The sequence below is a fragment of the Heloderma suspectum genome, chromosome 7 (assembly GCF_057233095.1).
Source record: "Heloderma suspectum isolate Gila_16-S chromosome 7, 16-S_ref, whole genome shotgun sequence".
In the NCBI taxonomy this organism is placed as follows: Eukaryota; Metazoa; Chordata; class Lepidosauria; order Squamata; family Helodermatidae; genus Heloderma; species Heloderma suspectum.
The window spans coordinates 114,467,768-114,756,125 of NC_139464.1; the positions used below are offsets into that span (position 1 = coordinate 114,467,768).

General features: G+C 46.0%; 2 protein-coding genes across 2 annotated transcripts; one reads left to right on the forward strand and one right to left on the reverse strand.

Annotated features, from left to right (window-relative positions):
- The first annotated feature begins 1,972 nt into the window (after window positions 1-1,972).
- ELAPOR2 (endosome-lysosome associated apoptosis and autophagy regulator family member 2) lies at window positions 1,973-68,763 on the forward strand. The gene is made up of 21 exons (XM_084811188.1): window positions 1,973-2,087; window positions 6,899-7,094; window positions 8,021-8,168; window positions 15,775-15,861; window positions 18,040-18,145; window positions 31,675-31,827; window positions 39,101-39,189; window positions 42,436-42,616; window positions 44,520-44,648; window positions 47,908-47,998; window positions 48,945-49,047; window positions 50,514-50,651; window positions 52,570-52,833; window positions 53,863-54,036; window positions 56,729-56,918; window positions 60,073-60,169; window positions 61,958-62,059; window positions 64,210-64,336; window positions 66,154-66,332; window positions 66,579-66,744; window positions 68,244-68,763. Exons 2-21 carry the CDS (start codon window positions 6,931-6,933, stop codon window positions 68,301-68,303), a joined length of 2,748 nt encoding a protein of 915 aa, XP_084667314.1. The 5' UTR covers window positions 1,973-2,087; window positions 6,899-6,930; the 3' UTR covers window positions 68,304-68,763.
- Window positions 68,764-80,319: 11,556 nt separating this feature from the next.
- Window positions 80,320-141,890, reverse strand: GRM3 (glutamate metabotropic receptor 3). Its single transcript, XM_084811845.1, has 5 exons — window positions 141,393-141,890; window positions 122,959-123,814; window positions 84,429-85,495; window positions 82,885-83,059; window positions 80,320-80,393 (listed from the first exon to the last, which is right to left on the reverse strand). The coding sequence occupies exons 1-5, from the start codon at window positions 141,888-141,890 to the stop codon at window positions 80,320-80,322; spliced, it is 2,670 nt and encodes an 889-aa protein (XP_084667971.1).
- Window positions 141,891-288,358: the final 146,468 nt, after the last annotated feature.

The window sequence follows — 288,358 nt, forward strand, 5'->3', positions numbered from 1 at the left end:
TTTGTACTTTTAAAATCCCCCCCCCCCATTGGTAGGTTTTCTCCCATTCCAGGAATGTTCCTGTTGCTAGAACAGGGCCCCATCTACAGAAGCCTTTTACTTCGAGGCGGCTGCAAGTCGAGGTCCCTTGGGACAGATGACGCGTTCGCCACTTCGCAGCCATCTGTGGTTTTCTCCCGGAAAATGAGGATTTCCATGGAGGCGTTTTGCTGCTATTTTTTTCGTTTGCTGTGGGTTTCCCCATAGTTATGAGCCGTCTGCCCCTTCCCCAAACCGACTTCACATTTTGCAGTGGGCGTGTTGTAGGCGCGTGTCGTGCTTGCGTCACTCTGTGATGCCCCTTTGCTCCCCCTGTCCCTTCGCAGCTGCGCAGTTCCAGAGGCACAGAGAGGTGTTTTCATTTATTTAATCACACTTTCGCACATTTTTGCAGCTTCGTATCTTTGCAATGGTTGCTTTTGGACTCAGTGCCCAAGGGCGGGGGGTCTTGGGGGAGGACCAACTTCTCTCTGGCCTCCATTTCAGAGCAATGGGTAGGCACGTACCACTCATGCCTGTGAGTGAGAACCATTGCGAGAGTCTCAGGCTGGGGAACTGACAAACAGATGGTGTGGAAATGAAGGAGCGCAGTACACCCACTTTTTACCTAATGAGGGATGAACAGACACAACAGAACCCCTAAAATACAAAGCAGCCATTGAAGTGTCGCACCCCCACGCTCATGGGACTGCACAGCTGTGCATTAAAGTATAATAGCAAAAAAAGGAACGGCGGAGTCTGTTAGAGAAGCCTGCAGTAAATCACGAGTATATCGCAGCAGAAGCTAATTCGAAACTGCAGTGCTGTGCAGTTGTGACAGGGTGGGGGGTGAAAGTGGCGCCATGTAGACAGGGCCCAGGAGGGCTTTGGATCCTGTGAATCTAAGGTCTCCCCATATTGGCCCCAACACACCTCTTTTCACTCCCTATCACCGTCAGAGCAGTGACACTGGAGAAACAGGCCTCCAGTAGTAGACCTCCCTCTCCACTGTTGGAGAGGGAGGTCCACAACATCCAGTGGTCCCTCAGCCTCCCTCCTCTCAGCTTAGGGTTGCTCCCTTTTAAAAAGCATTTATATCGAGGCTTTGGTAATATGCAAATTTATTTACATTTGATTACAGGAATGGGTTTCCCTCAATTTTTTCTTTTCATTGGGTGGGAGCTGCTTCTGCTGAAGCGACAAAAGGCATCAAAGAACTGCTGGAGACCAAGAGCTGTCTATCCAAGATAGTATCCTTATTCTTGTGTCTTTTGGGAGGAACTCTTTCTCAAGGGAAGTGTTTTTTACAATTCAGAAATTAACAAAATAAGTGTGTGTAATGTGCCTTGAGTTGCTCCTTAGCTGCGCTTTGCCTTTTTAACACAGATTTTGTGAAAGAGACTTGGTTATCGCCTTGATGGCTGTACATCGCCTTCATGGCTTTTTAGCTGATAAGGTGGTATAGAAATGTTAATAATAAATTAATAAATAATCCCTAAAGCCTTGGAAGTTAAGAGGCTGCAGTATAACTTTGGTTGCATGTTATAAAGCAATTACAGTTTTGGAGAGTCTGAGATATTAGACAATGTGGATGTTTTGTATATTGTCCTTCGGCTTATTCTAGCTTTGTTTTCCAACATTGCTTCATGTAGACAGGCTCATCTGCAGCAGTTGAAGCCAGAGACATAATAATTACTGCGTTTGCAGACACAGTAATTTTTCCAAGTCCTATTTTTAATTCATTTACAAAGTGTGCAGTTTCATTTACTCTGTAAGACTCATGTAGGTGTAAACCTGGGTAAGTATTTTAATGTTGCATCTACCCAGAAGCTCAGTATTCTGTATATAGACGTTTTCCCTTGATGATGGGGATTACTTTCTACTGATGTATTAAGATTAAATAAAAATGTAAATATGAAGGAACTGATTTTTTTTGTATTACGTGCAGGCTGAATACCACTTTGAATACACAGAGTGCGATAGCAGTGGATCCCGATGGAGGGTCGCGGTCCCAAATCCGGAAGTGGAATGTTCTGGTTTACCTGATCCCATCAAAGGAAAGGAATGCAGTATGTCCTTAAATTTTGTTGCTACGAATCTCATGTGGAGCTTACCTGATTTTGTTTCTTATATAGTCAAGTGTGACTTAGGCTGCAATCCTGTGCTTACTAACCTGTGATTGATTGAACTCAGTAAGACTTGCTTTGGAGGAGATATGCATAGGAATCTGTTGTTAATATTTTATTTTTTAAGAATTAAGTTAATACCTAAGGCTATCATTGGTTTTGCCGCTTTTTCTTGCTGTTCAAAGATACTTATTTAAAGGATTATTTTTACATTTTCCTTCTTCTTAAATTTGTCCCTTTTCTCTAAACGTTTGTTCTCTGATAGCTGCCTCTTGCATTCCATGGTTGTACCCCGTGCGAGAGCTCCCTAGAGTAGACCCAGTGAAATAAATGAGACTTATGTTAGACTAACATTGGATACAACCCCATGGTGGCAAACCCACGTTTGCCACCAGATGTACAAAAGTGTGTTTTCATGCACAAGGTTTAGCACTTTTTTTTTTTTTAAATCAGTTTGTTAATGCAAATATAGATGTAACTATAGTCAGAATGAGCATTCAGGTTTCAAATGTCTCTCCTGCTTTCTACTCTTCATTAAAAATGTTCGTACATTCACACGAGTGACATAACGCTCAAAGGCAATTTAAGCCTCATATGTGAAAACCTTGAAAGAGACAATCCCTTGGAAGGGATGTTCCACACATAACAGAGTTGCCACTGGTGGTACACTTAACAGAGAGCTGCAGCCAATCACAGATCCCTCTGACAAGTGCACATGTATGATATATGTGTTTGTTTTATTGTTTTATTCATTAAGGGAGCAATCCTATGGCCACAAGACACTAGCTAGAGGGCCATAGGATTTTTCGGTTTCTGGGAACTGAGGTCAGAGCCAGGGCTCTGAACGTGGTTCCCAGAAACCGCGCTTCCCGCCCCCGCCCCCTCGTCGTCGTCGTGGTTCTTTCCATGCCAGCTACTTCTTTGTGTTTGGAAATGGAGTGCAGAGATGGGGAAAGGGGGCGGTCCCGGGGACAGGGAGGAGAGGATACTGCGGAAGACGCCTTACAAGGCTTCCTGTGTGCCACACAGGCTCCCTCCACTTCTGAAGTCCCGGGCTAGACATCTGAAGTCACACGTTTAGCCGAAAATGCAAGGTGGCCTGAGCACGGAGGAGAGGATGCCCCCCGTGTTCCAGCCACCCTGCATGAGATAGTCGGCATCCTCCGATTTTGGAAGCTGGCAACTATCCAGATAGGATTGTGCCGTTAGTAATATGTAAATGTAATATGTGAAGTGGCCTGTTCACCTCTATTGTATTATTATTGTACACATAATATTTTAGACATATTACCGTGGACATTACTGTACACATTATAAGTGTACCATTATAATGATAACAGCGATTACTATTACTATTATTATTATTAAAATTTCTTAGATGCCTTTCTGAGAAAAAAAAGACTCAATGGGCAGTATCCAGTGGTGTCATTCTGCAAATTCAAATAGCACTAGCAGAGCTCCGTCGATGGGTCCCATAACAGTTTGCACAAGCGTAATGCGCAACCGATTGCACAGTGGGTTGCACAATCGGTTGCAGAACGGGTTATGCAACCGTAATGTGCATCTGGTTGTACAATGGGTTGCTCAAGTGTTGTGCAACTGTCTGCGCAAATGTAACTTGACTTGGATTCTCTTCTTGCATGTAGTTTGGAATCTAGTTTCTGCTAGTGCAGCGTCATTTGCGCTAATGGAACAACACAGGTGGGTACGCTCCAAGACATCTTACAACAAAAATTAAAACATATGACAATTTACAAATATAAATGTAAACGAACATTTATTCTATTTGTGCGTTAACCATTTTCATGAATAAATCTACAGGTATATCTTTAAAATGGTGCTGGCTTTGGCTTTGTAAACCCCAAACAGCCGGAGGCCTCGCCTTTCTCCATATAAACTGCCCACCGATTAAGATTCTGAGGTTAGGCGGGTGGCTAGCAGAGGCAGGGCCTTCTCAGTGGTGTCACCATAATTATAAAATGCGCTCCCTCACGTGTACCTAACGATGTTTGCAAGTGTAGTTTACTCAGGAGTCTTTGGTAAAGGACTTTATCAAAAGCTTTTGAATGACTAAATATACGTCGTATTTCAAGGTGATCTCCTTTGGGGCCTAAGCAGTTTTAGCAGCACCCTTATAAATTAAGATTCAGTTGAGGCTGACAATGTACACAGTTTTAATAGATGGAGTAAAATAAGCATGAATAATTCAGGCTGGATTAAAGAAGTTCCATATAAATGATTCAGATTGTTCATGCTGGATCAGGAAAGTAAAATTTTAGGTTACATCAATAATAGGAAAATTCCTATTCCTTCCTGCTTCAGAGATCTCCCAGTTTAATTCTTGGATCTACCTTGCTTCAAGATATTTATTTGGTGTCTTGGCATGCTAAATTGTTCACCTATCCTATACTGATTTTAACCAGGAATTTGACTTTAGATTCTATGATACAATGCAAAGTATGGAATTTGGTATGGGGGGAAGGGGGAGGCTAAATATCCCGAGACTCTCCTCTTTTATATTATTATAATAAAGGAGGATGTGTGTCTGTCTCTCAGTGCCATAGTGCCAGGACCTTGAAACCTAAACACCTGAAACTTGGCATGCATACTAAGTGGACCCTAGGAATGTGCACTTTGGGGGTTATTTGGCTTTTAAACCACATTAATTAATGTAAATTCATTTTAGTGTGTGTGTGTGTGTGTGTGTGTGTGTAACCTGCAGTACCACCTTCAGCCACTAGATGCCATATGTCTACAACCAGCACATAGCTTTGCAGTTGACGCAGTTTGGAATGGTCCAAGGGACAGTAATATGGCTGCTCCTCCCGCTGCTGTGGGGCAGCCTCCCCTCAGGGGAATGGAGTGGACAGACCCCTCCCTTGGGGGGCTAAGGCTGTGTACTATGGCAGGAGCTATGCCTAGGGGGCCAGCAACTGCACCTTCACTCAGACATGGCGGGCACAATGTGTTCAAGTCTGACAGCTGCGTAGCTTTGCCTCCATCGAACGAAGGGCCATTCCAATCTGTACAAAGCTGAGGCTGTTTGCTAGTTTAAAATAAAAAGTAGGCTTGAATGGGGAAAGTCTGATGAACTCTCTGAAGCCAGAAAAGTGACCAGATACGCTTCCCATAACTCAGGGATGGGATCTGCGGCTCTTTGCCCAACCCCATGACCAGCAGAAGCAAATAGAGCATGAGATTTACATACTTTGCATAATTCATAAGGTTGCAAAATTTCACTTAGCCCAGTGAAGTATCTGGCTTACTTTAGTGCAACATTTTGATCCCACCTCCAGCCCGACTACACAACAGCCCTAATTTTTATCCCAGGAGTTTTCAAACTGCATTCTTTGGGGGAATCCTGTAGCTGTTTGGAAGATTTCAGGGGTTTCTCAAGGAGAAAACTAATAATGCCAGACAAGCTTCTGTGAAAGGCAGTGTGGAGACTGCTGCCAGGCTTCCCCCATGATGCGAAGCTGGAGGGGAGCATTGGGGGTGTTCTTGGGCACATCCCAAGTGGGCAGCCATGAGGCTCAGTGAGCCTGGCCAACACGCTTCACAAACAGAGTGCCTGTGCCCTGGAGACTGCAGTGTGCAAATGCTCCTGGGCAGGCAGGCCAGGATAAAAAGAGTTCTCTGATTATAGAAAATTTAGCTGCTCATACTAAATGAGGTGCAAATCAACTTGCCCAGCTGTCTCAGAGTCGGAAGCGATTCATTCTGCCATTAGCCACGCTCAGCCTCAGATTGAACCTGGCAAGCAGCTGGCGTGCTCAGAGCGACTTCTGCTCATGGCCATATGCATTGCGACGGGAAAAGAGCAACCTCCTGTGCAACAGGGAAATAGCTGGCCAAGGAATAAAAAGATGGCAATGAAGCTGCCATCAGTGTTGCCTGCAGCCCTGAAGTGCTGTAATGACTTGTGCAGATCTAGGCTCTCATTTATGGCTCGTTCATGTGAGCATGAGATTTGTCTGACAGAGTGGAGGACCTGCGCACCCCACAAGGTCACACTGCTTCTACTACCTGTAGCTCAAGGATGAGTACCCACACAAAAGGGTGTGTGCGTCATTCACTGTACACGGGTAAAACCCAAAAGTCCAGTTTGGCTAGAATAAGCATATAAACTATATTCTCCATTACCAAGCATGGCATACCTCTTTGCTACAAGTCCAACAGGTTCTTCAGAATTAGATAAGCATCATAGAGAACATGCAGCCAAAACATTGCACAAGACAGCCTCAACAGGCACATATTGTCTTTAGATGAATGACAACTTGAAAGGCAACCCCATACATATTAACCAGAGATTTCATTCCCTCCTTCTCAAAGGCATCTGTGGTATTTGGACAGTGTGTAATACACAAGGAGCAAATGCTGGTTGTTCAGGGAAAAGAAGAATATTTGTTTTTAGTTCCAAAAGGTAAAACATCTTGTCATTAAAATAGGCACAGGGGACGTGTGGCCCTGCAGATCTTGATGGACAATCATCAGCCTTCATGATTGGCTATGCTAGGTAGGGCTGATGGCAGTTGTAGTCCAACAAGACCTGCAGGGCCACCACACATTCCCAGTCCCTGGGTGGATCAGTAGGTGAACAGAGTAATTTAGTTTCATTGCCACAGGTGTTGCCACTGTTTTTATAAATTGTATAAGCTGTCATGTGCAGGGCTTTCTCTGAGGAAGGCTTGCTGGAATTCCCAATGCATGAATGATCTGTGCCATTAATCAGTTGCAAATGTTTGCCTTCTCAGCTTTTTCATGCGCTTCTGGGGAATATCTAGAAATGAAGAACCAGGTATGCAGTCAATGTGCCGAGGGGACTTACTCCTTGGGAAGTGGGATCAAATTTGATGAATGGGACGACCTACCTGCAGGATTCTCTAATATAGCAACTTACATGGACACAGCCGTCGGCTCAGCTGAGAGTAAAGCAGATAGCTGTGGCAAGTAAGAACCTTGTGGATTTTTCCAGGGTCAAGGGTCTGTTGAAACAAACCTGTGCCCTTATACTTGAGCTGCAACTACACTAAAAAAAACCCTCTTCTTTTTTAAAGCTCATAGTAACTTGTGGGGATCTTCTAGCAGAGTCTCCCCCAACCTGGAGACTTCCAGATGTGTTAGACTACAGCTCTCATCATCCCCAGCCAGCACCCACTGGTTATGACAATGGGAGTTGTAGTCCAGTACATCTGGAGGACACCAGGTTGGGGAAGACTGTGCTAATGGTCTCACATCCTGGCCTGACTAGGTCTATACCTACGTAGCTTGAATAATGGCAGCAGCATCAGGTGCTTCTATGTCATTTGCTGGGTTGCGTCTCGTTGATGAGGTGACAAAAATGCACAGGGGCACCAGAGCAAAGGGGGAAAAAAATAGTATGCAGTGATCTTTCTTCAAGCAGCTAAGATCACCATTTTAGCCTCATAAGTAGCTCTGGGCAGTCACTTAATCTTAGTTTTATAGGTCCAAGACTAGCCCCCAGACCTCAGTTCAGTCAACAGGAAAAATAAAAAAAATCCATTTGGAGAAATAGTGTCTTGACAAATTGTTAGTTGTGAAATGCCTTCTATTTCTAGGAAACCTGAAAATAACTGAATAACGTTCCGTTAGTCTCTTTACATAGCAATGAATGTTTCCCTATCATTCTTTGAACATCAGTTGTAGCCAACATGAATCGCTTGCAAAATCTGATATTTTCTAGACAAAGAGAAGGGATTGATGAGAAGTTCTTTTATATCTTGTTGTTGTTTCCTTGAGTGTGTATCCCCAGGAGCTTATTAAGCAGCATATGGGCTAAAAATACCTCATAGCTATATTATATGCAAGTTGTGCGTCTTATAAAACAAACCTTGTTTCTGTTCATATTTGCTCAGGTCTTCATGGACTCCCCGCGGGAATTACATCGAGTCAAATCGGGACGATTGCACTGTCTCCTTAATCTACACTGTACACCTGAAGAAGTCTGGTTCAGTCATCTTTGAGTACCAGTATATTGACAACAACATCTTCTTTGAGTTTTTTGTAAGGGAAATTTGTGCACTAAATATACATTAGAGCCAAACTGAGGAACAGTTCCAAAAAGAACCAACCTGGCCTATTCTTGAGGCATTTTATTGGCATCCTGGTCATCTCTCCTTCCACAAGGCTTATACAAATATGAATCTGCCTTGTACTGAGACAGACCATTGTCTTAACCTAACCCAGTGTTGTCAACTCTGATTGGTAGCAGCCCTGTAAGGCTTCAATGGCTAAAAGCTATTGTTCGGTTATTTGAGGGTTGTTTCCCCCTCAAACAAGCCAAGCTGCCAGGGTTTGGATGACATGACAAGCCATGGCCAGGCAGGTGATTATGCAAATGGTGCCTGGCACATGCTGGTACACACCATGGCTCATGACAAACCACCATGGCTTGTTCAGCTGATGATGATCATGCAAACTGGCCTGCTGTCTTGAACGCATCAAGGTCTATGGCTTGCAGGGACAGCTCAAGACATTTTGCTGCCCGAGGCAGATTACCCAAAGAAAATCCCAGAAGCAGCTCTCCCCATCCCCTGGAGAAAAAAATACAATAACGATTTGATGCCCTTTCATGACACCCAGAATCTGCTGCCTGAGGTGGCCATCTTACTCTGCCTAATGGCAGGGATGGCCCTGATGGCCTGGTTCAAGTTCCCAGAACTTTAAGCATAAGTGATGCTTGGGTTTTGTCTAGCGAGTCAACAGACGTACACTGCTCAAACTGTGTAGCCCATGCCTGTCTATTAAGGAAAAACTTTGTTCCTGTGGTGCATTGCTTCCTGTGTCCTTGCACTTGAGACTGCAGGATGTGCTCTCTCAGTAATCACCCCCTCAGGTTCCGTTGAGCCGAGGAAGATGAGGTGGGTGGCATCCAAACAATGTGGCATCTTGGTAGCTGTGGGGAGATTTCTCTCCCACCCACTTACTTTCCTGTACAGCTTCTTCTGGCAGAACCAGTGACTGGAGCAAAAAATGTCTACCCCCATCAGTGTCCATATGGCCTCATCCCCTAACCTATCCAAGTTTCTATTCCTGAAACTGCCCAGGTACCAAACCTTTTGAAATCAGAAGTTGGCAGCCCCTGCTTGCACATTGAACCGGCCTGTTGTTTAACACGCATCACAAAAGCTTTGAGCGAACAGAGTTACTCATTCGTCTTATCTTCTGTGCCCTGAACAATGCTGTGTAGGTGGCTGAATGAGGACAATAGGTGGCTCAAAATAAGCGGGTGATGGAAATTTTCCATCTCACCCTCGCTGACTCCGTTCCTTTGTGTGAGGGATGAATCACCCCTCTTGCTGTCTCTGGCGCACCAAATAGCTGCTGCCACATAAGGTGTTTCGTGTTAATTAACATTTGCAGAATGTTTGGAGACACCGAGATGAAGAGCTGGACCCATGAAGCTCCATAATTGTATGCAAGGCATAAAAACACGGGCAAAACAGTCATGCCAGCCCGAGGCATGTTCCTTCTGTTGATTCAATACTATACATCACACTTTGCTAATAAGGCAATACGTGCTGTAATAGGAAATGTATTTTACCTCCCCTCACCCTCCTTAACCATCCTGCCTTGTTGGATTCTGAAGAAAGAAGCCACAAGTGATTCTGCTGAAGTGACGTGAATTCGCTTCCAGATACACAGAAGTAGTAGCCGCTTGGCTGGGCACGGATTGATTTTTCTTTTGCAGAAAAGTAAAAGCATCGACTGGCTGAGTATTAGGCCTAAGAATCACTTCCAGCCTATGATTTACTTTGATCAAAACATCACTGATAGCTTTTCAGCACTTCATCCGTGTCATCTTTAAGACCCATTAAGCTGGAGTTAGTGTACTGGTTAGAATGTGAGCCCGTGAGGGTAAAGATAGGCACGAAGGCAGACATTTTAAAGTGCAGCAGAAGTGATTTTCATCTGCCTTAACTGGATTCCTTGGCATTTGTTTTGAGTCTTTCTCCACATTGAGAATATCTGTCTAGCCTTATTTGGGGTGCCCTTGACATTGCACCAGCACGTCACCAAACATCATGAGGGAGAGACCTATGCACATATAGAATTCTGGCTCAGGTGTACACACATAGGCCTCCTCCCCCAGATGCTTCTGCTCTCTGTGAGAACTCCTTGGGGAGGGCAATGTCACATGTATGATGCTGGGGACAGGGTTATGTGGCATGGTTTAGTAAGACAAATAGGGCTAGTGTCTTTAACAGGAGTCCCCAGTTCATATGTCACCTCACCCAAAAATACACTTGATGGCTTTAGGCAAGACAATTATTGACCTGGTTTGTACGGCATGACAGCCCACCATGGTTTAATTTATCTGCAAGTTGTTAATTTATCTGGTGCCGGCGGGCACCATTTTTGCATGGCACCCACAGGTGCCCAGCTTACGGTCACTTGTCATTTGTGCAAACCCAGGCAGCGGGGGTTGTTTGAGGGTTAGACGACCCTCAAATAACCCTAAAACAAGCCATGGATTATTTGAGGGCTGTTTAATCCTCAAACAATCCCTGCTGCCTGGGTTCACATGACATGACAAGCCACAGCAAGCCAGGCGCCCATGGGAACCTTGCAAAAATGGTGCCTGAAGGCACTTGGCATGACGTAACAGCCCCCATGGGTAAATTAAGCCATGGTGAGTTGTTGTGTCATGTGAACCAAGTCACTCTCTCAGCCTTATCTCCCCAGTTGCATAGGGGGATAAGTTTGTCCACTGAACCGACCAGAAAAAATACTGGCCTGGCCAAGTTCTTCGCTTCCGGCCAGGTTTTTAAAAAAAATATTTTAAGCTGTACACTTTAAGGTTTAAGCAAATAGAGATATTTTGTGCCTGGACTTGCCAAAACTGGGTGATTTTTGTGAACTGCTCAAAGAGCTTCGGCTGTTGGGTGGTATAGAAATGAAATGAATTAATAAATACATAAATAAAATAAACCCCCACATGACTCCACTCCTAGCTTCACTCCAACCTTCATACTCAGACCTACTCTAGCCTCTGCCCAAGTACTAGCTTTTTTAGTTCAAGAATTGGCAGCCCCATATGGGGTTAAAATACTGTGCTACCTTACAAGATTGCTGTAAGGATCACCAAGAGAAAATATGTAAAGTACCTAAGATGCTATATAAATGCTAAGGGATTTTTTTTGTATCATGTTAACTTAGGACCAGTGCATTTATTCTAAAAGCTAGAAAATGTTTTCTGTTGTTCCATATGGCAGTGGCTGCCATATTGGGAGTTGTGTGGAGGCACAAGATGTGGGCCGGGCATTTTTCCCCCATGTTGGTTGGTGCAAATGGTCCAAGAAGGGTATGGCATGGAGAAAATTTGCCCATGCGGGTGTAGTTGTCAGTGAGGCAGCTGTAATGAGTACCATGGGAACATGTCATAATAAATGATTACCAATTGATTATAAACATTCAATGACAATTTTGATTAAGTACTTTTGAACAGCTGTTTTGAGACTCCATTTCTTGGCCACAATCCATCATTGCATTAGGTATGCTTAAACCTAATACAATTCTATACCTAATTCTATGCTGCGACTGTGAGTAATGTAAACAAATAAATATTATTTCTGTTTAAGTACTTTTTTTTTTGTTAAGTAACAGCTTATTCTCCTTAATGTACACAAAATATGTTTTGTATATAAAACATTTTAAAAGGAAGGGTACTACCCCAACTTTTCTCTTTCCTAGTATTTAGTGGCTTATTTATCTTCAGAGACCTCATAAGCAAGGCCAAATTTTCTTTAAGACATGGGGTGTGGGTTTTTTTTTTTTTTTTAAAGCACTACAAATATTTATGTCAGAACTTCCCTCGGGATTTTGCCCTATGTCTCCTTAGAGCTATCTTGCACTTCGTCCTGTGTCACAGATTTATAACCCTGAAATTAGGCTGTCTGGGCTTCTTTCTTTCTTTCTTTCTTTCTTTCTTTCTTTCTTTCTTTCTTTCTTCCTTCCTTCCTTCCTTCCTTCCTTCCTTCCTTCCTTCCTTCCTTCCCTCCCTCCCTCCCTCCCTCCCTCCCTCCCTCCCTCCTTCCTTCCTTCCTTCCTTCTGTTTATCCCCTATAGCGTAGGTACCACAAAGATGCTTGAAATGTGAAGCTTTGGCTGTTTCTCTGAGGTTTACTTCATAGAGACCTCCTCCTCATTGCTCTAGACAAAATAACATATTATTATCACTTTTCCTAAATTCCTGCTGTTACAGAATAGCCAGTCATTTTGTCTGCATTGCTGTTGAACAATTTTGCCATTTTCCTGAGCAGTGAGCAATGTCAAATTGCTCCATAGGGGTGCAATCTGCCTCACATGCAGCCACAGAAAAATAACTAATGATCATCTAAACTATCTGTGCATGCCAGGTTGCTAGTATACATGAGGATATCTCAGATTAGATCGTGAGAAATACCCCAACTGTCTTTTCAGTATCCCTTGAAATTGCTCTTCAAATCATATTATGTTGCTTTGCCTGATCTGGCCAAAGATCCATGTAAACCAGCACAGAGGATTGTAGTCCATGTTAGTCCTACTTAGAGTAGACCCATTGAAATGAATGGGGCTTAAGTTAGACTAACATTTGATATAACCCTCTGTCTAAAACAGTGCCCAGCTGGATGTGAGTATTCGAAGCTGCTTTAGCTGGAGTCAGATCATGAGTCTATCTAGCATAGTACTGTTGTTTACTCTGGCTGGCAGGGGCTGTCTGAGGCCTCTGGCACAAGCCTTCCCAGCACTGCTACCTGAGGGCTTTCTAGCTAGATTCCCCAGGGAGTTCTGTAGTCAAAGCAGGTGGTCTCCCACTGTGCTCCAGCCTCTCTTCAGAGATGCCCACAGTGAAGAGAACTATTCCCATGGTTTGTTCCCAGCAGCTGATAATTAGAAATATATTACCTCTGTAAGTAAAGCAAGGATGTTGAACCTCTTTTAGGCCACGGGCCACATTCAGTTTCACAGAAGCTCTCAGGGGCCATGTTTCAGTGGTGGGCTGAGCCAAAGGCAAAGGGGGCAGTGCCAAAATACCAAAAACATGAGCATATTTTAGCTTAGAGCTCTTACGGCCAGTAATGAATCCTTAGGAGAGGCATGTCAACCTTTTGGAATGGGGGGTGGCGGGAATGTGCAAAAGCTGGGGAAGGGGGCATAGCCATCTGGGGAAACCTAGAGGGCCGGATTTGGCCCCCGAGCCTGAAAGGGAGGCTTCCTTGCTAGCTGCTACTGGTAATAGCCTTCAACTGACCTATACTGCATGCATTTGTCTGTCGTCCCTCCTTCTCCCAAAGGCCATCTAAGTTAGTGGCCATTGCCACATCTCATGGCAGTGAATTCCATGACGTCGTTATGCACTGTATGATACAATGCTCTGTCCTGAAGCTACTGTTGAACAAGTGTTCGGCATGGTGCGCACGCTCAAAGTGAATCATGGTCATGACAGCCTGCTTTGGGGGTGGGCAGACGTCAGGCTTCCCGGATCTACCTCATGTTTTACTACGACAACCTTCCCCAACCTGGTGCCCTCTAGATGTGTTGGACTACAGCCAGTATAGCTGGCTGGGGATCCTGGGAGTTGTAGTCCAACACATCTGGAGGGCACCAGGTTGGGGAAGGCTGTACTAGAACCTCAAGGTCCACCAGTTGGAGTGAGGTGGAAAATAATGGCTCAGGACAGATACCCATTGAGTAGAATTAAGGAATAGGGTGCTTCTGAGCACATGGCTCAGACCAAGAATCTGTTTTCAGTATCAGAATTGAGCTTGCAGTCCTTTCTCTACTACTTTCTACTTTCTACTTTCTCTACTCTTTCACTGAGTAGAATTAAGGAATAGGGTGCTTCTGAGCACATGGCTCAGACCAAGAATCTGTTTTCAGTATCAGAATTGAGCTTGCAGTCCTTTCTCTACTACTTTCTACTTTCTACTTTCTCTACTCTTTCATTGAGTAGAATTAAGGAACAGGGTGCTTCTGAGCACATGGCTCAGACCAAGAATCTGTTTTCAGTATCAGAATTGAGCTTGCAGTCCTTTCTCACAAAAATCCACTCAACCTCAGTAGCCTAACTCAGAGCAGGGTGCAGACCTGTAACCAGCCTAAAAGTTTGGGGGGTGCCAGAAAAGTAGGAGGGGCAGTTCTGGTTTGCAGGCCTTTAAAGCAAAATTGTAAACTGTTTATAATTATTTGTTGGTAAAAAAAATTAGGGGGCAGAAAAAATTTAGGGAGGGGCCAGGCCCCCTAGCCCACCCTTGGCTACAGGCCCAGAGGAGTGGGGAGCCTTTTCGGTAAATAGTTGGGAGTCAGACACCTTGACAGACCTACTGCAAATCATGGGGAGACTTACCAGCACATCCCAATTCCCCTTATTCAGATATCATATGAGTCATAAACTTTCTAAGGCTGCAGTCCTGTGCAAATGTACGTCAGGACAAGTCCCATGGGTCTGGGGTGGGCATTCTTCTGAGTAGATATGTGTAGGATTGCAGTGTAAATGGTCTTAGGCTGGTATTTTCTCCGCTTCATATCCGTCTCCACCCCACACTCTGCAACGTGGGGATAATAATGCTGGCTTACTCTACATTATACAGTGCTCCAGCTCAGACAGGACATTTTGCCCATGTGGCATCTTCCCACGGTGAATCCCTGAGGCTTATTGGAGATAACAGTGGGGATTCCTCCAGGGGGCAGGTTGTGGAGACTGAGCCCCGCCCCCGGGTTGAAACCATGAAGGTTCCAAGGGCCAGATGGGAAACCTCTGCAGGCCGGATTAGACCTGTGGGCCGGAGGCTCCCCATCCGTGCTCTACAGGGTTGATGTTAGGATTATTGAGATGCACATGAAGTGTTTGCCACTCGTTGAAATCACTATATAAATGCTTAGAATAATTTTGTTGTTGCTCAGTCGTTCAGTCGTGTCCGACTCTTCGTGACCCCATGCACCACAGCACGCCAGGCCTTCCTGTCCTCTGCTCTCTCCCGGAGCGTGCTCAAGTCCATATCCATTGCATCGGTGATGCTATCCAGCCACCTCATCCTCTGCCGTCCCCTTCTCCTTTTGCCTTCAGTCTTTCCCAGCATCAGGGCCTTTTCCAGGGAGTTTTCGCATTGTTGTTCAGTCGTGCCCGACTCTTCGTGACCCCATGGACCACAGCACGCCAGGCCTTCCTGTCCTGCGCTCTCTCCCGGAGCGTGCTCAAGTCCATATCCATTGCATCGGTGATGCTATCCAGCCATCTCATCCTCTGCCGTCCCCTTCTCCTTTTGCCTTCAGTCTTTCCCAGCATCAGGGTCTTTTCCAGAGAGTTTTCTCTTCGCATTAGGTGGCCAAAATATTTGAGCTTCAGCTTCAGTATCTGTCCTTCCAATGAGCACTCAGGGTTGATTTCCTTTAGGATGGACTGATCTGACCTCCTTGCAGTCCAGGGGACTCGTAAGAGTCTTCTCCAGCATCACAGTTCGAAAGCATCAATTCTTCGGCGCTCAGCCTTCCTTATAGTCCAGCTCTCACAGCCATAGAATAGTTTAGTAATACATTATTATGAATGATTTTATTATGGATAATAATATACTTGCTTTGGTTGACAGCAAATTAACCTGATTCCTGATTGTTCCTATTGTATCAACAGATTCAAAATGACCAGTGCCAAGAGCTGGACTCCACAAGTGATAAGTGGGTGAAACTGACAGATAATGGAGAATGGGGCTCCCATTCTGTGAGTATAATGTTGAGTGGCTTGGTTAATGGAGGCAGGAGAAACTAGAGCAGCTCGTGACTGGATGCTGAGTTTCTAGCAATGCAAAAGTCGACGTGACTCTGTATTCTCTTTTTGGGTTCCCTGGACCCCTATCAGCTTCCCATATTCTCAAATTATTCTTTTCTATCTGCTTCTCTCGGTCCCACAAACAGATGTGGGCTGCCAGAGTGTAGTCTTTGGACCAGAATACTGACCAGCCAGGTAGCTAAAATTGATGGCCACAGTTCACAGTAGATGTAAAGACTGGCGGTGTGTTACATTCACCACATAGTGGTGGCTGTTGAATCCTGAAGTCTTCCTCCTGAAATTCAAGGAAAGCTGGAGTGGTTTGCGTTGCAGCCATTCAGAAAGGGGATAAGACTGCTGGCTGGGGGGCTTTTTTTATCTTTTGTTATCTTGCTCAGCTAATCCCTGGTCTTCACTAATGATCTCACCTCCAGCAGCTCAAAATGTACTGAAGTACGCTTGCAATCACTTTCTGACTGCAACAGTGCTTGAATGAGGTTGGTTTAACCCTTTAATATGCCCATATAAATACAAAACTCAAAAGTTGAGTTCACAGTCCAGTTCAATTTTTCAGTCCAAATGAAAAGGGTTCATTTTCAGAACCAAACAGAAAATACAGTACTGGGTGAGATGCAGGTATGTCTGAAGAAGGATTGTTCGTTTTATTTGCACACAAATGCCTTATGTCACATTATAAAAAATCCTGCTTAAGCTTGTGAGCTGAGTAAACAGGGCAAGGCTTTCCTTCAAAATCGTTTCTCTTTGCTGGGGGGTGGGGAACTGCATGGGTGCGTGTTTCTAAAGTTAACCTGTCAGTGTGTTTGGCTGAACTGTTTGCTTACAAGTTCCTCCATACTAGTTCAACAAAACAGGGTGTGGTTTCTCAAAAGTTCTTGTGGGCCTCATATTGTTGAGAGGGGCCTGTGTACGTATTCTGTTTTACCCCTTGCTGAAATTTCAGCAAGAGTTAATTATTTCATTTGCAGATTTTTAAGCGGCGACTGGTGGTATGTGAGGACTTTGCCAGAGGGGTAGTTGGGCTTTTGTGGGGATTGCTGTACAGTTTGAGCCTGTCGGGCCTTGCTGTTGCCTTGCATAAACTGAGAGTGTTCCCCCGTAGACACCCAGTGCTTCCCCACAATGCAGGGGGAAATTGGTAAGCAAGCTGGCCCTCATGGAAGTTTGACTGCCATTACTGTACTTCTCCTTGTAAAGAGCCCCAAATAAACATCCAAGAAACTCCAAGGTTCCCTGGGGTACTTTCTGAAAAATCATTGTTCTGATCTAATATAAAAACATCCTAGAGTAATTATTGCACAGAATGAGGCCAATGAAGAAGAAACCTAATTTGATACAGAGGAGCGGACATAGGGCTGATTGACATGGTCAGCAAAATAACATGTAAGAGTCCTTCCTGGGCTGTACCACTCCAGACTGCAGATGGGGATTGCATTTTGAATACCTCCCCTTCTTAATCAAATCTCTTCCTGAATGACAAAAAGGATTACTTTATGGGAGAGACAGGTTAGAAAGAGTGCTAGTCTTGGATGAAGAACATGGGCTCAGCCGTGAAGCCCAGCCATGGAGAATTCACCATCTCTCAGCCTCACCTACCTCAAAGAGTTGTGAGAAGAAGCTGGAATAAAGCCACATATACCATCCGGAGCTCTTCGTGGTAAGGGTGAGTTTATGGAAATGCAGTATATAAGTAACTAAATAAAATTCAAATACTAAGCCACTCCCTTGCAATGTCAGGTGGTACGATCCAGGAAAGACTCTCATGTGACTTAACAATGGGCTGTATCCAATTGGTCTTTGATCCAGTAGAAGCTTTTGTCAATGGAACAGGGAGGGAAGCATTTTTCCCCTGAAGTGTCCTCCACAGTCCCAAAGGGCTCTTCAGAGCAGATTTCCATCAGGGGAGGGGGGGACACCAGTTGGATACCGTCCAGTGTAGTTCTGTTCTTAGCATTTGTTCTATAAAATGCCATTCTGGGTCAGATCACTTACCTCCTCAGGGAAACTCCCAACTGCAAGATCACCCATGCTTAGTACACACACTCTGTTCCATGCTTATTCTGTGTCAAGGTGAGCTATGCCTAATGATCCTTTCATTCTGTCCCTCGCCAGGTAACACTGAAATCAGGCCCTAATATATTATATTGGAGAACAACAGGGATCCTTATGGGTTCGCAGGTGGTGAAGCCTGTGCTTGTGAAAAACATCACAATTGAAGGTATAAAACATGGTGGTTTTAATTGTAATTGCATGGCCGCTTTTGAACTGCACAACATTGATATCTGTTGGATTATGAGTTGGATTATTATTAGTTTATTATGAGTTGGATCCTGATGTAGTCATACTTAGAATCATAGAATCATGTCATAGAATCATAGAACAGTAGGGTTGGAAGGGGCCTACAAGGCCATCGAGTCCAACCCCCTGCTCAATGCAGGAATCCAGGTCAGAGCATCCCTGACAGGTGGCTGTCCAGCCTCATCTTGAAGGCCTCCAGTGTGGGAGAGCCCACCACCTCCCTAGGTCATTGGTTCCATTGTCGTATTGCTCTGACACTCAGGATGTTTTTCTTGATGTTTAGCTGGAATCTGGCTTCCTGTAACTTTGAGCCCATGATTCCGTGTCCTGCACTCTGGGATGATCGAGAAGAGATCCTGGACGTCCTCGCTGTGACAGCTTTTCAAGTACTTGAAGAGTGCGATCCTATCTCCCCTCAGTCTTCTCTTCTCAAGGCTAAACATGCCCAGTTCTTTCAGTCTCTCTTCGTAGGGCTTTATTTCCAGTCCCCTGATCATCTTTGTCACCCTCCTCTGAACCCTCTCCAGTTTGTCAGTATCCTTCTTAAAGTGTGGCAGCCAGAACTGGACACAGTACTCAAGAGGAGGCCTAACCAGTGCTGAGTAGAGGGGAACTAGTACTTCCTGGGATTTGGAAGCTATGCTTCTATTATTGCAGCCCAAAAGAGCATTTGCCTTTTTTGCAGCCATATCATATTGTTGGCTCATGTTCAGCTTGTGATGGACAACAATCCAAGATCCTTCTCACTTGTAGTATTGTTGAGCCACATATCCCCCATCTTGTAAGTGTGCATTTGGTTTCTTTTTCCTACATGCAGAACTTGGCATTTATCCCTCTTAAATGTCATTCTGTTGTTTTCTGCCCAGCACTCCAGTCTATCAAGATCACTTTGAATTTTGTTTCTGTCTTCCAGGGTATTAGCTATCCCACCCAGTTTTGTGTCATCTGCAAATTTGATCAGCATTCCCTGCAGCTCCTCCTCCAAGTCATTAATAAAAATGTTGAAGAGCACTGGGCCCAGGACTGAGCCCTGTGGTACCCCACTTGTTACCACTCCCAGTTTGAGAAGGTCCCATTGATCAGCACTCTTTGAATCCGATTCTGTAGCCAACTGTGGATCTTCCGGATCGTTGTTTCATCTAGCCCACTTTGAGCTAGTTTACTCATCAGGATATCATGGGGCACTTTGTCAAAACCTTTGCTGAAGTCGAGGTATATGATGTGTACAGCTTTCCCACGGTCCACAAGGGAGGTTACTTGATCAAAAATAGAATAGACCCATTGAAATCAATAGGAAAAGTTAGTCATGACTAACTTAGGGTGCAATTTTATGCATGTTTAGAATGAAAAAAGCCCTGCAACTCTTAGCATGCTGGCTGGGACATACTGGAAATTGTAGGACTTTTTCTGTCTAAACATGCATAGGATTGTACCCTTAATGGATTTCAATGGGTCTACCCCAAGTATGACTAAGTCTGGATTCAATGCCATGTATTTATTTTAAGCAGTTCTCTGCTGCTTTTCCAAAAAGGTTCAAATAAAATAAAACAAGAATAATATGCAATCAGTTTAAAAACCCACACTTAACAAAGAGGTCATAAGTAACAACCAAAACCCTCAGAACGGGTGAGCCAAAATCAAAATGAAAGAGAAGGGTTTGAAACCTTTCCTAAAAGAAAGCAAAGACTATTCCTCAACTCTGTCAGGGCTTTATTCCATACCTTTTCTACATCACTGCCCTTTTCACAACAAATTTATTTAATTTGGGAGAATATCGTTGAATATTAAAGATTTAAATTCTAATTTTCTTGCTTTTTCCCTCCCTCTCACTCTCCTCCATACCTCTATAATGAAGTGTAGTTTCAAATGATGCAAGAAATCGGGTTTTTTTTTAGCTTAGCTATGCTTCAGATATAGGGTGAATGGTGACATCTGCTGGGAAGAGCTTGCTTTACATTTCATTTATTACATCTCTATATACCGCCCAGTAGCCAAAGCTCTCTGGGCAGTTTACGAAATTTAAAAACATTAAAATACAATATTATACATGGTATAAAAACCATTTACATGCAGACACATAAGCAGACAGCACACATGCTCGCACTCACATACACACACACACTCTCTAAGCAATTTTAGGCCATAAGAAAAATCCAGGACCTGATTAAAACCTGGTTGCAGAGAGACCAATGCATTTTTTTTGGACAAGGGTATGCATGAGTATCACTTTTAGATTTGCACGCATGCTTTGATTTTGCCCTGTAAAGAGTCTGCTATTCCCTTTAGCCAGCTTTAGCCCTTGTGTCACTGTAAATGAAAATTCAAAAACCACATCTCTCCCAGCTTTTGTGTGGTGTTCAACTTCCCTGTCTTATGACCCCTCCCTACCAGTGGCTTTGGAATGGAGACTCTGGGTGCTTCTGAACTGGGGGCTCTAAGCACTACCAGTTAAGAACATAAGAAGAGCCCTGCTGGATCAGACCAAGGGTCCATCTAGTCCAGCATTCTGTTTACACAGTGGCCAACCAGCTGCCCACAAGAAACCTACAAGCAGGGCACGAGGGCAACAGCACCCTCCCACCTATGTTCCCCAGCAACTGGTGTACATAGGCTCACTGCCTCTGGTACCAGGGCCTGCAGGAGAAGCCACCACCACCACCACTGGGGAAGAGGCGTGCTTGCTGCTGCTGGGCCTGCTGCTGCCACCGCCGCCACCGCCGCCACCAGGCCTTCCCTGTGGACTCCTGCCTGGCATTTTTAAGGGGATTTTAATTGTTTTGTTTGTTTGTTTTATTTTGTTGGGGGGGATTTTGTTGTGTTTTTAGGGGTGGGTAGCCTGCCTGATAGGCGGGAGCGAGGGGGCATGTGTCCACCTGATGGAGGCAGTGGGGGGAGTGTTGGGGGCCAGAACATACCGAGGCTGGGCAGCAGGCGCTGGCGGAGCGCTAGGGGCAGGCCATGCCAGGTAAGGGGAACAAGGGAGAGATGTGTAGTATCTGTCCCCTGCTCCGGGCCTGTCCAGGGCCAAAGGATGGCTGGGGGAGGCGTGACCCCATCCTCTGGCCTTCGTTTGCTGCTCTGCAATGCCAGGTCTGTTACCCAGAAAACCTCCCTCATCCATGACATGATCCTGGATGAGGGTGCAGACCTGGCATGTATTACGGAGACCTGGCTGGCCGAGGCTGCTGCTCCAACCCTTGCAGCCATGTGTCCAGCTGGATTTTCGTATGCACAGCAGCCGAGGGCTGGGGATCGGGGAGGGGGAGTGGCTGTTATCTACTGAGAGTCCTTGGTCTTCACCAGACCCCCTCTCCGGGAGACCAAGGTTGCTGAGTGCATGTACTGAGGTTGGGCCCGAAGGGCAGTCTGGGGATTCTGCTCGTGTACCGTCCACCCCACTGCATGACTGACTCCCTGGCCGAGGTGCTTGAGGTGGTCTCTGATGTGCGTGTACAGTCCCCTAACTTACTGGTGTTGGGGGACTTCAACGTACATTCGGAGGCCATCCTCACAGGAGCACCTCGGGACTTCATGGAGACCATGGCCTCCTGGGAGCTGCACCATATTCTAACTGGGCCCACCCATGTAGCCGGTCATGCACTAGACCTTGTGTTTGTTTCTGGAGAAGCGGGGAGTGATCTGGAAGTCGGGGGTATATCCACCACCCCCTTGTCATGGTCAGATCACTATCTGGTGATGTTGGACTTCTCGGTTCCACAACCCCTCCGCAGGGGCGGAGGACCCATTAAAATGGTCCGCCCCAGGCGTCTTATGGATCCAAATGGATTCCTGAACGCGCTTGGGGATTCTCTGGGGCATGCCAACGGCCACTCGGTCGAGACCCTGGTGGGTGGCTGGAATGCCGCAATCACTGGGGCATTAGATCGGGTGGCTCCGAAACGCCCTCTCCCCCTGAACAGGGCTCGGACTGCACCATGGTTCAATCCGTGGTTACGAGCTCTGAAACAGGAGGTGAGACGGCTAGAGCGCCGGTGGCAGAAGTCTCGCTCCAAAGATGATCAGACACGGGCTAGAGCTGTATCTTCAGCTTATCACGTGGCAGTGAAGGAAGCAAAAAAGGAATATTATGCTGCCTCCATCGCATCTGCAGAGTGCTGCCCCAGGAGGCTGTTCCAAGTGGTCCGGAGCCTGGTCGGTCCTGTGGCTCCGGAACCACTGGAGCATTCTAAGGCCTCCTGTGAGGCTTTGGCAAGGCACTTTGCAGATAAAATTGATCAGATTAGGTGTGTTACTCTGCACACTGTGGATACAGTTAGTGAGCAAGAGGCGGCCTGTGGCAAACCGGTTTTGTGGGATCAGTTCCAGCTTCTTCCTCCTGATGAAGTGGACAAGGTGCTTTCATCTGTAAGGCCAACCACCTGCTTACTTGATCCTTGCCCATCTTGGCTCATTATGAGCTGCAGAGAGAGACTGGGTGAGGGGATCAAGGCGGTGGTGAACGCCTCCCTTGAGGAGGGAGTGATGCCATCAGCCCTCAAGGAGGCAGTGATAAGACCGCTCTTAAAGAAGCCCTCCTTGGATCCTCAAGTTCTGAACAACTTTCGCCCAGTCTCGAATCTGCCATTTTTGGGCAAGGTGATTGAGCGGGTGGTGGCGGTGCAGTTGAAAGCACACTTGGAAGAAACTGATTATCTAGACCCATTTCAGTCGGGCTTCAGGCTTGGGCATGGGACAGAAACGGCCTTGGTCGCCTTGGTGGATGATATGAGGAGGGCTCTGGATAGGGGTGAATGCTCCTTCCTTGTTCTCCTCGACCTCTCAGCGGCTTTCGATACCGTTGACCACGGTATCCTCCTGGACCGCCTGGAGGGGTTGGGCATTGGAGACACTGTATTGCGGTGGTTCCGGTCCTTCCTCTCCGGCAGGTACCAGAGGGTAGCACTGGGAGAGGAGGTTTCGGACCCGTGGCCACTTACTTGTGGGGTGCCACAGGGTTCCATCCTCTCCCCGATGCTATTTAACATCTATGTGAAGCCGCTGGGGGCTATCATCAGGAGGTTTGGGGTGCAGTGTCATCAATATGCGGATGACACGCAGCTCTACCTCTCATTCAAATCTTCACCAAGGTTGGCCGTAGAATCCCTGTCCAAATGTCTGGAGACGGTGAGTGGCTGGATGGGGAGGAATAAGCTGAAGCTGAACCCTGACAAGACCAAGGTACTTTTGGTGGGAGACAAGAGGAGGCTGGGGGATGTTGACCTGGTGTTGAATGGGGTACGGCTACCCTTGAAAGACCAGGTCCGCAGCCTGGGGGTCATTTTGGACTCCCAGCTGTCCATGGAGGCTCAGGTGTCAGCTGTGAGCCGGACAGCGCTGTATCAACTCCATCTGATACGGCGGCTGCGCCCCTTCCTTCCCGACCATCTGCTCCCATCGGTAGTACATGCCCTGGTCTCCTCTCGTTTAGACTACTGTAATGCGCTCTACGTGGGGTTACCCTTGAAGACGGTTCGGAAGCTGCAGCTGGTACAGAACGCGGCGGCTCGCCTGATTAAAGGCAGCCGCCGGCGAGATCACATCACTCCAGTGCTGAAGGAGTTGCACTGGTTACCAGTTGTTTTCCGGGCCAAATTCAAGGTGTTGGTTTTGACCTTTAAAACCCCATATGGTTCCGGCCCAGCCTATCTTAAGGAGTGCCTCCAGCAACACCAGACAGGCCGCTTAACAAGATCAGATGGCCTTCTCTCTGTCCCATCAGCCAGGACAGCTAGACTGGTGGGGACGAGGGAGAGGGCCTTTTCTGTGGTGGCCCCCACTCTGTGGAACTCCCTCCCTAGGGAACTCCGTCATGCCCCCTCTTTAATGAGCTTCCGTCGTGCATTAAAAACGTGGTTGTTCAGGCAGGCATTTGGGGTGGGTTAAGGTATTTAAAAAAAAAAATTATGGCAAAATTTTATTGTTTTAAATTGTTTTATGGTGGGTTGTACATCGCCCAGAGTGGCTGGGTGACCAGTCAGATGGGCGATTAATAAATTTAATAAATAAATAAATAAATAAATAAATAGCCATTGATAGCCTTTTCCTCCAGGAATTTGTCCAACCCCCTTTTAAAGCTATCCAGATGTTAGAAGGCATTGTGCAGCTATCCTGTCTTTTCCTCCTTAGCAGGTTTTCTGCATGAACGATAAACATGGAAGAAGTGGGAAGGGGGGGTGACGAGTGGCAGATGATGATGTCTGGTCCCCCCATAAACATCTATGAATGAGGCAGGGCAATGGCACAATAAAAACCTCATCTAGTTATGTACATATCTGTGCATGTGTATCCTAGAGAAGGATGCAGCCATGAAATGTGCTTATAGCATCCTGTTGGAGATGCCATCTCTTTCTACGGCCCCTTGCCACTGGGGATTTTATTTACTGGGCAGCACCAATTGTTGTCCCTTAAATATCTTTCCACTTTACTGTCTGAAATGGGACCATCTTAATAAGGCCAACTTTGCCCTGTGTACTTCCCATTGCTTTCCATGTCATGCTAGGGAATGACAAGGCAGCCTGCAGCTCAAGACTTTTTCTAGCCCCAGCTGGCACACAGAATAACCCCCCAAATTCCTCTTCTTAGGCACCTCAGCCACTTTCTAAGAGCCTAGGTCTTGAGCCAATGTACAGTCGATGCTGGGTGTGCAAGAAGAGACATTATGGTATCACAGGCAGATGGGATCTCACTTAAGCCCATCCATCATCTACTGCATGTACTGTGACATGGCCTTATCTTCACCTACAGCCATTCTTGGTGGAAGACATTTAATTGGCTCCTGACTTTCCTGCTTAGCTTTTGGTTTCGGTGGAACTACTTGTGTTGCGTTTTTTTAATATTATATTTTTCTTGTATAACACATATAACGAATATCATATAAAGTAACAAAAATAAGATTAGGTTTCACACACCAGACCTACAACAAATGTGATGCTTAGGTAAAAACATACTGGATTGTTTTACGTATGTCAGTCTACAGCAGGGGTGGGCAGCTTGTGACCCTCCAGATGTTTTGGCTCCCAGCTGTCATCCCCCATTGGCTATGCTGTTTAATGCTGATGGGAGTTGTAGTCCAAAACATCTGGAGGGCCACAAGTTGCGCACCCCCCCGATTACTGTCAGTGAGTAGTGGAAAATTTTTGAAATGCAGGCATTCATCATGGCAGTCCCCATAGCCACACCCCTATGGAGAGTCCAAAAATTCAGGAAGCGGTGTTGATCTATATCAACAAACCAGTTCTAGCAGTTTTCATCCCCACCAGGAGCAGGTCTTTTGTAAAGCTAATGGGTCCTACTTGCCCATTCAAGAACAAGCTACCGCTAAATACTTTGCGTTACAACGGGGAACAATATATGTATGGTTACTAGGAGAATCCATTTCCTCGCAACAACTGTGAGGATGGCAGCTAAGCTCAGAGGGATCAGGGCATTCTGAGGGGTGAGCCAGGTGACGTCAGCATCCCTGCTAATCAAAAAGTGCTGGTGCAGCATCCGGACAAGCCCTGGCTCCTCTACACCGCTGGTTGCAGTAACCAGCACCTGGCATGTTGAGGTTGTTTTTATTAACTCATTGATACCTGGCTTTTTCTCCAAGGAGCCCTGGGGAGCTTCCAACAGCTTTGGCTCAATGGTGGAAGCTCTTGCTTTGAATGCAGAAAGTCCCAGGTTCAACCCCAGGCATCTCCAATTAAAAGGGTCAGGTGGTAGGTGATTGGAAGGATCTCTGCCTCGGGGTGTCTCTACACGAGTGATTTATTGCACGCTCATGATTGGCCACTGGAAGTTTGCGGGTTCTTTACACAACATCGTCAACCTCCAGGAGTCTCCCGTGCCGTTTCTCCTGTCTATCCTGCTTTCAAAAAGATTGGAGATAAGCTGGAATTTTTTTTTTTAAAATGTGGGATATCGGTAGTGTGAAATGCTGGCCTAGCACTATGAACTTGCCGAGGAAGGGCTTTCCTTGATTCAAGCCACGTGTCTGCCATGTAAATGCTTGAGCACATTTCTTGATCGGAGGGAGAAGAGGGTAAAATGCCTCCTTGGAACGAAGGGGGATTGGATCTCCCACCCCACCAAGGGCAGAATCAACGTCCTCGGTTGATTCAGAGCGCCCCATTAAGTTCAGTGGGGCTTACTCCCAAGTAAGTGTGTTTAGAGTTGCACACTTACAGCACAATCTTATGCCTTCTCAGAAGTACATTGTAGCTTTCCTGGGCTCTGTGAGGAAACAGTACAGCGCAAGTTAAGCAACGAAAACAAGGCTCCTCCCCACTCCTTTGCACACATGCCAGGAATGGGGAGAGAGGCACTCCCTGGATTCAAACCACGTGTCTGCCATGTAAAGGAGCTCTTCCTAATCCCACAAAGAGACCAAAAGCAGAAAGCCCTGGTAAGGATGTGGGTTTTTTGCGGGGATTTTGCCAATGGAGAGACACCCTCAGTCTCTGGGGAGCTCTGGGCTAGATTGAAAAATATTCTTATCTAGGGCAGCTTGCTATGTTCCTGTGAGGCTGAAAGGTAGTGAGTGGACCATGGTAACCCAGCAAGCTTCATAACTGAATAGGGATTTGAACTGAATAGGGATTTGAACTGAATAGGGATTTGAATTAGAATCATAGAATAGTAGGGTTGGAAGGGGCCTACAAGGCCATCCAGTCCAACCCCCTCCTCTATGCAGGAATCCAAGTTAGAGTATCCGCGACAGATGGCTGTCCAGCCTCATCTTGAATGCCTCCAGTGTGGGACAGCCCACTACCTCCCGAGGTAATTGGTTCCATTGTCATATTGCTCTAACAGTCAGGAAGTTTTTCCTGATGTTCAGCCGGAATCTGGCTTCCTGTCACTCGAGCCCATGATTCTGTGTCCTGCATTCTGGGATGATCGAGAAGAGATCCTGGCCTTCCTCTCTGTGACAGCCTTTCAAGTACTTGAAGAGCGCTCTCATATCTCCCCTCAGTCTTCTCTTCTCCAGGCTAAACATGCCCAGTTCTTTCAGTCTCTCTTCATAAGGCTTTGTTTCCAGTCCCCTGATCATCTCCGTTGCCCTCCTCTGAACCCTCTCCAGCTTGTCTGCATCCCTCTTAAAGTGCAGTGTCCAGAACTGGACACAGTACTCCAGATGAGGCCTAACCAGTGCTGAGTAGAGGGGAACTAGTACTTCCCGGGATTTGGAAGCTATGCTTCTATTAATGCAGCGCAAAAGAGCATTTGCCTTTTTTGCAGCCACATCACATTGTTGGCTCATATTCAGCTTGTGATGGACAACAATTCCAAGATCCTTCTCGCTTGTACTGTTGTTGAGCCACGTATCGCCCATCTTGTAACTGTGCATTTGGTTTCTTTTTCCTAGGTGCAGAACTTGGCATTTATCCCTATTTAATGTCATTCTGTTGTTTTCTGCCCAGCACTCCAGTCTATCCAGATCACTTTGAATTTTATTTCTATCTTCCAAAGTATTAGCTATCCCGCCCAATTTTGTGTCATCTGCAAATTTGATCAGCATTCCCTGCAGCTCCTCCTCCAAGTCATTAATGAAAATGTGGAAGAGCACTGGGCCCAGGACTGAGCCCTGTGGTACCCCACTCATTACCTCTCCCCAGTTTGAGAAGGTCCCATTAATAAGCACTCTTTGAGTCCGATTCTGTAGCCAACTGTGGATCCACCGGATCGTTGTTTCATCCAGCCCACTTTGAGCTAGTTTGCTCATCAGGATATCATGGGGCACTTTGTCTAAAGCTTTGCTGAAGTCGAGGTATATGATGTCTACAGCATTCCCATGGTCCACAAGGGAGGTTACTTGATCAAAAAATGAGATCAGATTTGTCTGGCAGGACTTGTTTTTGACAAATCCATGTTGGCTTCAAGTAATCACTGCATTGTTTTCAAGGTGCTTCCAGATGGATTGCTTGATCATCTGCTCCAGGATTTTCTCAGGGATTGATGTCAGACTGACTGGTCTGTAGTTCCCAGGTTCCTCCTTTTTCCCCATTTTGAAGATAGGGACAACATGAGCCCTCCTCCAGTCATCTGGCATGTCCCCCATCCTCCATGATTTCTCAAAGAGAATAGACAGCGATTCTGAGAGTTCTTCTGCCAGTTCCTTTATTACTCTAGGATGCAGTTCATCTGGCCCTGGAGATTTGAACTCATTCCAAGTAATTAGGTGTTCCTTGACCATATGCCTATCGATCTCAAGCTGCAATCCTGCCCCTTCAGCCTGTACTTCGCCTTTGCCGGGGGGGGTCATAGACCCTCTTTTGGGAGAAGACTGAGCCAAAGTAGGAATTGAGCACTTCTGCCTTTTCTTTGTCATCTGTTATCATTTTGCCATCCTTATTTAATAGCTGAACAACCATTTCTTTCTTCTGCCTTTTACTATGCACGTAGCTGAAGAAAGCCTTTTTGTTGTTTTTAGCATCCCTCACTGACCTCAGCGCGTTTTCAGCTTTAGCCTTCCTGACACCATCCCTGCAATTCTGTGCTACCTACCTGTACTCTTCCTTTGTTACTTGGCCTTCTTTCCACTTCCTATATGTGTCCTTTTTTGTTTTCAAGTCATCCCTAAGCTTTTTGTGAAGCTACATTGGCTTCTTCTGTTGTCTTCCACCTTTTCTTCTTGTTGGAATGGTTTGTAATTGTGCCTTGAGAATTTCCTTTTTTAAAAGCTCCCACCCATCTTGGACTCTTTTTCTTGTTAGCGTCGCTTGCCATGGGACCTTACTGATCATTGTTCTGAGTTTATGAAAATCAGCTTTCCTAAAATCCAGGGTACGCGTTTGACTACACTCGGCTTTTGCTTCCCTTAGAACCAAGAACTCAAGTACAACATGGTCGCTTTCCCCCAGAGTTCCTGTAACTGCTACTTGATCCACTAAGTCATCTCTGTTGGTTAGGATCAAGTCAAGGATAGCCAATCCTCTAGTTCCTTCCTCTACTTTCTGTAGGAGGAAGTTATCTGCCACACAAGTCAGGAATTTCCTGGAGGGGCCATGTTTTGCAGAATTTGTCTCCCAACAAATATTGGGGAAATTGAAGTCCCCCATTATTACTACATCATGCTTCCTTAAGACATTGGCTATTTGCTTTTCAAAAGTTTGATCCTTGTCTTCTCCTTGATTGGGTGGCCAGTAGTAGACTCCTACCACGAGGTTCCTTTTATTCTTTGCTCCATTTATTTTGATCCAGATGCTCTCGATGGGGCTACCAAGCTCATCCTCCTGTAGTTCTGTGCAGAGATATGTATTTTTCACATACAGTGCAATCCCACCTCCCTTTCTGTTCCTACTGTTCTTTTTGAACAAGTTATATCCTTCAACTGCTGTATTCCAGTCATGAGAGTCATCCCACCAAGTCTCAGTTATACCTATCAAGTCATAATTTCCCTCCTGTGTTAAGAGTTCAAGTTCGTTCTGTTTGTTTCCCCTACTCTGGGCATTAGTATATAGACATTGAAGACCATGTGCTTCATAGTCTGTCTTTCTTCCTACATGTGTCTGAAGAGTATTATTGGGCGCTATCAGAGCTGTTCTCTCCGTTGCAGTGCATGCGCCTTCATCCATTGTTAGTTTCCCCCAACATTACATCTCCCTTCCCCGTAGGATTCAGTTTAAAGCCCTCCTGATGAAGTTCTTCATGCTGTGGCCAAACACATTCTTCCCAGCCTTTGTGAGGTGCAACCCGTCCCTTGCCAACAGCCCATCTTCCAGGAAGTATAGGCCGTGGTCCCAGAATCCAAATCTCTCTCGTCGGCACCACCTTCGTAGCCAGTCATTCACCTGGAGTATTTTTCGTTCCCTTTCTATCCCTTTTCTAACTACTGGAAGGAGGGATGAGAAAACTATCTGGGCCCCAAAGTTCTTGAGTTTCTTCCCAAAGCTTCAAAGTCTGACATGATCTCTTCGTAGCTCCGCTTGGCAGTATCATTTGTTCCCACATGGATGAGAAGAAAGGGATACCTGTCAGTGGGCTTTATGAGTGCAGGCAACCTTTCAGTCACGTCTCTAATCCGTCCTCCCGGGAGACAACATACCTGGCGAGTCCACGGGTCTTCGCGACATACTTGGGTCTCGATCCCACGCAGCAAGGAGTCTCCCACTACTACCACTCTTCTCTTCTTCTTCTTGTAGGCCTGGGTTTCATCGCCTCTGTTTGACTGACCTTCATCCTCTTGCTCACTCTCATGTAGGTTCCCCTGTGATTCTTCCTCTGCAGGCTGTCCTCCAGTCTCATCCGCAAGTACCTGGAATCGGTTCCAGAGCTCCACTGCTTCCACTGGTGCAGAGTGGTGTCTAGTTCTTCTTCTCCTAACTGTCACCCTTTTCTAAGGAGTATCCTCTACTCCATTTTTCTTTACCTCAGCATTTCCCACTGCCTCATCTTGCTGTTGCTCTTCAAGTTTCTGGTCCTCTCTTTGCTGCTGTAGTTCCCCCATTCTGTTCAAGAACTCTTCGTGTTCTCTTATTCCCCGGAGGGTCGACAGTCGCCGCTCCACTCCACTTACTTTTCCTTCCAGCAGCGTGATCAACTTGCACTTGTTGCAGGTGTAGGCCATGTTGTTCTCAGGCAAGAAAACAAACATTGCACACACCTTGCAGGTCACCACCACTGGAGAGTCCTGTCTTTCCATTGTCTCTTTTCCCTGTTTGTGTCTAGCTTTGTGATTGTTCTAGACTAGCTTGTGCCTGCTCCTCTACTCAGTAGAGGTTAAAAGCAGAGTCCCACTGGTGTGGAAGTGTGTGTCACAAGACAAATAAATGAAAAAAAGTTAGTTAAAAAATAAAATAAAATAAGAAATAAAAAAATAAAAAAAATGTTAGGGGCTTCCCCCTTGACCTCCCCTGCCGACCTTCCCTGGCCAACTCCTGTTTGCTCCCCCTGTTTGCTCACTCTGATCACTCACTCTCTGGGAGCTTGCTTGCTTCTGTAGTCCCTGGACCAGCTGGAGCAGCTTGCTCTGCTCTGCTCTGCTCTGCTCAGCTGGGAGGTGGGAAACAGAGTGAAGCTTCCCGCCCACTCAGCTGCTGGGAGTACTCAGGCCACCCCCCCCCCCAATTCAGTTGGAGGTCTCAGAAGCACCTGGTGAGCTCACAGCTACTCAGAAGGATAAAGGGCAGCCCTCTGGGCTTCCTGCAGCCCACTTGCCTCTTAGCCTCTGTCTCCTTTGTCTCCTTTGTCTCTTCTACCACTGCAACTCCCCTGGCCAACTCCTGTTCGCTCCCCCTGTTTGCTCGCTCTGGTCGCTCGCTCTCTGGGAGCTTGCTTGCTTCTGTAGTCCCTGGACCAGCTGGAGCAGCTTGCTCTGCTCTGCTCAGCTGGGAGGCGGGAAACAGGATTTGTTAGTCCAAGTCCAACACTATCCACTGCAACACACTGGCTCCCCTGTATTGCTGTAGATTGTATCTCTCTGTGTTCCTGTACTTGCTCAATGTCTAAGTTTCTGGTTTTGTTTTGCAGGGGTGGCCTATACATCGGAATGCTTTCCCTGCAAACCTGGTACATTTAGCAACACACTGGGCTCTTCCAGTTGCCAGGTCTGCCCTAGAAATACCTACTCAGAAAAGGGTGCTAAGGAATGCACTAAGTGTCCAGAAGAAACACATTATGCAGGTACTATGTATGCACCAAAGAGGAATGAAGGGCTGTTTCTGATTCAAATTTCTGCTTGAACTTCAGATGGTACCATAAACCTTTTGAAGCCAGTGCTGTAGGGGTATGTTTTGAGTGCATCATGACAGTTCCCATAGCCGTGCCCTTGAGGACAGTCCAAAATGGCAGGCAGCTGTGTTGATCCTTATCAACAAACCAATTCTCTCTGTTTTCATATCCACCAGGAGCTGGTGCCAAATGTCCTACAGATGGCATATAAGAACAGGGCTCAAGCAAAACATTTTGAACAACGCATTTGTTTGCTTGTTTGTTCCATTTATAACTCACCTTTTCCTTCAAGAACCCCAAGGTGGTGCACATAATCCCCCACCTCTCTATTTTATCCTCACAACAACCCTGCGAGGTAGCTTAGGCCGAGAGTCAGTGACTGGCCCAAAGCCACCCAATGAGCTTCATGGCCGAGTGGGGACTTGAACCCTTGTTTACCTAGTCCCAGCCCAATACTCTAAACCACTGTACCGCACTGGCTCTCAGATGGAGCCCCACTCCAGTCAAGATATATAGTATTCAAGGCCAGCCAAGTTATTCTGGCACCTGAGCCAGAATGTGTGGTGGTAATTTTGAAGTGCAGGCGCTTATCATAACAGTCTCCGTAGCCACACCCCCAAGCACAAAATTCAGGCAGTGGTGTTGATCCGTATCAACAAACCGGTTCTAGCATTTTTTTTTCATTTTTACTAGGAGCAGGTATTTTGTGAAGCTAATGAGTCTTAATCTAAAGAGCCTCTTGTTGAGGGTGAAAGAGGAGAGTGCAAAAGCTGGTCTGAAACTCAACATTAAAAAAACTCAGATCATGGCATCTGGCCCCATCACTTCCTGGCATATAGAAGGGGAAGAAATGGAAGCAGTGACAGATTTTATTTTCTTGGGCTCCAAGATCACCGCAGATGGTGACTGCAGCCATGAAATTAAAAGACGCTTGTCCTGGGGAGGAAAGCTATGGCAAATCTAGACAGCATAGTAAGAAGCAGAGACATCACCTTGCCGACAAAGGTCCGTATAATCAAAGCTATGGTTTCCCCAGTAGTATCGTATGGCTGTGAGAGCTGGACTTTAAGGAAGGCTGAGTGCCGAAGAATTGATGCTTTCGAACTGTGGTGCTGGAGAAGACTCTTACGAGTCTCCTGGACTGCAAGGAGGTCAAATCAGTCAGTCCTAAAGGAAATCATCCCTGAGTGTTCATTGGAAGGACAGATACTGAAGCTGAAGCTCCAATATTTTGGCCACCTAATGCGAAGAGAAAAGTCACTGGAGAAGACCCTGATGCTGGGAAAGACTGAAGGCAAAAGGAGAAGGGGACGGCAGAGGATGAGATGGCTAGATAGCATCACGGATGCAATGAATATGAACTTGAGCATACTCCGGGAGAGAGCGCAGGACAGGAAGGCCTGGCGTGCTATGGTCCATGGGGTCACGAAGAGTAGGACACGACTGAACGACTGAACAACAACAAATGAATCTTAATAGCTGATTCAAGACCAAGCCAGCCCAAATACTTTACAGTACAACAAGGAATAATCTATTGTGGCTGGGAAAATTCACCCCACACCCCCACAGCTACTGTAAGGATTGCAGCTAAGCTCAGAAGACATGGTATTCTGGGTGGTGGTGGCAGATAACGCCAGTGTCCCTGCTGCTGCAGACACTGTGTCCCCGTGAGCCATGGCTGCACTATACCACTGCTTGAAGCCAATTAAACAAATAGTGTTGATGTCAGTTATAAGCAAAGGGAAATATATATACAATATTGTGAACATTGAAACATGATTTAATAATTCATTGCCAGTCAGGATAGGACTGTGTCGTTGCATGCATGTCGTGATTTGACAGTTATTTCTCTGTATTTTCCCCCAAACTCCAAAACGAGTGTCCACTAATATGGCTAACTCAGAAGGTTGTGGAAAAGGCTGTATCATAAATGAACAGATGTCAAGAGATTTTAAAGGAACTGGATTTGCCATCCAGTTCCTTTGCTGGGCAACAAATAAGCATTTAGGATCCTGGACAGCAAATAGTTCTCCTAGGGGGCCACTTTGAAAAGGGGTTAAGGCAGGGATGGGCCATTTTTGCTTCCCACAGACGCCCCCCCCCCCACAAACTGTAGTCTGCAGGATAACCCAAAGAACAAGGTTAAAGAAAAAAATGGTGTTGCTACGGAGCGCCAAAAGAGTTATTTTTAGCTTACTTGCAAGCTCAGCTTGACCCTTTGGGCACCCCACAGCAGCTACAGGTGCCATTATTTCCCCTGAAATTTTTTATATTTATTTATTTGTGTGTGTGTGTGTGTGTGTATATATATATATATATACACACACACATACACATATACATACACACACACACACACACACACACATATATATATATATAAATAATTTTTTTAGGTCACCCTGAATTTGGCAGGGGCCACAACTTGCCCACCCCTAGTTTAAGGGTGGTTGGTGAATCTTCTACCCTGATAGCTTCCCCAAATAGGGTAGGAGGCAGCACCCCTCTGGGGGCCTGATTTGATCTGGAAGCTCCAGGCCGGCCGGCCGGCCTGTCTGTCTGTCCATCTATGTATCTGTCTCTCTCTCATCAAAGGTGTGCACTGACCTACAAGCTTTGACTCAGACCCTCATTTGCTGATTTGTAAAACTGCCTGATTTGGCTTGGACCTATTCAGAGGCTGTCTACTTTGGTACTAAAGATGAGTTATTTGGAAATCCGAGGCTTTGTTCCTCCCATGGACTATCATGGGAAATCAAAGAACGGCGATAATATCTTTTTTCTCTTTTTCAGAATTAGATGAAATTTGCATGCATAGTAGCTAGGGATGTCGGAGAAATCCGCAACAAAACCGAATGATTTCAGATTTTCATGAATCTGACCAGCAGATTCCACAGCAGACCGGCTTTTCCCCTGTTGGGCAGATTCTGCGGACTCCATAGCTAACTTCCTCAAATTTTGCGCAAATTTTGCCTTAGAAAAGTGCACAAAATAAAAAAAGGGCCAAAAATGCACATTTCCTCCATAGGCTAAAGTGTGAAAATATGCATTTCGGGGGGAGTTGTGCATTTTTGCACATACGAAACAAAAAAATTTGGGAACAAAAAAAATCCGATTCTGGTGATGGGTGGATGACAGAACAAAAGGTGCCTGACAATTCACGAAACACAGGTAGAATGGATTTTGCATGATCTGTACATTCCTAATAGTAGCCCATAAGGAGGGGATTACATCGCCAAATCTTCTGAAATCTGCCAAATTTCAGAAAAATAGGTGTCAGCTTTTTGTGCCACACACCTTTATATTTTGGTTTTATTTTTTCAAGGGCAACAGCCAATAACTTTTTAAATTTCTTGGCAGAATTGGATTAGATTTGCAGGGATAGTTGCCCTTCTGAGGGGATCAAGCATGCCAAGTTTGAAATGAATAGGTACAGGGATTTTTGTGCAAGAGCAGACTTTACATTTTGAGGGTATCCAAAACAGGATGCACTTATCTCCCTGTATTCATTGTGCACTATTCTTCTGAAAATGACAGATAGTCTAGAGTTGTCCCTAAGTAAGAAACCTGCAAATTTGCAGAAGGATTGGTGCAGTGGTTTATATGGAAGGCGATGTATTGGCCCCAGGAGCGTAACCAAGTCATCTGTAGTGTTAGAGGGGCCTAGACATCCATAATGCCTTGCTTAAGTTCATTATGGGTGCCATTTCCTTGCTAGTAAGCCTCTGAGCATGTGAAGATGAGTCAAAGGGCTGATAGTGTGGCCTAGCACATTCCATACTAATGAGTGAATCAAGATGTGCTTGGGAAGCGAAGTTTGTTTGTCTTAAAGCTGCAGGTGGCTGTGCTGAGAACCAAGTGCTGTTGGTCTATGCTGGGAATGAATGCTAGGGGGTGCTTGCTGCTGTCATGCTGCCTCATTGCTGACCTGTATGGTATAAAACCCATTGTACCCCATGGCTCTGGGCTCAGAGAAGCTGTCTGATCCAACCATTGGGTATGCCTGTGTGCTGTAAGTTACTCAATAAAGTACTCCTTGTAAATAGACCTGGATCTGATTTATCACTATCTTGGCACCTCTAAATTAAGAGTTTGAAGCCTATGGCCGGGGCAATACAATTGGTGCCAAGAATACTGATATGTTCAGATTCCGAGGGAAGGAGGATGCGGGTGTTGGCATGTTAAACCGACTCCTGGTGGTCCTGAGCATACCGAGAGCATGCCCAGAGGCCGAGAAGGACTGCACACCAGTGAGTCTGGAACCTGCGTTGGAATCCCCACAGCTGGAAAAGTGGTCAGCTAAAGAGGCGCAGGGTGCAGGAACTGTGGCACATAATATTCCACCCCCATTTGATCACCAGGGGATTGATATCTACTTAAATGTATACTTTAAAATGTGACAGCCATATGAGCAAGCACACAAAGCTATAAAGCTGCCAATGACAGTCAGAACAGCAACCACCCGCTTCCACCCCCACCCCCGATTCTTTGAAACCAGTCTGAAATCGGTTCGAAGAGGAACTCCCCTTCTAGGTGCTGTATTTTCTCCCTTTGGACATACAAAGCCTTTACACTGTGTCATCTCTATCTCAGTGGCTTCTAGGGCCTCAGCGGTGTTGTTCAATACCGTTTCTATTGCTTTTCTAAAAACATTCACTTTGTACATTACTGTGGCTACTCCACCCTCAGGTAATAGGTTCCAGGCATAATCAGCCGAACTGAAGATGTCTCATTGCCATCTCACCTTTTAAGCCCTGTAACTGCCTACTGCAGGGCTCTTCAAGGTATTCACAAACCCATAGGGACCCCACAGCAGTCCCAGGGAGCATTTTCCAATCCACCCTGGGGGCAACCACGGCCACACTTTTTCTCTACTGATCCAATAACTATTATTTTGGGCAGCCCAGTTCTGGTACCCCCTCTTTCTCTTGGTCTTTCTCTTTGTCCCTGTCCTGATCTTTCTCTTTTTCCCATGGATTTATTTGCTTTCTGCATGTTAACTTTGAAGGCTCTGTCCCGGGTGGCACTAACATCAAACTATTGGGAACCACACTCAGTGTCATTTGGAGCTGCAATTGACAGTAAAAATGTTTGCAAATCATAGAATCATAGAATAGTAGGGTTGGAAGGGGGCTACGAGACCATCGAGTCCAACCCCCTGCTCAATGCAGGAATCCAAGTCAGAGCATCCCCGACAGATGGCTGTCCAGCCTCATCTTGAATGCCTCCAGTGTGGGAGAGCCCACGACCTCCCCAGGTAATTGGTTCTTTTGTCGTATTGCTCTAACAGTCAGGAAGTTTTTCCTGATGTTCAATGGGAATCTGGCTTCCTGTAATTTGAGCCCATTATTCCATGGCTTGTGCTGACAGCATTGCAAACTGTCAGGCAGAAGGAGTTGAAATGGAGAGAGGAAACAGCACAACAGCTCAAGGCCAAGCTGGAAGAAGAGCAAGATCTAAGGCTGTTAATTAGAGAAACGTTGCAGAACAGCCTGGCCTCTAATGAGGCATGGAAGTGTGAAGCCAAAGAAGTAGCCATTAGCCTGGTATTGTCAAGGGCTCCTTGGAGGCCTCTCTCAGTCTAATCCAGTAGCCAAGTCCAGACACAGACAAAGGAATTCCTTTCAAAGCTTTATTCTTCTTTTACAACTTAACAATTATACCGATTGCAACTAGATCTGAGCAGCACAGTACCTATGCCCTAAGTTGGAACAGTTGGTCCCCGTTTGAAAGGGAATTACTGGCAGACCCCTGAACTTAAGGACTAGGGAGAGTCCCTCCGCTTTTCCCTTGGATCCTCTGGGCGCAGCCGTTGTTTGCGCGCCAACCTGGCATTATGCCTCCTTTCCGCGCCCTCCATCTGGCGCCGCTCTCCGCGTCTGCGTCGCGCATCCACCAAGTCTGCTATCTGTGCTTGGTCACTCCCTGGACTGCTAACTAAACTAGGAATGCCGGTGGGAGGAATCTCCATCAGCTGTTGGTCCTGGGAAAGAGGAGCGCGCTCCTCTCCCAGGAGCGACTGCTCTTCCTCAGAATCAGAACTACTCTGGGATTCTATGGGCTCAGTGTCCACCCTGACAGGTATGCCGAGCTCAGAAGAATTGCCCAAAGCATTCCGAGGTGTGCAACATCATCACCTCGCCTGGTTGGGGTGAAATCCCTAAGTAGTGGAAACTGAAAATGAAGTCCCAAAAGATGAAGACGAGGAACGGAGTAAAGGTCAGTGCCCCCAGGGCACAGGCTAGACCCCTCTTAGAGCAGAAAGTGTGCCAGAGGACGGTCCCAAGGCAGAATGAAGTGGAGAGACCACGTTGAAGTTCTCAGTCACGGTAACAGTGTTTAACTATGAACTGTTTTAGAATTACATAGAGCCTGTAGCTACTGACCATCAGCTATATGACTTCTGGAGAATGTAACCATTAAGCTTTTGCTGTGTGATTCCCTGCGATGAAGAAATCTCACTGATTTGAGTGTCCAGTGTCGGACTGCCTGAGCATGTGTGCTGAAGAGATTGAGAGAGCTGGCAGCATTGTTCCTGGCCAAGCCAAAACGTTACTACCATGCTCCCGCAAGCTGCTAGGGAGCACTTGCTGCTGTTATGCTGCCCCATTGCTAGCCTGTATGGTAACATGCATGGCTAACATGCATGGCTCTGCGTTCAGAGAAGCTGTTTGATCCAACCATTGGGTATGCCTGTGTGCTGTAAGTTACTCAATAAAGTACTCCTTGTAAGTAGACCTGGATCTGATTTATCACTATCTTGACACCTCTAAATTAGGAGTTCGAAGCCTATGGCTGGGGCAATACAGGGGAGTCCTCAACTTTTGGGGGTGAGTGATTTGATTCCCCTTCCCCTGTGATTTTTGGGAAATTTCTATGAAAATGGCACATATCATAGAGGTGTCCCCAAGCAAGAAATCTTCAAAATTTCAGAAGGATAGGTGCAGGGGCTAGGGAGTTATGACTGAAAACTAGTTTGAGGCTTTTTAAAAAAAAAGTACAGGAAGGTTTTTTCTTGCCTCCTGACCATAAGCAGTGGCAAGCAAATGCAGGCTTCCCTTGGCAGGAGCCTCACAAAGCTGGGTCAGCAGTGCAAACAGGCCATGCATAGATGTACCCTTTAAACATGTCAGTTTCCTGAAAAATGAACGAACGGGCCTCAGATAACTCATACAGTTTCCCCTGAATTCAGTGTGTTTTGTTTGTGTGGGTGTTTTGCTTGCAGATGAAGGATCAAGCCAGTGTCTGGAACGCCTTCCGTGCTCAAAGAAAGACTTTTTCCAAATCCACACACCATGTGATCAGGATGGAAAGGTGAGCAGTAGACCCTCCCAGAACTGTTCTACACAGGAGCCTTTGCAGTAGGGGTGTGGAACCTCTTTCAGCCCGAGGGCTGAATGAGATTTCAGAGAAGCTCTCAGGGGCCGCATTCCAGTGGTGGGCAGGGCTGAAGGCAAAAGGAGCAGGACCCAACATTCTAAAAGTACCAAAAATGCCAGCATGTTTTAGCTTATTTATTTATTTTATTAAAATACTTCTATACCACTTAGGGAGCAGTCCTATCTAGATAGGCAGCTGCCTCCAAACTTGGAGGTGACCGCCTATCCAAAGCCGGGCAGGAGAAACACGGAGTGGATCGTTCCCTCCACGCTTCTCCTGCCCTGCTTTTTCAGCTAGATGGCCGGTTTGCGGCTGTCTAGCCGTGGGAGGATGGAGCGGGGAAGGAGGCTGCTGTACGACACAGGCAGTTACGATCTCCCTGCCCCGGAATGCCCTCAGCCACGCCCCTTTCTGGCTGCTCCGCACTCCTCTTGTAAGTGCAGAGGATGGGGCTGTTCCGCGCAGGCTCTGAGGTCGTTTCCCGGAAAACAGCATATCCTGTGGCTGTCTAGCTGCTGTCTAGCAGCCGTAGGATTGCTCTCATCGTATTTAAAATCCCTGAGCTTGAAGTTCTTACTGTCTGTAACTAAGCATTTGGAGAAGCATTTTAACCTTTTAGAATGGGGGGGGGGGGACGGGACACAAAAGCCAGAAAACCACCAAATTGGTTCATTAGTTGCAGGAAAGAGGCGGGACCTTTTGGGGAAGCCCCGGGGACCAGATTGGGACTTCGGGGTCATTGAATTTGGCCTCTGGCCTGACATTCTGCACCCCTGCTTTACAGTGTTGTGTGAGGTGTTCATGGCCTCGTGGTCTGCACTTAAGGGACTTCAAAGTGCAATCCTATGCATGTTTAGATAGAAATGAAGCCTACAACCCCTAGCATGCCCGAGCTAGCCATGCTGGCTGGGGCATGCTGGGAGTTGAAGCCCTCTTTTTCTGTCTAAACATACATAGGATTGCACCTTAAGCCAGAAATGTATGAGTCCCATGTCTGATTTTACCATCAATTTGTCTTTGTGACCTTCAGTGAAATTACTTGCTCTTGCCCATCTATTTGCTTGTGTATAATACGTTTGTCCTGGCCAGTAAAACACTTTTAAACAGGGAAGCTTCTGTGGAACTTACCGTGGTAGCTGCAGTTGTTGTTCAGTTTCTCCTCCTGAGGTCATAGCAGCATCTATGGCCTCAGGAGGGGAAACCTGCTATATCCTATGGTCCCTGGGATGCTCTCCCTGGCACCATAGGATTGCTCTGTTAGTTGATTGTATATTTACTTCGTTTGTTCATGCAACCAATAAAAACAGGTGATCTCCTAAAACTGTAATTTGTGAATGCGAGAACCCCATGTTTGAAAACCCACGAATCGTTCTCATCAGAGAGCCAGTATAGGCTGCAGCTGCTTGGGTTTGCTGATGCATATTTCGCTGGATGGCACCTAACGTTGATTAAGTTGGCATTTAACGTTGATTCAACAAAAACTGGAAGTGGAATTCTGATTAGGTCTTGACCTGGAATGTGATGTAAAGGAGAGCAACTCTTTTATGAGACAAACCCAATGAAAAATTTCTGGTGTGGATGTATCCTTAGTTCCTCTTACACCTAGGGATTATTTTCATCTCTTTCCTGTTGCTATACAATTCCATACAATAGATCCCATCTAAATTAGATGCTGATCAACAGGGGGTGGGAATCTGGAGATACTGGGTGTTTCAAGCTAGTTGTTGTTGGCTAAACTGCTCACAAGACAAGCATTTACAATGTACTTGGCAAGACCGTGGGAGCTTTGGTAAGCTCATCAACTATTTAAGCCCATAGACATTATGAGACATGTTTGAGGTCACTCGATATTGTGCTCCGTGACCTCTCTGCAACAACCTTGTGAATTAAGAGCGCTTACAATCAACCCCCGAAGTAACCTGCTGTAATTGTAGATCATGGTGTAAATGAGCTGTGAAATCCAAGTCTCTCCCCAAGGCTCTCTGCTTTTGTTTTGATGAGAATCACAGCCCTACACTGCTGCTTCTTCCTTCTTTATTGACCTTTCCACTCAAGCTGGTGGGAAATTATCCCACCAAAATACAGAATGACTATATATAAAAAAGCTCCCTATTCTATGTCTGAGAAAGGGACTCCAGTGGATAAGAATGTTAGAAGAATAATGCGTTATTCTGCAAGCCCTTTTGACTTACAACAGAGCCCTGTCTAAGCAGCTAAACCTGTAATATGGTTCTTTTCATTCTTCTTTTTCTTATTGTTATTTTTTAAAAAACCCAAGCTTCCTTCCAAATGTTTTTACTTTGCTGTGTTCACATTTACAGCATTTGCTCAAGTGAATGAACTCACCGGAGCTATTGAAAAAAAATGGAAATAATTCCATGGCTTTCAGATTGGACTGTATAAAAGTGTATGCTAATTTGTAAAATCTGCTACCCACAAATAATGGTTGAATAAGAGGACTGTGTGATAACCTTCTTTCAAGATGATGGATATCGATAAACCAGATCTGAAACAATCAACTTGTTTGAACTTTAAACTGTTTATAAGGTGACCTCTCCTACTGTTAGGCAGGGTGAGACGGCCCACCTTACATGGCAGAGTTGGGTACCATTGAAGGGCAGTACATTATCAAAGATGTAGTTTATTATTATATATTTTGCCATCATGGTAAAATGCAGGCATTTGCAATGTACTGGTTAATTGCTACTCCCTCTTTCTTTTCCTCTCCTTCTTGCTCATGGCTCAGTCTCTTTCCCTATGAAGTCATTTCCATCTCACATGATTGACAACTATGTGAAGGGGAGAGTGGGGCCATGGCCTCTCACCTCTCCCCCAGTTATGTCCCTGGCGTTCTGTGATGGTGGAGGCAGTGGGTGGGGCCCCCTCCCCCTCACAATTATTAGTTAATGCAACGAATGTTAACTGTATGAGGGGGAATGCCTGGAAGAAGGCTTCATGTTTTCTTGTCTAAGTCTTCATTTGCTCCTGGCATGTTCTGTCTCCTCTACAAGATGCTACTCATGTTTTTTTGGGTGCCCATTGGTAGCATCCCTTCCTTTTCCTCTTGCTTTTCCACCGGTGCCTGCCTAACAGATGTATTCACAGTGCTCAACACTTGCTTAGGCTTCAGGTCTAGCCAAAAACCTTCCTTATTTTGATTTTGCATTTTTCTTATTTCAGACTCAGCTCATGTACAAATGGGTAGAGCCGAAGATCTGTATGGAGGGTGCTTCCGAAGCAGTGAAGCTGCCTCCTTCAGGAGAGAGGAAGGAGTGTCCACCTTGTAACCCTGGTTTCTACAACAATGGCTCTTCTTTCTGCACTCCTTGTCCTCTGGGCATGTTTTCTGATGGAACACAGGGTATGAGAATTGGATCGCATTAAAAACTCTGTTGTAGCCATTAGAGGCTTTCTTGAGCTGGAGAATCATTTTCGTCCCATGTTTCAAAGGTGGTATGGAGGCATCATTGCCAAAGGTGTATGCAGTCATCCTGCTATCCTCTATTGCAGGATATTCTATCACTTCTAACATCTGCAGAACCTGTTTCACCAAGACGACAATACGATCAAAGAATTACATGTGGGCAGTGATTGCTCTATCAGGCTACTTTCAGCTTTCTTTAAAAAAAATATAAACCCTATTGCCTGTCTTCAGCCTTGGTTGATTTTTCTCAAAAGCAATTATTTCTCCAAATGGATCCTACATTTTAAAGAACTGCTTTTGTTGGCATGTATTTTTCAGTACTTTGCTTCGTATTACTTATTTCTGTTGTTTGATCTTGTTTCTTACCTAATATGTATGCCTTTAGTTAATATTTGTTAAAGCCACCAAATAATAGAATAATGTAGGGATGGGGGAGAAATTCATTCTGTTCACATGTTAATGTGAGCATTTTTGCACCTGCAAACCAAGAATCAGTAATCTTTCAAAATTCACATGATCCAAATTTTGCAATGGACTTCTTCAATCAAAGAATGCATACGAAAATGCAGATATTGCGGAAAATAATGTTTGAAAATGCATTTTATTAGGGAAATTGCTTGCAAAAATGTGTATGTTAGGTAAAAATGCATACAAAAGTGCATGTATTGGAAGAAATGTGCACCAAAATACTTATGCATTGTCATACGAACTTTACAAAACAAGGACAAACCAGACTTAAGAATGGAAAAACGAGAAACAAAAACAGGTTTGTCCCAGTAGGTTGTTCATTCAGGGCCTTTCTGCTGTCAGTTTGTACTCTCTGCACCCCCTCCACCATGTCTGTTTGGTTTTAAGCATTCTCCGATTATGATGCTTTCACACAGCGCAGCCATATCAGAAACCAAATGTAAGGAGTTGTCCTGCTCTAGACCGAGTCTTGGCTCTTTGCAAGCAAGTACAGGGAGCGATGTGCTTGAATATTCGAGTTGGCAAGCAAATGGTGAAGCACACAGGTTTCAGTCCAAGGAGGTTTAGGCAATGGCAGGGGTGGTCAAAATACAGGCAAAGGTCAGAACCCAGTCAGCCGGTCAATGAGGAACAGGCAGCAGCAGGAGTAGTCAAAGTAATAAGCAAGAGGTCGAACACAGTAAATCAGTCAGGTATGTTAAGTAGTCCAAAAGTAGGGTAATTTGACAGTTGAAAAGGTCAGTAAACAAGGCACGATTCAGGAGGTAAGGTACACAGCAGAGGCTGGATGGACCAAGTTGTTCCAACACTGACTGTGTTTCTAGTGAAGGCTTTTAAGCCCAAAGCCAGCTGGACCCTAACCAGAACTCAGCTGCAGTAATCAGAGCTCCTTTTCCAGAGCCCTACTTTTGAGCATTCATTTTCTCCTGAGGAGGCCTTTTCTGGAGACATGCACTCCTTCACACAGGAGCCCTACTAGCTTGTCGCTTGAGGCGAAGATGCTCCTGGAGGTCCGGGGGTTGCTCAGCCTCTGCCTAAAAGCCAGAGTCCCCTTCTCCTGACAGGGATGGCCCCACAACCAGCTCCCCTAAGGGCTCAGGTTCCTGTGGGTCTGGTGGCAGTCCCTGGCCTGGGGTACTCTGGGCTTCTGAGGCCTCTAGCTCTTCCTCTGAGGAGGACTCCTCCAGTCGGGGCATGGAAAGAATGCCATGACACCCTTGTTTATTCAGGCTTGAGTCACACATCCATTTTCAGTGTGGAGAACCACCCAAGAACGGCTAGTTCTTATCATTAATGCATCTGGTAAAATGTTTCATTTTGTTGTTAGCTTGTTTTATTGTATGTTTTAATTTGAACCCTTTTCTTCTTGCAGATTGCAAGGCCTGTCCTGCAGGGACTGAACCAGCACTGGGACTGGAATATAAATGGTGGAATGTGCTACCTCTCAATATGAAGACTTCTTGTTTCAATGTTGGGAACTCAAAATGTGATGGGATGAATGGTGCGTTCGCCTTTTTTTCATCTCTCGCTTACCGTTTCTTCTGATTTCATGAGAGCTGGTGTGGCGACGAAGGGACAAGCGACACTTAATGCATCGCTAGGGACTATGTCTGCTTTTTGTCTTTATTTAATTACAGGCGCAGGGGAAGGGCGATTTTCATCAGGGCTGCAGCGCGTGGGGAGGAGATGTTTAGTCCTTCCCTCCCCAGCCACGATTCCGGTGAAAATCACCCACTGGTGCGCTATGAGGCTTAGAAAAACAGGTCCCATTGGTGTCAATGGGAGCCCTCCCCCCCAGCATCATAGCCATGTCTGCAGGCAGTGGGGGCATCAGAATCGTGACAGGGAGGGAAGAGCTAACTCTCCCTCCCTGTATGCTGTGGTCCCAATGAACACCTCCCCCCCCCATGCACACACACCTGTAATAACATAAAGGAAAAAAATAAATGTAGTTCCTAATGACACATTAAGCATCACATGTAGCTTGGCCCTAAGAGAATGAGCTACGAGTCAGGGTGTCCTCAGTGGCTCATGGCTTTAGGCAAGACAGTGTTAATCAGCCTCAGTCCTTCATCTGTAATAGGGATAATAATACTGACCTACCTTAAAAGCTTGTTGTAAATATTAATGAGATCATGTTTTGCACTTGGAAACACTCTCTATAAATAGTAAATATTGTTACTATTCATTTCCTCATATGCTCATTATCACCAGTGGTGAATACTTACTTTGATCAGTTGATCTTGGCTTATTTCATCATTCAAGGGGAGTCCGTCAACTCTAGTAGGAATTGTGGTATACCACTATACAGGAAAGATCTTAATGTCCCTGATAGCCATGATAGTATGGTCACTGAACCTAAGCCGGACATCCTAGAGGGTGAAGTCAAGTGGGCCTTAGGAAGCATTACTAACAACAAAGCTAGCAGAGATGACAGTATTCCAGCTGAGCTATTTAAAATCCTAAAAGATGATGCTGTTAAAGTGCTGCACTCAATATGCCAACAAATTTGGAACACTCAACAGTGGCCACAAGACTGGAAAAGGTCAGTTTACATTCCAATTCCAAAGAAGGGCAGTGCCAAAGAGTGTTCAGACTACCGTACAATTGCACTCATTTCACATGCCAGCAAGGTTATGCTCAAAATCCTACAAGCTAGGCTTCAGCAGTATGCGAACTGAGAACTACCAGAAGTACAAGCTGGGTTTCGAAGAGGCAGGGGAACTAGAGATGAAATCGCCAACATTCGCTGGATCATGGAGAAAGCAAGAGAATTCCAGAAAAACATCTATTTCTGCTTCATTGACTATGCTAAAGCCTTTGATTGTGTGGATCACAACAAACTGTGGCAAATTCTTAAAGTGATGGGAGTACCAGACCACCTTACCTGTCTCCTGAGAAACCTGTACGAAGGTCAAGAGGCAACAGTAAGAACCGGACATGGAACAACCGATTGGTTCAAAATTGGGAAAGGAGTACGACAAGGCTGCATATTGTCGCCCTGCTTATTTAACTTATATGCAGAGTACATCATGAGAAATGCCAGGTTGGATGAATCACAAGTCGGAATTAAGATTGCCGGGAGAGTTATCAACAATCTCAGATACGCAGATGATACCACCCTAATGGCAGAAAGCGAAGAGGATCTAAAGAGCCTGTTGTTGAGGGTGAAAGCGGAGAGTGCAAAAGTTGGTTTGAAACTCAACATTAAAAAAACAAAGATCATGGCATCTGGCCCCATCACTTCCTGGCATATGGAAGCGGAAGAAATGGAAGCAGTGACAGGTGTTATTTTCTTGGGCTCCAAGATCACCGCAGACGGTGACTGTAGCAATGAAATTAAAAGACGCTTGCTCCTTGGGAGGAAAGCTATGGCAAACCTAGGCAGCATAGTAAGAAGCAGAGACATCACCTTGCCGACAAAGGTCTGTCTAATCAAAGCTATGGTTTTCTCAGTAGTAATGTATGGCTGTGAGAGCTGGACTATAAGGAAGGCTGAGCGCCGAAGAATTGGTGCTTTCAACTGTGGTGCTGGAGAAGACTCTTACGAGTCCCCTGGACTGCAAGGAGGTCGAATCAGTCAATCCTAAAGGAAATCAACCCTGAGTGCTCTTGGAAGGACAGATACTGAAGCTGAAGCTCAAATATTTTGGCCACCTAATGCGAAGAGAAAACTCCCTGGAGAAGACCCTGATGCTGGGAAAGATTGAAGGCAAAAGGAGAAGGGGACGGCAGAGGATGGGATGGCTAGATAGCATCACTGATGCAATGAATATGAACTTGAGCACACTCCGGGAGAAAGCGGAGGACAAGAAGGCCTGGCGTGCTATGGTCCATGGGGCCACGAAGAGTTGGACACGACTTAACGACTGAACAACAACAACAGGGTATACTATTCAGAAAACACACACACGTGGTACTGCTCTCTCAGGATAGCACCAACTTCAGAATGCAAGTGTGTGAGGCCTCTTGCATGATCAGTGACTCCTCTCCATAAAGAAGTCCCTGCCCACTGAAAGCTAGCATATCAGGGAGAAGGGTTCTAGCAGAGCCTCCTCCCTGACACCCTGCCTTGGTGCATTGATGGAGCTTTTTAAATGCGGGGCTTGGGGGAGTATCGAAACATGCAATCCCCCACTGCTTCCTGAAGTAGTATTGCCCCAGGAAGGTTCTATCATACGCTTTTTATGTGTTTCTTTCAGATACCATAACTGAGGTTTCATTGGAGTAATGTGGTTTTATCCTACAAGGATCACAGAGAAGAAAGATGGGCCACTGGTTAGAGGGTTTGTCTGGAATGAAGAATCCATAAGTTCAGTGAAGGCTGGTGGCTCTGATGTCAGTGAGGTGGTGAATCCACTCCAGGTTTCAGTCCGAACCAGTCAGAACTCTAAAGGAGCTATCCAAGGTGCTTTGGATAGCTCCTTTAGAGTTCTGACTGGTTTGGGCTGAAACTTGGAGCGGATTCGCCACCCCACTGACATCGGTGCCACCAGCCTCCACCTCATGAGTTGTATTACTGCGGGAGCCACAGATTGTCTCTCTGTTTTAAGCATGTTCTTTATGTTGAGATACAACATTTCATTATACTGATTATCCTTGGATTTGGGCCAGTTTGGACCCATTTAATTGCACTGAACTGGCCTAAACAAAAGTAAATGGGTTTAACTAATTGATGGATATTTTCTTTCATGTTTTTAAAAAATGTATTTGCGAGATTATGCATTACCTGACTTTTAGATGGGATTTTCTTTTTTCAGGCTGGGAAGTAGCTGGTGACCACATCCGGAGTGGGGCAGGGGGTACGGATAATGATTATCTCATTGTGAATCTTCACATACCAGGATTTAAGTAAGCAACAGTTTAATTTCTGAATTCCTGTGATATTCCTCATCTGTTTTCTCTCTTCCACATTATCTCCTCTCTCAAAGTGCCTCATGCTGGGTTCACACAACACACTAACCTGCACTCAGTGGTTGAGTGTGGGTTGTTGTTGAACTGTGGGCTAGCATGCTGTCTGAACCCAGGACATTTTTCACAGGGTGGCTTGTTAACCATGCAGTGTGGCTTATTTTTCTCAAACAAGTCACCTTAAGAATCCATGGTTTGTTGTTGGGTTGTTCAGGGTGGTTAATAAGCCACCTTTTGGAAAATGTCCTGGGTTCAGACAACACTCTAAACCACGGTTCAACAAACAGCCCCCTCAACCACTGAGTGTGGGTTAGCATGTTGTGTGAACAGCCCCATGAGGAAGAAAATTGTGAACAGGGGTTGAGATTCTGAGAGCCACATGCAATAGGTCAGTGTGGCCAAGCAAAGCAGTAATGGAAGCTTCTACTGGTGGTGGTGTGTGTGTTGGTGATGGTGGTGCGAGGGACACTATGGTTAAATCTGGTAGTATGTGCTTTGTTGTCTTACTCAAGTGTGAGACCTCTGGATATACTCAGGGGACATGATCCAGTAAGCCTTCCTCGTATGCAGAGCATGTTGACATTTCATGTGTGGGAAGATACGACCGCATCCCTAACGTGGAACTACATGTGACCTATGTGATGCCTTAAGGCCAACCCCACCAGGCTGAAGCCAGCGCAACTCCTGCTATAGGAAATGCATTGCGAAATTTTATAATAAAACGGTAATAGTATAAGGAAACTGATCGTATGATTCTTGTTCATCTCTTGGTTTTTAAACAGAGTGCAAACTGCATTGGAGCGTATAAATAGAACATTGGTATAATTGGCTAGCAAATATCTCTTGAAGCACCTTGTAAATATTTCGTTTCCTCTCTGTGGAACAGGCCTCCAACGTCAGTAACAGGAGTGACAGGCTCAGAACTTGGACGGATCACTTTTGTGTTTGAGACCATCTGTTCAGCAGACTGTGTGCTGTATTTCATGGTGGTAAGCAAGAACATGGTCAGGACTGACACAAAGACTATGTTTGGCATTTCTCTGTGCCATTTTTATTGCTGAGTATATGCCTTATTAAGCTACAGTGGTTCAATTGTTGTTAGGGATAAGCCCATTTTGCATAGATATGTTCCTGAGGACAAAGTAGATATTCCTTCCCTGATCTGAGGCATATGAACATGTGCGGAGGGAATGGAGTTTTCTTAGCTCAAACGCCCCATTGTGAGTGGTTTAGCTTGTTTTGTTATGAGATAATGTCCTATGTTTTTGCCATTAGATATCAAAATAGCGACTTCCAAACTTTTCTCCTAATCAGTAGATCTGCCTTAGATGCCCTACTTGTGTGCCCACCTTTAAGAGCAATTAAGGCTGGCAGGCACAAGGCATAGGTCCTTCTCGATAGTGGCCCCTTGCTTGTGGAACTCTGTTCCAGTTGTTATCTGCCAGGCCCCATCATTGCAAGCCTTCAAGCAGGGCCAGTTTACTTTGGCTATAATTAAGATAGGGCACCAGTGGTGTCATTGTCAATATGGTGCTATTTGTTTTTAGTGTTAATTTTGATATTTTTGTATCATTTTATTCATTCATTCATTTATTCATTCATTCATTTCATTTCTATACCGCCCAATAGCTGAAGCTCTCCGGGCAGTTCACAAAAATTAAAACCAAACAGCACATAATAAAACAATTTAAAATATATAGAACATTAAAGTATCATTGGTTTAGTATGTTTCGTGGTTTTAAAATTCTGTTGTGCGACACTTTGAGAGGGTTTACCCTAAAAGGCAGCTTATAAATCTTTTAAACAAGCAAGCAAACAAAATGTCTTGGGTTACATGAGTACCACATTTCAGCTTTTTAATCAGTAGAGAAGTACCCCAAGAATATTAATATTTGAGTGAGTATCAGTCTCACTGATCTTCATGTAGATCGGCCTTCCCCAATCTGGCACCCTCCAGATGTGATGGACTACAACTCCCATCATTCTTAGCCAGCATGGCAAATGATCAGGAATGATGGGAATTGTAGTCTAAAACATCTGGAGAGTATCAGGTTCAGGAAGGTTGATGCAGATAATCACAGAGTGTAGGTGAAAAATTGGTTTCCTGTTTTCCCAGACCTTTTCCACGGGGTAACATCTTATAAAGCAATTTAATCAAGCAAAGTAGTGTTATGTTTCTCGGGCTTCCAGATTGTCAGCAGCAGGTACTGGGAATAATGTAGGGCAAGGGGATAAGGGCAAGATCTCTGAAAGGTAGATTCCTCTCTATTGGAACTGGTAGTGCCTTACACTTGAATAAAATTATTTTTTGTCAACAGGCCACCAGGTATATGCTCTCCTTGTGGCCAAAACAGTGGTACACCTGGCCCTGCAAGGGGGAAGATTGGCATGCTTGTGTTATTGAACAGCCAGTTAGCTAACATTGTATGTTTTTTTTAATGTCCTTTGCTTCCAGGACATCAATAAAAAGAACACAAATGTAGTGGAATCGTGGAGTGGAAGCAAGGACAAGCAATCATACACACACATAATCTCCAAAAATGCTTCTTTTACATTCACGTGGGCTTTCCAGAGAACAAATCAGGGCCAAGATGTAAGTACTGTGAATATTTTGGTATAAATAAACATATTGAATAAGTTTTTAAGAAGCACTAATGCTGTGGCACAAAACTTCCTTTCACAGCTTTGGTAAGGTTGCCAAATTCTAAGCCATAAGGGGCAGGTATGGCACAATTGATAAAGTATTAGAATCCTGGAGACAAATGGCTGGTTAGCTTAGCTTCTATTTGTGGTCCCCACCCTTCTGTCCTTAGGGCCTGTGTAAGGTTTTAACCAGCTAAACTGACAACTTTCCTTTATCTCATGGAAACTGAACTGAAAACATTCTGAGAACTTTGTTCTCTGGACAGCTGAAATGTTTATGAGACATTCTTTGCTGCCACAGTAGCTCAGCCAATCAGTGCCAGAGCCTTCGTTGCTATGCATACAATGCCATATAGATTAGTTTTGACTGTAAGAGTCCTAGGCCATGAATTCTGACTGTCCTGTGCAAATTACTCTCTCTCAACCTAAGCTACCATTGAGGATTAGATGGCGAGGTTTTCGTACATTGAAAACTGCCACAGAAATTATGCGTAATAGTTTAGGAGTTACCATGGTATTGCAATAAGAGTAACTAGAGAGGCTGGATATCTTCCAGGCTTTCCTTTCTTGGTTCTTAGTCTTGCAGGGCAGATTCTTACACCCGCAAGGCCAAGACAAGCCACAGACTCCACCTGCAGAAGAGGACCTGGAAATCCTAGGCAAGGGGCTTTACTCAAATGGTTCGGAGCGCCATTCTCCCTGCCCAAGAGTTGCCTAAAGGCTGTACACATGTATCATCAAATAAACTGCCAGTTTTGAGGGAGGGTGGGACCAAAGATAGAACCAGTGGTTAGCTTTTTAAAAGTACCCTTCCAACCTTGAGAAAGCACTCTTCCAGATCTTGCCTGCCAAACACCACCACTAAGCCCAATTATTGGTTCGTGAGCACATCCCTGCAGCTTCCTACTTCCTTCCCTCTACATCCCATTCTAATATATCATGGTGGAGATCTCTCTCTCTCTCTCTCTCTCTCTCGTATATCCAAAATCCTCTCTTGTGCCACAACTGCTGTCCTCTTCTCCCAAATCCTGACAACCTGTACATCCCTGTCAACAACACCTCCTTTTCTACAGGTCAAAACTCTGCAGAGCATGTGTTCCCAGATGTTGTTGACCCTCACAATTGGCGTTGCTGGTTGGGGATGATGGGAATTGGAGTCTGGCAACATCTGGGGACCCAAGGTTGGAACAGGTTACTGTAGCAGAGTAGAGAGTCAGTGTGAGAGCGCAGAAGAAGTATGCATGCCAGCCTGAGCTTCTTGCAGAAAGGGCAGGATAAACATTTAAAAGTAAATAAAAGCCCGCTACCCCTCCTTGGCTACAAAGGCCAGCAAATTTCACTGGGGCCACTGATTTAAATGGGACTGCAGAAAGAGAGGCATAACAGCCCCTAGCAAGGCAGCCCCCTCACTCAACTAAGGACAGCACTTCCTAGCCTATTAGTGAACCCTGAAAATGATGCAAGAACAATCTGCCCCTTTCCTGGCAGCTCACTGCATGGGAAGGAAGAGGCAGAGAGAGAAAAGGGGTGGCAGAAAAAGAAAGTGTGACCCAGCCACTCTTGGCTCTGCCCACTGCTGGCTTTGGCCCTGCCCACCGCCTACATGCAGTCCCCAACAGCTGCATGTAAGGCCCTCATCAGAGAAAAGGTTGCTCACCCCTGCTCTAGGTCAAAGACATTGGAATCGTTCCACTGCCCTACTTACTTCCAAAGAGCTACTTCGGTTGCCTTCTTTCTATTGCTGTTCGTACCATTTTGCAGTGATAATGTCAACAATAAAGGGATAAGCGCTGTGCCTTTGATGAACCGTGCAGAGTGTCCCAGAAGCAGCAGTTTTGTTATTTCCCCTCCCTGTTGTTCCTTTACAGAGCAGGAAGCTCATCAATGATGTGGCAAAGATCTATTCCATCACCGTGACCAATGCAGTTGATGGTGTCGCCTCATCCTGCCAGGCCTGTGCTATTGGTTCTGAACAGTCTGGCTCCGCCTGCATCCCCTGCCCTGCCGGACACTACATAGAAAAGGAAACCAACCAGTGCAAGGAGTGTCCTCCTGACACGTACCTGTCCATTCATCAAGTGTACGGACAAGAAGCATGTGTCCCGTGTGGACCTGGCAGCCAAAGCACCAAGGTAGACAGGTGCCATAAGTAGCCTTGACCTTTGTAAACAAGCATCCCTAAGAATGGCCTGGATCAGGTCAATGGTCCATCTAGCCCAGCACTCTTCCTCCAAGCTCACAAGCAGAGCAAAATGGGGACAGTGATCCCATGTTGCACGACCCCAGCATCTGGTAATCAGTCATGTGCTGACTCCGAATATGGAATTGGCATTCAGTTGTCTGGGCGAGTACCCACTGATAGACTGTTCCCTGCAAATCTGTCTAACCCAGGGGCTGGGGAACTTAAGCCAAATTGCCTCCCACCCGGCCCTTCGCAGGCCAGATCACATCAGTGGGTGTAGCTGTGCCCACCAATGTCATCACTGCACTCCAGCTTCGCATGCTGCTCATTGTCACGATGGGAGATAACCGTGGGGCTTCCTCCAGGGGGTAGGGCTTGGAGGCCAAGCTCTGTCCCCGAGAGGAATCCAAGGAGCTGGATGGGGAACCTCCACTGGCCAGGTTAGGCCCACGGGCCGGGGGTTCCCCATCCCTAGTCTAGCCTCTTTAGAAGCCATTTAAGAGTCACATTACATTTATGGTTGGGTAACGTCAGCCTCTGCCTGTCACAGCCTTTACAGCAGGGTTGACATTTGACCAGCCCTGCCTCCAAAGCGGTCGATGGACTGATCCCATGTTGTCCAAATATTTTTCAGAAATGGCCAAATACATCAAGTATGTGGAGTGCTAGTTTATTTTTTTAAAAGTAACAGAGATAATTATACTCATTACAGAAAGCAGTCTCTTCTGGTACACTTCAGAGTCTAGTCCCCTCCAGATGGTTTTAAAGTGCTCCTTGCTAGATCATATGGAAGCCCCTTGCGCCACCCCCAAAGCAATGGACTTGAAGGCATTCCTGACTCCTGGACCCTTGTAACCTGTGCCATTGTAATGACCATTTGTGTGGGTTTGCTTCCTGTTTCCTCCTGAACCTTGTTTAGAACTTGATCACTTGTAACATTCCTGCCACAACTCACGTCCATTTTGCTTTCCTTTCTAAGGACCATTCTGCATGCTTTAGTGACTGCATGCTGTCATATGTCAAGGACAATCGGAGCCTGACCTATGATTTTAGCAGCCTGAGCAGAGTGGGCTCACTAATGAACGGGCCAAGCTTTACAGCGAGAGGAACAAAATTCTTCCATTTCTTCAATATCAGCCTATGCGGAAACCAAGTAAGTGAATGCCTTTCCAAGGCCAGAACTACACATCACGCACAGCATGAGGCTGTCATCAAAAAATGGCATCTCCTGTTTTTCTAACAGTTAGGACCAGGTATCTCACATAGTGATGTCATCACATGAGCATACCCAATGAAACTCATAGGAACAGAAGTAGTTGCCGTTGGTCCATCTAGGCCAATATAGTTAATACTGACTGGCAGTGGCTCTCCAGGGTTTCAGACAGGAGTATTTCCTAGCCCCACTTGCAGAAGTTGCAGATTGAACCTTGTGTATAAGCCTATGGACACATAGCCTTATACGCAAGATTCACGGCTCTATTTGCGTATAAGTCTATGGGCATATCCTGCTGATTGCCATTTTAAAAAAGAAAAGAAATGGCGATCGGTGCAGAGGAGGTGAATGGCTCTGGCTGGCAAGGTAAGCGGCCCTATAGCCTGTGCGGCTCTGCAGAATCCCCGCGGGGCGGAGCCACTGTGGAGGATTCTGCGAGGGGAGGAACGGATTGCCTTCCCCCCCACGGATTCCCCACCGGAACAGATGGTGGGGAATCCGTACACCCCTAGTCATGAGCATCATATATTTTCAGCCCAAAGTGGGTTCTCTTGCCATTCTGTTTTGATCCTGCATTGCCTTACGTTTGCCTGCCTTGCATCATTCCATAGGTGAAATGATACCAGATATTTGAGATTCAAAGGAATTTTACTCCAGAATAATTCTTCACAGATGCACATAAGGCTGAAGGGAATTTCGTTGCTTTTGTCTTGGGCTGCGTCTGCACCAGCGCCTTGCTCTGCTCTACAAAACGCTCTCTGTTTCATGTCTTAGTGGCTTCCCATGTGGCTCTTCACACATTTTCTAGTCCACACACTGAAGAGCTGCACAGAAATTACTTGTGGCTAAGGGCAGTATCCAGTACTGCCACTTCGCTCCACTGATTCCGTTGCACTCGCAGGGCCTGCCACGTGCACAACAGGAACTAGCACTCCCTAAAGAAATCGAATCCTGAAAACAAGTGGAAACATGCATTTCCAAAATGGGATATATCAGCGGAACTCCCTTCTGCGAGCTCTGCTGACCTGCGCCATTCCGGAAACGAGTGTTTCTGCTTGTTTCTGATTGCTTCGGGAACTGCTAGGACCCCGTTGTGCTAACGGTGAGTCCTGCTAGCATGCAGGCAGTATTGGATACTGCTTTTGGTGTCCTAGACTTCAGTGTCTAGGAGCACATCAGATCGCATACTTGCCATTTGCTCATGAATAAGCATTGCAAGGAGTACTGTGGGAGAAAGAAGTACCTCTTTACTGAGTCACCTGCTTCTTTGTTGCAAAATTTGGAGATGGAGCGCTTGGAAGAGAACCTCTACCTGGGACATACCAAGAAGAAAACTGAAACAGCTGTTGTAGATGTACCCTTATTGCCATCTACATATACTCAAATTATTCCTTTTCCATTGTCCAGGAGCTTAGTCATAGTTCTTTAAGTTTGTGGCCTCGCCAAAACTACTCACAGTTCCTGTCAAATATCATTGACAGTGTTGAAAAATGCATACTTTTTGGGGGGACGGTTCTGCCACTCCTTGAGAAATGATAATTTACATGGCCCTGACTTACTCTCACTTTCAGTGGCATCATTGTGTAGCCACATCTGCTTGGCTACGTAGCATGTGACATCATTCCATTCACTACGGGATTCCTGATTAGCTGGGGATGCCTATGTAACTGACCCAGAAGCCTTGCTTCCACTCTTAATTGTCCGTGTTTGCCGTCAGTGACATAATCCTGTAGCCAAATCTGATTGGCTATGTAGCACTATCATGCCACTGTGTGATCCCTTATGGGTTGGGATGAATGATCCAGGAAGTAAAAAGAAGCAGCAGCTAGGTGAAAAATGGTGCCAAAGCAACCACAGCCAGGGGGAGCTATCGCACCAAACGGGAATTGTAAAAGGTGATTAGTTGCACAAAATGTTTTGGGGAATTCTTTCTACCCAACCACAACTGGTATTTTCAACTAGAAGATCAAACCTGGAGAATATTCTGTGTTGCCCTAATTACGTTGCATTAAATTTTATTTGTGTTATTGTGAAATGGGGGATATCTACAGGGTATCTGCAAATTGCAAGAAGTTGTGTCATATTTGGATAAGAGGTAGAATAAGTATTTTCATATCAATTTATTTGGAAAACCAATGAGGTCTATAATTAGTGTGCAATTACAGTCTGACACTACGTGTTGAAGTTTGCCAACTATTCTCTCCCTTTGGTCCATTAAAGGTATTCCTTCCATTCTCCAAATCCCTGCATTAAGCCTCTGTGAGGTAGTGTATCATTATCTAAAGGCCAGAATACACTTAACTTGTAAGGCAATGTATTGTGCCCTGCTAGAAAGCAGCATGGCCCCTTGATGAGTATATATATATTTTTAAAAATGTCGTTTATGAGCATCAACTCTGATTAAATATGTGTCAAAGTATGTGTGTGTGTGTGTGGTGGGAGCTGACTGTTTGACAGTCTGTGAGGAGAATCACACTGGTTCCTTCAGTACAGGCCAGTTTTTGTGGCTCATTTCTTCAATTTTTTGGCAAATTAGCTTCAAGTCGTAATGAGAAGCACGTGATTCACAAGATGTTTGGAAATCCCGCATGAAAGCCACACGTTTACCCCCCCCCCCTTTTAAAATCCACAGGGAGAAAAGATCGCAATTTGTGCAGACAATATAACAGATATCACGCTGAAGGATATGGTAGCTGAATCAGAAGACTTTTCCAACATTGTGAGGTCTTTTGTCTGCCAATCTACTATCATACCCCCCGATAGCAAGGGATTTCGAACTGCTTTGGCACTTCAGTCCAACAGCCTCGCGGACACGTTTTTGGGTAAGCACTTTAATCTTCTGTTTGTTCTGATGAAGAGTGAATGGCATGAAAGCTGAGAGAGGGGAGGAGGGGGAGGTCACATGCCCTAATCTAGTGACTACATTTTGCAGCCTTCACAGTTGAATTGCAATTTGGGGGAACATGGGGGGATTTGTCTAAAGGCCAGAAGGTTCCCTAGTGACTCTCCTTCTAGGATGAAACAAGGAAGTCTTGTGACACCTTAAGGATGAACAGTTTTCTTATGGCATAAGCTGGAGTGGGCAACTTGTGGTCCTCCAGATGTTTCGGCCTATAACTTGCATCGGCCCTAACCAGCATATCCAGTGGTGAGGGGTGAGGGGAGTTGCCCAAAACGTCTGGAGGGCCTCAAGTTGCCCACAGCTGGCAAACGCTTTCATGAACATTGGGCTCTCCCCCTGCCCCCCAGCATGTGTATATATACTTGCCAATTTGAGATTAACACTTTGTGCATCTGGTGAAGTGAACGGTGTCCATGAAAGTTTATGCCATAAGAAATGTGTTAGTCTTTAAGGCAGGGGTGAGCATCTTGTGGCCCTCCAGATGTTTTGGCCTACAACTCCCAACATCCCTCAGGTCATTGTGTCAGCTAGAACGGGGGACAGCCAGCCAGAACTCATGTTCTGGTGAAATAGGCCTTTACGAGGCCCTGTGATAGAACCTCAGAGTTCTGTGGCTCTCAGTGATTTCAGCGAAGGAGCAAGGGCTGACGGGGGAAGCCCAGACAAAGAGGCTTGTCACGTGACCAAAGAGCAAATGGCAGGGGTAGGCACCTTGCTGCCCATGGGCACCAATGTGCCTTCAGACTCCGTTTTTGGTGCCCGCCAAGGTGCCCTACCCTTCCCACGTTTTCTTTTTTCTTTTTCATAACCAAGTTTCCTATTGGCAAAGTGAGGGTCTATAGCCGCTCTCATCTTCTTTTCCCATGAATGCCTCTGGGCCATACATGGGGCTCAGAGACATTCTTAGGAAATGAAAATGGCAGGTGGCTGCAGGCCAATGCTTTTATCTGCCCATTTTGTGGTGGTGCCCTGGACTGTTTCTCAATTTGCCAGATGTGCCCGCAGGCCAAAGAAGGTTGCCTATCCCTGGCAAACGGTACTGGACTTTGGTTTCAGGGAGTGATTTCAGCAGTGGTATCCAGCCTGTGGGAGGCCAGAAACCAAGTAGTTTCGGAAGCAACACGAGAGTCAGTTGGACAACTCAGACAGTGTGGGCTTGATGTCGAAGGTTTTTATAGAGTTTTGACATAAGAATCAGAGGAAAAAGTTCTAGCTTCAGCTGAGGCAAAATAAACAAAGGAGGGGAAATGGCTTTGAGCACAGCAGGCAGTAGATTCAATAGGACGGATATGGCATGGACCCAAATCCAGTCACACCAGTACTTCTGAGGGATTGCAGTGCTTGGAGGTGTGAAGCTTCTGTCTGCACCTTACACCAATTTCACGTTACACCCTGGAGGTATGCAGTTCTTTGTCTGGGTGTATTCCAATCTACGTATTTCAGGATTGCTATGCTTAGCGTAAGAGTCTTGTGTGGCGCAGAGTAGTAGGCAGCAGTATTGCAACCGAAACTCTCCCCACAACCTGAGTTCGATCCCGGCGGAAGCTGGGTCCCAGGTAGCCGGCTCAGGTCGACTCAGCCTTCCATCCTTCCGAGGTCGGTAAAAGGAGTACCCAGCTTGCTGGGGGAAAGGTAGTCACGACTGGGGAAGGCAATGGCAAACCACCCCGCTACAGTCTGCCAAGAAAACGCCAGCGCAAGTGGCGTCCCCCTAGGAGTCAGCAATGACTCGGTGCTTGCACAGGAGGAACCTTTCCTTTCCATGCTTAGCCTAATCATGAGGGATTTAGTTTGGTGCTGTTTGATGCATCCATATTTTTGAATCTCTTCCTGCCTACAAGACCAGATGCACAGGATCCCATGACAAGATTGCTTGCTACGTCCTCTCAGTTCAGCCTGAGATGCAACTCCCTTTAAGCGCCTCTTAATGTTAGTTGCCAAGCCAAACTTCTTTAAGTGACAGTATCATGTCACACCAAACACCGGGGTGAAATGTCTTTTCTGCTGTATGCCAGGCAGTCTGCCAACACTCCATTGCTTAGCATTTGTCTCCACTGACTCATCTATTAAAACATCAGTGGATTAGTTGGTTGAACTGATGAGCATTAAAGTGAGCATCTCTCCTTTTGTAAGCCGTATGTTGAAGCTTACTTGGGGCCAAAACAGACATTAGTTTAAAGCTGCATCTTGCAGATATGACTTCTTTCATTTTTACTCTAGAATAGGTGCAGGAGCCCCAACTTCAAAAGCCCCCTAACACCACGCTAAGATCCCAATCAGGGTCTGCCTTGCTGCACCTACTCTAGAGTAAAAATGTGGTGGGAGAAGAAGCAGCTGCTGGACACAGATTTAAAGTAATGTCTGTTCTGGCCCTCATGCATAGTGACTACCACTGCTTGTGATGCAGGCATTTCATTCTTGTGTTGAAGTGTTTGTTCCACTTCAGTCTCACAAATTTTTCTATTTCTTTTGCTTTTAGTAAATTTAAATTTTAAAAAGGACAATATGTGATAACACAGGGAGGAAATGAACGGTCTTGTCAATATCCATAGAAAACCAAAAGCTCTGTCTATTTTTAAAACAAATGTGCATGATGCTGGACGCGTTCCATGGTGACAGTCTACACTGTCTGGTAGCATTTTGTGGGCTATATACTGAATATTGATAAATGAGCATTTCCCCCAAACCCCTCAGCATTTATTTCACGCTGAACTGCAGACCGGAAGGTCGGCAGGTCAGCAGTTCGAGACCCGAGTGCCGCCTGACGGAGCGAGCTCCCGTCTTCAGTCCCAGCTCCTGCCAACCTAGCAGTTCGAAAGCAAGAAATTGCAAGTCGATAAACAGGTGCCGCCTCGGCGGGAAAGGTGACAGCGTTCCGTGCACCTCGGTGTTCAGTCCTGCCGGCCACACGGCCACGGAAGCGTCTTCGGACAGCGCTGGCTCTTCGGCTTAGAAACGGGGATGAGCACCGCACCCTAGGGTCGGACACGACTGGTTGGGGACACCTTTACCTTTTACCTTTTTATTATATATATATATATATATATATATATATATATATATTTCCTTTGCAGGAGCTACCATTGAAACAACACTGGGAAATATTAACGTTAAGCCAGAAATGTTTGAGCGCTCTGAAAGGAAGACGGCTGACGTGCATTTCTATTACAAGTAGGTAGAAGGATCAGACCCTCTCTCTCTCTCTCTCTCTCTCTCTCTCTCTCACACACACACACACACACACGCACGCACGCACACACACAGCATAAATGCTGGGCTCTCCCTTGGGGACTTCCAGCTGCACCTACAAAGCTGTCTGCACCCAACCTCCTTCAGAAACTGATTTTTTAAAAGAAACTTTGAAAGAAATTACTGGACAGCATGCTGTTGATCAGCTGTTCGGTGGGCAGGAAGAGAAGGAAAGAGTTGCTTCCTGGCCTTTTCCAGTCCTCTTCTGCCACAGAACCCTTTCCCCTTTGCTCACCCTCTTCCCACTCTCAGCCTTGCTTTCCCAGCCTTGCTCTTTTCCTCTCCCTTCCCAGCCCCTTCTCTCACTCTTTTTCACATACACCAACATGCCCCCCCCCCCAGCCTCTTCTCGGGGGTGGTGGTGGTGGTGTGATCTGATGGAGAGGCACCAATACCTTGTGAGAAATGCTATGGCTGTGATCCTGGGGGAGAGACAGGGGTTTAAAAAGAATTCTTTTGTCCGTTTCCTTTCCTTTGGGGGCTGGAGAATGTAGTAGTGGATGGGATGGGCAGAGCAATCCTATGTAGGTCTATGTATGTAAGCATACAGTAGGACTGCAACCTTAGAAAGGAAGGATGGGTGGGATAGATGAGGGCAGCAGTGTGTTTGTGTGAGTGTGTGTGTGTGTGTGAGGGAGAGAGAGAGAGAGAGAGAGAAGGGGTGGAGGAAGGGTGGATGGATCTATGATGAGAAATGGATTGTCTCTCAGCCTCACCAGTTTGCCTTTTGTGAATTGGGTATTTTGTTGTGCTTCTGGGGTAAAATATGTGGCTTGGCTTTAGAGTTCAGATGCATCCTCTGCACTCAGTTTCTTGGGTAAGTTACTTATCCTGTGTGATTAGCAGCCATTATGTAGGTAGCCCCATCCTCCATGGGAGCTATTTTGTGGTGGTGCCTCTCATGTCTCTCAGAAGTAAATCCTGTTGAGTTCAGTGAGACTTTCTCCAAGGTAAGTGTATATAGGATTGCCGTCTCAATGGGGCTTCTAAGTAGCCATATATAGGATTGTACTGTGAGTTGTGAACCAGGAAATCCCTGGCTGGAATTTTGCCTCTGCCATGAACTCATTAGATGGCCTTAGGCAAGCCACTCTTTCTGAGACTCAGTCCCTTATCTGGGGGTAACAGTACTGACTTCCCTTACAGGGTTCTTTGTAGAACTACTGAAATATTATATGTGACCCACTCTGAACACTCAAAAGCACAGTGTCATTGATGATTATCTCATCAGTCAGATTCAGCTGTTCTGCCCACTCCACCAATCCCATTCTCTCTCTCACACACACTGTGGTGAACGTCTGCAAGTTGATTAGGAAAATAAAATGTTACATGTCACCTGAGTGAATGTGGCACATCCTAGTCCCTCAGTGATGGACAGGCAGGGGAAAGTTTGCCTGGGGCATCCCACTCCTCAGCTTTCTTCTATGCTCCAGCTTTATTTTTATTTTCTACATTTATATCCTGCCTTATTTTCAAAGTCCTGAGGTGGCTAGCAAAAGTAAATATAAAAACAATAAAAATGGTTTTTTAATCAAGAAAACCTTGGGACAAGAACAAAAAAAGTGAAGGTATAAAAAAGGTCTCACTTATCATTGGGGAGGCAGAGGCATCCATGCTATGGGACAGCGCCCAAGCATCTCATGTAAAAAGGAATAAGGCTACTTCTACTGCTACTAATTCGATTGAATACTTCTTCTCATTTCTATGTAGGTCTTCAGGAACGACAACCACCTGTGAAAATGGACGTGCTTCTGTTGTGAGAATGAGGTGTAATCCTGCAAAACCTGGCCAAGGAGAAATTTCAGTTCCCAGGTGTTTGTTAAGATTAGCGATGGTAACTGGGGATGTGTGACGTCCACCTCCTTAGGCTGATGTTACACTTATGAAAAGCTGTTTGGCTTCCTATGAAATTGTTCTGATATGTTGCCCGAGGAAGAACTTCCCCATTCCCTGTCAGCAACACTTTAGGTGATATCTAGAGACAACTGGTGGTTTTTATTTATTTATTTATTTTATTTATTTAAAATATTTCTCGGCCGCCTGTCAGGGCAGAAGCCCTCCCAAGGTGGCTTACAACAATCAAATAACATACAAACAGTTAAAATATTAACAGTGATAAAAACAATAAAAACAACAATAAAAGCCAACAATAAAACCAACAACGATGTTAACAGCAATCACAGCAACAACAGCAGTCATATCAAGAGAAGGCCATGGTAAAATAATATGTTTTCAAGGCCTTCTTAAAAGTCTGTAATGACGGAGCATGGCGGACCTCCGATGGCAGCTTGTTCCGAAGGTGTGGTTGTGCAGAACCTACTTACCCCTTCCCAAGAAAGCTCACAGCTGATATATGGAAACGCTTTTGGCTTGCCTTGAAGTTCCTTGCCTGTTTTTACCTGAGAAGTAACCACAAAATTTGCATTTCATTTTAGGGGAATTTTGATGGCAGTTCTAGGTTGGACCATAGACCCCCTCTTGCAGGATTTCACAAATTAAAGTGAGACTCCTTCACTTCAGATGGTTTGAGCCTCTGCACCTGTAGCTAAAGACCAAACATTGAGTAGATATTGACAGCTGGCAGCCTCTGGGTGAAATCTGGACCTCACGAGGGTTTGTTGCTAACCGAGAGTACAAATAAAGAAAAGAGAGAAGGTTGAGGGAGTGGCAGCTGTGATAATGAGAGTTTGCCAGTGGGGAGCTACAGATAGTTATGGCTTTTATTCACCCATCCCCATTCCTTTTCCAAATTGACCTGCAAAATTAGTTGCTGACTATAATCAATTAGTAAAACTCTTTTTTGTCACAGACCTCGAACTAGACAACAGAAAATGGACAGAGGAAGGTCACGCAGTCATATGATATGCTTTAAGGTCCCGATGAGAAAGTCGCCAAGACAGCAGAAGCCTCATGCGAAAGTTAGGAATTGCTGTATTATTCTTGAGCACCATCAATTCAGTTCACATGGCCACTCTTGTTACAGTCATCGGAGGGGAGAATGTCAGGCTCATGTAGTCCACCTACAGACTAAATAAATGTGGTGTTTGATTCTCGAACATCACACACATGCACCCCGTTGCACTCCGTTAATGACCGCAACATTAAGTGATGGCTTGCAGGTGAACAGATGCTGGGGAATTTTGTTTGGTCTGCATTTTTAAGTGAACAGACCTAATTGGCACTTCCTGGACTAATATGCAGAGCAGAACAGTTATCTTTTGGATTCTGTGTTTCTCCAAATGTTGCGATGTAGTTCTCTGCTCAAAAATTATGCACAAAAATGTGTATATTAGGGAAAGCTGTGCACAAGAAAAGTATGTTAGGGAAAGTTGTGTACAAGAACAAATGCAAATGTTTGTGTGTTTTGAAAAAAAAAAGGCAGAATAATGTGGAAATTGGACAGAACAGACATAAATGAATGCATGTGAAACTGACATGGGCCTGATATAGACTGAATCATACATGTGAAACTCTGAAACATGGATCAAACACCTCCAAATTTTCCTATGTACATGCCATCACCTCACACACTTGGTGAAGACAATTCACACATTCAGCCGCAAGTCGAGTGTTCTGTAATTGAGCAATGCAGTATCAAGAACTATATATACAAGTACGAATCAGCCTTGACAGAATTTGGCCTCCAAGTGGTGACGTTTCTCCTGTGATGAAGTTTTCATTGTGCGTTGACCTACGTGTGGCCAGACTTGTATTTAGCAATGATTTGACTACAGGTTTTGTTTGTTTGTTTTGCACTCCCAGAACATAGTTAAATATTAAAATGACCGTGTATGTGCAGTGTGTGGAGTGGTGTGTGTGTGTGTGTGTGTGTGTGTCCGTCCGTATGCGCATTGCTTGCAGAATCTCATCCAGTTTCTGGAAATCATTATTTGGGAATGAGCTCAACTTACCTTTCTCTTGAATTTATAACACTAACCCACCCAGCCTTTCTCTTCTTCTAGTTCTTGCCCTGCAGGTACCTGTGATGGCTGTATATTCTACTTCTTGTGGGAAAGTGCAGAGGCCTGTCCCATGTGTACAGAGCAGGACTATCACGAGATTGAGGGTGCTTGTAAAAAAGGACACCAGGTAAGGAACTGGTTAAACCCCCCACTCTTTCAGACTACAGCCCTAAGGCCTGGGAAAGAGAGAGAGAGAGAGAGAGAGAGAGAGAGAGAGAGAGATCAGAATATCAGAAGAGCCATGCTGGATCAGACTTAAGGCCTGGCTAGTCCCGCATGCTGTTTCCCATGGTGGCCAACCATCTGCCTACGAAAAGCCCACAAGCAGGACATGAGCACAATCTTGCACCCCTGTAGGGCATCCTACATTCAACACCTTAGGGCAAGTAAGTTATATAATTTTAGAGTGTGGTTCTCTACTTCCTCCTCCTTATATCAGCTGAAACATAAGGCACTTTACAAAACAATAATCTGCTCAGCCTTTACATTAAACATGACACACATTTAAATGAGAAATGTGGAGGAAAGGAAAGATATACTAAAGCAGGGGAGTCCAGGAAGTGGGATGCAGTCCACCTGTTGACCGCTGGCCCATTTGTCATAGATTGTGAACCCTTTGGGGATAGAGATTGATACTGACATTTGCTATAAGCTGCCCTGAATTCAGAGGATAGGGTGGGAGGGACCCTAGCTCAGTAGTATAGCCCCTGCTTTGCATTCAGAAGGCCTCAGGTTCAATCCCCAGCATCTCCAAGTAGGGGTAGGAAAAAATCTTTTCTGTTTCATAGAAAAGGGTGATAACAATCTGTGAAATGATAAATAGATGGATGAATAAATAAATGCCAGTGGATCCCCTAATGCCTGCTGGTTGCTGAGATTCTTGCAGAGAATCCTGGACAGGGTTGAACTTGTTCTTATGATTCAGCCAGGTGCTTCCTAAATTCTTAAGCAAGAGGGCATATTTATGATCGCTTAAGGGCAGATTCATTCTTTCTAACCCATTAAGGGATGTGGAGTATGGATTCTTGCTTTGCAAATTTAACACAGATCAGTAGATCATAGGAACTCTAGTTTAAAAAAGGAAAAGAAAAAAAGTAGACCACACAAGGCAGACCACAGCCCACCTCTGCGGTCAAGGTGAGCCAACTGCCCACAGCAGGGCTACCCACCTCCCGTGGAAGCTGACTGAAAGATTTAAAGGGGGCAATGCCAGAGCAGTGGGAAGCCTCTGAGTGGGTGAGTAATTCGGGTTCACTGAGGCCTTTAATTACTTGAAGAATGTATTTATATGGCACACTAGCAGTTATCTCATGGCGTGCTGTTTGGAAGTGACTGACTTAACAGTACAATCCTGTTAGGGATGTCACAGAAATCTGCAACGGAACCAAATGAGTTTGGATTTTCATGAATCAGACCTCCAGATTCTGCAGCGGAATCCCCTGTTGAGCGGATTCCACGGATTTATAGACCAATTTGCTAACTTCCATGAATTTTGCACACATTTTATAGAAAAATATGCAAAATACTGCCCCCCCCCAGCCAAAAATGCACATTTCACCCATAGGCTAAAGCGTGAAAATGTGCATTGGGGGGAATTTGTACATTTTTGCATGTGTGAATGTGTGCAATTTCACATTTGTGCAAAATGTGAATTTGCGCAAATTTATCCCACAAATTTAGAAACAAAAAAAAATCTGATTCTGGTGATGGGCGGACGATGGAACTAAAGGTGCCTGACAGTCTGAGAAACACAGACAGAATGGATTTTACACAATCCATACATCTCTAAATCCTGTACATCTCTACTCAGAAGTAAGTCCCATTGAATTCAGTGGAATGTACTCCCAGATAAGGCTGATTAGGATTGAAGTCTTAAGCTTTGTTTTACTTTCTTCTCTCTCACCCCACCCCACCCCACCCTCCCTCCCTCCCTCCCTTTCGTAGGAAACCTTATATGTATGGAATGAACCAAAGGAATGTATAAAAGGGGTTTCCTTGCCTGAAAAAAAGATAATCATTTGTGAAACAGTGGACTTTTGGCTGAAAGTTGGAGCCGGGGTTGGTGCTTTCACAGGTGCCCTGCTGATTGCCTTAACCTGCTATTTCTGGAAGAAGAATCAGAAGTAAGTGCTCTGTACCCCCTAAGCTTATGTGCAGTGGGTAACTGGCCAGGGGCTTTATCCCTGAACAGTATACTGAGGTACAGTCCCTTCCTGACCCATGTACTACTTGGCTTCTTTGGATGTTCTCACATATCCACAGAAAACCAATGCTGTCTATAACCAGTGTCCTCCAACCTGTTTTGTGTGTTAGAATATATGGTATGTTTGTGAAGACCAAAATGCCACAGTCTACATTTATTCCTTCAGGTTGGAGTATAAATATTCCAAACTGGTTATGACGGCAAATTCAAAGGAGTGTGAGCTTCCAGCTGCTGACAGCTGTGCTATCATGGAAGGGGAAGATAATGAAGAGGAAATCGTATATTCAAATAAACAGTCATTACTAGGAAAACTCAAATCGCTGGCAACAAAGGTGAGTCCTGCTGTTAGCATGACAGACACCGTAATAAGTCATAGCTCGTCATTTGAATGGGTCCACCGAGTAGTAAGGGATGTATGAGAACTTTATTTCAGTTTGCAAATCTCTCAGAAATGCTCCGTTTGCAACCCTGAATGCAAAAAGGAGCGTGGGTCCTCCAAAAATGTTTGGAAATGGCCATGCTTGTATTCGTGTTCATCAAATGTGCACCTTAAAAAATGCACACTTTTTCAAATGCACAAGTTAAAGTGAGCATTTTTTAAAGTTTGCATTTTCATGCTTTAGTCAATTGGGAGAAAGTGTGCACTTTTAGAAATGCACACATTAAGCAATTCACACTTTTAAAAATGCACACTTTTTAAAATGCACACTTTAATCAATGGGGGGAAAATGTGCACTTTTCCCATTTGAGTGAACCAAATAAAACAGATCACAACTGAGAATGGTAGTGAGCTGAACGGAGCGTTGACGTGAAGTTCAGGGAATTTCGGTGAGCTCAAACATTTGTGGTTCTTCCCTCCCTACATTTGAAGTTGCAGTACTGCTGAAGCTAAGTGGACATGGGCCAGATCAGTTCCTTGTACTCAAGGTCACTAGCAGCCCAATGTATGAGCAGGATATCCATAATGTCTGTCTGTCTGTCTGTCTGTCCATGTCTATCTGTGCTGGGTAACTTTAGACTCTGAATGTAGCCATTTTACTGGGAATGCCCTCTTTAGATGGTAATGTTTATTACTGGACCTACCTTCAACTATGTGAAGCCAGCCCTAGGGATGTTAGAGAAATCTGCTGCGGAGTCAAATGAGGCTGGATTCTTTGGAATCCGACCTCCAGAATCCGCAGCGGATCGGCCCCACTTACCTCCGCTCCAGGAGGATTCCACATGGAACGGCTTCGGCTGCTTGCTCCTGGACTCGTCCCGTTCGCCTCTGCGCCGATTGCCATTTTTTTTTAAAATGGCAATTGGCAGGATGTGCCCATAGACTTATACGCAAACTAGAGACAAGAATCTTGAGTATAAGTCTATGTCTCCATAGACTTATACGCAAGATTCACAGCTCTAGTTTGCGTATAAGTCTGTGGGCACATCTCGCCGATCGCCATTTTAAAAAAATAAATGGTGATCAGCGTGGAGGAGAACGGGACGGGTCCTGCAGGTAAGTGGCCCTCAAGCTGGGCGGCTCTGCGGAATCCTCGCAGAGCGGAGTTGCTCCGGAGGATTTGGGGAGGGGGATTCCCCACGGAAATGGACAGTGCGGAATCCATACATCCCTAGCCAGCCGTACGATGTCTGGGGGTCCTTCCACTCGTTCTTCCCCCAAATCATGCCCTACCTCACCTTTCTTTCTTTCTTTCTTTCTTTCTTTCTTTCTTTCTTTCTTTCTTTCTTCCTTCCTTCCTTCCTTCCTTCCTTCCTTCCTTCCTTCCTTTCTTCCTCTCTCTCTCTCTCTCTCTCTCTCTTTCTTTCTTCCCTCTTGTCTTTTGCAATGCAGGAAAAAGAAGACCGCTTTGAATCTGTTCAGCTGAAATCCTCAAGATCTCAAAATATATGAGGACTTCCCTCTGCCTTTGCACCAGAAAACCTGATTTCTGTTTATAGGGGATCACATTGTCAACACGCTCTGGCACACAACCGAGGGGTGGTCTCCAGTGAGAAACGTTGAGCAATCTAAGACGAAAAAGATGGCAACAGAGAAGAACAAGAGAGAAAATTGCCTTATTGTGAGACTGAGTAACTTGCCAAAAAAAAGAGAGGAAAGCAAGTAGTTTGGGTCATAAACTGGGGATAGAAGTTCAACTCAGGGAGAGAGAAAGCATGAGCAGAGACAGTCCAAGACTTCTTGGTGCCTGAGGCAGAAAATCCGAATGGCTCCTCCCAGAGAAGTAAAAATATAGAAAGACACTAAATAATTGACAGTTTGCTGCCCTTTAATGCCTGCTGCCCCAGCATCTCCTCCATGAGGTGGGTTGCTTCACCTGCCCTGAGAGAGAGAGAGAGAGGGAGGGAGGGAGAGAGAGAGAGAGAGAGAGAGAGAGGGAGGTCATACCTGACATGAGGTTTACACTTACCTGTGCATTGTTTTGGCATGGTGGATGCTTCATTCTTCTTTAGTTGCCTTCTCTTCTGTCACAGAGATGAAAGAGACGGGCTTTTGGAAAGGGTAGACATTTCCTCAAAGCTGCTATATGAATCTGCAGATGTGCTGAGGTTGCAGTGTTGAGTCCCTCTTGACATGAAAACAGCACTCAGTGCTTGAAATGGAAGAACTGTGGATGGTTTCTTTTTAATCCTTGTAAATCTGTGGTGTTTTGCCTTATGTTAGGGATCCAGTTTCACATCTGCAGAACCAGCTGCTTTAGATGCAAAGGCTTCTTTAAAACAGTGGTACGGAAGGACCGAACATGTCTTCTGAAGGCTAACAGTGTAATCCAACGTGTGTTTTCACAGAAGTCAGTCCCACTGCGTTCATTGGGGCTCGCTCCCCAGTAAGTTTGTTTAGGATGGCAGCCTAACTCCCTGTAGTCTGACTCAAAGGATCAAAGCCATGTGATCAGAATTAGGACTAGTTGACAACATATAGCCAGTGTCACACAAATGGCTATGGAGCGCAGTCACATGGAGGCGGCTTACCGTGGCAAGCTCGCTTGCATGAAGCAGCCCTTTCCAAGGTTGTGGCAGTTTTAGTCACACCAAAATAAATCCCACCCAAGGTTTTGCAGCAGTGTGGTAAAGATTGCTGCAAGCATGTGGGCTTGCTATGAGGAACTGAATGCAAGAAATGCCTCTGATGTTCAGATGCTAATAGAGGATGCGGGGCGGGGGGGAATCCCAGAGGTCACTTCTCATGGTATACCTGTACAGCACAGGAGTACTCCTACAAGTCATTCCTGGCTCTAGAAGGGAAGAATCAATGTAAATTTGATATATTTGGGCTTCAGACCAACTATGATATGTTCTGAGTCCCTGCATACTTGTTTTTTTTTTTTCAGAATTACCCTTCTCTGCATGATTTTGTTGGGATTTTTTTTTGGATGCAGGAGAAGTTGCTGTTGTTGTTGTTGTTGTTGTTATTAATAATAATAATAATAATTTATTAATATTATCATTATCATTATTTATTACATTTCTATACCACCCCATAACTGAAGCTCTCTGGGTGGTTTACAAATATTAAAAACCATTAAAAATACAGTATACAAAGTTTGAAAACCATTTCCATTAAAACATACAGAGAGTACACACAGTGACAACATATATCTAAAAATAACATGAAGCAATCAGCCCTAACCATAAGACAAATCCAGGACCAGAATAAAACTTATCATATGCTGCCAAATGCCTGAAAAAAGAGAAAGGTCTTAACCTGGTGCCAAAAAGATAACAATGTTGGCACCAGGCGGACCTCGTTGGGGAGATCATTCCATAATTGGGGGGCTACCTCTGAGAAGGCCCTCTGTTGCTGCCTTCTGAGCTTCCCTTGGAGGAGTCACCCAGAGGAGGGCCTTAGATGTTGAGTGTAGTACAGGTAGTTGACCTCTGGGTACACTCCGGTGTTATAAAATGTAACATTCGAAGTGATCAAGCTCATCAGCATCAAAATTGGGAAACATTGCATTCAGGTCCAGATGTTCCATAATGGAACTTTTAACACCAGTACTTGTGTTGTGAATTTGAAATCTTAGGTCTAATTATCTGAAGCAGGGGAAGGCAGTATAAGCTCATGGACTGCCCCAGAATCACTCACCTGTGAGTAGGGATGTCAGAGAATTCCGCCACGGACTCCAGTGAAATCCAGCCCGCCGGAATCCGTGGCGGAATGGTCTCCCCCCCCCCACCGCGACCCCGCGGAGTCCCCCCGGGACGGAGCTTACCTGGTGGCAGATGTGGCTCTGGCAGCGGCGGCGGCGGATGCGTTGGCGGATGTGGTGGGGGCGGCTCCTCCAGCTGGTCTCCCGGCCGCTGCTGGGCTGCTGTGGCCGCAAATGGTGGCTGTCGTAGCAGCCGCCATTTTCGTGGCTGCCTTTTTCATGATAGGCTACATAATTACTTACCAGTACTTCCCCACTCCATCACTTGCAGCCCAGTGCTATTGCTCTGTGGCCACTGACTCACAGGTAGGGGTGTACGAAACACTTACCTGGTTCCGCTGGGGCCATCTGTGGTGGGGGGAGGAGGCGCTCTGCCCCCCCCGGAATCCTCCCCGGCCGGCTGTAACTTAATTACTTACGTAGCCTATCATGGCTGGCAGCCACGCAAATGGCAGCTGGTGTAGCGGCCGCCATTTGTGGCCGCAGCAGCCTGGCAGCGGCCAGAATTCCAGCTGTGGCCGGCCCTGGCCGGCAGCTCCATGGAGTCGCCGCAGAGCGGAGCCGGCCGAGGAGGATTCCCGGGGGAGGGCGGAGCACCTCCCCCCCTCCGCGGATGGCCCCAGTGGAACCAGGTAAGTGTTTCATACACCCCTACCTGTGAGTCAGTGGCCACAGAGCAGTAGCACTGGGCTGCACGTGATGGAGTGGGGAAGCACTGGCAAGCCACGCATGGAAGGCCCTTGGGATGTATATTGCTCAGTACCAATATGAAGAATCAGTGATAAGAATGTCATGTGACCTTTAGATTTCCAGAATTTCCAAAATGAGATAAATACTGTTGATGAGAAATAAATAACTCATCAGAATAAAGATAGTAAGATAAGTGTTATTGATGAGAAACTGTGTTGTATTAATTTGTATCTAAATTATGAAAGAAACTGTATTGGAAGCTTATTATTTTTTAAACAACTTGCATATGCTCAGATAGGTGAATACAGATCTGTGTATAAAGCATGGAGAAAATGAGGGGACACAAATGATGGGTTTTAGCACAAAATGCAGAAATCACTTGACTAACAGTCCAACTTTTAAATGAAACCATATCTGAAACTTTCTGCATTTTGAATAAGTTTCCTTCAGTCTTATTACAGGATATGGAATAAGACTTCCCTAGTTTTACTTGCTTTTAATGTGAGTAGGGTAATTTACCTAGCTTGCTTTATAAGTTGCAGAATGCAGGGTTTTTTGTTTTATTGAATCTTCTTATGGGCAGTTTGGAGAGTGCATGCAGTTTTTTGTTCATGAAACACATGCATAACGGAGCATTTTGCGACGTTTGAATGTTTAACAAAGCAATCCTAAGCATGTCTACTCAGAATGTAAGTTGCATCAATTTCAATGGGATTTTCTCCCTGGTAACTGTGCTTAGAATTGCAACTGTTAAGTCCTCTTTCTTTTTGTATATTTTGTAATGTTGCTCATTATGTTTTGGCTAATGTACATGCTATTGTTACTTTCAGCATTGATTTTCTTCACTAATTTTGAATTTTGTTATGGGTCAGTTTGCTTGGTAGTGGTGGTGGTGGTGATGGTGATGACTGTGCAAAATGCTGAAGAGGTAAACAGAATTCACAGGGTAAACAGTGTGAATGGGGCTAATCATGGATACAGCTGCATTGACCTTACAGGGATTTCCATGACTGCCTCAGCTAAAAACATTGTTACTGTGGTCATGGAGATCACTGCTGGGTTACTAGAATTGTATTCATCAGCCTAAGGGCTAAATTACAATGTGGGAAAGGTGTCAGGGAGGGGGCTGCATTCCAGTGATGGGCAAGTGGACAGGGAGGCCGCCTCTGGCCCATTGGTCAGAGATTCCCCACCACTGCTTTAGATCAGCCTCCCCCAACCTGTGTCCATCCAGATGTTGCCTACAACTTCCATCAGTCCTGAGCATGCTGGCTCAGGATGATGGGAGTTGTAGGCCACAACATCTGGAGGGACCCAGGTTGGGAAAATTGCTCTGGATGCACTGGGTAAAGTCGACTTTAAGTGTATGAAAACATGCAACCTCCTTCTATTGAGTCAGATAATTGGTCCATCTAGCCCAGTATTTTCTACTACTCTGTAGCTCACTAAGGTGTCATTCTCGGTATGAGAGACACTGGGGACTGAAAATGGAACCTTGTGTACAAATCATGCGCTCTACTAGTAGGCTGTGGATCCTCCTTGTACCATATAAATTTCTGTGAATCTTTATTCCAACAACATTGATCTTATATGAAGTCCTAATGTGAAATTACAAATATTCTTCCCTTCTGGAGTTTGTAGAATTTTGACAGCCTTCTTCAACGATTAATGGAGACAGGGAAATAACTGCCTTCTCAGAGCTGTATGTGTATTACTCTTTTGCTTTTGGTTTCTCCAAGCCATAGGTATCAGTGAAGATATCTGGGAAAGATCTGGCAATTTCCAACATACAGTGTGGGCTGCCAATTTGCCATTACTTTCCAAATCATCCTCATGGTTGGGATTTAGTGCAAGGCAGTCCCTTTCTTCCACTGATAGACTGTCATCCTTGTTATGGCCCAATGCCTTAAATTTGAATGAATAGTCTTCTGTAAATACCTATGCATTTAAAATATATATATATATATATATATATATATATATATATATATATATCAGTACTTCATTTTGATTCCAGCTGGTTTGTCATACCATAAGACTTCTTTTGTTCCTCCTGAGCATCCTCACGGTATACTGGTTGCATAGAACGTGAGAAGAAAATAAGAGCCCTGCTGGATCAGACCAAGGTTCCATCTAGTTCAGTTTTCTGTCCACATGGTGGCCAACCAGCTGACTGTAAGAAACCCACAAGCAGGACATGAGTGCAATAGCACCCTTCCAGTCATATTCCCTAGCAACTGGTGTACATAGGCATGCTGTTTCTGGTACTGGAGGTAGCATATAGCCACCAGGACTAGTAGCCATTGATAGCCTCCATGAATTTCTCCAATCCCATTTTAAAGCCATCCAAATTGGTGGCCTTCACAGCATCTTGTGGTAGCAAATTCCATAGTTTAACTATTCACTGTGTCCTTTTATCTGTCCTGAATCTCCCACCAATCAGCTTCATGTGATGACACAGGGTTCTAATATTATGAGAGAGGAAGAAAAATGTCTCACTAACCACTTTCTCCACACCGTGCATAATGCTGTACACCTCTATCATGTCTTCCCTTACTCATCTTTTCTCTAAGCTAAACAATCCCAGGCATTCTAACCTTCCCTCTCAGGGGGGTTGCTCCAGCGACTTGATCATTTTGGTTGCCCTTTTCTGTGCCTTTTCCAAATCTATGATATCCTTTTGAGGTGCAGTGATCAGAACTGTACACACTATTCCAAGCGTGTTTGCCCCATAGCTTTGTATAAGGGTAATATGATATTGGCAGTTCTATTTTTTATTTCTTTCCTAATTATGCCTAACATGGAATTTGCCTTTTTCACACTGGGTCAACGTTTTCATCAAGCTGTCCACCACAACCCCAAGATTTCTTTCTTGGTCAGTCTCCACTAGCTCAGATCCCATCAGTATAGACGTGAAGTTGGGATTTTTTGCTCCAGCGTGCATCACTTTACACTTGCTTACATTGAACTACATTTGCCATTTTGAACTGATGCCCATTCTCCCAGTTCGGAGAGATCCTTTTGGAGCTCTTCATAATCCCTTTTTGTTTTAAACACCCAAAATAATTTGGTGTCATCGGCAAGCTTGGTGACCTCACTGCTCACTCCTAATTCCAGATCATTTATGAATGAAACACTGATCCCAATACAGGTCCCTGTGGGACCCCACTGTTACCTCCCTCTACTGGGAGAATTTACCATTTGTTCCCACTCTGCTTTCTGTTATTTAACCAGTTACTGATCCATAAGGGGACCTCTCTTATTGTCCTCTTATTCAGCTCAACAGAGAGAACAATACCACGCAACTAGGGTGGCTGCTGTCACATTGCCAAAAAGAGAGATTTGCATAAAATTTGCAGATGCTAATTTATATGTATAGCAGCAAATTAAGAAATTTAAATACAAATACAGTACATCTCACTGAGGTGGGGAAGACTGCAGCCAGGTGTGCCTGCACAGTGGTGGCCAGGTGCTAACCCAGCCCTTTCTTCTGATGACTCTTTACCTTTAAACTGGACATTGGACTGGATAACCCTTTAAATGGAGAACATCTCCAAACAGAGAACTGATCTCTGTAAAAAAAGGGGCAAAATGGATGGAGAAAACGCCACATGCTGAAAAAAAATGTCTCCCCTGCAGCATCTGGAGTTCTCTCCCTCCTTTATTGCCTGTTTGTGATGCCATCCTGTTTTTGCCGTTGATTTTTTTTTGCCTCCGTTAAGAAGGTCACCCTACATGTATTCCCTTGTGTATGCAGAACTGCCTCCTTCACTGATATGGATCATGGAGTCTTTCTGAGCACGCTAGCTCCATGTGTATATGGAAGTCAGGGGTCAATGGACATATGCTAGATCACTGGACAGAGGGCCAAACTAAATGTGCCTTTAATTATGCATAGCTCAGCTGGTTTAAGCTGCCTCCCCCCACCCATTTTTGTCCCCCAAATTCCACCCTCCTGGATCTTCTTCTTCCTCTTCCTCTTCCTCTTCTTCGTCGTCTTCTCCTCCTCCTCCTTCGACACCTGCTCCTATGTGTATGCGGGGTAGAATTTCAAGATGAAAATGGGGTGGGGAGGAAGGAAGGAAGCTTAAACCTAAAGCCCCATGGTTCTGATCTGAATCAGGGCTGTGCACACTTGCAGGAGAGCAGGGAGACAGTCATGCATAGCTGAGCTATGTGTGATTAAAGGAACATTTAGTTTGGCCCAAAGGCAATGGAATCCACAGCAATACATAAGAGAAGTTTGTTTTAAGCGGCAGATTATTTACTTTGCAAAGCCTTGCATTCTGGAATTGCAATCCTCTGTCTCTGATTTGTTTCTGAGGCCAGTTCTAAGGGCTGGTCATGATCTTTTAAAGCCCTACATTGTTTGGGACTAGGATCTCAAAAGGATTATCTTCTTCCATACACTCCAGCCCATCTGCTCCGGTCTTTGATCCCACTACTGACAGACATGTGGCTAGTTGGTACACAGGACCAGGCCTTCTCAGTTGTGGCACCCAGACTCTCCATATCCCAGTAGGCCATCTGGCCCCTTCTTTGTTGACATTTAGGCATTTTGTGAAGTTTGTTCTGACATAAAGAAATACTTAAATTCTCATTTTGAATCAGTTGTCATGTTGTTTTGTCTGTGCTGCTGCTGCTTTAATTTTACTCATATTTCATTTAAGTTGTTGATACTTTATATGTATACCAGCATTTTGGATGTTAGTTGACTTGGGAATCCCATTTTGTGGGATAAAAAGTTGAGATATACATATTTTAATAAATGAGTACATTCTTACACCTTTCTCTTTCCCTAAAGAGTAAGACTTGATTATTTTCAGTTCCCCCCCCTTTGAACTTTTTTACTTCTTTGATAGCATCACTGGAAAAACTGTTGCCAGTAATACCCCCTCATATTCTGCCAAGATACATGAGGGGATTGTTAGAAAAATATGCCACTTTGCCATACACCACTTCACTGTTTGTTTCTGAATTCCCTCATGCTTATTACAACAACCATCTAGCATTCATCAGAAGATCAGTTATTTTATGCCTATAAACCTTGCAAACTAATCTTTTTTTTAATACTGAGTGGGGTGGGGAACATCTGGCTCTCCAGATGTTGCCAGACTGCAACTCCCATCATCCCTAGCCAGCATAGCCAATGGTGAGAGATGATGGCAGTTGCAGTCCAACAACCTTTGGAGGGCCACATATTCCCCAGTGCTGTTTTATATAGATAATCCTGTTGTCTGGTTTTTATCTCATTGTTGCATTTCCATTAGGTCCTTCTTAAATTTGGGGACAGCCAGTTTCCTCTTTCAAAGATTAAAAATGTTGTAATGGTGCATCTCTATGTCTGAGTGGGGTTCTTATTGCTGCAGTTACAGATTTATCGAATGGCAGAAAATGTGCACACTGTTAAGCAACACATTTTCAACGTGTTTTGAACAGTGCAAGGGTGAAACATTGACTCCTGCTGATTGACTCGCTTGTTGAAAAGCTGAGATCCATGCAAAGGGCTCTCAGACCCCCTTTCCATGTAAACAGGGACTGAGACACTGACAGAGCTCTGTTCTTATTATGAAGCTCATCTGGTCACTCCACTGCAACTGGGAGTGAGCAGCTGGGGGACATAATAAGGGAAGGTCATGAGCCCAGTGAAGATGTTCAGCCTGCTCACATCATGAGGGCTAAAAGGATGGCAGGGGCAACAGCATGCACGCAAGCCCTGCCCCCAACATCTTGCCTCTTCCATGTTGACAGGGAAAAGTCTGAACAGGGCTTCTATTTGTGCATGCTTGAATATGAACAGAAGCCTCTGTGCAATCGGGAACCCTGATAAAACAGGGTTCCTCATCAGGCATTGGCTCTCTTTCTATCAATGTTTTATTTTGTTTCCCGATACAGTCATTCAAGACCAGTTAAAATGCTTCAACATAACCCATATAATATATCTATAGTTTCCTAATCACTTGACGGGAACCTGTTCCAATACTTAACGAATGGTATCCAACATTTTTGGAAAGTCTGGGTGGAATTCATTCTTCCCTCCCATAGCAATTTATAACTCGTTATTTTATTCATCACCATGGCAGTCTAGGTCTTCTTTTTCCATTGTACCAGCCACGTTATCCATGTTGATCGCCAAGCTTTTGCTAAGAGGATCCTTTCCGCAATTAACATATAATGTGCCATCACCACTAAATCTCTAGGGATCTGATCTTTAATATCACCCAGGGGCACAGTTGTTGCAACTGCAACTCATGGCCTGTAATTTCTCTGACCCTGTTGTCTTCTTCCAATATTCCTTACCAGGATTATAATGCCACCGTATATGGGCAAAGGTTCCTCTACCATTACACCTCCAGCATCTATCCGTTATCCCTGGGGAGGCATCTACTCTCATTCAAGTGAATATGAGTGGAAGGCCCCTTCAGCCCTCCTGGGTCAACTGGGCGTGGTCAGGGACCAAGCAGGCAGGGACATTGGGGATGAAGCTTTGTACTTGCCCTTCGCCCCACCCCATCCTTTTAGCCTTCATATGAATGGCCCTTCTGATCAAACCCTCTTCTGGTGGGTATATGACTCCACTTCATGTGTTACTTGTGTGAATAGGGTGTTCCTAGAGAAAGGGGCGAGGGGGGGCACAATGTGTCTAGCTCTGCCACCAAAGGGACTTTGCTCCCCTCAGCCCTGCTATAGTGGTGTGCACCATGATTTCTGCAGTGAGGGGCCTCCTGTACTTAGGGATAAAGCCTGCCTTATCGGGGTTCTAAATTGCATGAGGACCCTTCATGGCGACTGGAGACTTCCTGCTGCAGATGTTTTGCTGAACACAGCAGCAGTGATTGTGGGGGATAAAGGAGTGGTTTGACTTTGGGGATGGAGCTAAACACACAGCCCCAGTGCCCCTTTCACCACGATTCCCCTGTTCACGTGAATGACATGATTTGGTATATGCATGTGCATGTGCAACGTCCTAGGGTTTAAGGGTTATTTCAGGGGCCAGATGGGAACTGCTTGGTCAGTGGGAATAGAATGAGCATCTGTGCTGCTAATGGTCTATCCTCAGCATGATCAGTAATCCAATTTCATTTGTTATATCAGACTGGATTCAGAGCACAGGCACATCTCTCTCTCGCCCACGAGGACTGAAATACCCACCTTCCATGGTCTGTGTGATTTTCTATGGGCAGCCAATGAAATTATAAGCATGAAATGGCAAATCCTGTGAACTGAATATAACTTCATGCCTCTGGAACTTAAAAGGATCACTTAAAGTTTCTCCCAAAGTTCAGTCTGTTGAGGCACTTCCAAACTTCTTTGAATTTCAATTGTGCAACTGGAATGTGTTGTATAATGTGTAGCCATATTGGTTATAAAATTGCTGCTACGGTTTCAGTTTATCTGGGGGCACGGGATGCCTAAAACCCCTTATTTTAACTAATAAATGTCTACATTTATTATGCTAATTTACCTGGAATTGTGTAATTCTTCTCGTTGACTCCCATCAGAGTGCCCTGGGTTGATCTTAAAGGTCATGCCGAAAACTTAAAAGGGTGGTAAAGCCAGGCTTTTAAAGGCTCTATAAGGCACCTTGAAACATCCATTCAAGGCATTCTGAAAAACTATCCAGTTGTGTATCTGGCTTATGCTTCCCATAATCAGTCTGTTACCACAGGATGCCTGTTTTATGTGCTGAAATTTAAAGCCGCTTTCACATGTCCTGGGTAGTTATGCTAAGTTTTGCAAATGACATTCTACAGTGATTTCCTCCCCCCACCCCCATATGCTCAATGTATGTACTGGCTCAAATGCACATACTGTCCACCTTGACATGGAGCTATGGTTGCACAAAAACTGCGGTCACAACATGGAGGCTGTTTCCAGTGACCATCTAATCACAACCATAACGTGGAGAGAAGATGGCTTAAGATGTTTTAGTGCAAGAGGCTAGAAATCCAGAGTGAGGGATCTCTGAATCCTAGTTGCCCTACCAGTGTAAAAATAAATAAATAAATACATAAATACATAAATAAATAAATGCTATCATCTGAGATGGGCTGCCACCCCTCTATGCTAAAGCAGCGGTGAGGGACCCGATGGCTGAATTCAATGTAAAGAAGCTCTCGGGGGCCACATTCCAGTGGTGGGTGGTGGCAAAGGCAAAGGAGACAGAGCCAAAGGCAAAAACGGTGGGGCCCAAAATACAAATAAAACACTACCGTATCTTGGCTTAAAGCTATTGCTGTCAGTAACTAAGCTTTGGGAGAGGCATTTCAACCTTTTAGAATACTGCACCCCAAAACGCCAAACGATGTTTGGAAAGGGGGTAGGACCTGGGGAAGGGGATGTGGCCTTCTGGGTCAGGTGGCCTTCTGGGCCAGAGAGTCAGGTCGGGGCCACAGGAAGGCCAGGTTTGGCTTGTGGGCCTGAGGTTCCCCATCCCGGCTAAAGCCTGGCTTCGATAACACGTAGATCAGCCTTAAGACCCCAGATAGAACTTTGGACCACTCACGTTAGTAAAATTCAATAGATAATAACTTGACTTGGTTCAGCTTTACTAATAAGGCACATTGGCATTGCCCCTGCTGAGGATCTAGCTGTCCATCTTTGAAGAAGTCTAATAACCGTGAAGGAGAAAAAAAGGACAAGCATGCTGGAAAACTTTTCAGGTTTTATTACTGACATCTTTACATTAATTAATACTGCCGTGAAAACCATCTGTTGCACAGAATGTAACCATAATATACAACACAGAAATGCGGTCTAAGTAAATTACAAGAAGGAATTACAAAAAAATCTCATTAGAAAGAAAGCCGCCTAACATGGCAACTGATCAACTGCTGGGTCAACATGGTGGCATTGGAAGTCGTGGTTATTTACACATCCCTTAGAACTGTTAATCACAGAGGGGTCCTAAAGTTCTAAAAAGAACGCCACTATATACTGTACAGTCCTCAAAAATAATTTATTACACTGTGTCTAGAAAAAAAATTGCTAGTCCTTTTAAAATGTTCTTATTTTCCAGAGTGCACAAGAAATGTGCAATTCTTCCTAACAGTCTAGGACTGTGAATGATCACAGAGATGAGGTGGTGGAATCCACAACTTCTCTTCCGTTACAGATGGTTGGAACGTACACATTAGCTGAGGCTGAAAGAGAAAAACTGTCATTAGCAACAAAGGATTTTTAATTATGCACATGCTCCCCCTGCCCCCCCCCTTGGCCTTGAAATGAGGAGGAATACAACTGAATGTCTCAAAATCAGACAGATGATAACACAGATGATATGGCTACATTACAAATTTAAACCAGGTTCAAAACTACCATAACCCCAAAGGAAAGAATACCGGCAACTGTGGTTCGATGATGCGGCCACAGATTCTAGCAAAGAACCCTCAGCACTTTCAACAAACTACAATTCCCAGGGTTCTTTGGTAGAAGTTATGGCTGACAAAATAGCTGAGGTACCTAGAAAGTATAGATATATTACTCCCAGAACAGCCAGTGTTATAGATATTTATCTTGGGCACCAGTCCTGTTCTGTGGGCACTGCTGTGAAATCAGTTGTTATCTGTCCCTCCTCTGTGGTGAGCCTGGGAAAAGTGATGCCACTGGTAAGTAGAGATGTCAGAGAAATCTCTTTGGGGGGTGGAGTTGGAGGCGTTTTCCTAGGCTCACCCTCCCGGAATTTGTTTCGGTTCCTGCTGCGGTGCCCGACTTGATCTGTGACGAGTTGGGCCAGTTGGCAGATTTCCCACGAATATTGCAGAAGGTTTGCAATTTGTGCAAATTTCTGAGCAACCTGCGCAAGTTATGGCCTAATTTGCACAAATTATGCAAATTACGGCCGAATTTGCACAATTTGTGCGAATTCGGCTGTAATTTGTGCACATGGCTAGAAATTTGAGCAAATTGTGGAACCTTCCCCAAAACCCAAAGTTCCCAGAGTTCAGGAACAGCCTGCAGCTTGGCTTGCAGACGCAAAGTGAGTTGTACATGCTGTGGAATTCTTGTCGACCCAAAAAAGAACTAGATTTCCCTGTAATGAACATCCTTGCTGGTGAGAGAAGCTAGGAGGATGGATATGTGTGTACATCAGGCAACACAGTTCAATTGCTGAGGGAAGACGAGGACAGTCAGCATGAGAGACACCTGCCCAGCTGTCAGCCAAATCCAGTTAGTGCATCATCCTTAGGAGAATGGAATATGCCTCAGAAAACAGTACATAGGCCAGAGTAAGTTGGTGCGATACCACTGGCCATTTTGTACAAAAATGACATGTTCTGCTAACAGGGCTTACTCTCTGTTATGTGTGTGTAGGATTGGTACCTAAATCAACTACTATCTGCAGTCCTATGCACAGTTACCCGGGAGTGAGTCCCATTGAGGACTTACTTCTGAGCAGACATGCGTAGGATTGCAGTGGTCATTGACTGATGTACTAATGATACCTTGCAATGCTAGCCTTTGCAGATGAGGCTGACGCTTGCCCAAAGGAGCTCCAGCAGTTCTTGGATGAGCAGTCATTTGATGCCTGAGCAACTAATTCCACATTCAGTATTTCCTCCACTGGATCATGCTGGCTTTGAATTCGAGCATTACAAAATAATAATTAGAAGACTTTTTCTTATTAGAAAACGTGTTATTAAGCTGTGCTCCATTCACCATGTTCAAGGATTTAAAAAATGAAGAGGGAACATCCTTTTTTCCTCACACATATTTCGCTACTGAGGTAACAATCTGATTTTCTTGTGCTGTTAAGAGATGCAGGGCGGGCAGAAATTCAGCAAGTGAAGCATTTCAGCATCACTTCCTGTCAATGCCAGAGCAAAACAACACTCCTTGGATTTCTACCTGTTGCACAGCTATTAATGAGCCAGCTTTTTAGAAAACCATTTGCCCTGCAGCTCTTAATGTTTTTAGCTGCATCTGTTTTCTTCTTAGAGCATCTCTACACCAGCCTAAAATCCTGCATTTAAAATGGGGCTTTCTGCTTCTGTTTTAAAATGTAGGATCACAACAGACGCTCTTTACACATGCTTCCTTTCCCCCCTTCCCTTTCCCCCTTCTTCTCCCCCTTATCAGAGACTTCCATATGTTTAGTTGATCTCGCTCCTCTTCTGGTGGCTTTTCCCTTTTCACAGAGAGAACTCAAGCGGAACACAGCAGGGTAATTTGAGAGCTCATCATCTCTGATCTATTAAACACTGAATAAAGGTCATTTAGTGCAGGAGATGCCCTGGAGGTTCACAACTTCATCTAAAGGGCCCATAAACTTCCATGAGTGAGCAATCTCAATAGCAGGATAAAAGCTCTGTGTGAAGGAGCCCTTAATCTTTGATGTAATTTGAAAAATGCTCAGGATTGGTTTTTATTACTTCCTTTAAGTACTGCTTGACCTAATTGCTATTGTGTTTTAATTGTGTTTGACTTCAAACTTCAGTTGATTTTAAAAAATGTACTTATAAACCATATTTGAGACATTTGACTGTGACCATAACCTGCCTTGAGCATCTACATTTTTTTTAATGGAAAAGTGGTGGAGAAATTACCAAATGCAGGAATGAGTGGCAAAGGAAAGGCTCTCTTAGGGGGAAAATGCAGCACTCCTATTTCTCAGTCATGCTCTTTGTTAATTACCTTGGGAATAAGTGGTTCCTGTCCCACTGACGCTGAACCTGTTGAGATGCAGCCTGTGAGTGACCACGTTCTTCTGTGGCTGGAAGAGGACGATATGCACTTTGGGGGCGAACAAACATCCCAGGACAACGAAGCCGCTCAAACTTACAGAGATACACATGGTTGTGGTCTGAACCTGCATGGAGGAAACCACTGAAAAATCAGTGGGCCCTGCAAAGGCGATTCATAAGCCCCTCCCCCATGTCAGGTGTTGTAAAACACCACCAGCAAAAACAGAGCTCTTATGGCAGGGGTGCAGAACTTCAGGCCCGCTGTCAGGGGTGTTTCTGAGCACAGGGAGTGGGATAGCTATTCAGATTCTGAAGGAGAGCCATCATACATGGGGGAGGTGTTTTCCCAGGCTAGTCCACATATGAGTAGGCCAGCTTCTCAGGTTACAAATGTCCAGATGGCTGAGCTTGAGGGTCTCTCCTCACCCCCACCCCCCGTGAGAGGCAGCGAACAGGAGAGTGACCTAATAGATGCCAGGCGCAGGTGCAGAGCAAAGAGAGAGAAGGCAGGGGTGGAACTTAGATGGTCTACCCGATTGGCCTTGCGTGAAAAGCTGTGCTTAGAGGCCTCAGAACAAGAGAGGGACCTCCCGCCCTTAAGTTAGGCTAGCGAGACTGCCTCAAATGGCGGGCAACTCTCGTAAATTCCATTTGAATCCCCTGAAGGCATTCCTTGTAGATGGAGAGTCTCTGAGAATTTGCTTCTGTATGACCCTGTGAAGTAATGGATTAAAAGCTGTAGACTGAAGCCTCTTATCTGTGTATGTTTGGGCGTGAAGTGAAATGGGGGCTAAGGGAATCCTGACACCCAGGGGGCCAAATCCAGCCTTGGCCCTACCCTTTTCCCCCTGATCACCCATCATTTAGTGGTTTTCCAGCTTTTGTGCAGTCCCCCCGCCCCCCATTCTAACAGGTTGGAGTGCCTCTCCTAAGGCTTCCTGACTGGCAGGAAGAGAGTTAAGCTATGCTATGCTGGCATTTTGAGCGTTTTTTCCTGAGCCCCTTTTGCCTTCAGCCCCGAGAGCGTCTCTGAAAGGGAATTCAGCCCTCAGTCTTAAAGAGGTTCAACACTCCTGAGAGAGGGGGGAGTATGTGTGTGAGAAAGAAAATGACTGGAAGAGAGAATGAATGAATGGAGGTACATGCGTCCGCTTGTGTGAATGGATGGGTGATGTGATGTGTGTATGTATGAGAAAGAATGAATGCAAGGAGAGAGAGGGCGTGTGTGTGTGTTCTCCCTCACAACTCTGGAGCCACCCACCACTGGAACGGGATCCCCAACCAAGTGCTCGTTCCTGCGCTACACGTTACTGAAGGCCCGTCCCTATTTGCTGTGTGCTGTATAGGCTTAAGTCTACAGCAGCATGCTCTGCCCTGACTTCTCAAGCAGGCTGTGTTTGGAAGGAGGCCGTGCTTTCCTTTAAAAACAACAACCCTGAATCATGTTTAACAGAATGCTCATTTCACTGGCTGAAACGACGGTGGAAGACTTACCCTGTAGTCACTAGATGTCACGTAAAAGATCGGCAGAAAGGCCAGCCAAATAATGCATGTTGTATACATTGTAAAGCCAATGAATTTGGCTTCGTTGAAGTTTTCTGGGCACTTCCTCGTTTTGAAGGCATACACAGTGCATAAGACCACAAGGATAACGTCATACGTCAAAGAGATTAGCATACTGGAATCCTTGACGTTGCACTTCAAGATGACAGTCTGCCTTTTCTCAGGGAGGGTGTACCGGCGAGTGCCCGGGGCCTCCAAAATCAGCCACACAGACACCACCACAATCTGCACCATGATGAGGCTCAGGCAGATGAGGACCTGAGAACGTGGGCTGATGAATCTGGGCCTCTGAGCCCCGTTCTTCACCCCGTTAAATATTCTGGCGATACAGTTTGTTTTTGTCAAGAGAGCAGCATAGCAAATGGCAAAGGACGTGCCCAGGCCCAAACGGCGCAAGGTGCAAATGGCCGGCGAGGGCTTGGCAATGAAAAAGAAGGTCATGCTGTATGAGAGGAAGACTCCAAAGAGAAGGATGTAGCACAGCTCACGACTTGAAGCTTTGACCAAGGGAGTGTTGTTATGCTTGATAAAGACCCCCACAACGAGCAAAGTACAAAGGAAGCCCAGGCATGCGATAGTCACGGGACCAATTGCCCAGGCATCTTCCCACTTGATGTAATCTTCTGCGAGGTCATAACAGCTGGCGAGATCCACTGTGGGCCAACGTCCAGGCCCGCAGTCTGAACAGGTGAACTCATCAGCCAGGTACTCAAAGGGCTCACAGGGAATACAAATCCAACAGCAGACGTCTCCCGGTTGCATGTTCTTCATCTCATTGGGTGCGCAGGGGTCGCTGCATTGGGCAGTGGGAATGAGGCCTCTGGACCAATGAATGGATTCTACGTCAAGGGTCAAGGTTTCTGCCCACTGCCCAACCTTTAAGTAGGAGTATCTGCCTCCGTTGTGCTGGAAATTGAAGACATTGTATCGGCCTATCCCATCTCCGTAAATATCAAATTTTACAATGTTGTCTGCAGATTTGGAAGAACTGAATGGGGCTGCCAGAAATAAGAAAGAAAGCAAAGAACGTTTCTTGTTTATGTAGTTTCCTCCTTTTACATACACATAAACCATCAAGTTCATTCTTGAAAATACAGCTTGAGCAAACTGAAAACCAACAAACAGTAACTTTGTGTAAATTAGTATTTTTCCATTCATCGGTACGAGTTCCAATGGTTTGTTTCTAATAATGATAAAGGCCCTGGTCTGGCTGCATACTTGCGTTACCATCACAGGTATGATGGCTAACACCATACAGAATTGGTTTAGTTATCTTGATGAAACTGGTTCAGTTGCCTCCAAAGAACAGTCGTCAGACTCAAAATGTGTTGAGCCTTAATAAACTGTTCTAAGAACTCCAACGGAAGCTTCCTCTTCTCATTATTCCTGAGTACACAGTAGAGATGTCATTCATCCTGGAAGTGTCATCTCCAAGGACTCCTTGCCACTGTGATGCTGTTCAGTGCACTCACAATAGTATCACAGGGACAAGGAGCCCTGGGACATGTTGTTTTCAGGTGCTTGGCATCCCCTCAGAACTCAGGCACCATGGAAAACTACATGTCCTTTGTATCTATGATGCTGCTGCGTCAGCATTCCAGGTACCCAGGAGGAATTGAGGCCTTGCAAAGAGGCCTCCAAGTTGCTGTCACCACTGCTGCTGCACCACCAAGCAAATTTTGGGTGAAGGGAGGGGACAACAAAGTATCTCATGGGTGTAGGAGTTGGAGGGCTTAGGGGGATGGAGGAGGTATTCATGCCCCACTGTGGTCCCAATGATGCCATTGGGAGCACATTGAGGTTTCCAAATTTTGCAATGGCCTTGGCAAACCCCCCAACCAGCTGTTTTCTGATTTGTGTGTGTGCGTGGAAAATAATTCATAATAGCTGAGCCCATTTTGAATCAAGTTGAGGGGAATGCGCACCTCACTAATAATTTGTACATTAAAAAAAGAAAACTGTGCTGGTCCACTAGAAAAAACCCAAAAAATATGATCAGGCAATACCTTCATTAGGACCAACCAAATATGCACAAAATTTGGGGGCAATCTTTCAAGATCTTGTGATCCCTTTATCAGGCAGGATGTAACAAAAAATACTGTACCGGGGTGATGGTGTCACAGAAGAGAAATTAAAAGGCTGACTTGACATTGACGTCACCGAGTCTGTGTTGTTAGAGTCTGAAGATGGAGTGGACAAAGAGGTATAAATATATTAGCCTGTCCTAGGTGTCATGCAGGTTTCAGGTTACCCTAGGACTGTTGGGACAAACAAACACGTAATGGCTGATTTCCCCATGTCTCTTGTTCCTAAGAGTCACGGTTATCCTGCCCACCCTCACTGAAGCTGCTACCATCAACTCATAGGCAAGGCAATTATAAATAAACTGGACTGCTAAATATGTACACCTCTTCCCAATAAATATCCTTAACTGTAAGGATAGGGCCTTGTTCTTCCTCAGGTGTGACTCATGAAGGAAGGAAGACATTTTAGAATATCTCATTCCCCTTACAGTTTGATTTCTGGCTTCCCAGTTCAGCTTCCTGTCTCTGGGATCCTCAAAGTGGTGCCTATGGGCAACACAATATCCTACAGACACATCTCTTGGTGCCTGCGTGGCTCTTTGCCACTCCTGATTTTCTATTTTTTAAAGATGATGATGATTTTTAACTATGAGACCGGCATGCTGCAAAGCAAAATGCTGTCCTCCCTGGTGCCATCTTTAGTTCCAAGAATGCCTCTGGGCCCTACATGATGTGCATGTGTGTGCGTACTTTTAGCTGCACTACTTTAGCTTTTTTTGTGACTGGACACACCCACCATGGCAGGCATTTTGTTAATGGGCAAGCCCCACATGGCATTCATTTTATGAGAGTGCCCACAACACTTTATACAATGTTGTACTCCAAATGTGCCCACCAGCCCAAAAAGGTTGTGGACCCTTTGCCCCTGATCTCTCCAAGTACCCTCCCCACCTCTGGTCCAATATTTGCTGATAAGGGACTAGGATGGTTATAGGTCAAAGTGGGAGAAAACAAGGGAAGCAGGGTGGTTAGGTCAGGCGCAATTATGTCCATGTGAAAAGAACTGGGATGGTTATAGGTCCATCTGAAAAGAAATGGAATGGCATCCCACTTCATCCCATCCCCACCTCATGCCCTGGTTGAAAGGGAATTCAGGTGGCTTTCCTCCTGGTAGCACTTCTGGTGAAGGAATATCATGTTTCCCAGCAATCACACATGTTCTTTCCAGGTAACTTCTCCCTTGTGAAAGTGAGGTAATATTTGAGAAAGAACAGAGACCCATTCCTCCTGCACTGACAGACCCAACGGGTTGGGTTCAGGATTTGCCTTCCATGGATGGAGGGCTCCACTCATGGAAAGGGGCTTTGTCTGTTTTTCGCAGCTTCCCCCTCTCTCTTCCCCCTGCACAACTCACTCCATTCAGCAGGGTTCCTCAACCCCTCTATGTAGCATTTTAAGGGGACTTGAGGGGAGGAGGGACAGGGAAGTCTGCTTCTGTCAGCCTAGTTGGATGCATCCAACCCAGTAGATCTATCTGTCTGTGAATAGATTTGTAATTGAAATGGTGGAGTCTTTGACAATGATGTCACAGGTGCCATTCAATATGTGCCAATGACATTAGCATCCCCAATGATCCACACAAGACTCATGACTGCAAATGCTGTTTTCTCAAGCATGGAGGGAGGGCATGCGTGGCTGTGTGTGTCTGTGTCAGGGCCGGTCCTACCATTAGACAAAGTGAGGTGGTCACTTTAGACAGCAGTTGCTGGGAGGTGCCAGCAAGGTGTTGGAGGAGAGAGCTGTGTGCCATGCGGCCTGCTCTCTACCCCCTAAGCTAGCCTGCTGCCTTCTGGTGCAGTGGAGAATGCTGTCCCATTCAACTGCCACCACCAGGTATCGTACATGGCGTGGGAGGGGAGAACCACTTTGCCCTTTGTCTCAGGCAGCAAAATGTCAGGGGCTGGCCTGGTGCATATGTATGCTTCATGTGTAAGGGGGAGAACCGCATTTCCCCAGCAACTCAAATGTATGGGTTGAGTGCATGGAGAATGCAATTTCCCAGGAATGGAAAGCAAGAGCCAGGAGATTGCTTTCTGAATTACGCTCCGGAAATGGATAACTTGCCATTCCCCTGAAAAGGCCACTCAGTAGTCTTGGCATGGGGAATATTAATCACGTGCTCACCCCTTGCACTTCTTGTTTCCATAGTTACTGGAGCAGCATGGCAATTTCATCCACTGGATGTGGTTCCCAAGCCACAAACATCAGAATGTCTATTTCAGCCTTCCCCAACCTGCTGCCATCCAGATGTTTCACATGACAGCTCCCAGGATTCCTAACCATTAGCCATGAGGGCTGGGTTGCTGGGAGTTGAAGCCCAAAACATCTGGAGGGCACCAGGTTGAGGAAGGCTGGTCAGGTCTGAACAGGGCCTGACCGTAGTCGATTAAATGAGAGGTGTTTTTTGATGAATGGCACAAGGAAAAGTCTCACCTTAAAAGTAGGAGTTTGGAGAGATGATAGTTGCCCTTTTCCAGGCAACTGATTCTAACACAATGCTGGGAAAAATCTAATGCTGACAGTGATAGCTATTAATCAAACAACACTGTGCAGTTATTCCATCTTTCCCTCCTTAACATATTTTTTTCTGGTAAGAAAAAAGATGGAAGAAGTGGAGGGAAAATATAGGAGGGTTGGGAATGGCAGACAATTCTGTGAATGAGGCTGGGCCATTTTACAATAAAAGCCTAATCTGGAAGCATTCTAGATTAGTGCTGACTGACCTGTTGATCCTAAGAGTTATTTGGAGCGGTAACAGTTTTGGCAGCGGTCTACCCATGCTCTCATGGTTGTTTCTGTTACCATCAATCACCCCTCAGTCATCTCATTAATCCCCTGCCTTTAGCGTTGCATACGGCAGCAATTCATGGCAGTATATCATTTCAAGAAAAGACATCAGTACATTTGCCACCAGGTTAATTCTGCACTGCCCCATAACACACATGGAGACTGCCACGAAAACATCAGGAAAGAAGCCAGCATTCACTACTGACAGGCTGACAAGGAGATCTCTTCCTGAGATATCTATTACTGAGTCGATTCCTTTTTTGGAAATGCGAACACTCTTTACTAGGGGAGCTGATATGCCAGGGCTGTTCCTTTCGGAAACTCATGAAACTCGTTTTAGGAAGTGGGCTGTCCCTCACAGCCATCCATGACTTGGGCTGGCCAGGGCCACCATGGTGATAGCAACTGAAGGGATACCAAATCCATTTTCAGCTAGAGTGGTGGGGCTGTTGAACCTCAGGCCTGTGGGCCAAATCTGGCCTGTCTGAGTTCCCAATCTGGCCCTCCAGGTGGCTACGTGCCCTGCCCTTGGGTGCCAATCATTTGGTGGTTTCCTTTTTTGCAGTTTTCCTTTCCCCATTTTAAAAGGATGAAATGCCTCTCCTAAGACTAAGCTAAAATATGCTGGGATTTTTGCCCCTGCCCCTTTTGCCTTCGATCCACCCCCTTTGACTTCAGTCCCACCCAGAACTGGGATGCAGCCCCTGAGATCTCTGAAACTGAATTTAGCCCTCAGGCTCAAAGATCTTGGACACACCGAGCTGTAGTTGCCCTGTACATTGCCACCATCAACATGAGGTCTTTGTGGTGGGAAAAAATAGTTTGTGGAATCCAGAGCTTAACAATGAGCTGGCCATAGGAAACGAGAGACACTTTTCTCAGTTCACAGATGCAGGTATGTGCAAGTGTACACCTGAATCAGTTCCATGAATGGACTTTGTCACACATGCCAATGGAAACAGCAGATCTGTGGGTGCAAAGGAATGCACAAACACTTCCACTGAAATGGCCAGGGAAGTCACGAGGTGGGTGAACTCTGTGCATGCCTTGGAACTACCACACTTCAAGCAATTTACTGCAGCGAGTGTGTGTGTAACATGCAATAGAACTTTATTCCCTATTACACAAACACCTTGAATTTGGGGGAATGCAGTCTGAACTGAAGACTGGGGTAACCTTACATTTGTATATCATTACCACTGACTACCATTCCAATTTCCTTCACACCATATCATTAACAAGAAAGAAAAAAGAAATCAAAAGTCAACTGAGTTTTTAAAAAGAAATATAATTCTGTTTAATTTATAACTCCCAAGTTCCAGGAACCTACTCTGGGATTTTAAACACCGATGCCTTGGGGTTGATAAGAGTCATTTAATTTAAAGTTATTCACTCCGGGGAAATAGCTTGCATAAAGGCAGCAAGCACTGCAAGCCAATTTATACTAGCAATGAAATTCTAATTACAAAGGAAATTAAAAGACTACTTTTTTGAACAGCCTCACTCCACCTCTGGGCCTTTTAGAAAACTACAAGGTAATTCTTATAATGTTCTTCAGATGCACACCCCGCTGAAGGGGATGGAAGGTAGGCATGCAGATGTGCTTTGAGCAGGGATGGGGAGCCCTATGGTCCTCCAGATGTTGTTAGACTATAACTCCCATTGGCCCCATCCAGCATGGCCAATGGTCAATGATGATGGGAGTTGTAGTCCAATAACATCTGGAGGGCCACAGGTTCTGTATACCTGGTTTAGAGGGCCATGCTTACATGCAAGGAGGGCCTAGTTTCACTGTGAAGAATAATTTATGGCCTTGCTAGTGGTTGGCTCTACTCAGTCCATAGGTGTCTAAAATCTGAGAAACCTTAATGTTGTTTCAGTCATTTTTCAACCTGCAGCTCTGGCTGTGGTCAGAGCAGAGGAAAGTCTGTGGTCTGTTTCAGACATGAGGCTGTCTTCATGGTAATATCCTTTGTGTGGTGGGGATCAGGTCCAGATCTTGATGGCACCTGCAGCTGGCAGCTTACGAGCAATGTCATGTGTGATATCCGTGATCCTTCAGCCTTGCCAAAAGTGGTAGAAAGATCAAAGTTATCAAGGGCATGCACTGGTTTGCGCAAATGCGTGGTTCACGCATGCCGTCATTTGTGTGGGGCCATGCGCACTTCCTAGGCCCAGGACCACTCTCTGTAACTCATGGAACGTTACTGCTAATCCAAATGTCTGAACTGGTCCATGCATGTCCATCACTTGAGTACAGTGTCAAATCATGCTCTGCATCCATGAATGGACCAGATGATTTGATGTTACCCAAAATGAACTGGCTTCTCAGTTCACATATTGAGTTGACCCTCATGAAGTGCAGAACAATTAAGTGATGAAAAGTCATGCTGTAATCTCACACGCTTCCTTCAATATACCAGAAAGGCATCTACATTGTGGTTTACTCAAATTGCAATGATTAATTTAATTAATTGGCTAAAGAGGCAGCTGATTAGCCAAATGATCTCCTTTAATCAGTGGACACCCTATTCCGTAACATTCTTATTTCCCTTTTCCCAGTTATGTTTAGTGCCTTAAATACAGCAGGATTTGAACTAAGATAACCTGAAGAATGGAATGAGGTACACAGCCTACTAACAATGTTGCTTTTGCAAACATTTTTCTTATTTCCTCCGGTAAGGAAAGTATTTCGACTGGACTGCGTATCCACATTTGTATGTCTATTTTTCTTCCCCACCAGTCACCATCTAGGAAAACACAAGAGAGAGTCTCACCATCAGGGCCGCATTTTGCTGCCTGAGGCAACCAACAAGATGGCGCCCCTTCCCATTCCATGTACAAAAAGTCAACTGGACCGGCAGAGCCTTCAATACTGATAACGTCCTCCACTGAAACGGAAGGCAGCAGGCTCACTTACGTGGTGCAGAGCACGTTGTATGGAGCACAGCTTTCTCTGCCAACATCTTGCTGCTGTCTCCTAGCATCTGCCACCCGAGGCAACTGCTTCACTCTGCCTAATGGTAGGGCCGGCCTGGCTCACCATTCCCTGTGTATTTGGGTAATCTGTTAGGGTGCATGCTGTGGGAGGAGTGCCTCAAGGGCGGAATTATAACTCAAGACAAAAGTAGGCCCCCGCAGATGATATGAGGCGATCATTATCAATCTACCGTAATCCAGACTACTACAATATGCCAGAACAACAAACCAAGAACTAGAATTTTGTGGAGAGCCAATAGTTCATGCACATGATCTCATCCGCAGACTACAATCCAAGTCACAAAACATACAGCATGTATATATGTAGCGTACCTCCCCAGACCCATATTAGGTGCCCGTTCCAGACCAGGGCCCCGGTGCCTACCCTAAAAAAAGTAAGAAATATACAAATGAAAAAAAGACGTAGCTGCTAGAAACGTGTCTGAAGTAACATCTGTTTTGGCCCTTAATTCCAAAGTTGGTGAGTGAATCATTAAGAGAGAACTGAATCAAAATTTATACAGAGCAGTTTAGTCAGGAAAAGTAGACCAAGAAGCTACAGGTCAATGTCATACACATGCAAGGAATTAAGCATGTACACCAGAGGGAGGATCATTAGAGCCTAGGGAATCTGCCCAAACTTTTCATTTCACTGCCCAAACATTTTAACTGAGGCCTCACTTCAGTTTTTTTTACACCCCACCCTACCCCAATGCAGAAACATCACTCAGCTGCAATATCCCTGTAGCAATGATGCAGCCAGAAGTAATCTAGAATGCAAACAAGGGATTTATTCGGGCAGCCTTTCCCAACCTGGTGTCCTCCAGATGTTTTGGATCAGTCCCGGCCAGCATGGCTAATCAGTAGGAATGATAGGATTTGTAGTCCAAAACATCTGGAGGGGACCATGTTGGGGGAAACTGTGTTAGGCTAATAATGAGGAAGATCCATACAAACCAAGGGAGCAAAAGTTAATGATTCTGAAATGTTCTGATATGATCCTTAAACAGCCCTGATATTTTCAGTTTAGTAGAGTGGCAGGTCTCCCCAATCCCTGAACTGGCTCTCTATTGCAAGCTAAATTTGTCCTGTTTATCCTTTCGAAATGGTTTCCTACTGAAATTCAGCAGCAAAACACAAATTTCTTTGTTTTAATTTCAGTGGCGGGGGGCGGTGGGGGCTTTCAAAGAAGTAGGTTGGCTAGGCACACGTTGAAATCCATCCCTGGACTGTGCCTGGATTGAGGCAGGAGGACCTTTGTGGCAAACAGTACCCCCACCTCCCTGCCAGTCAGGATTAAGGCAGGTGGATAAGGTGGGAGGAAGCTGTGCCCTGGGCTGAGCTACAGGGCAGAGAAGGGCCACTTGCTTAGTTGGCTTTAGAAACGGTAGTTGACAAATTCACGGGGGATAGGTCTATTAGCTACGATAGCTCAAGGAAACCTTAATGTCCAGAGACAGTATACCTCTGCATATGAGTTGCTGGAGTCAAAGAACAGTCTCAGTGTCAGTGGCAGGCATAGGTGGGCCCCTGCCAAGACCTGCATCCCTACAGGGGTTCCCACAGTCAATGCGTGCGGCTTCTCCTCCTTGCTGTTGGGGCCTGTTCCCCTTCCCTCTCTGAGCATACAAGCAGTGACTGGAGAGTTCCTTCCCTTGCCTTGTGCTCTCCCTCTGGATGGCGGCACAGATTGGGCCCAGAGGGAGAGGGTAAGTGAATAGGCAGCACAGACAGAGGTGATGTGAAGAACCCGCTCAGGGAGGGCATTTTGCCCACGAGCCCCCCCCCCCAATCTGGAGCCAGCGAGCAGCTGTCATGACCAGCTTACTGGCTGCTCAAAACATCTGGCTGACCACTGTTGGAAACAGTATGCTGGATTCAAAGGACCCCTATGAAGAGTTAGGACGATACCCATATATGTGAAGAATTCAGTTAGGACACAATTCCTTGGGGAAAGTAAGTGGCAATACGGAAAGTCTGCTTGGCCTACGCCTTCCCCCACGAATGAAACAAGTGCATTAGAAATGCTGCACATGTAAATAGTTAGCAAGCCTGTAGATGGCACCAAAGAATACGAAGTACAGCATCTACAGTAATAATTTAAAAAAAAAAGGAGGAGGAGGAGTTGTGGGAAACACAAACAGCTTTGGTGAATTAATCAAGTTTTACTCTTTGCTCAGTCTTGCCTTGGAAGGATTTGGGAACTGAGCGGGTCTGCTGTGACTAGGGATGTATGGATTTGTAAAATTCATTCCATCTGCGTTTTGGGGATTGTCAGGTGCCTTTCATTCTGTTGTCCACTCATTAACAGAATCTGTTTTTTTCCAGCTTCCCGAATTTGTGCAAATTCACATTTGTGCAAATTTGCATTCGCAAAGATGTGCAAATCCCCGCCAAAATACGCAATCCCCCTCCCCATTGTGCAAATCCCTCCCCAAATACACATGAAATGGGGGAAATGTACATTTGGCTGGTGTGTTTTTTTATTTCATGTCTTTTTCCACGACTACATTTATGTAAAGTTCTGGAAAATAAAAAACACAATCCGCAAGTCTTTGGAATCTGTGTGATTCAGGCAAAGCCAATCAATCCACTGCAGGATCCATGGCTCGGATTCATAGAAATCTCAGCTCATTTGATTCTGTTGCAGATTTCTCTGAAATCCCTAGGTGCAACCCCTTTGTTCATTTCTTTACCCTGGGTAGCCAAAGTTGCATCCTAACCCACTTTATAGAAACAGGACAAGAGAGGATGAGCCTTTGTAGTGCTTTTTAGCAGGCTTCCCCAACCTGGTGCCCTTCAGATGTTTTGAACTACAGCTCCCAGGATTCCTGACCCTTGGCTAAGCTGGCTGGGGCTGATGGGCATTGAAGTCCAAAACATCTGGAGGGCACCAAGTTGGGGAAGGCTGCTTTTTAAGCCATGTTCTATCTTGCTTGCACTCTTCTAAAGAAAGGCTCCTTCAACAGGGGTAGCATTTAAGGGCTGTTTCACCCATTTCAAAGAGGCAAACTGAGGTTTGCCACTCAATGGGGAGTTGTGGCCAATCATGGCTCCCTGACAAGTGCACTTGTATGATGTATGCATTTGTTGTGTTCACCCATTATGTTTAAGGGCACAATCCTATCAAGATAGGCGGCCGCCTCCGAACTCGGAGGTGACCACCTATCCAAAGCAAGGCAGGAGAGGCACGGGGTGGGGGTGGGGGGTGGGCTTGTTCCCTCCATGCCTCTCCTGCCCTGCTATTTTCTGCTAGACAGCCATTTTCTAGCCACTGGGGGCTGACCGGGAGAGGAGGCTGCATGTATGAGGTCGGTTCCCAGAAAACAGCATATCCTGTGGCCCTCTAGACAGTGTCTAGTGGCCAAGGATTGCTCCCTAAACTGCTGAGATGTACCTGTAAAAATGTGTTTAAAATTGTGTGAAGTGGCTGTAATTGTGTTTCTAGCCACAATTTGTGGTTCTAACCACAATTAAGCGCAGTAAAGAATTTCTGCTATATTTACCTTCCATATTTACCTTCCATATTTACCATATTTACCTAACTGGATGTGTAACAACCAGAAACTAACATCTAATGTACTTTGGCAAGATCTACTTTATTTTTCACAGTGGTCATGTCTGATCCTTCATTACATTAATACCAATATTGCATGTATGCAGCTCACATTTTCAAAGCCCGTGAGCACATGTAGAGATTTCAGAAACTATCGTGGGCACCATCAGAAAACAGCTGCCGTGGAAGGCATGGCTAGTCACAAAGGACAGGTAATCTGCCCAAATGACAAACTAAACAACTCACTCAAACCCACAGTTTTCAGTGCTTTTTTCTCCTCACCACCCTGCCCCGCCCTGCCCTGCCCCGCCCTGCCCCACCCCACCCCTCCCTGCCCTTCCTTTCCTTTTTTTTCCTTGGTGGCTGAATGTGCTGCAGAGGAAAGCATTGGTCTGCAGCCAGCTGCTTTTGTCGTTTCCTAAGAGTGTCTCTGAGCCCCATCATGTAGCTCAGAGGCATTCGCGGGAAATGAAGTTGGCAGCAACTGAAGGCCCTCATGTTGTTTTGAAGGCATCCCTGCTGCCAGTTAGAAAATGTGTTTTTGTTTTTTTTAGGGTGGGAGGGGAAGGGCTCCTTGCTGGGCACTAATAACGGTGTCCTGGGGCACACCGATGCCTGCGGGTATCATGTTGCCTACCCCTGGCCAGTGAGGTGGTGAACTGCATGGTTCAGGTGAGGTGAGATTCAAGCTGATGACTTCCCCTTTCACAAAGCACACTTTCTTAGCCACTGTATGAGACCATGGTGACTTGAGAAAGTCGTGTGCTTTTTATCCTACTTGGTATGTTTCTTTTAAATGGAACTCGTGTAAGGGAATGAAGAACAGTGATAACAAACCCTTGCCTCATGTCTTCCCTCAAGATTTTGTTGCTCTTGTGGGGTGAGCAAACATTTGGATCACCCAAAGCACCATCTTTTGTGCCAGAGAAAATACTACTGTAATTGTTGTGTGAGTGACAAAGGCACCTCTTGGAAGTTTTTGTGGCATGAGTAGTGAACACCAACATAGCTCTTGCCCCCCATGCCCACACCACTCTGTAGGGATGTATGGATTCCCCACCGTCCATTCCGGTGGGGAATCTGCCCGGGGGGGAGGCAATCCGTCCATCCCCCCGGAATCCTCCAAAGTGGCTCCACTCCGCAAGGATTCTGCGGAGCCGCGTGGCTTGAGGGCTGCTTACTTGGGTGGCCGGAGCTGTTCTCCTCCACGCTGATCGGCATTAAAAAAAAAAAGGCAGATCGGCAGGATGTGCCCATGGACTTATATGCAAATACAGCCATGAATCATGCATATAAGTCTATGAGTCGTGGTTGGCCTCCTGTGTGACACCCAATGCAATGCTAAGTGCACACTTTACATTGCACTCGGTGTGTCGCCGAGGCACTGCCTCTGGCAGCCCCACCTTAAATACCTGCGGGGCAGGGACAGAGACAAACACAGGCTCAGGATCCACAGATGCAGCTAGACTCTGGCCACTCCTTCCCCACAGACTCTTCCCCAGCTCCTTCCCCACCATGAAACCTCAAGTCAAAGCCTGAGATCCAGCAACCTTAGTATTCTTGGTGTACATGAATGCCATGAACTGCATTTTCTGTAACAGGCGTGGGCAGAAGGTAGATAACGATCTGCTGGTAGAGCTCTGGGTGATTTGCGGTAAATAAACAATGGTTTCTGTCTCCCAGTTTTCCAACAGTAGCAACCATTTCAATGCTTTTTGCTGCTATGTAAGGCTGCTGAAGAATGGTTAGTGGGGGAACCAGTAATGGATTTTGTGTGTGGAAGTATTTGTGAGCTTGGTGCTATTGATCACAAGTCCCTGGGCTGAACACGTCCTCAGAGGTACCGTGTTCCTTCATTCTTAGTGTGTGTCCACCCTTTTGAGCTAGTATTTTGCACCTGCATCTTCTTGGCAGACCTTGGGGGTTCTCATAAAACAAAAGAGATCCTGCAAGCCTATCTCTGTTCTACAGCATGTCACTTCTATACCTTCTTTTATACTTGTCAATCCCTCAGCCCTCGGGGAGAGAAAGGTTAAGGACCACTGATCCACATTATTTCACTTTCCAATACTTTGCTCCACTGAATTAGTTCAGGAACAATCATGCGACCTCAGGAGGAAAAAGACGGAAGAGGGTTGTTGATATATTATTTCTTTGCTTAAAAGCAGGTGAAGAGACCCAAGGAGAGATTGAAGATGAAAAACGGCTGTAGAGATCTTTTTGAGAGGACATTAAGTAGCAACCATTTCAATGCTTCTTGCTGCTATGTGAGGCTGCTGAAGAAGAATGGTTAGTGGGGGAACCAGTAATGGATTTTATGTGTGGAAGTATTTGTGAGCTTGATGCTATAGATCACAAGTCCCTGGGCTGAACACGTCCTCAGAGGTACTGTGTTCCTTCATTCTTAGTGCGTGTCCGCCCTTTTGAGCTGGTATTTTGCACCTGCCTAAAATCCATTAACATTCTTGACCTCACCTCTTTCTCTCTTAGCCATGTGGATTTGTCAATGTATAGCCCAGAACATAGTCGGGTCCAACTCTAGGTAAAGTCCCCTATCTGGGAAATGCTTTCCATCTGTAGCACCTGATCATCTTTGCACTTGAGACGACATTTGCTGGTGAAACAAAATGCTGATATAATGATGGTGGTAATAATGAGAATAATAAAAAAGCAGTAGGGAAGGCATGTAAAGCAGGGTCTTTAAAATATGTGATTCATGGAGATGCCTGGTTTGCAGATCAATGAACCGAAAATTGGAATAATTGTTCAGCTATCAAAGGCACACATATAGAGCCCAGAAAACACATGGTGCAGTCTACAAATCAGTTAAATGGGATTACTTGAACTTCACTTGGCTTTGCCCCATTGTGACTAAGACCCCTTTCTCATGTTATGCTGGCAGTGTGGGAGCCATTCCTGTTGAATCTCCTTCTTGTACCACCAAGGAAGGAACCCACATTTTGGCTTGTCAACATGTCAGTAAAGTGGCTGGATTTAGGCCTCTACTGCTTCTGACTGAAAGCGGGGAGTTACATTTTTTCAAATTTTGCCCCACATTAAAAAATCCCTGAATATAGTAAACTCGCTCATAAGGGAGAGTGCTATTCTAAACCTTAAATAAACCTTTCTTCCTGGTGTGCTCTTCTTTGACATGCAAGAATTATTTGTTCTAATGTGGGGGAACCATCTGAAATTCAGTTCAGAATATTACCACCTCATTCTGTATAATGTGTAGAACAAGTTAATACTTGACCCAAGAAATAAGTGTGATATGCAAAAGGATATTACAGAGCATCACTGCCTTGAAAAAAAGAAGAAGCTGTTTTGAGTTGGTAGGGGAATTTGGGTTATAGAAGGACATGCTTAATCATTTCAATAATCTCCCCTTTTCTGCTAAGGGCGAGATAACCCTAAGCTGCTATTCCACTGTTGAGTTCCAAACTCACACGGAGCAAAACATTCTCCCCTCTGAGATGTAGGATGTTGCTTCACTCAAATAAATTTGTAGAAAATATAAATATTCAAAGCAGAGGAACTGGAGATCAAGAGGTGTCATGCTGCTCCAAGAACTTCAAAGTTGATGCATAAATATGCTGTTAGTACCACTTTGGCACTGTGGTGTTCTTTGTTTTGGTTTCTGTATGCTTTTTATGAATGGAAGATGGCTCACCACAGGCCAAGTTCAACACATCCCTGTCTGATAATTCACAGAACTTTAAAGCACCATAAAGAAATCAGCACTGCTTTAGCAACGTAAGTATCTGCAAAAACAAGTATTTGTTTGTAAGGCAACAGATCAATGGCATATTGAAGCAGAAATACTATATTCCTAAAAGTGTGTGTGGGTCAAATCATTAATCATTAAGCTTTGGATCCAATTCAGGCTGAAAGTTTGTGTGTGGTTCTGGTTAAGCCAAGGAAAGTTTGGTCATGGGTTCAGCACACCTATGGAATTGTTTTCATTTCAGGCTCATATGGGGAAGACTAAATATGATTCACACCGCAGTGCTGATTTAGAAAGCTGACCCAAACAAGCTCATGGGTCTAATGATGTAATGAAGCATCAGTACTATGGAGCATGCATGAAATAAAAATATAATTCACAGCACAATCTGATAATGTCTTCACAGGAGTAAGTCCCAGCTTACCCCCAGGAAAATGGATTGCAGTCTCAATATAAAATTTGTAATGTATTTTTTCATTTTTTTCTATGTTTAATTATAGTGAGCTGTTTCCAGCCCGGTGTCCTGCTTTTCCACTTCTCATCTCTTTAAGGGGAAAGACCCCAAGGAAAATCCCGAATCAGTTAGAACTAGGGATTTACAAGAATTTTGTTCATTTAGCACCAAATCTTGCATTGTTTGCACTCTCGAACACGAGCACATGTGCATTTTGGAGTTGCATATTCCCAAGCGTGTGATCACACTTTAGAAAAATGCACATTTTAAAAATGCACATATTGGGAAAAAAGTGCATTTTCATGCATTTGTCAATGGGGAAAAGTACGCATTTGGGTCTGCACTTTACAAATATGCTCACCTAAATGTGCACGCCTTTCCCGTTCGAACAACAAAAATAAAGAAATTCACAATTGAGAACAGGAAAGCGAGCTTCCTCTGTGAGTTTGACCCCCACTGATAGTCCTATTCCCAGTTAGAACTCTTCCAGATATTAGCTTTAAGTGCATTTTAAAACACCGAATCCATGTTCTGAGCCAGTTCCTGATTTTTTGGGTGCTTAGGAGTGGGGATGGGGGTGGGTGGAGGTGGCATCCAGTTCAGGTATGGTGAAGATTTTCAAATAATGGTTCAAATTAAGGCATGGAAATATTCACAAACCAGTTTGTGTGTGTGTGTGTGTGTGTGTGTGTGGAATTCAACCTCCCAGGACCCTCTGTGAATGACCTTAAGGTGACCATTCTTGAACAAAAGAATTTCAAAGACAGATATCAACATGTAATTGCTGAAGTACAATTTATCAAGAAACTCTGTTTTCCATGGTTTGAATAAGGACAAGTGTGTGTGTGTGTGTGTGTGTTTTATCACACTACATATGTTAATTGGCTCACCACTGTGATGATGTCTGTGTTATCACCCAGCAAAGTTTTACGAACGGCAACTGTTAAGGCAATCATCACTGTCTGTACTTCTTTGCCTTTCAGTTCCCTTCGATGACACAGTTTGCTTCTTCCCCACCCTCACATGTGTATATAAATCTGCCAATTTGAGGTTGACACTTCATGACAAAGTGGACAGTGTTCAGGAAAGCTTATGCCAAATTAATTTCCTTAGTCTTTAAGGTGCCACAAGACTCCTTGTTGGTTCAAATTAAGTTCCTTTTCAGGAAACAGAAAGGTATGTCTCTGTTCCTGTTTCAGGTTGACTCTTTGCCTAAAATAAAGGCAATGGTGAGCTCTGCTGGTAAATCTTACATACTATAGTACTGTTTGTAATATAACTCAGTCCTGTGATGGTGCTGTAGTTACTGCGGTGCTATTCCTAGCCAAGATCTGAACCATGCTCTAGAGGTTCAAAGGCCATTTCCAGTCCAATGAACTATCGAGAGTCTAGTGACTTTGTTGCACTGCATGACACAAATATGTCCAGAAAAAAGAGAAAGGAAATGCCAAAACATTTATACAACTTAAGATGATACTCTAGAAATGTTTTTTCACTTGACCACCCACCAAGGAACGTTGTTCAGCAGCAAACACTGCAGACCTAACATCTGGATCCTCAACCCCCTGCTCCTCACACGATGGGAGACTTAAAAATCATCACCATCATCCACGATGCAGGGGGTTTATTTTCCACCCTGCAGGATCAAGTTATATGCAGGGCAAGTTCATGGGTGGAAACATTCACCTGGGGTGCACACTCATGGTGGCTACTTACTTCTGGGAATGATTGGGGTTTTAAAAAATGGTGATGCACAACTGCCCATTCCTATGGCAAGACACAGCCACGGATTTTAAAAAGAGGTTGCAATGCCATGGTTTCCATTCATCTCCTTGGTGGAAGCCCCTCAAGCTTTGGATCACATTCCAGTCAAATAGAGATGCATGTATTTTACGACCATGATTTCACTAGATAACTTACATCAGGGGTGGGCAGGGGGTATATCTCCAGATGTTTGGGACCTCAACTCCCAGCATTCCTGTCCATTGGCCATGCTGTTAGAGGCTTATGGGAGTCGAAGTCCAAGACATCTGGAGATCTACCTGCTGCACACCCTTGACTTACACATCCCTACTTTCCAAACTTACAAATCCGACCAAACTTAGTTAGCAAGCTTTTCCTTCAGCTCTTTTACTCTAATTGCCCCACAAGCTAAACCATGCTATTACTAGGGACTGGAATAACTAAGGCCGCAGTTGTATAGACATTTGTATAGACAGTTGTATAGACATATAGACAAATTCCATATCATTTAATTTTCACAAAAAATCAGCCATAGATTCTATTTCGGCTTGCTTCCTGCAGATTTTTCACACCAAGTAAAGCTTCCCATCTGAACTATTTTTCAAAGTCCCCCTTTAAAATTTCACTCTTTTTTGGCATATTAGGCAAAAGCACTGCTCAGAGGGAGCTGAGCAGAAGCCTCAAAGAAGCCAATATGCATCCTCCAAATCTGCAAAGTCTACAAAGGTCCACAGCAAAATACTGTCACTGCCTGTTGTGGGGCGAGGTGTGGGGGGAGAGATTCTGTGGCACAGCAACCATGATGTCTATGATCCTGATGGCTTCTTGAGGCCAGGTTTTCGGGCAATTTTTTTCATTATCCCTCCCACTGACTCTGATGGGTGGGAAATAATGATGGGAGAACAATGTAAGAGAATGAGGGAACTTGGAGTCCTGTGGGTCCACAGCCCCCGATATGCACTTGACATAGTCCTGGAATGCCCCATTATGGCCCCATTACACTGGTGGAGTTTTACGTGAGTTTACCAGGGGTCCTCCAGTGGCCTAGGTGTCATCCCACCCACAAACCTCCCTCTACCGTTCCCACTTATGCAACTTCCTAAGGCTACTTTGCCAGTCCTTGGCCGGCTGTAGCATTGTAGCCTCTGTATCCCTCCACAAGTTCTGCATGTGAACTTATGCTTTACTAGTACTGGCTTCAATTTCATTTTCTTATCAATAATGTTACCTTTGAATCCCCAGGATTATATTTACTAGGCTTGAGCAGGATTTTCATAGGCTTCTACGTTCATGTCGGAATGGGTATATTCAACAGTGAACCTACGAATTGTAAGGACCAGTGTTTGCTTTTTCAGAAACAAAATAAAGTTGATGATATTCAACGAGGGAGAACTCTGTGGTCAGATACATATATCGGGAGGGAGATATGATAGCGCTCTTCAAGGACTTGAAAGGTTGTCACAGAGAGGAAGGCCAGGATCTCTTCTCGATCATCCCAGAGTGCAGGACACGGAATCATGGGCTCAAGTTACAGGAAGCCAGATTCCGGCTGCACATCAGGAAAAACTTCCTGACTGTTAGAGCAATACGACAATGGAACCAATGACCTAGGGAGGCGGTGGGCTCTCCCACACTGGAGGCACTCAAGACGAGGCTGGACAGCCATCTGTCAGGGATGCTCTGACCTGGATTCCTGCATTGAGCAGGGTGTTGGACTCGATGGCCTTGTAGGCCCCTTCCAACCCTACTATTCTATGATTCTCTATATATGCACACACACACACACACACACACACACACACACACACAATATGCAAACCATTTTGCTATTTTGTGTCATCCCTCTGGGACACAAAGCCCTATACAACTTGGGACCAGGCTACCTAAGGGATCACCGTATGTCCCTGCTTGATATCTGAGATCATCAGATGGAACACTTCTGAAGGTGCAACTTCCAGTAGAACATTTAGGATTGCACCACCCACACTCTACCAGCTGCCTTTAGACAGGGCCTCCACAGTTCTGATGTTTCGACATCTTCTCATCACATAGGCTTTCCCTGAAGTATAATCCGGCAGCTGTGGTCTGTAGCACATAGCCGAGTGTGTGGTTTTACTGTTGATTAACTTTTTATTGTGTTGTTTTATTGTTATATTTTAATGTTGCTTTGATGGAACTACACTTCACGTTCACCGCATTTGATACATCTGTAGAAAGTGGTATATAAATCGGAGTAATGCAACGACAAATAAAGCACTGTTTACAGGGTGCTGAACAGGGAACTCCAAAGGGGTTTTTGTTTTTTTTTAAAGGCTCCAAAGTTGTGTAGTCCTTGAGCGAGCTCACCAAGTTCATGCTCAGGAAAGTTCCTTCCTGATCCTTGGGAAAAAGCCTCAGGGCTTTGGCTCTGTTCTTTGTGAGTAGACTTTTGTGTCCCAGACTTGGATGAAAAACAGAATTTTGAGGGGCCTATTAAAAAAACCACACCCATTGAAAACAATTGTATCTTTTTGCTAACAATATAAAACTACACCAATAGTCTCAGCTTACTCTAATATTTGTTTAATATGTACATGCTCATCACCTTGCTTATATCATGGAAATAATTGGGTATTACCCTAGGAAGTGGAGGTGCCCTATTGCACCCAAATCAGAAATGTGGGAAGAAAGGGATGTTTCCAGCAGCATCTCACATATATTGTTTATAGAATCATAGAGCTGGAAAGCACCTTGGAGATCATCTAACCCAACCCCCTGCTCAAAGCAGGATCTGCAATGCAGGATGCAGGGCTCGCCCAAGGCATTTTGCTGTCTGAGGCAAAGGACAAGATGGTACTCTCTCCCATTCCATTCTGAGGCAAAGGACAAGATGGTACTCTAACCCATTCCAAGCTGACTGGGTTAGCAGTTGACTCTAACTTCAACAATACCTGTGAGTCAGCTACCTTCACCACACCTGAAGGCAGCAGGCTACCTTAGGGAGTGCAGAGCCAGCCACGTGGCACACATAGCTCTCTCCTCCAACACTTTGCTGCCACCTCCCAGCACCTGCCACCTGAAGTGACTAACTCACTTTGCCTAATGGTAGAGCCGGCCCTGGCAGGATGCAACTACAGCATCCCTGACAGACAGCCTCTGCTTAAATACTCCAGTATTTAATATACTCCAGAGCGAAAAGGAGAAATGAGCTCAGCGGAAGGCACGTCAAGCAAACCCTCACTGTGACTGCCTTCCACCTGGAAACCTATGTCCTCATTGTGGGAGGCTGTGTAGATCCAGAATCAGCCTTCACACCACCTGTAAACCCACTGCTAAGACTCTACCTCTGGAAGACAATCTTACTCAGTCACGAGTGATCGCCACGATGATGAAATACTCCACTGAAGAACAGTCCACTACCACCTCCCACAGCAGACTGTTCTACTGTCAAACAGTTCTTACTCTTAGGTAGTTTCTCTGATTGTGTAACTGAAATCTGTTTCCCTGCAATTGCCATCCATTGGTTCTAGTCCTCCTGCCCTTTAGAGCAACAGTGAACAAGTCAACTCCATTGTCTGCATGACAACCCTTCAGATACTTGAAGAATGCTCTTATATTTCCCCTTGTTCTTCTCTTCTCCAGGCTAAACATACCCAGTACTTTCAACCATATGACCATTTGTCTTCAAATGGCGGGTTGTGATCCCCAACTGGGTCACACACTGGCTGACAGTGCAATCCCACTGGAAAGACTGAGGGAGAAAGAGGGAGAGAAAGAGAGAAATGTTCAGATGTGTTAAAAACTTAAAGGTGGGCCCCGTGTTGCAGGTTGAACTTAAGGGTGGATCCCTGGCCTCAAAAGGCTGAAGACTATGGTGTTAGACTGAAGGCTGTATTCTCACACATGTAGGGATGTACGAAAGGCACTTACCTTTCCGTGGATTATGCTGATGCTGGCGGGGAGGCGCTCCGTTCCTCCCCCCGGAATCCTGGCCAGCCAGCTCCGCTCTGCAGGGATTCTGCGGAGCCGTCGTCTGGCTCCGCCAGCAGCCGGACATCTGGTGGTTGGCTAGCAGGGACGCAAATGGCGGCGGCTGTAGCCGCCACCGTTTGCGTCCCTGCAGTCAGCCGTGATAGGCTACATAAATGTTTACGTAGCCTATCACGGCTGATTAAAAACAAACAAACGCGCGTATGCAAATGGCGGCGCCCATGGGCGCCGCCATTTGTGTTCCTTATTTTGGCACGTTTTAGTCTACGTAAACATTTACGTAGACTAAGACAGCGAAAATAAGGGGAACGCAAATAGGAACATTTTGGCACGTTCCTTATTTTGGCACGTCTTAGTCTACGTAAACATTTACGTAGACTAAGACGGCAAACATAAGGGGAACGCCGCTATTTGCGTTCCCCTTATTTTCGCCGTCTTAGTCTACATAAATATTTACGTAGACTAAGACGTGCCAAAATAAGGAACGTGCCAAAATGTTCCTATTTGCGTTTCCCTTATTTTCGCTGTCTTAGTCTACATAAATGTTTACGTAGACTAAGACGTGCCAAAATAAGGAATGCAAATGGTGGCGCCCATGGGCGCCGCCATTTGCGTACACGCATTTTTTTAAAAAAATCAGCCGTGATAGGCTATGTAAACATTTACGTAGCCTATCACGGTGTTTTTTTTTAAAAATCTAGCCATGGTAGGCTATGTAAATCTTTACGTAGCCTATCACTTTTTTTTTTTTTAACCTGGAAATGGCGGTGGCGGCAGCCGGTCAGAAGACCGGCCGCCGCAGCCGCCGCACCGCCGCCGCCACCACCGCCGGCGGAGCCACCGCCGCCGCCACCAGGAAGATCCGTCTAAGGTACGTCCTGTCCCGGGGTGGGGGCGGGGGAGGGGGCGATTCCGCCACCGATTTCGGGGGGCCGAATGCACTGGCATTCGGCCTCCCCGAGATCCGTGGCGGAACTTTCGTACATCCCTACACCCATGTGTATGTAAGAAGGCGAGTGTGTAGCCATTATGCGTGACAACTCCTGTCTACAGTTTGAAGCCAGGCCACATCTGGCATAGAACAATGGTGTTAATAGTTAATTTTATTTCACATTCACTTTGAGTTTTTTGACACCTTTTTTTTTTTAAAGCTAATAAAAATTCAGCTGAAGAACTCAGATAATGTATATGGCATAGAATTTTTTGTTGCTGTGCTCAGAAGCAAGGGGGTGAATGCGTTCTGCAGGCCAATGACTCCTATTTACTTTCTTACCTGAATGAAGCAGTTACCATGGAAATGAGCTCTCAAGGCATGTTTTTTCACCTCTTGAAGTCCAGCAAATCCCACAAGTAAAAGAGAAGAGAAGTTTTTTTGGGTTTTTTTTAAAGGCTGAAAGATAGTGGCCTGATCCAGTATGGGTCTTCTTATGTTCTTACGTACTTTTTAAGGAGCTGCATGAGGTAAATTTAGCTCAGTACCGACCAGCTTCCAAAGCACTTTGCTCATGTTGAACAAATGTCTTGTTCCTAAAAGGATTATTCATGAGTATAATTACCCAGTCCAAAGCACACTGGCTCCTGGTAGAGTACAGCACTACAGAACATTATGTATGTTAGTGGCTGCTACGTTTAGGCCACTGAATGCTCCATGCAGCAACTGTTGCCGAGTGCCATTTTGTACAGTGTGAAGAGGAAAAGTGGCAAGAAGTGGAGCGAGAGCAATGAAAGATAATGGAAGGCTCAGATATGGGGAGAAGGAGGGGAAGCAGCTGCTAAAATGAATGAAGATTTCTCAAGCCAGAAGGAATCATGTTCCCATTTGGTGGCTACTTCTTCTGAACATTTTGCTAAAAATTCTTCCTCTGTACAGCTCTAGGTCTATGGGAAACTGGTGCACGTAACTGCTAGAGTCTCTGGGTAGAGAAGCGCATCTGAATGACAACTAAAGGACATGCTCAGAGAGTTCAGTTGCACTCAGATGAGTCTGATCATGTGGGTTGGGATGCACGTCACATATCAGATTAGCTGTGCATGCGGAAAGCTGCTTCTGTACACAGGTCTCCCTTACTAGATCTGAGTATTTATTTTTAGTAGGGCTGTGCACCGCCTCGTTATGAAGCCCGAATACCGAGGCAAAGCGGGCTGTTTCGGAGCAAAAGCCTCGTGATACAAGGTGGTTCAGAGCAGGACTGAGGTGCCCCAAGGCAAAGCAGGCCCCCCACGAAGCGCCTCCTCTGCCTTGTATATTTGGAGCTCTGCTGAATGCCGCAGCAGTCCAGACAGGCTGTCTCCAAAGGGTATCAACTTCTCAATGCTGATGTGGAAGGGCATGAGGAGGAGGAGGAGGGAGGGAGTGGGAAGGCAAGCAGAGGCAGGAAGGTGGGGAGAGGCAGGAAGGCGAGTGCAGGAGGAGGAGGCAGTGAGCTTTGTCGAATAGGAACCCTCAGCCAGAATTGATGCTAGCAGTCTCCAATCAGAGAGAATGGTGGAGGCAGCGGGTATATATATATATACTTCTGTGAAAGGCTGCATTCAGTCATTGCGCTAGCTGGGTCTTTGGGCGAGAGGGCTGGGGTGGGTAGATGATGGTTTGTGCGTGCGCATGCATTCCTAGGAGTTGTTCCTTCAGTTTATTCAATTTTGATTGCCATTAGGCTTTCCTCAGAATTTAAATTAAAAGGAAACAGCTTGGTTGTCCTGGGAGCGTTCCCTTCCCTCTCTCCTTGATCGTCCATCCCCACTGGGACCGTGTCTTTTGCAGCACCTTGTCCAGCCGCTTTCTCCTACATCTTTGTACCTCCAAGTCGTTTGTTATTTGTATCTGATTAGATTCACCTCTCCTTTCCATATTGTTTCAAACTATCATGCTTTTCCTTGCAAGTTGCTGCCATGCTCCCCCTCCCTCACCATTCCTGTGTTTGTTTGTTTATCTCGATTTTGGACGCCGGAAAAGGCTGCGTTTGTTGTGTAACGTCAAGCCTTACTTCTGCTTTCTCTGCTCTATTTCCTTGTCGTTTTCATCAGTCAACTCTGTCTCTTTTAGATTTTTACAAACCCAGTCTTATTTCAATTTTTAAAAACAAACATCGACTTCTGGGCATGTTCCCTCCCCTTTAAGTCATATTCAAGCATTTAGTTTTTTCTTCCTTTCTAAATCCTTAAAGAAAGACATATTATAGCAGCTTATGTGTGCCGTGTTTGCCCCACCCCATGTGCTGAAGTGAACCGTCTGTGTCTTCTCTGTGTTGATACTCCGAAAACAGAAATTAAAGAAGTTAAAAAAAAAGAAAAAAGGGTTTGATTGGCTGTTATCTAATTGCCTGCACTATTGCCCTGTATTTCTTGAAGTTATCCTGCCTTCTATAAAAGAACGTGAAATATAAAACAATAAATAAAAGACACCCGTCATTTGCTTAGGTAGTTCTGCTTTTCTTTAGCTCTTGCGTGTCTGTGTCTCTGTGTGTGCGTGTGCTAGGTTGTAGTTCCACCAACACTATACATCCAAATGTCAAGGCAGTGTTGAAAAAGCATGAGACACATAGTATTTATATAATTACCTTCTTATTCCAATAACAGCCCACTGAATGGCAAAGCAATTCAGTGCAATATGAAGCATCTTTGGGGTGTTGGCAGGGGCAGAGGCAGGGAGAAGTTACAGCTCTTTGCTTTGGGAGTTTTCCTGGAAAAAGTCAAATTTCACCTGTGCCTGGCACACAAGCCGGTGGTCCAAACTGCCTGGGCTTTGGGGGGTGCAATCCCCTGGAGGGGAGCTGGGAGAGGCCAAGGTGTCACATGCATGTGTGGAATCAGGGAGAAGTTACAGCTCTTTGCTTAGAGAGTTTCTTTGGAAAACCTCAGATTTTAACTCCGCCTAGCAAAAACACCACTAGACCAAAGTGTCTGAAATTTTTCAGGGGCATGGAGAAGTCCCCAATTTTCATGCCTATATCCTAAAAACCAGAAAAGTTATGACCATTTGTATTTTCCCATGCAAGTCAACAGGAAACGCTAAAACTGCATGATCCGGATATCCGAATCTCGCTTTGGATTTATATCCGAGCCGAAGTGGAGGGGGTCCAAATCAGTCAGAGGCAGATCGAGGTAATTCCATATGAACCGTAGCGGCATCCAAAGCGGAACAGGGGGTCCGTGCACAGCCCTAATTTTTAGTGGCATTTTTAAAGACTGGTGGCTGCACTAGAATTTGTCATTTGAGCCTTTTAGTCTGTTCATGGCACTTCAAATGTTTATATTGTCCTTAAATTATATTGTACAGTACTTAAATGATGGTTTGTTCATGAAGTTTAAATCTTGGACATCACTTTGACTAATTTAGAGTAGAGAAAGTAACTGATAAATAGAACAAAGAAATCACATTGGAGCTAGAACAAAGCTTTCAAGAATCTTGAAGGAAACAGTGCAGGGTTAATTGAATCTAGAAGGAACTGCTACAGAGGCATGCTAGACTGAACGAGGATTAATCAGGATCAACGGGTTCGCTATCCTCTCTCAGCACCATGGCCCTCATCCAGTTCTCCTCCTGTGACAACTGCTTTTAAGGAAAGAAAAAGATGTTGCGAGATCCCATAATGGCTCTTGTATTATTGCACAATAGACATGTTGGAAGAAAACAGAAACGAAAACGAGTACAGTCATCCAGCAATTGAAGTCAGGCAGCCCACTGGTTTGAACTTGGGTGAACCACATACTGGTTCATGGAACTGCAGGAGCAATAACAGAGTATGGGTTGTATCCAATTTTAGTCTAAATTCAGTCCCATCCATTGCAATGGGTCTAATCTAAGTAGGGCTGACACTGGATACAACCCATAGTGTATGTTTCATGGCACTAATGGGAAGGCAGGTTCCACGTTTTGGCTGTCATTAATCTGCTTATGTTTGTTATGTGATTTGTAGGTCCCCACCTTCAAGAAAGCTGACTTGTACACTCCCGACACTGTAATCTACACAAAAAATTCTCAGGATGTGTTTTTAGGTCAGCCACCTGATCAGAGATTTTGTATTTCATCTTGCTTTTAAGCAGTTAATTGACTGGTGACCTGCTTTAAATTAAAAACTTGGGATCTCAACAAAGGTGAGGGCTTGACTGAACATCCTGGATGAAGCTAATGGTCTAAATTACGAAGACAAATAACTGCAAATGCCATTGCTGCTATTTTTAAATCTAGCAATATAAATCAAAAGAAAGCCAGCCGTTCCACTGAAATCCAAGGAAATGTCAGGAAAACAAACGCAGATGTTGGTTCTCACTGAAGCAGTCAGGATTAGAAAGGACAGGTAGATCTGTGGGCTGTCAAAGAGATGATAGTGAATGGTGATTTTTTTTTTTTGGTCTCTGTGTGGGAAGGGGTTGTTTTGTTTAGAAATGAGACAAAGCACAAGGCAGGGAACTCTGGATAAACTCTGCAAGGTTCCCTCCCCACCCAAGATCAGGATTTGCTCGGAAGCTTCAGAACATAACAATAAGCTCTTGAGTGTTGACAGGTGAGACAGCAAAGGAAGAATAATTGCCATACAATCCTTTGCTTGCCAGTCCTGTCCATCTGTACTCCACTCTTCCTACCCAGATGGCAAGGTGGCATTCTCCCTCACAGTTCTAAAATATTCAGTAATGCTCTGTGCACTCGTGAGGTTTGTATGTCAGCTTTGTTTCCTCTCTCACCTGATTCTTCTGAAGGATGGAGGGAGAGACGTTCAGAATGTGAGAGCAAGTTCACCTGTGGAACTAGGACTCGCCAGGTCAGGGAGTGATGGAACGTAAGCTCCATGCCATTGTTCAACCTGCTGGGACACATTTGGTGCAAGCTGGATTGTGTTCCAGGTATTGTGCTTCTTCAAACATTTCAGATACTTTGCTCTGTATTTGGAACACCAGCTAAGCACAATGGCGGGCTTTGACATTGAGAAGTTTCAAGTAGGGCTGTCACCTGGGTTACAGAACATGCTGGCAAGTAATCATACAGGGTTTAGGCCGCAAACATTTTTTAAGAAACTAAACAGGATTTCTTTCATTCAGATCCTGCCTGTCAGGGTTGGATCGGAGCCCATAGATTCCCAAAGCAGTTCTGATTCTGAGGAAGAGATAGAAACTGTGGGAGAGGAACTCGCTTGCTTTTCAGAGGCGCAGCTGGAGGGACAGCCCCTCCCTGCTCACATTCCTGAGAGTGACCCTGGCAGGGAGTGGGAGGGACAACTGGAGCTTCTAGACATGAGGCGCCGGTGCAGAGACAAGCGGGAGGTTGCGGGCGCCGAGAGGAGGTGCTCAGCCCGCTTGGTGCGACAACAACAGCTGCACCCCTATGCCCCACGGGAAAGGGGTGGACTCTCTCCTCCTAGCCCTTAAGTTCAGAGGCTTCCCGCCCTTTCCTTCCAAATGGAGACCAACTGACTCTCCAAAGCTAGAATCCCCTGGTAGCCTGCTCCCTTAAGTTTTCCTCTTAGGCTCATGCAGTGAGCATCTGTAACCGTCATTAGGTTGAATGGAAATAAAGCCTTGGAAAAGAGCCCCTTTGTCTGCATGTTGATTCTGGCTACTTGAGGATTTCAGAAGGCAGCAAGGATGCTCCTGACAGCGCCCTTCCTCTAAGGAGCACAGGGTGGCATAGACAGCTCTAACCCTCTGCCTCCATTCTGTCCTCAGAGCACACCTGTGGCTGCCTATGCTTTTAAACCTGGGACTCTCTAGTCCTAGTCAGTCACTGGGAAATCCGGCTCAGTTTTGGCTCGATGGAGTTCTGCGGCACGTACAACTTGCTTTGTGTCTCTGAGCCAAGCTGCAGGTTGTTCCCCAAAATCTGAGAACTTTTTTGCACTTCTTTTGGAAGATTCTGCAGTGTGTGCAAATTTCTAAGCAATTTGCACAAATTATGGTTGAATTTGTGCAAATTACACAAATTTGGCTGTGGTTTGTGCAAATTTGACCATAATGTGGCAAATCTCTCAGAAATTTGCACAAACTGTAGAGCCCTCCCCCCCAAATGTGCAAAACTCCCAGAAAATCCATAAACTGGCCAGATTCACTGCAGATCAAGTTGGGCACTGCAGCAGGAACTAAACTGAAGTCTGGGGCCTGAGCCTAGGAAAACCTGTTGAGCTCCATCCTGCAAACAGATTGACATCCCTAGTCCTAGTTTGACACTTCAACTGCTATGCCACACTGGCTCTCATCCTGTATGCCAGCCTTCCCTGACCCTGCCCTTCCCAGGGGAGTTGAACTACAGCTCCTGGTATCCCCAGTCAGCATGGTGGCTGGGGATGATGGGAGTTTAGTCTAAAACATCTGGGGGACATCAGATAGAGGGAGGCTGTTGTATACAAGCAGCTAGGAGTAAGCTCCATTGAACCTTTCTGAGTGTTCATGCTGACTTACTAGGCCTAGGACCATGCTTGAATAAATTGATTGATTCATGCAGACCACACAGATTTCACAGAATCATAGAATAGTAGGGTTGGAAGAGGCCTATAAGGCCATTGAGTCCATCCCCCTGCTCAATGCATGAATCCAAGTCAAAGCATTCTTGACAAGTGGCTGTCCAGCCTCCTCTTGAGGCTGTCCAGCCTCCAGTGTGGGAAAGCCTGCCACCTCCCGAGGTAATTGGTTCCATTGTCCTATTGCTCCAACAGTCAGGAAGTTTTTCCTGATGTTCAGCTGGAATCTGACTTCCTGTAAGATCGACAGGGAGCAGACAATACACAGGGTCGTCAGCAGTCTGGGATCAGGAGCAAGAAGTCAAGGGATCATAGAATCATAGAATAGCGGAGTTGGAAGGGGCCTACAAGACCATCGAGTCCAACCCCCTGCTTAATGCAGGAATCCAAGTCAGAGCATCCCTGACAGATGGCTGTCCAGCCTCATCTTGAATGCCTCCAGTGTGGGAGAGCCCATCTCCTCCCCATGCAATTGGTTCCATTGTCATATTGCTCCAACAGTCAGGAGGTTTTTCCTGATGTTCAGCCGGAATCTGGCTTCCTGTAGCTTGAGCCCATTCTTCTGTGTCCTGCACTCTGGGATGATCAAGAAGAGATCCTGGCCTTCCTCTCTGTGACAGCCTTTCAAGTACTTGAAGAGCGCTGTCATATCTCCCCTCAGTCTTCTCTTCTCAAGGCTAAACATGCCCAGTTCTTTCAGTCTCTCCTCATAGGGCTTTGTTTCCAGTCTCCTGATCATCTTCGTTGCCCTCCTCTGAACCCTTTCCAATTTGTCCACATCCTTCTTAAAGAGTGGTGCCCAGAACTAGACACAGTACTCAAGATGAGGCCTAACCAGTGCTGACTAGAGGGGAATTAGTTTTCTTCATTTGCAAATGAAGAGAACAATAGTTCCAAAGGATTGGGGGGGGGAAGGAAGCATACTTGCTTTGTTTTTAGAAAATGCATGCACATAAACAAGAAGGGAGAATGCCTTTTCTAATACGGGGCCTGCTAGCTGTAGTTTATGTAAATCTTTCTATTCAAAATAATTACACATCTTCTGCTTGTTTAATTGGGTCACCTTTGAAACTGAGCCAGAGACTAATCTAACTGATCAGTCAATGAAATGCTGTGGCTCTAGTTTTGAGGGGGGGGGGAATTGAACTCTCACAGCAGGCATACATTTAGGCAAAATATGCATCCCCCTTAGAGCTGTTCATTAATCTAAGGTTAAATGTGTGCACGAACAGTTTATATACCATAGTTATTCCACTGGAAAAGTTAACTGCTCATGAACATCAACTTAGTAAAAATGGATGTCATGGTGATGCTGTGTGTGGAGAGGGAAGGAGGGGTTATAGTTAGAATGTCTCCTGATGGTGGGTGCATGGTGGCCAGGTGTCCTACTTTACAAAGGACAGTCCTCTCTTTTGGAGAGCTGGCAGAGGACAGCCCTCTATAAGAAGGTGTCCTCCATTTGATGGGCTCTCCAGTCCAAGACTGGTGTAAAGACAAAGAAGACTAAGAAGGGAGAGTCTAGAAGGGGACTTGAAGTTGCCCATCAACAATTAACCCCTGGACAGCAGACTGAGCAGGCCCACAGGCCACCTGGCCAGTCTTCTCGTCTATGGTGAGATCTATTGTAAAAAGGTAAAGGTGTCTCCAACCAGTCGTGTCTGACTCTAGGGTGTGGTGCTCATCTCCATTTCTAAGCCGAATAGCCAGAGCTGTCCGAAGACGCTTCCGTGGTCATGTGGCTGGCATGACTGAACACCGAGGTGCACGGAACGCTGTCACCTTTCCCGCCGAAGCGGTACCTATTTATCTACTTGCAATTTCTTGCTTTCGAACTGCTAGGTTGGCAGGAGCTGGGACTGAAGATGGGAGCTCACTCCGTCACGCGGCACTCGGGTCTCGAACTGCTGTCCTGCCGACCTTCCCGTCTGCAGTTCAGCGTCTTAACCACTAAGCCACCACGGCCCCTTGAGATCTATTGTACTTCTATTTAAATTATAGTTATTATTTCTAAATGTGCACATGTTATGCAAATTGGTGTCCTCTTTTTTGCCAATGTGTAAGTGGCCACCCTAGGCGGGTGGGGAGTCAGTGTGCTCGGCTGACGAAGATCCCTTATACACCTCCACCTGTCAGGTTGGATCTGTCAGCCATCCAGTATCAGGGCAGGTGGGCAGGTTTTGCTCTGTCTGCACAGCAGCCCCAAATGCAGTGCTTTACGCCTTCTCTATAGAAGTGAATGATAACTGATTAAGGGAGAAAATAAAGGAGTGCTCACGTCACATCATTGGTGTAGGGGGTTTCCTGCTTGGGATGGCTGCAGCCACCGTGAATTAAGCCTGCTCCTAACTTAATTCTCAACCTCTCCATCCTGGCTTCTACTTCTTGGTCATGTTGGAATGTTGGGAACTAGCTTTTAAAGCAATAGGTATATAAGAGACTAATCATTCCTTGTAGTTATCCTGGAGCTGGTATCAGCTAGGCAGTGAAACGGGGCCACCCCCAGACGATAACATGGTTTCCCATGCTTGGAGGTTTCCACAGGTATGCAGAAAAAAAGGTTAGTTTGTAAAATAAAAGGTAGGTACGCTCCACAAAACGGTCTAAAAGGAAAGGAAAATGACCTGCTCAAAGACTTTCATCGGCTAACTGTTGTCAGATCATAAAGGTATAAGTCATCTCATAGTTTTCAGAAATAAAAGGCAGTTAGGCATGGTATTAGCAGCATTGGCGTTTTACCTATTATAATTCATAGCCGCTGTTATGCTTGTCATATGCTTTGATGCTCATCTACTGGTAGCTGCAAAATGGGGCAATATGAGCCATGGAAATAGGGCTCCAAAATTTACTAGCCTACCTGCCTACACATAGCTCCGTTATTTATTTGTGGGCAAAAGAAGATCCAACATGTGTAAAGCTTTATTGCCTGGTTGCCTGTAGATGAATTGTACTCAAGATAGCGCATTGCAATTTACAAGCCTGACCTATGTGGTATATATTTTACAAGACTGGATTATGATTATATTGCTAGTGAAAAAAATATCCAGTGACTCTCACACCATATTTCAAGGCCATTTTATGCTAGATCAAAAGGATGTAATGTTGCCATTCAAGGCTGCCTCCTTATGCTTAGTTACTTATCCATAACTTCTTTTAAAATCAATGGAATTTGTGTACACATAAGAGTGTGCAGGATTAGGTCATTGTCACAATGAGCTACAAGCAATTCATCACCAGGGCTGCAGATAATGTCAGATGTTGTCAGCATACTGAATCAATAGATCTCATCATTGCAGACTGCCCTGCAGGGTGCCCTGTGTTGTGAAATATTGATTATCTAGCAACGCTGAATCAAATGGCAAAAATGATCCATAATAAATTGTTAAAGCTAGTTAATCCGACACCTGAATCTCCTGATTATGCAGACTTATTGGGACCTATTTTGTTGAATAATTCATACTCTCATTTGCCAGGACAAAAAAATGGCTCCCCAGCGAGGCACTAGACAAGCGGCCATAGATTGGATCTAGCGTTTGTGGGCAGAATAGTAAAAACAAGCTACAACTAACAGACACGTACATTGCACTTTGATTCTGGAGACAGACAAGCCAACTAGAGAAGATTCTCAAGTATTAAAATTATCATATGCACATCAGATAGCCCCCCCCCCTTTCCTGGCCTTCTGCCTCAGTGTTAAGACCTTCCTGTTTAGGAAGGCTTTGGGCCTTTAGATGCTTGCCATATGGCATTACATAATATCCTTCCGTCTCCTTTACATATGCTACTGTTTTTAATTGTTTTTATTTGCTGGCTTGCACTTTTCGTGGCTTTCCCCTTTTCTTCTCTTTATTTACTTAGATAGCTATGCTGTGGCCCCTGGACAGTGACTTGGGGGCCATTGGATATGTCCAGGACAGCAGACAGGTTACCAGTTTCCTCATTGGTTGCCTCAGCCATCGATCTGTCTAGGCCCAATTAGCACCTAATGATGTAACCACCGAGAGATGTGCTACCCATGCTCAAGGCCAGGCTAGGCTCTGCTCACTGGGATGAATGACTACAGCTGGACTTGGTGAGAAAATGCAGCTCCCTTCAGGGTGGGTACATGGGACTCCGTTGGCACTGGCCCAAGATTGGTGGGACTCCGTTGGCACTCCATTCGCAGAGGATGTGTCGTACCAGCATTTCCGCCTTCCCCACCCCGGAAAGCCCCCCAGAATGCCCCGTTTTGGCCATTCCGTGCTCCTCTTCTGAGTGCAGAGCGTGAGGCTGCCTGTGAGGCAGTGCAGAAGGGGGGGAAGGTCAGTTCTCTGGGAACCGACCTCGGAGCGTGGGCTCTGAGGCCGGTTCCCAGAAACCCACATATCCTATGGCTGTCTAGCCACTGACTAGCGGCCATAGGATTGCTCCCTTAGTGTTTCATTGTATTGCTTGGGATATTTTATCAAAGATTCTCTGTAACTTTTTGTATAACTGTAATTCCCCTTTCCCTTCTCCCCTTCCCTCATTCTAATAAACTACTTATCTACTTCTAGAGCAGACTGTGCTTCCTCTTGGGTAAACCTCGGTGCCAAGTTCAGTGCCTCTTGGCTGCGCAACTGGCTACCACGTAATGTTTGGGTTTGGGGCCTAAAATAGAGGGTGTCACTTTGAGCCCTTGTTTTAGTGGACCTGAAGTGGACTTGAAGGTCCAAGAGTCCCCCAAGAGTCCATTGACTCAGATGGGATTAAAAGAATCAGGGGTGGTGGCAGCCTATTGATTTTTGGAAGTCCCTGCCTAGCTTGCAGGGAGTTTGGAGTAACACCCATTCTCCCTTCACAGGATAGTTCATATTCCTGGGTTTGAGGTCAGAGTCAGCACTCTGACTTTGGACCCAGGAGTCCAAGCTCCCCTCCCCCTCACAGCCAGAGTGGACAGAACTGCACCAGCTGCCTCTCTGAGATTGCAAAAGTGACCATAGAGGGAAGGTACGGGGGGTGTTCCCATGGGTAGGGAGGGGATTGGGGAGGCTGGCTTATGAGGAATCTTCTGGCCTCCCCAGCCTCCTTCCCTCCCCCTACCCAATGACAGGCAAAAACACCTGTCTGGCTGAAATGCAGAGTGGAGGTGCACTGAGGTGAAGGGCTTTTTTCCTGCTATTGAGATTGCTCCCTCATGGAAGTTTGTGGGTCCTTTCATGACATCGTCAACCTCCAGGGCACATCCAGAGGTATTTCCTGGTTGTTCCATCTCAAAAAGATCCGGAAATAATGAATGATCTTTTAAAGTCGGATTGTTACATTATTAAAATAGCCACTAGATGGCGCTGTTTCATTGATCTCTATGGAACCTTGAAAATTAAAAACTCCCCCTCTCGGCAATCACGTGGTCACCGTCTGGGAGCCCCCTGTAAATGCAGAAAGGCTGTAAAACAGGAGGACTGAGGGATTTTTCTTTAGTGTAAAGGCAGCTGAAGATTGCCTCTGCTGCTTCTCCTGCTTTGCACTGGATGGCCATAAGCCTCCAAGTTCAGAGGCTTACGGCCATCCGCACAGGACTGCTCCCCTTAAAACAAAACAAAACTGCCTTTCAGGATCAATGGTTGCATTTTATGGTATCTGTCATTAGCCAGCTCGAACTTCACGGAGAAAGTTGGGAGATCTATATTTTGAATAAAAATAATACAAATGGAGCAGGACTAGAGGGCAGGACAAGACACAATGGGTAGAAATGGCAGGGAAGCAGATTTCAGCTAAATAGTAGGAGAGAAACTCCCTCATGGTAAGAGCTGTTCGACAGTGGGACAGACTGCCTTGGGGTGGTGGGCTCTCCATTGCTGGAAGTATTTAAGCAAAGGCTGGATAGCAGCCTGTCATCCACTAGCCAGTACCTTGCTGATCCTGTTTTGAGCAGGGGGTTGGATGAGATGACCCGCCTAGATCCCTTCCAGTTCTATGAAATATTTTCCATCTTCCAACAATTGTGTGATAGAGGGAGGGGTCCTCAGGCATTGTGAATGCTCCCAGTCCTGTCTCTCCCCATGCTGAAGTCGCGCTGAGCTTTGGAAGGGCTGCAAACACCTCTCAGACCCAGGCTGGGTGGATGGGTGGTGCTGGCTTGTCTCTGTCGTGATGGAGCTCAGAGAAGCTAAGAGGGAAGCAAGATTCTCAGAGAACCTTGAGAGAGAGAGAGAGAGAGAATCTTGAGAGAATCTTCTCAGAGAATGGGGCTCAGAGAAGCTAAGAGAGAAGCAAGATTCTCAGAGAATCTTGAGAGAGAATTGTGAGAGAATGGGGCTCAGAGAAGCTAAGAGAGAAGCAAGATTCTCAGAGAATCTTGAGAGAGAATTGTGAGAGAATGGGGCTCAGAGAAGCTAAGAGAGAAGCAAGATTCTCAGAGAATCTTGAGAGAGAATTGTGAGAGAATGGGGCTCAGAGAAGCTAAGAGAGAAGCAAGATTCTCAGAGAATCTTGAGAGAGAATTGTGAGAGAATGGGGCTCAGAGAAGCTAAGAGAGAAGCAAGGTTCTCAGAGAATCTTGAGAGAGAGAGAGAGAGAGAGAGAGAGAGAGAGAGAATCTTCTCAGAGAATGGGGCTCAGAGAAGCTAAGAGAGAAGCAAGATTCTCAGAGAATCTTGAGAGAGAATTGTGAGAGAATGGGGCTCAGAGAAGCTAAGAGAGAAGCAAGATTCTCAGAGAATCTTGAGAGAGAATTGTGAGAGAATGGGGCTCAGAGAAGCTAAGAGAGAAGCAAGATTCTCAGAGAATCTTGAGAGAGAATTGTGAGAGAATGGGGCTCAGAGAAGCTAAGAGAGAAGCAAGGTTCTCAGAGAATCTTGAGAGAGAGAGAGAGAGAGAGAGAGAGAGAGAGAGAGAATCTTCTCAGAGAATGGGGCTCAGAGAAGCTAAGAGAGAAGCAAGATTCTCAGAGAATCTTGAGAGAGAATTGTGAGAGAATGGGGCTCAGAGAAGCTAAGAGAGAAGCAAGATTCTCAGAGAATCTTGAGAGAGAATTGTGAGAGAATGGGGCTCAGAGAAGCTAAGAGAGAAGCAAGATTCTCAGAGAATCTTGAGAGAGAATTGTGAGAGAATGGGGCTCAGAGAAGCTAAGAGAGAAGCAAGATTCTCAGAGAATCTTGAGAGAGAATTGTGAGAGAATGGGGCTCAGAGAAGCTAAGAGAGAAGCAAGGTTCTCAGAGAATCTTGAGAGAGAATTGTGAGAGAATGGGGCTCAGAGAAGCTAAGAGAGAAGCAAGATTCTCAGAGAATCTTGAGAGAGAATTTTGAGAGAACGGGGCTCAGAGAAGCTAAGAGAGAAGCAAGATTCTCAGAGAATCTTGAGAGAGAATTTTGAGAGAACGGGGCTCAGAGAAGCTAAGAGAGAAGCAAGATTCTCAGAGAATCTTGAGAGAGAATTGTGAGAGAACGGGGCTCAGAGAAGCTAAGAGAGAAGCAAGATTCTCAGAGAATCTTGAGAGAGAATTGTGAGAGAACGGGGCTCAGAGAAGCTAAGAGAGAAGCAAGATTCTCAGAGAATCTTGAGAGAGAATTGTGAGAGAATGGGGCTCAGAGAAGCTAAGAGAGAAGCAAGATTCTCAGAGAATCTTGAGAGAGAATTGTGAGAGAATGGGGCTCAGAGAAGCTAAGAGAGAAGCAAGATTCTCAGAGAATCTTGAGAGAGAATTGTGAGAGAATGGGGCTCAGAGAAGCTAAGAGAGAAGCAAGATTCTCAGAGAATCTTGAGAGAGAATTGTGAGAGAATGGGGCTCAGAGAAGCTAAGAGAGAAGCAAGATTCTCAGAGAATCTTGAGAGAGAATTGTGAGAGAATGGGGCTCAGAGAAGCTAAGAGAGAAGCAAGATTCTCAGAGAATCTTGAGAGAGAATTGTGAGAGAACGGGGCTCAGAGAAGCTAAGAGAGAAGCAAGATTCTCAGAGAATCTTGAGAGAGAATTGTGAGAGAATGGGGCTCAGAGAAGCTAAGAGAGAAGCAAGATTCTCAGAGAATCTTGAGAGAGAATTGTGAGAGAATGGGGCTCAGAGAAGCTAAGAGAGAAGCAAGATTCTCAGAGAATCTTGAGAGAGAATTGTGAGAGAATGGGGCTCAGAGAAGCTAAGAGAGAAGCAAGATTCTCAGAGAATCTTGAGAGAGAATTGTGAGAGAATGGGGCTCAGAGAAGCTAAGAGAGAAGCAAGATTCTCAGAGAATCTTGAGAGAGAATTGTGAGAGAATGGGGCTCAGAGAAGCTAAGAGAGAAGCAAGATTCCAGCTCCTGCTTTCTGAGCCTCTTTGAAGTCCACCTGAGCTCAGGGACAGCCCCTGTTGTTCTCCAGGCTCCAGATAAGGGCAGAGGCTTTCGCTGGATTAAAAAGGGCACTGGCTAGTGGTGACTGGTGAGTCACTCGGTGCATTTGCGGACCCCTGGTTGGACGAGGTACTTCCTGTGGGTGAAGACAGTGGATTCAGCACTTCATATGGAGCTTCATCCTATGAGGCTGCTGGACAAAAATACAGTAGTGAAAAAAAAAATGCTGAGAGGGGGAAAAAGCCAACCCTTCAACCTGCCAGTAGTATGGCATCAGTATTTGGCTTCAGAAACAACGACTTCTGGTAGTAGCTATCATCGCCATGGGAACCACAGAAGAGTGAAGCCCTGTTCAGAAGTTAGGCTCCATGCGTTCAAAAAGTATGTGGAGTGGGTCTGTGCATGCTGACTGAATGAGCCTAGGCTTCTCCATGCTATCAGGAGTCCCACCACACAGGGCTTCTGATTGTTTGGAAGACCCTACATGCGTTCAGCTAAAGGCATGTAGATTCCCCTTCAGAACCTCTGCCCCAAGTGTGAAGGTTTGGGGTGGAGTTGGCAGGGGCAGTGACAATAGGCCATTGTGTGTGGCCCGCTCCATGCATTCTTTGGATGTCTGGAGCTTAATTTCTGAAGGGGGTGGATAGAGAGTGACAGTTAGACCTCCTGGACCTTCATGACAGGAAACGAAGAGGAATTACCATGGGGAATCTGGTTTTGGTTTGCTTGGCTCAGCTGAAATAATGGAAATTAAATCGCTCCTGCACTGTGAGCAAGTGAGCTGACTGAGGGCCAAATCCATTTTACAAGCCCCAAACGTCTTTCCCCCCTCAGATCAATTCTTGGCTCCCTTTCCACCCATTTCTGCAGTTTTCTCTACTACAAGCGACAAAAAGCCATTACAAAACAAAAACAAAGGCAGCCATATTGGCTATAAGAAAAACAACAACCCCAAAATCTGTATTAGTGTAATACCTTCATTAGGTTGACTAAAAAAAACACATGCATGCTTTTGAGATCTGCAGATCTCTTCCTGGGGCAAAGTGTTACAAAGAGTGGGGGTGGGAGTGGGAGGAAAGGCTTACTGGATGGTGTAGTTCGGGTGTTTGCATAGTCCAAGTCTTAAGAAACCCCCTCCTCCATATCTTAAATTAAACTATATTTAAATTTGGGTGTTTGCAAATGTTCCTCCTCCATATCATCTTACGACTCTGATTATGCAGACAGCCTGACTAAAGAATCCAGTCAGCCTTCCCCCGCCCCAACATTTGCTGACCTGCTTTTTGTAACATCTTGTCTGATGAAGAGATCTTGAAAGCTTGCATATGTTTGTAATCATTGAGTTGGCCTAATAAAGTTATTGCACTATATAGATTTTTGGAATGTTTTTGATTCCAGCAACCTTTTTCTAATGCAGGCATCAAAGCAGCATGTTACCTGTGAAGTTGACTTTCAGTAGGTAGTCTTTGTAGAGTCTCTTGCCATCCAGATGCTTCATGGCATCACAGAGCTTGGTGGTGTTTGGACACATTGTCCGTTGCATTTTATGCACGGCGTGGGCCATTGCGTAGACGGCATTCACCACAAACATGATCTTGGACTCTTGTTCATAGTTGGAGCTGTCGATGGATAAGTGTTTGTCACAAGCTTTTCGGTGGGCTTTTCTGTTCTGAAGGCTGCACTGGAACTTCTGCTCCCAAAAATCCTTGAACCAGGGATTACGATGGTTAGCGTATGGGGTGAGACTTTGGAAATATCGGTCAAACTCTTTAACAGGATGGGAAGCCAGCTCTAGGGTGATTGCACCATATGCAACATGCTCATTGCCCTTTACGACACTTTCCTGTGCCCCCCACCCATCGCTGGCGACCCATGTAAAGGAAACATTGAATCGGTTGGCTGCAGCAATGAGTTCCCGAGAGTCATCACTGCGCATGAAGAGGACAACCACTTTGGCATTGGGCTTCTGGAGTAGCTCTCTGATGACGCTGTCGTAGGATTTTCGGATATTGGAGCGGCCTACCTTCTCCGAGGTTGCAATGCATATATTTCGGAGGCGAGCCTCTTGTTCAAAGGCTTCGATCCCTGTCTCTCCATAATCTCCTTCGGAGGCCACTGTTGACACATAGGTCCAATTAAAGAACCGCAGGATCTCAGCCATTGCTTTTGCTTGATAGAAGTCAGGTGGTACCGTCCGGGCAAAATAGTCATAACGAGACTTGTCGCTCAGCTTGGCGCTGGTGGACGCATAGCTAATCTGAGGAATTTGGAAAAGCCTTAGCAAATTTGCCACCTAGAAAGAAGAACAAATATAGTTACTTATATGACTGAATCGCAGTCTTGAACCAAATGGCCGGCTATGGCTGTTTTTCAATGGTTTGGAGTAAAGGGAACGTCTAAAGCAAGTAGCCCTATTGGCGACAAGAAAACTTAGTTGTGGGGGACATTTTGGCACTGATAGTTCTGCATCTCAGCTCAGGGTCGGGTTGTGCTCGCACTTTCCTCATTTGATGACCACAGCATCAAGGTGATTTGCATGTGTGAATGTACCATCGCAGGTCAAACTCCAAAAACCTTCATATTTTCTCACCTCACCTGCTGAGCACAATGCTTTTTGATGGATCAGTTAACACATTCAGCAAGGAATCCAGTGCTGAGTATGATAATGCGCCTGTATACGTGAACCAACCCTCGGTCTTCTGCATGCATCTCAAGCACATTTCTCCATCTTTCTCCCATTGTCTGCCAAACTGGCCTACAGTTGCAGACACTGCCGGGTTAGAAGGAATGTGAGTGGCCTGCTTATGTTTAATGGTTCGTCAGTCTGGTCTTCTCCCCACCTTGTGTAGTGCATGAATTGAATACACATATGTATGGGAGACTCATAATTTTTAATGGAGTTGCATGTGCATTGTTCAAGTATGCAGGCAGTGTGAACAGGAGGGCGCTATGAGAATCCAAGTCTCGCTCCTGTGCAGCTGAAGGTAAAGCGGGTCTGTATCTGTATCCAGCAAGAACAGGTTGTATGATTGTTCATGCCAGCAGCTAAGTCTGATCGCAATCGTGTTGCAGTAGTTACTTCTGACCTATTCTAGGCTAGCCTGGGGTTCATCCTGCTGCAGTTGTTTGCTTAGCTGGAGCTGGATGGTAGTGCACAAGCTGAATCTCAACACCCTCAAGACTACCAGTTCAAGGCCTGCTGCAGGCTGGAGTTCGGATCATTTATTTTCTAACAGTAGTGACAGATGAAGGGAAGGAACTCTAAAAGATAAGGTGTCCTCAATTCCTTGCAAGGGTGAGGAGGAGGACAGACCAGGGGATTGAGGGGGCCTCACCAGTGCTTATATGTGTTCTGGGCCCACCTGCCCACCCTGGATCTGGGGCCTGGACTTACTGAGTGGCAGTGATGGGCAGCTGGGAAGCCACCATTTTAAATGGCCCACAAGGCCCCTGATCAAGGTTACGTCAGAGCATTGTGGGGAATTACAATGGCAGGAGGCGCATAGCCACCAGCTGAACAGTTGCCTGCCATTAGTTCTTAACCTGCTGGGAAGCAGGGTGGGTGGAGGGTTCACATCAGAGGGGGACCCACCTACTTTGCCAGGAGCCCCTTCACACCTGGAGCTGGCCCAGGGATGTGGACTGTTTTCTTGTGCACTTTACAGGCAAGTCTGTAGAACTAACGCCTCAGGGCAGCCCTCCCCAACCTGGCACCCTTTAGGTGTTTTGGACTTCAACTCCCATCAGCCCCAGCCAGCACAGCCAATGGGCAGGAATGCTGGGGGCTGTAGTCCAAAACATCTGCAGCATTAGGGAAAGCTGCCTCAGGGCCACTCTTCACATGTATGTGAATCATGCCATGAGTCACAGTTGAGGCGGTATATGCTCCAGCGTGAGGCAGAAGAGTCTTTAAGAGCACAACCCTATGATTGTTTAGGCACAAAAAAAGTCCTACAAGTGGGGAATGCTGGCGGGTGTAGGACTTTTTTCTGTCTAAATGTGCATAGGATTGCACCATAAGTGGCTGGATTTGAACCCCTTTACCTGATTTGTTAGATTTCTTCTTGTAGGCCTTTTTGGGTGTGCATCCGTTAAAAATGGTGTCTGCTACCTGTTGTCTGACATGTACAATCCACGCAGCCATCTCGGTTTCCCACCCCTGCATTCTGCTGCAGGTGTAGGCCAGGAAGCCTGAATGTCTAAAATGAACAAACTCCACTACAGAGGATTGTTTCTGAGGGCAGCTTTAAGAACTCAGTAGAGTGCAAAAGACGACGCTCGCGACAACAGCCACACTCAATGTTTATAATCTAAAATCTACCAATCTTTGATTATTAAAGATTTGCAGAAAGGAGAATTCCTTAAGAAATGACAGTGGGTAAGGACGATTGGTGCCACAATCACTGAAAGAGAATGGAAGTCAGTTTTTATGGGAGGATCAAGCAAGGCCAAGCGTGTAAATGTAACAGAAAAAAAGATGATAAATTGTTGTACCATTGGTCTCTCACTGAAGAAAATAAATAAAATCTACAATGTGTGCAGGCTGAAAATATGCTTTAGTGGAGACAGATCATTTATGTATGTGGTGGTCTTGCCCTAGTATACAAAGGTTTTGGATTTATATTAAAAGAAACACACAGAGGATGACCGCTGGATATGAATGATCACTGGAGCAAAAACCACAGCAGCAACAAAATGCTTGTAGAAATGAATAATGTAAATATGCATAGAACACATTGGGCAGTGATTTTGAACTTGCTGACAGCGGCTAAACTAGATGTTGCTCAGAACTGGGAAAATTCTAGAAGTCCAGCTTGTAAGGAATGTATAAGAAGAGCATGGCAGTGCAGTTGGGTAAATCAAGTGAAATTATTAGATTATGAGATGATAGACAACACTGATCTAAATTTATGGTTGCGTGGCAATCTTTTATAGGTTGCATTTACTCAAAATGAATTGTGGAGAGTTCTGGCATATCGTTCATGAGTGGCATACCCACCCACAATGCCTGAGTGCTCCCACCAATTTTCCTCCCTCTAGCAAGAGCGGCTACACTGAGCTGCCTTTTTCGTGGCTAAGTAGGGGGATAAGCGCTTCTCTCGGATGAGCTGCTGATCGGAATTAAGAGCATTCCCCTCCATGGCAGAGGGGGTGGGGCCAGGGGAAGAAGCTGCTAGGCTGGATGAGGAATCCTCAGTGGGCTTTGTCAGGCCTGTGGGCTGGAGGTTCCACATCCCTGGGCTACAGTAACCAAGAACTCGCCAAGCAGAAAAAACTTAGCATTATGCTCAAACTCGGACACCTGGCTTGTAGCTCCCAAACCAGCCAGGAATTGGAAATCACTTTCAAACTCTGGTTTGTTAGGGGAGCAACAAAGCAGGAGTCCCAATTCGGAGGCTATGTTCAGCTATTTCTCTCCGGTGAGTTTCTGGTGACAGTAGCTACTCCTACCGATGGGAGGAGCCAAGCAGGAACACTTGGGCATCATATACCAGTACACTGTGCATGAATGTGAAGCCACGATCCCCTGGAAACCTGGGTTATTGTTTTGTGCCAGTGTGCCTATAGTATTTTGGAGGGTTAGACATTGGTTTGCTATAATGTTGGGCTATAATATAAAATATTGAATATATTGAATCATGGATTTGTTTATGAATTATTTGAGGAGATCAGTATTCATACCATTTACATGGCTTAGTTTATATTGGATGTTGTAAGGCTTATATTGTATTGTGATCTTTTAAAATGTGAAATCTTATATATGAAATAAACAAACACAGGGTTGGGTTTGAGGCTCTACGAGAGTTTGATGTGGGATGTTTTATTCTTCAGGCTATGATGATCAAGAGATGAACATACATGTTTGAACCAGCTCCGAGTTTTAATGCGCTTTTGATGAAATTGTAAATGGGTAGACTGAGAACTCACTGAGGTTATTTACCCAGACCCCATTGAAAGATATTGAAATAAGGATATAGTGCATTCATGGAGTGAAATCCTTTAATTGCATCACTAGGATGTTCTAAGAAGATTTTATTGTGTTCCCTTAAAACAAATTCTCTAACAACATTTGTGCCTGTTTGGGAAATAATTAAGAAAAAATAAACCTGAAAAATGAAACAGTGCCTGTTTAGACTTACTGCCTGCCAGCCATCTTGAAAATTAAACTGTAAAAATCTATCAAAATATCCATTATTTGTTATTATAACTCCCTTGGAAGGCAATACCTTAAAAAGCCTTATGACTTCATTAGCAAAGCAGAACAATGGGAGTGGAGCCACTTTCTGTCAAAAGGAAGCACCTGATCTGCATCCTGTTTACACCAACTTTTAAGCATCATCGTTCTGACTGAACCTGAATACTGAATATTTGCCATCGTCTCCCAACGGTGCTTTTCTGCCACTGATACTGCCCAGTATTGTGTAAAGTGTGCGCTGCCAGATGTCCTGTGAACCCAAAGTACCAGGAGGCTGCCTGCTGTGTCTTTGGATGAGTCCCTGTTTTGGCCTGGGCTTCTTCTGCACCGCAGCGCAGCTCCCTGTTCTGAGTGGGTAATTCGTACCTTTTAAACACGCCAAAGTCAAATGTTTTCCGGTGCAGCAAATTTTATTTCCCAGAGTCTGTCTTTGTCAGACGGTATCAGATGTCTGGGAAACACCAGCCCTTTTCATGTGTTCCTCTATGCATGGGTCATCACATGCCATGTGGCCCCTCTCCTAACATCCACACGTTGGGCGTAGAACAGAGGTGCAGCACCTCAGGACCATGGGCCCAATCTTGCCTGCCTGGGGTCCCGATTTGACCCTCTGGGGTTCCCCAGATGGTCATGCCCCCTTGGGGTTTCCTGGCATTTGCATGGTTCCCCCCACCATTCTAAAAGGTTGAAATGCCTCTTTTAAGACTCAGTTACAGGCAGTGAGAATGTCAAGCTAAAATAGGCTGGTATTTTTGGAATTTTGCCTCACCCCTTTTGCCTTTGGCCCCGCCCACCACTGGAATGCAGCCCCCGAGAGCTTCTCCGAAATGGAATTTGGCCCTCGGGCTGAAAGAGGTTCTGCATCCCTGGTGTAGATGGCTGCAAGGCAGATAGATGCATGAGCTCAATGCATGAACTCACACCTATTCTTGCAGTTGGGATTCCCAGTCTCACAGAGGTCCCGTTACATGGCGGGAGGTACATCCTGCTGAATGGATGGATACTGAAGGAGCAAGACCAGTAGGGCCTACATCATCAGGGGAGGAGCCAGTTGCAGGATAGCCCTACCTGTGAGGGATATGTGACTAGAGCTCCTGATACAGGGCAAATGGATCAGTCTCCATGCCAGAGAATAAACTGAAGTTGTTCTTGAGCTCACACCCTGCTTGTGGGCTTCTCAAAGGCATCAGGCTGGTCCCTGGACTAGAGAGACCTTTGGTCTGATCCAGCAGGGCTCCTCTTACATTCTATGGGCACGAGTCAGACATTTATAACAAAAAATGGTCACATTCAGAAATTAGCAAGGGAGCATTTTATTCTCCCAGGACATTCTGCAGTGACCCTATAATTGCTTCAATAACATTTTTCTCCCAAAGGAAAGTTCCAGCACTGAGTTGGAGTGTCTTTGCAAATTTGATACTGTGGAACTCATACTCATTAAAGATTTTATACAGTGGCTGTCTCACTCTAAAAAGTAATTGTCCCACTTTAAGGCTGCAATCCTATGCACACTTACGAAAAACTCAGTTGGACTTCCTTCTGAGTGGACATGCTTAGGACTGTTTGCCCAGCACTGTGAGCCCACCTAGACGTTGTGAGAAAACACAAAAGAGTCCAGTTCTCTCTGAGTGGTCACAGAACCAGCTTGCTTTCTGCCGTTTCACACACTACGAAGCAACAAATGCGGGTTTTGCCACCCCGTGTACACCTGACAGGTAGACCCTTGTCCTCTGCAGGCTACAGGTTGCATCTTCCATTCTCCAGTCACACCTTTTCTCATTGGGCCACAGTCTGATGACGAATTTGTGACTTGGAAGTTCACACCCAGTATTTAAATTTTTTTATTTCCGTGACTGACATTCTGGGGTAGTGATAATTAAAGCTGACATCAAACAAGGGTGTTGAACCTCTGGCCCACAGGCCAAATCCAGGCTACCTGGGGTCTCATTCCAGTCCTCCAAGGTTCTCCAGATGGTCCTGCATCTTTCCCCTGGCCCCACCTGCTTTCCCCTAACCGCCAATTATTTAGCGGTGTGCCATGCATTTGTGTAGTGTCTTTTCCCCATTCTAAAAGGTTGAAATGTCTCCCTTAAGGCTTAATTTCTGGCATGAAGAGTTTTACACTAAAACATGCCAGTATTTTTTTTTTTTTTTTTTGGGGGGGGTATTTCTGCTGTTCCTGGCCCTGCCGTTTTGGCTGGCCCACCACTGAACGTGGCCCCCGAGAGCTGCTCTGAAATTGAATTTGGCTGAAAAGGTTAACCCTCGCTGACATGAAATCATAAAAAAGAAAAATCTTAACCAAATTCCTTTATTTAGTGCATCCGTATTCCACCTTTCTTCCATCATGGAATTCAAGGTGGTATCCATAGCTCCCAGGTGGTCTCCCATTGAAGCACTAAGACCTTCAGCACCTTTGCTATGTCAGATGCCTTCAGACTGTGTCCTTGACACTATCTTGATAGCCTATAAGTTGATACAGGGTGCAATCCTATGCACAGTTAGACAGAAAAAAGTCTTACAACTCCCAGCATTCCCCAGCCAGCATGCTGGCTGGGGATTGCTGGGAGTTGTAGGACTTTTTTTTCCCTGTCTAACTGTGCATAGGATTGCACACTAAAAAATTTAACATGTAAATTCCATATATATATATATACACACATATACATATACATATACATATACATGTATACACATACATACATATGGATTGTTAAGCACTCCTGCTGCATGAGCTCTTAGCACATAAATCAGTTTAAGCAGTTCTTTTCTCCTCAGATCCACTGCACCCCCATATCATTTCATTCTTGGATGCTATTTTGGAAATTTTCCCATCTAGTAACAATTACTAAATGTGATGGGATTAATATATTTCACACTAATTCATTATCAGCTAACTCTGCCTGACCATTGTAGATAATCCAGCAACACCTCATTAGGGCGTTCCAGGCTCTTGAGGTCTAATTTGCCATAGAAAAGGTATCATTTTGCTTGCTTTTTGTTTCTCGGTTCTGTAGGATCAACAGCTCTGAGCAGCCTAGTCCTTTTCTGAAAGCATTTTCCACAACATACATAAAAATCATACATCATTCTTATGAACACCTTAGAACTCTGGCGCTTTTGTAGACATTGGTGTTAATAGAATTATACAGGTCAAACTGCATCTTTTAATTTGTTTTTACTGCCTCTCATTTATGCACTACCTGCAATTACATTTTGTTTAGAGTATTTTAATTTTCCTTACAGCTCCCAGTGGATAATGACTTGGTGATCTTCAGATTAGATTTCTGTAATATGGGAATGTGGTGCTATAGAACATAGAGTTCATAGAATCATAGGGTTGGAAGGGGCCTACAAGACTATCGAGTCCAACCCCCTGCTCAATGCAGGAAGCCTGATTCCCAGGCAGTCTCCCATCCAAGTACTAACCAGGGCTGACCTTGCTTAGCTTCCGAGATCAGATGAGATCGGGCACATCCAGCCCTTGAAAACCACCTACTGCAGTAGATCCAGAATATGGTTGCATGGTTATGGAGTGGTACTCACTGAGCATAGAACTCCTGTCCTTAAGTGAATCTTAAACCTACAGCTGTCTACTCAGGTTCATTCAGTTCAATGGGGTTAACTCCTAGGTAAGTGTATATAAGATGGCAAGCTCCATTAGCTCCCATTTGTTTCCTGGGCATTGTTTCAAGGTTCTGGCCATAAATTGGGGTGGGGTGGGGGATTGTTTTGGCCTAACGCAGATGTTTTGGCCTACAACTTCTGTGACCATTGACTATGGCATCTAGGGTTAATGAGAGTTGTAGCCCAAACATCTGTAGGGCCACAAGTTGCCCTCCCCTGCCATAAATGGGGGACAGGGTACTTGAAGGGCCCATATGAACCTATCCAGTTGCTCTTTTGACTCCTTTTGAGGCTAAGTTAATATCCACCAAGGTAGGCCATTTTCTGTGATAGTCCCCTGATTATGGAACTTCCTTCAGCGATCTGGGTTGTTGATTGGACACTATCTCTCTGGAACAGGGAAAAGAGATGTTCCCTGCTCCAGGCAGCTTTTGAAAGGGGTAGGGCTTGAGTGTCTTCTATGGCTGTGGTTTATTTTTGCTTTGCTGCTGTGTCTTATAATGTCATTATTTTTTTGTTGGATTGAATTCATTACAAAATTGGACTTGTAACAAAATGCTGCAGTGTGCAGTGCTCTGGTTAGGGATTCAGACACTCTATTTTATTCCCCCCATCCCTGCTTGTCTGTTGTCAGCATTTTTGTGCCCCCCGAGCATGCTCAGTCTTCCTTGGGTTGCTCATAGGGGGGTGTTTCCCCCCTGAGGATCCCCCCCCATATTTTTTGTACTTCTGCAAAACTTTGTGTTCCTCTGAGCTTGCTGGTACCACCCTCTTGTGCACAGATGATGGCACTGTGGCTACCAGCCCTGGGAGAACTGAGATCTCTATTAGTATATATGATGTTTCTATTTTTATTGTATGATTTCATGGATTATCAACCACTTCGGGTGCCTTTTAAGGTGAAAGGGTGGATTACAAATGTTTTTAATAAATAAGTAATATACGATAATGATATGCTTCATTTTTCAGCCAGGCTAAACCCACATGGTGGCTTTTCCCCAACAATGGATTCTATACAAGCTTTCGTTATCAGTCTCACTGCAACTTAAATATAGTGCACATTTCAAATTCACATGATTTTAATTGGCTCCATAGAGCAGATTCTACACTGTGCCTTTGGGGGGGGGGGGATTGACTGTGTGTGTGTGGTCATGTTCATTATGCACTCATTCAGTGTATAATGTTTTGGTGGGAGAGATGAAGAGGGAAGCAAGAATCTGACAGCACAAAGAAATGATCAGACTGACAGCTGTCCAGACAGAAATCACAGGGCATTATAAATATTGCTGCAAAGGGCAAGGAAAGAAAAATGGGAATGCTGCTTGTTTGAGTAGCTCAGTTCAGCATAGATTATTTTGTGGCTTTCGCACTGACTGTTTGCAGTGGAACTAGAAATCCTCTATGCAGTGAGGATCAGCTAGAGGCTTTAAGATGCATCTTCTGGAGTATTTTTGTTGATTGTAATAGTGATACTCCAGAATAATTTACTGCATGCACTTTTTAATACTTAACAGCATTTGGATGCTATATATCCCCTTATTTCATTTTGACAGGCATTTTGACCACACCGACAATAACAATTAACAGTATAATTTCGATCCCAGCTCAAGGCAGGGGTGGGCAGAAAGTAGATTTCCAGATGTTTGGGACTTCAACTCCCAGAAGCCCTTGCCAGCATGGCCAATAGTCAGGAATGCTGCGAGTTGAAGTCTGAAACATCTGGATATCTACTTTCTGCTCACGCCTGGCTCAAGGGATTCATGAAAGCAAGGTCCATAATTGTAGATCCAAATCTTCAGGTAAACATGTGGGGAGAGTTGGCTGCTTAATGACAGAGCTCATGTTTTGCATGTCCAAGGCTCCAGTTTCAGACTGCAATATCTGCAGTTAAAGCCTCTCTCTGTTTCAGACTATGGAGAGCTCCTTCAGTCAGATGAATATGGGAATAGATGGTGATGTAGTCATTCACGCATCGCACCACCTTCGAACATGAGGGCAGTGCGCTTGTTACAATGTGTCTGCTTTGAGGCCTCCCTGCCTATGGAAGTGCAGGATTTGGATGTGAGGGTACTTTCAAACAAACTTATTAACCCTCTATGTGTCTTCTGGGGAAGTACACTGGAAAGGATGACTGTACCATGGGTACAATGCAATGCTTGAAGTACCTCTAAGTCTTTCATGTTGTGGCATACAGTGCTTTCGATGCTTGGACCTGGCATACTATACACAACACAGCCTTGCTTATTCAGGGATATGATATATGTGTGATGTCCTCATGAAATGTTGCATGATCATGACATAAACGTGAAGTCAGAGAGATCACATGCTTCAGCTAATCACCATAGCCATAATAGTGGCTTGTATCAATTATTTCATTACTTATTACTCAAATGTACGTACTGCTTTCCACAGAGGTATCAAAGTGATGAAGCATCCTCCAGCTGGCTGGAGGATTCTGGGATTTATAGTTCAACACATCTGGAAGGTACCAGGTTGGGGAAGGCTGGTCTAAGAGTTAAATAAAGATTTAAACAAAGACAAACAGGCTCCAAGATATACTTAAACAAAGCTACTGAACCATGTAAAGGTCTGAATGGGTGAGGGAAACACATGATGGCCTTATTTTAGAGGTGATAGAAATTGTAAGGTGGTAGCCTCTGTAAAAGATATCATTATGGTGCACAAGCATCATTGCAAACAATCGTTGCTTGCTTTAAATGGTTTTTGCCATTCTTTATTTCAGGGGTGTGCAACTTGTGGCCCTCCAGATGTTTTGGCCCACGATCCCTCACCATTGGCTATGCTGGCCAGGGTTGACGGGAGTTATAGACCCAAACATCTGGAGGGTCACAAGTTGTCCACCCATGCTTTATTTTTTAAAGTGAAAGGATGTAGGGATGGGTGAGGATTTCATTTCAGATCTATCTATCTATCTATCTATCTATCTATCTATCTATCTATCTATCTATCTCCTTGTTGTGGTGAAGGGGCTTGCATAACTCAGTGAAGCCATAAGCTATGCCATGCAGCACCACCAAAGACGCACAGGTCATGGTGGAGAGTTCTGACAAAATGTGGTCCACTGGAGAAGGAAATGGCAACCCACTCCAGTATTCTTGCCAAGAAAACCCCATGGAACGTATCACAAGGCTAAAAGATATGACGCCGGAAGATAAGCCCCTCAGATTGGAAGGTGTCCAATATACTACTGGGGAAGAGCAGAGGGAATTTCCAAGTAGCGCCAGAAAGAGTGAAGCGGCTGGGCCAAAGCTGAAAGGACACTCAGCTGTGGATGTGTCTGGTGGTGAAAAGAAAGTCCGATGCTGTAAAGAACAATATTGTTTAGGAACCTGGAATGTAAGATCAATGACTCAAGGTAAGCTGGAGGTGGTCAAACATGAGATGGCAAGACTAAATATAGACATCTTGGGAATCAGTGAACTAAAATGGACAAGCATGGGCAAATTTAATTCAGGTGACCATTATATCTACTACTGTGGACAAGAATCCCTTAGAAGAAATGGAGTAGCACTCATAATCAACAAAAGGGTGGGAAAAACAGTACTGGGGTACAATCTCAAAAATGATAGAATGATCTCAGTACGAATCCAAGGCAAACCATTCAACATCACAGTAATTCAAGTCTATGCCCCCACCACTGAGGCCAAAGAAGCTGAGGTTGATCGGTTCTATGAAGACCTACAACACCTTCTAGAACTAACACCAAAAAAAGATGTCCTCTTCATCATAGGGGATTGGAATGCTAAAGTAGGAAGTCAAGAAATCACTGGGATAACAGGCAAGCATGGCCTTGGTGTGCAAAATGAAGCAGGACAAAGGCTAATAGAGTTTTGCCAAGAGAACACGCTGATCATAGCAAACACTCTTTTCCAACAGCAAAGGAGGCGACTCTACACATGGACATCACCAGATGGTCAATATCGAAATCAGATTGATGATGTGCTTTGCAGCCAAAGATGGAGAAGCTCTATACAATCAGTCAAAACAAGACCTGGAGCTGACTGTGGCTCAGATCATGAGCTTCTTGTTGCGAAATTTCGGCTTAAATTGAAGAACGTAGGGAAAACCACTAAACCATTCAGCTATGACCTAAATCATATCCCTTATGAATATACAGTGGAGGTGAGGAATAGATTTCAGGGATTAGACCTGATAGACAGAGTGCCTGAGGAACTATGGACGGAGGTCCGTAACATTGTTCAGGAGGCAGCAACGAAATCCATACTAAAGAAAAAGAAATGCAAGAAAGCCAAGTGGCTGTCTGATGAGGCTTTACAAGTAGCTGAGGAAAGAAGGGAAGCGAAAAGCAAGGGAGAAAGGGGAAGATATATCCAACTGAATGCAGAGTTCCAGAGAATAGCAAGGAGAGACAAGAAGGCCTTCTTAAATGAACAATGCAAAGAAATCAAGGAAAACAATAGAATGGGAAAGACTAGAGATCTCTTCAAGAAAATCGGAGATCTCAAGGGAACGTTTTGTGCAAAGACGGGCATGATAAAGGACAAAGAAGGCAGGGACCTAACAGAAGCAGATGAGATTAAGAAGAGGTGGAGAGAATACACAGAAGAACTATACAGGGAAGATATTAATGTCACTGATAGCCATGGTAGTGCAGTCACTGAACTTGAGCCGGGCATACTAGAGAGTGAAGTCAAGTGGGCCTTAGGAAGCATTAGTAACAACAAAGCTAGTGGAGATGACAGTATTCCAGCTGAGCTATTTAAGATCCTAAAAGATGATGCTGTTAAAGTGCTGCACTCAATATGCCAACACATTTGGAACATTCAGCAGTGGCCACAAGACTGGAAAAGGTCAGTTTACATTTCAGTTCCAAAGAAGGGCAATGCCAAAGAGTGTTCAAACTACCGTACAATTGCGCTCATTTCACATGCCAGCAAGGTGATGCTCAAAATCCTACAAGCTAGGCTTCAGCAGTATGTGAACCGAGAACTACCAGAAGTACAAGCTGGGTTTCAAAGAGGTGGAGGAACTAGAGATCAAATCGCCAACATTCGCTGGATCATGGAGAAAGCAAGAGAATTCCAGAAAAATGTCTATTTCTGCTTCATTGGCTACGCTAAAGCCTTTGATTGTGTGGATCACAACAAACTGTGGCAAATTCTGAAAGAGATGGGAGTACCAGACCACCTTACCTGTCCCTTGAGAAACCTGTATGAGGGTCAAGAAGCAACAGTAAGAACCGGACATGGAACAACTGATTGGTTCAAAATTGGGAAAGGAGTACGACAAGGCTGTATATTGTCGCCCTGCTTATTTAATTTATATGCAGAGTACATCATGAGAAACACTGGGTTGGAAGAATCACAGGTCAGAATTAAGATTGCTGGGAGAATTATCAACAACCTCAGATACGCAGATGATACCACCCTAATGGTAGAAAGCGACGCGGATCTAAGGAGACTGTTGTTGAGGGTGAAAGCGGAGAGTGCAAAATCTGGCTTGAAACTCAACATGAAAAAAATGAAGATTATGGCATCTGGCCCCATCACTTCTTGGCATATAGAAGGGGAAGAAATGCAAGAAGTGACAGATGTTATTTTCTTGGGCTCCAAGATCACAGCAGACGGTGACTGTAGCCATGAAATTAAAAGACGCTTGCTCCTTGGTAGAAAAGCTATGGCAAACCTAGACAGCATAGTAAGAAGCAGAGACATCACCTTGCCAACAAAGGTCCGACTAATCAAAGCTATGGTTTTCCCAGTAGTAACATATGGCTGTGAGAGCTGGACTATACGGAAGGCTGAGCGCCGAAGAATTGATGCCTTCGAACTGTGTTGCTGGAGAAGACTCTTACGAGTACCATGGACTGCAAGGAGGTCGAATCAGTCCATACTAAAGGAAATCAACCCTGAGTGCTCATTGGAAGGACAGATCCTGAAGCTGAAGCTCAAATATTTTGGCAACCTAATGCGAAGAGAAAACTCTCTGGAAAAGACCCTGATGCTGGGAAATGATCCAGCGAATGTTGGCGATTTGATCTCTAGTTCCTCTGAAGGCAAAAGGAGAAGGGGACGGCAGAGGATGAGATGGCTAGATAGCATCACCGATGCAATGAATATGGACTTGAGCATGCTCCGGGAGAGAGCGGAGGACAGGAAGGCCTGGCGTGCTATGGTGCATGGGGCCACGAAGAGTCGGACACGACTGAACAACTGAACAACAACAACAATGTGAAGAGAAAAGTCACTGGAAAAGACCCTGATGCTGGGAAAGATTGAAGGCAAAAGGAGAAGGGGATGGCAGAGGATGAGATGGTAAGATAGCATCACCGATGCAATGAATATGGACTTGAGCATACTCCGGGAGAGAGTGGAGGACAGAAAGGCCTGGCGTGCTATGGTCCATGAGGTCACAAAGAGTCGGACATGACTGAACAACAACAAAATGAAGTTGCAAAATCCACACACGTCTTTGTGAGGTGAAAAGAACTTGAGGTGGAAAAAAATGGAATGTGGGAGAAACTGAAACTGACAGATTTGTCCATCCAGGCTCGGGGCTTTGAATGCTTAGCTTTTAAAAGTCAAGGTTTGGATCCCTGTGCATTCAACCTAGGGTTGCCACCTCTTTTTTCTGACAGGTTCCTCATCCTTAACAGCGATATAGCAGGCAGGTACGACATGGTCCTCTCCAGGCTAGGAATAGCTTTGCCTATTGAATTTGGCCAGTGCAGATGGGGGAGGATTTTGTTTCAGTTCAGTTTTGAAAAGTATTTACCAAGATTCATAAATTACGGGAGTGGCCATGCCTCAGTGGTAGAGCCCCTGCTTTACATGCAGAAGATCCCAAGTTCAATACCCGGCTTCTGCAGGAAGGGCTGGAAAAACCCCAGTCTGAAATCCTGGAGCACCTCTGCCAGTCAGTGTCGACAATACTAGACTAGATGGATGATGTTCCTCATATTTGGGATGGAAAGAACCTGAGTTAAGAAAAAAATCAAATGTGGGAGAAATCAAAATGGACAGATTGGAGTTGGATAGAATAGAGACCGCAGAACCCCTCTTTGTAGTTTTTGTTGTTTTCATTCTTGTTGGTGTTCATTTGCACACGTGTTAAATATCTATTCCTAATTTGAGAGCATTGATTTCAGACTCATAAACTACAGATATTTTCATTGGGAAGGTATGGATGGCAATTCCACGCGACTAGAGCAGAGAGATCCTGTAGCGCAGTGGCTAAAACACTGAGCTGAGGTCACTCAGTCAAATCTCTCTTCTGCTCCCCCACCTCTCTGAGAGGGAAGAGTCATTTCTCCATGCGACCTGCCCACCTTATGCACAACATTAAGTGCATCATGGGAGGAAGGGGGTGTGCCTACGTCTGCACCGTGCAAGGAGCATCACGACCTCGCAAGTGTGTGATTAGGGCTACAGAGCAATGTGTGGGTCGTGGCCATGGTTTTCTTCCGAATGTTCAAAAGAACAGCATCGTTACTGCGTACGGGTTGCATAGCCCAGCTCTTCCTCATTTGCTGTTTGAGTTTCAAGCACATGATCAAATTTGCACACCCACAGCTGCTATTCCTTTTCCAGAAGGGGAGAAAAATAGATAATCAAATAGGTCCTTGTTCCTGCATTCTAGGACCGAGGGAATTTTCTGTTGCTCTCAGGAGGAACGCTGGCTTGAGCCAGACACTTGCAGATGGATACAAAATGCATGATTGGTTGTGTATCTGATTTCTAGCCATCCAAGGAAGTCTGTGATTTTAAGACTGGACAACATACTAGATGGTGCATTGCTCAGAGCTGCCTTGTGGTGGTGGAAGCTAGATTAGATGACCCTCCACTCCCCGCCCAAAGTCTCTCTTCCTTACAATTCTAAAGTATTTGCTACTCAAATTACAAGTGAATTATGCCAGTTCCGTCATTCCGTATTCTGAGGAATATGGAATAATGAAACTTATAAATGCATCGGCTTTCAACTCTGATCCATTTTTAAGTTTCGTTATTGCATATTCTAAAGATCTTCCCCCTACCCCCTCATCTGAAGCTCACAATTCTCAGAGGACAGAGGTCTGGCTATATAGCCCCTAGCATCTTGCCCTCATCAGCAGCATGTCAGTGAACAGTTGGAATCCACCTCCTATCAAGCAGAGGAAATGGGGCCCCATTTGAGCATCTTCTGAACAGCCCAACTCGGGGAGAGGTTAGGGGAAATGGAGCATCATTCATCCTTCCTCTTCCCTGTAGGCTGCCACCTACCTTCCTCGCCATCCCTCTGCTTTTTTTGGCTGCTCCCTCCTTCTCCTAGCTTGCACCAGGGGTGCATGACATCACTGTGACATCAGTGTTCTGCCACCACTTGCAACCTGACTCTGTTCACATCCAGCTGATAGTAGTGCAGGGACACCAAAGAGTCCCCATAGATGCTGGTACTTAACTGAACAGAGACAATTGTGTCTACTGAAGAGTCAGTGAGTGTGGGCCAACTGATGTGTCAGAGTTCCTTCCTTGTGGCTCCTTCCCACCTAGTCATCTCTTTCTTCCTCTGCTGCATGATGATCAGATGGGAAAGAACAACACAACTGCTTGTCCCTGCCTTGTCCCTGCATTGAGATATTTACTGTGCAGAGCACAGGGAAATGACTCTCACACTGGTAGCAGTCAGTATGAATTGGGCTTGAGAATAGCCATGACACTGCCCATGTGACAAGTTATATAAACTGGACCTTTTTATGATCAATTACCTATGTGACAAGGTATATAAATTGGACCTTTTAATGATCAATTACCTATGCACTCACTTCAGTCTCTGATAAATATTTTCAAATGTTTCAGGGGCTCATAGAAATGTTCTATATAAAGCTCTCTCCTGTGGGGCCAAATCATCAGTGCATTATCCCTAGCCCAGCATTTCCCACTCCAAGGCCTGAGGTGAAGGTTTTTCCCAGAGGCCTCTGCTTCCTGAGAGCCTGTGCACTGGTGACGATGACCAAGGATTGAACCTAGGACTTTGCCACTGAGAGATGGCCCCTCCCCAGAACTTCACACATTGGCCCTATTTCTACTACAGAAGGCAGTTTCAATCTGAACTCAGTATTTTTGAGCCATAGTCATCTTTAGTGGACCTAAACTCACTTTGGCCCACCGCACAGAAGTGTGGAAGTAACCCCTGGGCTTTTGGACGGAGAAGGCCATCTCTTCCCACTGGAGGGGGTCAACAGCATTCACCCAGCACCTCATTCTCCTACCCCTGAAAGAGCACACCTGAGCTCAGCATCCTTCAGGGTTGTCCTCCACACTCATCCGCATGTCACTCAAATTCTCAAGTCTCGCTAGCTTCTCTGCTGTTTTATACCCTAAGCCATGTGCCTGTAGAAGCCCGCATGGCCCTGATGGTCCAATGGTCATTTTCCTTCTCTGAGCTGAGTGTCATTCACTATGCCGGCTTTCCCTAACTGGATGCCCATCACATGTGTTGGACTCTAACTCCTGCCATCTGCAGCCAACATCCTGGCTGGGAACGATCAGAGTTGTAGTCCAACACAACTGGAGGGTCACAGGTACCCTGCCCCATGGTAGAGGAAGGCTGCTTTACTTTGTCTAGCAGGGCATCTGCTACCTCCTCTTGGCTTAAGCTGCAGCAGGGCCAGCCCTAGACATTTTGCTGCCTGAGGTGAAGAACAAGATGGCGCACCCCTTCTGTTCCATGTACAAAAGCTGACTGGACTGGCAGATGAATCTTTCTTCAAGACTGGCAATGGTACAGCCTCCTCCTCCACACCTGAAGGCAGCAGGCTAGCTGAGGGGGCACAGGGCGGGCCTCTTGGGACACCACTCTCTCCTCCAACACTTGCCTTCTTCTGCTGCCTCTCAGCATCTGCTGTCTGAAGCAACTGCTTCACCCTCCCTAATGGTAGGGCCGGCTTTGAGCTGCAGCTGGACAAGACAGTCCCATTCTTCTGATTCTTCCCTGACATTCATACAGGTACAGCTGACTTCCCCCTTTGGACACCTTACAGCACGCGAAGAAGCATTTAGACTGAGGACTTAAGAACTGGAAGTCTCACCTGTATGGAGACGCTACTGTAAGAACCGCCAATGACACCTGCAATGAGTAAGGGGATATTTTCTTGAATCGCGTAGGATCCGTCAGGACACATATACTCTGCTTCATCCACTTTAGTCAAAGAAGCCCTGACAAACTCCAGGGACTGTTCTAATGCATACGTGTCCCGTGAGCAAGTATCCAAAATATGAACGCCAAGCTTAATTCCTGGGAGCAAGTAGCTGTCCCTGTTGATCTCATCAATAGCAAACAACATTGCCTCCAAGCGCTGGATGCCTCGGTCTTCATTGATTCTCCCACATTCGTCTGCCCCAGAGCCTTTTTCCTTAATCGGGAACAGACCGCCAAAAACCAGGTCTCCTTCGATCTTAATTTCTTTCCTTATAAAGTTGTGGTCGCCCAGAGAAAGGAAGACACCTTTGGAAAACACAGCCAGCGCAAACACGTGGAGCTTTGCCCACATCTTCACCGGTCCAGCTATGGCAGCTCTAAGAAACATCTGCAGGAATCCTAGAGGCCGTCATTCCTCCCAGCACATGGCCTCGCAGCATGAAGCGCCATCCCATCAACAAGGGAGGAGCAAGCCCGTTAGATCTTCCATCAAGTCTCTAAAGGAATGAAAGGATTGGAGTTAGACGGTGGCTTTTCCTCACAGAAAACATACAGAGTGGGGGTTGGAACCCGATTTACTGATCCATAACTTAGTCATGGCTAAGTTGTGTCCCATTGATTTCAATGGGTTGCCTCTTAGGCCCATTGAAATCAATGGGGCATAACTTAGCCATGACTTACTTAAGTCCCACTGTTAACAGTGGTTCTTTTCTAAGTCTGAGTAAATTTGGAACCAAGCCCTGGTTTTAAAGTTTCATTGGACCCCATTCCATGGTGGTGGAATAGGCATGCACCCCATCCCTCCATCAAGCACCACCTGAACATGTTGCATGAGGGCTTTTGCACATTCAGCCAAGTTCGCAACCTCCTTCCCCCTCAAATACATGTATGGGAACAGGCAGTGATGGAACTGGGCCGTTGGGCGTACATGGGAAGCCTTTGCATTGTAAGAAGTGGGCCTTTGTCTTTATGCAGACATTTGACACAGTCCAATGGGAGTGATCTGTCAACACAAGCAAGTTTTAGCTTGGGGATCTCCATTATTACTGGTGCAAAAAGGTGCCAGGGAAGAGAAAGGGAACCCTGCATTCAAATAATGTGGGATGCACATGTGATAAGCATGCGCCAATGCCCACTGCCACATGATCAGAGCTGCCAGCTCTGAGCATCCCAGCCATGTGTTAATGGACATGTATAGGGAGAACCCAGTGTGTGGGACTCAGTCGAGGAACCTGCTTTTCTCTTCCTGCCCCCCTTAACTGGATAAATGGCTGGCTTTCTTTCTTTCTTTCTTTCTTTCTTTCTTTCTTTCTTTCTTTCTTTCTAATACTTTTTTATTCTACTTTTATCTTTATAAATGAAATAAGGAACACCAACAACATCATCTTCTACAGTTTCCAACAACACAGTATTCTTAGAAGGACCCATCAATAATGAAATAAAAAAAAGAGAAGGAAAAGAAAAAATATAAAAAGGAGAGAGAAGGACAAAGGGGAAAGAAACAGAAAAAACAAAACAAAAGAAAACAGAGCAAAATACAAATGAAAGATTACATAACAAACTTAAATTTAAACCACATTACCCATAAACTTCAAATATCACTCTACTTAGAAATTATACCTACAATATTACCAATCTTACAAATCAATACAGCATAAGCAATCAATTTCAATATTGTATCTTCAGGTTTATAACAAGGAAGCAAGCTTATAATTCATTTCCACTGGTCATATAATGCCTTTTAGCTACTATATAATAATAAAGCTTAAAAGCAACCAGCCAGAAATATTACGAATCCTAGTATTATAATATTGAAAATATTAATATTATTAGTATTAATAATAATAATTAAAAAGGAAAAGAGATTATAAAGGATAAAAAAGAAAAAATATACAACAATCACTCATGTATTTTGTACTATCTATATTTTAGATAGTATCCTTTCTAATTATATAAATGAGTGTGCACATTTCTATACACCCTCACACAAGAGATTTAAATACAATATATCATATTAATTTAAAAAAAAGAAAAAGAAAAAAAATGAAAGTAAAGAGATGGATATATATATATATATATATATGGATATATATATATATATATATATATATGGATATATATATATATATATATATATATATATATATATATAAACAGTTATCTCTGCCCTAGCCTGGATCTTACAGAGTAAACATAGCCAATTGACAAAACATGTTTATAAATTCCAGTTCATGAGGCTGGAACAGAAGTCTCGCATGTTTTTCTGATTAGCCACGCCTCTGCCATTTCGTGATTTAGAAACTTCTTCATCTGACTGATGTGGCTTTCTTGGTCACCTTTCTTTTTAATTTTTATTTATTTATTTATTTATTTATTGTTTACTTTTACTTTTTTATTTGCAAATTTAACAAAAGAGAAGGAGAAGAAGAGAAATAACAGAAGACAATGTTAGTTCACAATAACGCACTCGAATTCAGCACTCAAATCGTAAATATATGAATTCATATAAGCAGCCCATATAGCTGAAGAGGAAGCCAAGCAAAATCGATGGCTAAAGGATATATGTTCAGTTGCAGAGAGAGCAGTAAAATCCTCAGACCACTGAATGATAGATGGTGGGCATTTATCCAAACTCACAGGAAAAGTCCCTTTGCGACCATGAGGGCTCTCAAAATTCACTTTTGATCACCTTTATGGTTGGGCATATGAAACATGGGTGGAGCAAAGGAAGAGAAGATACAGAGCCATCAGTTTTGACAATTTTGACAGGTGCATGTCCCACAAATAGGGCATGAGCATATTTTTTAAATACATTAAGGGTGCAATCCTATGCAGGTTGAGTCAGAAAAAAGTCCGACAGGTCCCTGCATGCACAGGATTGCGCCTGAAATCAATAAAGGTTTGGATTCACAGGCTCTTGCACTTCATGAGTCCTGTCATTTCAGTCGGGCTGATGCTTTGAAATCTGGGTTATTAAGAGCTGGGCAACTTGTATGTGGAGCACTGCGAAAAAATGAGGACGGGGAGTGCGTGTAAAGTTGAGTGAGACACTGAAGGCACAGATGGCACCTGCTGTCATCCGGCATAACCCCTACATTCCCAAGCCTCCTCTACTTCCGCTGTGGGGCTGCCCTGCCTGTGGCAGTCTACCAGCTTGTGTTGGGGGGCTGGGTAGCTTTGGAGTCAGGGACTGTGGCGACCAGCGCAGGCTGCTAGGTAGCAAGTGCGATCTCCACCTCGGAGACTGCTCAGTCGTTTTATCGTTTTATAAATTCCATTTTATCCAGATCATGCACCCCCTGTGGCCTTCTAAAAGGGGCACTCATAAAAGGTAAGGGGGAGGGGGCTGGGCTTCCTCTGCCTCCCCCTGCCCCAAGCATTGCACTTGGACCTTTTAAGTTTAGAGCAAAAGAGATATGAGAGAGTTTTATAAATATACGAGCAGTATAGAGAAAGTAAATGGCTTTTTATCCCTCTCTCGTCACATCCCTCTCTCGTCACATCAGAACGTGGGGTCACTGGGTCAGAGGTGGGCTCAGGAGAGACAAAAGGAACGACTCATTCACACGATGTGTAGTTTACGTCTCACTGAATTCCTTGTCGTGAGATATGTTGATGGAGGGAAAGCGGAGACATGATAGAGGTCTACAAAATTATGCATGGTGTGGAGAACGTGGATAGGGAGATGTTTTTCTCCCACTTGCAAAATACTAGAACCTGGGGTCATCCCATGAAGCAGATTGGTGGAACGTTCAGGACAGATAAAAGGAAGTCCTTCTTCACACAGTGCGTAGTTGGACTATGGAATTCGCTGCCACAGGATGTAGTGATGGCCACCAGTTTGTATTGGGTTGGACAAATTCCTGGAGGAAAAGGCTACCAATGGCTACTAGTCTTGATGGCCGTGTGCTACCTCCAGTACCAGAGGCAGTGAGCCTATGTACACCAGTTGCTGGGGAACATGGGTGGGAGGGTGCCATTGCGCTCATGCCCTGCTTGTGGGTTCCTGGTCGACAGCTGGTTGGCCGCTGCGTGAACAGAATGCTGGACTAGATGGACCCTTAGTCTGATCCAGCATGGTTCTTCTTATGGTCTTATGATGGCTACCACAGGGGCTTTGAACCTTAGGCCTGCAGGCCAAATTCAGCTCACTTGGGGCTCCAATCTGCCCCCCCGAGGTTCCCTCTCTCCTGACCCCACCACCTCTCCCCCAACCACCCATTGCTTGGAATCAGCTCCCCCCCGCTCTTGCCTTCGGCCCTGCCCATCACTGGGATGTGGCCCCAGAGAGCTTCTCCAAAATTGTATTTGACCGCTTGGGCTGAAAGAAGTCCAGGACCCCATGGCTACTAGCTAGCTTTGCAAAAGTGTTACACAACCTCATGCAGGATAGGTCTGTCAGTGCCTATTGGCCACAAAAACTAAATGGAGCCCCCTTGTTCAAACACAGTGAACTTTCTGAATATCAGCACTTTTCTACATGAGCCTGTTAATTGGCTGTTAATCCACTGTATCTACTTTCAGTTTCATCACAGAACTGAGATACAAGCACTATATGAGGAGTGTTTCCTTTCCTGCTTTCCCACTACATGACCTCTAGGTGGCACTGTAGTATAGTGGAATAGCACAAATACACAAGAGGAAATTTCACTTTCTTTCGCTTTCACAATGAAAAGCTGCATTTTTTCCTGCTCTAAAAAAGCTCATCGAAAGTGCTGGTTAGACACAGAGGTGAAACTGGAGGGTCACGTTGTCTAAAGAACCCATAAACAACCATGAGTAGGGAATGCTGAGTGCACAATAAATGCCTCATGTAGAAAAGCCCACAGATGCTGGGGGCAATCAGGGTGGGGGCTGCCTTTCATGCCTTCTTTATAGGCTTCCGGAGGCATCAGGGTGACTACTGCTGGAAGCAGACTTTAAGACTAGGGGCTCCTTCACATGGAGCTTTTATATTCTATATTCTATTGAGATGGCTCTCTCTCTCAGAGGTTTGCGGGCTCTTTAGATGATGTTGTTACCCCGCAGGGTGTCTCCCGCCATTTCCTCCAGCCTATCCTGTGTTTTCCCCAGATGTAGTATTTTTCCCAGCCCACGGAACAAGAGCACCATAATCTCCCTGTCAAATTCTCCCATAGCGGAAAAACCTCTCTGTCTGCCTGCTGTGGGCATTTGTTTTCAGTTGCTGGGGGTGCGGTCAGGATGACGAAAGCACTGAGGATGGGAGCGGGGTTGTAGGGAAGGAGACCCGAGCAGATTTGACAGGCATGAGGGCAAGAATCGCTTGCCGGTAGCGTCTCCTGCCTCTGCCTCTGCATTTCTCAGTTGGAGGGAGAAGAGGGTAAAATGCCTCCCTGCAATGAAGGGAGACACATCTGATCCCCCAGCCCACCAAGCTCAGAAGCAGCATCCTCTGTTGTTTCAGAGCACCCTGTTAAGTTCAGTGGGACTGACCCAGGATTGCAGACTCATACTGTGGTATTATCTCTACTCAGAAGTCAGAGGCTTCCTGGGGGCTGTGAGAAAAGAGTACAGCAGAAATTAAGCTATGAAAACAAGACCCCCCCCACTGCTTTGCACACATGCCAGGGAGGGAGGGAGGCACTCCCTTATTTCACACCATTTGGCTGCCATGTAAAGGAGCCCTTCCTAATCCTGCAAAGAAACCGAAAGCAGGAAGCTCCGGACAGGATGTTGGTTTTTGCATTTTTTTTTGCTTAATGTAGAATAGGGATGTATGGAACCCCTACCTTTCGTTTCGTGGGGGGGGGTCCGTGGGGGGGGAGGCGATCCATTCCTCCCCCCCAGAATCCTCAGGAGCGGCTCTGCGTCTGCTGGATTACGCGGACCAGCACTCCTGCTCCAGATCCTCAGCCGATACAGCAATGGCAGCCGCCATTACCGTTTTGCTTGGAGAAAGACAGCCGTGAATGGCGTCGTGGATGCCACTTGCGGCCGTAAAGCCCTGAGTTGTACGTAAATAGAGCCGTAAACGGCTGCGATTAGGTAAAACTCAGGGCTTTACGGCTGCAAGTGGCGTCCAATACGCCATTTGTGTCTGTGTTTTTCCCCGCGATAGGCTGAGGATCCGAAACAGGAGTGTCGGTCCACGGGGGATCCTCGGGAGGTGGAGGTGAGTGGTGCCATTCTGCCACGGATTCCGGAGGCTGGATTCCAAAGAATCTGGCCTCATTTGAGTCCGCTGCAGAATTCTCCATCATCCCTAATGTAGAATCACCCTAACATGGACTTTGAGTTTGATCAAGATGGGCTATTCTCCCCCCCCCCCTTAGGTTCCCTTCCTGTCAGCTCTAGTAGAATTGATAATGATGTTACCTCCTAGCCAACAGCTCACCCCTGGCCACCTCACCTTGACACACACAGAGCACTCTGTTTGATGTGCTTGCAATTCCAGGTCAGTTCTGGGTGGTTCTTGTGGTTGTTGTTTTGTCCTTGTCCCTGTCTCTTTAAACTGTCCGTTTGGAGCATGAGCCCTCCAAGTAAATCACGTAGGGTCATCTTTGTATAGAGCACTTTAATAATTGATGGCTGCACCTACCTTTTTTTCCCTTAAAGCAGAATGTATTACGATGACACTTGCAGGCCTATGTATAATTCAGAAACACTTAGCATTATTCAAAACAGAGTGCTAAGAAATGTAGAGGAGAGACAATTCAGATTTGACACCCAAAGGAGGAGAAACAAGGTTGCTTGCTTCTGTTGCTTCCTCCTCGCCACCCACCCTCCCCTTCCCGCCCATGTGGCTGGGAGGCACCGGAGGGAGAGCTGCAGGTTTTAAGTGGGAGAACCCCCCATGAAGTGGTCCGACACTTTTTAAGTAGCAGTGCTGACGTACAGCCTCAGCTGTGGCTCATGTGAGCACTCAGAGCCTCGCTTGCGTGGCTGATTTATTTATTTACTTATTTTCTTAATTGTCCATCTGGCCAGTCACCTGGCCACTCTGGGCGATGTACATCAATACAAACAGTTTTAAAACAATAAAATGTTACATTAAAACATCATATTTCTAAAAATGCCCTAACCCACCCCAACTGCTTGCCTGAACAACCATGTTTTTAATGTGTGGCGGAAGCTCATTAAAAAAGGGGCATGGCAGAATTCCCTAGGGAGGGAGTTCCATAGAGTGGGGGCCACCACAGAGAAGGCCCTCTCCCTCGTTCTCACGAGCTTAGCTTAGCTTCTCTCACCAGAGAGAAGGCCATCTGAGGCTGATTTTGTTAAGTGGCCTGTCCGGTGCTTCTGGAGGCACTCCTTGAGATAGGCTGGGCCAGAACCATTTATTTATTTATTTATTTATTTCATTTCTATACCACCCAATAGCCGAAGCTCTCTGGGCAGTTCACAAAAATTAAAACCAAACAACACACAATAAAACAATTTAAAATATATAGAACATTAAAACCACAATATAACAATATAACCACAATAAAACCTAGCAGCAGTGCAAGAGTTTAAAATATAGATTTAAAACAGCAAAGATAAAAATTTAGAAAGCTAAAATGCTAAAATGCCTGGGAAAATAAAAAGGTCTTCACCTGGCGCCGAAAGGAATACAATGTAGGAGCTAGGCGAACCTCACTAGGGAGCTCATTCCAGAGCCGGGGTGCCACAGCAGAAAAAGCCCTCCTCCTAGTAGCCACCCGCCTCACTTCCTTTGGCAGGGGCTCACGGAGAAGGGCCGCTGATGATGATCTTAAGGTCCGGGCAGGCACATAGGGGAGGAGGCGATCCTTCAGGTAACCTGGCCCCAAGCCGTTAAGGGCTTTGAATGTTAACACCAGCACTTTGAATCGGGCCCGGAAATGGACTGGCAGCCAGTGCAGCTGGAAAAGTACTGGCGTAATATGAGCTCGCAGGCCAGTCCCTGTTAACAATCTTGCTGCCCTATTTTGGACCAGCTGAAGTTTCCGGACCATTTTCAAAGGCAGCCCCACGTATAACGCATTGCAGTAATCCAGACGAGAAGTTATCAGAGCATGGATAACTGCAGCTAGGCTATCTCTGTCCAGATAAGGGCGTAGTTGGTATACCAGCCTAAGCTGATAAAAAGTGCTCCGTGCCACTGAGTTCACCTGTGCCTCAAGTGACAGTTCTGGATCCAAGAGCACCCCCAAACTACGAACCTGATCCTTTAGGGGGAGTGCAACCCCCTCCAGAACAGGTTGAATATCACCTAGCCGGGCAGACGAACCACCCACTAACAGTACCTCCGTCTTGTCTGGATTGAGTTTCAGTTTATTGGCCCTCATCCAGTCCATTACCATGCCCAGGCACTGATTCAGAACAGCCACTGCCTCACCTGGTTTTGATGAGAAAGAGAGGTAGAGCTGGGTGTCATCTGCATATTGATGGCACCTCAGCCCACACCTCCGGATAACCTCCTCCAGTGGTTTCATGTAGATGTTAAACAGCATTTGGGTTTTAAAGGTCAAAACCAACACCTTGAGTTTGGCCCAGAAAGCAACTGGTAACCAGTGCAACTCCTTCAGCACTGGAGTGATGTGATCATGCCGGCGGCTGCCTTTAATCAGGTGAGCCACCACATTCTGCACCAGCTGCAGCTTCCGAACAGTCTTCAGGGGTAACCCCATGTACAGCACATTACAGTAGTCTAGATGAGAGGAGATCAGGGCATGTACTACCGATGGGAGAAGATGGTTGGGAAGGTAGGGGTGCAGCCGCCGTATCAGATGGAGTTGGTATAGCGCTATCCGGCTCACAACTGACACCTGAGCCTCCATGGACAGCTGGGAGTCTAAAATGACCCCAGGCTGCAGACCTGGTCTTTCAAGGGTAGCCGTACCCCAATCAAAACCAGGTCAACATCCCCCAGCCTCCTCTTGTCTCCCACCAAAAGTACCTCGGTCTTGTCAGGGTTCAGCTTCAACTTATTCCTCCCCATCCAGCCACTCACTGTCTCCAGACATTTGGACAGGAATTCTACGGCCAACCTTGGTGAAGATTTGAATGAGAGGTAGAGCTGCGTGTCATCCGCATGATGATAAGCAATGCCTCTGCTGGAAACAAGTGTCTTCACTGTCTGCTGCAGACATTCGGCTTTGCTGATTGAATGTGGATTTGTCATGTTTTGACTGAGCTGCTGCAAGTACGCAACCCTCAAGGTCAGGAAGGACCTGGTCTCCTGAGGCAGACTTCCCCAACCTGGTGCCCTCCAGATGTGTTGGGCAACAGCTCTTATGATTGGCCCTGCAGGCTGGGGATGATAGATCTAGAGATAGTCCAACATATCTGGAGGGCACCAGGTCACAGAAGGCTGTTGGAAGGATTACGAGATCTTAGTGGTCTCCCAGCTTGCTTCCTCGCTTTAAGCACTGGAATATCCCATGGATGCATCCCAACTCTGTTAAGCGAGACAGGGTGCTCAGGGGTGACCATGTCAGCCACCCTGGCCATCTCCATATTCTACAGGTCAACTAGGGCTTTGACAGGAGTGCCAGTCTGGTCAGCTGGAAAATCCCCCAGTGCCAGCTGGAAACCAATTGGATCCATCAGTCTCTGGGGGGTTGGACCATCTTAATGGGTCTCCCGCCTCCACAGAGGGGAAAAGCCACTGACAGTCTAAATCCCAGCAGGAGGTGATCTGACCATAACAAGGGAATGTTGGTAAGTCGGTAAGTTGCCCCACCTTCAGATCATTCCTTCCTGCCTTGGTGAGAAAATCAAGTCCAAAGTATTTCCAGCCACATGTGCTAGGCCAATGACATGTTGGGGCAGTCCCATGACTGTCATGGCGGCCATGAAATTCTGAGCTGCCTTCGATCTGGTGGCCTCGATATAGACACTGAAATCCCCATTCAGGACCAACAGCTTGGGGGATCTCAACATCACATCTGAGGAAACCTCTGTGAGCTCAAGCAGGGAGATCGCTGGGCAGTGAGGTGAGTGGTACACCAGCACAATCTCTGATCTGTCCCACTCCCTAAAGCGTGTTACAGACACTCTAGATCAGCACTCAGTCTGAGAGGAAGCCTGGAGAGGGAGACGGAATCCCTATAGATTACAGCCCCCCCCCCAACCATCGAGGCTGCCCTGGTGCTGCACTGAGAACCCAGGTAGGCACAGTTGGGAGACACCCCCCTGATCACCCCCCCAGGCCTCGGTAATACATGCCAGGTCAGCATCCTCATCCATTATTAAATCCATGGGAGGGAGAACTTATTACACACCAGCCTGGCATTCAGTAGCAGCACCCACAGGCCCAAGGGCTGGCTGACAAGACAACCACCATATCCCTAGTTTGAGGAGTGTCTGGCACGTGGCACAACCAGAAGCTGACTACTCTGGATGGACGCCCTTGACTGGAGACATCTCTCTTTGCCTGCCATATCTCCCCCTACCCAAGACCACAACCTCCTCCCAGCCAACTGAAAATACACCCACACAAATAAAAACAACAAAGAGAAGAAGGGAAGCACAGTAGCCGCCTTGATTGCCGTTTTCTTGGTAGAAAGGCAGGGTCTAAATCAAATCAAATCAATCAATCAATCAATATTTAATTTTGGCTGGATCACACCTCTAATTATTAACTAAAGGACTATAGTCCACTGTTGTGCTAAACTCCGATACTGAAATGTATGGAATTTGTCTGATGAGAGTGAACAAGATTCTAAGCATGTTTACTCTGAGGTACATTGACTGAGTTAAGTGAGACCTGCTCTGTAGTAAATGAGCCTCAGAGGCAGAACTGTGCTTACCGAGAGAATGGGGAGTGAAATCCAAGTTCTATGTTTAGGCAACACAATTCTGTAGCCAGAATGAATTATGCCAACTGGGCTTTTGCATTTATTTATTTTGCCTAGGAAAATTTAAGAAGTTAAAAACAAAACCACAGCATGCAACGTTTAAATAATTCTCCCCAGGCTCTCATGACCCCAAAGGTTTGTGAATACTCGTCGTTAAATACCGTCTTGCAAAACTAGGAGTGGATGTCTAGAAAATGTTTCTGCAGCTGCTTTCCTTGCATTGCTTCTGGGGTAGCCTGATTGGTGCTGAAAATTGATTTTTGCAGTTGATCTGGAGCCATTTCTGTCCATTTGCAGCATGACTTGCTCTCTCCCAGCATCTAATTATTAGTGATTTGACAGACTTTGAAGTATAAAGCCCCCAAGTCAAATTACACAAGTTCGGCAGAAGGAGATGAGAGGCTCTATTGATGATAGCCAGATCATTTGTGAGAAGCCTCCAAGCTGAAGGTGGTAGACTGAATGGTGGAATTCTGGAGGTCCAACTTTAAAGTACAGGTGTGTGTGTGTGTGTGTGTGTGTGTGTGATAAAAAAGATATCTGTCTGAATTAACCAGAAAAAAGTGTGGGGGGAGGTTTAGTATAGCTTTCTTCCTGGTGTGCTACTTTACTACTTACAGGAAGATTTTTATGTGGGAGAGTATTCAAAAATAGGACACTCCTGTAATCAGAAATGGTACACTCCAGAAATGGTAGACTGACTGCCTCCACAGTCAACTGACCCATTCCGTGTAATATTCCCAACTCTTAAGTGCGAGCACATGAAAGAAAAGTCAGGTCAGGTGAAGGTTCAGAATATCAGACCTACTTTCTGGTGGCATGGAACATTGCATATTAGATGTTAGTATATCCTGAAGAGCAATTAATGCTATTGATAATCTCTCTCTCTTTCTGGGTTCCCAGTCTTTCAACACAAACTGTTCATCAGGTGGTAATATTCCTAGACTAGGGGAAGGCAAACTTTTGGATAAATTTGGAAATTTGAGAAACTGTCCTGGGCACCATCACAAAATGGCTGTCATGGGAGGTGTGGCTAGTCACAGAGGTCAAGTCATCTGCCCCAATCACTGAGTACAAGGCAGGGGTGAAGGCTGAGCCCTATGCTAAACAACTCCTTTGAACCCACAGTTTTCAGCAACAATGGAAACCTATTTCACAGCAATCTCAGCTGCTGGCAAGAAAACGTCTTAACATTTTTTTTAAAATGTGGGAGTGGGTGGGCACCTTGACAGGTGCCAAGAAAGGTGTCTGGGGGTGCATTGGTGTTGCATTGCCTCCCCCTGCCCTAGATTGTACCATTTCATACTGCAGGTGGGAGATTGTTTTTGCATATGTAAGAATAGTTGTCTCTAGCCTTCCCTCCGAGATGTTGGCTTTTCTACCTGCAGTTTGAAATGGCACATTTCAAAAACAGTTATATTCTGATGACTTGTTTGTCTAGAGGGCTTCTCTATCTGGGCTAGATCTACACTCATGTTTTTATTGGTACTGAAGTGCACTGAGAACTTTTGGGGCACATTATGCATTCTGTACACCACTTTCAACCGTATACAACCGTATACAACCTCCAATATGCAGACGATACCACCCTAATGGCAGAAAGCGAAGAGGATCTAAAGAGACTCTTGTTGAGGGTGAAAGAGGAGAGTGCAAAAGCTGGTTTGAAACTCAACATTAAAAAAACTAAGATCATGGCATCTGGCCCCATCACTTCCTGGCATATAGAAGGGGAAGAAATGGAAGCAGTGACAGATTTTACTTTCTTGGGCTCCAAGATCACTGCAGACGGTGACTGTAGCCATGAAATTAAAAGACGCTTGCTCCTTGGGAGGAAAGCTATGGCAAACCTAGACAGCATAGTAAGAAGCAGAGACATTACCTTGCCGACAAAGGTCTGTCTAATCAAAGCTATGGTTTTCCCAGTAGTAATGTATGTCTGTGGGAGCTGGACTCTAAGGAAGGCTGAGCGCCGAAGAATTGATGCTTTCAAACTGTGATGCTGGAGAAGACTCTTTCGAGTCCCCTGGACTGCAAGGAGGTCAAATCAGTCCATCCTAAAGGAAATCAACCCTGACTGCTCATTGGAAGGACAGATACTAAAGCTGAAGCTCAAATATTTTGGCCACCTAATGCGAAGAGAAAACTCCCTGGAAAAGACCCTGATGCTGGGAAAGACGGAAGGCAAAAGGAGAAGGGGACGGCAGAGGATGAGATGGCTAGATAGCATCACTGATGCAATGAATATGAACTTGAGCACACTCCGGGAGAGAGCACAGGACAGGAAGGCCTGCCGTGCTACGGTCCATGGGGTCATGAAGAGTTGGACATGACTGAATGACTGAACAACAACAACAATACCACTTTCCTAGAGTTATTTCCCACTTTTTATTCCATATTATCCAAAATACTGCAAGAGATGTCATTGTCTGTGCTATGAGGTATAAATGCACAAGAGGGATACAGCATCACATTATGGGATCGTACTGATATGACACAAGGTGTAGATCTGGCCCTAATCAGTGTCCTGTTGGGGTGCTTTTTTGGGGGCATGAGATTGGCAGTGCAATCCTACACATGGCTACTCAGAAGTAAGCCCTACTGAGTTCAATGAGACTTGCTCCCATGTAATGTGTGTATGGGGTTGCAACCTTATAGGAGTGTGCAAGAAAAGAAATGTTCATTTCATATCCCCATTCATGTTCATTTTAAAAGTTTCATTTGTTTCATTTTCCATTTGTTTGAATTGTATTACTTTCATTTTCCCCATCCATTTTGGGGGTTTTCATTGATTTCAGTGGGAAATTCTGCATCCTGTAACTTCTGTGTTTTCCATACAAGTAGCATGGCATTTTGCAGCATTGTATTTCCCCACCCCAACCCCCATTGCTTAGGTAGCCAAAATGGCACCAGCCATGCGTAAGAGGAAGGTATCAGCAAGCTTGACACAAAATTGGGTGGGATAGCTAATACTTTGGAAGACAGAAACAAAATTCAAAGTGATCTTGATAGACTGGAGCACTGGGCAGAAAACAAAAGAATGAAATTTAATAGGGATAAATGCCAAGTTCTGCACCTAGGAAAAAGAAACCAAAGGCACCATTACAAGATGTGTGAGACTTGCCTCAACAATACTACAAGGGAGAAGGATCTTGGAATTGTTGTAGATCACAAGCTGAATAAGAGCCAGCAATGTGATGTGGCTGCAAAAAAGGCAAATGCTAGGGATGTCAGAGAATTCCTCCAGTGGATTCTAAAAAATCCGCCCCCCCCGGAATCCGTGGCGGAACAGCCTCCCCCCCGCCACCCCACAGAATCCATCCGGGACTGAGCTTACCTGGATGTGGCAGCTTTGGTGGCAGCGGTGGCAGCGGCGGTGGCAGCTCCGGCTGGTCTCCCGGCCACTGCTGGGCTGCTGTGGCCACAAATGGCAGCCGTCGTAGCGGCCACCATTTGCGTGGCTGCCTTTTTCGTGATAGGCTACGTAAATACTTACGTAGCCTATCACAACAAAGAGCAGGGGCCCTGGCCGGGGAGGATTCTGGGGGGGTGGGAAGGAGCACCTCCCCCCCCCATGGATGGCCCCGAGGAACTAGGTAAGTGTTTCGTACACCCCTAGCAAATGCTCTTTTGGGCTGCAATAATAGAAGCATAGCTTCCAAATCCCGGGAAGTACTAGTTCCCCTCTGCTCGGCACTGGTTAGGCCTCATCTGGAGTACTGTGTCCAGTTCTGGGCACCACACTTTAAGAAGGATGCAGACAAGCTGGAGAGGGTTCAGAGGAGGGCAACCAAGATGATCAGGGGACTGGAAACAAAGCCCTATGAGGAGAGACTGAAAGAACTGGGCATGTTTAGCCTTGAGAAGAGAAGACTGAGGGGAGATATGAGAGCGCTCTTCAAGTACTTGAAAGGCTGTCACAGACAGGAAGGCCAGGATCTCTTCTCAATCATCCGAGAGTGCAGGATACAGAATGGGCTCGAGTTACAGAAAGCCAGATTCCTGCTGAACATCAGGAGAAACCCTCTGACTGTTAAGAGCAATACGACGATGAACCAATTACCTCAGGATGTGGTGGGCTCTCCCACACTGGAGGCCTTCAAGACGAGGCTGGACAGCCATCTGTCAGGGATGCTCTGACTTGGATTCCTGCATTGAGCAGGGGGTTGGACTCGATGGTCTTGTAGGCCCCTTCCAACCCTATGATTCTATGAATCTCAAGGTTGGCAGAAGTACAATTTTTAACAGAAAAAAAATGCAGGGGGAAAAAACCCTGCAAGCAGCCCAATGAAGGGTATGGTGGGCGAATGAAGTGGGTGGAATCCTGAGCAGGTCGCCTTCCACTTTGCAACATTTTGTGGCTGTACCCACCTGTGGACATTCTAGCTGTGATGGCACAAAGGGCTGGATGTGCCCAATCTCGTCTGATCTCAGAAGCTAAGCAGGGTCAGCCCTGGTTAGTACTTGGATGAGAGATTACCTGGGAATCAGGCTTCCTGTATTGAGCAGGGGGTTGGACTCAATGGTCTTGCAGGCCCCTTCCAACCCTATGATTCTATGATTCTATAGCTCAGCCTGCCTCACTCCCTGCTTAGATTTCTGATCGCGTCTTCTGTATTTCTGCATTTTAAGGCCTGAGGCAGCCACCATATATTCTTGCAGGCAAACTCTTAAGCAGTTCAGTTTTTATTTTATTCTTCTGTGTCTTCATTTTGTTAAAGGAAACTTAAAGCAACCCGGTCCCAGTTTCAGAAACATCTGTGGTCTCCCCTTTCCCCAAGAGCCCTGTTCTCTGTGAAATTCATGCATCCTGCAGCCTAGAAATGTTGCATATTCCTAGCGCCTTTGAAAGAGCAATATTGGAACCTGCTAGGTTTCCCTTCAGCACTGTCAATGTCCTCTCCCCGGGATACAATCAGGAGAGCCAAATTACATCACGCCCCAGGAGAGGCAGAGGGTGCCTTTTCCGCTGCGCTGTTGTAGCAAGATGGTTACTTATGCTTGCCTGAAAGGTTGCAGAAATGCATGGGCTGTTGACATGTTGCAGAAAAACGCATGCTTCCAGAGAGGTAAAGTGTGGACTGTATCGTGATCAATAGTAGATGATACCAATGGTGGCAGTGCAAGATGTCCCACTGCCTAAGGCCAGAGGCGATGCACTGCTGCTTCCTGCCACTGCCGCTCCCACCCACCTCCTCCCCATTATTGCTCCCCTAGAATGAGAGGTCGGGAGGGCAGCCTCTCTGGAGAGCTGCCCAGGCCCAAATGCTGTGCTTTGCAGGGTCTTTCCTCAAAGCAAGGCATTGTGAGGTGGCCCTGGAGACGGCCTGCACAGCTGCCCACCTGATCTCTCATTCAGGGGATTCTCCCAGAGACTGGGTGGGCTTTCCAAAGAGCCTGCCCGCCAACCTAGCCTCTCACTCTGGGAGAGTCCTCTAAGTGAGAGATCAGGTGGGTGGGCTGGCAAGCAGGCAGCCTCCCCAGGGAGTCCACCCAATCGCTCGCGCATTCTAAGCCCTCTCCCAAAGTGAGACATTTGGCGGCCGCCCTCTCCAGAGAGCCCGCGCACCTGATTGCTCATTTTGGGAGGTGCCTCAGAGCAAGAACCTGGGGGGAGGGGAAGTGCAGCTGCTCCTCCAAGGAGCTCTGCTTGCCACTGCCACAGTGAGCAAGTGGGGTGATCTACTGTGGTGATCCACTGCCCCTCCCAATCTGCCACCTGAGTCAAGGATCCACCCTGCCTCATGCAAGGGCCAGCCCTGCCTGATACTAACAAGGCAAAACCACAGGAGTTGAATATTACTGAGGAGCATCAGTGGTGAAAGGGACCAGATATGGTCAGGTAGAGGGCACTGGTGTGAAGTGTCCTGGTAGTACTGGAGTACAACTGTATCCTACTATGCAGTGGCAGCTGGCCATTCCTGTTCCGGAGGGGCTGTGATTCCACTCAGGGTTTTAGTTACCACCAGCCAAAACTGTAAGGGTGCCATCCAAGATGCTGAGAGGTGCTATCCAAGGTGCTGAACCTCACCCCCCCCCAAATGGGTCCAGCACCTTGGACAGCACCTTCCAACACCTTGGATAGCACAATTGGCGTTTTGGCTGGTGGTAGCTAAAACTGTGAGTAGAATCACAGCCCCTCCGGAACAGGAGTCCCATCTGCCACTGCTACTATGTAGTCTTCAGTGGTGTAGTGGTAAATTTTGAAGTGCAGGTGTTCATCATGGCAGTCCTCATCACCATGCCCCCAAGGATGGTCCAAAAATGCAGGCAGCTGTGTTGATCTCTCTCTCTCTCTCTCTCTCTCTCTCTCTCTCTCTCCGTCTGTCTGTCTGTCTTTTGTAGGTCTTTTGGAAAGCGAAGGGATCTTAATCACCTATTTAAGACCAAGCCACTCCAAAAATATTTACATTGCAACAGTGATAGTTCACAACAATATATTGTTGCTGTGAGAATCAGTCCGCCATCCCACCTACTGTAAGGATTGCAGCTAAGCTCAGAGGGAATAAGGAAGCCTGAGGGGTCGGCAGATGACCCCATCATCCCTGATAACCCAACCATCCCAGGGCTTCAACCCCGTGAGGCTTGGCTCCACTACACCATGGATGGCATTATCAATACTATCGCTTAGAGATATGATTAAATATGGATAGTGATATATAAATCTGATAAATAAGTAAATAATAAAACAGAGTTGACCACTGTGTGAACAGAATACTGGACAAGATGGACCCTTGGTCTGATCCAGCATGGCTGTTCTTGTGTTCTAAAATATTACCCTACTATACCCTTTTCTATCTTTTAAACTAAAACTACAGGGTTTGATTCAGTTCTTGAACTTCTGGACTGGATATGCCTGATCTCGTCTGATCTCGGAAGCTAAGCAGGGTCAGCCCTGGTGAGTACTTGGATGGGAGAGTGCCTGGGAATCAGGCTTCCTGCCTTGAGCAGGGGGTTGGACTCGATGGTCTTGTAGGCCCCTTCCAACCCTGTGATTCTATGATGTCGAGCAAAGGGCTGGATGTGCCCAATCTTGTCTGATCTCGGAAGCTAAGCAGGGTCAGCCCTGGTTAGGACTTGGATGGGAGACCACTAGGGATGGCGGAGAATTTCTCCCCGAAACTTCGGGGGGCCGAGCGCCAACATGTTCGGCCCCCCGAACAAGTTTCGGGGAGAAATCCTCCGCACCCCCCCACCCCCCGCACCCCCCCCCCGGGACGGGACTTACCTTCCCTGAATGTCCCTCCCGGCAGCGGGTCCGGCTGGCGGTTCGTCGGGTGTTCGAGCGGGGCGGGAGCGGCAGCCGGTCTTTTGACCGGCTGCCGCCCCCACCATTGCAATAAAAGAAAAAAAAAAAGTGTGTACAGATAATGGTGGTCCCCATAGGGAGCCGCCATTCCCGTTCCTTATTTGGTCTCTGTAGTCTACGTAAATGTTTACGTAGACTACGGCGAAAATAAGGGCAACGCTATTTGCGTTGCCCTTATTTTCGCCGTAGTCTACATAAACATTTACGTAGACTACAGAGACCAAATAAGGAACGCGAATGGCGGCTCCCTATGGGGGCCGCCATTCGCGTACGCGCTTTTTTTTTTTTAAAGTCACCTGTGATAGGCTACGTGATGATTCACGTAGCCTATCATGGCTGACTTTGCAGATCTAGCCGTGATAGGCTACGTGAATCGTCACGTAGCCTATCAGGGGGCGTTTTTTTTTTTTTAACTTTCGCGTTCGCGGCCGGGCGAGGCGGCAAGCCTCCTCCCCGGCCTGAATTTCGGCCGGGCGAGGCGGGAAGCCTCCCCCCCCGGCCTGAACTTCGCAGGGGGAGCAGTGAAGCGCTCCCCCCCACCGCGAACAAGCTGCGAGAAAAGGTAAGTGACTTTCGTCCACCCCTAGAGACCACCTGGGAATCAGGCTTCCTGCATTGAGCAGGGGGTTGGACTCAATGGTCTTGTAAGCTCCTTCCAACCCTGTGATTCTATGATGTTGAGCAAAGGGCTGGATGTACCCAATCTCGTCTGATCTCAGAAGCTAAGCAGGGTCAGCCCTGGTTAGTACTTGGATGGGAGACCGCCTGGGAATCAGGCTTCCTGCACTGAGCAAGGGGTTGGACTCGATGGTCTTGTAGGCCCCTCCCAACCCTGTGATTCTATGATTCTTCAAGGGTGCAGCACATGCACATGGAGGGATCGACAAAGGGCATGACAGAGCATAGTTACCCCTCTACCTTTTGGCCCAAGGTGCATGTCCATGCACTGTGTTAGGCTGTCACCAGGGATGGGAAGCCTGTGTGCATCTCCACATCTCTGTCCAGCCCTCCCCCTCCACTTGGTCAAGGAATGCATGCTCCAAGCAGGGCAGGAGGAGGGTAGGAGGGGTATGTGGAAAGGGCACACAGGTCTCACATTTTCTGCAATAACCTGGTGCAATGAGTGCCCATGTCCCATGCCATTGGTGATGGTGGTGGTGGTGGTGGTGGTGGGGTGTGCGTGTGCATGTGTGGGAACAGAGATTGACAGAGATCTCTATGCCGTATGACATCATAGGTTGGGGATAACAAGGGGATTTCTCTCCCTGCTTCCTCCCCAAGCCAGGAGGTGGGGCGTGTGGAGGGGGGGGGCAGGGTTTTGAAAAGAAGGGGGAGGGACTGGCCAGACTGGAAACTTCTGAGGGCCAGAGGTTCCCTGCCCCTGATCTATGGGGATTCCACCATGGGTGGGCACTCTGTCCAGGGCAGGATAGGACAAAACCTGGAATATGTAATATGTAATGAAAGCAACATTCCTCTCACACCCTTCCTCTGATTGGCAACAGCTAACTAGCAGCATGGATTCACTTCTTATCTATTCTCAGATTCTGAGCCTTCTAGGGTGCCAGGCAAGGGTCAGAATGTTCAGTATATCTTTATCCTCCTGTATTAAGGTGGTTCCCTTAGCAATTCTTCTTTTGCTTTCTTGTAGTTCAGAAATGGAATCCAGGTATGTGAATATCCAAGGCTTTGGCTATCTACACAGAGACCTTCAAATGGTAAGTAGTCCCCCCCACCCCATGACAATGATGTCCTATAGTTTTGAAATCTGTTCTGGATTAGGGTTATCAAGTGCATCTTTCTGAAAACCGTTGCCCATTTGGGCTGCAAACAGCACCTTAATTAAAATTTAATCATGTTTTAAAAGATGGTCTGAGGTGTTGTTGTTGTTGTTGTTATTTTTCAAAATGGATCGTGTTCCCAGAATGCTGTTCAGGCAGATGTGGATGGGGGCAATTTCTCAAGAGGGGGCTGAGGCCAGCATGGGTCATCCTCTCCCATTTATTTTCGAAGGAAGCTCTGCCCATAAGTTCTAATTCTCTGGTTGCCAAGCTGTGTTTGCTCAACAGTAAGGGAAAGGCACTCTGCATAAGCTCAGAGGCATTTTAATATATATTACTTACTACTGGGCAAGGGTTCTGAATAGGTGGGGCTAAAGGAGGTGTGATCAAGACCAATGACACTTGTTAGTGTTTCCCTCCTTATACTACTGCACCTTATACTACTGCAGATCTCTTGGACCCAGGCATTTTGAGCCCAGGAACTTAGCAAATATAAAGTGCAAGCACATGCAGACTATCCAAGATCTCTTGGACCCAGGCATTTTGAGCCCAGGAACTTGGCAAATATAAAGTACAAGTGCATGCAGACTATCCAAGATCTCTTGGACCCAGGCATTTTGAGCGCAGGATCTTAGCAAATATAAAGTGCAAACGCATGCAGACTATCCAAGATCTCTTGGACCCAGGCATTTTGAGCCCAGGAACTTAGCAGATATAAAGTGCAAGCACATGCAGACTATCCAAGATCTCTTGGACCCAGGCATTTTGGGCCCAGGAACTTAGCAAATATAAAGTGCAAGCACATGCAGACTATCCAAGATCTCTTGGACCCAGGCATTTTGAGCCCAGGAACTTAGCAAATATAAAGTGCAAGTGCATGCAGACTATCATTTAGGAAAGGCTTCCATAGGAACAATCCAACAAATGTTAATTGCCACAAAGTCCCACTGAAAAGCAATGGAATGGGGCTTAGATGTGACTCATGTTAAGTCCTGTTGGTTTCAATGGGACTTAGTGATGAGTCAGTGACCTTTGCTGGATTGGGCCCCATGGGTATACTTTGTCACTTTTGCCTGCAAAGTACATAACAGCAGCACTGGGAAAGGTCAAGGTCCCCTCTTATACTATTTTGCAGGCAAAGGCTGTGATTTATCCATGTGGTGTCCTTTGTGCAGGCTGCTCTGTTTGCTAAAAAGTATACAAACTGACTTACACATTCCAAGGGGGTAGTCACAGAACAATCAAATCTAATAAAAATGGATGCAAGTATAAACATGTTATAAAACTAGGTGCTAAAAACGCAATCGCTCTTCATGAAATGAACCACAAAGTTTTCTCCAGCAGGAGATGGTGCTGTGCTTGAAGGGAGAGGTAGAACATTCATTATCATTTGCGGCTTTGTGGTAATGGAGATTTTGAGGATGTCATGGATTATTTGTTCAGCCCTTCTGTAACTGTATCTGTACAGAACATGTCTTTCCCTCAGCTGTGGGGAAATCAGGGTAATTGGAGACCCAGTGTGGTTGAGTGGTTAGAGCAACCTTGCCCAAGTTGGTGCCCAGGTGTCTTGGACTACAACTCCCAGAATCCCCCAGCAAGCAGGCAAAGGCTGGGTTAGAGTGTTGGACTAGATCTTGGAAGGTTGGTGTTAAAATCCCCATTCAGACAATGACTGGGTTCGCAGAACACGCTAACTCACACTTATTTTTCCTCAAACAACTCACCTTGAGAACCTATGGTTTGTTGTTGGGTTGTTCATGGTGGTTAGCAAGCCACACTGCATAGTTAACAAGCCACCCTCTGGAAAATGTCCTGGGTTCAGACATCATGCTAATCCATGGTTCAACAAACAACCCCCAGTTCAACAACAACCCCCACACAACCACTGTGTGAACAGCATTCACCGGCTGACCATGGGCCAATCACACTGGCCTGGTTTGCACGATTGCAGGGTGGTTAACAAGACACCATGGCTAGCTGCGTGCTGAATATATGCAATAATTTGCATGATTACCCTCATTGGCACAGATTTCTTGTGTCATCTGAACCTGATGAGGGGGGCTTGTTGGGATGGGTAACAAACCACCCCACAGCCATGCCGTAGCCCATGGGTTCTGGGTGGTTTGTTGCCACACCAACAACCCACCCTCATTGGCTTTGGATAACACGAGAAGCTGCACCAGTGAGGATAATTATGCAAATCCCCCTGGCATGTGCACGGTGGTTAACAAGCCATGGTGGCTTGTTAATCACTCTGTGATTGTGTGACCCAGGCCACCCTCTCAGCCTAACTTCACAGAGTTGATGAAAGGATAAGATTGTTTTGGGAGAGGGGGAAAGAGGACAATGTGCAACCACCCTATGCCCCTTGGAGGATGGGCAGGATAAAAATGCAATACATAAATCTTCAGAACACTGAGTTTTTACTAACCAATACGAATAAGTGGCTGAACCAAAAAATGCCAGTCTTCATCACAGCACTGGCCAAACACAAAAACTAAGAAGTGTAATATTTATTAATACTCATGTTCTTGACTCTCCGCTGGACTACTGTGATGAGATTTATTCTGGATTGTTTCTATAAAGCTTCCTTGTTGGGCCTATGATTTGTTTCATTTTATTTTGCTTGCATTTGATGTGTTTTGCTATGATTTGGTTATGGCCTATGGCCAAACACATTTCAATTGAAGGGAACACTTTTAATATGAAAGCGATGCACCAACTTATATATAAACTGTCTAAGAGCAGACAAGGTAGATTAACATGCACCAGGCAAATAGTCTTGTTTGGCAGCAGTGAGCAGGTAAGGGCACAATCCTATGGCTGCTAGTCAGCGGCTAGATGGCTATAGGATAGGTCGGTTCCTGGGAATTGACTTCGGAGCCCATGCTCCAAGCTCAGTTCCCTGAGAACCGACCTCCACCCCCTCCCACATTGCCTTGTGGGCAGCTCGGATCATCCCGCGGTCTTAAGAGCAGCACAGAGCAAGGAAAATGGGGTGTTCCTGGGGCCAGGCCAGGCCAGGGAGGTTGGAAGTGCCAGTACAACACTTTCTATGTGTTGTCTGGCCAGTCCTCTGGAGGTCCTGCAGCTAGACAGCCGAAATTGGCTGTCTAGCCACAAAAGCAGGGGGGGGGGAGCAAGGAGGAGATGCACCCTTCACTACTCCTCCCACCCTGCAGTATAGCATTCTCCCGAATGAAGAGTAGAGTGTTCAAGTATTGGGTCACAGGGAGACCAAAATGTTTGTTTACAAAGTCATTGTACTACCAACCTTACCGTATGCCTGTGAAACATGGACCATCTATAAACGCCACTCCCAACTTCTCAAAAGATTCCACCAACACTGCCTCCGAAAAATTCTGCAAATTACTTGGGAAGACAGACAGACTAATGTCAGCGTATTTGAAGAAGCAAAGACCACTAGCGTTGAAACAATGGTTCTCCAGCATCAACTTAGGTGTATCGTCCATGTCGTTTGAATGCCTGATTATCGTCTTCCAAAGCAGCTACTCTACTCTCAACTCATGAATGGAAAACGGAATATTGGTGGACAGCAAAAGAGATTTAAAGATGTTCTTAAAGCTAATCTAAAAAAAAGTAACCTAAGCATTGAGAAGTGGGAAGCTCTAACTCATGAGTGTTCCAACTGGAGGTCAGCCTATGTTAAAGGCACTATGGACTTTGAAGAAGCACGAGTACAGAGCGAGAAATGAGCCCAGCAGAAGGCACATCAAGCAAACCCTCACCGTGACCGCCTTTCACCTGGAAACTTATGTCCTCACTGTGGGAGGCTGTGTAGATCCAGAATCAGCCTTCACAGCCACCTGCAGACCCCCTGCTAAGACTCTACCTCTGGAAGACAATCTTACTTGGTCACGAGTGATTGCCATGATGATGACTCCTCCCACCCTGCAGTGAATAGGTGTTTGCCCCTTAGGTTGGAGGCAACCATCAATCCATATAGGATTGTGCGCCCCCCTTAACTAAATCCGCTGGTGGCATGAAGCTCAGGGCTTGATCTGTACATGCAGCTGAAGAAGGTGGGGATGAGGTGGCAGAGTGGACTGTACCACTTCAGACTGTGGCTGGGGACAGCACATTTTTGAATGGTCCCCTACATAGAAAAACTACCCTGCAGGTAGGGAAGGTAGAACAGGGAACTGACAGGGCTAGAACTTTCTCCCTGAAATGCTGGGCTTATTTTACTTGCAGTCCCCACCCCCACGTAGTGGAGATATTAAAAACGGCCTCCCCACCTGCAACCTAAGTAGGGATGGATGAATCCATCAATTTTTGTTTTCTCCCACATTAAAGTTTTGTAAATCTCAATTTCTTTCCAATCCAAATATGAAGAAATCTACACATTTTGATGAAATGAAATTCTCATCCATCAGCACTGGCTAGGGATTTCAGAGAAATCCACAATGGAATCAAATGAGTTCAGATTTCTATGAATCCAACTGGTGGATTCAACGGACTTGCGGACTGTGTGTGTGGTGTTTTTTTTTTTTTTAAACTTTGAGACTGTTGTGCAAATTTAGTCAGAGAAAATGCATAAAATAATTTTTAAAAAAAGCATTGGCCAAAAATGCTCATTTTCCACATAGGCTGAAGCACGACAACGAACATTTAAGGATTTAAGGATTTTGGATTTAAGGCTTGGGAGGGGGGATCTGTGCATTTTTGCCAGTGTGAATTTGTACAAATGCTAATGTGCACAAATGCAAATTTCTACACATTTGGGAAATTGGAAAAAATCCAGTTCCTCCAATGAGCAGACAACAGAACAAGAAGCAAGCACCTAACAATGTGTGCAATGCAGACGGAATGGATTTGCAAAATCCGTGCATCCTTAGCATTGGCCAAATTCAATAGGTACAGCTGCTGTCGGCATGGAGAAGACCATCATGCACTTGCCTGCCACAAAGCTGCTAAAGATGAGGAGCCGGTCAGAAAAAAAGAGGTGGCAACCCTAATTCAGCACTACAAACATGGCTAAACACACAGGGATTCAAACCCAGACTTTTAAGAATTAAGAAGCTGTCAGTTTTGGTTATCCCACATTTTTAAAAATCTCAAGTTCTTTTCATCTTGCATATGAAGAGATTTGTGAATTTTGGTGAATACTTATTTTGTATTTATTATTTTTGTATTTATTTTGTAAATACTTGTTTACAAAAATGAACCGAAACAACATTGCCAGTCCCATCCCCAAACCTAAGGTGGTAGGGTCTACTCCTCCACCACAAGCTTCTACCATCTCCTTTTTCTGTTGCATAGTTAGATGAGGCTGGAGAAGCAGCAGCAGCAGCAAAGGGCTGGACGCACCTGATCTTGTCTGATCTCGGAAGCTAAGCAGGGTCAGCCCTGGTTAGTATTTGGATGGGAGACTGCCTGGGAATCAGGCTTCCTGCGTTGAGCAGGGGGTTGGACTCAATGGTCTTTGTAGGCCCCTTCCAACCCTATGATTCTATGATGCCGAGCAAAGGGCTGGATGTGCCCGATCTCGTCTGATCTCGGAAGCTAAGCAGGGTCAGCTCTGGTGAGTACTTGGATTGGAGAGTGCCTGGGAATCAGGCTTCCTGCATCGAGCAGGGGGTTGGACTCAATGGTCTTTGTAGGCCCCTCCCAACCCTATGATTCTATGATGCCGAGCAAAGGGCTGGATGTGCCCGATCTTGTCTAATCTCGGAAGCTAAGCAGGGTCAGCCCTGGTGAGTACTTGGATGGGAGACTGCCTGGGAATCAGGCTTCCTGCGTTGAGCAGGGGGTTGGACTCAATGGTCTTTGTAGGCCCCTCCCAACCCTATGATTCTATGACGCCGAGCAAAGGGCTGGATGTGCCCGATCTCGTCTGATCTCGGAAGCTAAGCAGGGTCAGCTCTGGTGAGTACTTGGATGGGAGAGTGCCTGGGAATCAGGCTTCCTGCATCGAGCAGGGGGTTGGACTCAATGGTCTTTATAGGCCCCTTCCAACCCTATGATTCTATGATTCGAAGAAGAAGAAGAAGAAGGAAGAACTTTGCTGAGCCTCTGAGGCAGTGCAATCCTAAGTGTCTTTACTCAAAAGCAAGCCCCATTGAGTTTAAGGATGTGCGAATCCACCCCCGTCCGGGTTCTCTGGGCACCTGCCCAGCCCCTGCCCCCACTAGCTGGTACCCAAACCACATTTGAACCCCACCTGCGCTTGGCAAGCAGCCCACCCTCACCCTGGCAGCCTCCACGGTCGCCATTTTTGAGAAATAAAATGGCGGTTGTAAAATGCACATATTTACTTATGTGCAAAAATGTATTTGCGACTGTGCAAAATGTGCATTTCTGCAAAATGCATGTGTTCACACATACACAAATATGCACATTTGCGAGAATGCACATTTTCACACATGTGCAAATATGTGCATTTTTGTGATCGCCATTTTATTTCTCAAAAATAAGCTCAACGAGGCCGCTGGGATGAGTGCAGGCCATTCGCTGAGCATGGGCAGGGGGTGAGCAGGGGGTAGGGGCTTGGCAAGCAGGGCTCTGGGGTATGGGCAGGGGCAGTTCCACTGGATTCCTGGATGGAATCAGGCGCCTGCACCATCCCTAATTGAGTCCAATGGGATTTACTCCCAGGTACATGCGTATAGGTTTGCACAGCTTTAATGAGGAAATACTGAAGGGCTCTGTCAGCTGGTGGTGGTTCTTGTCTGCAGGGTTTGGAGAACAAACTTCTTAAAGTTAACACATACACAGACACACTGTAGAACAGCTACCGTTCAGTCGCATGAATGTTACCTCTAGGCTGCAGTAGTCAGTGGCGTGTGAAATCACAATTAACAGAGCAAGTGTTTGCAAGTGAGCAGAAGCCGCTCCAAATTGTATTGCACTATTAGCTCGAGTTTTTGTAACAGCTCTGTTGAGGAACAGCGCCTGATGATCGCTGGACTGTGACGCGCATTCAAAAAATCATTAATAAAGCATAATTGATTGCGGATCGCGCTTGCTCGCTGGTACGTTTTAATTGTTAATGTCACAGAAGTTGGCTGGCAACAAAAGCTGCCCTGGGCTGTAAATCACAAGAAAATGTTTTCCAGCTACAAAGAATGCAGCATCTGATCAGGACAGTTTCTCAGTTTGCACACAGATTTGATTACAGCCTTCCCCAACCTGGTGTCCTCCAGGTGGTTGGAAGATGCTGGGAGTTGTAGTCTAGCAAATCTGGAGGACACCAGGTTGGGGATGGCAGCTCCACTGGGTAAGAACAGCCCTGCCTTTCCACCCCAAGATGGCCCACCATAAAGCTGGCATAGGTCAAATTCAGCCTGGTGTATTTTGTTAAAGCTGGGTAGTTGCATAAAGGTCTATTTCTTAAATGTCTGGAGAGCAATCAATCACCCACATCCATGCCCTGATTTTACAGTTACCATCATGTCTTCCAGAGGCCAGTCATTGGAATGTTCCTTTAGAGTTAACACACTGCATTCGTGGTCTACCATGAGTAGTATTCTTTTGTTAAAGTTGTTTTTATTTGTAATATGACAAGAAAAGGGGGGACAGTAATGAAAAAAAGAAAGAAAAAACAAAGAAAGTGACATAAAATCATGCCCATTCACAATAATGGTTCATCAACACCATTAATAAGAATAATAATTAACACAATTAATAGTTCGCAGCACCATTAACACCATTAACAACATGGACACAGCCTACCCCCCTTGACACATAACCCCCCCCCACAGTACACACAGAGAGAGTACACACATACTTTAATGGGGAGCATTGGCACATGGGGAGAGGAAGTTAATTATTCCCCCATCCTGTCCTCCTCATCAAAATTGTGCTCCCCAGCCTGCCAAACAGCTGAGCAGAAGAGGGCTGGCAGTGGGAATGGGGGGGGGGCGTAGGTACCCATGTTGGGATGTAATGAAGGCCCCCAAAGGCCACAAACAACCTGTGGGCTGTGGGTTGCCCATATGTGGTTTAGATTATCAACCAATCCCAAAGTCACAAGTGACGGTGGGAGAATCATAGATTCACAGATGCCCACTGACATATACTTCTGTATTCTCCAGAAGTGAACATTTTCTATGAGAACCTCAAATGAACCAAGTTTGAAATGCACACTGAATATTTAGATCAGCCCTGTTTTGTAAGAAAAATCAATGAACGATTGGGAGAGTAAAACCAAATATCTATAGCCTCTGCAGAGTATGATCTTCTCTTCCATATCTATCGAGACTGGCAGAAGGGAGGTTTCCGGGTACTTAAAAGTGAAAAGAAAATACTACACTGTTGACTATGTTCCTGCACTGTGAATGTAGCTGATTACTTGAAAAACTTCAGCCTTCTTAGACCTCACTTATTATTTTGTATTTTATTCACTACCGATTTTTGTGCAGATGGGCAAACAATTAAAGGTCAGCACCCTGGACAGCAACTTCCAGAACTATGGTTGGAGTCTGGCACCACTTAGATTTCCAGCCCATGCTTTTTGGTATGAGCATGAAATAGTGGCATGAAAAAGTAACAGAGCGGTCTCTGATATTTCACCTAAAGTGAAATTCAAAGTGATTTTGGAGGCTCTTCCTCAGGCACAACGTCTAAAGAATTTTTAGGGAAGCCAAGAGAGCATAGAGAAGGCGATTGACATTTCATGGTGTGTGTGTGTGTGTGTGTGTGTGTTCACAACCTTAGTGGCGCTCTCTATTTTAATTACCCACTTTAAAATTTATTTAGTTATTTATTAAATGTTAAACAAATTTAACATTTTATGCTAAATGTTTGCACATCACCAAATTTGCACATCACCAAAATGTCAATAGAGGTGCCATTTTGAAGATATTGAGGGAAGTGTAATATAACTTAATAGCTTAATTTTAAAAAGCCAGCACTTGCTAGAAGAAAATTTAATTCTACCCCTTATTACACTGCAGCCAGAATGTTTCAAAGATAAATATGTCCTTCAGTCTCAGACCAAGAGAGCAACATTTGCTTGCCCAGTTCAAGTTAACAAAGGCTTTAGCTGATTATCTGCAATTAAACTATGCAGTCATAATAAGCATTAATGTTGCTTGACGTCTGGGTATTTGTCTCCAGAAAGGTGTGCTTCTAAAACTATGCAGAAGGGTTCAGCCTTTGTTACTTACAGTGAATTCAACTGTCAATTGATTCTTCTAGTTCATATGTATCTTGGGCCAAAGTCAACCTAGTTATGGAGTACATGTAGGCTTTATAAATCCATTATCCCCCTTCACATGTTGATCACATGAAAGGCACTCCACACGTTCAAGTCATGATGTAGTTTCCTAACCCCTCTCCTGATGTCCAGGTGTTAAGTGTATACATCCATACTGGGGACGCCTATGTGCACAGAGATCGCTACACTTAGGCTTCCGTGCTGCAGATGTCCATGCATAGATGTCAAGGGCAAGGCAAAGAAGTTGTGTGACCTCAGGGGAGGGCCCAGTGGTGTGGAGCTCTGTTTATGCTGTGGAGTTCCCATTGTGTGATTATCACCTAAAGGAGGTTATAGTCTGGTCTTCAATGGTCTCCCACCAGAATACTTCAACAGGACAGGCAAAGCCCCTGGACAAAGGCCTAGTTCTCATTCAGGTGACAGACCTGTGCCTGAGCTGTACCACTTTAGCCTGTAGGTGAGGGTTCACATGATGGAATGCTCCTATAACTGCCCTCAAGCCCTGAACACCGAAATCTGGCATGTTTGAGGAAAGACTAGGCCAGAATCTTTCTCTCTGCAATCTAGTTTTCTGTGTGGAGGATTAAACATTTTTTTTTTAATTTTTTATGGAGGAGTATTCATTCAGGTGAGACAACCACCACCTGCAGTCTGAGGTGATATTGCCCAGACACAGGTGAGAACTCTGTCAGGGAGAATGGACATTTTAGTAATATGTTTGCTTTCCCCTCAGAAATCGAATCTCTAGAAGAGCATCAGCTTTTCATGTACAGGAACCTATAAAGGAAGCAGCAGCAATACAACCATGATCTCATTTTGTAAATATATTAAGGGGCAGCAACTTCATCATACACAGTTCAGTTATTATTATTTTTTTTTTAATGCAGTGAGATCAAAGTTGGCTCTGGAATGAAACCTGAAATGTATTTTAACCTTTTAGATTTTTTAAAAAAAACAAAAATGCCATTGGGTTTGAGGAACGCATTGAGTGGTCTTCAAATATATATTTTGGTTTGGAACCACCGGCAGACATGAAAATAAGAACAGCGACCTTGGGAAGTTTATCTGAGTGAGTAAAGCCAGGAGAATATCACACCTCAGAGTGGAAAAGCCACCGCGTTCCAATCAGGAATCGTAGGCACTTCGAAAGCAATATCATTCCCTCTGTTGCTGTTCCCTCTCTTTGCATGCCGTTGCTTATGTAGTCAAAATGGCACCATCCATGCTCAAGAGGGAGCTATCAGCAAGATTGGTGGAACCCCAAGGTATGCAGAAGTACATTCTTTTAGGACCTGCCCCCCAAACCCCCAGCCCAATGAGGATCAAGCATGCTCAGTGGTCATGGGATGCTGCCTGGGGGTTAAACAAAACTGCAGGGTGGGGTGGGGGAAGATGGGATCTTGGACAACAGCACTCTACCTGCCAACAGTTTATTGTAGATCTTCCTCACAGTGGAGGCTGATGCTCTGATTTCGGTGGGGCAGTGAATTCACCCTGGGTTCCACTCAGAACCAGCCAGAGCAATAAGGACACTATCCAATGTTCTGAACCTATTTTAAGTGGGTTTAAGCATCTTGGATAGCTCCTTTAGAGTTCTGGCTGGCTCTGACTGAGGCCCAGAGCAGATTCACCACCCCACCGAAATTGGGAGCCACCCGTCTCCACTGCCTCCTTGTCATCCTTATTTATCATCTTTGAGTCCTGCCCTTCCTCCAAGAAGTGTAAGGTAAGTGACATTGTATTTCTTCCTCACAACAATCCTGTGCAGTAACAGTAAGTCAGGCACAGAAATAGGGAGCCTACCAAGAGGTTTCATGGCTGAGCAGAGATTTGAACTCAGCTCTCCCCAATCCATGTCCAACATGCTATCCTCTGCAATATGCATACAGATGACAAAATAAGGCTGAATGCAGGAGGTCTGTCAAAAAATGGAGAGAACCTCAGTTTTCATTTTAAAAAGAGATGTTTCTAGTCCTCATGGCCATTGCTGGGAATGCATGCATGTCTTAGATATTCCAGAGGGTCTTTGAAGTTCAGAGCTTTCAGGGATTGGACAGTGTTATTCAGCATGACTTTCAGGCTACCCATGAAGTAGAACAAGGTGATAGAGTGGACTGTACCACTTTAGACTGCAAGTCAAAGATGTTATTTTTAAACTCCCCCATATTTTTTTAAAAAACTCCCTGAAAGATGAAAACTAGCACATCAGAGAGAAGGTTCTAGTCCAGCTCTCTCCCTGCTGTGCTAGCTTTCTAATTGCAGGAAGGATGGTTTTAAAAACAAACAAACAAACAAACATAGGGGATCTTCACAAATGAGATCCCCCATCTACATACTGAAGTGATGCAGTCCACTCCGTCATCTCCGGATTCTACCACCTCATTCCCCCTCATTCCACCACATGTGCAAATCCCTCTCCATGGCCACCTAACCTAACTATATTATCCAGTAGCGGCCTGTGGCTCTTATACCAGTGGGGCAGTGAATCCACCCTGGGTTTCAGTCAGAACCAGTCAGAACTCTAAAAAAGCTATCCAAGGTGCTGAACTCATTCTAGGGATAGGATTCAGGACATTGGATAGCTCCCTTGGCTAGCTCCTGACTGGTTCTGACTGAAACCCAGAGCGGATTCTCTGCCCCACTGAAATACGAGCCACCAGCCCCCACTGTATTTATCCCAACCCCCCTTTCCCAGCCCTTCTGCCGGTCCTTAATTATTGATAAACAATACATTCCACACTCTGCAAGAGACCCCACTCCAGGTCTGCAGTGAAATAAATCAGCAAAATTGAGGAAATTGTGTCCTGTGTTGCCCAAAGTCTAATCACACAGCTGAAGTTTCTTGACTGCAGACATCTCTCCAGAGAAGGGATAGGTCAGTTCTTAAACATATTCTGTGGGACAAATTGTATCCTATCGGCTACAGCAGAGGTATGGAACTATTGGCCTGCAGGCTTAATCTGGCCTACAGAGGTTCTGTATCCACCCCGTGGAGCCTGTATGGGTTTGTCCAACTGGGCCTGGCCTCTGAGCCATGGGGAATCCACACTGTTTCCTCTCATCTCAGATTGGAGGTAACAGTGGGGATGCATTGCCATCTGAGTCCCTTTCTCAGTGCTGGGAACAATTTTGGGGATAGGGTTCAGCATCTTGAACAGCTCCTTTAGAGTTCTGGCTGGTTTGGGCTGAAACCCAGAATGAATGCAGACAAACTGGAGAGGGTTCAGAGGAGGGCTACAAAGATGGTCAGGGGACTGGAAACAAAGCCCTGTGAAGAGAGACTGAAAGGACTGGGCATGTTTAGCCTTGAAGAGAAGAGCGAGGGGGGGTATGATAGCGCTCTTCAAGTACTTGAAAGGTTGTCACTAGGGGTGTATGGAACTCACCTCCGAGTCTTCTGGGGGGGGGTCTGCAGGGGGGGGGAGGCGATCCATTCCTCCACCTGGAATCCTCCTTGGCCATCTCCACTCCGCGGTGAGTCTGCAGAGCTGCCAGCTGGGTCTGTCCACTGCCGCCCTGCCTGTCTTCGGATGCAAATGGCGTCTGGCGTAGCAGTTGCCATTTGCGTCCCTTCTGTTTGCTGTGATAGGCTACATAAATCTTTATGTAGCCTATCATGGCAAACGGCAGGAACGCAAATGGTGTCCGCTACGCTGGATGCCATTTGCATCTGAAGACAGGCAGGAGCAGATGGGACAGGCGGCAGCGGCTGGCCGGCAGCAGGTAGGATCCATCCCCACACAGATTCCCCCGGGTGGCTGAGGTGAGTCTTTTGTTCTGCCGCGGACTCCAGGGGGCCGGATTCTTAGAATCCAGCCTCATTGGAGGCCATGGCGGAAATCTCCACCACCCCTAGTTGTCACAGAGAGGAAGACCAGCATCTCTTCTCGATCATCCCAGAGTGTAGGACATGGAAGAATGGGCTCAAGTGACAGGAAGCCAGATTCCGGCTGAACATCAGGAAAAACGTCCTGATGGTTTGAGCAACACGACAACAGAACCAATTACCTGGGGAGGTAGAGGGCTCTCCCACACTGGAGACATTGAAGATGAGGCTGGACAGCCATCTGTCAGGGATGCTCTGACTTGGATTCCTGCACTGAGCAGGGGGTTGGACTTGATGGCCTTGTAGGCCCCTTCCAACCCTACTATTCTATGATTCACAGCCCCACCAAAATCGGAGCCACCAGCCTTCACTGGCTGGGAAGTGTATGGTTCTCCCAGCAAGGAAAACAAACAAATGGGTCAGGGGTGGGACGGGGACATCAGTGGGCACGACTATGCCCTCTGCCATAATCTGGCTGGTGGAAGGCCAGTTCTGCACCCATGGGCTGTGGCATGGCTCCTGGGCTCCTCATTCTGTGTATTGTACAGCCCAGGCTCTTGTCTGCCAGTGTGATGTTGGCAGAGGATCCGTGTCTGGTTTCCCAGGCACTTCGGGCTGCTGCTGCTGGTGGGGGAGCTCACATGGCTGGACCTACACTGTACCACTTTGGACTGCAGGTGGGAGCTCAAATCATAAAAACACCGCTCCCCATCTTATTCTTGCAGGAAAGGAAAAAGGGCAACGCAGTCAGCAGACTGCACCTTTAATGGTTACACAGATATATGGAAAATCAAATAACATCTATTTTAAAAAAATTGGCCCAAGGGCTGCAGCAGTAGCAATACAGAACCAGGCGAATGGCATTGATCAAAAGCCAAATCAGACACATAGATAGAGAACTGATGACCTACAATTGTTTGCCTTATCACAAGGCTAAAAGAGATGACGCTGGAAGATGAGCCCCTCAGGTCGGAAGCTGTCCAATATACTACTGGGGAAGAGCAGAGGGAATTTCCAAGTAGTGCCAGAAAGAGTGAAGTGGCTGGGCCAACGCTGAAAGGACACTCAGCTGTGGATGTGTCTGGTGGTGAAAAGAAAGTCCGATGCTGTAAAGAACAATATTGTTTAGGATCCTGGAATGTAATATCAATGAATCAAGGTAAGCTGGAGGTGGTCAAACATGAGATGGCAAGATTGAACATCGACATCTTGGGAATCAGCGAACTAAAGTGGACAAGCATGGGTGAATTTAATTCAGGTGACCATTATATCTACTACTGTGGACAAGAATCCCTTAGAAGAAATGAAGTAGCACTCATAGTCAACAAAAGGGTGGGAAAAGCAGTACTGGGGTACAATCTCAAAAATGATAGAATGATCTCAGTACGAATCCAAGGCAAGCCATTCAACATCACAGTAATTCAAGTCTATGCCCCAAAAACTGATGCCGAAGAAGCTGAGGTTGATCAGTTCTATGAAGACCTACAACACCTTCTAGAACTAACACCAAAAAAAGATGTCCTCTTCATCATAGGGGATTGGAATGCTAAAGTAGGAAGTCAAGAAATCACCAGGATAACAGGCAAGCATGGCCTTGGTGTACAAAATGAAGCAGGACAAAGGCTAATAGAGTTTTGCCAAGAGAACACGCTGATCATAGCAAACACTCTTGTCCAACAGCACAAGAGGCGACTCTACACATGGACATCACCAGATGGTCAATATCGAAATCAGATTGATTATGTGCTTTGCAGCCAAAGATGGAGAAGCTCTATACAGTCAGTAAAAACAAGACCTGGAGCTGACTGTGGCTCAGATCATGAGCTTCTTATTGCAAAATTTCGTCTGAAATTGAAGAATGTAGGGAAAACCACTAAACCATTCAGGTATGACCTAAATCATATCCCATATGAATATAAAATGGAGGTGAGGAATAGATTTCAGGGATTAGACCTGATAGACAGAGTGCCTGAGGAACTATGGATGGCTGTCTGTAACATTGTTCAGGAGGCAGCAACTCAATCCATCCCAAAGAAAAAGAAATGCAAGAAAGCAAAGTGGCTGAATGATGAGGCTTTACAAGTAGCTGGGGAAAGAAAGGAAGCGAAAAGCAAGGGAGAAAGGGGAAGATATACCCAACTGAATGCAGAGTTCCAGAGAATAGCAAGGAGAGACAAGAAGGCCTTCTTAAATGAACAATGCAAAGAAATCGAGGAAAACAATAGAATGGGAAAGACTAGAGATCTCTTTTTGGAGAAAAGAAAAGAAAATCAGAGATCTCAAGGGAACGTTTTGTGCAAAGACGGGCATGATAAAGGACAAAGAAGGCAGGGACCTAGCAGAAGCAAATGAGATTAAGAAGAGGTGGAAAGAATACACAGAAGAACTATACAGGAAAGATCTTAATGTCCCTGATAGCCATGATAGTACGGTCACTGAACTTGAGCTGGACATCCTCGAGAGTGAAGTCATGTAGGCCTTAGGAAGCATTCCTAACAACAAAGCTAGCAGAGATGACAGTATTCCAGCTGAGCTATTTAAGATCCTAAAAGATGATGCTGTTAAAGTGCTGCACTCAATATGTCAACAAAATTGAAACACTCAACAGTGGCCACAAGACTGGAAAAGGTCAGTTTACATTCCAATTCCAAAGAAGGGCAATGCCAAAGAGTGTTCAAACTACTGTACAGTTGTGCTCATTTCACATGCCAGCAAGGTGATGCTCAAAATCCTACAACCTAGGCTTCAGCAGTATGTGAACCGAGAACTACCGGAAGTACAAGCTGGGTTTCAAAGAGGCAGAGGAACTAGAGATCAAATCGCCAACATTCGATGGATCATGAAGTAAGCAAGAGAATTCCAGAAAAACGTCTATTTCTGCTTCATTGACTACACTAAAGCCTTTGATTGTGTGGATCACAACAAACTCTGGCAAATTCTGAAAGAGATGGGAGTATCAGACCACCTTACCTGTCTCCTGAGAAACCTGTATGAGGGTCAAGAAGCAACAGTAAGAACCGGACATGGAACAAACCGATTGGTTCAAAATTGGGAAAGGAGTACGACAAGGCTGTATATTGTCGCCCTGCTTATTTAATTTATATGCAGAGTACACCATGAGAAACGCCGGGTTGGATGAATCACAGGTCAGAATTAAGATTGCTGGGAGAATTATCAACAACCTCAGATACGCACACGATACCACCCTAATGGCAGTAAGTGACGAGGATCTAAAGAGCCTCTTGTTGAAGGTGAAAGTGGAGAGTGCAAAAGCTGGTTTGAAACTCAACATTAAAAAAACGAAGATCATGGCATCTGGCCCTATCACTTCCTGGCATATAGAAGGGGAAGAAATGGAAGCAGTGACAGATTTTATTTTCTTGGGCTCCAAGATCACTGCAGATGGTGACTATAGCCATGAAATTAAAAGACACTTGCTCCTTGGGAGGAAAGCTATGGCAAACCTAGACAGCATAGTCAGAAGCAGAGACATCACCTTGCCGACAAAGGTTCGTATAATCAAAGCTATGGTTTTCCCAGTAGTAACGTATGGCTGTGAGAGCTGGACTATAAGGAAGGCTGAGCACCGAAGAATCGATGCTTTCGAACTGTGGTACTGGAGAAGACTCTTACGAGTCCCCTGGACTGCAAGGAGGTCAAATCAGTCCATCCTAAAGGAAATCCACCCTGAGTGCTCATTGGAAGGACAGATACAGAAGCTGAAGCTCAAATATTTTGGCCACCTAATGCGAAGAGAAAAGTCACTGGAAAAGACCCTGATGCTGGGAAAGACTGAAGGCAAAAGGAGAAGGGGACGGCAGAGGATGAGATGGCTAGATAGCATCACCGATGCAATGAATATGGACTTGAGCACACTCCGGGAGAGAGCGCAGGACAGGAAGGCCTGGTGTGCTATCGTCCATGGGGTCACGAAGAGTCAGACACGACTGAATGACTGAACAACAAACTAGGGGTGCCGAACCTCAGACTTGGGGAATCAAATCTGGCCCTCTGGGAGTCCCAAGAAGGCCATCCCCCGTTCCCCAGTCTCCATCCCCTTCCCCCACCCAATACTGACTTTTGTTCAGTCCCCCTGCCCCTTCTAAAAGATTGAAATGCCTCTTTTAAGACTTAGTAACTGGCAGTTCAAGCTAGAATATGCTGGTATTTCTGGTCTTTTGGCCCTATCCATTTATTTATTTATTACATTTATATCCTACCCTTTTCCTGCTTAAGGAATCCAAGGCTAAGGAATTTTAGCCTCACAGCAACAAGGACCCTGTGAGGTAGGTTGGGCTGAGAGTCTGTGACTGGCCCAAAGTCACCCAGTGAGCTGCCATGGCCGAGTGGGGACTAGAACCTGGATCTCCTGACTTCCGGTCCAGCATTTTAGCCACTACACTACATTGGAATGCGGCCCCTGAGAACTTCTCTATAATGGAATTTTACTGTCAGGCTGAAAGAGGTATAATCAGATGTATAATCAGTGGGGACCCAGTACCATACTGATCTTTCCATTCTCTAATATTGGACTTACAAACTTTTTTTTTAAACAATGGATTATTTGGGAGCAGCGTTCCCCAAGCTGGTGCACTCCAGATGTTTTGGACTACAACTCCCATCTGCTCCAGCCACCATGGCCAATGACCAGGAATGCTGAGAGTTGTAGTCCAAAACATCTGAAGGGTAGCAGGTTGGGGAAGGCTGCACTTGAGAAAGCTCAGGGCCCCCAGTCTGGATTGGGATCCTAGCATGGGGGGTAGCAGAGTGAGGGGGACTTTCTCCCACACCTGCAATAAATATTGCCAAATACTGATCTCTTTTCTTTAATGGATCACTGTTCGGTAACATAAATGTAAGAGCAACATTTACTTTGGCTCTTTGGATCCAAGCTAATGGGTTGTATTCAGTGATTGCTTTGTGCTAGCAGAAACTGCTTCTGATCTCATAAGTCAGAGGACCCAACTTTTGCAAAACTCCACCGCTATCCACTGCACACCTCCCTGTATCCCCTTCCCCTGAAGAGTTGCTCCTGTGGCTGCCTTTACACTAAAGAAACCCCCACAGCCCTCCCGTTGTGGAGCCTTTCCGCATTTGTCTCAGGCTCCCAGACAGTGACCATGTGATTGCTGGGAGGGGAAGCCTTTAATTTTCAAGGTTCCATAGAACACAATGAAACAACGCCATCTAGTGGCTGTTTCAATCGTGTTACATTCCAACTTTAAAAAAATGGTTCATTAATTCCGAATCTTTTTGGAGCGAAATAACCAGGAAATACCTCTGGATGTGCCCTGGAGGTTAACGATGTCATGAAAAGGACTCACAACCTTCTGTGAGTGAGCAACCTCAATAGCAGGATAAAAGCTCCATGTGAAGAAGCCCCGTGTGAGGGTTGGGGACCCTCTAGAACAGTTTGGGATGTAGTTCAGAGGACTGCTGTAAGTAAGACAAAGCTGGAAGCCCCGCGCTATGGAAATGCAAGCACTTCACGCTGATGCAAAGGCACACTTGGATCCAAACCAATGGATTCAACCTCCTTACCCACCACTTCCCCATGGCAACCCCTCTAGCCTCCCTCCCCAAATGCTACGCAGAGGGTTGGGAGACCCAGATGATTGGAGCAGGAAATTCGGTGGAAGCAACTGCTGTGAGCAGAGCTCCACCAACAGAAGGTGCCTCTGCCTGAACTCTGGGGATCTACCCCCTTCCTCCTCTGCACCCCTGCATCGCAGTAGGGTCTCATTCAGCAGGGTCTCCCTTACCCTTTGTGTAGCATGGGGGGGCACAGGGGAGCTGGGTGGCAAAATCTGCTTTCACCAGGCCAGTTGCATGTTGCCTAAATCTGGATCCAACCTCTGTGTTTTAAGGCTTGAAGGAGAAAAGAAAAAGAAGAAGCCATAAACAGGATGGGGGTGATAGCAGCACTTGCCCTAGGCGCCTTCTAGACAGGGCATCAGTGATCACAGAATATATTGACAATTGTTATAAGTACAGATTATTACTATTATTATTCGTCCATTTTCAGGATAACAGATGAAAAGCCAGGCGCTAACTTTTTCAGAGGCTTAGGGAAGGCAGCACGCCATGCAGACTGGCACCATTTTAGCATCCCACTGGCTCTGTGCCGGTGGCCTTATGCAGTAAAACACACCCAGCCCTTGAATATTGGTGGTGGGCAGAAAAAAGTCAGACATGTGAAATTGGGCAGCATCAGTGAGCAGGTGTCATTGCACAACGGCTCCTGAGTCGGACCAACTTGTTGACATGGCATGAATTGACTTCTTGACATGGTATGAATTTGAAATGTCAGCAACTGTGTCCATGAAAGGGCCATAGGTCTGGGGTGGAGCACATGCTTGGCATGCAGGAGTTCCCAGGTTCGATCCCTGGCATTTCCAGGTAGGGCTAGGAAGGAATCCTGCATGACCCTGGAGACCTGCTGCCAGACCATGTCACCTAAATACTGGGCTAAAAGGACCCAGGCTCTGACTCGGGATCAGGCAGCTTCTTATATTCCTAAAAGCCACCTATATTCTGAGAGCCAGTGCGGTATAGTGGCTAGAGTGTCGGACCGGGAGTCAGGAGATCCGGGTTCTAGTTCCCACTCGGCCACGGAAGCTCACTGGGTGACTCTGAGCCAATCTCAGCCTCTCAGCCCAGCCTACCTCACAGGGTTGTTGTTGTGAGGATAAAATGAAGAGGAGGAGGATTATGTACGCTGCCTTGGGTTGCTTAAGGAGTTAAAAAAAAGGTGGGAAATAAATGTAATAAATAAATAAATAAATAAATAAATAAATAAATAAATTCTTAAATAGTCCCAGTGCTGCTTCCTGGTGTATAAATGGTTAGTTGTGGCACTGCAGATGATCAATGGATGTATGTGGGTCATTTAATATGAGAAACAGATGTTGGAGGCACCAGCGGGTAGCATTATATTTTGCTTCATAGACATGACACATACACACACACACTCACACACTGTAGGTCGGTCTTCCCATACCTGGTGCTCTCCAGATGTTTTGGACTACAACTCCCACCATCCCTGACCATTGGCCATGTTGCTGGGGCCTCATGGGAGTCCAGAACATTTGCAGGGCACCAAGTCGCACCCTTCATGAGTGTTCATTCTCCCCCCCTGCCGGAATTGCCAGTGAGCCCTGATTCAGCAAACCATCAGACTTTCTCTAACATTTGTTCTTTTCATGGAGAGTTTTCTCAGCTTCTCTTTGAAGATACTGATTTGCTGAAATGGAGTTGCTTTTCCCCCCTTCCAGCCACGAATAACACTGCCCTAAGGTTGCACATCTCTCTGCGTTTTACTCTCTTTTTTAATGGCTAATGGCTGCACATACCACGCTGGCTTATTTCCCCTTCAAACCTCTCCTTAGAAGTGTGTGTGTGTGTGTGGGGGGGAGTGGGCAGACACATTTTGTGGTCTAGTTGTTTGGGAAAAATTGCTTCTCATAAAGATGCCAAATGAGTCTCACACAGAGACTCAAGATGCTCAGAAGCTGGGGGGTGCGGGGTCCATTAAAATCGTAGTCAATATGGTCTATAATGATGGTTATGATGGATAAGATGAAGGACAAAGTTAACCCCACAATAGGTGTAGGGGTCAGCCAATCCATCAGCCTGTCTGCGTGCATTCACGAAGGCCGGTGTGTTCTGTTTATGCCGTCACCTTGCGCTGTGTTGCCATTGAGCGGGCACAAGATTGAATTTCGTGTGCAGGCATGCCCCCCCGCATACCATGCAGTGCTTGTTATAAAGATGGCCAATGCAAGCAAGGGGCAAAGGAAGCCCAGCATGAGCAAGCCACAGGCAGGAAAGCCAATGTGTGTATTTATCTGTGGAAGATTCAGCTGCCTTGTGGGCTACATTTAACATCAGGAAGGCCATTACCAGAGAGTGTTAGCTGTGATCCAGTGCTGATGGAGAGCATGAACTAATGGCATGGCCTTTCTCTTGAGACCCCTCCCTCCCTCCCTCCGTCCCTCCGTCTCTCTCTCTCTCTTTCTTTCTTTCTTTCTTTCTTTCTTTCTTTCTTTCTTTTTCTCTTTACAAAACTGGTAGAGCACCAAACCATAATGTCTGTCTGTCTGTCTGTCTGTCTGTCTGTCTTCCTTCCCCTCCCTCCCCCCCTCTCTCTTTCTGGCTCATTTTCTCCCTCTTCCTCTCTCTTTCTGCCCCCACCATCTCTTTCTCTAGCCTCCCTCCCTCCCTCCCTCCCTCCCATCTGTCTTTCTCCACACACACACCCCATATCTTTCTCTGGCTCTTTCTTTCTTTCTTCCTTTCTTTTTTTTCTCTTTACAAAATGGGTAGAGCACCAAACCATAATGTCTGTCTGTCTGTCTGTCTGTCTGACTTCCTTCCCCTCCCTCCGCCTGTCTGCCTGCCTGCCTGCCTGCCTTCCTTCCTTCCTTCCTTCCTTCCTTCCTTCCTTCCTTCCTTCCTTCCTTCCTTTTTCTTTCTTTACAAAACTGGTAAAGCACCAAATTATAATATCTGCCTGCCTCCGCCTGCCTGCCTTCCTTCCTCTCCCTCTCCCTCTCCCTCTCCCTCTCCCTCTCCCTCTCCCTCTCATTAGGCTGGTTTGCACAATCACCAGTGTGGTTAACAAGCAATGGTGGCTTGTTAACCATGCTGTGCATAGTGGGCACATGCTGACTTAATTTACTTAATTACCCTTGCCAGTGCAGCTTACCATGTCATCTGATCCCAGCGAAGGTGGGTTGCTGCCATGCTAAGCAGCCCGTAAGCCATGCCAGTGAGGGTAATTAAACAAATCGGGCTGGCGTTTAACCAGCATATGCAACGTGGTTAACAAGTCACCACTGCTTGTTAATTGCGCGGGCAATTGTGCAAATGGGGTCTTTCTTTCCTTCTCTCTCCGGGCTTCATCACAGGGAGCTTTTATCCTGCAATTGAGATTGCTCCTTCGCGGACGTTTGCGGGCTCTTTACATGATGCCATGATCATCCAAGGCATCTCCTGCACTAAATGCCCTTTGTTCCATTTTTAAATAGATCGCAGATAATGAGCTATCAAATTACCCTGTTGTGTTCCACTTCAGTTTCCTCCATGAAAAGAGTTAAAGTGGCAAGGAGAGGAGCGAGGTCAATGAAAGATATAGAAGACTCAGATATGAGGAGAAAGGGTGGGGGGAAAGGAAGCACATGTAAAGGGAGTCAGTGGTGATCTTTCATTTAAAACAGAAGCAGAAAGCCCCGTTTTAAATGCTGGATTTTAGGCTAGTGTAGAAATGCCCCCCTGCCTGCCTGCCTGCCTGCCTGCCTGCCTGCCTGCCTGCCTTCCTTCCTTCCTTCCTTCCTTCCTTCCTTCCTTCCTTCCTTCACAAAACTGGCAGAGTGTTAAACCATGGTGCCTGCCTGCCTGTCTCTCTCTCACTTTAATGCCCCAAGGCCAAGGCAAACCATGGCTTTCCTCCCTCTTTAAAAACATCCATTAAAATAATTCCCACTTCACGCTCAGATCCACTTACGGAAATGCAATGGGTTCTTAGAACTGACTGGCCATGTAGTGAACATGAAGCATTTACTCATGGGCTGGGGCTCGGGGTGGGGGGGCAGAGGTAGAATCTGTGCTGGAGGAATGGCTATTTCCTAAGCCCTGCGGGGCTCACACTGGCCAGAGCAGAAGGTGATGGGCAATGGTGTCTTACTATTTTCCTCTTTGCCAGTTTGCCTTTTAAAAAATGTTATTTATTTTCCCTCCCATCAGTCCCAATGAGAGGGGAAATAACTAGACCAGCTCCAGAGTTGGCAGAGTCCCCTCCTCCACTGTTCTGAGAGTAAGCCCAGGAAACAAGGGAGTTTGGATCGCTCAAACTGCCCCAACATGCCCCCAGAAATGCTCCCTTTTTACCTGCACCCCTATCAGCTATGACAGAGGAGTTTTCCACCACTGGTCAATGGAGGACCTCCTCAGCCGGCCTCCCTCTCCAAGGGTAGACCTCCATCCATGGAGGGAGAGATCCACAGTACCCTATGTCTCTTGGGACACCTCCCAGGGCCCATAGGATCTCATCCTTCAAGTGGTGGAAGAATATATTCACTGTATATCTCAAGAACTATAGAACAAAGAGTGAACATTGCAATGGAACCCTGAAAGATAGTATAAATATTCTGTGAGGTTATGACAGCCCTGGACGAGGTCAAAATGGTTTTCCTTTAGAAAAAGAAATCCTCTCGTTTATTTCATATTGTTCCTTGATGACAGTTTTGCTATTGCATGCTCTACAAACTGATTAATATTGACTGCATTTCTTACCTGCTTTTTGTCCTCCAAGGAGGACATATGTTGGCCTATAAATTATATACATATCAACAGAATCAGCATAACAATAACAAATAAAGCAGATAGGGTCAGTCCAATAGATAAATATCTGTATCTATATCGATATCTATATTTATCTCATAGGATTATTTGAAGTAGGGTCCACAGGTCAAATCAGAGCTGATTCTCATGACCATGGAATGTGTGATTCACACACTCCAAGGTGGCCCCTTAGTCCTGTACACTGGCCACCATATACAGTGTTCAGCTTTTGGCATTCTATCGAAAGTGTTATACTTTGTACGTGGAGAAAGGCTTTTCAGTGTTTGGGGCCCTCCATGTTGAGTGGGGCCCATAGATGTCAGCCCCAAAGACTGGCCCTCATAGTGCCCCATATTTCATGGGTGTGTGCTGAATTCTGTGCATGGCAAATAGTGCACACTTGAGTGCTTATTCTCCTGAACCAAGGAATTGGGTATACCTCAGGACTTAATCGTGCAAAATAAGGGCATCAAAACATAAATAAACCCATAGATCCAGATTTAATAGATCCAGATTTAAAGGTCTCCTATTTATTTATTTCTTTGCTTGTCTGGGCATGGGTATTGTCAGTGGTTAAGACCGCTTGAATTGGGAGATTCATGCCCATGTACAGCTAGTTTCTCGTTTTATGACATTGTGCTCAAAAGAAACCTGGAATATAGGTTTCAGGACAATCAAGAAACCAAATTATGGCAGATATATGTTTCTTTCTGGACACTCTGCCTCCAAGAATAATTTCCCAGTTTTAAAATATGGGGAACTAAATCAAAGGGTTTATATACTTGGTTCCCCCCCCCCCCCGGGCAAGGCTTCTCATACTTGGAAAAACTGGACAAGCCTTTGTCATGGCTGCAGTTTAGAGGCAAAGCGAGCACCATCCAGGCAAACCTTCAAGTCAGTAAGCAGACAAAGATGACAGGGGCAAGCATTCTAGAGCCGTTCGGTCTTTACTCAAGCATTGCCCAGGGTGAGGAGTCAGTCCAGAGCTGGAGGCTTTATAGGGCCTCAGTGAATCCCATTGGCTCCTCATGTCAGCTGACCCCTGCTGAGCTGTATTTGCACTGTAGCACCACCCTCTGGCTGTCCATATCACTGATGCTGAAGTACAGTGGAGAAGAGGCCAGGAGTCTTCTTCCCATCCCAGCAAGCTGTCATAGTGAGCCGAGTAAGATATCTGCATCCAGCATCTGGATCCCCCTGTTTGAGACACTCTGGCACTTGACAGCCTCATGCAATCCATACTTTGGGAGGCACAAGCCTTTCAGCCCCGAGGGCCACATGTCCTACTGGCCTGAGGGGCGCATATACACACATGCACACACACACACACACACACACACTCCTCACTGTTAGCAGCAGCAGGGAAAGAGGTCTGAGGATCTTTGGGGGAGGGCGTGGAGAGCCTTTTCTCCACTCCCTCCCCCAGTGATCACAGCAATGCTGTAAGGGATCGCTCTTTCCCTGCTGGTGCAGTGGGGTGTGCTGGGTGTGGGGAATCAGGTCACCTCTGGGCAGCCACACTTAAGGCCAGCAGGGGCAGATTGTGCACACTGCCTCCATTAAAATACCCCCAGTAAACAAATGTGTGCCCACAAAATACCTTTATCAAGATGCATGCATTTATGATTATTGGAGATATGATTATTGGATTTTTGTTCCATTTACAGCCTGCCTCATATTTTAGTCTTATACCTGCTGAGAGAGGGGGAAACTGTGAAAGATATATATGTAATATTCTCATTGTGTGTTCTGAAATCAGCAGCGCTGGCAGGTATTTCTTGTTCTCTCTTTCTTTCTCTTTTTCTTTCTTTTGGAAGGGAAGATTACGCCCTTAAGTGCTGCAGAGTTATTTAAAAGTTGCAATCCTGCCTGATGTTCTGTCACTTTATGCCTAGGACTGAAAAATGAAAGCAGGGAAGAAGAATGGATCTCAACTGGGTCTGAGTTAAATTTAGGGAGATATTTTCAACGTGCCCCACCCCACACAGTGAAAATAGCCTCCATTTGGAGATTGTTTTTCCCTCTACACTACTCTTGATATTTTTCATATTTGTCCATTTTGAAGAATGGTGAAGCATTGTCTACCCACATTCAGTCACGTCATCGTGCTCTGTGTCAGTATTTAATGATATGGCATCTGATTGGCTGTGATGACCTATACAGTTTTATTTATGGATGTTTGGTGGTGTTGACATGAACTGCAGTGTACATTACAGTTTAATGTCATCCCATAGGCCGCATAGGATTCAGTTAGGTGTTTAGCATGTGTAATTTGGAAGTCATTGTGAAGATGGAAACAGAAACTCACTTGAAAATAACAGTGAAAAGCAGTGGAGACTGGTGGCTCTGACATCGGTGGAGTGGTGAATCTGCTCCGGGTTTCAGTCAGAACCAATCAGAACTCTAAAGGAGCTATCCAAGGTACAAAGCATTCTGACTGGTTCTGTCTGAAACCTGGAGCTGATTCACCACTCCACTGATGTCATACCTGCCAGCCCTCATTGCTGAAAAGTCCCCCCCACCCAGCCTGAAGCTTGATTAATAATCTAATGCAACATCCAGCTCTACCAAATAAAGAATCATTGCCGAAGTAACAACATTATCACATCAAAGTTCAGTTAATCAAACAAACAAAATCTATTTTACATCCTATTAAAACAAATGATGTACATGTTTTGACCAATACGCTTTACTTCGCCAGAAGTCAATAAATGGTTTCCAATTTCAGAAGAATCTATTATGATTCTGTCTTCCTTCTTTTAATCTAATGTAATTGGTTAGTTTTGCCATCTTGGCAGATTCAGACAATTTAGCTTCCCACTCATCAGTAGCTAGGTTAGATTTCATTTCCCAGGATTTCGCATAGCATAATCTTGCAGCTGTAACCATGAATGAACTCATTTTGCACAGTTACGTAAGTAGGTTTTTGGTTTAAGTTAGCAAAAACAACAAGGAATCTCATTTTAATCTTTTCAAAGTAATCCTTTGGCCATTTCGGTAGCACCACAGTTTCTGCTGAAAGATCTGTCTCAGTTTTTGCACTAAAACTGATGGATAAAACTTGGGATGTTGGAGAAATCCACAACGGATTCAAATTAGTTTTGATTTCTAAGAATCCGGCCTGTGGATTCCACAGCAGGACATTCCCTGCCCCCCACATCACGAGGAGTCTGCAGAGATGCAGACTTTGGGGAGGGGGGATTTGTGCCAATGCACATTAGCACTAATGAAGATTAACACTAATGCAAATTAATACAAGTAGAATGAAATTCTGGTTACAAAAAAATCAAATTCTGTCAATGAGCGGGCAATGAAATGAATAATGCCTGAGAATCTATGAAACTCTGAAAGACTGGATTTAACAAAATCTGTACATACCTAGACAGAACTCCTCCATTTCTCTTGGCAAGCAATTTTCCAAGTTCTTCTTCTTTTTTTAAAAAATGACTGGATGGTGTGTTGTGTTGTGGATCGCCAATTGCCACTTTAAAGGACGCCATTAACCGAACAATCCATTCGCCAAGAGAGGGCGTGGAATGTGGCTTGTACTGTGGCTAGGGATGTATGGATTTTCTAAAATCTGTTCCGTCTGCATTTTGCAGATTGGCAGGTGCCTTTCATTCCATCATCTGCTCATTGACAAAATTGGCTTTCCCCCAGTTTCCTGAATTTGCGTAAATTCACATTTGCGCAAATTTGCATGCATGTGAAAATGTGCAGATCCCCCCATATTTACAAATCCCTCCAAAATGTGCATTTTCATGCTTCAGCCTATGGGGGAAATGTGCATTTTTGCCTAGTGCTTTTTTTAATTTTATGTATTTTTCTATGACTGAATTTGCATACAAGTAAAACAAAACAAAACACAGTCTGCAAATCCACGTAATCCATGCAACTTGGGGAAAGCCAGTCTGCTGCGGAATCCGATTAATACAATTCTGAAACCATTTGATTCCGTTGCAGGTTTCCCCAACATCCCTAGCTGCAGCCAAAATATTTTGGTCTCATTTATACCCTTTCCCCGATCACCAAAATGGGTACCGGAGGTGGTGTCCATTTTCATGAAGAAAGAAAGGTTTTGCAAAACAACGATCTCCCCAGTGCTACTTTGAAAGAAGCAGGCTGTTCTTTGTGTCAAGGGGGAGCATTTCCCAGTGTGCACAGAAGATATAATTTGACTTGAAAGGTTCTACATGATGAAAAGCTATGGTCAAAACATGTCCAACTGGTGGATGAATTGGTGATTTGATAAAGCTGCAAAAGCAAATTGACATGTTTCTAGTGCAGAAAACGGGTGCCTTTTTCTTGACTCTATTTCTGTGTTTTGGGACATTTGTATCACACCCTTCCTTCAAGGAAATCAGAGCAATGCTTTTGCATCACAACAATCCTGTGAGGTATGTCAGGCTTAGTGACAATGATTCACCCAAGGCCACTGAGAGAGCTTCATAACTGAGCATGGATTTGAACCTGGGTTTCCTACATCCACATTTTCTTTTCCAGCCTTGCACAACCTGTTGCCATCCAGATGTGTTGGACTGGAACTCCCATCATTCAGCCAGCAGCAAGAGGGCAATAGGTTGGAGGAAGGCTGTTCTATTCTAATCACTATATTCCAACACTCTGCTTCTGCTATGAACATTAATGGCTGGGTTTTCTCTCTCCCTGCCTGCAAACCCCAACTTGAAATATTATTCTGGGCTGAAAAATGGAAAACCTCATAATGCATGTGTGATCAGTTGCACATTTATATGTAGGATTCAACACAAATGCTACTTCTTTGTAGCCAGAGATGGATGAAGGCTGGCACAGAGAATAGAATAATCACACCATCACCACTCACTGATCATTATTCTGCTATATATCTATTATCTTCATATGGATAGAGAGCAAATGGCACATTGTGAACGCAGATAAAACCAAAACTCTGTATTCATACAGAGATATGCAGCAGTCAGGGTTTGCTTTGGTATATTTTGCACTGGAAGGTATAATCTGGGGGTTGTTTTCATGACCTCTTACACTTGTGTAAACTCCCGGAAAGAAATGGAACTGGACATGTACAAATTTAGTCACCCAGTTTTGATGTGATAAAGGCTGTTCCCTCCAAGATCATCTCGTATCTAAAAGATGGTATTGTATCTTGAGTTTAAGAGCTTGATCCTGTGCATGTTTACTCAGAAGTAAGTTCAATTGATTAATATGGGACTTCTAAGTAACTGTGCTTGGTATTGCAACGTGAGGCTGCTTGCCAATATTGGCTTTCTCAGGCAATCGTTATACTTTTGTGGAACCCTGCCATGTTAGCAGGGTGGACATCTGGAGTCCATGCAGACATCAACTGTGCTGCTCCCAGAGGTATTCTGGAATGTTTGTGAATATTCCAGTTGCTCAGAATTTGCTCAGACTGTCTACATTCTAACTCTAGGGATGCGATGCTCCTTTAGAATTCTGGCTGGTACTGACTAAAACCTAAAGAATGGATGCACAGTCCACCGTGCATGGCAGTCAACCCATGGCTGCCAACACTTAGACTAACACCACAATTCTGAGCCTAGTGGGACTTGCTTTCTAACAGGTGTGTTTAAGATTGCAGCCTGAGGGTCAAAGTAGATGTGTCAGAAATGTGCAGCTAGCAATGATGGGACGGGATTTTTAAATTTAATCCTAGGCGCAGCTCCCCCCCGCCAATTATCATCAGGACTTCAGAGCACGGGGAGGGGAGGTTGAACCCTTCCCTTCCCAGCTGTGATCCTAACAAAGCCCACCCCTCCTGCCAGTGGAGCCTGGTGGCTCCAATGTCAGGGAGGCATGAGATCCATTCTGTGTGTCAGGAAGAACCACTCAGAACTCTGAAGGAGCTATCCAAGATGCTGAAACCAATCCCCCAAATAGGTCCAGCACCTTGGATAACTCCTTTAGCATTCTGACTGGTTGTGACTGGAACCCAGAGTGGATTCACAGCCCCACTGCCCTTACAAATAAAGCTCCCATTGGCATCAGTGGGCGCTTACCCCCCACCCCAAGTCTAATTGCATTATGAGCAGTGGGAGGAGAACACAGGATTTCCATTGGGATTTTAGCTGGGGAACCTCCTTTCCACACACACTTGTGGTACGGATAAAAATAGGACTCCCCTGTCGTAGCTGTTAGAAACACCTTTAGTGTAACATGTAGTTTGGCCCTGTGCATGCAAATAATGTGTGTGAGAGAGTGGCGCATGATAAGAAGCATGAGGCTGAGTGGGCATGTGTGAGAAACTATGGATGGGGAATGAGCAAAGAAGGCATTTAAAAAGCACATCTGCATTTTTTTTTTTGCAGGTCTCTGCTTGTAACTAAATCCTATCCAAATGAAGATTTGTCATAACAGGTGACAGGTACCTCCTCTGTCAGAAACTCTTGCTTAACTTCCAGGTTTGTGGGTTATCCTTACTCAGGAAGCTCACATCTAGATGCCCATAAATCCATGGACTGCATTCAGCTTTTGACTCTCTGCTGAGTTGCTTCCGAGCACAGGAATGCAGAGGCATTTTAACTTTGCCTTTTGCTTTACTGATTTGTGTTGCTTCTACTCGCCTCCGTATGAAGTCAAATTAAATAAAGTAAATGAATTTTGCCAAATTAAGCAGATTAAATGAGTTAAAGTAATTAAGATAAACGATCTGGGGGCTCAAATGAAATTAGGGTGAAGCCAAGTGTTACAAATCAGAGGGGAAGTTCTCATTTACTCCAAGACCAGCCCATGAATGTGAAGACCAGCCCATGTCTGGAGAATAAGAAGGCTATGAAATAGGAAGTGTTGCGTTATTCAAGGGTGATTGGACACTATTGCTCTGATAACTGTATTGAATCATATAGGGCCTCCTCTACCGATAGATATGATAGCAATACAATGCTATCTCAGTCCAAACATCTTTAACCTGGTATCAGGAGATCCAGACTGAATTCTAAGCACTGTCAGAGATTAGTGTGTAAAATGGAAATATATACTTCTGGACAACTTGAGATATTATACTTTATCCTACACAAAGGTTGTTTCAACATGAGGCATTTATCATGTGCGCATGATTGGTCACTCATGGAAGTTTGCAGGTCCCATACACAATGTTGTCATCCTCTGGGGTACCTCCCACTCTTTTCATTTTTTATTGTGTTTTTTTCCCATGATGATGAAAGTCTGGCATTTTCTCTCCTCCCACTATGAACCAAGGTAAATCTATGGTGTACTGATGAAATGGTGCTTTATTGCAGCAATACCACAGTGCCATCTAGTGGCTTTATATTGAAACATATAGAACATGCCCAGAAAGACAGGGGAAAAAACAAAAAAACAACCACCATGTGGAACGGAGCCAATCATAATTCTGCAAGGAATCCAGAAGCAGAAGACCTGGTAAAGTTGCGGGAGTTTAGTTTCATGTAGAACAACCCAAGAAAACCTCAGTACACACACTCATTTGTGACAATGGCATGGCTTTCATTGTTGTTGTTGTTGTTGTTGCTGCTGCTGCTACTGGGATTAGATGTGTGGAAATGGATGTGGTGCATAGATATTGTTGTGACAATCATGCCAAGCCTGGGCGTAAGTGAGAAAATGCTTCCTGAGTTACATCGCTGCAGATATAAAATGTATTCGCATCACATAAATGTCTAGTATGGATTTAGGCTGTGCTAATTCAATCTGCTTTTTGGGTATCATTCTTCTCCTATGATTGTCTAGCATCCAGGGGTCCATTTGTGCCTATCTGCATGATTGAATTTTTCTCCCTCCCTCCCTCCGTTTTTTTATCAACATCTAAAGGAGCATACCTATCATGATTTTTTTTGCCATGAAATGTACAAACATGCAGGATGATAAGCGTATGGAAATAAACAGTATGATGTATTGGGGAGCAAACACGGGCGCACAACACTTAAAGCCATTATCTGATGATGGATCCGATATTTGCAACCGTTTTCCTCATTTAGGGCAAGATGTATTTTGTTACACTCTCCTAACAGTCATATCAAGTTGACCAGAGCTTTCCCAAAGGAAACAGAGTAAAAAGCAGCACAAAGCATCTTAAGTATAACAGCAAACTGGGGATGGAGAAATCATCAATTCTGGTGTCTTTCAGTGCTTCATTTTTCCAATTTTAAGTCCAGTTCATCTTGAATGCTGAGAATTTGTCCAGTCTTAAATTCAATTTATCCCAAAGGTCAAGATTTTTTTTTTTAAAACAACGTTTGCATAACAATTCATAAGTGGGTTTTTTTGCACATTTTTACTCATTGATGCATTTTTGTATACATTTTGGCCTAACATACACAGTTTTTGCAAGCAATTTTCCTAATATAATGCAGTGTTTTAAAACATTATTGCCCCTATTATACACATTTCTCTCCATTTTTTTTTTAAATCAGAGAACGCCATTGCAAAAATGGGGGAAGGATGAATTGAGAAGAATAACTGAGTTTCGGTTCATATAAGGGTTCGAAAGTGTGGAATTCGGTAAATTTGCATTAAAATATGAACTGAAGAATTTTCTCTCGTATTGTTACAAAAGACTGAGCATCTAACTAAAATAGCTTGAGAGCCAAATTGTACACTCAGCAGATAACAAGGAACCAATTACCCCAAAGCGGGCAATTCCACCCACATTCACTTCCATCACTGCAGCAATGCCCAGAGTTACATTCTGCTCTCCCATACTTGCCACAGTCCAAGTACTGCTCAGTTTCTCATTTGTAGGGACTGGAGGAGGTGCAAGATGATGCTAAGAACCCCAAAGATGAATCGTTAATGTATGGAGTGCCGGACAGGTTTCATGGGTCGCATTGGGGATTTATACCTGATACCCCCGAATTAATATTGTCAGGACCTGCAGACCTGCCTGCAAGAGATCAGCGAGTGCAGCAGCCCTTTTGACGTGCCAACAAGCACGGCAACAAGCCAACAATCTCATTGCCCAGGCAACAGGGGTGTGGCTGGAGATCCACCTAAGGGGAGGGGTTCCGACAAAATGTTGCTGCTTGGGGCAGTATATAAATCAGAAGGGGACGGTGGGCTGAGGAAGAAGCAGCTCGTGCATTTGCTCCATCGCTGAGATCTTGGGCTGGGCAGGAAGAGGATGACAGGGATGGATCTTAACCCCCTCCCTCGCACATGCAAGGATGTTGGCTGGAGATGTCAGTGGACTGCAGAGGCCAGCAAACACGGCAGACGGGAGATGCCCCAGCCCTGACAGCCAGGAGGGGGCGCTGCGGTTCTCATATGAGGCTTCTGAGCTCTGCCTCTGAACATGGAGGTTTTATTAAACTATCATGGCTAATCATCGTTCATAGACCTCTTCTCCGTGGATTTGTCTGGTCCTTTCTAAAAGACATATATGCTCGTGGCCATCACTACATCTGTGGCAGTGAATCCCACAACGTGTGTAATGAATGCCTATTAGTGATGGGTGAGCTGCTCCCTTGGCTTGAGTCTCATTGACTCAGAAATGAGTCGGGCCAGTTTCTTCAGACTGGGAAAGAGCACAGCTAATTTCTGAGCCTCTCTGAATGCGTTAGTCTGCTCCCTCCCTCTCCACCTGTCTGGCATACCTGGCTGGCATGGGAATGGTGCTCTGACAGTGATCGAGCCATGGCAATCAGGGAGAGGGAAGGGAGGGGAGTCTCTCCCCCTCCCCTCGTGTGGCAGCAGGGCCCAGACATTGCAACAGCATTTGAGGAAACGATTTCCCAGGGGATAGTTGCAGTTTGGGATGCTGCATAAGAGCACACTGTGGGCTGGAGAGCGGAGGGAGGGGTGGAAGCTGGCTGGGGTGCTGGGAATGGAGGGGGCTGTGAGTTACTTTGGTCACGGGGGTAGAAAGGGCGACCCTTTGATTCCAGGTTGGATCAAAATTCAAGGCAGTGAAGGATTTGGGGGTTGTAATGCTCACCTTGTATTTGCAGTGAGCATTATGTCCCCCAAATCTCATCTTTCCGAGTTTCAGTGACATCAGTAGTAGTAATCATGTTTTGTGAAGGACTTCCTTTTGCTTGTCCCAGGTCTATTGGAAATCAGATTCCAGCAGGAAAAGAAAGGGAGGGGAAATAAACCTCTCCAGCCACTTTCTCTACAGGTTTCAAATGAAAAGCTGCTACAGAGCTCTCTCTCTCTCTCTCTCCCCCCCCTTCATTCATTCTGTTGTGTGCTATTCTTTTAACACACTACTTGTACAAATCGCCCACCCACCACCCTGGAAGCATTATTCTGGATCCCACTGTAATTTCTACACTTTCATTTATCTTTGCGGTCCATTCAACGGGTCCCTATAGAGTGGCCAACGGAAATGTGTTTAAACATATGAATCAGGCCCTGAAGCAGATTTAGTGATGCCAGGGAGGCGGGGGGGGGGCACACTCTCTAATGGCCAGCCAGATGCCAAGCCCGTAGCTGGCAAACATGCTCATTTTCTTGCTGTTCTTGTCAACGGTGGTTTCTAGCCAGCAGGGGCCCATTTCCACTTAATCAAAGGCAATGTGCCTCAATTGGCACTTTGTATTTTTCTTTTTTGCTTGCCTGTTGTTAGAAACCCTGCACACAAACCTCCCAATGGCACTCGATCAGCTGGCATGCTGCCCTTGGAAGGATGGTTGCTTTCTCCTGCTGATCACCAGGGGAGGCCGCCGTGCCCTCTCCAGCTCTTCACAGAGGAACAAGGGATTCTTGGGTGGGCTTAGAATCATAGAATCATTGAATAGTAGGGTTGGAAGGGGCCTATAACAAGGCCATCGAGTCCAACCCCCTGCTCAATGCAGGAATCCAAGTCAGAGCATCCCTGACAGGTGGCTGTCCAGCCTCATCTTGAACGCCTCCAGTGCGGGAGAGCCCACCACCTCCCTAGGGAATTGGTTCTATTATCATATTGCTAGGCATGGCGGAGAATTCCGCCACGGATCTCAGGGAGGCCGAATGCCAGCGCATTCAGCCCCCCGAAATCTGTGGCGCAACGAAGCCCCCCGCCTCCCCACCCGCGAAATGGGCCCGGAACGGAGCCTACCTTGGTCGGCTGTTCCAGTGCTCCTTGAATGGCGGCTGCGTCTGCAGCCGCCATTCACGTCTTTTGAATGGCCGTGATAGGCTACGTAAATATTTATGTAACCTATCACAGCTAAAAAAGGGAATGCAAATGGCGGCAGCCGTAGCCGCCGCCATTTGCATTCCCCCTTTTTTTTTTGCCGTGATAGGCTACGTAAATATTTATGTAGCCTATCACGGGCCGGTGTGCACCAGCCCAGCAGCGTCTGGAGGCCCCGCTGCGGGTTAGCCTAGTCAGCGGCTCTGTGGCCTAGCTGCGGAGAGGAGCCAGCTGGGCAGGATTCTGGGGGGGAGGAATGGATCGCCTCCCCCCCGTCGAGGATTCCGGGGGGAGGAACGGATCGCTTCCCCCCACCTGCAGAAGCCGGCGGAGCCAGGTAAGCGGGGTTTCGTACACCTCCATGTATTGCTCTCACAGTAAGGAAGTTTTTCCTGATGTTCAGCCGGAATCTGGCTTCCTGTAACTTGAGCCCATGATTCTGTGTCCTGCACTCTGGGATGATCGAGAAGAGATCCTGGCCTTCGTCTCTGTGACAACCTTTCAAGTACTTGAAGAGCGCTATCATATTATTATTATTATTATTATTATTATTATTGTTATTGTTATTGTTATTGTTATTATTATTATTGTTGTTGTTGTTGTTGTTGTTGTTGTTGTTGTTAATATTAATTATATTTATTTAAATCCCTCCTTTTTCCCAATACTGGGACTCAAGGAGACCACATCATATCTCCCTCAGTCTTCCCTTCTCAAGGCTAAACATGCCCTATTCTTTCTGTCTCTCTTCATAGGGCTTTGTTTCCAGTCCCCTGATGCCCTCCTCTGAACCCTCTCCAGTTTGTCTGCATCCTTCTTCAAGTGTGGTGCCCAGAACTGGACACAGTATTCAAGATGAGGCCTAACCAGTGCTGAGTAGAGAGGAACTAGTTACTTCCTGGGATTTGGAAGCTATGCTTCTATTAATGCAGCCCAAAATAGCATTGGCCTTTTTTGCAGCCACATCACATTGTTGGCTCATATTCAGCTTGTGATCGACAACAATTCCAAGATCCTTCTCAATTGTAGTGTTGTTGAGCCACGTATCCCCCATCTTGTCACTGTGCATTTGGTTTCTTTTTCCTAGGTGCAGAACTTGGCATTTATCCCTATTAAATGTCATTCTGTTGTTTTCTGCCCAGCACTCCAGCCTATCAAGAGCACTTTGAATTTTGTTTCTGTCTTCCAGGGTATTAGCTATCCTGCTCAATTTTGTGTCATCTTCTGCAGATTTGATCAGCATTCCCTGCACCTCGTCCTCCAAGTCATTAATAAAAATGTTGAAGAGTGCTGGGCCCAGGACTGAGCCCTGCGGTACCCCGCTCGCCACCTCTCCCCAGTTTGAGAAGATCCCATTGACTTGTGACAACCCTATTCTCCGAAGAAGTGCCGTCTGAGTCACCCTCTCTTCCACCACTACCAGGCACTAACTCTGCTGACCAAGCTGTAAGAACTGGTTCCCAGACAAGAGGAACCCAAAGTAGTGGAGGCTGGTGGCTCTGATTTTAGTGGGGCTGTGTATCCATTCTGGGTTTCAGCCAGAACCAGCCAGAACTCTAAAGGAGCTATCCAAGGTGCTGATCCTGTTTTGGGGATTGTGTTCAGCACCTTAGATAGCTCCTTTAGAGTTCTGGCTGGTTCTGACTGAAACCCAGAATGGATGCACAGCCCCACTAAAATCAGAGCCACCAGCCATCATTGCCCTAATGTGTGTAGGGATGTATGAAAGTCACTTACCTTTTCGCGGATGTGATTCGGGGTGGGGGAGGAGGTGCTCCATCCCTCCCCCTGAAATCCTCAACGGGGCGGGGGAGGCGATCCAGTCCTCCCCCCCAGAATCCTGCCTGGCCAGCTCCGCTCCGCAGTGGCTCTGTGGAGCAGCCGGCCAGGGCCGTCCACAGCTGGAGTTCTGGCCGCAGACGGGCTGTTGCGGACTCAAATGACGGCTGCCGTAGTGGCCGCCATTTGCATCCAGCCAGGTTGCCGTGATAGGCTACATAAGTATTTACGTAGCCTATCACGACAGACCCCACCAAACCGCGTATGCAAATGGCAGCGGCTATGGCGGCCACCATTTGCGTTCCCTATTTTTTGCCGTTTTACCTTACATGAATATTTACGTAGGCTATTACGGCGAAAAAAAAGGGGAACGCAAATAGCGCCCACTACGCTATTTGCGTTCCCCTTTTTTTCCACCGTAATAGCCTACGTAAATATTTACATAGGTTAAAACGGCGAAAAATAGGGAATGCAAATGGCAGCTGCCGTAGCCACTGCCATTTGCATACGTGTTGTGTGTTTTTTTTTGCTTGCCGTGATAGACTATGTAAATACTTCCGTAGCCTATCATGGCCTCCGCAGGGACGCAAAAGGCGTCCCTGCATTAGCCGTGATAGGCTACATAAGTATTTACATTATAGGGATGTACGAAAGTTACTTACCTTGAACGAAATTTCATTCGCGGTGGGGGGGAGGCGCTCCGTCCCTCCCCCCGAAATTCTGGCCGGGGGGGAGGCGCTCCGTCCCTCCACCCCCAAATCCTGGCTGGCCGGGCGACAAATGGCGGCGGCCGTAGCCGCCACCATTTGCATCCCTGCAGTCAGCCGTGATAGGCTACATAAATGTTTACGTAGCCTAACACGGCTGAGTAAAAACAACAACAACCGTGCATACGCAAATGGCGGCGCCCATGGGCACCGCCAATTTCATTCCTTATTTTGGCACGTCTAGTCTACGTAAACATTTATGTAGACTACGGCGAAAATAAGGGGAACTCAAATAGCATAGACGCTACGCTATTTGCGTTCCCCTTATTTTCGCCGTCTTAGTCTACGTAAATATTTACATAGATTAAGACGGCCAAAATAAGGAATGCAAATGGCAGCGGCCCTAGCCGCCGCCATTTGCATATGCAGTTCCCCCCCCCCCCCCGAGCCCTCCGTGGCTGGAAATCCAGCTGCAGACAGCTCTGGCCGGGCCGGGCCTGGCCAGCTGCTCCGCGGAGCTGCCGAGGAGCACAGCTGGCCACAGAGGATTCTGGGGGGGAGGAACGGATCGCCTCCCCCCCGTCCAGGATTCCGGGGGGAGGGACGGAATGCCTCCCCCCCACCATCAACATAATCCGCGAAAGGTAAGTGGCTTTTGTACATCCCTACCAACAGCTGGGCAGGGGAAGGGAAGGAAGAACGCAATAGCCTGACTGGAGGGTGAGGCCCTGCAGAGTTCTTGCCCCTGCAAAACCTTCAGCTGATACCTTCCAGAGCTTGATCATGTCTCCTCCTTGTGCCTGCCCTGCGAGGAGACATCTTTGGACTCCAGTGGAGCTGTTTCTGATATATGCTCTTGTTAAGTAAGTGCTGAGCGAAAGCTGGTGTGTGGAAACACAGCAAAGCAGCAGCCTATGTCAACTGTGGTGGGATGCAGTCTGAGCGGTGAGTTGGAAATCTTTGAAGAATAGACATCAAAGGGAAATAGGAGGGAAGAAACAATGTCTAATCTTCATACAAATGTGCTCAGGGGTCTCTGAAGCTCAAAGTCTTCCCAGATTTTAGAATTAATTATCACTTGCCAGTAGCAAGCTTTTATTCACAGGTAACTGGTACAGCAATCACAGTCCTTTAGGTGCAAAATTCATGAAACTGTATTAAACTGATTAAAGCTGAGTAAATCACCAGATTTCCCTTTGGTACATCTGCAGTCTCCCCCCATCCCCCAGTTCCCTTCCAAATGTTTGATGTCGAAGCCTCTGCATCATTTATATACAGGGAACAGGACTGGCTCCCCCAAATCCAATTGCTGAAAGGACTACATCAGACATACTGCAAAATATAAAATTAGAAATTGTGCCTGCCACGCTCCCTTGCTTTGGGGGGAATATGGAAGCATATGCAAACTCAGGCCCCAGTGTTGCTCGACAAATTCTGGGTGCGGGTTGCACTGGTGTATATCAGCATGTCAGCAATGATTCATGTGATTAGAGGATCTGGCCCCAAACCGTTACTTAGCCACATGGTTCAACAGTCTACATGTAAATCAGTCTACATGTAAGTTCTACATGTAAATCAGCACATCACCAATGATTCATGTGATTAGAGGATCTGGCCCCAAACCGTTACTTAGCCACATGATTCTACAGTCTATATTTCTGGAATTTCTTTTGAGCATACAAGTGGAGTGCCACAAAGGCAATTCACCCTAGATGAATAAATAATTAACATAGTGCTTCCTTTCATCACTCTGGATGACCGTAGGAAACTCTGTACAGTGTCCATTTAAAATAGTAGCAGACCCCCCCCCCCTTATACAACCAGCTGAATCAAATGGTGAAGCTCTTCCTTGATTATAACACATCAGGCTACAGTGGGGAGTTGTATGTTAAAATCCCACCCACCCCATAGGAAAGCAAAATCCATGCCCATAGAGATACAATATGTCAGGATGAAGACGTTGAGGATTAGCCCTTCTTCCTGACATGCTAGCTCTTTATGTGTAGGGTTGTTGTGTATAAGTGTGTGTATGTTAATCCAGACATACAACAGACACACCTCACCTGCAGCTTAGAGTGGTAAGATCCCAGAAAAGCTTTAACACCAGTGGAGGCTGGTGGCTCTGATGTAAGTGGGGCAGTGAATCTGCTCCGGGTTTCAGTCAGAACCCGTCAGAACTCTAAAGGAGCGATCTAAGGTGGTTCTGATTGAAACCCAGAGCGGATTCACCCTCCCACTTACATCAGAGCCACCAGCCTCCACTGTCAAGCACTTCTGTTAATTGTATAAACTGGCCCTGGTTCAGTTCCGTTAATGACTCATTTGTATCGCATGAGACTAGTGCTGTTGAAGCCAATGAGTAGACATGTTCTGGGATTGGGATCAGCACGCATATCAGGCAGCATCTTGGAAGAAGTCACACAGAAGTAGTACAGTAAGGTAAAGCTGTCAAGCTCATTCTTGATCTCTCGCTCACTGATCATGTGTCAGCGTTACTCCAATAGCTACTGGCTTGTGCCTTAGGAAGATGTTTTTCCCAAGGCCTTGCAGACGGGTAGGTTCCTCGCTTGTTTTGTCTGTCAGTGGGGTGCAGTAAAGTTACCGTAAAATTAGGAATGACTGTTGGAGGTTGCATTGTGAAAGGCATCCCATTGTCTTACAAAGGCCTAGGATGGCCTCTTAGACATCACCAAAAAAAGAGGGCAAAAGACAGCAGCGATTTGCATAATATTTGTGTATACTAACGTATATGTATAGATGCACATTGAGACATGATTATTATAATTGAAATAGACATGCATCATAGAGTGGAAGACTGTGACCAGGTGACTTGTGTGTCTGCCCGTGCCGTCTGCTGACCTGGTGCTAACTGGCGGTGGGCAACAGTCTTTCTTGTTCTTGATCTTTAAGCTGGAACTAGGCATTTGATGGCAGGCAAGCCTGGCACTCCCAAACCAATGCAATGGAGAGAGGGTGGGGAGAGGGTGCAATTTGCAGGGGAGAAGGAGAGGCAAGAAACCAGATCATGGGTCTGACCATCTCCTAAATAGGGTAGCCATTTATGCATCACAGAAAAAGAAAACAAAAGAGGACACCAATTTGCCTGCCTGCCTGCCTGCCCGCCCACCCGCCCATCCATCCATCCATCCATCCATCCATCCATCCATCCATCTAATATATCTATCTTCACATTTAGAAGTAATTACTATAATTTAAACAGAAACACAATACATCTCACCATAGTGGAGAGGACTGAGCAGGTGACCTGTGTGTCTGCTCAGTTCTGCTGCCCAGATGCTAAGTGCTGATGGGAATGTCAAGATCCTTGTTCTCCCTCCTTATGGTTCTTGGCTTCGGACCAGTGGAGGCTGGTGGCTCCCTTTTCAGAGGGGCTTTAAATCCATTCTGAGTTTCAGTGAGAACCAGCCAGATCTCTAAAGCAGCTATCCAAGGTGCTGAACACCGAACCCCCCAAATAGGCTCAGCACCTTGGATAGCTCCTTAGAGTTCTGGCTGGTTCTGACTGAAACCCAGAGTGGAATTCATAGCCCCACCGAAATGGGAGCCACCAGCTTCCGCTGCCTCAGACCAGACACGGACTGGACTGGGAAGCCCATCAAACAGAGGACAGCTTCAAAAAGAGGACTGTCTTCTGGCTGGTACCAAAATAGAGAATTGTCCTCTGTAAAGTAGGACACCTGGACACCCCACTAGTGGGAAAGAACACTATGTTCATCGTCTTTGAGCTACAAGGCAATCGGGTTACCATCCGTCTGAAAGACCCAGTGAGTTACACGAGCACATCAACCTAGAGCAAGCATATGAGAAGTGAAGGGCGTGGGTGTTTTCCTGTTTTTGGGGACATTCTTGTGATGTGAACAAGAAGATCAAAACTCATCTCTTTTGGCTCATTGCTGACATTCCCGAGACAGGAAAGCCACAGGTGACTGGGTTTGCTTTCCCCCTGAAAACAGAAATGTTGATCTTTTGGAGCATTTGTTTGATTAGAGATCGTTGACACAGCTTGTGGGAAATTGTATTTTGTAGGGGAATGGAATCTTGCTAGCTCCTCTGTGTTTCTAGCTTTCATCTTCTCCCCTGCTGAGCATCATGAACACCCCCACCCACCCAAAATATCTTGCGAGAACAAAGGGTGAGGCTAAGGCAGATCTTGCCCTAATGATGACTAGACCAGAGGATTGCAGAATGGGAAAAGGTTGGGCTCTTGATCGTGAATAAAATTCCTTCAATGCTGTTCTAAACAGGGGTTTAAGGCATATGATTTAAAGCCATCAACTCATGATGTATAGCCTGACTATACTATGGTTCTACCACATCCTGGGCCTTTGGCTGCAGGGTTTTAGAGCACAGGTGATTATTCTTCAGGGCCACCTCTATTTCGGAGTGACTGTTGTTATACTAAGCAGTCAATGGACATGCTTGCCAAAACCACAAATCACTTTGCTTCCAAAGAAGTGTGGCCTTGCTCTGGTTATTGTGAAGTATTCAACATTAATCACAAGGCATGCATTGGGATTCCCCCCCCCCCATTCATTCTTATTGCTTCTAATAATAATGTATATTTCACGATGAATCTGGGGCTTCCTTTTTGAAATCTCAACCCCTCGCCCCCAACTTGGAAATCTGATTTGGTGCCCCGGTGCCTGTAGGTCAAATGAAATGGAAAGCAAGACAGAGCTGAATGGGAGTACAGCAGCCACACACCATGGCAGTGTCCTTTGTCAGCCTCTTGCCCTCTCCTTTTCTTGTGACTCAACGCCTGAACAGAAAGGGGGAACATGCAGCCACAATAGCACCATTCTGTCAGGGAAATGTAGTTCAGTGTTATGAAAATAGTGAATATGGGGTAGGTTCAGTTTGCCATGATGAGGTCAAGGGGGAGGCCCCTAACATTTTTTTTAATTTTTTAATTTTTTTATTTTAACTAACTTTTTTCCATTTATTTGTCTTGTAACACACACTTTCACACCAGTGGGACTCTGCTTTTAACCTCTACTGAGTAGAGGAGCAGGCACAGGCTAGTCTAGAACAATCACAAAGCTAGACACAAAAAGGGAAAAGAGGCTATGGAAGGACAAGACTCTCCAGTGGTGGTGACCTCCAAGGTGTGTGCAATGTTTGTTTTCTTTCCTGAGAACAACATGGCCTACACCTGCAACAAGTGCAAGTTGATCACGCTGCTGGAGGAAAAAGTAAGTGGACTGGAGCGGCGACTGTTGACCCTCTGGGGAATAAGAGAACACGAAGAGTTCTTGGACAGAATGGGGGAACTACAGCAGCAAAGGGCAGACCAGAAGCTTGAAGAGCAACAGCAAGATGAGGCAGTGGGAAATGTTGAGGTAAAGAAAAATGGAGTAGAGGATACTCCTTGGAAAAGGGTGACAGTTAGGAGAAGAAGAACTAGACGCCACTCTGCACCAGTGGAAGCAGTGGAGCTGTGGAACCGATTCCAGGTACTTGCGGATGAGACTGGAGGACAGCCTGCAGAGGAAGAATCACAGGGGAACCTGCATGAGAGTGAGCAAGAGGCTAAAGGTCAGTCAAACGGAGGCGATGAAACCCAGGCCTACAAGAAGAAGAAGAGAAGAGTGGTAGTAGTGGGAGACTCCTTGCTGCGTGGGATCGAGACCCAAGTATGTCGCGAAGACCCATGGACTCGCCAGGTATGTTGTCTCCCGGGAGGACAGATTAGAGACGTGACTGAAAGGTTGCCTGCACTCATAAAGCCCACTGACAGGTATCCCTTTCTTCTCATCCATGTGGGAACAGATGATACTGCCAAGCGGAGCTACGAAGAGATCACGTCAGACTTCGAAGCTTTGGGAAGGAAACTCAAGAACTTTGGGGCCCAGATAGTTTTCTCATCCATCCTTCCAGTAGTTAGAAGAGGGATAGAAAGGGAACGAAAAATACTCCGGGTGAATGACTGGCTATGAAGGTGGAGCCGACGAGAGAGATTTGGATTCTGGGACCACGGCCTATACTTCCTGGAAGATGGGCTGTTGGCTAGGGATGGGTTGCACCTCACAAAGGCTGGGAAGAATGTGTTTGGCCACAGCATGAAGAACTTCATCAGGAGGGCTTTAAACTGAATCCTATGGGGAAGGGAGATGTAATGTTGGGGGTAACAATGGACATAGGTGCATGCGCTGCAATGGAGAGAACAGCTCTGATAGCGCCCAATAATAGTCTTCAGACACATGTAGGAAGAAAGCCAGACTATGAAGCACATGGTCTTCGATGTCTATATACTAATGCCCAGAGTATGGGAAACAAACAGAACGAACTTGAACTCTTAATACAAGAGGGAAATTATGACCTGATAGGTATAACTGAGACTTGGTGGGATGACTCTCATGACTGGAATACAGCAATTGAAGGATATAACTTGTTCAAAAAGAACAGTAGGAACAGAAAGGGAGGTGGGGTTGCACTGTATGTGAAAAATACATATCTCTGCACAGAAATACAGGAGGATGAGCTTGGTAGCCCCATCGAGAACATCTGGGTTGAAATAAATGGAGCAAAGAATAAAAGGAACCTGGTGGTCAGAGTCTACTACCGGCCACCCAATCAAGGAGAAGACAAGGATCAAACTTTTGAAAAGCAAATAGCCAATGTTTTAAGGAAGCATGATGTAGTAGTAATGGGGGACTTCAATTTCCCCAATATTTGTTGGGAGACAAATTCTGCAAAACATGGCCCCTCCAGGAAATTCCTGACTTGTGTGGCGGATAACTTCCTCCTACAGAAAGTAGAGGAAGGAACTAGAGGATCGGCTATCCTTGACTTGATCCTAACCAACAGAGATGACTTAGTGGATAAAGTAGCAGTTACAGGAACTCTGGGGGAAAGCGACCATGTTGTACTTGAGTTCTTGGTTCTAAGGGAAGCAAAAGCCGAGTGTAGTCAAACGCGTACCCTGGATTTTAGGAAAGCTGATTTTCATAAACTCAGAACAATGATCAGTAAGGTCCCATGGCAAGTGATGCTAGCGAGAAAAGGAGTCCAAAATGGGTGGGAGCTTTTAAAAAAGGAAATTCTCAAGGCACAATCACAAGCAATTCCAACAAGAAGAAAAGGTGGAAGACAACAGAAGAAGCCAATGTGGCTTCAAAAAAAGCTTAGGGATGACCTGAAAACAAAAAAGGACACATATAGGAAGTGGAAGGAAGGCCAAGTAACAAAGGAAGAGTACAGGCAGATAGCACAGAATTGCAGGGATGGCGTCAGGAAGGCTAAAGCTGAGAATGAGATGAGGTTAGCAAGGGATGTTAAAAACAACAAAAAGGCTTTCTTCAGCTACATGCATAGTAAAAGGCAGAGGAAAGCAATGGTTGTTCAGCTATTAAATAAGGATGACAAAATGATAACAGATGACAAAGAAAAGGCAGAGGTGCTCAATTCCTACTTTGGCTCAGTCTTCTCCCAAAAGAGGGTCTATGACCCCCCCTGGCAAAGGCGAAGTACAGGCTGAAGGGGCAGGATTGCAGCTTGAGATCGACAGGCATATGGTCAAGGAACACCTCATTACTATGAATGAGTTCAAATCTCCAGGGCCAGATGAACTGCATCCTAGAGTCATAAAGGAACTGGCAGAAGAACTCTCAGAACCGCTGTCTATTATCTTTGAGAAATCATGGAGGACGGGGGAAGTGCCAGATGACTGGAGGAGGGCTAACGTTGTCCCTATTTTTAAAAAAGGGTAAAAAGGAGGAACCTGGGAACTACAGACCAGTCAGTCTGACATCAATCCCTGGGAAAATTCTGGAGCAGATGATCAAGCAATCCATCTGGAAGCACCTTGACAACAATGCCGTGATGACTCGAAGCCAACATGGATTTGTCAAAAACAAGTCCTGCCAGACAAATCTGATGTCATTTTTTGATCAAGTAACCTCCCTTGTAGACCGTGGGAATGCTGTAGACATCATATACCTTGACTTCAGCAAAGCTTTCGACAAAGTGCCCCATGATATCCTGATGAGCAAACTAGCTCAAAGTGGGCTAGATGAAACAACGATCCGGTGGATCCACAGTTGGCTACAGGATCGGACTCAAAGAGTGCTTCTCAATGGGACCTTCTCAAACTGGGGAGAGGTAACGAGTGGGGTACCGCAGGGCTCAGTCCTGGGCCCAGTGCTCTTCAACATTTTTATTAATGACTTGGAGGAGGAGGTGCAGGGAATGCTGATCAAATTTGCAGATGACACGAAATTGGGAGGGATAGCTAATACTTTGGAAGACAGAAACAAAATTCAAAGTGATCTGGATAGACTGGAGCGCTGGGCAGAAAACAACAGAATGACATTTAATAGGGACAAATGCCAAGTTCTGCACCTAGGAAAAAGAAACCAAATGCACAGTTACAAGATGGGGGATACGTGGCTCAACCACACTACAAGCGAGAAGGATCTTGGAATTGTTGTTGATCACAAGCTGAATATGAGCCAACAATGTGATGTGGCTGCAAAAAAGGCCAATGCTCTTTTGGGCTGCATTCATAGAAGCATCGCTTCCAAATCCTGGGAAGTACTAGTTCCCCTCTACTCAGCACTGGTTAGGCCTCATCTGGAGTACTGTGTCCAGTTCTGGGCACCACACTTGAAGAAGGATGCAGACAAACTGGAGCGGGTTCAGAGGAGGGCAACAAAGATGATCAGGGGACTGGAAACAAAGCCCTATGAAGAGAGACTGAAAGAACTGGGCATGTTTAGCCTTGAGAAGAGAAGACTGAGGGGAGATATGATAGCACTCTTCAAGTACTTGAAAGGTTGTCACAGAGAAGAAGGCCAGGATCTCTTCTTGATCATCCCAGAGTGCAGGACACGGAATAATGGGCTCAAGTGACAGGAAGCCAGATTCCGGCTGAACATCAGGAAAAACTTCTTGACTGTAAGAGCAATACGACAATGGAACCAATTACCTGGGGAGGTGGTGGGCTCTCCCGCACTGGAGGCGTTCAAGATGAGGCTGGACAGCCACCTGTCAGGGATGCTCTGACTTGGATTCCTGCATTGAGCAGGGGGTTGGACTCGATGGTCTCGTAGGCCCCTTCCAACCCTACTATTCTATGATTCTATGATGCACACCTGGGAGCAATTGCTACTCATCCTAGGGGAGTAGGCATAGCTAAAGGAGTGGCTGAATTATACTTTTACCTCTCCTGGGAATGTTAAACTATACCTAAGGACTATGAGAATTTATTTTTTGTTTTACCTTTGACTATATTGTTTTTTTTTTTTCTTGGAGCAGCTAAAACGGTGATGGGCTTTTCTTTTTTCTTGCAAACATAATAGCTGCCATGCTGGACTGAACCAAGGTTCAGCTAGTCCGTCATTATTTTTGTGACATTGGATGCCTCTAGGAAGCTCATAAGCAGGGCAAGAGTGTACTAACCTTCTTCTGTCCTTTCTTCATCAGCAGGTACTCAGAGCCATGCAACTCCCTTTACACATGGAGTGATCTACTTAACTATCATTGATAGGCCTACACTTCACGAATTTGGGCCAAAACAGACATTACTTTACGTCTGTGTCTAGCAGCCACATCTTTTTTTTTAAATAATTTTTATTCTAGAAAAGGTGCAGGGGGCCTGATCCAGATCTTAAAAACCCTTCTATCCCCCATGCTAGGGTCCCAATCTGAATCAGAGCCCCTGGACCCACTCTAGAGTAGAAATGAACAAAAAATGCACTTGCTAGACACAGATTTAAATTGACATCTGTTTTTGGCTCTTTGTCTAATCTTTGTTTAAAGCTCACAATTCACCCTCCTGATGGTTCATTCTATAATTAATCATTCCTTCCTTCACTTAGGGAGATGCACTGTAGCAAATTTAGGGATGTCCCTCCCTGGGAAATCCGATGCTTTTTTGGCTTGATGGAGTTCCATGGCAAGTACGACTCACTTTGTGTCTGTGAGAAGAGCTGTGGGCTGTTCCCCAAACGTGGGCAACATTTTTGATTGATCAATGAGGGGATCAAGGCGGTGGTGAACGCCTCCCTTGAGGAGGGAGTGATGCCATCAGCCCTCAAGGAGGCAGTGATAAGACCGCTCTTAAAGAAGCCCTCCTTGGATCCCCAAGTTTTGAACAACTTTCGCCCAGTCTCAAATCTGCCATTTTTGGGCAAGGTGATTGAGCGGGTGGTGGCGGTGCAGTTGAAGGCACACTTGGAAGAAACTGATTATCTAGACCCATTTCAGTCGGGCTTCAGGCCTGGGCATGGGACAGAAACGGCCTTGGTCGCTTTGGTAGATGATATGAGGAGGGCTCTGGATAGGGGTGAATGCTCCTTCCTTGTTCTCCTTGACCTCTCAGCGGCTTTTGATACCAGTGACCACGGTATCCTCCTGGACCGCCTGGAGGGGTTGGGCATTGGGGACACCGTATTGTGGTGGTTCCGGTCCTTCCTCTCCGGCAGGTACCAGAGGGTAGCACTGGGAGAGGAGGTTTCAGACCCGTGGCCACTTACTTGTGGGGTGCCACAGGGTTCCATCTTCTCCCCGATGCTATTTAACATCTATGTGAAGCCGCTGGGGGCTATCATCAGGAGGTTTGGGGTGCAGTGTCATCAATATGCAGATGACACGCAGCTCTACCTCTCATTTAAATCTTCACCAAGGTTGGCCATAGAATCCCTGTCCAAATGTCTGGAGACGGTGAGTGGCTGGATGGGGAGGAATAGGCTGAAGCTGAACCCTGACAAGACTGAGGTACTTTTGGTGGGAGACAAGAGGAGGCTGGGGGATGTTGACCTGGTGTTGAATGGGGTACGGCTACCCTTGAAAGACCAGGTCCGCAGCCTGGGGGTCATTTTGGACTCCCAGCTGTCCATGGAGGCACAGGTGTCAGCTGTGAGCCGGACAGCGCTGTATCAACTCCATCTGATACGGCGGCTCCGCCCCTTCCTTCCCGACCATCTGTTCCCATCGGTAGTACATGCCCTGGTCTCCTCTCGTTTAGACTACTGTAATGCGCTCTACGTGGGGTTACCCTTGAAGATGGTTCGGAAACTGCAGCTGGTACAGAACGTGGCGGCTCGCCAGATTAAAGGCAGCCGCCGGCGAGATCACATCACTCTAGTGCTGAAGGAGTTGCACTGGTTACCAGTTGTTTTCCGGGCCAAATTCAAGGTGTTGGTTTTGACCTTTAAAACCCTATATGGTTCCGGCCCAGCCTATCTTAAGGAGCACCTCCAGCAGCACCAGACAGGCCGCTTAACTAGATCAGCCTCAGATGGCCTTCTCTCTGTCCCATCAGCCAGGACAGCTAGACTGGTGGGGACGAGGGAGAGGGCCTTTTCTGTGGTGGCCCCCACTCTGTGGAACTCCCTCCCTAGGGAACTCCGTCATGCCCCCTCTTTAATGAGCTTCCGTCGTGCATTAAAAACATTGTTGTTCAGGCAGGCATTTGAGGTGGGTTAGGGTATTTTAGAAAATGTTTTTATTGTAGAATTTTATTGTTTTAAACTGTTTTTATTGTATGTTGTACATCTCCCAGAGTGGCTGGGTGACCAGCCAGATGGGCAATTAATAAATTTAATAATAAATAAATAAATAAATAAATAAAATTTTTGCAGATTTTTGGAAAGTTCTGCAATCTGTGCAAATTTCTTAGCAATTTGCACACATTACTGAGCAATTTATGCAAATTACAGCCAAACTTGGGCAAATTATGGCCAAATTCATGCAAATTATGCAAATTCAGCTAGAATTTGTGTAATTTGTGCAAATCCAGCCATAATTTGTGCAAATTGCTTAGAAATTTGTGCAACCTGCAGAACCTTCCCCCACTCACCCGCATGTAAAATTCCTGGAAAATTCCACAAACTGGCCCAACTCACTGCAGATTGAGTTGGGCACCATAGCAGGAACTGAAATAAAGTCCGGGGGGCCGAACCTGGGAAGACACATTGAACTCCACATCCCAAACAGATTTCTCTGACATCCCTAAGCAAAGTCAGAACTCCCCTGCTTCTGATGCAACTGAGCACATGTAAGGACATCAGGGCAGGCTGTGAAGTTTGCAAGCATAGCAGGAAAACTGGCACTGACATGTTGTTTGCAACTTATGTGAGGAATGTGTTGTGTGAGCCATAAGCAGTTGTCAGGTATAGCACGCCCATTATAATAAACAGCATGCAGCATAATTAAAGTCAGAGGGCAGGGAGATGTCTAAGGGAGATTATGCAATTTACTACTGTCATCTCACCCCCCTGCCTACTGCGGTTTATTTGACTGGCAGGAACAATGGTTGTAGCAACAGGATGGTATCTAATAATAAGGAAGCAGGCAGGCCATCCTTCAATGAACTGGTAAAACGGCGGTGAATTAAAAAAAGAGAGAGAGATAACATCCAAACATTTTAGGAAATGTTCTCTCCCTGCATTTGAAAAGCAAACACTCTTAACAGCAGCCTGCCCTGGCCTGGTGCCCTCCAGATGTTTTGGACTACAACTCCCATCATACTGTTCTACAGTATGAAAGCTTGCAGGTGTAACCCCCCCCCCCCAAGATATCTGGAAATGTAGAAGAGGTTTTATTCATAAATGCATCATGATAACAACACTTAAGAGCCCTTACCTTGCAGGTGCTTAAACAGGAGTGTGAAAATATATATATATATATATATATATATATATATATATATATATATAAACAAATCCCCTTTAAAAGACATAATGGAAAGTTCAGAATAGCTCAGAAAATAAAATTCAAGGCCAAGTAGAAGAACATGAGAGAGGGGAAGCATGTTCAAAGACAATTTAAAGGGGAAAATTTGATGATTTCATGGCATTGTCTCTGACTCGCAACGTCGTTTCAAGTGCAATTCATATGGTTAGCTGAGCAGATCTGAGGACAGCAGGTTTGGATAACCTGCCGTTACATGCCTTACATCAGCTTTGCCCAACCAGGTGTCCTCCAAATATTTTGGACTCCAACTCCCAGCGTTTCTGACCACTGACCATGCTGGCTGAGGCTGTTGGGAGTTACAGCCCAAAACATCTGGAGGGCTGGAACCAGGTTTCAGAAGGCTGCCTGGCATCCAGTGTTGTGAATGTAAGAATGGAATTGTGTTTAACATGTAAGCAGCCTGCCTGATGGTCTGTTGACTGGCACTCAAGGCAAGAACCTGGAGCAGAAGGCAGGTTATCTGTCCACTGGAGAGTTCCATGATCAGATAATCCAGCAGCACAGAGGGATGACCTCATGGCCTCCTTCAGTGGCAAGAGGCCGAAATGGGAGAGGTGCAGCAGATTTGAAAGGCAGTGGCATGCAACTGGCTCTCTGTAATCACATGATTTCCAGGTACCAGTAAAAGGAGGAGGAACTGTGGTGCTAATGTCTCACCTCAAAATCTGCTGTTCCCTCCTCCAACTGGCAGCCAGAAAGGACCCACAAGGATCAAACCCCATAGCACCTGTCACTAGAGATGTGGGGACAAGGAATCAAATGTTGGACACTTCATGAGTAGGGCCAGGGTGAATAAGGCCCTGCTGGCCCTGATCCTCTAGCACTCACTGCTGCAGCTGCTGCTGCCACCACCACTGCCACCACCACTGCCTCCTTTCCCCTGCCCAGCCCAGGGCCCACAAAGCACAAACCTCATCCGGGGCAAGAGAAGAAGAGGCAGCAATGACCGAGGTGGCATAACAGAGGTGGACACTCGGAGCGTCCATTCCCGCATCAGGAAGAGACTGGGACTACATGTCAGAGCATCCCCAGTGGTAAAGTGACACTGTTGAGCACCCTTCCCCAAATCAGTGTCCTCCAGATGTTTTTGACCACAAATCCCCATGTTCCTGACCATTGCCCATCCTGGCTGGGGCTGATGGGAGTCACAGTTCAAAATATCTGGTGGGCACCAGGTTGGGGAAGGCTACTGTAGAATGTTGCTGGATTGCCGCCATTTTTAATGGACCTGTTTCTGTGCTTTAAACCCTGCCTGTGAACTTCAGCTGGTGGAGCTTTAACCATCCCTTGTCTCCAGTTCAGAGGGAAAAAAACTTCATCTGCTAAAGTTGCATGTGGTGCTGGTAAAACAGGACAACTTTACACCCAGCCAGGGTTGCCAGCTGACCAGGAAAAAGCAAGCTGGTTCTTCCTGTGCCTTAAACAGCAACCTGACCTGCAGAAAACACCAAGTGATGCTTTCATGTCATGATCATTAGTATCATCCTGCTCTGCTTTGACGATCTAGCTGCTGTTAAGGAAAAGGAACAGCGATCAGTAAAAAGCTGGCAACTCTTCTCCAAGCTGTTCCCTCCCTCTGGACAGCAGTGAACTCAGGATGAGGGGAGATCTTTGGGTGTTTCGGGATGCATTGCCTATTAAATGCTTGGTGGAAGGTTATAGCTGTCTCTGGCAGCCTTCCTGTTCAAATGCAATAAGTCAGCAGCACACCGTCCCCTGGCCGCTGTGATTTATTGCTTTGTACTGCGATCATGTCATATTTTGAAAAGCTTGAATGTGGTCAGGGCAGGGATGGAAGACCTCCAAGGTAAACAGAAGAGCTGCAGGAAGTGAGCCTGGTGTTGATGATATCTGAGTATCATTACAGTGGCTTGATACTGGCTGAGTGAGCCCACTTTCCTTGCTTTGTCACTTCATATTCAGATCAAACGTATAGACTTCCTGTCTCCTTAATGACAACTCTCCATTATTCTCTCCTGCCCCCCTCCAAGGCAATAATGGGTTGATGACTGGGCGGGTGTGATTTTTAGAGCTGAAAGGTTAGTGCTGGAACCTGGATCAGGCGACACACGCACACCCTCCCTGCTTGACCACAGTGTCTTGCTTAATGGCTGGTGGCTACTTGAAGCTACTTGATGAGCAGGGTTTAAGCGACCAGAGCAGAACCGGACCATCGTCTTGACTTCTTTGAACTTTCTGGGGAAAGCTGCTAAGATGTTTCTGGCTGGCTAAAGCAGCATGCTGGGATAGTGGAGTGCTGGTTTGATGTGGCTTTGAGATTGGGACTGCTGGCAGGTTGCTTTCTTTCGTTGTGTTTCAACTATACATTTGTGAATGCGCATTCTATTGCCCCCAAAGCAATATACGTCTCCAGTACATTCTCTCCCTGGAGACCTCTAAGCTATGGCACATCCACAATTCTATTTTTGGGTGTGTGGCAGGATGTAGAGCAGGCATGTTGAACCTCTTTCAGGCTTTCAGCCAAGGACCTAATTCCATTTTGGAGATGCTTTTGGGGTCAGCATTACACTGGTGATGGTGGTGGTGGTGGGGAAGTTAAAAGGGGTGGCTGTTTTAGCTTGATATCTTTTAGCTTCAACCTCTTACTGCCAGGAACTAAGGCTTAGGAGTGGCATTTCAACTTTTTAGAATGTGAGAGAAAACTGCACAAAAGCTGGGAAACCACCAATCTATAGTTGAGGGAAAAGGGGGTGGAGCCAGGAGAAGAGGGTGGGGACTTCTTTGGAACCCTGGGGCTCCCAACCCTTTGGATTGGGAGCCCCAGCAAGCTGGATTTAGCCCCCAGGCCTGAGAGTTAGCACCCATAGCCTAGAGACTTCATCCACACTATTCCACCATGCTGACAATGATCATACACTCTCCATCACACACCACAGCCAACGCTGTTTATCAGAAGTGAGTGGTGAGGGGTAAAGGGGCAACCCTAGAGAACCAGAATGGGACCCAAGGTAGGCCAGACTAGCCTGTGGGCCCAAGACCCAATGTCCCTGGGGTACAGAGTGCACTGCAGGTTACCCAAGGCACATGGAGGCCTTAGGCCCCGCTGTATTGCCAATGACATCAAGGACGCCTTGAAGGCCAATCCATTTCAACTTTACTTAACCCTTGCCCCTAAATTGACCACCTAACTCCAGTTTGCACAGTTTGGATTTCAGCAGTAACTGTATTGTTCACCTCTCATCTTTAGGAAGGGCATTCATACATCTTTCTTCCTTGTAACATACTATATATACAGGCATTGGTCTTTGTAAAGAAAAATGAACAAATTGGACAATGCTACTCCTCCTGATATTGTTTGGCACTGGTACAGTGTATATCTGAAAGCAATCCTGAGAGATCATGTTCTTCATAGGTATGTAAGAAACTAGGCGGCCCTTCTCTTCCAACCTTTTTTTTGAGGCAAAATACATTTAAAATTCTAAAAGCAGAATGTGTGGATTTCACACATCAGCACACAATCCATCTCTATATATTAAAGCAGCCTTTGCTCATCCCATTTATAGAGAGAAAGGACAGGTTGTTGGCTGAATCAAAAGCCACTTGCTTTGGCTATTTTTTGCATCTGGTATTTCCTGAAGCACAATTCAAAATAGAAAATATTCCAGTATGAATGACTGCAACAGATTCCATGCCTTTCTCCCACAATGGTTCCAAGCCAAAGGAAGTAATCTTTTTGATGATGGCAGACCCTTAATTTAGAATGCCACCATTTTTATTCAATGTTCAGTTTTCAGTTGTGTAGATCATTAATCCATAATACATTTCAATCTATTGATCAGATAGCAATAACATTCACAAAGACAGCAGGAAATATATGAGGCACACCAAATAGGAGAGGGTGGCCATATGCTAATTATATTAACTTACATTGCTCTACTTTAAATAAAACATGGAGAAAATGATCTTGTACTGAGTGCAAAATGTACAATATTTTTGCGACATCACTCTAGTATCATCGAAGTACCACAGCAGAGTTCCCTTTTTCCTTCCCCTCAAATTGCCAAGCTTATGTTTTTTATCTGATGGTGGCTTTGCCTTAGTGGAAAGCACTTCCACTCATGCAAGTTGGGGCACCTGAATTTCGCTGATCCCCCCACAACCCTAGGGTGGCATTGAGGCATTGCCAAAAAAGAGGAACACAAGACACCCCCCTTCCAAAAAAAGATAAAAAAGGATAGAGGACAACATGCATCATGCCTCAGAGGATAAAAGAGGACAACATGCACATGCATGTTGACAGACATAGGAACAAATGTAGAAGTAATTACTATAATTTAAGCAGGCATACAATACATCTTACCACAGTGGGGAAGACTGTTAACAGGTGATCTGTGTGCCTGCTCAGTTTGCTGTGCCTTCAAACAGAGGACTGTCCTCTGCAAAGTAGGACTCATGGTCACCCTACCCTACTCAATTAAGCTCCCCACCCTCCCAAATAGTGGCTCCTGTCATTTGGGGTCCCACTGGAACAGAACACAAGAGTGTAGTCCATTGTACTGCTTCTTGATTTTTACTGTAGTTGGAAGTATTTTTAATGCTGTGTTTAAATGTTGTGTTTTTAATAGTGTATTTTAATATTGTGAGCTGCTGAGAGATTTTATTGTATTCAGCAGCATATAAATGCCACAAAGAAAGAAAGAAAGAAAGAAAGAAAGTCAGAGGCCATTCTAACTTATCAAATGCTTTAATGACATTTATTTATTTATTTATTTATTTCATTTCTATACCGCCCAATAGCCAAAGCTCTCTGGGCGGTTCACAAAAACTAAAACCAAACAACACACAATAAAACAATTTAAAATATATAGAACATTAAAACCACAATATAACAATACAACCACAATAAAACCTAGCAGCAGTATAGGAGTTTAAAATACAGATTTAAAACAGCAAAGATAAAAATTTAGAAAGCTAAAATGCCTGGGAAAATAAAAAGGTCTTCACCTGGCGCAGAAAGGAGTACAATGTAGGCGCCAGGCGAACCTCACTAGGGAGCTCATTCCAGAGCCGGGGTGCCACAACAGAAAAAGCCCTCCTCCTAGTAGCCACCCGCCTCACTTCCTTTGGCAGGGGCTCACGGAGAAGGGCCGCTGATGATGATCTTAAGGTCCAGGCAGGCACATAGGGGAGGAGGCGATCCTTCAGGTAACCTAAGGATCTAAGGTAATCTAGTTCTTCTTCAAGCCTGAACTTCCTGTAACCTTATTTATTTATTTTATTTTATTTAAACGGATTTTTAAGGCTGCCTTTAAGCATGGAATCACAGACCCATGTTTGCTGAAGTAATGAAAATGTGGCCACAGGAAGACTTGATGGGTGGGAGGGGGAGTGCTGATTCTCCACTACAAATGCCTTCATGAAGCCACCCCACTCCCAACCTGGGATTACCTCACTGGGATTCAGTTCTGGGCTGGGGAGAAAAGGGGAGGGCACATACTGGGAAAAATCAGCGGGCAGTGGAAGGGTAAAGCACCCCCTCCCACCTGGCATCTGCCAATTTTCATCTGCAAATGACATCACCCAGCACCTGCATTAGCATTATAACAGCCTTCCCCAACCTGATGCCCTCCAGATGTGTTAGACTGCAACTCCCACCACCCCCAGGATGAGAATGATGGGCACTGAAGTCTAACACCTGCCAGGCTGGGAAAGGCTGTTATAAAATAAAATAGTATTCTGACCGTGTCTTGTATAGCGTATTGCTACTCTCATTTTCCTTAACTGTCTTATAGATATTACAAACGCATTTCTGTGGCTCCAAAATACTCTCAGGATCCTCATTTTGGTTCATAAATGTTATCACCTTGGGCCTATGTCATCCTAAAACAGGGGTGTGGAGCCTTAGGCCCATGGGCCAACTCTGACCCACTTGGGGTCCCAATTCAGCCCTCTGTGGTTTGACAGATGGCTCCACCCACTTTCCCCCAACTGCTGATCATTTGGTGGTTTCCTGGCTTTTGTGCTGCTTTTCCCCTCCATTCTAAAAAGCTGAAATGCCTCTGCTAAGGCTTAGCTACTGGCAGTAAGATCTTTCAGCTAAAAATGCTGGTATGTTTGGTAGTTTGGGCTGTGCATTTTTTGCCTTCACCTTCAGCCACCAAAGGAATGCAGTCTCTGAGAGCTTCTCTGAAATGGTATTTGGTCCTTTGGCTAAAAGCTGGTTTGTACCCCATCCTAAACAAATGGCATTTTGTTGCTTAGACTTGCTCAGTGAGTGTTTTTGCCTAATGATACCTTGTAAATGACACTGCTCTTGCATTTTTAACAGCAATCAGAAGTGAGGTGTTCCTGTCCCCTTATCTTCACACTAGGAACTCCATTCCACAAGTCAAAATTAGTGGGATGATGGGTATCTGTAACATAAACTAACTAGCTACATCTTCTATGGAAGAAACTATACTTTGGGACAACTCAAGTTACTCTGAGGGCCTGCCTGTCTCTACAGCTAGGCAGAAACCAAGAAAAGTGTTGCAAGCAAGCAGAAGCCTAAACTGTTCTGTCTCCCCATGTAGCTAAATCAGCAAAGTGCATTTTGTTCTACCTGACTTGAGTTTTCTCCAAGGAAAAGCAGCCTATGAACCAAAAAAATTTGTCAAGTGTGAAAAACAGGCTGGATTCAACTTGATGATGTGTGTCCCTCCTGCATTCTATATATGAAGTACAACATTTGTGTCTGCAAGGAGTTTTGCACATGGATGGATGGATAGTGGCTATCTGGCAGAAACCAATGAGGTGTATTGGAGAGCAAGGGATGATTAATAGGCATAATATTTGCTGGTGTTCCCAGCTTGAAAACAAAATTTTCTAGAGGTTGGAGATAGGGTGGGGGGCGGGGGGGGGGAGAGAGAAAGCATTGATTGTTGATTCAGAGAAAGTAACTGTTATGAAAACCATCTATTAATTTGACAAATGTCAAGACCTTTTGGTTTATTGAAGGTCTTCTGTTATTCTCAGTGACAGACAATGGGTTTGTCATTGCTGGAGGAATTTTTTGGTATTTAAAAAGCAACCAAAAGGATGCACAACTTCATTGGCTATGGTCGCTAATACAATTTTTGGAGAAAAGCAACGGTTACCCATCACCTGGTGTTGTCTTTGTTGGGATCCAGGCATGGATAAAAGTCAATCTCTAGAGCATCCTTCCCCAATCTCTAGAGCAGCCAGTGGCCATGCCAGCCGGGGATGATGGGAACTGTATTTCAATGCATTTGGTGGGCACCAGGATGGGGAAGGCTGCTCTATAACCTTATTACTAAAACAGAACTCATCAGCTCTCTCTTGGCCCAATCCTTGGCTGTTTTCCGCTGGTTTTTTTTTTTTTTAAATTAAGCCTGAGCTACTGTTGTTTTATTGTGATGTTCGATTTTTTAATTGATTCTGTTCTTAGTTAAACCTTAACTTGGTTATATAAAATCTTTGACTTCATTGTTAGTTGTAGAGTGAACTTTTCTTTTCCGTACGTTGCCTTGCATATCAGCCAGAAAGGCCATTCACAAATGTCGGCACAAAGTAGAAGTTCTGCCCCCTTCATGCTAGTGCTGGTGGAGATGGGCAGCAGCAGCTGCTCTTTTGTACACACCTGTGCTAGAAGCCCTTCTGCTGCTTCCACCATTGAATCCTACCTTGCGCTTGGCAAGCGCAACTTATTTTTCCTTCTAGGCTCCTGTGTAAGAAGCTGTGGTTCAGAAGGCAAAGCTTTCCTCATCATTACATTTGTATGCTGGACATCACCTTGATGGTTTTTTTTAGCAAATAAGGTGGTAAATAAATATTAATAATAAATAAATAATGCCAGAAAACCCTGGCATAGCTAGAGCTGGACTCAGCGGCCAAAGTGCAGGGCCTGACAGCCCAGGCCCCGGGCAAATGATCACCAGAAAACATCACATGCAGAAGCAAACTCCATTTTATTCTGGTAGTCATGATACTGCTGTGATTTCAGTGAGTTTAAAATGCGAAACTGTACATACTCAGAGGTTGTTGTCATTTTAAATTAAGGTTGGCAAACAGTTTTGTTGTTGTCATAACATAGTAACGTGGAAACAGTTTTAAAGCATGGTATTGTAGCTGGAGAAATTTAGTTGTGTGCTTCATAACAGAAGTAGTACACATGGCCATCTACCCCCCCCCCACTCCCCCGCCCTGCCATAAGACCATAAAGTCCAGGTCTAAAATTACTCGGCTCCACCACTTCCAGGAAAAGCTTCATCTGTTGAATTTCTGTTTGTTGTGCTGGAGCCCTACCAGAAAAAAAGTTGACAACCCCAGCCAGCCCAGGACTCAGTCAGAATGGACTGAATGAGTGCTGCTGTTCCCTACTCATAATCTGTAGGATATAGGAAATAGCTCCCTAGGGGACATTTCAGCCCTGCAGACCAAATCTAGCATATTGGTTTAATTCTTGCAGCTGAAAGTAGTATTTCTGCTGGGCTGCATAATTGCCCACAGAGAACCATTACTCCCTGAATGTGGAGAGGCGCTTTATGGCCACTTTTAAAAGGAGGGGTTCTGCTTGACTTCTGGATGTAGCTTTTTGCATGGTGTTTGCGGAGGGTGGAGTACATCGAAGGCTGTCCCAATGTGACAAAATTAATTTGCTAAATAAAGCGGGCCCATGTGATGTGAAGAATAGATTTGTAATCACAGAAGAGCCCAACAACCTTGATTGTATGGGGTAATTACAAATGGCAGAAAGCTGAGGTCTCTGAGAAATAACCCTGTCCAAGCAGACACCAAGTATAAGCATTTCAAAATTGAAAGCATGGAGGGGACCCCACCCCTGACCCCTTCACTCTCCACCTCCCCATGTTGACTGGGAAGGTCTGAAGAGAGAAGGCAGCCATATTTGGGAGCCCTGCACAATCAGGGCTCTCAGTCGGCGTGGAATGGTGGTGGTGGTAAAATGTAACCACGTGCTGTTACAGCCTCCCTTCTAACCTTCCTGATCAACATGGGGAGAGGGGTTGGGACAGACACATGGCCCTTCACACTTAAAATTCTGGAAAACCTGCATAGGGTAGTGTGGCCACATGAGTCACCAAAAAAAAGAAAAGAGGAAATGCATCACCCAAAAAGAGGACAAAAGATGATAACCTGGACCATCTCTCCTAGCGTGAACCTATCTGTACACTACATTAATTATCTAAGGTCTTCCTCCAGGCGCTTCCTCTGATGGAGGCTCAGAAGGCGGCAGCAAGGGAGAGGGCCTTCTCAGTGGTGGCCCCTCAATTATGGAGCCATCTCCCCAACGAGGCCTGCCTGGCACCAATATTATTATCTTTTTGGTGCCAGGTTAAGATCTTCCTCTTCTCTCAGGTATTTGGCAGCATATGTTAAGGTTTTAATTAGGTCTTGGATTTTTCTTATTGTTGATTGTTTAAAATTGTTTAGATATATGTGTGTCTCTGTGTGTGCTGTCTGTTTATATATTTGCATGTAAATAATTTTTTATACGATGTATAATGTATTTTTAACGGTTTTTAATCTCTGTAAACTGCTCAGAGGGTTTCGGCTATTGGGCTGTATAGAAATGCAGTAAATGACTGAAAGAATATTTGCATATAGATACAAATTTGGAAATAATTATAATTTGAAAAGAAGCACAGTACATCCCACCATAACGCAGAAGTCTTTGACCTGGTGGCCTGTGAGGTCTGCTGTTCAGGTGCTAACTGGTCACAGGCAACCGTTCTTACAGTTCATAGAATCATAGAATCATAGGGTTGGAAGGGGCCTACAAGACCATCAGATCCAACCCCCCACTCAGTGCAGGAAGCCTGATTCCCAGGCAGTCTCCCATCCAAGTACTAACCAGGGCTGACCCTGCTTATCTTCCAAGATCAGACAAGATGAGGCACATCCAGCCCTTTGCTTCGTTATCTTTAAACTCAGTTGGACAGGACAGCCTTTCAGACAGACTATGCCTTCAAATGGAGGACAGTCCTCTGGCAGCCCTTCAAATGGAGGACTGTCTCCTGTAAAAGTGAACAAATGGCCACCCTAGCATAGGGCTGAACTAGTTCCAACCACTATTTTAACCAGCTGCATAATGCCTCTAATACGGCACATATTAAGCTTTCCTGGCCTCCAAACTGCACATATTTAAATATGCGCATTTTTAAACTCCCTTTTTTACATAGAAAAAAAGGTGACAAAATGGCGGGCGCTCACTGGACGGGGTCGCGGTGAGTGCAGGTGACTCACTGAGCTTGTGAGGGCTCAAGCGCAGGTTGGGGGGTGAGCGGGAGTGGCTTCAGCGGGTGCCCAGATAACTCGAGCTGGGGTGTCTTCGCACATCCCTACACGCTGGCACTATGCCTAGCAAGCAAGCAAACAATAACCATGAGAAGAAAGAGGACGAGGAGCAGTGGCAGCTGGTGACAATGGTGGTGAGACTCACTGAAGGAGGGGGGCCATGGAGGGGGTCTTGCCAAGGGCCCCCCAAAACCTGGAGACGGCACTGTTGGGAAGCATGCCTTACGTGTGCGTGATCTGTGCACTTGAAGCTAGGGGTCTATGAAACCCACTTACCGTTCCGGGGGTGGGGGGAGGCAATCTGTCCCTCCCCCCGGAATCCTGCCCAGCCAGCTCTGCTCTGCTGGAAGTCCGCGGAGCCGCCAGCCGGGCCCGTCCACAGCCAGACTTCCATCCACTGCCGGGCTGCAGCTGCAAATGGCGCCTGGCATAGGGGACGCCATTTGCGTCCCTAGTCTTTTTGGTGATAGGCTATGTAAATATTTACGTAGCCTATCACCAAAAAGAGCAGGGACACAAATGGCATCTGCTACGCCATTTGCATCCCTGCTCTTTGCCGTGATAGGCTACGTAAATATTTACGTAGCCTATCACCAAAAAGAGCAGGGACGCAAATGGCATCCCGTACGCTGGACACCATTTGCAGCCGCTGTCCAGGGCAGCGGCTGGACGGCAGCAGCGGACAGACCCGGCTGGCCAGCAGCAGGTAGGGTCTGTCCAGGGAGGATTTGGGGGGGGGAGTAGTCTGTTCCGCCCCGGACGCCTCACTGGAGTCCATGGCGGATTTCTCCACCATCCCTACTCGAAGCTACAGAAACAACTGACTGTAAGACAGTAGCTTCTCACCTCGACACAGCAGGTTTGTGTACAGACTGCACAGAAAGCGGTGCAAGGAACAATCCAAAGCGTTTCAAAAACCAGGAAAGAAATCCACCCTTTGAGTCTCCCAGGTTCGTTGTTCATCCACACTTGCCATAAACACAGAGGAGGCTTCTTCTCTGGCTCTTAGCCAGATGAAAGGCAGCATAGTTATGCTGAGTTCAGGGTTGATTTAAATCCAAAGGGCGTTCTTAAATGTTCCTTTTCTTAAAAAACTTTCCCCGGGGCATGCTTTCTTCCCCAGCTTCACCACTTTGGGTGATGACTCATGAAGCTTTCAGCTAATGCTCTTGCGGGGACTGGGACGGAGAGAGAAGTGTTAAGAGTGTGAAAGACTGAGGATGCCTTGTGTGGCTGCTTTGCTGAACTCCAGTTGGCCGCGTTCATTGACATATTAGGGCTGATTCATCAACTCACCTAGTTGAGGATGTGCATAGACCTCCCCGCTTAGGGACATTAAGTCATGTGGGATCCAGACAATCTGTGTGTAGGATCGATTAGGGTGTGGCACCCTCCCGTAATCTTTAAAACAACAACAAAAGGATGACATAAATCAAGCCGGCATGTGGGCCCAGGTGCAGAGGGTCTTGTTCACACACTACCTAATGTGCATGGGCAGGGGCTCATGCTCTCGCTTCTCTAGGAGAAAGAGATACTACAGACAGAAGAATCAAGGGGTCAGAGCAGCCTTCCCCAACCTGGTGCCCGCCCATCATTCCCAGCAAGCAGGCCAATGGCTTGGGATGACAGGAGTTGTAATCCAACACATCGGGAGGGCACTGGGTTGGGAGAAAGCTGCCTTACAGTAACTTCCCTTTGACGGAACAGCTAGGGCATGTGAGTTCTATAGGTGAAGACAGAGCTCGGCAAACGTTTTGGGCCCGGGGGCACATTTGGCAATTTGAGAAACTGTGCTGGGGACCACCGTAAAATGGCTGCTGTGGGAGGCTTGGCTAGTCATGAAGGACAAGTAACCTGCCCCAGAGGCTGAGTACAAGGGAGAGGTGGGAGCAGAGGTCCAACAAAGTAAACAGCTCCTTTGAGCCATAGCTTACAGTGCCAACAGAAACTTATCTCACAGAAGGCAAACTTTTTTCCCCTCCCTCGCCCCCGCTGCCAGCAAAGTCATTCCCCCCTATTCCCCCCCCCACCTCACTCTGGATCACCACCCATACATACTCTCTCTCTCACCCTGGCTCACCTGTGCTACCCATAGATGCTCTCTCTCTCTCTCTCTCTCTCTCTCTCACACACACACACACACACACAGCCATCCTCTATCCATTCACACACACACAGATGCACATGCATACACACCCATTCCTTCCTTCTCCTCTTCCTCCTCCTCCCTGCAAACACACTCATTGTTTTCGGGGTCCCTCAAGAATCCCTGCTAAACTCTTTCTCTCTCCCTCTTTCTCACACACATGTAGCCCCCCCCAAGCCCTCCAGCAGTCCATTCAGACATGCAAGCACACAACTTCATCCAGGTGCTCACAGCTGGCTCCCCCAGTCCCCACTGCCTTCCTGCTGGCTTCCCTACCTCCTGCCCCCAGTTGGGTTACCGCTGCCCTTCCTAGCCCCACACTGCTCACTTTGCCCCCTGCCCCCCGCTTACCAGACAGAAGTGACAAGTGTCCCCTTTCCCTTTTTCTCCTTATCTTCCTTGGTGGCTGCAAGACTGCAGAGGAACGCATCGGCCTGCACCTGCCTGCCATCTTCACTTCCTAAGAATGTCTCTGTGCCCCACATGTGGCCCAGAACAGAAGATGGGAGCGGCTGGAGGCTCTCGCTTTGTCTGAAACGATCCTGGCTGCCAGCATTTTTTAATCTTAAAAAAAAAATTAAAATGTGGGATTGGGAGGGCACCCTGGTGGGCAGCAAGAATAGTGTCTACTACACCCGGTTCAGGAGAAAGCTGACTTTGGGGGGACATCATATGAGACGATAAAATGATGTACAATGTGGAGGAGGTGGACAAAGGATTTCCCCCCCTCCATCTCCCTTTATACTAGAAATGAAAGTCACCCAATGAAATGGACTTTACAGTACGTTTAGGACAGAGAAAAGAACACCCTTCTTCATGCAACCCATAATTCACACAAGGAAGAGACTCTCACAAGATTGGATGGGGCTTTTAAAAGGAGTTAGGGAAATTCGTGGAGGACAGGTCTGTCCGCCGTTATGATGAGCCATGCCATCTCAGTGGAATCTTCCTCTCCATTGAGGATCAGTTGCTGGGGGATGGGGTCAACAACTGCCTGTGGGCTTTCCAGAAGCATCTGACTTCACTGTTGGCAACAAGAAGCTGAACAAGATGGACTGTAGATAGATTTCCTGGTCTTCTCTAATCCAGAAAGACTCTTCTTATGCTCTTACTTGGCAGGATGAACATGTAAACCCCCTCCCTTTAGCAAATCCTAGGCTTCAGAGATATCTCCTCCAAGACATTCCTTGTTACTGCAGTGTTTAGGCTTGCTTCCAAAGTACAAATGCTGCATTACAGATCGGTAAAAAAATAAAGAGGCTGTTTCCAAAGGAATGCCCCATTTAATGAATTGGATTCATTAGTTGAATCAATGCAGTGATTGCTTACATCGGCGGAGACCAGCCTGGCACAACCTGGCCCCCTCCAGTTATTTTGGACTTCCACTTCCATCAGTGCCAGCTAGCAGGGCCAATGGTCAGGGATGCTGGGAGTTGTGTTTCAAAACATCTGGAGGGCACCAGGTTGGGGAAAGCTAACCTAGACCATAGGTTCAGGATGGCTTACAACTTGTACAATCCCAGTCCAAAACTGAATTGTAGCCACTCCACCCTTTTGTAGCCATCCCTTTTCAAATAATGAACACAAATGCCAACCATACCCCTTTCCCATACTTGGGGAAGGATGGATCAGCCCACCTCTGCTATGTGTCACTTCTGCAAGTGTTCATCCATTCTGTCCCATTTTTGAATTTAAAAAATCCACATGAAATTCATGTTTAAATATACATATTTACATATGTCTTTTTCCCCCTCAACATACCCATTTCTAAATGTATTGATTCATATTTTTTGATCCAGGAACTGTGTCAGAAGATGTAGGAAGTGTGAAAGCTGGAGATCTAAGTCCGGGTGGTGCAGTTTATTTATGTATTATATTTCTATCCTGCCTTTTTTCATCCTTAAGGAACCCAAGGCGGCTTACATTCTCCTCCTCCTCCTCTCCGTTTTATTCTCACAACAACAACCCTGTGAGGTCGGTTGGACTGAGAGTTTGTGACTGGCCCAAAGCACCCAGTGAGTTTCCATGGCCGAGTGGGGTCTAGAACCCAGATCTTCTGACTCCCAGTCCAACACTCACCACTACAACACACTGGCTCTCAGTTCAGGGCAGTTTGTAACAGAATCTGCAAAGACTGAAGTCCTGAAGCAACCCCATCTATTCTATCGCCTCTGTCCAAGTGAGACAATGCTTGCTATGCTATCCAAATACTTTATCCTGGCTCACACCACTTCCTTTTCTTTCAAACCCCACACCCTTGCTCAAACCCATTGCTTGCTTCCTCATGGCCACCATAACCACTACCACAACCAGTAGCCAAATGGGCTCTGTAGTTGGGGTGATCAGATGAAAGGGTGGAGAGAGCATGTTCCGTAGGTTTAGAAAAGAATATTTTGGCAAGTGCAGCTCATCATTTTTATTTATGAATTAAATTAAATGAGAGGCCTCATAAAGTTCCATAGGCATCTTACGATTTGAAACATCATCGTCACCACCGCCACCACCACCAACTGCCACCATGATCAAATCAATAAACAGAATTTGCAATAAAATCCACAATATAAAACTAAACAACATGCCCATGCAGCATAAAACGCAATATCGGGTATAAAAGGTCAAACCACATTGCAGGGGCTAAAATAATAAAACACAAACATACTAAAAGACTTTAAAAGCCTGGGAGAACAGGAAAGGTTTAGCATCGTGCTGAAAAGATAGCAAGCTTTGTCAAGCAGCGGTAAGAAACAAGGTAATAGGAAGCTGTTGGGTTATTTGTCCATCTAACTCAGTATTATTGAGACCGACTGACAGCAGTTCTTCAGGGTTTCAGCCTGAGGCCTTGCCTTGCCAATCACCTGTTCCTTACCTCCCCCCCCCCAATGCCAGGGTTGAACCTGGAACCGTCTCCATTCCACTTCCCAGTTGCACCCGCCTGAAATCCCCTCTTCAACATGACTATGAAAGAGAGGGAGGCTCGGTTTGCCAGTGTGGGGAGATGGGGCCCATGATGGAACCTGGAGAGTCAGGGACAGGCAGGATCTAGTGGCTTGTGGGTGGAGCCTGACAGAATCTGAACTTTACCAGCCACCCGCCCACCCATTTTCTGCTTAAAAGGAAGGTTCCTTCCTCCTGTGCAAGCACCAGGTCATTACTGACCCCTAGAGGGACACCGCTTCCGCTGGCGTTTTCATGGCAGACTATAGCGGGGTGGTTTGCCATTGCCTTCCCCAGTCATGACTACCTTTCCCCCAGCAAGCTGGGTACTCATTTTACCGACCTCGGAAGGATGGAAGGCTGAGTCGACCTGAGCCGGCTACCTGAGACCCAGCTTCCGCTGGGATCAAACTCAGGTCATGGGGAGAGTTTTGGTTGCAATACTGCCACCTACCACTCTGCGCCACACAAGGCACACAAGGGAAGGACACACCCTAAATGCCACGTACAGAACCTGACTGGACCGTCAGCTGAATCTTATTTCAACACGGCCAGTTCCCCGTTGCACCTGAGACTAGCTTAGGAGGCCTAGGACAGGCCGCACTACACACACAGCTCTGCCCTCCCCAGTATGGCCACTGCTTGTTCAGGTGCTAATTGCTGATGGGCAACTTCTCAAGGCCCCTGCTCTCCCTCCTTGTGGCTCTCTCTCTTTAAACCAGATTTGGACTGAACTGCCCTTCAAACAGAGAACTGTTCTCTGTAAAGCAGGACATATAGGCATCCTATATTCGATCCCTGGCATTTCTAGTTAAAGGCTCCCAGAAAACAGGGCTGAAAATGAATATCTGCCCAAGACCTTGGAGAGCAGAAGATGACAGTAGACCATGCGGAACAACGGTCTGACTTGGTATAAGACAGGGGTTGGTAGCCCAAAGCCCTCCAGATAGTTTGGGCTACAACTTTCATAATCCTTGGCTGGGGCTGATGGGAATTGTAGTCCAAAACATCTGGAGGGCACTGGGTTGCCTAACCCCTAGTAAAAGGTATCTTCACAATCCCATTTTGTATAGAAATTCCTGGCATGTTTAACAAAATTGAGATTTACACTGTGATGAATTCTAAAAACTCGGAAAGCTTATCATAGAAGAATAATAGTTACACATTTCACCTTAGTTGCTTTTGCTATCACTCACCTGAATAAAAAAGTATTTTCTTTTCCAGTGTAGTAGTAACTAAATGCAATTTCCCTTACAAAAAAATTGACACCATTTGTATTCCTTTATCTCTAAAATCTCCTAATGCTGAATTGCTTTGCATTTTATATGAGCATTTAGAGCCCCAGAGGAGTTGTCTGAACAGCAGTATCATCTCATGCTTTTATTTTAAAAAAAGAGAAGGTCCTCCAACACACTCCAGTAATTAACATTACACATTATGCCCTTATTTCTAACAAGGAATTGCTCACAGTCATTTCAGATGTCATTTGTTGCATATAACATCACAAGTAACTAGTAAACATGATCAGGAATTTATGGATGGCACATTGAACATTCCAATTTTCTGATGTCTGTCTGTCTGTCTGTCTGTCTGTCTGTCTGTCTGTCACATTTGCCACAGGGGGACAAAGAGACTGGGGCAGGGAAACAACAGGGAAGATTTACAGTAAGGTCCAAAGGGATATATTCAAGATAAAATTGCTGTGTGTTTTAGGAGCATTTGTAGCCATAGTCACACCTTGTAGCCATAGTCACACCTTGTAGCCATAGTCACACCTTGTAGCCATAGTCATACCATAGTCGCACCTCTTTATCTTGTAATGATTCCCGTTCTCCCCATGGTGCATGATATGCCATATTTTCAAAACTGGCTGGGTTTCTTATTAGCTAAACACAATTCATCATTTGGTTTCTCCCCCCAAGAACATAAGAAGAGCCATGCTGGATCAGACCAAGGGTCCTTCTAGTCCAGCATTCTGTTCACACAGTGGCCAACCAGCTGTCGACCAGGAACCCACAAGCAGGGCATGAGTGCAACAGCACCTCCCACCCATGTTCCCCAGCAACTAGTGTGCATAGGCTCACTGCCTCAGGTACTGGAGGTAGCACATAGCCATCAGGACTAGTAGCCACTGATAGCCTTTTCCTCCAGGAATTTGTCCAACCCCCTTTTAAATCATCCAAATTGGTGGCCATCACTACATCCTGTGGTAGCCAATTCCATTGTTTAACTGTGTGAAGAAGTCCTCCCTTTAATCTGTTCTGAATCTCCCACCAATCAGCTTCATAGATGACCCCAGGTTCTAGTATTTTGAGAGAGTGAGAAAAATGTCTCCCTATCTACATTCTCCAGACCATGCATACTTTTGTAGACCTCTATCATGTCTCCCCTCACCTTCCTTTTTTCCGAGCTAAACAATCCCAGCTGTTGTAACCTTCTCTCATAGGGGAGATGCTCCAGCCCCTTGATCATTTTAGTTGCCCTTTTCTGTACTACAGTATCTTTTTTTAGGTGTGGTGACCAGAACTGGACACAGTATTCCAAGTGTGGCTGCACCATAGATTTGTATAAGGGCAGTATGATATTGGCAGTTTTATTTTCAATTCCTTTTCCAATTATGCCTAACATGGAGTTTGCCTTTTTTTACAGCAGCCGCACACTGGGTTGACGTCTTCATTGAGCTGTCCACCACAACCCCAAGATCTCTTCCCTGGTTGGTCACTGCTAGCTCAGATCCCATCAGGCTATACTGGAAGTTGGGATTTTTTGCCCCAATGTGCATCACTTTACACTTGTGTACATTGAACCGCATTTGCCATTTAGATGCCCATTCTTCCGGTTTGGAGAGATCCTTTTTGAGTGCTTCACAATCCCTTTTTGTTTTAACCACCCTAAATAATTTGGTGTCATCTGCAAACTTGGCCACTTCACTGCTCACTCCTAATTCCAGATCATTGATGAACAGGTTGAAAAGCATTGGTCCTAATACGGATCCCTGTGGGACCCACTATTTACTTCCCTCCATCGGGAGAATTTACCATTTATTCCTACTCTCTGCTTTCTGTTCTTTAACCAGTTACTGATCCAGAAGAGGACTTGTCCTCTTATTCCATGACTGATAAGTTTGCTCAGGAGTCTTTGGTGAGGGACTTTGTCAAAAGCCTTTTGGAAGTCCAAGTAAACAGGATTACCTCTGTCTACATGTTTATTGACACTCTCAAAGAACTCTAAAAGTTTAGTGAGACAGGACTTACCTTTGCAGAAGCCATGTTGGTTCTTTTTCAGCAGGTCTTGTCTTTCTATATGCTTACTAACTTTATCTTTAATAATGCCTTCAACCAATTTACCTGGAACAGATGTTAAGCTAACCAGCTGGTAATTTCCCAGATACCCCCTGGATCCCTTTTTGAAAATTGGTGTTACATTGGCCATCTTCCAGTCCTCTGGTATAAAGTCTGATCTTAGGGACATGTTGCATATTTTGGTTAGAAGATCAGCATTTTCATATTTGAGTTCTTTGAGAACTCTAGGATGGATACCATCTGGGCCCAGTGATTTATTTGCTTTCAATTTATCAATAAAGTTGAGGATTTCACCTTTTGTCGCCACTATTTGCCTCTGTTCCTCAGACTCCCTTCCTGAAAACATCACTTCAGGCACAGGTATCTGTTCTATATCTTCTGCAGTGAAGACAGATGAAAAGAATTCATTGAGCTTCTCTGCAATCTCTTTGTCCTCCTTTAGTCCTCCTTTAACTCCATTGTCATCCAGTGGTCCAATTGCCTCCCTAGCTCGTTTTCTTCTTCTGATATATTTAAAAATTCTTTATTGTTGACCTTGATGTTGTTAACGTTATGCTCTTCAAAATGCTTTTTTGCATCTCTTCTTGTCTGCTTGCATCACCTTTGTGCAAGCTTGTGCTCCCTTTTGTTTTCCTCACTTGGGCAAGACTTCCATTTTAAGAAGGAAGCTCTCTTTTCTCTAATAGCTCCCTTAATCCTGTTCATTAACCATGTTGGTGACCTTTTGGATTTGGTGTTACCTTTCCTAACTTGTGGAATGTATTTTAGCTGGGCTCTATTATTGTAGTTTTGAGTAATCTCCAAGCATTCTGAGGGGATTTAATCCTCTTGACTCCCCCTTTTAAATTCCTTTTCACCAGTTCCCTCATTTTAGAGAAGTTTCCTCTTTTGAAGTCAAATGTGACTGTGTTGGACTTCCTGGGCAATTTTCCAATTAAATATATGTTAAATCTGTGATCACTGTTTCAACAACATTTACATCTCATACTCGGTCCCAGGCGATACCACTTAGGATTAAACCCAAGGTTGCCTCTCCTTTGGTCAGTTCCATGACCAACTGTTCTAGGGCACAATCATTTAGGGCACTGAGAAATGTAACCTCTTTGTCATGGCTGGAATGTGTATTTATCCAATCGATGTGGGGGTAATTGAAGTCACCCATTATTACAATACTTCCTTGTTTGGAGGCCTCCCTGACTTCATTTTCCACCTGAGCATTCTGGTCTGGGGGATGAGAGCATGTTCCTAGCACTAAATTAGTTTTGGAGCCTGGTATTGTCACCCACAGTGCTTCTGTGGAAGACCCTACCCCTTTTAGGTGTTCTACTCCGCTCAACACTATGCCTGCCTTGATGTAGAGGGAAACACCTCCCCCAGTACACCCTTCCCTGTCCTTCCTATAGAATTTATATCCAGAAATGTCCTACCTGCCTGTTTGGTTGCTGAACTCATCAGGTGAGTGCTTAAGATATAGGAGGTCTGGTCCATGATGGCTCAGAAAACCTTTAGTATCACAGTGCCCAGTCTCTGGAATTACCTACTAGTACAAATTAAATTATCCTGGGTTTTCAGCACCTACTGAAAACTTACTTGGTCCCAAAAGTGGTCAGGAATTACTCAGTGTGTGTGGAGATAGCTAGCAGCTCAGATTCAGAATGGGAACAGCCAGAACTGGGGGAGGCTCCCTCCCTAGTGAGCTCAGATATTGAAAGGCCTTCTTCTCAAGACCTTGGCACACAGATGGCCTGGCCTGGAGACCCCCCCTTTCCTCCTCCATGAACACCCAGGTCTCAGGGGAGGAGGAGAGTGAGGGGTGTGACTTAAGGGATGCTAGGGTCCGTCGCTGAGCAAAGCGGGAAAAGTTAGAGGCAGAGCTCAGACACTCTTCCAGCTTGGCTATGTGTGATAGCCTATGCAGGAGGGAGCAACTGTAAGGGAGGGGCATCCCCCCCTAAGCTAGTCTGGCCAGGAAGTTCTTGTTCAAACTGCCGGCAACTTCTCTAACTTCCACTTCAGCTCCTCTATTGGTATTCGTAATCAGGTGTATCCACAGTTGGCTACAGAATCAGAGTGAAAGAGTGCTTCTCAATGGGATCTTCTCAAACTGGGGAGCAGTAACGAGCAGGGTACTGCAGGGCTCATTCCTGGGCCCAGTGCTCTTCAACATTTTTATTAATGACTTGAATGAGGAGATGCAGAGAATGCTTATCAAATTTGCAGATGATACCAAATTGGGTGGGATTGCTAATACCCTGGAAGACAAAAAAAAAAAAAATTCAAAGTAATCTTGATAGGCTGGAGTGCTGGGCAGAAAACAACAGAATGACATTTAATTAGGGATGGCGGAGTAATCCGCCACAGACTCCAATGAACCCTCTCCTGCTTGTCTGCATCCTTCTTAAAGTGTGGTGCCCAGAACTGGACACAGTACTCAAGATGAGACCTAACCAGTGCTGAGTAGAGGGGAACTAGTACTTCATGTGATTTGGAAGCTATACTTCTATTAATGCAGCCCAAAATAACGGGGAATGCTGGCGGAATGGACTACCCTCCCGCCACCTCCCAAAATCCCCCCAGGACAGACCCAACCTGGCAGCGGCTGGTCCAGGTCCATCATCTTTGTTCCGCAGCCATCCGTGGAACAAAATGGCGTCCGGCGTAGGGGACGCCATTTGCGTGCCTGCCCTTTGCCATGATTGGCTACATAAATATTTATGTAGCCAATCATGGCAAAGGGCAGGGACGCAAATGGCATCCCCTATGCCGGATGCCATTTGTGGCCACAGCCCGGCAGCGGATGGAAGTCCGGCTGCAGGCAGCCCCTGCTGGCAGCTCTGTGGATTCACTGCGGAGTGGAACCAGCCAGGGAGGATTCCGGGGGAAGGGACAAATTGCCTCCCCCCCCAGAGGACCCCAGAGCGGAACGGTAAGTGGGGTTCGTACACCCCTACATTTAATAGGGATAAAAATTCTACACCTAGGAAAAAGAAACCAAATGCACAGTTACAAGATGGGGGATACTTGGTTTAACAATATTACAAGCGAGAAGGATCTTGGAATTGTTGTAGATCACAAGCTGAATATGAGGCAGCCAACACCGTGATGTGGCTGCAAAAAAGGCAAATGCTATTTTGGGCTGCATTAATAGAAGTATAGCTTCCAAATCACGTGAAGTTCTAGCTCCCCTCTACTCAGCACTGGTTAGGTCTCATCTTGAGTACTGTGTCCAGTTCTGAGCACCACACTTGAAGAAGTGTGAGAGGGTTCAGACTTCAGAGGAGGGCAATGAACATGATCAGGGGATTGGAAACAAAGCCCTATGAGGAGACACTGAAAGAACTGGGCATGTTTAGCCTGGAGAAGAGAAGACTGAGGGGAGATATGAGAGCGCTCTTCAAGTACTTGAAAGGTTGTCACAGAGAGGAAGGCCAGGATCTCTTCTCAGTTATCCCAGAGTGCAGGACACAGAATAATGGGTTCAAGATACAGGAAGCCAGAGTCCGACTGAACATCAGGAAAAAGCTCCTGACTGTTGGAGCAATGTGACAATGGAACTGATTACCTATGGAGGTGGTGGGCACTGGAGGCATTCAAGATGAAGCTGGACAGCTACCTCCCACGGATGCTTTGACTTAGATTCCTGCATTGAGCAGGGGGTTGGACTCGATGGTCTTATAGGCCCCTTCGAACTCTACTATTCTATGATTCTATGATTGTGTGGAGTAGCTGTTTCCTTTGCAGCCTGAGAGTTTCCTAGAACTTGCATTTGTAAGGAACCTGGTTGTTAACTAATAAAGTAGTTAGCCTGAATCCTGGTATCTTGGAAAGCTTTGATGGCAAACGGGAAGGATGAAGGAACGTGACAAAAGCTTTCCCGGGTGATTTTGTCTTTTCTTTCTGTGATGCTATCGTCTCTTCCAAGTTTTACATCAGAGCTGTGTGCAAATGGCCTCTTGAAATTCTCCACCTTACTTGTGGCCAGAGAAATTTGAGAGACAATTTCACTGGATTTCTCCAGGGGGAGGAGAGATACTCAACTGTTTCTGTCAGGTAGGGCTCCCCATTGGCAGGGCTTGTAGCACAGCTTCTTTCTTTTTTGGTAAGGGGTTTGGGGGGTTTCGTGCTGCAATAGCATCAACTGTCTTGGCAGGCTGGCCCCCAATTTGCATCCACTGCAATGCAGGTGGGGCACTGTTACGTCTAGCTCCAGGGATGAGGTGGAGTTAGCGCTCTGCCAAAGTCTGTCCTCCAATTTCCTGAAACTTTTCTCCCCCCATGAAAGAGGCTTCCATTGTTCTGCCTTGTTCAGGATGTTTTATAATTTATGTTTGTAGTGTTTGTGAGCTTACCTAATCATAGCCAGTCTCCCAGGCTGCCTGCATGTCTGGATCTGAAAAGGCCCCATGGGAGGAATTACCTCACGGTGCCTTACACTGGCCTTTAATTGAAGTGTAGGAAGTTGAGGAGGCTACAGGCTGCCAGAGAGATGATTGTAGAACGAAAAATATAGGGATGTACGAAAGTGACTACCTTTCGCGGATTATGTTGATGGTGGGGGGGGAGGTGTTCCATCCCTCCCCCCGGAATCCTGGACGGGGGGGAGGTGATCCGTTCCTCTCCCCCGGAATCCTTGATGGCTGGCTGTGCTCCGCGCCAGCTCCGCGAAGCAGCCGGCCAGGCCCAGCCCAGCCCAGAGCCGTCCGCAGCTGGATTTCCGGTCCCGGAGGGCTCTGGGGAAAAAAAACAAAAAAACCCACGTACGCAAATGGCGGTGGCTACAGCCGCCACCATTTGTGTTCCTTATTTTTGGCCGTCTGAATCTACATAAATATTTACGTAGACTATGACAGCGAAAATAAAGGGGAACGCAAATAGCGTAGCGGGCGCTATTTGTGTCCCTTTTTGATTCCCCATTTTAGCCTACGTAAATCTTTATGTAGGCTAAAATGGGGAATCAAAAAGGGACGCAAATAGCGCCCGCTACACTATTTGCATTCCCCTTTATTTTCGCTGTCATAGTCTATGTAAATATTTACGTAGACTAAGACGGTGAAAAATAAGGAACGCAAATGGCGGCGGCCGTAGCCACCGCCATTTGCATACGCGGCTTGTTTTTTAACCCAGCCAGCCATGATAGGCTACGTAAATCTTTACGTAGCCTATCATGTCTTTTTTTTTTTTTTTTTTAACAAGACTGGAAATGGCAGTGGTGGCAGCCGGTTGGAAGACCAGCTGCTGCAGCCGCCACCACCGGAGCCACCACCGCCGCCCGGAAGATCCGCCCCAGGTAAGTCTCATCCCGGGGAGGATCCGCGGGGGGTGGGGGGGTGACAGGCCGTTCCACCACAGAGTACGGGGGGACGAATGCACTGGCATTCGGCTTCACTGAGATCCGTGGCGGAATTCTCTGACATCCCTAGAAAAATAGGACACTTGTGCTCACTCCTCGGCCATCTCCTAAGTAAGGTCAGCCCAAGAAACCCAAACCCAACCCATGAGAAGTTCTCCAAAATTTCTCCTCCTCTGAATTTCTTTTTGAAAGCAATTTCTCTTCTATCAAATTGAATGAAAGTGGTTTGAAAAAATGTGGGAGAAATTTTCAGCACAGCACTATTTTATACAGTCTTTTATTACAGTTTCTGACTGTATTATATACAAAAATATATATACAAATTTGTATATTGCTTAGAAATGTCTTTTTTAACGTAAATATCAGTAAAAAGAAAAAAAAAGTCAATACATTTGCCTGCAATTAAATCTCAGCTTGATTAAGGGTAAGGGAAAAACCTTCCTCTGGACCAAGTTGTTGAAGGGGCTGCACAATGGCATTTTCTTAACACTGGGTTGGTATAAGACAGGGCAAGATTCCATCACAAGTCCAATTCAGTGATAAAGGCTTTCAAGAAAGGAGAGATCCAACAAAGAGCAGTGGAGAAGGACTGGGCAAAGTTCCTACCTGTGAGGTAGGCTTTATTTCATATGGGCTAGAAAACGTAATTGGGGCGCAATGCTATGCATGTTTAGACAGAAAAAAGTCCCACGACTCCCAGCATTCCTCAGCGAGCAGTGCTGGCTGAGGAATGCTGGGAGTCGTGGGACTTTTTTCTGTCTAAACATGCATAGCATTGCGTCCTTGGAAAACTTTTAGGGTGCAATCCTCTGCATTTTTAGACAGAAAGGAGTCCTACGACTCCCAGCATTCCCTGGTCACATGGCTAGCTGGGGAATGCTGGGAGTTGTAGGAATTTCTCTTTCTCTAAACATGCAGAGGATGGCACCCAAAGTCCCTCTAATTTAAGGTTAGAAAGGATTCGGGGAGGGATGCAGAATCTGCAGTCTGAGGGCTGCATGTGGCCCCAAAGGCCAGAATTGCTCCCCTGCCCCCACCCAGGAAGTATATATTTTGCTGCCTGAGGCAAAGGACAAGGTGGCCTCCCCTCCCATTCCATGCAGAAAAGCTAACTGGACTGGCAGGTTCATCTTTCTCCAGCACTGGCAAGGGGACAACACCCTCCACCACACCTGAAGGCAGGAGGCAACTGTAAGTGACGCAGGGCAGGCCGTGTGGCCCGCCGCTCCCTCCCACCATCTGCTCCCTGAGGCAACTGTCGCACTCTGCCTAATAGTAGGGCCGGCCCTGCCCTGCCCACCCTGCCCACCCCCACCAAATTCCCTCCCCCAGGAATCCCTATACAAATTTCTCTTTCCTCACCATCAGCGGCAGCGAGGGGAAGAGGAGGGTCTCCACCCCATCCTTCTGTCATCCTCATGTAGGTCGTTCTTTCCTTGCTGCTGTTAGAAGCCCAGTCTTTCCACTGGTATCATCTGAAGTTCTTTTTCTTAGCTTAATCACCATACGGAGGGAGAAATTTTTTTGGAGCGGGTGCACAGTGCACAGGAAGGGGAGTGTTAAGCTTTCCCTCCCTCCCTGTGTTCCCCTTGGAAATCGGCACCTGCATGGTAGCTAAGCTTAACCCCCCCCCCTTTGCACCAAGGGAAAGATTTTTTCTAAGCTTAATTACCATATAGGGAGGGTTGGGGGGAGGCGGTGCAGCATGGGTTTGTGTGGGGTTAACCCTTCCCCCTGCATCTGGAATCCCCCGTGAAAATTCCCCCAATATGGCACCTGAGCTGAGGAAAAAAAAACTTCCATTACCACCACTGGGCACTTAGGGCTCTGGAGAATAACCCAGGACTATGGGAATTATATTTGGGGTTGAAGCCTCATGGCCTAGCAATGCTCCTGGTGAGTATGCATGCACGAGGCCCCTGAGCCCTGAGCCAGCATCACATGTGGCCCTCAGGGCTGAAAAGGTTGTGCACCCCTGGGTTAGGGGCTGCTGGGAAGCAGAAATAGGGACCCTGAGGCAGAATCACTCCATTATAGTCACTTATGTCAAGGCCTATCTCAGTTTCTTAGGCCAGATCTACACCTTGTGTCATATCATTACGATCCCATCGTGGCAATGCTATATCCCTCTTGTGCATTTATACCTCACAGGACACACAGTGGCATTTGTTGCGGTATATTGGATAACGTGGAATAAAAAAGCAGGAAATAACACTACAGAAGTGGGATATTGAAAGTGTAATGTGCCCCAACAGTTATCAGTGCACGTCAATACCACTATAAAGCAGTAGTATAGATCTCGCCTTACTGTCTGAGGTAAATTTTTAAAAAGTGGGTACTGGCAGGAAATGAACATCTTTGATTTATTGAGATAGCTGGGTGACTGTGAAAATATGCCGGGGCCTCTCTCCACCCTCCCACTTTTGTCACAGGGGGAATCTTGTAATCGTGGGACACATGATTCACCCTATTTGACAAGGCTTTCACTTCTCACAGAGGAGAAGAAAGCTGAAAATGGGCCAGATGCAGTTCTCCCCTCTCATTGCCATCATTGACATTTTGCCTGAGTGAGGATTGCCTGAGGCATTAAAACTTGAATTGCAGGTAAATTCCTTAATTAACATACCATTTTGGCGGCCGCAATAAGGGCGGCCGCAATAAGGGAGAGCAATGGCTGAAAAAATTAAATGGATTGGCACATTTAACTGGCATTAGGTTTTCTAATGAATTATGAGTATTTCAATGACTTGAAAACAAAAGCCTTGAAAACTTGAAAAAGACTTGAAAACGTTGAATTATGATTATGCCATATAATCCTTCTCCATCCATGTCCTACCGCCCTCCTCCGGTGTGCTACACTTTGCCCAAGATAGACATGGCTGATTCTAGTGGGCTTTTGTTTTCAAGTCGTTGGAGTCTATATTGAGGAAGACCTGCATCCAAAGAAAGAGGTGATAAGCACTGTGATACAGAATGCCGGGCAATTTTATGCTCCTGGTGTGAGGACAGACAGCCATAGCTCAGTGTCTTTCAGCCAGTTGCAGGTTCAGTCCTGGGGATTGTAGCTAAAAGGATATTGAATACTGATGTGGGGCAAATAGCCTGCCTGAAACCCTGGAGAGTCAAGTAGACAGTATTGGATAATAATCTGACAGATAATCTGAGCACTGCTGGCTGGGGAATGCTGAGAGATGTAGGACTTTTTTCTGTCTAAACATGCATAGGATTGCGCGTGAAGGGAGCATAATTTCCCACAAGTCCAAATGGTAACTTTGCAGCATGCAACAGAGAAACGGTCACTAAGTTTGGTGGTTGGTCCCATACTTTTCATGTATCAATGTCACTTGGAATCTCCACTTAAAGCAGGGGTGCAGAGCCTCTGGCCCTCCAGGGTTCCCCAGAAGGCCATGCCCCCTTCTCTTGTCTCCACTCCCTTTCCCCCAACCACTGATCATTGGGTGGCTTCCCGGCTTTTGTGCAGTGTTTTCTCTCCATTCTGAAAGGTGGAAATGCCTCTCCTGAGGCTTAGTTACTAGAAGTAAGATCTGGAAGCTACAATAGGGTGGTATTTTCAGCCCTGTCCCCCTGTGGAATGTGCCCCCCGAGAACTTCTCTGAAATGGAATTCGGCATCAGGCTGAAGGCGGTTCTGCACTCCTGACTTAAAGGATTTCAGGTGACAGGTGACATGTAAGATCCCAGGGATCCCTGAGATCCCAGGGATCTGCCAAGTCAGAGTAGAGAGCAGTCAGACAGTTCACAGCAGTGGGCAGGAACAATGGTCTACCTCAGTTATAAGGTGCCTCTTTATTAATGATGTAGTCCTTTGGTACAGGGCACTGTCATTGCCGGACTCCAGGGTCTAAGGAGGGATGGAGAGAGGAATGGAGGTCTCTCTGAGAGGCCTCCACTGAGGCCTTCCTATTGCCATCACTGTCAGGTTAAGGGGGAAGAGAAGAGAGCCACGGGGGCAGGATACATGGGGAAGTTGGGGGCTCGTGAGTGGGGGAGACATTCAGACACCATTGTGTTCCTAGTGACATCATGGGGGATGCAACAGGGTCTGAATATTGGAATTGGGTTCAAAAAGAGAGAGAGCTATATTCTGATTTTTTGAGGGGGAAAACAGCTCAGTTTGCGAAGTCAGATTCCAAATCACACCAAGCAGAGTTCATCCATCATGAGTCCTTAAAACTACTTTAGCAAAATGTGAGGCAATATGCTAAATCGCAGATTTGTGCTTGTAATGATGGGTTGAAAGAGCTTGCCAGTACTCAACATGTGCATGGCACATTCTCTGCTGGAGAAACGAAATATCCGTCCATGTACAGAATGCTTGCAGAAAGCAGTGAAAGCATTTTCAGGACCACGTTCAGCACTCCAAAGAGCTTCTTCATAATTAATGTTTCCTCCCTGCTCAGCACAATGTAGCTTGGCATCAAATCATCTAATTTTATAATAGTTTCATCCAATCAGAATTTTATTCATTTATACATACTGAGTTCTCTTCCTTTTCTTTCCCCCTCCACTCCACCCAGTCTTTGGATGGTGTTTTAAATATGCTATGTTGTAATGCCTGTCACCTTTTACTGTGGGGGGGGGGATCTTCACAGCAACGGGAGGAGAAGCAAATGTAGGATTACCCCGGTTTTTTGGGTAATCGGCTTTGGTCTGCGCAGGGCTCCACGAATGAGTGCACTGTACCATTCTAAGTCGCTTCACAGTAACATACTTCTGGGTGGGGTGGGGGGTTTGGAGTGAGTGTCATCAGACTAGCAGGGGCTGATCAACCAATGCGAGAGGCTTCCCCCATCCTCCAATGCGAGAGGCTCCCCCTCATTCCTTCCTTACAGCTAAGCAAACATCAGAGAAACACAGCTGCAGACTTTTGCTCCCCTACAGTTCCTGATGCTGCAGAGGAGCGAAGCTTCTCCCTAACTACTCCTTTACAGCTGACAAAACAAAATTAAAGAAACACAGCTGCAGCCTTCTCCCTCCCCTGAAGCTCTTGATTATGGCTGTGCAGGGACCCCCTGATCTGACTCGAGAGCTGCTTTGTGGCTTTGGAGGTGGGCCCGATTCGGGTTGGGCTGATTCAGGGAGCCGTGACCCAACTTGGCCCCGAACCTGAAGTGGGATTCGGATGCCGAATCCCGCTTCGGGTCCCCTCCTGATGCCCTCACGCAACCACCCAGCTTCTTACTTTGCCGCCTTCTCCTCCTCTTCCGCAGCCTCTGCCACCTCTGCTGCTGCCTTCTCCTTGCCACCACCTTCTCTGCCACTGCCTTCACTGCCTTTGCTGCCGCCTTCTCTGCCACCTTCGCTGCCACCTTCTCCTTGCTGCCACCTTCACTGTCTTGGCCGCGGCCTTCTCCACTTTCTCTGCTTTCACTGCCATCTTTGCCACTGCCTTCTCCTCACTGCCACCTTCCCTGCCTTCACCGCTGCCACCATCCTCGCTGCTGCCAGCTCCTAAGGCCTGTATGCGCGCTGACTCTTATTGCAGGGAGTCGCCATTTTTAAAATGGCAACCTCCTGGAAGTTCCTGGAAGTTGCCATTTTATTTTATTTTATTTTATTTTATTTATCAAATTTCTTAATCGCCCATCTGGCTGGTCACCCGGCCACTCTGGGTGATGTACAATAATACAACAGTTTAAAACAATAAAATTTCACATTAAAACATTGTGTTTCTAAAAATACCCTAACCCACCCCAAATGCCTGCCTGAACAACCACATTTTTAATGCATGGCAGAAGCTCATTAAAGAGGGGGCATGGAGGAGTTCCCTAGGGAGGGAGTAACACAGAGTGGGGGACACCACAGAGAAGGCCCTCTCCCTCATCCTCACCAGCCTAGCTGTCCTGGCTGATGGGACTTAGAGAAGGCCATCTGAGGCTGATCTGGTTGAGCAGCCTGTCTGGTGTTGCTGGAGGCGCTCCTCGAGATAGGCTGGACCAGAACCATATAGGGTTTTAAAGGTCAAAGCCAACAACTTAAATTTGGCCAGGAAAACATCTGGTAGCCAGTGCAACTCCTTCAGCACTGGAGTGATGTGATCATGCCGGTGGCTGCCTTTAATCAGGCGAGCTGCTGTGTTCTGCACCAGCTGCAGCTTTTAAAAATGGCGCCTCCCTGCAATAAGAGTCGGCGTGCATCCAGGCCTAAGGACCTGGTGGTGGTGAGGACAGCGGCAGCAGCAGCGATGACAGTGGCAGAGGAGGAAGAGAAGGTGGCAGCGATGATGGCGGTGAAGGCGGAGTCGGCAGTGACGGTGGTGGAGGCGGAGTGTCAGGTGGAAACTGAGCCCATAGAGCCTCAGAGCAGTTCTGATTCTGAGGAGGAACAGCAATCCGTGGGAGAGGAGCTCGCTCATCTCTCACAAGCACAGCAGCTGGCAGAGATTCCTCCTGCCAGCATTCCTGGGATAGATAGTGACCCTGGCAGTGAGAGAGCACTGGAGGGGGGCTTGCTGGATGCTCGGCGCAGACGCAGGGAGTGACAACAGATGGAGGGCGCCAAAAGGAGGCTCTCTGCTTGTTTGGCGCTCCAACAACAGTCGCGTCCTGAGGACCCAAGGGAAAGAGGGAGGATCTCTCCATAGCCCATAAGTTCAGAGCCTTCCCGTGGTTCCCCTTCAAATGGGGACCAGCTGCCTCACCTGGAGCTTAGGCTACTCTGCTATCTTTCCCCAGTGCTGTTCCTTGCTTAGTCGCTAGTGATTAGTATCTGAAAGAGTCATAAAGGAATAAAGGAATAAAGCCTTGGAAAGAATCCTCGTCATCTGTGTCCTGAGTTGGCTATTGGAGGGGACTGCAAGAGGCAGCTAGGGCGCTCCTGACACAGAGGAGGTGGGTGGCTCAGGTAAGGACCTGGAGGCACCAGTGCGGCTGGGCTGGGGGTGCCGAAGCTCCGAAGTGCACTGAGTGCTTTGGAGAGCCCCCAACCCACTCTGGGTCACTTCGTGCCCCTTCCACTTCGCCTCAGAAGGGGCTCAAAGTGACCTGAAGCAGCCCGCTTTGACTCGGGCTTCTGGCTATGGGCCAAAGCAGTGCACAACCCTACTCCTGATGCTGTGCTGGCTGGGGAATGCTAGGAGTTGTAGGACTTTCTTCGGTCTAAACATGCATAGGATTGCCCCCCAAGTCCCCTAGACTTTTGAATAGTCACCATCTTTGGGTGCAGGCTATCAGCAGTAGAGAAGTGCGTGGATTTTATTGTTTACTTTTTGCTTCTTCTGGAACACTCGACTTGGCTAACTTGCAAGAGCTACTTAATATGCATGCACCCTTTTCTATGCTCTGCTTGCATTCTGCTTGTGGTATATTTTGCCCAGACTGTGTGGGCCAGCAATGGGTAGACTCTGAGTTTGTGTGGGATTGACTTGTTGTTAGGGTGGCTGCTTACAAATCTCCCCAAAGAGGAAATTCTTCACCAGAAAAGAGGACAGAAGAGGACATCAATTTGCACAGAATTTTCTTATGCCAATTTATATGTATAGATGCAAATTTAGAAATAATAATTATAATTGAAGTAGAAATACAGACAGTACATCTCACCATAGCGTGGAAGACTCTGACCCAGTGACCTGGGCTCCTGCCTGTTCAGTCCACTGCTCAGGGGCTAACTGGTCACAGGCAACATTTCTGATGGTTCTTTATCTTTAAACTGGAATTGGACAGGACAGCCCTTCAAACAGAGGGTGCCTTCAACTAGAGGATGGTCCTCTGTAAAAGAGGACACATGGCCACTATATTGTTTTTTTTTTTTTTTTTACTAGACACTCAGAGGTCCACCAATCAGAGACAGGTGTAAAATAGTGGTGGTGGAGGGGGGCGGAGCCAGATGCAAAATGGTGACTCAGAAGGTGGAGCCAATTCACCACTGTCCCCCTGCCCATGAACCTGCATATATTAGTACAAATCTACATTGGTGTTACTACAGATCAAGGATTCCAGCACCAAACTCTAAAAGTGGCCAGCAGAGGCAGAGCCGCAGACAGAACCTGATCAAAGGCAACCAACTGATACTCATATTTGACCGATGAGGAACACCAATGCTGGGTGAGAAGTGATTACTATGAAGTTGGATTCAGAAACCCTTGGAGATCTACTACAAATCACTCAGAGATCCACCAGTAGGTTCTGATCTACATTCTGCCTGCTCCTGGTGTAGGCCAGGGATCAGCAACTGGCTGCTCCTGGGTCTCACCTCCCAGTTGCCAACCCCAGATGCAAATGAGGGGCATGGCTGAGTAATCAGAAATGGCAATAGGACAGCTTTCCCCAACCTGGTGCCTCCTGCTGTGTTGGACTGCAACTCCCAGTATTTCCAGCCAGCAGGTTGGGGGAAGCTGCAATAGGACTTGGAAGCAGGCCATTTTGGGTGATGTGATATGGAGAGTTCGTCTGCACGGTACCACCCCTTGCTCTCTTGTCATACTGACTCTCCAGCAGAACTAGTTGCTGACTATGGCTGTAAACTGGCTTTTGGGCAATGGCGTGATCTCGATGGCACTTTGCCCCTCTTCACTCCTAGGATTCTATGAAAAACAACCACATTGAATAAGGCTGCAATCCTATGCACATCTCCCTGGGAGTAAGCCTCATTGAACACAATGGGACTTACTTCTGAGTGAACATGGATACAAGTGTGCAGTAAGAAAGCAATAACCCCCATGCTTGTTTCCTGTTCTAAATAGTTCTCTTGACAGAGCAAATGTCATTTAAATAGCCTCGCAAAGAAACATCAAAGAAATCGAGATCTCCACTCTGTGCATCCGACTGATTATGCTTCTTCTAACTTCCTCCTCCTCTTGTTTACTCAGGGGCATAAAAGATACTTTTTTTTTTCCCTGACCAGCTTGCTGAGTCTTAAAAATTGCTGCAGTTGCATTTGAGTTTACAAACAAGATAAAATTCCCCAGTCAGTCTCAATTTCTCTCCTAGGAAAGCAGAGTTCAGTTAAACTATACAATTAATCCGAGACCACTTCTGGGAAGAATGGGTGGGTGGTAGGAAAAGGTTACTTGAAGCTCTGCTCGTCTATTCTTGGGGATTTCAGGTCAGTGTGAGGAAGCTTACTATTTCATAAAACAGAGATGGGCAACTTGCGGCCCTCCAAATGTTTTGGCCTGCAGGCTGCAACTCCCTTCACCGGCTACGTTGGCCAGTGCTGATGGGAGCTTGTATTGGCCCCAGGAGCGTAACCAAGTCATTTGTAGTGTTAGAGGGGCCTAGAGATTGTGGCTTCTGATGTTACGACATCCGAATGCTCAGGTGTCTGATATTTCCAGTGCTTGACCTGCCTCTGTGATGTCTGAAAGGAAACACTTGTACAGCAAAGATTCACAGGCTTTGGACGCTCACCCAGCTTGCACATCTTTGCAGGTTATATAAGAAGCACATCATCTGTAAGCTCAAAGCCCTTGCACATCTGGGACAGTCATGCCCCAAGATGCTGAGTTCACTTGCGAATGTGGAATTTTGGATCGCTGTTCTTGCCATAGTGTTGGACTTAACTTTACTCCAGGGGTGGGCAGATGTTGGGCTTGTCGGACTTAGTTTTCTTTTTACTAGAACCCCAACAGCCACTAACCGGAGCTGAATGCAGAAGACATACAGTTAGAAGTAAAGAACAGGGTGCCCCTGTAGGCATTCTGAGTCTAGGAATTTGTTTTCATTACCGGAACTGAACCAAGCTCACAGTCCTTTCACACAAAAATCCATTTCTGGTTACCGCATGTTTTCTTTAATTCGAGCAGTCTAATTTAAGTGGGGGAAAATATTGTTGTTGCTATTGTTCAACAATTGGTAGTCAGAAACCCTTGTCAATCTACTACAAATCTCAGAGAGATCTATCAGCAGTCGTGTAGTGGCAAATCCAGAAGTGCAGGGTCCCTTCATGACAGTCACAGCCATGCCCCCTCACAGCCAAATCCCCTTCTAAGGTTACACAACCTTGTAAGATATGCAGCCTTCAACTGGGATCCAGAAACTGTGCAGCTGAGAGAAGTAAGACAATTGGACGTCTGAGAAAAATGCAGGGGTGTTAAAATCTTTTTCACTCACTCACTCACTCACTCACTCACACACAAACATTTTAGGTTTTCAAAATATGATTCTCTATGGAAGCTTCACCCTCACTCAGCAGCAGGGCAGGGGAGGAGATGGCTGGAAGAGCCTGGCCCACAGTGGTAGGCTGGGAGTGGGAGGGACCTGGCTGAGACCTGGCTCTTAAAAAAGTCCCGGGTCTTTGTCCCTGTGAGACCCCCCACCACTACACCCCTGTCTATCAGTAGATCCCAATTTGCCTTCTGCCCACCCTTGTCCTAAGGGAACTTAGAGAGGAAATACTGTCCTCTGCTCCCAGCTGGATGCTGTAGTGCAGAAGCAGGAAAACAAGACTTGTCAAGAGGAAAGGAAGTCTTGCTCCCTAATGGCCATGTAGTTCACAGTGGTCCTATGCATGTCCCTGCCCTAGCAAAGCCAGGGCTCACAGTGCCAAGGCACTGGGATGGTTTCATTAGCAAGGACAAATATCCTCACAGTAGCTGTGGAGTGGGAATGGATTTTCCCAGCAGCAATATCTTATGAACTATCCTTGTTGCAATGCCAAGTATTGTAGGGTGGCTTAGTCTTAAATGGGCAATGATGCCTTACAAAAGGCATGCTCCTGTTGGAGATGAAAAAGGCTAGAACTGGTTTGTTGATATGGATGAACACAGCTGCCTGCGTATTTGGACTCTCTTAGTGACATGGCTATGGGAATTGTCATGCACTTCAAAACTGACCATTATACCACTGGGCATCAGTGGGGTCATTCATGGACTGAACCATCCCTGAAGGTGCCATTTCAGTTTTCAAAAGGAGGGGATATACTCTCTGACCTGCAAAAAAAGTACTCCAGATCTAGACTATGAGGATGGGGGGGGGGATTTCTTCTGCAGCTACAGCTGATTAGCTGCAAAAAGGAACCCTGTATTCTAGGAGCAGAGAAGAGAAAATTGGTAGCCAATATAACATTAAGCCAATTAAAGATAGCATTCAGTTTTGTTTAATGTACACAGACAGTAGCAGACAGGACTGATGGGGGATTTAAAATACCATAACAAGGGCTAGAAGAATGATGGGCAGTACATGAAAAGACAGGCTGCGGGAAGGGAGAGCTCCTAGGTGTGTGTCAAGGGGATATTGCATGGAAGAGTATGTGGCAGTTTAGTTTGTATGGATAAAGGCCCCTCCCCACTTTCCCAATCCTATATAAAGGATGCAGAGAAGAATAGCATAACACATTAAGGGTGAAATCCTATGTATGTTTAGACAGAGAAAAGGCCTACCGTTTAGGGATGGCAGAGAATTCCGCCACGGATCTCGGTGAGGTTGAATGCCAGGGCATTCGGCCCCCCGAAATCTGTGGTGGAATGGCCTGCCCCCCCGCGGATCCCCCCCGGGACGAGTCTTACCTGGAGCGGATCTTCCGGGCGGTGGCGGCTCCGGCGGCGGCTTCAGCAGCAGCAGCTGGTCTTCCGACTGGCTGCCGCTGCCGCCATTTGCAGTTTTTTTTTTTTACAGAGACGTGATAGGCTATGTAAGTTTTTATGTAGCCTAAAACATCTGGGTAAAAAAAAAAGGCATACGCAAATGGCAGCGGCTACAGCCGCCACCATTTGCGTACACCTTTTTTTTTTTTTACCCAGACATTTTAGGCTACATAAAAACTTATGTAGCCTAAAACTACTGGGTAAAAAAAAAAAAAAGGCATACGCAAATGGTGGTGGCTACGGCTGCCGCCATTTGCGTTCCTTATTTTGGGCCGTCTTAGTCTACGTAAATAATTACGTAGACTAAGACGGCGAAAATAAGGGGAATGCAAATAGCGTCCGCTACGCTATTTGCGTTTCCCTTATTTTTGCCGTCTTAGTCTACGTAAATATTTACGTAGATTAAGACGGCAAAAATAAGGAATGCAAATGGTGGCGGCCTTAGCCGCCGCCATTTGTGTATGCAGTTTTTTGTTTTTGTTTTTTTCCCAGAGCCCTCCGCGGCCGGAAATCCAGCTGCGGATGGCTCTGGCCTGGCTGGGCCTGGCTGGCTGCTCCGCGGAGCTGCCGTGGAGCACAGCCGGCCGTGGAGGATTCGGGGGGGGGGGAGGAACGGAGCGCCTCCCCCCCATCCAGGATTCCGGGGGGAGGGACGGAACTCCCCCCCCCACCATCAACATAATCCGCGAAAGGTAAGTGACTTTCGTACATCCCTACTACCGTTCCCATAGCTGGCTGAGGCATGCTGGGAGGTGTAGGCCTTTTCTCTGTCTAAACATGCATAGGATTGCACCCTTACAGCAGTGGGGCTGCTCTGGGAGCACCCTCATGATCATCCCCAATGTACCCATTAATCTCTCTGGTTGAGATCTGATCGGAGGAGAGGAACTTCATTGGTCACTCACCATGTTCCCTGGATATGAAACCCCTGGACATTTCTTTCTGTGATCACCAATGCACTCAAAATTGCCATGTTTGCTACCTACCTAACAGCACAATCCTATGCATGTTTAGACAGAAAAAGTCCCACAATTCCCAGCATTCCCCAGGCAACATGGCTTTATCCTAAACATGCATAGGATTGCACCCTAAGTCATCCTATAAAGCCCTTCTTCAGGTGCCCCTGCCAAACGAGGCACAGCAGGTGGCTACAAGAAATTGGGCCTTGTCAGTGGTGGCACCCAGAGAGGCTCGCCTGGCACCTACGTCATGGTCTTTTGGGTGCCAGGTGAATAGTTTTAAAAAAATTATTCCAGGGCTTTCAAAAAACCGGCTTTAGTGCTTTGAGATCACTGTAATTTTATTACTCCTGGCTTTATGTCCTGGTGTGTTTTTCTTCTTTGCTGCTGGTTCTATCATGTGCTGTTTTTATTCATTGTTTTATTATTTGTATTTTTTTGTTTTTAATGTATTGTACACCTCCCAGAGAACCTGGATTATTGGGCAGTTTAAAAGGAAGGAAGGAAGGAAGGAAGGAAGGAAGGAAGGAAGTCTGGCTAGCACCATCTTCTGTCTTATGAGCTGGTGCTGAACGTCTTAAAGTTGGCGTATAAGAACAGGGCTCACCGAAAACATTTTGAGCAACGCATTTATTTATTTATTTGTTCCATTTATAACCCACCTTTTCCTCCAAGAACCCCAAGGTGGTGCACATAATCCCCCTCCTCTCTATTTTATCCTCACAACAACCCTGCGAGGTAGCTTAGGCCGAGAGTCAGTGACTGGCCCAAAGCCACCCAATGGGCTTCATGGCCGAGTGGGGACTTGAACCCTTGTTTACCTAGTCCCAGCCCAATACTCTAAACCACTGTACCGCACTGGGTCTCAGATGGAGTCCCACTCCAGTCAAGATATATAGTATTCAAGGCCAGCCAAGTTATTCTGGCACCTGAGCCAGAATGTGTGGTGGTAATTTTGAAGTGCAGGCACTTATCATGACAGTCTCCGTGGCCACACCAGTAGCGCAACATTCAGGCAGTGGTGATGATCCATATCAACAAGCCAGTTCTAGCAGTTTAAAAATTTCTACCAGGAGCAGGAGTTTTGTGAAGCCAAGGAGCCTCAATAGCCCATTCAGGACCAAGCCAGCCCCAAACACTTTGCATTACAACAGGGAACAATCTATTGTTGCTGGGGAAATTCATTCCCACTAGCTACTGTGAGAACTGCAGCTAAGCTCTGAGGGAACTGTGAGGGGTGGTGGTGGAGGTGGCAGATAGCAGCAGCATTCCAGCGAAAAAAAAAAAGTCCTGGAGCTACGTCCTGGTGAGCTCTGGCTCTACTAAACCACTGCACCTGAGGCTGAAAATCCCACAAACACCTCTCTTCCCTCTGGCAGTAAAAAAATACAATCAGAACGGATGAAATAACTATCAGTTTCTTGCTCTTTCCTGATGCCCAATATCAGCTGCTGGAGGCAGCCGCCTCACTCTGCCTAACGGTAGGGCTGTCCCTGTGTAGGGAGCTCCCTGCAGCAGTTGTATGAGTTAATAAAATTGTATATGTGCAATATTGATCTCTAGTCAAACAAATTATGTGAATAAATCCTGGCGAGAGCAGAACAAAGATCTGAAAATGACTCAGAGCATTTAGAGGGAGAAAACAAGATTCACATTGTCTCAACATTAATCATACAAAGAAAGGTCAGGATCCATTGAGCTACTTTAGGGACACCCAAGGGCGTGCGCGTGAGCTCAATAGTAGGTTTTCCTGGAAGCAGAAGACCCCTAGGTCTTATTGATTACTGCTTCACAAACTTTCCCCAATAAGAAATGCATATGATAAGTGCCATGACTATAATAGATTGTTTTAATTAAGGAAATATGTACAATATAAGTTTGGGGTGCATAGCTGGTCTTGGAGAGTTTCTTTTTGCAGAATTAAAGATGATGGTTCTAATAATTTTGTCGCTGACTGGGTAATGAGAATTAGTGAAATATCGGGAAGCAATTGATACCTCTAAGTAAAGAGACTGTGTGACATGCTAAATACAGACACCATACATATCTTCTGATTGTTAGAAACCCCACCCTACTGCTCAGCAGAAACTGTCCACAATTTCTATGGGTTAGAAGAACCTTGTTTAGACAGAAAGCAAAATTGAGAAAGAAAGAAAGAACCAGGAATACTAGGAATTTGCTTAGAAAGGGGAAAAGAGAGAGAAAAAAGAGCACAGATGCCCCTGCATTCTGTAGCAGCTTTCATAATTTGTGTTGAGGCCCACAATCCATACCGTGATTGCATCCATACAGGTTTCTCTTTCATCATCAGAACGTGCTGATAGCTTTGGGGCATAATGTTTGTGTTGCCAGATAGATTTTGCCCTCTCCAATACAAGATGTTGACTCCTATAGCACTGCATTATTTACCTCAATTTAAAGTTATGGGGTTGGATCCAGATTTAGTCATACTCAGAATAGACTCATTGAAACCTGAGTCCCATTTATTTCAATGGGTCTTCTCGGAGTATGACTAATTTTGGATCCAACCCATGATAACTTTTATCTTCAGCTGCTGCTAATTGAAATAACGTCATAATGTTAGTATCACCTTGCTTTGCTGTGGCTATTGGTTTCAGTTGTGATGTCAATTTAGTAGCCACAATTCAGGTATAATTAGTCATGACTAGGTCCCAGTGCAAATAAAAGGAATTAGTTAGTCATCTGGAGTTAACTTCAGCAGGACCAGGACCAATGGCAATAAATACTGAGTGGGAATAAGGGCTGAGTGACTCGTGGCCCTCCAGATATTTTGGCCTATGACTCCCATCAGCCAGTATAGCCAAAGGGGAGGGATCATGGGAGTTGTAGGATAAAACATCGGCAAGGCCACAAGTTGTCCACCCCTGGTGTAGGGGTATAGCTCCACTGATTTAAATGAAGCCATGTTTCCTTGCCTCCCCTGAGCATCAAGTTTGCATTGTAACTACAGGTGTGTTGAAAGTGCTTTCACTGTACAAAGCAAAGTTTCTAGCCCCTGTTGTGGAATATAAAAAAAATCCCTGTAGTTAAGATTCTACTGACATTGCCTATGAGAACATGAACACAGGGTAGCTTTGTGTGTTAGGAACGGGAAATCCATTCTTTTATCTTACAACCATTTTGCAGACTACATTTGTGTTGCCAGGTTAATGTCACACATCTGAAACCCTTGGAGATTTCTCTCTCTCTCTCTCTCTCTCTCTCTCTCTCTGTCTCTCTCTCTCTCTCTTTCTCTCTCTGGGGTTCATCACACGGAGTTTTTATCCTGCTACTGAGATGGCTCTCTCTCGGAAGTTGGCAGGCTCTTTAGATGACGCCTTTACCCTCCAGCTTGTCTCCCACCATTTCCCCCAGCCTATCCCGTGTTTTCCCCAAACGCAAAAAATGTGGTATTTTTTCCAGCCCACAGAACAGGAGCAGCATGACCTCCCTGTGAAATTGTCCAATAGTGGAAGAAACCGCTGTGTCTGCCTGCTGTGGGCGTTTGTTTTCAGTTGTTGGGGGCACGGTCAGGATGAGATTTGAGAATTGCTTGCTGGTTGCATCTCCTGCCTCTGCATTTCTCGGTTGGAGGGAGAAGAGGGTAAAATGCCTCCCTGCAACAAAGGGAGACACATCTGATCCCCCATCCCATCAAGCTCGGAAGCAGCATCCTCTGTTGTTTCAGAACACCCTATTAAGTTCAGTGGGGCTTACTCCCAAGTAAGTGTGCCGAGGGTTGCAGTCTTACAGGGTGATCTTATGTCTACTAAGAAGTAAGTCCCATTGACTTAGGCACAATCTTACATTTTATGTCTACTTGGAAGCAAGTCAGAGGTTTCCCAGGGGCTGCGAGGAAACAGTATAGCAGAAATCAAGCTACGAAAACAAGCCTCTCCCACACCCCACACACACCAGGAAGGGAGGAAGGCACTCCCTCAGTTCAAACCATGTGGCTGCCATGCAAAGAAGCCCTTCCCAACCCCGCAAAGAAACCGAAAGCAGGAAGCTCCGGAAAGGATGTGGGTTTTTGTGGGTTTTACTTTTTTGCTTAATGTAGAAACACCCTCCCCCCACCCCCTTCTCTCTCTGTGTGTCTTTCCAAAGGAGTTTGGTATGCCATTTTAATACCCTTTTGGATATTAGGATGCCCTCCTTGTTTATCTTCATGAGAGGCACTCTGTGCCTTTTAACAGCTACATGACAGGTGCTGCTTTTCAGATCTGGATTGGGCCCCCTGCACCTACTTTAAAGTAAAATAAAAGACATAGCATTGTATTCAATATTAGTCTAACTTATCCCCCATTCATTTTGATGGGTCCACTCTAAGTAGGACTAATGTTGGATACAACCCATAGCTGCTAGATAGGATTTAAAGTAATGTCTGTTTTGGCCCTCACCTGGGAGTAAGCCGGATTGAACATAGTAGGGCTGGCTTATGAACAACATGCATAGGACTGAAATTCACACGTATAAGTATCATTTGGGCTTCAGTCCTATGCATACTTAATGTAGGAGCAAGTCCCACTAAACTCTGAGTACAGTACACATCCTTAAGATTGGGCTAAATCTATCCTCAGACGGCTGAGAAAAGAACATTGGCTCTATGTTACTTCACAGGGTCAGGCTGGCTCACACGGGCATGAGCATTCAGTGTTGACTGCAACATCTAGTAAGGATTTGCATTTATGAATGTGCCATCACAGATCTAACTCACTTCAAATCTAACTCCTGCCAGTGAGGTGAGCTCGTATATTCAGCTGCTTGTCTCCAATGTAACTGAGTGACATGCATGCATGTGTTTAAGGAATTATATCTATTTTAGTGACATTTAGAAAACCTCTGGATTTTATATAACAAGTTTTGAGCACGCACTTGCAAATACCACCCCCTTAAACATGCCCAATCCTATGCATGCTCACTAGGAAGTAAGACCCACTGTTTTCAAAGGGGTTTACTCCCAGGTAAATGTGTATAGGATACTGCATTCTTAAATTATTGATGATGCTTATTTCGAGAGTGTTAAGTTATTTTAATCTCCATGACACAGGGTTTGAGAAAAACTAATTTCTGTTCTTATGCCTCTATGACAGTTGATCATAGAAGCATTGGTAGTTTCTGGATCATCAATACTAGATGATACAGTGCTAGAAAATATCTTGATTAAGAAGTATAAAAGTCTGAGGTATTTCACTTTTTCGCATAATACCTCTAAGGCTCAGCTCACTAATGAAGTTGTTAATAAGGTTTTTTTCCCCCCCATGCATATTCTCAAACCATCCCTGGAACATGAAGAATCATCTTCAAATATTTTAAAGTACCTTGATTAAAAAAAAAAAATGTTTTTGCTTTCTGGTTTGTCTTGAGTAAATTGCTCCGTTTTACTGTAATAGCCTGGATCAAAACATACAGGTAGCAATATAATTTATGCAAAAGACAGAGAAATATATTTTGGATGTATAGCCATTGTTCTCTGACAATGTATTTGATCAGGTGACTTCTATGCCTTGCAAATTGTTATTATGAATATTTAACAACCAGAAGAGTGTATTTATATGAGGGGAAATTCAGGCTAAGGCACTGTCCTCAGGCTATTTGACTTCTCATTCTGCCAAGAAAGATACTTTAAAAGTAAAATTTGATTTCCCTCATCAAGTTGAGTTCATGGCATTTCCTAAAAATTAAGAAACACAAAACTACAATGGCTTTTTGTAGATGGATAAGTTGTAAAACTGAGACCTGAATTCCTCTACTCCCTCCATTCCCCCGCCGCAAGATTTGTGCCAACAATGTAAGATTATTAAACAAATAGATTTTTCTCCTCCAAACAAAAACACACAAGTAAATAAATAGCTATGTGAAAAATAACACACAAAAACAAGTATCAACGGTCCTAAACGTACACATGTGGATATGGGTGTACATATATGCATAACAATGTGAAGTATATCTTTTATATGTAGGCTTGCACACTGGCTCAGAATATGCATATACACAAAACATATACAGTAATGAATAGAAAAGTAGAAGTGCCGTATAGATAAAGACAACACAGATACAAATTAGAACTGGGTTATAGTTTTGTAACCACCCAAATGCAGTTTGGGTTTGCCCTCGAATGTTTGCTGTTCTGGATTCATAAGAGGAACAAGAGACCTAATGGGAAAAACTGTTCTACCTCCTATCAGAGGACGAACGTTTTACAGAAAATAATAAACAAACTCTGATGGTTCAGTCTACCAGGAAGTTCCCCCATGCGAGTCCCATGGAAATGAATAGGGGCAATGCAAGAGCAGAGAGGCTTGCATAGAGAACTTTCATAGAGAAGATTTCTCTGTAGACTCAGCAGGATCGTGATCATTTGGTGTAGGAAGCTTGAAGGAATATTCATGTCAGGCCAACATATCTGACATCTCTTTGTTTTGATACTTTGAACTCTCTCTCTCTCTGTGTGTGTGTGTGTGTGCGTGTGTGTATGGGTATGAGGAAGAGATTATCCTGTGCAGCCATCACTTTTAAGATCCAAACCTCATGCAAAGAACAAGTGGAGGTGCCATCATACTTCTAGCTTCTCCAGATTTCTTTGCCTCTGGCTCCTTCGCTTTGAGGCATGCGTGAAGTGGTCATGCCTGACGTCTGAGGGGCACGGGTGCCTCAGATTTACCCCTGCGAAATATATATCTATATATCTCCATATATTTAAAAAGCACTACACGCGTTCAGTCCTCCAGTGCCCAGTTCCTCCCCCCCACCCCCATTTCCCCCATCCCACAGTCTCCGCTGCAGGAGGCACAGCTCCCTGGGGAGGCTTTGCTGTAACCCTTGCCACTTTCCAACCCCTGTCCTCGAAGTTTGTACACTTCCCAGCAGAAGGTATCCTAAGGTTCCAGTCCTTAATGTGCAACCATCGACAAATACCACAGACATGCATACGTATGCTTACGCCGGGGCAGGACTTCAAAGACTGCCATAATAAATAATAATGATAACTAATACTAATACTACTAATACTAATAATAATACATGGCGATCCACTTTCACCCTGATGGCTCCTGTGCTCTGGAGCTTTTCCTGCCTTGGTCACCTTTAGATCCAGCCGTCCAGCGAAGGGCATGGCGGTGCATCCATCTACGGCAATGCTTCCAGAGCAAGCCCCCCCCCCAGCTGAAAACTTTTCCCCCACCCCCCGTCTCTGTCCTGTCCGAAAGTGACTGCCTGGGCTGAGCAGCTCCTCGAAAGGAGAAGGTGGTCGCCTTACCGTGCGTTGGCTGGCGACGCTGGCTGGCCGCTGTTCATGGTCACCCGTGTCCCCCCCTCGCCCCTCCGACGCCAGGCAATCCAGCCGACGGGGTGGGCGCTTTAAAGACCCCAAGGGGAGTCGGCGTCGCCCGCGGGAGCTGTCCGCGCTCGCTTCCTCTGGGAAGGTCGCTCGCTTCTTCTCCGCCTTCTCCTCCCTCCTCCTCCGGACCCCCGCGCCCTCTGGACGGGGTCCCGGTGGCAGCTCATCAAGGCTCCCTGAGCAGCGGGTGGGGGGCGAGGCCGTAGGGCTGAGGTCGCGCGGAGAGGCAGCGCAGATCAACTCCCCCCCCCGCCCTCTCCGCAAGCTCTCCTCCTTCGCCTCCCCCCCCCCCGCTACAAATCCTCGAGCCGGAGAAGTTTAGCTTTCCCCAAGTGATGCTCTTTGCTGCAGCCCCGCATTGGTGTTGATCTCTCTCTCTTTCTCTCTCTCTCTCTCTCTCTCTCCCTCCCTCCGCCTCCCCCCCCCCCAATTGCTGAGCTCTCTGGGAGAGCAGCGGGACGACAGGCTGGGTTCTGCCTGGTACCAGCGGCACGCAGCAAAGCTGCCTGGCCAGGTTGGGGTTAGCGTGAGATGGTCATTTTTCGAACTTTGCTTCCTGCTCTGGGCATGGCTCGGAGATGGGCTTGGCAAGGAGTCCTTGGAAGGAGGCACCCCCCCCCCCCGGTATCCCCCTTCCTTTGCTCGTGAGCGGCGGCGCTGGGGAGAGGCAGGCCGAGACACGCGAGGATGCGCTGGCCCGCTCCGCAGCTGTTGAACGCGACTTGCAGCCCGGGCAAGAGCCACGTCCTTCCCTCTGGTCCTTTCTGGACCGAGATGCTGCTATCTCCTAGCAACCCCTCATCAATCTTCTCCGGGTGCTCTCTGATTGGACAGGGCGGAGACGGGAGACACGCCCGTTTCCTCAAAGAAGCGCTCGGGATGCTGCTGTTTGCATCCTCAGAGCCGTACAGGTAGGCAGAGCTGGTTTGGGAAGCTTGGGGGACGGGCAGAGAGATTAGAGCCCGAGGTTGAAAAGCTGCAAAATCACGCCAGTCGCTATTTATCCAGTGCCCTCTGTCACCTTCTGTCTCAGTGTAAATTGAGATTCTTCTCTTGTCTCTCTTTTAAGGAACATTCCATTTCCAAACCCTTGCATGTGGTAATATGTAATATAGATCTGTAATACTGATCTTCGTGCCAGTTAGACTTTTGAATTTTAAATATTTCGATTAATTGTTAATAAAGTGTGTGTGTGTGTGTGTGTGTATGTTCTGTTGTAAAGAAAACAATGAAAAATGTGGGGTTGGGTGTGGGAGAGAATTCAAAGAGTGAAAGAAAAAAGGTTAAAATGCAAAAATATTAATGTATTAAATGTCTAAAAATCATTAGGTGGTATAGTATATTATAATATATATATATATATATATATATATAGTCTGTCTGTCTGTCTGTCTGACTGTTAGAGCAATACGACAATGGAACCAATGACCTAGGGAGGTAGTGGGCTCTCCCACACTGGAGGCATTCAAGACGAGGCTGGACAGCCATCTGTCGGGGATGCTCTGACTTGGATTCCTGCACTGAGCAGGGGTTTGGATTCGATGGTCTTGTAGGCCCCTTCCAACCCTACTATTCTATGATTCTATGGAAATTATATTTGCAAGCTTACAATCAAAAGTTGATGGCCTAGTTGCACAGGGGTGCCCAACATTTTTGGGTCGGTGGGCACATTTAGGATTTTGAGAGACTGTCATGGATATGCACTCAAAATGGCTTCCATGGTGGAAGGGGCTGGTCACAATACACTCATTTCCCAGAAGTCAAACTGCTGAGACTACAAAGAAAAGTAACTTGCCCAAGAACCTAAGCACAAGACAGACGTGGGGCCTGAGCTCTGAAACACAAAGCCACCCTATTGAACCCCAGTAAAGATGGTACTGGAGGGCCACACTTTGCTTTGCAGCATGCCGCCCTCCCAGTTAAAAACAAAATGATTTTTTTTTTAAATCTTAAGAACTATAATAAAAACCAGGACGTCCAGGGAGCCTGGCGAGCGCCAAGAGAGGTTCCTACAGGCACATTGGGGCCCATGGAACTCTGCTGGGGGTGCCAGGCCTAGTATGAGGAAAAAAATATACAACTGTTTACAAACACAGTGCCTTATAACACATTAGGGAAGTGGTGGACAGGTCCTTAGGTTTGATCCAGGAACTTTCTCATGTCACAAAGCAAAGCAGCTGTGCAATGGGGGTTAGAAGTATGGGCAATTCAGCCACTTCAGAAAAAACAACAACCCCAAAACGGTGAGGCAGTTGTCCAACTCTCTGTTGCGCCCATTTTGTTTGAGATGAGCGCCTGAGAGGAATACCAGCCCAAAGAGCCCTCTCTTTTCACAGGTCTTTAATGTGTGATGGCATCCACTGTAGGGTAGAGGGAGAGGGGGAATGAAGGAAGTGCTTTTTCACCCAGGGCATAGTTAAACTATGAAATTCACTCCATAGGATGTGGTGATGGCCACCAATTTAGAAAGCATTGAAAGGGGATTAGACAAATCCATGGAGGATAAGGCTATCAATGGCTCCTAGTTATTGTGGTGATATGCTGCCTTCATAATCAGAGGCAACGTGCCTCCGAGTATCAATTACTAGGGGAGAGTGGCAAGAGAGAACACTGGTTCACAAATTCCAGTTGTGGGCTTCTCATGGACATCTGATTGGCTACTGTGGCAAACAGGATACTTGACCAGATAGAGAGGCCTTTGGTCTGATCCAGCAGGTCTCTTCTTATGGCCACTTGCAGGTTTTAAAAATTAAGACATGTTAGCTGTATCATGGACAACCTTTTCATGACAATGTTTTTCACTGCAACAACCTTGCCATTTTCAGTCAATGGAGTTAAAGATAGAAGCAAAACTAAAAGCAAAGGATGCCCAGAAGGAAATGAAGATGTCTGCTTGTGTGTGTGTAGAGGTCAAGCTCTCCTCTCTGTGCAGGGACATGTTTGATCGCAACTGGCATAAAACTCAGGGTTTACGGATGAAGTATATGGCTTTACTGCCGTGTGGTGATGAATAAACACTGGCTCCCTGATTGCCAAGACCTCTGCAGGTCTTGAGGAGTGCAGAGAGAAATCAGAGTAATTGTGTCTCTGTACAACTTTCCCTAATTTCAGCCCTGGCTAGGGCACTTTGTAGTTGTTTTTAAGCCTGCTCACCCCTTCATTTAACAGATGCTTCTCTATATTTAACTGCTTCTCTGCGAGAGTGTTTGCCAGCACAGCACTCCTGGGCAAATTACTGACGTCTCCATTGCTTTGTCGTAAGTTGGCTCTTGTATAGCCTACTGCTGTGTTTTATTCTAGGCATTTTGTGACATATGATTTTAGCGTGTGGATTTTTATTGTTTTTATCCTGTTGTATACTGCCTTGGGATGATTTTTAATTCTGAAAGGTAAGGTGTAAGTACATATATTGCCTTATATATACATGAATTGAGTCTGGCAGAGTGCATGCTTTGTATGCGTAAGGGCCCAGGTTTAATCCCTGATGTTTAGAACTGTAGAATAGTAGGGTTGGAAGGGGCCTATGAGACCATCAAGTCCAACCCCCTCGAGGTTTAATACCTCTTGCTCTTGAATTGAAATGGGGGATATTGATTTAGTGAAATAAAAATCCAGTTAAATAGATCTCAGTAGCAGAACTGGAAAAGGCCCCTGCCTGAGACTCCTGACAGCCACTATTAGATAGATCAATGGTGTGGCATCATATAATTTATGTTCATAATTTGCTCCAGATGCAATGTTTGGAAGAATGACAGAAAACTCATGGCAGCAGAGGTAACCTTTCAGTCATCAAGGGAAAGTAATGTGATAACAAACAGTGTTTTTCCAGCAGTGAATTAGACCACTTGTAACTCTGTCTGTCTGTCTGTTCGTCCATCTATCTTTCATTTATGTACACACAAAGACACACACACACACACACACACACACACTTCCATATTTTGGCTTTAATATCAATGTTAAGTTATTTTGTATCTGCTTGTTTTTGTGATCCAGCCATTATGGTTTATAATTGTAATGGCTGGATCACAGTAGATAATTTTTACAGCACACACTCTCTTCCCTTGGGGCTTTGCTTTTGTAAGTCTAAGGGAAATCCAATGAATTTATGTATTAGCAATATTTATATACCGCTTCTCATTTGAAACAAATCAGTTTACAAAAATAAAACACACCTCTAGCAAGAATAAGAGGGGAATCGCAGCCTGCCTTCTCTTTGCATTGCATTACAGAGGGGCAAGTCCTAGTTTCATGCCACATACACTCCACTGTGAGGGTCAATGGACACTGATGCCTTTCATTTTCAGTCCACAGGCACTTTGGACCAGAATACATATTGTGTTTGCCATGACAATGCTGCCCCAAAGGGCTTCCCCTTAGGAACATATTCCCTTCCCTACCATAACTTTAGAAGTACTGATCCATGGGGATCATCTTGCTGTGATGTCTCTCCATGACTCTACTTCACATCCCCCCTGGCCAGAGAGCTTTGTAATGGGATGGCCCTGATGCACATAATGTGCATACTTTCAAACTGGAGCTGAAACAAATATTCACAAATATCCAACATGATTGAAATTTCTGCTGTTGTCACTCAATTTCAAAATCAAAACTGAATTCTGAATGTGGCATTGTACTTATTGCCATTTCATGGATTATTCTGGTAGGCATCAGATAAGCAGTCAGCTGTTAGATACCAATATTGCATGCTATCTATCCAATTTAAGGTGCTTCCAGATGGAGGGGTCCTTGCGCTACCTATCAGAAGGCACTTTGCAGCCATTCCATCTTTTCCCCCTTAACAGATTGCCTGCAGTTAGAAAAAAAGAAGAAGGATGACGCAGTGGGAAAACATGGGAGGGTTATGAGAGGAAGACGATGGCATCTGGACCCCCTGTAAGGTTCTGTGGATGAGGCAGGTTGATGGTGCCATAACAGCCCCATCTGGAAGCAGCCCTACTTGAATTCCAGCAGGGAGTTTTGTGGCACCTTAAAGGGGAATGAATGTATTGCGGCACAAGCTTTTGTGGACTGGAACCCACTTCTTCCCAACCCAGGGCTCCCCTTAGTACAAGGTGGAGTGCGGCAGCCAACTTAGGTGCAGATGCTGGGGTGGGCAGGGAACAGCTGCAAGGTTTTGGAAGACAGATCTCTGTGTACGGCACAACCTGCCCTGTGCCTCCTATGTCAGCCTGCTGGCATCAGTTGTGCTAGATGATGTTGTCCCATGGCCACTGTTGAAGCAATGTTCAATTGCCAGTCCGGACAGCTTCTGTATGTGCAACGAGATGCGGGGAGGTGGGCTGGCATCTTGTCCTTCATCTCAGGCAGCAAAATCTCTTGGGCTGACCCTGTCAGGACCATAAAATGTTATCCTTGGTTGTCAGGTATATATGCATACATAATTGTATACACAGGAAATAATGATGGTGATGGGGCTAAGAGGCCATGAAACACAGAATATCCAATAGGTCTGTGGCATTCCTGTGTGAAGCCTGAATGCATACAAGGTTAGAATAGAGTGCTGTGTTCACAATGACAAATTCACAGAGGAGAAGGCTATCAATGGTTCCTAGTCCCCATGGCTAATGCCACCTCCAGTATGAGACGCAGTATGCCTATGTACAGCAGTTGCTGGGGAACATGGGCAGGAGGGTGCTGTTGCACTCATGTCCTGCATGTGGGTTTCCCGTCGACAGCTGCTTGGCCGCTGTGTGAACAGAATGCTGGCCAGATGGACCCTTGGTCTGATCCAGCAGGGCTCTTCTTATGTTCTTAGTAGCAGTCACTGATGACACCACTACCTTTCTAGTTATACTTTGCTAATTTAACTCCTGCAGTGGAAAAGCATCACTTTTTGACTGCTGTTGTGGCCCATGAAAATGTATGCCCCAATGAATTTGTGAGTCTCTAAGGTGCCACAAGACCCTTTGTTGTCCTTCCTTCCCCCCAACATACTAATCTATGACAAACGTAATGTGTGTGCTACGTCTTGAACAGCCCAGATTGAATGGGGACATGATGAAGCAGTAACCTCTGAATGCTCCTCCAAGTTCTCAGACCCGTAGGTTCAGTTAAACAAAACTGGAGAATATCCAAAATGATCCAATGGAATGGAATAAAGATGTCTCAGGATGTTGAAACAACATATGTGGTTTTATTCCAAGAAAGAGCTACTTCTTGGAATAAAATCACATATATCTTCTCAACATCCTGAGACTTGATCTCTTTATTCCATTGGATCAGTTTATACAATGAGCAGAATCAAGTGGATGTCTGTATATTTTCCTTCATGGTTGGAAAACCAACTTCAGGGAGGGGGGATAGCAGAAAAACAGTCAGAAGGGTAGGTTAAGCAGCTCCATTCCACCACCCTTTCCTCTGCTCCTGGTTACAGCCGCTCCCACAGCTGTTCTTATTTAAAACAAAAAGAAAAGATGATTTACATGCATTTGCTGTGTAATGCCTAGTTTAGCTGCTGCAATGTGGGTTATACTTTGCAGATGTGTCTGTTCTCCTGTGTGTGATGTCTACGGTACTGCCATTTCAGGTCTACACCACACTGACACACATCTGTGAGTGTGGTGATAGAATTTCCCACGCTATGGCAGAAAAATCAATAACTGTAATCTCACAGTGACTCATCCTTAGGGAAGCTAGATCAATGTTTCAAGAAGAGGTCATCATCTTTAAGATCACACAGTGTGCACTTGTTATAATTACCCTTGGTTTTCCTTACAGCACAGTCCTACGTATGTCAACTCAGAAGTATGCCCCACTGAGGTCAGTAGGTGGAATCCAACAATGTCTGTCCACCCACAGATTCCCTCTTTCCCTTGCATCTGCTCTGGAGAGCTGGGGGGCCCTCCAAAGCATATTTGGGGAGTGCAGGGGGAGGCGAGGAAGGGGAAGTCCTGTCATGTGAATGAAGATCCAATTATATGACATTGGATGGAATCAATGGGGCTTTCTCCTAGGTAAGTATCTTCAAACAGCCTAAAAGTGCAAGTCACACCTAAGTCACTACACAGCTACCCATTGGTACGTATTCCCAGGTATGTGTGTATAGGATATCAGCCATTCAGCACAATTCTATACATGTCTACTCAGAAGTAATCCTCATTGAGTACAATGGAAATTACTCCCAGGTAAGTGTGCAGACTGTTCTCCTGAACTCCATGGAGCTTACTTCTAAGTAGACATGTGTAGGATTGCAGTGTTAATTGCCTTTTCCCATATATACAATCAGGGGGCTAAAAGTGTGCCTTTCAGGCCCCCCCCTTTTTCAATCCACACGGAAACGTAAATCAAGAGGAACTTGAAGAGGTTTTTGATGGGAATGATTTCCTTTCATAAGCTTGTGATGACTGAAATAATGGGTTTATATTGCTGTTGATTAAACACCGTATTAGTTTCTAATATGTCACTGTAGCTTCATGATAACATTTTTCATAGTAACCACCAATGAACAGAGGAAATTATATTACAAAACTCAAAATGAAATCCATTCTATAACTTCCAAGGTTGGAACCAATTGCCCACCGGTTGTGGCTTTAGATGGTTGCGTCTTAGACTTTTAGCAACATTCAGTGGTTACACTTGAAAATGTGCCATTTTCTCTTTGGTTAAATAAATACCTTTTCTCACTGTATGTATTATTCTGTAAATCATATTTTCCTTCATGCGTAGACTCTAGAGACTAACCCGCCCCCACTTTTTTAGGTATACCTGTACCGGCATGTGCCTCCTGATTGCAACAACAGGCCCTCTGCTAGAATTGCCAACTATCATCAGTCATTTTACCTCCTATTCTATACGTTGGTCTGGGGTTTGATATCAGGTATGTTGTTGTTGTATCAATTGGGTATTTTGAGCTGTATCAATTAGGTATTGTTGTTGTACCGATTAGGTATTTTAAAGGAGCTTAATTTTTTATTGTCCACACCAAAATCCAACAAGCTCCATTATTGGGTCTGTTCTCTGATTTGTTCCTACTTCCTTACATGGAGTATGTATTTTTAAATTTACAAGAGCCTAGTAGGGATTTTAGGCAGGTAAGGGGGTGGAGCCTAGTGGGTGTTCTGCACTGGCTGAAGCAGACTCTTGAGTTGGAGCAAGCTATGGGGCAATCCCAAAGGCAAGGCAACAAAGCAGGCAAATTATCATACACAGGAGTTCCAGTCCAGTATGGCATCAGGCAAAGGCAGGAGCGGTCCAGAACTAAACAATGGTCAAAGCACAGAGGAAGCAGGACGTTACCAGGTCCAGTCCAGAAGCAGAGTCCAATGGGAGTCCAAGGGTCAGCAGCACACATAGACTTATATGCAAAAAGTACTGTGGATCATGCATATACCCTAGTTTCACAGTGCTATTTTGCGTATAAGTCTATGGACAAGCCCTGCCGATAGCCATGTTTTTTTGAAACATGGTGATTGGGACAGAGACGAACAGGCCAGGGTAAGTTGCGGGCTGCTTAGGGATGGACGAAAGTCCCTTACCTGATCCCGACGCTTGCTTCGTGGTGGGGGGGAGGCATTCCGTCCCTCCCCCCGAAATTCTGGCCGGGGGGGAGGCGCCCCGTCCCTCCCCGCTGAAATTCTGGCCGGGGGGGAGGCACCCCGTCCCTCCCCGCTGAAATTCTGGCCGGGGGGGAGGCGCCCCGTCCGTCCAGCCATGAAACCTTGTCTCCTGCTGGACCAAGCACGGAGGGGGGGCTCGACTGCAGCCTGGAGGGCCAGCGAGCGGGGGGAGAGCTCAGCTGGTGCCCTGAGAACCTGAGCTGGGATGGGTTCTCACATCCCTAGTAATCAGCGCTCCCTATTCAGAGCACTACTCCTGAGGAGTTGCTTACTCCTGAGGAGTCTTTCTTTGCAAGCAAGCACTACTTCCTGGAGCCCTACTGGCCTGTTGCTTGAGGCGACGATGCTCCAGGGGGCCAGAGGGCTGCTCAGCCTCTGCCTCAGAGGCAGAGTCCCCTTCTGATGGGGACGGACCTGCAGCCATTTCCCCTGAAGACCCAGGCTCCTCCTGGTCTGGTGGCTCCTCAGTTTCTGGGAGCTCCAGCTCTTCCTTCGAGGAGGATTCCTCCAGGGTGGGCATGACAGTGGATCATAGCAGTTTTTGGCTTGGTGGGCAAATTGGTATTTTGATAGAGGGTTGTGGGCACTCTCACAACATGGCAGCCATGGTGGGTGAGGCATGCCCCCTCATAAAATGGCTACCAGAGTGGCCATGGCTGGTCACAAAAATTTCATTTCCCAGAAAGCAAACTGGTGTGGCTAAAATAAAAGAAACACCCCCAAGAACCTAAGTACAAGGCAGTGTCTGAGCTCCAAAGCACAAAATCACACTTTTGTACCCCAAGGGGAGTCCAAAAATGCAGGTAGCTATGTTGATCCATATCTATACACGTGTGACATATATGTGCATGTACCCCTTCATGGATCACTGCCTTGTTGTGGCGAAGGGGCTTGCGTAACTCAGTGAAGCCATAAGCTATGCCGTGCAGGGCCACCCAAGATGGACAGGTCATGGCGGAGAGTTCTGACAAAACGTGGTCCACTGGAGAAGGAAATGGCAACCCAGTCCAGTATTCTTGCCAAGAAAACCCCATGGAACGTATCACAAGGCTAAAAGAGATGACGCCGGAAGATGAGCCCCTCAGGTCGGAAGGTGTCCAATATACTACTGGGGAAGAGCAGAGGGAATTTCCAAGTAGCGCCAGAAAGAGTGAAGCGGCTGGGCCAAAGCCGAAAGGACACTCAGCTGTGGATGTGTCTGGTAGTGAAAAGAAAGTCCGATGCTGTAAAGAACAATATTGTTTAGGAACCTGGAATGTAAGATCAATGAATCAAGGTAAGCTGGAGATGGTCAAATATGAGTTGGCAAGATTGAACATTGACATCTTGGGAATCAACGAACTAAAATGGACAAGCAAAGCATGGGCAAATTTAATTCAGGTGACCATTATATCTACTACTGTGGGCAGGAATCCCTTAGAAGAAATGGAGTAGCACTCATAGTCAACAAAAGGGTGGGAAAAGCAGTACTGGGGTACAATCTCAAAAACAATAGAATGATCTCAGTACGAATTCAAGGCAAACCATTCAACATCACAGTAATTCAAGTCTATGCCTCAACCACTGAGGCCGAAGAAGCCGAGGTTGATCAGTTCTATGAAGACCTACAACTAGGGATGGCGGATAATTTCTCTCCGAATCTTCGGGGGCCGAGCGCCAATGCATTCGGCCCCCCAAAGTCAGCGGTGAAATTCTCCGCCCCCCGCCCCCCCCGGGATGGGACTTACCTTTGGCGAATGTCCCTCCCGGTGGCGGGTCCCGGCGGCAGTTTGTCAGCCTTTCGTCAGGGGCGGGGGCGGCAGCCGGTCTTCCGACCGGCTGCCGCTGCCGCCATTACAAAGTGTAAAAAAACAAACAAACCCCGTGATAGGCTACGTAATGATTAATGTAGCCTATCACGGCTAGATTTCCAAAGTCAGCTGTGATAGGCTACGTAAATCGTTACGTAGCCTATCACGGGTGAATTTGTTAAAAAAAAAAAAAAAAGTGCGTACGCAAATGGCGTCGCCCTATGGGCGCCGCCATTTGCGTTCCTTATTTGTTCCCGGTAGTCTACGTAAAGATTTAAAATCTTCACGTAGACTACTGGGACCAAATAAGGAACGCAAATGGCGGCACCCATAGGGCGCCGCCATTTGCGTACGCGCTTTTTTTTTTCAAAGTCACCCGTGATAGGCTACGTAACGATTTACGTAGCCTATCACGGCTGACTTTGGAAATCTAGCCGTGATAGGCTACGTTAATCGTTACGTAGCCTATCACGTTTTTTTTTGTTTTTTTACACTTTGTTTCGCAGCTGGGGAGACGGGGCGCTTCTCCCCGGCCTGAATTTCGGCCGGGCGAGGCGGGAAGCCTCCCCCCCAGCCTGAATTTCGGCCAGGCGAGGCAGGACGCCTCCCCCCCCTTGCCTGAACTTCGGGGGGAGAAGCGAAGCACCTCCCCCCCACCGCGAAGCACCCCTGCAAAAAGGTAAATGACTTTCGTACATCCCTACCTACAACACCTTCTACAACTCACACCAAAAAAAGATGTCCTCTTCATCATAGGGGATTGGAATGCTAAAGTAGGAACTCAAGAAATCACTGGGATAACAGGCAAGCATGGCCTTGGTGTACAAAATGAAGCAGGACAAAGGCTAATAGAGTTTTGCCAAGAGAACACGCTGATCATAGCAAACACTTCTTTCCAATAGCACAGGAGGCGACTCTACACATGGACATCACCAGATGGTCAATATCGAAATCAGATTGATTATGTCCTTTGCAGCCAAAGATGGAGAAGCTCTATACAGTCAGTAAAAACAAGACCTGGAGCTGACTGTGGCTCAGATCATGAGCTGCTTCTTGCAAAATTTCGGCTTAAATTGAAGAACGTAGGGAAAACCACTAAACCACTCAGGTATGACCTAAATCATATCCCTTATGAATATACAGTGGAGGTGGGGAATAGATTTAAGGGATTAGACCTGATAGGCAGAGTGCCTGAGGAACTATGGACGGAGGTCCGTAACATTGTTCAGGAGGCAGCAATGAAATCCATCCCAAAGAAAAAGAAATGCAAGAAAGCCAAGTGGCTGTCTGATGAGGCTTTACAAGTAGCTGAAGAAAGAAGGGAAGTGAAAAGCAAGGGAGAAAGGGGAAGATATACTCAACTGAATGCAGAGTTCCAGAGAATAGCAAGGAGAGACAAGAAGGCCTTCTTAAATGAACAATGCAAAGAAATTGAGGAAAACAATAGAATGGGAAAGACTAGTAATCTTTTCAAGAAAATCAGTGATCTCAAGGGAACGTTTTGTGCAAAGACGAGCATGATAAAGGACAAAGAAGACAGGACCTAACAGAAGCAGATGAGATTCAGAAGAGGTGGAAAGAATACACAGAAGAACTATACAGGGAAGATCTGAATGTCCCTGATAGCCATGATAGTGCGGTCACTGAACTTGAGCCGGACATCCTCGAGAGTGAAGTCAAGTGGGCCTTAGGAAGCATTACTAACAACAAAGCTAGCAGAGATGACAGTATTCCAGCTGAGCTATTTAAAATCCTAAAAGATGATGCTGTTAAAGTGCTGCACTCAATATGCCAAGAAATTTGGAACACTCAACAGTGGCCACAAGACTGGAAAAGGTCAGTTTACATTCCAATTCCAAAGAAGGGCAATGCCAAAGAGTGTTCAAACTACCGTACAATTGCACTCGTTTCACATGCCAGCAAGGTGATGCTCAAAATCCTACAAGCTAGGCTTCAGCAGTATGTGAACTGAGAACTACCGGAAGTACAAGCTGGGTTCCGAAGAGGCAGAGGAACTAGAGATCAAATCACCAACATTCGCTGGATCATGGAGAAAGCAAGAGAATTCCAGAAAAATGTCTATTTCTGCTTCACTGACTACGCTAAAGCCTTTGATTGTGTGGATCACAATAAACTGTGGCAAATTCTGAAAGAGATGGGAGTACCAGACCACCTTACCTGTCTCCTGAGAAACCTGTACAAGAAATAACTGTCAAGAAATAACTGGGATAACAGGCAAGCATGGACTTGGTATACAAAATGAAGCAGGACAAAGGCTAATAGAGTTTTGCCAAGAGAACACGCTGATCATAGCAAACACTTTTTTCCAACAGCACAGGAGGCGACTCGACACATGGACATCATCAGATGGTCAATATCGAAATCAGATTGATTATGTACTTTGCAGCCAAAGATGGAGAAGCTCTATACAGTCAGTAAAAACAAGAAGCAACAGTAAGAACTGGCCATGGAACAACCGATTGGTTCAAAATTGGGAAAGGAGTATGACAAGGCTGTATATTGTCGCCCTGCTTATTTAACTTATATGCAGAGTACATCATGAGACACGCCAGGTTGGATGAATCACAGGTCGGAATTAAGATTGCCGGGAGAATTATCAACAACCTCAGATACGCAGACGATACCACCCAAATAGCAGAAAGCGAAGAGGATCTAAAGAGCCTCTTGTTGAGGGTGAAAGTGGAGAGTGCAAAAGCTGGTTTGAAACTCAACATTAAAAAAACGAAGATCATGGCATCTGGCCCCATCACTTCCTGGCATATAGAAGGGGAAGAAATGGAAGCAGTGACAGATTTTATTCTCTTGGGCTCCAAGATCACCACAGACGGTGACTGTAGCCATGAAATTAAAAGACGCTTGCTCCTTGGGAGGAAAGCTATGGCAAACCTAGACAGCGTAGTAAGAAGCAGAGACATCACCTTGCCGACAAAGGTCCGTCTAATCAAAGCTATGGTTTTCCCAGTAGCAACGTATGGCTGTGAGAGCTGGACTATAAGGAAGGCTGAGCGCCGAGGAATTGATGCTTTCGAACTGTGGTGCTGGAGAAGACTCTTACGAGTCCCCTGGGCTGCAAGGAGGTCAAATCAGTCCATCCTAAAGGAAATCAACCCTGAGTTCTCTTTGGAAAGACAGATAGTGAAGCTGAAGCTCAAATATTTTGGCCACCTAATGCGAAGAGAAAACTCCCTGGAAAAGACCCTGATGCTGGGAAAGACTGAAGGCAAAAGGAGAAGGGGACGGCAGAGGATGAGATGGCTAGATAGCATCACCGATAAAATGAATATGGACTTGAGCACACTCGGGGAGAGAGCGGAGGACAGGAAGGCCTGGCGTGCTATGGTCCATGGGGTCACGAAGAGTCGGACACGACTGAATGACTGAACAACAACAACACATGTGTGCGCGCGCGTGTGCATGCAGTTGTGTGTGTGCAATATATCGTTGCTGGAAAAATCCATCCCCCCACCAGCTGCTATGAGGATTGCAGCTAAACTCAGAGGGAACAGGGAAGTCTGTGGTTTGTTAGACGACATCATCAGTCCTGCTAATCAAAAAGTCCTGGTGCTTCGACCCTGTGAATCCTGGCCCCACTACACTACTGTTTGCACGGTTGGGAACCCCGTGAAAGCCAGGGTTCTTGACTATGCATACAGAGCCTACATTCATACAGTTGTACACACATATACTGTGTTTGGACGTGCGGTTGAACACACAGAGGTTGGGGAGAGAAAGCAGGTGCCTTCCTGCCCCCTCTCCATGCTTTCTGTGAACTTGTGACTGTACTGTGAACTGGGCTAGACAGAGCAAGAGGAAACTACAGCTCAGTCCAAACTGCAATGAATGGATAGCAGTGAATGAGCACCACAGTAAATAGATACATTCTCTCTCTCTCTCTCTCTCTCTCTCTCTCTCTCTCTCTCTCATTATCATATTATGCATACCCCATTTCTTCGAGGGCTGGGAAGGTTCCAGGGACTTAGTGCTCACCCAGGTTTGGTTTTCTTTGGGAGGGGGTCACTGGAGGCGTGTCAGCATTTTGTAATATTTGCATTTCTTTACCAATATACATGTTGAACATAGGTGGAGAGAGGCGCACAGCTCCAACCCTCCAAACTCCCCTGCTTCAGGGAGACAGACAGCACCCTAAGTTGCTGACTGAACACAAACTCAGCATTCGGTGTCTCCCGTGTTGCCTGGCCCAAATTGCAGGCTTGTGGTTCTTTTCACACAGACAAGGCCAGCCAGCCCTCCCATGAGTCCCTGGCCTCAGGCGGTAGAACAGGAGGAGCTGCAAATGCCCGGGCCTCTATGGAGCAGGCTACTCACGCAGTGTCAATCCAGCAGGTGCTCCAGAGCGGCCTGCTGGTCCCACTCCTCTGCTGGGGCAAATGGCACTTTGCTGCAGCGAGATGGCAGCTGAGGGCCCTCCTGCTGGTGGTGGAGGCTCTCAGGAGCAGTTGCACACCCACGGGTCCAGTCTGAAGGGATCCTCAGAGGACAGGCAGCTGCTTTCAGCCACCTGCCCTCTGACTTGCTCTGTGGATCCCCTCAGAAGGAGCCAGAGGATGGGTGGGTTCTCTGGAGAGCCCAAATGCCCGATGCTGAACCAGGCATTCATAGAATCATAGAATAGTAGGGTTGGAGGGGCTAAAGCCTTTGATTGTGTGGATCACAACAAACTGTGGCAAATTCTTAAAGTGATGGGAGTACCAGACCACCTTACCTGTCTCCTGAGAAACCTGTACGAGGGTCAAGAAGCAACAGTCAGAACCAGACATGGAACAACCGATTGGTTCAAAATTGGGAAAGGAGTATGACAAGGCTGCATATTGTCACCCTGCTTATTTAACTTATATGCAGAGTACATCATGAGAAATGCCGGGTTGGATGAATCAGAGGTCGGAATTAAGATTGCTGGGAGAATTATCAACAACCTCCGATATGCAGACGATACCACCCTAATGGCAGAAAGCGAAGAGGATCTAAAGAGCCTCTTGTTGAGGGTGAAAGAGGAGAGTGCAAAAGCTGGTTTGAAACTCAACATTAAAAAAACGAAGATCATGGCATCTGGCCCCATCACTTCCTGGCATATAGAAGGGGAAGAAATGGAAGCAGTGACAGATTTTACTTTCTTGGGTTCCAAGATCACCGCAGACGGTTACTGTAGCCATGAAATTAAAAGACGCTTGCTCCTTGGGAGGAAAGCTATGGCCAACCTAGACAGCATAGTAAAAAGCAGAGACATCACCTTGCCGACAAAGGTCCGTCTAATCAAAGCTATGGTTTTCCCAGTAGTAATGTATGGCTGTGAGAGCTGGACTATAAGGAAGGCTGAGCGCCGAAGAATTGATGCTTTCGAACTGTGGTGCTGGAGAAGACTCTTACGAGTGCCCTGGACTGCAAGGAGGTCAAATCAGTCCATCCTAAAGGAAATCAACCCTGAGTGCTCATTGGAAGGACAGATAATGAAGCTGAAGCTCCAATATTTTGGCCACCTAATGCGAAGAGAAAACTCCCTGGAAAAGACCCTGATGCTGGGAAAGACTGAAGGCAAAAGGAGAAGGGGACGGCAGAGGATGAGATGGCTAGATAGCATCACGGATGCAATGAATATGAACTTGAGCACGCTCCGGGAAAGAGCGCAGGACAGGAAGGCCTGGTGTGCTATGGTCCATGGGGTCACGAAGAGTCGGACACGACTGAACGACTGAACAACAACAAAGGGGCCTACAAGGCCATTGAGTCCAACCCCCTGCTGAATGCAGGAATCCAAGTCATAGAATCATAGAATGGTAGGGTTGGAAGTGGCCTGCGAAACCATTGAGTTCAACCCCCTGCTGAATGCAGGAATCCAAGTCATAGAATCATAGACTAGTAGGGTTGGAAGGGGCCTACAAGACCATTGAGTCCAATCTCCTGCTCAATCCAAGTCAAAGCATCCCTGACAAGTGGCTGTCCAGCCTCGTCTTGAAGGCCTCCAGTGTGGGAGGGGTGTCGCAGGAGATCCCCTGTACCATGTGTGATCTTCCAGGACATCTCTCCTATAATGCCTGACTTTTAGGAAGGACCTCCTCAGAGCCAGGCATTGTGGCTTGGTCAGCTCTCTGAAGAGCTACCCCAGCCATCTTCTCCAGTCAATGTGGCTCCCCAGCAGAGGATCCTCACAGTGAACCAGAGGGCAGGGGGCAATGGCAGCAATGGGTGGGGGGTGGGGGGATGTGGCAAGAGCAGTGCCACCATGTGAGTTCTCCTGCCTCAGGTGGCGGGAGAGCTTGTGCCACTGCTGCACATCTGGATTACCTTATTCTTTGCTGGAAAGGGGCAGGATTGGCTTTTTGCCCCTTTTAAGGTATTGCAGGAGACTTGAGGAAAATGGTCAACCAATTTGTTCCCATGGAAATGCATTAGAATCATAGAATAGTAGGGTTGGAAGGGGCCTATAAGACCATCGAGTCCAACCCCCTGCTCAAGGCAGGAATCCAAGTCAGAGCATCCCTGACAGATGGCTGTCCAGCCTTGTCTTGAATGCCTCCAGTGTGGGAGAGCCCACCACCTCCCTAGGGAATTGGTTCCATTGTTGTATTGCTCTAACAGTCCGGAAGCTTTTCCTGATGTTCAGCCGGAATCTGGCTTCCTGTCACTTGAGCCCATTATTCTGCGTCCTGCACTCTGGGATGATCGAGAAGAGATCCTGGCCTTCCTCTCTGTGACAACCTTTCAAGTACTTGAAGAGTGCTCTCAATATCTCCCTCAGTCTTCTCTTCTCAATGCTAAACATGCCCAGTTCTTTCAGTCTCTTCTCATCGGGTTTGTTTCCAGTCCCCTGATCATCTTTGTTGCCCTCCTCTGAATCCTCTCCAGCTTGTCTGCATCCTTCTTAAAGTGTGGTGCCCAGAACTGGACAAAGTACTCAAGATGAGGCTTAACCAGTGCTGAGTAGAGGGGGACTAGTACTTCACAGGATTTGGAAGCTATACTTCTGTGAATGCAGCCCAAAAGAGCATTTGCCTTTTTTGCAGCCACATCACATTGTTGGCTCATATTCAGCTTGTGATCGACAACAATGCCAAGACCCTTCTTGCTTGTAGTGAGCAAGCATTGTCTGCAAGCATTGCCAAGTCATTAACAGTCCAAAGCTTTGTTGGCCTCAAAGGCCTTAGAGCAACCCACACCGATAGTCCGATTCACAGGAATCTGATAGGAAAACGCATAACAACCCAACAGGGACAAAATAATGCAGCAGTCATAGCTGTGTAATGAACTCTGTCCCCAGAGTAGCTCCTCATACACACTGAGGCCCTCTGACTTCTCCCGCTTTCTCCTTCCCAAGCTCCCTCAGGTCTGTTTTCACCTCAGGCCGTCTCAGGCTTCACAACAGCTTCTTCAAACAAGGAACCTTCCTCTAATGGGTGCCCCTGGAGACTGCAAAACACTCTGATGTTCCATTATTAGTAGAAGATGAATGGAATGTTTCAAGTCAAAACTTGGCAACTGTGCTGCTCATTCTCTCATGGGGATTACCGGCTTCTCGGCAAATGGTTACGTTACCAGTATCATCCGATCCATTTTGCATTTGACTCAAGTCAGCTTTGAGTGGCTGCTATAGTGTGATATTTTGTCAGCATTCAAGCTGCTTCCAGTTTTCTTTCTTTCAAACGTAGCAAGCCAGCTATACATATTTCCTTTCCTGGCCTCTCAAGCCTCCCATACAGATGACCTACTTTACATATTTTTCTTTAAGGTGCTTTTGGATTCATTGACAAGCCTGTTTTGCTTATTGGGGTTATGCAACATTATCAAGCTGTGAACCACTTAACAGCCACTGGCAGGCCAGATTTTAAGGCCCACTTGCAGTTCCCAAAGTAAGAAGGAATTCCATAAAGTCCAGCGCATTGCTGTCATGGGCAGTGACACATGGCACCATTTCTTTTATAATCCCTTCATATCTGTGACCCACCACATGCCAAGCAACACAAAAGAGCAATATTTCCCCATTAATATGAGATACCAGGTTTTGTGCAAAAATAAGAACATCTACAGCCCACAGGCAACGGCTTTTGCAAGTCTAAAGGCTCCACTTGAGCCTGTTTTTATTATGTCGGCAAGCGTGTTTCAGCTTCCCCACACACTGAGAAACCATCTGTTTATACCACTGTCTAAACATCCTGCGGAGATCTTCCTTTGCCCCCACCCCCTTATTAAAAATTGAAAGATTCAATTTATAAACAGAACCTTTGCTGTTTTCTTTAGCTGAATGTTATTCCTGTGTGAGACAGGGACCGTTGGCAACCCTAGGAGTACAACATCAGCCTCTAGAATAGATGGGCAGTATAAAGCCTCTGGATTGGCCAGGCTAGCCATCAATATATACTCCGATCTATCCCTGTTTTCTGGTACTTGTCCCTGGTAAATCTGATACCTGGGGGATCACTTTCTCCCATACCAGGAGGAGGTATGGAGAAGAGGCCCTTCTCTGTGTTCTACCTAGCTGGGAGGCACAGTTGATGGCAACAAGAGACAGGGCCTTTTCAGTGGCTGCACCAATATTGTGGAAGTAGACATGGCCCCATCTCTGGCTGTCTTTCAGTGGCTGGTCAAGACATTTTTATTCCAGCAGTTTGGGCCTGCTGAGTATCTGCATTTTTTGTATTCAGCACTTTTTGTGTGCTTTGTCTTCATTTGTTGCCTTTGTTGCATTTCTAAGGTATTTCTATTGTATTGTTATTGTAGTTTTAATGTATTTTATTGTATTTTATGATGTGATTTTAAATGGTCATAGTCTGCCATGAGAAATGCACAGGCACTAGAAGGTACCGCTAAAAAGAATCGCTCTATCAATCAATCACTACATCATGGTTCCCAGTTTGCACTTATTTGGGCTTTTAGGGAGATCCAGGGCCCCATCCATGTGAGCCATTTGCCCTGGTGCTGCTTCGAAGGGAAGATCTTTGCGACAGATGGCGCAGTCGCCACTTTGCAGCCCAATCGTGATTTTTCACAGAGAAATCTGGGTTTTCTCTAGGGATGTACGAAATGTACTTACTGTTACGATCTGGGGCATCCGTGGTGGTGGGGAGGCACTCTGTCCCTCCCCCCAGAATCCTCCCTGGCCGGCTCTGCTCCACGGCGACTCTGCAGAGCCGCCTCCCGAGGCCGCCCGCAGCCAGATTTCGGCTGCTGTGGCTGCAAATGGCAGCCGCTACGCCATTTGCATGGCTGCCTTTTGCCGTGATAGGCTATATAAATACTTACGTAGCCTATCATGGCAAAGAGCAGGGGCGCAAATGACGTAGCGGCTGCCATTTGTGCTCCTGCTCTTTGCCGTGATAGTATTTACGTAGCCTATCACAGCAAAAGGCAGCCACGCAAATGACTGCTGCAACGACGGCTGCCATTTGTGGCCGCAGCAGCCTGGCAGCGGCCGGAAGACAAGCTGGAGCCGCTGCCTCATTCACCGCCGCATCCGTTGCCGCCACCGCATCTGCCGCCGCATCCGCCGCCAGGTAGGTCCGTCCCGGGGGGGATTTCAGGGGGTGGCGGGTGTGGGAGGCTGTTCCACCACGGACTCCAGGGGGCCAGATTCCAAAGAATCCGGCCTCACTGGAGTCCATGGTGGATTTCTCCGACATCCCTAGTTTTCTCAGAGTCCATTTGTTTTCACTTGCTTCAGGTTCACTGCGGGGGCTTGAGCTGTCTGTCCCTTCCTCGGATTGAAATTGTTAGTGATGGTCACTGTGTGACGCCTTTTCGCCCCTGCCCGTTCCTCCTCCTTCGCAGCTCCACAGTTACAGAGGCATGACGAAGAGGGCTGGTGGAAGCTGCACTGACTGGTGGAAGGGAAACATGTCTGGGGTGGGGGCGGGGGGAGAGCAGAGGGGCAAACATGTCTACCGGGAAGTAACTCATTGCCTTCAGTTCCATGTCGCTGCCTCTCACACTTTTAAGTATCGAGCTTGAGACTGGAGACATTCAGCTACAAGGGAACCCAGCTGAGAAACACTGCATGCCTGTGAATTCGAAGCTGCACAGTTGAGAAAGGGTGGGTGCCAGGGCAGATGATTTTCATAAACATATACTCAGAAGCACTTCATTGAGCCTGTGCAGGGGGTGGGGAGGGGGTGTAGGGGGTGGGGAGCCTGTTGATTGAGCAACGACTGAAGACAAAGCACAAAAAAATGCTTAATACAAAAAATGCGATACTCAGCAGGCCAAAACTGCTGGAATAAAAATGTCTTGACCAGCCACTGAAAGACAGCCAGAGATGAGGCCATGTGTACTTCCACAATATTGGTGCAGCCACTGAAAAGGCCCTGTCTCTTGTTGCCTTTTAAGAGACTACATGCTACTCGCTCTCTCCTCCTCCCCAGCTCTGCGCTCGCTGCTCTTCCCAGCTTGGGAAGCCCGCTTTGACCCTCTCATCTGGTGCTCCAGTTGCTAATTCACAGTTCTAATACTGCGCAGCTCCTACCGAACAAACAGTGAAATTGGTTCCATGTAGATGCAGCCCAGGGGATAGTGTGCGTGTCTGTGTGTATGGTTTGCGAACATATTTTGGTACTGATAGGTTTCCCCCCCTAATTTTATTTGCAAACCTCCTTGAAAACTAATGTTGAATGGCAGTATAGAAAATCCTTAAACAAACAAACACACACGGACACTGTCAGGAATGAATCTGAGCGTGTGGAGATAGTTAGCAGCTCAGACTCAGAATGGGAACAGCCAGAACCGGGGGAGGCTCCCTCCCTAGTGAGCTCAGATATGGAAAGGCCTTCTTCCCAAGACCTTGGCACACAGATGGCTCGACCTGAGCCCCCCCCCCCCGTTTCCTCCTCTATGAGAACCCAGGTCTCGGGGGAGGAAGAGAGTGAGGGGCGTGACTTGAGGGATGCTAGGGTCTGTCGCAGAGCAAAGTGGGAAAAGTTAGAGGCAGAGTTCAGACGCTCCACCAGTTTGGCTATGCATGATAGCTTACGTAGGGGGAAGCAACTGCAAGGGAGGGACATCCCCCACAAAGTGAGTCTGGCTGGGAAGTTCTTGTTCAAACTGCCGGCAAGTTCTCTAACCTCCACTTCAGCTCCTCTATTGGTATTCGTAATCGTGTGGAGTAGCTGTTTCCTTTGTAGCCTGAGAGTTTCCTAGAATTTGCATCTGTAAGGAATCTGGTCCTTAACTAATAAAGTAATGAGCCTGAAGCTGGTATCTTCGAGTGTGTTGGTTGTGAAGGGAGAGGACGAAAGAACGTGACAAACACTGCCTTCCCTTTCACACATCCCTAGGGATGTACGAAACTCACTTACCTTTGCTCCGTCCCTCCCCGCGGAATCCTTGACGGGGGGGGAGGCGATTCAGCCCTCCCCCCCAGAATCCTCAATGGCCAGCTCCGCTCCGCGGCCAGGCCGCGGAGCAGCCGGCCAGGGCTGTCCACAGCCAGATTTCCAGCCGCAGATGGTCTGGTGCGGATGCAAATGGCGGCCGCCATAGCGGCTGACATTTGTGTCCAGCCAGAAAACCGTGATAGGCTACATAAGAATTTACATAGCCTATCATGGCTAACCTAAAAAAAAAAAAAAATGCAGCATACACAAATGGCGGCAGCTACGGCGGCCACCATTTGCATTCCCTATTTTTCACCGATTTATCTTACGTAAATATTTACGTAAGATAAAAGGGCAAAAAAAAGGGGAACGCAAATAGCGTAGTGGGCGCTATTTGCGTTCCTTTATTTTTCGCCGTTCTAGCCTAAGTAAATAGCGTCCACTACGCTATTTGCGTTCCCCTTTTTTTTCGCCCTTTTATGTTATGTAAATATTTACGTAAGATAAATCGGCGAAAAATAGGGAACGCAAATGGCGGCCGCCGTAGCCGCCGCCATTTGCGTATGCTGCATTTTTTTTTTTTTAGATTAGCCGTGATAGGCTACGTAAATTCTTACGTAGCCTATCACGGTCCAAGGACGGCAATGGCGGTGGCAGCAGCCCTGCTGCGTCCGGCCAGGAGACCAGCCACCGCCGCCGCCGGAGCTGCCACCACCGTCGCCGAATCCTCCCCAGGTAAGTGCCGTCCCGGGGGGATTCCGGGGGGGGGGGGCGGGGGGGCAGGAGGCCATTCTGCCACGGATTCCGGAGGGCTGGATTCTAAATATAGCCTACGTAAATCTAAAGAATCCGGCCTCACTGGAATCCGTGGCGGAATTCTCCGCCATCCCTGCACATCCCTCATTTTTGCCTGTCACGGTACTAGATATAGCAGAATGTTTCCAGTTGTAGCTATTTTAAATAAGTGCTACTGGTCTCATCATCAGACTAAACATTATGTTAAAATATTAAGTTTTTAAAAAAGAAAACAGTTAAGGTCAGTTTACCTAAAGCAATGCAGGACAGACTACTTCAGATAAATTGAAGAGAATTTACAGGTGGCAGAGAAGAGATTTTTTTCCCTGGCGGGGGAAAAGATATGGGAAAAGTAAGGATGTATGAGAAACTCGTTTCAATTAGTTTTTCATTAGGATTACACAGTGTGCACCTCCAGGACTGAACGGGGACTCAAATGCAACTGTAGTTGAAATCTGTATATTTCTGACCTTGCAATGTGATTCATGGAACAAAGAAAATGCATCCGACAGCATTTGTACATTGGAAAAATATGCATGAAAAAATGTGCACTTTTGAAAAATGCACAAAACCCTGTTTTAATTGGTGGGAGAGGAATATGTACATTTCCAAGATGCACACAATTTATGTGTACATTTGGAAAAATACACACAAAAATACACATGGATTTTCACGGGAAAAGAATCCCCCCACCCCCCAGATTGCAATCTGATACAAGACACAAGATGGAATGAGCATCAAAATGGAATCTGGAGAACTTCAACAAGGTTCATATTCATGTCCAGAGAGGTGTTCCATCAGTTACTGTGGTCCCGAGCCGCATAAGGCTTTAGAGGCTAAAACCAGCACCTTGAATCAGACTTGGAAACATACAGGCAGCCTATGCAAGCAGGCCTGAATTAATAATAAATAATTTAATACAGGTCGTTCACAAATAAAATCATAAAAAAGTTAATGTACACTGCTTTGGGTTCCCTGCAAGAGGAAAAAATGGAGGATATAAATGCAATAAATAAATATATAACTCAGATATGAATTCCTTGATTGACGTGTGTGTGTGTGTGTGTGTGGTGTATAGACTTGGCTAGGGGAGTTGTGTGGCTAGCCAGATAAACAAACAAACAAACAAACAAACAAACAAACCCTTGTTTGCACCATTCACCACTGAGTCATGTCTGCAGAGGGCTGCAGGTTTCGCACTGCCTATGGAACAAACAGAATGGGGAAATGCATTCTGTTGGAGGGATGTCAACAAAGGAACATGGAAAAGAACTGCGGTGTGAAAATCTGCTCAGGGATATTTTGTGGGCTTAAGAGAAGAAAAAAAGCTTTCCTTGAGGATTTATCATTTCCGTCGACCAGTTCCTCATGAATAAACACTGTCATTTACAATACATGAGAGGCTCAAAAATGGATACTGGCTTATCATGCGAGGATGGGGTGTTTGGGGGTGACTGCCTTTTTTTGCTCCCAGCTGCCATGTGGCTTTTCAGACTGGCAGTTACAGAAATCCAAAATGGAGAAGATAGCATCAAACTCATTTCCTGTGTAGCTTTGCTTTTGGTGTGCTATCTCTCATTGGGCCCTAGTTTATATATTCATCCAGCAGCACATTGGTTCTCTTGGTGGGAGTATGGGGCACCCACCCACACCTTCCATCATACACATAACATGATGCGAGGCAGATGGACCACACAAAGGCTGGTAGGCACGATGGCCTGATTCGCCTAGGGTGGCCATGTGTCCTTCTTTACAAAGGACTGTCCTGTACTTTGAAGTGTCCTCTCTTTGCAGGGCTGGCCAGTCCAAACCTGGTTTAAAGATAAAGAACCCTAAGAAGGGAGAGCAGCAGGGGCCTAGAAGTTGCCCATCAACAGTAAGCACTTGGAGAGCTGACTGAGCAGGCACGCAGGACACCTGGTCATAGCCTTCCCCACTGTGGTGAGATCTGTTGTCTTTCTTCTTAAATTATAGCAGTTATTTCTAAATTTGCATCTATGCCTATAAATTAGCATCTTCAAATTTTATGCAAAAATGCAACCTCGTGTGCGTGTGCGCGCGTGCACGTGTCAGAGAGATGCAGTTCCTCTTTTGGGGCAATGTGTAAATGGCCACCCTGACTCACATGATTTCTCCCCCATTTTTGTGGAGAAAAAGTCTTGTGATGTTTTGCGTGTGGAGGAGGGGGTGCACAGGGCTCCCACAGTGAATGTTTGAACCAGGGCTGTGGCTCTGATCTACAACTTAATCTCACCCATAGTAGGTCCTAGGTTCTTTACTGGTCTCTCCAGGAAAGAGAGAGCAATTTGTCTTAGATATAATGGTCTTTATTAAGAAAGAGTAACAGTGGTTGCACTCTCCCCTACTGCCTGTACCTATGGAGGAAGTCAGGCCCAAGGTTCAAGGGTGGGTAGCTCCCAGTAGGCACAGGCAGCAGGAGACAGAATAATTCCTGTTACTAAAAAGGTAAAGGTGTCCCCAACCAGTCGTGTCCGACTCTAGGGTGTGGTGCTCATCCCCATTTCTAAGCCGAAGAGCCAGCGCTGTCCGAAGACGCTTCCGTGGTCATGTGGCCGGCATGACTGAACACCGAGGTGCACAGAACGCTGTTACCTTTCCCGCCGAGGCGGTACCTATTTATCTACTTGCAATTTCTTGCTTTCGAACTGCTAGGTTGGCAGAAGCTGGGACTGAAGACGGGAGCTTGCTCCGTCATGCAGCGCTCGGGTCTCGAACTGCTGACCTGCTGACCTTCCCGTCTGCAGTTCAGCATCTTAACCACTAAGCCACCGCGGCCCCCAATTCCTGTTACTAGTTCTTGATAAAAAAGCATTATACTTAAGACAACGGAGGCCTCTGTTTTAGAGCAACACAAGGTGGCAGAAGTGGGATGCCATCACCATCACTGTCACCATCATAAAGTAATAGGTCTTAAATATAACAGCTTCTATGAAGAACTAGCAGGAACAATTATTCTCTCTCTTACTGCCTGTGCCTACCAAGTTCTTGCTGCTATTTGCTGCTACTAGTTCTTAATAACAAGACTCCCCCTCCTCCCCTCTTGCATTTGTGTCCTACTTGAGGACTTCCCACAGGGAGCTGGTTGGCCACTGTGTGAACAGAATGCTGTATTAGATGAACCCTTGGTCTGAGCCAGCATGGCTCTCCTCCTCCTCCTCCTCTTCCTCCTCCTTCATCATCATCATCAATAATAATAATAATAATTATTATTATTATTATTATTATTATTTTGTGTATTTGTCTTTTTGGGTCCAACATCCAAAACCAGCACCAGGCTGCATATGGGGAAGGGGTGGCATGGGCTTCATTGGGTTCTTGCAATGCCAGCTGGGAACCATAGTGCAGGGGCACGCAGGCACCAGTGTATTCCCTAAGATCCTGCTTGCTGGAACTCATGGGTCCTGGTGTCCTGGGTCCTGATTGGTTGCTGGAACATGGAGTGGGCGGAGGCTTCAGCTGCTCTAGTGGCATTGGCCTCCTTGGAAACCACTTCTGCCAATCAGCAGGAAGCAGCTTCCCTAGAGCAGGCCCCTATTCCAGCCGCAGGCACCCTCCACTCTCCTCCTGTCCACGTGGAAGTGAAGTCTGAGACTGGTGAGGGACAGTGTGGATTCCCAGTGGAAGCAGGAACCATGAGGGCAGGCAGCTGGACTGGACTGGAAAGCCACTCCCTCCTAGCAAAGGGGATACTAAGACTGGATTAAACTGCAGCTATCTAGTGCGAATGGACAGCTTCTCATGGAGACCGAGCGAGGGGTTCGGGTAAGCAGAGGCCGAGCATGCACTCTGGTGGGTCTTGGCCTCACCAGCCTGAATGCCAGCCGTGCAGGTGCAAAAGTGGGGTGTCAGTTTGAGATGCGTCTCACTGCTTGTCATGAACAGAGCACGAGTCTTCAGAGCGCCCAGCTCATCACGAAAAAGGGCATTGCGAGCAGTGAAACCAACACGTCACATCATGAGCCCGTTACTCGCAAACTTCACCGGCGTCGCCAATATAAAGGAGGGAGCAGCATGAATTGGGGGTCCACATGAAGAGCCCGCTCTAGGCATGGTGTCACCTGCACAGTGGAGGATGGGGAGGGGCACCCCCATGCTGGCATGTATGAACTAGTTCAGCCTTCCCCAGCCTGGAGTCCTCCAGATGTGTTGGAGTACAAACCCCATCATCCCCAGCCAGTGTGGAGGGCCCCAGGCTGAATGAAGTCTTGAGCTGGCATTCTCAAAGCTGCAGCTGCCGCCCCTCTGCTGAAAGGGGGCTGTTCCATTCACTGCCCTTTCTCTTCAGATGAGCGAGGTCCGAGGTGAGAGCTGCTACTTTCGTGGCATATTTGAATCTGTTACCAGCTGATTTGCCAATGAAACCCTTGCACTCCTCCCGCCCCCCAAGAGTGAAAACAAATCTGTTTTTCACCATGTGACATGATCGCCCCATGAGTTTTAATGTCTCTTTAAGTGATAATCTCTGCCGCCTCGTGATACACCAAATAACAAACAGCTGCTCTGGCTGATCAAATGCAGAACCAAAGTTGAGACACTAATCTGTTGCAGAAGCTGTTTATTGCTCCTGGCGCATAAAGCAATAGGGGTTATTGCCATCCCATAACCAGCTGTAATGAGAGGGAAGAGAAAACACAAATGGACTTGCCTTCCTTCACAAAGTTTGGAGGTGTTACATTCCTAAGGGTTTGTTTTTTAAAAGTGATGTTTCGGACCTCATTGGGTTACAGCAGGGGCGGGCAACTTGCGGCCCTCCAGCTGTTTTGGCCTACAACTCCCATGAACCCTCACCATTGGCTACGCTGGCTTGGGCTCATGGGAGTTGCAGGCCAAAACATCTGGAGGGCCACAGGTTGCCCAGCCCTGGGTTTTGGAACAATAGAAGTGATAGGAATGTGCCTTCTCTAGCTAATCATTATGGCAGGTAAACTAACAGGAGATACTCAGTATTAGCCACAACACCATAGGGCAGGGGTGGGGAACCTCAGGCCAAATCCAGCCTTCCTGGAGTCCCGGTTTGGCCCTCAGGGGTTTGCCAGATGCCCATGACCCCTTTCCCTGGGCCCAACCCCTAACCCTCAACCACTGACAGTTTGGTGGTTTCCTTGTTTTTGGGCTTCTTTTGCCTTCCTCCCTGCCCACCAGTGTAATATGGCCCCTGAGAGCATTCAGCCCTCAGGGTGAAAGATGTTCCCTGCCCCGGACATATGGCTGAAACAGATTGGTGGCAGTTTTAAAATGATCAGGATGACCAGATGCAAAAGCAGGCAGTATTCCTGCAATAATGCCCGCTTTTGCGGAATTCAGCCCCTGATGAAATGCCTCCTTCTACACAACTATTAAAGTTGCATCTGGCCATCCTAATTATCTTAAAAGTGCCACCAATCCATTTCAGTGAATGCAGCCTATAGTGTTGTGGCTAATACTGAAAATAATCTAAAGCAGGTATTTTGACGCATGACACAAAATTATGCTAAGGAATATGTCCCCATGGGATTGGGCGATGGCCATCATCATAAATCTCTTTTGAGAATGAGTAGATAAATAGAAGGAATACAAGGATAAATACAAGGATACAAGAATACAAAGATAAATACAAGGATACAAGGATAAATACAAGGATACAAGGATGAATTCAAAGATACAAGAATACAAAGATAAATACAAGGATACAAGGATAAATACAAGAATACAAAGATAAATACAAGGATACAAGGATAAATACAAGAATACAAGGATAAATACAAGAATACAAGAATACAAGAATACAAAGATAAATACAAGGATACAAGGATGAATTCAAAGATACAAGAATACAAAGATAAATACAAGGATACAAGGATAAATACAAGAATACAAAGATAAATACAAGGATACAAGGATAAATACAAGAATACAAAGATAAATACAAGGATACAAGGATAAATACAAGAATACAAGGATAAATACAAGAATACAAGAATACAAAGATAAATACAAGGATACAAGGATAAATACAAGAATACAAAGATAAATACAAGGATAAAAAGAAGGAATTGCCTTATGCCAAGTCAGGTTGTTGGTCCATCTACCCGAGTCATATGCTTTAATGTTTCCATCTCAGAGTCAGTTCTGATATCTTAAAAAACTGGTTATAAATGATTTACCTGCATGAGCAGGATTATATAGCACGGCAACCAGTGGAGACTGGTGGCTCCGCTTTTGGTGGGGCTGTAAATCATTCTGGGTTTCAGTCGGAACCAGCCAGAACTCTAAAGGAGCTATCCAAGGTGCTGAACCCCATCCCCCAAATAGGTTCAGCACCTTGGATAGCTGCTCTATAGCTCCTCTTCTGGCTGGTTCTGGCTGAAGCCCAGAACGGATTCACAGCCCCACAGAAATCAGAGCTACCAGCATCCACCAGCCTACTATGTAATGCTCAGGTTGGACCAATTCTGGGGTTTGTATGGAGTGGCCTGGCTATGTCCAGGTCGATGTGACCCCTGGTGTCATTATGCATTACTTTTGTTAAGACATGCGCTTCATAAACCAAGGTTTAATTTACAGACTACACATTTCATCTTCCCTGCCCATTTCATTTCCCTTTTATGTTGTGTCTATTAGATTGTAAGCCTGTGGGCAGCAGCAGCTGTCTGGTTCTCTAAGCCTGCAACAAACGAAGTAACATAGGCTTCACTGGCTTCCAGTCTGTTTCCGGGCACAATTCAAAGTGCTGACTATGACCTATAAAGCCCTATATGGCTCTGGTCCAGGTTATCTGAAAGACTGTATCCTCCTTTATGAACCTGCCCGTGTCCTGCTGTGATCTTCTGGGGAGGCCCTTCTCTCAGGCCCACCACTGTCACTGGCACGTTCGGTGGGAACCCGGGAGAGGGCCTTCTCAGTGGCTGCCCCACGGCTGTGCAACACCCTTCCCAGGGAGGCTAGGATGGCTCCCTCCTTGATCTGTTTCTGGAGGCAGGCTAAAACATTCTTGTTCCAGCAGGCCTTTGGGACATAGTTGGAACCTGGAGGTAAGCTGCTAAAATGCTGTTTTAAAATGCTGTTTTAATGTTTTAATATAATTTTAATTGTATTGTTGTTTAATTAAATTTTAACTTTTGTATATTTTCATATGTTTTAATTGTATATGTTTTAATCTTTGTAAGCCGCCTTGTGCCCCAGTACTGGGAAAAGGGTGGGGTATAAATATAATAATAATAATAATAATAATAATAATAATAATAATAATCAACACACACACACAAGTTAACCTCTTCATGTCTCCATTCCAACTGGGGATGATTGGAATTGGATTTCAGCACATTTGGAGTAGATCAAGGTGGGGAAGGCTGTGTTAGTTATTCTGAATGTCAAACTCCAGCTGCCAACTGATTTCACTTGTTTCTATTTGGATCTCTGTGTGAGCTCCAACGGGGTCCTACTATCATCCCTGAAAAGCATGCTCTGTGCTCGGTGGTGCCAGAGTTTTTACAGAACCTGGCCACCCATGAGGAGATTGAGACTTCTGGCTTCTTTAGTGTTGGAGAATAGTGTGGTCCCTCCAAATACAGACACTGGTCATTCTTAATCTAAACTGAGCTGGACTCTCTTTCAGAGGGCCAGCACCCCACCCCTGAATCTACTTTTTGTATGTTTACCATCATTAAAGTAATTAGATGAAGGCAGCTTAGGTGGGACACTTTGTTAAAATGAAAGAAATTGGGCTGATTTAGGGCATTGCAGAGCCAGGAGTTGGGGAAAGAAAGGAGGAAACAAGCAAGGTGAGACCTAAAAAAAAAAAAGATTTCCAGAATACAAAACAAAGTGAAATTCAAATATTCTGCTTGGTAACCAAGATATGTTATCACAGCAAATGAGAGAGCTTCGATGAAACATTGGCTTGCTGTAGGATTTCATTCCTGTTTGTGGGTCTCTCTCTCTCTCTGTATTTATGACCCTTGTGTGCTTTTGTTGGGATAACCTTGCTGCAGTCATCCAAATGCCACAGTGTGTTTTATTAGGCACTTGTCTCACAGTCTGTTCCAACTGATAGCTATCGGAAATATCTAGCTATTTCAAAAAATAAATATTTCAGAGTTCTCGTGAAGGACCTTTGTCTTAAGCACTGTGAAATTGCAAGCATCAGTCTTGGAGTCGCAGTGATTCCTCCTGATGGGATGGTTTTTAATTCATTTCTGTTCCTTGAGAGATGGGTTCACTGACAGTTCATTGGATTGCTGCCAAGATGAGTGTTGTCACAATATTTCACACCAAGATGACAGACTGTGCTGCATTTGGCAACTGTGCAGCACTGAAGCAATCCATAGAATGCATCCCGATTCCCAGCTTTTGTGATGCTCCTGAAATCGACTAATGTGTTCTTGGCTGGGGCCTATGGAAGCCCCATTCAGAGACTGGGTTGTATCCAATGGGTAGTGTATCCTATTGTGCCGCTGCACTTGTGGGAGTGACCACTTGTGCAACGGTCCTTTTGTGCTTCTTAAAATTACCTGAAATGAGTGGAAACACTCATTTCAGGAATGGGGCAGCTCAGCAGACCTTGCAGAACTCTGCTGACCTGACTTCTCCAGAAATGAGCTTTTCCACTTATTTCTGGGGATATTTTGAAAAGCCCTGTTACTCAAGAGGTTGCTCCTGAGAGCCCAGTGGAGCCAGCAGAAGCAAAGCAGCCCCATTGGATATGGCCCAATGTTAGTCTAACTGAAGTCCCATTCATTTCAATGGGTCTACTCAAAGCAGGACTAATACTGGATATAGCCCATTATATAACAACCTGGAGATGAGGAGTAGAATCATGAATACCCATCCGCAACATGTTCATAATAAGTCCTGAAGAGAGCATCTGTAGATACAGCCATCTCTGTATGATCAGAACCCCTGAAAAACCAGTTTCCTGCGCAAGGGCTCTTTTTAGACCTTACTTTGAATGTATGGAGGTCAAACATGCACCATCTTCCTCCCCCCACCCCCTGTGACATTCATATAATGTCTGATGGAGCAAGTCAACACCCATCAAAAAGTGTATAATTCAAGCTTGTGGAACATCTGACCCATCAAGCTAAACACAACCATCATGCATATATTGTGGCCTGCCCAGGTTCTTGACAACTAGGGCTGCCAACCTGGGTAAGGACAGAGTCCAGAACCAAGGCCAGTGAAGACAAGGTAGAACCTAGTGGATCAGGGAAGAATAAAGGGGAATCTGGTGGCTATGGGATGGAGCCAAGGCAGAATCTGGATGGTTATGGGTGGTGCTTGGTAAAAGCTGGATTTCATTGGCTTTTCAGAATTCAATACTATTTACCTGGTCAAACCAGTGAAATACTTGGTAGTTTGCAGTTCTGTTGACCGCCACCCTGCCTTTGTAGTCCCAGGAAGAAAAAGAGATGGTTAACTGAGTTCCTGGAGGACTGCCATGCATGGTTATGTTTGGCTCAGTAGGTCACAAATTGTACAGATATGATCTGACCTATATATTGGAACAGCCTTGGTTGTTGTTGTTGTTGTATGTAGTAGTAGTAGTAGTAGTTACGTAATAGATTTATATACTGCTGACCATATTTAAAAATATCTCTAAGCAGTTTACAAGAAAATTAAATACATTAAGGGTGCAATCCTATTGAGATAGATGGTCACCTCCGGCTTCCCCTGAAGTCAGGACAGCACCTATCCAATGCAGGGCAGCTGAAGCAAGGAGGATTCCTGCCATGCTCTGGCCTTCCTGCAGTTTTCCTTAGATGCCCGATTTTGGGCGTCGAAGTGTGGCTTCAGGGAGCGGGCAGGAAAGGGGCTGGAGACCACACAGGAAGCTGTCTAAAACAGCTTCTGTGGTCTCCTCCCCTCCCTGCTCCCAGGAACACCCCCTTTTCATCCTGCCTGTGCTCTGTGTTACGAGCACGGACAGGCATGGAGGGGCAGCCGCTGTGGTTCTCTCTGCCCCAGCTACGAGGGGGAGGGGCTGGGGAGCACGGTTTCCCAGCTATAAGCTCATCGCGCTGTTTACAAGCTCGGAGCTGGGAAACCAAAAAATCCTATCTCCTCCAGACGCTGTCTAGGGGACACAGGATTGCTCTCTAAAATACAGTACGATATACATTAAAATACAATTATATACATAATAATTGCAAAAACATTCACAGAAAACACTTAATAAAAATATTGAAACCAATATAACATCATAATGAGCAAACTGGGAAGCACATTCTCTCAGGGAAGGCCTGGGTGAAGAGATGGGTCTTTCATTGACACCTAAGCATGCTACAGTTGGGCTGGCATCTCCCAAATACGAGCAGGGAGGTCATTCCATAAGGTGGATGACACCATGGAGAAGGCCTACTTTTGTATTGCTATAAGATGAAGATCTGCAGATGGTGCTACAACCTGCAAGACTCCCTCTGATGATTTTAAGGCTCTCACAAGTCTGTATTGGGAAAGGTAATCTGTCATGTTACCTGGTCCCAAGTTGTTCAGGGCTTCGTATGCCAACAGCAAGAGCTTGTATTTGGCTTGCAGTTGTTTCAACAGTGGTGTAATACGTGCATGGCCAGGGTCCCCACTCAGCATCCTGGCTGCTGTGTTCTGCACCAGCTGCAGCTTCCAGGTCAAGTCCGAGGGTAGGCCCACATAAAAGGCATTACAGTAATCTAAACGTAAGGCTACCAAGGTGTAGACTACAGCAGCTAGGCGATCCCTGTCCAGGGAAGGGCATAGTTGACATACCAACCTGAGATAGCAATAGGCACTCCTTGCCACAGAAGCCATGGGCAACGAAGATGATCAGGGGACTGGAAACAAAGCCCTATGAAGAGGGACTGAAAGAACTGGGCATGTTTAGCCTTGACAAGAGAAGACTGAGGGGAGATAGGAGAGCGCTCTTCAAGTACTTGAAAGGTTGTCACAGAGAAGAAGGCCAGGATCTCTTCTTGATCATCCCAGAGTGCAGGACACGGAATCATGGGCTCAA

Excerpts from the sequence above, each read along its gene's own strand:
- GRM3 (XM_084811845.1), bottom strand. The coding sequence starts at position 141,890 with ATGTTTCTTAGAGCTGCCATAGCTGGACCGGTGAAGATGTGGGCAAAG. Across the intron at positions 83,060-84,428 it reads TGACATCTAGTGACTACAGG|GTTCAGACCACAACCATGTG; the intron begins GTAAGTCTTCCA and ends TCCTCCATGCAG. Across the intron at positions 80,394-82,884 it reads AGGAACCACTTATTCCCAAG|CCTCAGCTAATGTGTACGTT; the intron begins GTAATTAACAAA and ends TTTCTCTTTCAG.
- ELAPOR2 (XM_084811188.1), top strand. The coding sequence starts at position 6,931 with ATGAAGAACCAGGTATGCAGTCAATGTGCCGAGGGGACTTACTCCTTG. Across the intron at positions 42,617-44,519 it reads GTTTTCTGATGGAACACAGG|ATTGCAAGGCCTGTCCTGCA; the intron begins GTATGAGAATTG and ends TTCTTCTTGCAG. Across the intron at positions 66,333-66,578 it reads TTCTGGAAGAAGAATCAGAA|GTTGGAGTATAAATATTCCA; the intron begins GTAAGTGCTCTG and ends TTATTCCTTCAG.